A 243,787-nucleotide genomic window follows, 5' to 3' on the forward strand; every position below is an offset into this window, starting at 1 on the left:
TATTATGGGAGCCCATGCTGAAGTTTTTTCAGAAGCCGAATAAGAAATGTCGCTATAATCTACTCACCTAACAGTTATCACACTAAACGCAGCATGCCGCCTCAGAATCAGGCATCTTGTTGCCAACTTGTTCTTTTGGTGACCTCCAAGGACAATTGCGTGCAGGCGCGTAGCCAAGGAGGGGGGGGGCGAAGGGGGCAGCCGCCCCCCCTTGAGCATTTTTTTTTTTAATGTTTTTATGATATCGCTAGTATTTTCAAAAGAGAAAATGCTAAGATGCAACTTACAAGGCCTGGGAAGTGTCATTTCCAGCGATCTGGGAGGCATTTTCAGCCAAAATTTTCTTGTACGCTTTGCGCCAACTCATGGTGGCGCTACTCTTAGAAAGTTTGCAATGCCGAATCTACAGTTTCACAGCTCCCTTGGCAAATTCCTGGTTACGCGACTGATGGCGGGTGCAAAGGGGAGACGGGGACACGCCAGTCGGGGGAAAATTGTTCAGGTGGGGAGATTCTTGCATTCAGTCGGGAAAGAATTGAACCAATATTAAGGGTGAACCGCCCCCCCCCCCCTCTTCAACCTCTCACATAATGTTTATTATCTTGTGTTCAGGGCTATATAGTAGACCTACAACTTATAGTATAAATATGCCTCAGAATACACCACATGACGTATACATTTTTGGGAACCCCCTCAAACCCCCTACATACGGGCGACGACTTCAGTGACCCCATAGGGCTACACCCAGTCTATTACAAAATCGTTTTCCACCTCTGAGCCACTGGCGGATCCAGGGCCTTTGTTTGGGAGGGGCCAAAGTGGAATTAGAGTGATATGGGGGAGGGGTCTAAGGGGAGGGGCAGGCGCGGCGGAACGGAAAAATTATTGGGGGGGCTAATGTGTGGACACTATCTAAGCGGAGCGCCACCATCGGTTGGCGCGGAGCGTGCAAGAAAATTTTGGGTTTTTTCAAACCCCCAGATGGCCGGAAACGGCACTTCCCGAGTGTTTTATGCTTCGAATACCTACCCCTAGAATATGGGTCTCAAGCCTGCAATTTCTCAGATTGCACGAAAGTCTGTAAAAACATTGTAATTTGTATATTCAATGGTGTTTTAATAAGAGAGTAGCTATTACTCGAAGTTTACTCGCAAAGACGTTTTTGAGTGTAGTAAGGGCAGTGGCAGAGCTAGGGGTATTGGTCGGGGGGGGGGGGCAAGAATAGTCTGTAGGGGCGCTTTCGACACTATCTAAGCGGAGCGCCACCACAGGTTGGCGCGGAGCGGTCAGAAAATTTTTGAGTAAAGACACTCCCTAGATTGCAGGAAATCACCCTTTCGGGCCTTACTAATTTGCAGATAAACGGTGAATAAATAGGTGTCGTCGCCATTTTGTCGGAAAATTACACCAACAGAATATGACAAATGTCAGGTATATGAGAGCGCAATAAAATAGTCAATAATCGCGAATAAGTAAAAAAGTAGTGAAAAGCTGAAAAGGGCGCCAGCAGTCCATTTGAGTCCGTCAGGGGGGGGGGGGGCATCCGCCCTGACTGTATATATGGACGCTCCGCCACTAAGTAAGGGGATGTTGGAGAACTGGCTGAAATGAGGCAAGTCATTGGCCTAAGACGAAGTTGTGTTACGCTTACCGGTACTCACACTAACTTCTTCCACTTTTCACGGGGTGTGAAGACGCGGTTGGGGTGACAATGTGGTCTATAGCCAGGGGACGGGCCGAGGGTCCCCCAGCAACTACTAAAATTATTACACCTATATAGTATACGTGTGCATCGGACAGATCGACAAGTATGCATTGAAAAATGGGCAGATGCACGTTTTCGGAACCTTGGTAAATATTGGGGGGCTTATCATGCATTTGCCCCTCAACTTTTTCATTGGGGGGCTGAGCCCCCCAAGCCCCCCTCCCGGTTCCGCCGCCACTGGGGAGGGGGTGTCCCCCTCCCCTTTGGAAAATTTTCTATTGCTGAATGCCCTCAGATGCAATTTGGTGCGACAAAAGTGTACAATGGTGATGTTAATTTACTTCTAAAAAAAATGTTTCCCAGGTGTAATTTTCTAAAATATTTATGAAACAAAGTTGGGATCATCTTTCTCAAGAAATTTTATTTCTCATACGTTATAAATTTCTTACAACCAGCCTGTACCTGCAAAATGGTGTTAAACTGTAAATCCTCATCCTCATACATTTACATAGCTCCCAACTCTTGAGAAGGCAAATGCTGGTCCATGCCACGAATCGCTGTCCTGGGGGAGGGGTATAAGGGGAGGGGGTGTCCCCCTCCCCTTTTGATTTTTTTTGGAATCCCGGTGATGCCTACATGTAAAATGGTGGCACTTAGAAAGGCTTTTGTCACCCAAAATTTTCTGAGAAATATGCAATTTTCTGTGTGTAACATCAATAAATTGAATAGTAGGTGATAATTCATTCTTTCCCGTGGCATGAAAATGTTCGCTGCTCGCCCCAATGAAAAGAAATATAGGCTAATTTGAGGTTCAAATGATGCTGTAAAGGAGGTTTTATACTCTATTATGCTAAATGCTAAAGAAATGATGGTTGCTAAGTCAAAATTTGATGCAAATTTTTTATGTATACTTGACAATTACAATGCGGTTTTTTTCGGACGCTTGTGCGGGTCAGCGGGTTTGGGTGTTAGAATGCGGGTCTAATTCCCGCGAATTGCGGGTCAGTTGGGAGCTCTGCATTTAATTTTAAACCAGAAAACGAAAAGGTTTAGACTAGTCTACCACTGCTATTCCTCTCGATTTTTTTAATTTCCAATCATATGATTTAGCGGATGTTCGGAAACACTTTTTGGCTCACCTTTGGGGGGGCCATGGCCCCCCTTGGCCCCCCTTGGATCCGCCAGTGCTCTGAGCCCCCAATGCCGGTTCAAGACCCTACCTTATTCGGTAATATTATAAACGTAAGTGACCCATTGTTACCTTTCTTGAAATGAATATGGCACATGGCGGCTCTGCCCCGGGAGCTGCCCCCCCCCCACAACCTCCGAAATAAAATGAAATGAAACCGTGAAAATCTGACTCAAATGCCACTGATATGTATATATTCCAATTCAGTTAATCATTAATATTTCCTCCCATTCATGTGCAGTCGTTGCCTAATTTTAACGTTTGTGTAGGATTGTCAGAAGACAAAATGAGCAGTAAAACAGAAAAACAGAAAAAGCAAAAATAATCAGAAGGATCTAAGTTATTCACAAATTTAATTAAAAGTATACAATACATTTCCTATTAATGAAGACATCGGGAAAATAAATTTGATTGAACGAGTTACTCTCGCGAACGATTGAACGAGATACTCTCGTGGTTAAATATGACATAATAACGTTTTTTCTACTCTCTGTGCAGCAAGATTCGTGTAAAATCGGTTCTCAGTCAACAACCAACGTGGAAACGACTTGGTCAAGTTTGTACCCTTAGATTACTGCGGTTACCATGACGTCACCAAGCCGCTTGTGTTTTTGGTTTGTAGTCTAGTCCCGCTGTATCATTACGGGATTACATTATACAGTAACAAGGATGAATGCGTCAATTTAACCTTAGGCTTGGTTAGGCGTTAATATAAGCGTACACAAACCTGACACTAAACAACAAGCAGAAACATAAACAACAATGGTAAGTGGAGAAATGTTTGTCTTGTAAATGAGTAGCCTTACGTTAATTAATGTTATGAGAAATAACAGAGAAAGTGTGGTCCGATCATGATACGCATTGTTACTTGTTAGTTAGACTACAGACATTACTGTAGCCTAGTGTAGGTCTTAAGTTAGACATCTTTCAAAGGATAAGCGCCTGCTGTCCTACCTTCTGTAGGCCTATATATATGCGCTAGTAATAGTATTAACATCAGCAAGTAACAAAAACAAAGGAAGTACTTTACATGTTACGTTACTCAGGTGCACATGTTGGTGTCAATAGCCAGTATGCAAGGACATTGAGTATGGAGTCTAGTCAAGGCTTCATAATTGACGCACCCCCGTAATTGACGCACCTTCAATTATTACTAGCAATGGTACAGCAGGCCACCTAAACTTCTTGCAGCCAAGCAGAATTACATATTTCATGAGTTTGAATCCATTTCAGCTATTTGCTGACCAAATTGTGGTATTTTTTAAGCTTTTAACACCCTCCCCCAGTTTTGCACGTTTTTTGGGCATTTGGAAATCTTACATCCTAAAAATAACCAACATTACCTCAATGTGATAACACTACTCTCTGGGACCTGACCTGTCTGAGCTTAGAGGCTCAGAGCATAGCAAACAGCATCTTAAGTCAATGGATGTATACTAAGGCCTACGCTACAGTTGGCTTATCGACAAATGTTTCAATTTAAGGGTATAAAAGAACTTGACACGTCAGACATTTTGTGGTCAAATTCTGCTCAATTGTACGGTGCATAAGCACAGAACCTTAAATATATTGAGATTATAACATTTCTGAGGAACTAAACATATGAAAAACACATACAGTTGAGTGATTTGGATTTTTCCTTGATAGATATCGTTGATCAAATCCTTAAGTGCGTCAATTATGAGCCCACCATGCTACCAGCGTGGTAATCCTCATTGAAAGAGGTAGATGGGATTGAGGCTATACAACGAAGAGCAAATAAATTAATAATAGGCCTATTTGGTTTCATGGATACCTAATATGAAGAACGGTTAAAACTACCAAGCTTAGCAAATAGAACATTGAGAGGAGACATGATTTTTGTATGCAACTGTATAAGAACTGATCGGAATGGATTTTCCTACTCCTTGGTCTATAGCCTCTTTACCCCTATACAACACAGTGTGTAGTCCTCTTGTATGGTTTGAAACAGGTATGATGAACAAGTGTTTTAAACAATTCAAAACATGCACATGCACACTCCAAGAACAACAAAAACATGGCAACTAGTGTCTATAAAGAATATTAGTGCAGGTAGTACATTTACAATAAGATGGTAATCAGTTAATGTGTACCACCATTCCAATGTTTCAATATCCTTTCCTTGCCAATAATTGTCACTCCCTACAAAGGACTGGTTATTCAGGGATTGTCACCAACTAATGGCTGGATAGCTCAAATGGTAAAGCACAACAGTACTTGGTATTGGTTTGAATCCCATTCTAACAAATAATTTCTTGTTCTTTTACATGTTTGTTAAAGTTCTGTATGTTTCTTCTCAGTGAAGCTAATTGGTTTATTTGATTTTCAGTTCCAGTTTGGAACTTTTGGTTTTCTGATAGATATAGTGGGAGTTTAAATCAGAACTGCCTGAGTAATGTTATGGCCAATCACGTCCTAGCATCAAGCTATGAACAAGTTACTCACAACAGACTACCTCAGAGATCACAAAGGTTACCAAGGAATAGGACTGGAGCATTCGTTGAATTGGTAAGAATATTTTAGTTCGCACAGGCTATCTTTGTATCATAAGAATATCACATTGAACAAATGATTGCAACAAGTTAGACCAGTAGAAGTATCACATTTGTATGGAATGTTGAGCATTATGGAAGCACCCCACCAATTCTTTGCTCTGCATGTTAACCATTCATAATTTATCTCACATAAAAGTGAAAGTTAACTGATTACTTTATTTTTACTTTGACACAGTACAGTACTATAAAAAGATTTAATGTTACTCTAAGCACTGTTATAAGTGATTCTAAATTAGATTTAAATTTGGTTTAAGAAGTTCATTATCTATGAGCAACATGTATCGTTTGATTTGTTGTTCTTTGCTAACCATGATCATTTTATTGTGCTTTTTAAACTTCAGCATCATGGTCCTCAAAAAGTTCCTCACCGTTCAATACCTCCATTAGCGAGACCAAGGGGAGTCCCAGCAACAAGTAGTAGCAGCAGTTATTCAAAGTCAACTGGACAAGTGAGTTTTGAGGTTGGCTTTGCCATTGGTGCAGTAATGAGGTTGGCTTTGCCATGGGTGCAGTGAGTGACAAGTTTGGCTTTAGCATGGGTGCGGTAATGAGAGAAGCTTTGCCATGGGTGCAGTAATGAGGTTAGATTTGCCATGGGTGCAGTAATGAGGTTGGTTTTGCAATGGGTGCAGCATTGAGGTTGGCTTTGCCAAGGGTGCAGTGAGTGAAGAGGTTGGCATTGGTGCATTTATGAGGCTGGTTTTGTCATGGGTGCAGCATTGAGGCTGGTTTTGCCATGGGTGCAGTAATGATGTGTCGTCTTTTATGTATCAATGAACTATGTATTGCTGCTGTGTTCTGCTAGCTCCCACACCAGGTGTAAGCTAGATGGTTTCTCTATTTTACTCCTAAGAAGCATTCTGCACATCTTCTCATCTAAGTAAACCCTTCAAATTGATAACATCAAGGACAAGATAATTATTGAGAAGTAGTTAACTAATGGAAGAGCTATTTATACATCCACCCAGCTTCACCTATATAATTGTAGATATTGTATTTGAAAAGCTGCAATTAATTTCATTTTTACATGTTTTGTTGTTAAGAAGAATGTTGTATTTTGGTTTGTTACTTTCAAGTGATTACTGTTGCATTTGTTTTGTTCTTTAATATCTGCAGAAATCTAATGATGACAAACTTCTCATTCTCTCCTCCTCTACTCTGGTCTCTCTTTACTGTAAACTTGCTCCTCTTCCTCCTGTCTGCCTCCCTCTTTCTCCCGCTCTTTCTCTTCGTGTTTCTAATGTCTATCCTAAACAGAAGCAAGTTGTTCAGAACATCCGAGCCAGACAAGAGTGGAAAGGAGGCTTCTATCCTCAGCCTGTAAAGGTAAGTCAGTTAACACGTTCTGAAGTATGCAGAAGTTATGCTTTGTGGAAGACCTTACCATTGTGCTGGCACTTTTGTACATTTTTAAAATGTAAATCGTGTATATTACAACATGCCTGTCGGTGTCCTTAATTAATTGTTTGCCTTTCCTTTGATTTAAGTAAGTAGTGTCAATTTTCTTATGTTTGGGTGTTTATATTGATTTTTGAAGACCAAACCCTGATACCTTGAGGGGATTCTCTCATTGTCTCTTATCTATTTGCTTCATAACTTACCATCTGCAGTAACTTGTTACTTCTTATTAACACGTTAGATCATAATTTCTTCCTGCAATCAAAATCTGGTTGATTTCTATATTGAAATCATTTGCTCCTACACAGAAAAGCCGAAGTAAACAACTCCATGAGAAAATAGATCACAGACCATCTCCACATTTATTGCACGGACTTCCTGATTACAGAGATTTAACAAGGTATGTAATTACTAGCATTGTTGTCTGCATAAACCTGTGTAGGTTTACTTCACACTGTAGTATTTTGAGTTTTGTAGTGCAAATTTGTTCCCTAGATTCCAGCCTGATTAAAGATTTTTACTTTGTTGTAGACGATCAGCAAGAAATTTTGTTGCAGCTTCGAATAATGGAGTTACTCATCTGGAGGATCTAAGGTCGGAATCAATGAATTCATTCAGTGTACAGTCTACAACAGAGACTGTGTATGATGATATGAGTAGTATAGCTGGACTGGAAGAAGTCTACAAGAAAATTTTAAAGGTAAGTAAGTAAATAGAGGAACTCAAAAATCTCTAAAGAGTGGATGCAACCCATGCCAAGGGGTATATTTGATACGGGCATGAGATTTCTACAGCCACTATACAACCCATGCCAAGGGGTTTATTTTATAAGGGAATAAGATTTGTACAGCCAATATACAATCCATGCCAAGGGGTTTATTTTAAAAGGGCATGAGGTGTTTACAGCCAATATACAACATTATATGCTTTTCTTGCTCCACTCTACTATTATACTGTCCCATCCACCAACCATCACAAGAAATGTCTCACATCGGGGTCACTACAGCCCACCTCCATGTTTCTCCGAATCTACCATTCTTAAAGTAGTATAACACTTTGTTACATATTGCTTTAATGCATACAGACAGTGACATGATGCAACAGTTCATATCATGGATTACTCATGTTTGATTTACAGGAAGAAGCTTTGACTCAGCTATCAAACAAAGACAGAAGAGGCAGACGAAAGTCAGAGAATAAACAATCTCCTTTATTGATAAGGTTAGCATCTACTTAATGTCTATGGTATAAGCATAGCATACTGTACTTGTTATAAGGTGACCATTTAAGTAATATGCAAGATATAAGCATATTAGGACTTAATACTTAACTGTTGATAAGGTTAGCATCTAGTTAATGTCTATGGTATAAGCATAACATACTGTACATGTTATAAGGTGACCATTTAAGTAATATGCAAGATATAAGCATATTAGGACTTAATACTTTACTGTTGATAAGGTTAGCATCTAGTTAATGTCTATGGTGTAAGCATAGCATACTGTACATGTTATATGGTGACCATTTAAGTAATATGCAAGATATAAGCATATTAGGACTTAATAGTTAACTGTTGATAAGGTTAGCATCTAGTTAATGTCTATGGTATAAGCATAACATACTGTACATGTTATAAGGTGACCATTTAAGTAATATGCAAGATATAAGCATATTAGGACTTAATACTTAACTGTTGATAAGGTTAGCATCTAGTTAATGTCTATGGTATAAGCATCGCATACTGTACATGTTATAAGGTGACCATTTAAGTAATATGCAAGATATAAGCATATTTAGGACTTAATACTTAACTGTTGATAAGGTAAGCATCTAGTTAATGTCTATGGTATAAGCAAAGCATACTGTACATGTTATAAGGTGACCATTTAAGTAATATGCAAGATATAAGCATATTAGGACTTAATACTTTACTGTTGATAAGGTTAGCATCTACTTAATGTCTATGGTATAAGCAAAGCATACTGTACATGTTATAAGGTGACCATTTAAGTAATATGCAAGATATAAGCATATTAGGACTTAATACTTTACTGTTGATAAGGTTAGCATCTAGTTAATGTCTATGGTATAAGCATAGCATACTGTACATGTTATATGGTGAACATCTAAGTAATATGCAAGATATAAGCATATTAGGACTTAATACTTAACTGTTGATAAGGTTAGCATCTAGTTAATGTCTATGGTATAAGCATAGCATACTGTACATGTTATAAGGTGACCATTTAAGTAATATGCAAGATATAAGCATATTAGGACTTAATACTTTACTGTTGATAAGGTTAGCATCTAGTTAATGTCTATGGTATAAGCATAGCATACTGTACATGTTATATGGTGAACATCTAAGTAATATGAAAAGTATAAGCTAAGCATATTAGGACTTAATACCTTACTGTTGATAAGGTTAGCATCTAGTTAATGTCTATGGTATAAGCATAGCATACTGTACAGGTTATAAGATGAACATCTAAGTAATATGAAAAGTATCTCGGCATATTTGGACTCAATACCTTACTGTTGATAAGGTTAGCATCTAGTTAATGTGTATGGTGTAAGAAAATCATGCAGTACAGGTTATAAGATGGACATCTAAGTCATATGCAAAGTAGAAGCTAAGCATATTAGGACTTCATACTTTACTGTTGATAAGGTTAGCAGATCTAGTTAATGTGTATGGTGTAAGAAAATCATGCATTAGTACCTTACTTTTAATATGCTGATCACTTAGGTAATACTTGTATCAGACCTTACTATTGGTAAGATGAATACAGTGTATATGCACGGTATAAGCATATCATCTACTAAATATGCATGGTATAAACATATCATGTTTGTAATGGGAATATCTACTAAATATGCATGGTAAGCATATCGTACTTTACTATTGATAAGGAGGGTATGAAGTTAACATGCATTGCATAAGTACAAAAGTGAAGAAATTTTTTGTGCATTGTTGGTAGGATGATCATCTAATCTATATGCACAAAGAGGGTTTATATACTTGCATGTGCTATTGTAGTAGTGTATGTTACAAATCAACAAGCATATTGATGAGACAGCAAGACATAAAACAGGCACAGATTTTAAACACTGATTGAATTTAATGTTAGAAGATGCTTCCATTTCATAGAGTGGTTGATAGTCCTGTTTGGTTACGATGACGAAAGCCCAGTAATCTTTGCTATCGTGCTGGCGTGTGTGCATGTAGGTGTGTGTGCGTTTGTTTTGCTATCTGACCGAGGACTTGAACAAAAGAATTTCAGGTCCTCGGTTGTGATTTCTAAAGAATCACCACGTCCTCGGAAGAATTCTATTGTATGGGGTTTTGTTAAAGTTAGGGTACGTGGATTTGAACAATGGAAAATACAATGGGGTCCTCGGTCTGAATGAAACACAAACATGTGTGTGTGTGTGTTTGTGATGGCCAGCTTGTAAACAACCACAAGTTTAATCAATGTCATACTTGGTAGATGCCCCATGATTGAAGTTGGTGGCGGTCAAAGGAGGTCGACAGGTGCCACAGTTTGAAAACCTTTTAAACTCTAAAATTAAAGCTACAATAAATTTGTCAATTCTCCAATGGTATCATTTTCTTTTCGTGAACATAGTTTGGTCAAATTCAGTTCAGTTAAGTCTTGTGAAGGGGCTCTATAAGTCTTTAACTGAACATGCATACAATCATCCAGGAAAATTCAAGGAAATTGATATGTAGTATATATTTCTTAAAGCGCACTCAAGTGGCTATTATCCAGTTTCACCCTCTGATCTTCAAGGGGTCAACAGGTTATCACAAATGGTCTTCAATTGGTAATTTGTTGTGTGATTTATACCAGAACATTCTCTGGTAGGCTCTCAATCTATGATAGCAAATCTCGAAAGGATTGGTATTAGGAATTGGAGTCAAAATTCTATACTCTAAAATCCTTACCAGTGAACAAAATGGTTGATGCTTTGTCAACATGATAACTGATTCCTGACACCTTTCTTTATATGTTGCAGCATAAGCCAATAGATTATCCTCTTCATTTTGGTGTGCACATTTTCATGTATATTATTATGTATGGCTTACCACACTATGAATATGTTTAGGCATCGTAACCACTAACCGCTTTCATTTTCTTGTTTTTATTGTTTTTCTGCGGTTGTTAGGAGTTTTCGCAATCCTCAGAACCCTCATCCAGTGGTGCAGTACTCAGACATCCGAGATTCAAACAGTCCCAACAAGAATCATTACGTCTCTCGTCCTCCAGTGCCAGCTCCTTTTTTCTACAATAGTCGAACACTTCCAAAAGCTGCAGACCATGGCGGAAGTAGAGTTCATTTATCTCGATTATCAGGTCAGTAGAGCATGTTTGCTGATATCATCTTGATAGTAGGTTTCAGTTTATTCTTCAATTAAGGCTCTAATCAATATACATTACCAGTCTTTAAACATGGAGTCTAAAATACTGTTCATGTTTTATGAATAAAGTCATGAGAATTAGTGATAAACCAGACTCATTCATGTCTGCAAGGGACCATACGTAAGAGACCACATAACTGATGTGTCTGTCTTCTCTTATACCTTTCCCTTTAACCTGATACTTTATCTTTGGAAACACTTTGTTATCTTGAAGTTCAATGAGTAACATTGAAAGGTTATATGTGAATGGTTATGGAGTTTACATAGTCAAATCCATAGTAGTTTACTATGCAATGTAAAATGGGATATTATCAACCACAGTAATCCAATCTTTCAGGTACAAGGAGCTCAGATCACATATTGGCTGCACCAGGAGTTGGCATCCTCACAAAGTCTGCTCTAGGGTTTACAAGACAGCATAGCCCCCCTCCTGGCATAGAGGGTCAGCCACCTCCTGCCCTTACATCAAGAGGCAAGTTAACAGATTCAGATGAACGGCTTGGCATGATGGTAAGATGATTTGATTTCTTTGGCTACAACAAGAGTAAGGGCATGTAATATCTCCGTCCTTACTTAGAGGGTTTCTATTTGATTATAGGTCTGTTAGTAACTTTCATGTTCGTTGTTGTTTTTGCTTGTAGGGAAGATTTCGAGTACCAAGTACTACACCTGCTACATCCACTCCAGATATACAGAAAGCTCTTGAAGATGCAGGAGCCAATGATGACCCTGGTGAGATGAATATTCAAAGTATTGTTGTATTTATTAATTACAATATTGCTATATGCAATGTTGGTGTACTTGCAATGTTCACACAACTCCATGTAATTAGTGTAAGGATACCACATGATAGTAATTTAGTAGGGTGTAAATATACCTCCATTTATGTATGAGTGTAAGCATACCACGTGGTAATACTATATATAGAGGTGTGAGTAGTATACCATGCAATTTGAGTATACCTCCTTGTTATGTATGAGTGTAAGAATACCACATGGTAATAATATATGTAGAGGTGTGAGTAGTATACCATGCAGTGAGTATACCTTCCTGTTATGTATGAGTGTAAGAATACCACATGGTAATAATATATGTAGAGGTGTGAGTAGTATACCATGTAGTGAGTATACCTTCCTGTTATGTATGAGTGTAAGCATACCACATGGTAATAATATATGTAGAGGTGTGAGTAGTATACCATGCAGTATGAGTATACCTTCCTGTTATGTATGAGTGTAAGCATACCACATAGTAATTATATATGTAGAGGTGTGATTAGTACACCATGATTTACCACATGTTGATAAACCCCCTCTGTAATGTAGGGGTGTTTATCTCCATGTACTACATGATTCTGATAGAGTTTCTCTTATTTCTGTACAGTCATACTACCTGAGTATACAGATGATGAACACACAGACAATAACTCAGTTGTTCAATCAACTGAGTGCATTGATGATGCTCAAAGCTCTCCATGTGTACCATCTGGGATTATGCTTTCTCTGGAGACTGATGAAGGAGTCAGTAAAGTTATTGATCTTGAGGAGGAAGAGGAGAGAAATAAACGAGATGGTGAAAAGAAATGACCTTTGTTATTATAACTTATTAAAACAAACATCTCAATGTATGTTTGTTCTTATTCTTTTGTTTTTGTGTCTGTTTCCTGTTTAGTGAGAATTCATTGGAGATATTTCATTCTTTGTAGAATATCTTGATAAAACAAAGTATATTATTCTGAATTACATAAGTTATCTTAGTAACGAATATGACACCGACCTTGATAACTATGTTAATGCTTTTGAAGAAACACTTCAAAAAGTTATGGATGTTCATGCACCTAAGAAAACATTTGTTAAGAAGCTAAACTCGACATCACCTTGGTTCAATGATGACATTCGTGCTGCCCGTAAAGTACGCCGCCAGTTGGAACGTAAATAGAGAGACAATGGCAAACTTGAAATACACAGACAGGAATACTGCAAACAACATGACATTGTTGCTGCTCTTATCAAGCAAGCTAAAATTCAGTATTACTCCAATGAAGTTACAAATTGCTATGGTGACCAAAAGAGGCTATTTGGATTTATTGATAAACTTTTACACAAATCGAATGAACCTGTACTCCCGTCAGCTGTCTCTGATCAATCCTTGGCCGGCCGTTTCTCACAGTTTTTTGTGGAAAAAATTGAGAAGATCAGGAATGCATTTACCCCTGTTTCAGACCATCAGGAACATTGTATAGTTACCTCAACTAAATTGCTCTCTGTTTTCCACCCTGCCACTGAACATGAGGTCAAGAAGATTATCATGAAATCAGCTCCGAAATCTTGTCAACTTGATCCTGTCCCAACATCTGTTATTAAGCAGTGTATCGATGTATTTGTCCCTTATATCACTAACATTGTCAACACGTCCCTCTCTTCAGGTTGTTTCCCAGAAAGTCAGAAGATTGCATACGTTCGTCCACTCTTGAAAAAGGCTGGTTTGGACAGGGAGATCTTGAAAAATTATCGCCCTGTCTCTAACCTGAAATTCCTTGGAAAAACTATTGAACGTGTTGTTTCATCTAGGATAAATGATCACATTTCTGACAACAATTTATCTGATGTTTTCCAGTCTGCGTACAAACAAAACCATGGTACTGAGACTGCTCTTATTAGGGTCAACAACGATATATTGACTGCATTAGACAATGGAATGATCACTGCCCTTGTTCTTCTCGACTTGAGTGCTGCTTTTGATACTGTCGATCATGACTTGTTAATATCTAGACTCCGGAATCATCTTGGCCTACGAGATACAGCACTCAACTGGTGTAAGTCTTATCTATCACAGAGGCCACAACATATCTGCATCGGTAATGCCATCTCCGATGCTGTTGTTCTCGACTACTCTGTTCCACAAGGCTCGGTTTTGGGTCCTCAACTCTTCACTATCTATACTTATCCAGTTCGAGATATTATCCTCAAGTATAATCTCAAGTATCATGTTTATGCTGATGACACTCAGATCTACTTCTCATTCAAATCCTGTCAACATGATGCTGACTCATCACTCAGAATTATGGAAAATTGTATACAAGAAATTCGGTGTTGGATGCAGCAAAACTTCCTTAAACTGAATGATGATAAAACTGAATTTGTGCTTTTCGGATCTTGGCAACTACTATCAAAGATCAGTCTCCCTTTTATACGAATTGGGGACTCACAAATTGTTCCTGTTTCTCAAGCTAGAAGTCTAGGAGTGGTCTTTGATTCTTTCATGACGATGAAACCACATATCTCTAATGTTATCCGTTCATCCTCATTACACATTCGGAACATTGGTAGGATTCGAAAGTACTTATATCGTGTTGCTGCTGAACAAATCGTTCATTCATTTATCACTTCTCGTCTGGATAATGGAAATGCCTTACTCTTTGGTTTACCACAATCTCAGCTCTCCCGACTTCAACGTCTTCAAAATACTGCAGCTAGAGTTGTAACTTTGTCAAGAAAATCGTCTTATATAACACCTATACTACGAGATCTTCACTGGCTACCTATTTCTTATAGGATTATCTACAAAATTCTACTCATTGTTTTTAAATCACTTAATAACATGGCTCCTATGTATGTTTCAGAATTACTCCAATTGTACTCTCCATCACGGAATCTTCGTTCAAGCAGCACGCTTAACCTCCAGGAACACAGGTCTAAACATTTGTGGGGTGACAGGTCTTTCAGGGTTGCCGCCCCACGCCTTTGGAACACTTTACCATATGAACTGAAGTCATGCACCAGTATTGCAGCTTTCAAGAAACACCTTAAAACTCACCTTATGCGTGAAGCTTTCCAGTAGTTCTATTTGACTTTTTTCCATGTTGCGCCTTGAGCACCCTGTAGGGTGGATATGTGCGCATTATAAATCTCTGTTATTATTATTATTACATTTGCAGTGGTCAATAAATTTATACAATTTTTGAATCTGTGTACTTTTAGTATATCAGAATATCTTGGAAGTAACAATATTTACAAAAATTCTATACTTAATGATTTGCAAAGATGAGAGAGTTTTAACATAATGTTTGTTTGTTTGTTTGTTGCAGTCATTGAGTATCATGCAGTGCAGAGAGCATTACAGAGCACCACTGAAGATGAAATAACTGAAGAACAAATCGTTGATGAATGTAAGGAGGTAAGGCAACAGCAACAGGATTTACTGAGATGTAACAGAAATCAATTGAACAGAACTCTTAAGGTCTTGAGAACAATTGATATCTAGCTTCATTCCTCCTTGAACAGCAGCCAATAATAAAACTGGAGGTCCATTTACTATCAATTCTGAAACCTCTTGAAGAGCCTCATGTAGACAATTCATATGTAGCTTTCTCTTTTCAATTATGGTATAATCTCTAATATATTCGAAATTGAATTGAATTGAATGAAATTAATTTTGTTTTGACAGGACCCTTCAGATGAAATTGCCAAGGAACTAAACCAGCTACTTCATGAACACTCAGAGATTGTAAAGCACATCCATCAGCTGGAGAAACTTACCTGCAGTGATGATGAGGATGATAAAGATGATAATGATGATGATGATGGTGGTGGAGAGACTGGCTGAGGACTACTGAAAGTAAAAGATTATATCTGAAATGATGCAACAGCAGGAGTTTACGGGTAGACAGTTGAGGATGTAAGAATTATTACCTCCAAAGAGGGAACCTTGTTAAGTTGTTGTAATCTATGCTGTGAACACTCACTGGTTATGTAAATATATATTTATTTATGGAAACTTTGAGAATACATTTTCATTCTGTAAAAATTGTAGTTGAATGATAGTTTTTAAATATGTCTGTGAGTTTTCTTATAATCTTGTTAGCAACTAGTCGTTATTCTTACAAGTAGAACAATTTAATTTATCTATATCAGTACTTAGTTAAAGGATATTTGAGTTTTCTTTTTGTCGCTAGGGAGAGTTATAGGGAATTATAGAAAGGTACTTTTAAATGCACAATTCAACAGTGATATATAATTAGAAAGATAAAAATTAAATTAAATTAAATTAAGCTATTATCATTAAGGGTGATGCAGGTATAGACTGGTCTTTACCAGCTATTGTTTGTCCATCATAAGTGGAGGCTGGAGTAACCTATGCAATCAAGTTTATTAACCTATGCAATCATTTTGGTAACCTATGCAATCAAGCTGGCAATGTATGCAATCAACTTGGTAACTTATGCATTCCAGTTAAAAACCCATGCAATCAAGTTGATAAACTATTCAGTCAAGATGGCAACTTATTCTGTCAATTTGGCAACCAATGCAATCAACTTGATAACCTATAAATCAAAGTGGCAACTGTTGCTTATGCAGTTAGAATTACATAACTATGAATAAAGTTTTCTATCTATGAAAGCAACTATGAATATGACGTCACTATGAATACAATTTTAGATAAATATTTCCGTCTATTTTAGGTTTAATGCTCATTATTCTGTATTTAAAAAAAAAGTCTTCAGCTCTTTTATGCATGGTTCTTTTCTCATCATGGAGTTTGCTTGGTTTGGATATGATTTTAATTTTCAAATATCCAGTAAAACTAATGGATCAATATTTGCTTCTGTGAGAGAAACGAGGGAAAGAAGAGAGGGATATGTAATTATGGCAAACAATTAAAATAGATGGATATGAATTTATTGGGTTTAGTTAATTGTTAATTCATTGTGAATTCAATTTAAAATATTGAAGGAATGTCTATTGTCTGAGGCCACCTTTTGCACCAATATGTACATTTTATAGACTTACACTCCATCAGACACACATGTAGTGTGAATTATCTCATCATGGTGATTTCGCTGAACTGATTTTGTTTTATTCTTATCCTATTTAGTCATTCATCTACAGATGAAATAATGTTTCTACAACAAGTTGCTTTTGATGAAATTCTGAATACAATTATCATTGACAGCTAAGCAACCATTCCAGATGTATCACATTTCAAGGATAAATAAAAAACAAGACAATAATAGGAAAGTAATTCATTCATCTACAATGATGACATAACAGATAAGCTTCTATGATCAAACCTCTTAGAGTAAGGGATGGTTAAGCCAGTCAACTTAATAGCCACCTGAATATACCTCTTAGACAGATCACCTTCTATGATCCACCTCCTAGAGTAAGGGATGGTCAAGCCAGTCAACTTAATAGCCACCCGAATATACCTCTTAGACTGATCACCTTCTATGATCCAATTCCTAGAGTAAGGGATGGTTAAGCCAGTCAACTTAATAACCACCTGAATATACCTCTTAGACAGATCACCTTCTATGATCCACCTCTGAGAGTAAGGGATGGTCAAGCCAGTCAACTTAATAGCCACCCGAATATACCTCTTAGACTGATCACCTTCTATGATCCAATTCCTAGAGTAAGGGATGGTTAAGCCAGTCAACTTAATAACCACCTGAATATACCTCTTAGACAGATCACCTTCTATGATCCACCTCTGAGAGTAAGGGATGGTCAAGCCAGTCAACTTAATAACCACCTGAATATACCTTTTAGACAGATCACCTTCTATGATCCACCTCCTAGAGTAAGGGATGGTCAAGCCAGTCAACTTAATAGCCACCTGAATATACCTCTTAGACAGATCACCTTCTATGATCCACCTCCTAGAGTAAGGGATGGTCAAGCCAGTCAGCTTAATAGCCACCTGAATATACCTCTTAGACAGATCACCTTCTATGATCCACCTCCTAGAGTAAGGGATGGTCAAGCCAGTCAACTTAATAACCACCTGAATATACCTCTTAGACAGATCACCTTCTATGATCCACCTCTGAGAGTAAGGGATGGTTAAGCCAGTCAACTTAATAACCACCTGAATATACCTCTTAGACTGATCACCTTCTATGATCCACCTCTGAGAGTAAGGGATGGTTAAGCCAGTCAACTTAATAACCACCCGAATTTACCTCTTAGACAGATCACCTTCTATGATCCACTTCCTAGGGATGGTAATTTTATAACTGCCAGCTACATACTTTGTTTGGTGCTTTCTATTTTCTTACTGATGATTTCTACATTGAGAGAAAAGAGATAATAAATCTTCAATGAACCAGCTTGAGCACTTTAGCTGTTTCTTTTTGAGTCTCTTTGCTGAAATTGACAGACTTTCTAGCCAAGCATATAATCAACCTACAAGGTGAGATCCACCACAGTATCTTGTCTATAGCTTCAAGGAGACAATTCCAGATATGTGTGGCATTCACCTAATAAGTTAGGTAGTTGGATTATGCATAGTGCAAGTGAAATCTAATCAAAAACTGTATGTGAACTTAAAGTGGAGGATGGTAATTCGCGATATTATTTATAAGAAGTGATTTGCTGTAATCATCACATATCACATCTTGAATGTATAGAAAAATTAACTTCACAAATGACGGAGGTCATCACATTTAGTGTGAAAGCACACCCCATGCAGAAAAATTTGGTTCTTTACAAATTCTGTAATAGTTATCTATATATACACAAAAAAGATCGTTAACACTAACTATTGCAAAGCTTGAAATACTTCTCTAGATCATTGTCCCAATTTCAGTAGCTCACCGACGTAGGCAAACATCTTAACCCCCAATGCAACCCCCCATCTTAACCCCCCCCCTCCAACAACAACACGCACATTTTGCGTCAAACACGTACATTCCCGGCCACCGTAGGTTCCTTTCTCTCTGAGACCAAATGTTCACTATATTAGCTAATCAGGTGCAAAGGTGTAAAAGTCTTTTACTAGGATACTGGCTGAGGATAGAATGACTAACGGAGTGGAGTAAATGCGGTTATTGGTTTTCTGCACCAAAACAACAATATATTTTTTTTTACAGCAACAATTTTTTTCAATTCCCCTAAGTTCAGCGGTTAAATCGCACAGCGCAAGTCAAACATCTTGCTCAAGAATTTCCGAAAACACCGGTCACAGTCGAAAAATGTCAACTCGGATTTTTGCGATTTTAACCCAGATTTTTTTGGAGAAAATTTCCACAAGGGGGGGGAGGCGCCCCTTTGCCCCCCTTCCCTACGCCACTGTTACAGAGTGGCTCCATAACTGGCGTAAATTTTCTCCCTTTCCAGTCCCTATTGCACCCCCACCCCCCAAAAAATATAAGGACTCTTCCTGAAATTTTTAGCCGTTCCAAGATTATAGTATTGTTAGTTTCTAACAATTAATATCGGAAAAAATATTACGTTAAATTTACTTTTTAAAATCACTCACAATTTCGCTTACTATAACTTGTGCGTTTGTATTTTGTCTGTACTACGCACTTCGCGTCCACTCGCCACGAAGTCTGAACTGTGATATCCGGTTGAAGCAAATGTCTGTGCTGTCATTCACTGTCATTCTGTTTTTACCTCCATGGTTTTAGTCAACGCAATTTTTTAGTATGTACAACATATTGTCATTCGTTATTGTGTTACGCAATTGTCATTCGTTTTAGTAACACCAACTGGCTGAGCACACTGCACATACCAGTCTAATTACACATTACAAAGGCCAACTATCCAGTCTAGCCTATATAAACACATACACAATGAGTTGTTCAGCATTTTATCGATGCTCATTGCTGAAGAATTTTCCTTCAATTGCTCGACCGTTTTCTACAACTTTGACAAGCGCCATGCCTATAAAGGTTTGAAAATAGTCATTTCCTCCGTTTAAGCCTACAGTGGTGTGTAAGGACGTGCATTTGGGAAGGATAAGGAATAAGGGGCGGGGAGGGATTTACAGATCTAGCTTCACTAATTAGTACTAGTAAGATGACATTTGCAGAAACTAAGATTTGTAGGCTAGGCTACTTAGACCTAAAGTTAGTACTGTACTTTGGCTCAACATGTAATGTAGCGTTACCACTATAGATATATATAGCATGGTGGGCTCATAATTGACGCACTTAAGGATTTTATCAACAGTGTCTATCAAGGCAAAATACAAATCACTCAACTGCATGCGTTTTTCATATGTGTAGTTCCTCAGATATGTAATGATCTCATAATATTTATTTGTCAAATATACTTGTAAACACTTGGAGTTGGAGGGGATATTGTGAGGTCGTGTTGAAGCCAACTCCTGTGTATGGGGTATGTGGGCCTCCCAAAGAAATGGAGAACTCCATTTCTCCATTTTTTAACTGACGATCAGGTAAATGAGAACAATTTATCTCAAATTGCTGTAAATTAAAAAAAAAATGCACATTAGAAAGCATAGTCTATATTTAACATTAGTCCTAGCTACTTAAATGACAGACCTTTTTGTAATAGGATAGATGTTTGTATTGTATTTGGTACTTGTTGTTTAATATCAGTAATACATGTTGTGTTAAAAACAGTTTACAGTTACAAAGAAATGAAAAGCCATCTTTGTAATTAAAGCCCATTCAGCTGATAGTGAAAATGTCATCAGAGGTCTATCCTGTATACACTTTGACTCCCTATATACATATAGCAGATCTGGATTTTTCATGGTCCTAATTGCTTTATTCTGTAAAATAATGCCCATGTTAGGATCATGCTTTGGTTCAGCCAGCCCATTTATAATAACAATTCATCAGCTTTCAGTAGCAGTCATTTACTGCAGCAGTAGAATCTTGGGAATTGTATTGTCATGGCAATGAGTACTTGATAATATGGCTTGGTAGTTTTGAACACTGTTTGTAAATGCTTAACATATTAAGTATGGTTGTGTTAACGACTATTAGTTAATTATATGTATTTCCTTTGTATACATATCAGTCTACCTTCTGCACTCAAAAGGCTCATACCTTAAAACCCTCACACCTCAAAACCCTCAATAATACCTTGGTATGGCGCATATCATGATTTGTGTGTAAACTTGGACTCTCTCAACCCAACTATTGCTCTCTGACCTTGTCCTGGTCCTTCATCAGGTATCGGCTGTGCCTTAATGACCTACAATAACAAGAATAACATATTCAACTTTTTCCTATCAGAAAGAATTCATCTTCAGGGACTGAAATTGAAGTGTTATGGATTATCTGACTTAATTGTAAAAGGAACCAGGTGTTTCCTTGGTTTTCTAGATACACTCAAAACATTGTGAACTGTTTTATGCATGTGAATGACCATCATGAAGCAGTTTGTTGGCAGCCTTAACATGTAACTTTCTGTTTATTGTATCATTCCTCATTTTTGTGAAGTAAATTATATTTTAAGCTAGGAAATACATTTATAATTTGACTTTCCCCTAATGTCACATTAATTGTGATTATTCATGGTATTCATTCATAGGTAGGAGATAAACTTCCCAGCGTGGAGCTGGCTGAGAACACACCAAACAGCAAAGTCAACATAGCTGACCTATTTAAAGGCAAAAAAGGGGTCATCTTTGCTGTTCCTGGAGCATTCACTCCTGGCTGCTCTAAGGTAAGTTTCATGTAGAAAGAATCTTACCTACTGTATGTATCCTAGCTATCTTAGTTCCTTTTTGCCATAGTATGTTATACCAAAGGGTACATTTAGGTTTATTTTGTGACTTACACAGTACTTGATCTGAACATCTACGTCAAGACAAATATTAGATCTATTTGAGATGATCACTAGGGTTGACAATGGAAAGTCTACTGAAAAGCAATTTTTTGATCTGCTCTTATTAAATAGTTACAATGCTTTTTGATACTAAAATCTCATTCAGATAAGGTTTAGCTTGACAGTGAATTTTAACTTTAAATATGAAGTAAAAGTCATTTTCTTAATTGTACAATTTACTTTCTACATGTGGTTAGTACTGTAAAAAGTGTCTGGGTAAATGAACAATTGAGAACTGATGTAGAATTATTTAAATACTTTCTGATAAACCTAAAATATTCTTGCAAGAACAGAATGTAGGATTTTGTCTTAGTTTGATTAATTGCAATCTCATTTAAGTAAGTACTATTTTAGTGATACTACAATGATAAGTTTGAAAATTCTTCTTAACCTTAGAAAATGCATGATGAGTCATGTCAAAGAAGAGCACTGATCTAAATGGAACTATTTTCTTCACTTTTGCTCTTTTAGACCCATTTACCAGGTTTTGTCAATGACAGTGAGGCCATGAAATCCAAAGGAATTGACTTAGTTGCTTGCATATCAGTCAATGATCCATTTGTGATGGAAGCTTGGGGTGATAACCTAAAGGCAACTGGAAAGGTAAAGTTCCAAACTGTGTATGTTTGTAGTCTCAAGCTGATAAACATATGCACATTACATACATTGATAGTTTCTTGCATAAGTTACATCACCACATATGTTGATTACCAAAATGCTTGTCTTTCTTCCAAAATAAATGATTATACCTACACATGAATGGACCTAAGGCACTTCCATTGTGGATTTACCACTTAAGCTAATTTGAATAGTTGAATAGTTGGAATATGATGAGTCATAAACCTTTTTAACCAGTTTTTCTCTCCAATAGAAACTAATAAAATCTTCACAAAGCAAATTCCTGATCTCTAGACATACAATGGCTTTTGAGAGGTTGGCTTTGTTGCTTTGGGTGAACAGATATTAATTGTATGATTTCAACCAACAAAACAAACAACATTTTCTTTCACGCGGCAGTTATTGGACACTGTGTTTTTTATGTAATGTTCTAAGCTTATTAGCACCTATCACGTATAATCACGTATCATGGGAATTGTGGTCTTTTATGATAGTGCAAGTCATACTAGTTTGAACACAGTACAGGAATGTAGAAAAGGCATTGGCTATACAACCAATCCTACCATTCGACCTTGATGATCACTGGTAATTTAAGCAAACCATCAATTATCACTGGATTTGAGTTCTGATCTTATGAAAGTGTATACTCATAGGACAGGAATTTTGATGCTGCATTTTTAACCATATACGCAATGTGCAATATGTGCCCACAATGGTCATCAAGTCACTAGTTTAGCCTAATTTGTAGGCCAGTTGAGAAAAAATGCCTGACTGTTCGTACTGACTGCATGGAGCACCAGAAAGATGAAACATTGACACTGATAGCATTCAGTACCTCGGCACTAGATACTGAAGTTAAACTAGATACTGGAGTAAAACACTAGATACTGGAGTAAAACACTAGATATATACTGGAGTAAAACACTAGATATTGGAGTAAAACACTAGATACTGGAGTAAAACACTAGATACCCTGTTGGCCAGTTCACAAGGGATGTATTTATCAGTCCTGAGTGAATGACAGCCAGCTTGTCCCTGTGGAATGTATACTTATTGGTTCTTTTAATGGTGTTAGTGCCCACACTTTGTAGTATTTAACATTTCGGGTAATGGCTACTGAATAGGTTGCATCAAGTACAACAACAGTTACACAAATAGCTGATATATGCACTGATTGGTAGTATTCAAAGAGTTTCATACCATTATGTGCACAGAGCAATGGATGTATTCTTTGTACTAGTATCACTAACCCATGGAACAGAGACTACATATAAAGTATTAGTATTACTAACCCATGGAACATAGATTACATTTAAGTTTTGTACAAGAGGTTTCATTGATCACTGTCATGTTATTTAAGCCAGTGACTATATTTTTCCACAGTAAATCTGTTCATATGAACAGATTTATATAGCACTATAGCTATATAGCACTATATATGACACAGAAGAGTGACTTTAAATAGTTTAATTGTTTAATTAGTGACAGTCTGGAAGGTTCTCTACCAAGCTCTTTTTGCAGATACTGCAAAAGATAAATCCTGTTGTAATTGAGGTTTCCTGTTCAGGAGTATAATGTTACCAGAGATAGATATCCATTGTTGTCCTACTTCTGCAGCATTACCTAATAAATGGCTATGTTGAGTGACTAACAGCCATCTTTGATCTGAATGAAAGAAAGGTTTTAGACCAATAAATACAAACATATCATGTATGAAAATGGATGAATAAATGTCATTAATGAATATAGTGTTTGCTTTCTTGGCATGGGGTATGATCTTAGTCTTCAACTTTATAGTTAGTTATTGTTCAAGTAATAGCACATTTTGACCAATTTCCAAGTAATACAGAAATAATGTAGAATGGTTTTGGAGTTGAATATGTTGTGTTACCTGTCTTGATCTGATATTTTTTTTTTACATGTGTCAACTACCTAACTATGAGACTGTTTTGGTTCTTACTTTTATTAGATTCGTATGTTGGCTGATACCTGCTGTGACTTCACAAAGGTAAGAAGTGGCTGTAGAACTAACCTAGGCAAATGGTTTCCCTGTGCATAGGATGTAAAGATGTATGGAAGCTGTTGTGGCAACTTTTGTTTTAAAGAAATCATAGTTATATTTGCTAAAATGTCACCTGTTGTTAATGAGGACTGTACCATTCTAATCAAAGCTTGTTTGTACATCTTTCTTCTGATACCTGTGTCGACATTCCTGGAACTATTACTACTTGTGGTTCTTGCAATTAAATAAGTTTGTCATTTACAAAATCTTCAATATCCCAGTGTATAACTCATGTGGGAGGTGCTTAAACTTGATATTGTAATTTATAAATTATGCCTGGAGCAGATACAGCAGTGGTTAAAATCATACACATGAATATGTTTTACCACTCTGGGAGTTAGTTAATTAAATGTATTTAACCCCCCCCCCCTCCCCACAACACACTTATCAACTGATGTGCTACAGTATCATTTAAAAACCTTTATTTCAGGCTGTTGACCTTGAGCTGGATGCGACACCAATCCTTGGGAGTGTGCGATCTAAGAGGTGAGCATGATTCCTTAGTATTAGTTACCGTCTCTACAACTTACAGTCTAGTTAGGGCATTAGAAATTGAGAGGTGCATATTGTTCCACAGTAAGGTACTAGTTACCTTCTTGGCAACTTACTGTCTAAGTTAGGACATTAGAATTTGAGAGGTAAGTATAATTCCACTGTAAGGTACACATTACCATCTCTGCAACTTACAGTCTAGTTAGGGCATTAGAATTTGAGAGGTAAATATGGTTCAACAGTAAGGTACTAGTTACCTTCTCTGCAACTCACAGGCTAGTTAGGGCATTAGAATTTGAGAGGTACGTATTGTTCCACAGTAAGGTAATAGTTACCTTCTTGGCAACATACAGGGTAGTTGAGGTATTAGAATCAGCACTACTGGTTCTGTAGCCTCAAATTTCTCTCACAATTTGATGCAGTTGGAACCAGTATACAAAGTATGCTCTAGAATTGTCAGGATGTGATATCAAAATGAATCAATTGTAGATTTCAGTCAGTTTGTTTGGCAGTGTGTTTTAGTTGTTATGTTTATGATTTATCTCTTTGTTACATTCAGGTATTCTATGGTAGTAGAAGATGGTGTTGTAACAAAGCTAAACGTCGAACCAGATGGGACAGGTCTTACCTGCAGCCTCTCAACAGAGCTTTTGAAACAGCTGTAAGGTCTTCCTGCCTTAAAAAGTCAAGTGCTCAAATGCCTGTATTCATAATTTAGTAGGAGGTAGTCTGGATAAAATTTAGGTGAATACTGTTAACAATAACCCAAGGATATGAATGCAGAACTTGGGGTATTTTGGCAGTTTTCCTTGATGTGTTTAGAATCTCATCTGCAACCCTTTAAAGCATATTAAATTACTTCCAAACTTGTAAAATACTCAGAGTTTACTCATTTGATCATTCAAATTAAATGTGTCAAGTCATGTTAACATATGCTCACAAAATATGAAAATGTTTCATGACCCCCCCATTTGTTCACTTTCAATCAGTTGATGTATACATTAATCATGCAAATCAAGTAGAAATTCATATTTGAATTTAGCAAAACAAACAGGAAAATTATTTGCATTCAAAAACTTTAAACTGATATACTTCATACCTTTGAGTGTATTCAGTATTGAAAGTAACTATGAAATGAGTCTTTCTTTGATATAATATTTAAGATCAATTACTTGCAGTCGGTAATGGTTGATGCTGGCAATGAACACCACACAATGAAAGTACTTGGTACTGAATACCAGCAGCTTTCTTTTATTGGTTTGTTAAAGAAGTACATTTTTAATTGGTTATGCCAAGCATTGGTTCACCATATACCCAGTTACAGCAAATTACTTTGTCTTTACAGACTATCATGGTGTTTATATTAGGCACAACTGATGTTTACATGACAGAGTCAAACTGCTACAAAACCATTTGCACTGAACGGAATGAATCTTTACAATGTTCGTTTACAATAATGTTGATATTATGAACTTGCCAATCAATAATGAAATAATTTACCTTGAAAGTTTTCTGATGATTTGAGTGTACTGTTGTGTCTTAATATAGTCTTAGAAATTTTACTTTGTTCAATATTATTTCCTCTTTGTGATATGCAGTGACTAATTCTGGGAGGCTAGTGGAACAACTTACCTTAACCTGTACCAGAGTAGGTTACTGTTTGTAGACATTCTCTATTTACTGGCCAAGTGTAACTATTTGGTAACATTAGAGAGAACATTTTGATGCCAAAACTTGTAGACTGAACTATGCCTTTGGCTATGCCAACATTGATATTTTGGGAAATGGGGGTGGGGGAGGGGAGTACTGTTGATGAAAGCTCAATTAACCCTGAAAGGTGGGGAGGAAAAGTGGTCTGGCAGCACACCTGGTATGTAACTACTCTGGTATCTATACTAACATGTGGACTGCAGCAATTGCTCCCAGCTCAGTGATCCAACTGGCATCACTGCATCTACTGGCATCACTGCATGGGGTCCTTAATGAAGCTGTGCATTGAGGGCCTCAGATGAAACTAGCAACTTTTGTAACCATGCCAAAATGATCTCCTTTTGCTTCCCCCAGCCAGGCATGCCTCATTTGAGCCAGTCAGCTGATAGGTCAATTCACCTGTGATCTACACCAACCTCAAAGGCTGGTAGTTTCAACAACATCACAAAGCTGACAGATCAATCCACCTGTAATCTACACCAATCTCAAAGGCTGGTAGTTTCAACATCAAAAAGCTGATAGGTCAATACACCTGTAATCTACACCAACCTGGTAGGTTTGTAGTTTCAATATCATAAAGCTTACCGTTCAATCCACGTGTTATCTATATCAACCTTTTAGTTGTAGTTTGTTTGTAGTTGGTAGTTTCAACAAAAGCTTGTAGTTTGTAGTTTCAACAACATTGCAATAGCATCAGCATACCTGTTCAATAGACTGAATGAGGTCTGGGTCTTCTTCGGACCCGCAAACCCTTTTGGAAATTAAGAGAATCCTTGAACATGGCACTACCTTGTTAAATATTGGCATCAATGACTTTGATGGAGGTTACATATACCACAGGTACATTCCAAGAACCCTGAAACCCTTACCCACTAAATGCTCATCAAGTGATTCTAATCAAGTGGACAGTCTATTTGCTTTGCAGAGGTAAACAAAAGAATCAATAGATCTGGTAAACAAGAAACTTTCATGGCCTCTAATGTCATGTATGCGACCTATTTTATTTGTCGAGTGCTTTGTTGTTTATACATTAGTAAAGTTATCAGAATGTGTAGACAATTAACACCAAACATTAGGTCTGATATACAGGAATTATAAAGCTCAGATGTTGCCCTGATGCTCTCAAGTTTCAAATGTTGACTTCCTCCTCAAATGACCATTGACCACCAATGTTGTGCATACCATATGGGAATATGCATACCTTTGGAACAAGGAAAGAATTCTCTTCCTTTGATTTAGCCATTTGTTGGGTAGAACAAGTTCCTGAAGTATGTATCACATATAAACTACAGAAATAGTGTAATTGACATGTTTTGTAGTCTTTTTACACTCTTAATACAGGACTTTATTTTACCATAATTACACTTCAAACAGTGCAGGGCCATTCATGCATGTATTGTGCACTGCTGCAGGTCTACACAAAATAACATTTGTACACAACTGTTGTATACCTCAACCAAAATCAATTACCTTTCTTTATCCAAAGACTATTGCTGACCACATAGGCAACACAGACTCTACATTTTTGAGGACTGAATCTATTGGAGAAGCATGACTATCGGAAGTTAATTATGAAACTGACAGCAACATTAGCACTTCATCATTTAATGCCAGTGGGCTGCTGTGCATTCAATATGAGACTATAAACTGTCAAACAATCCAGAGGTATAAAATATCATCTCATACCCATAGCATAGGAGAATACTTGGTAACATTTTGATGTTGGTGTCAGAACAGGAAATTAAATTTCTTACTTAAATTGTTTCCATATTACCAGAAATTAACACCCCACAAAACAACAGATAAAAGAGGTTAATTGGAAATTGTTTTTTTTTAAATATTTTTAAACTGGTAGCCTATCATTATCCTTGTGATGGCACAACTTTTTGTAAATACCAGCATATGGGTTCTGGTGAAATATCCATTTAATAAAACTGTCAACTGATGTAATTATGAAATCATGGACATAACCTCAACCATACCCTGCCTGCCCAGGTCATCTACTGTGTAACTTCAAAACCAATGTTTACAAGACTGTAATAATTTATTTTCTGATGAGACAGAAGTAATGACAAAACGGAATCCACACCTGTTGAAATGTGGAGCGATTCAGGTGGTTTCAATTGGTTTACAACAACAATTTAAGGTTCATTTGCTAAAAGCATACAACATTTGACCTAGACAGTGATCTATCAAAAGACATTGGTAAGATGACCGGTGCCAAGGAGAGAAGAACAAAAGAAAGACAAGCAATGCATTGTTCTGCAATTAACCGCATGTAACACATGTCAAATCATACTTAGCTGTAGGCAGACACTGGCAATGAGTTACAATTAACTCCTTCATTAGAATCACTTTCAATTAAAATAAGTGATCTCATGAGACAGTTTTGCTCACATTTACATTAACTGGTACCTTTTCCACATGTCAGATATTTTACAGTGCATGCTGTATTCAGCATGTATTTTTTTCCAAAAACTAACAGTTAACATACAAGAATGTTAGTATTACAAACTTCAGTTATACACTGACAACAATGAGAAAAGGTGAGATTAATGCCCCTCTTGGCCTTCCTTTACTGTTACTTATAATAAAGTATAATGCCGCAACATATGGATCTGCATACTAAATGAGAGAACTTTCTCATCCAAATGTTTTATTATTCCTCATGCAGTGTTCAGTTTGATTCTCAATTTCAAATGTTACAGGTCAGTTTCATCAGTGAGGAAAATAAAAGATGTTTCTAGTTGGACAAGTTGTTGCAAATTGACCTTCGATAAGTAAGGTAGTTACTCTCTATTTTATGAACTTAGAGATGTAATATCCATAAACATAGCAAAATGACAAAAGACACAATGAAATATCACAATTTAACATAAACCTGTTTACACCATATTTGCAGAAATTACGGCAGAATGTATATTTCACAACCTGCTTAAAGAAAATATTCAAGTAACATTTCAAACCATGTTCTAACTGATCAATAAACATTAATTTCCAAATGAGTCTAAATATTTCAGTGGTTCAAAAATGAAATGAACATAGTGAGTTCAATGTCTTTACAGTCACATTAATATCCTACCTGTACCTTGTATGGAGATCTTAATGTGACCAGTTAATTGTCAAGGTTTCCATAGAAATTGATGCAATAATGCTTCAGCAATTCTGTTAACATGATCTGTTTACTGTAATTTATCGATATATTCTAAGGAATATACACATTCTCTTTAGCTGGGTATTCACTGTCTGATGAATATTTAGTTAAAGAATTAAGTTTGTTATCACCAATGATCTTTGTTAGAAAGTCCAACATATATCGAGCTTTGGTTTTTATGAACAGTTCTTCATATCTCTTCAAGAACTCAATAATCCAATCACATTAATGTGCCCAACTAGCTTCTACCCCTTCAACCTCTGACAAACATTTTAATATGATACATACTAAAGCCCTCGTTAGTGGTATTCTAATAAAAGCATTGGCTCATAACGTCCTAGTGTGTCAACAAGGTTGACGTCTGGAGTGTGTATATTTTGGAGTATTGTCCAGAAAGTGAAGTGTACTACAATGAAGTCACATGGAGTTACGGATAGTCCCATTGATAAGCAAGAAGAATCAAATTCATGACCCCAGTCACAATTTAACTTACACAAACATGAGATACAACACACCAATGACTGCCAAGGCTGATCACTAGTAAGGTAAAATATCACAGGTCATCAAGACAAACATTCATCTTGGTTTAACCAGAATTCAAACAACTGCAATAGCTTATACAATTACAAAACAGCAAGGCTTTTTATTGTCTTCTTTCATTACATTGAGTTGTATATGATTAATCTGATCAAGAAAGGCATCAAATCATCACCTACAGTTGCTAGCAGGATTTGCTCCTGAAGCTCAATCAGTCTGTTAATTGCCAAAAACTACAACAAGAACACTTAAAATATATTACAAGAAGGTAGCTTTGACACTCTATAGGACTGCAAAACCCACTCCAGCTGCGTCATCCATCTAGATTAAGAAGATACAAAGCACCTTCAATCAGATCGTAAAATGCTCATCTGCTGGCAATGTCTCCCACTCCATCACCATGGTAACAAGAAATTGGAAATAGCAACTCTGTGATTTTCATTGCTTTCAAATGGGTTTGTAGAGCAGGCAGGTGACATACTTCTTTCGGTACCTGTGAGTGGCACTCAAAACCATCACACCATCCTGTAAAGCAGAAAATATGTATACATCCATCAACACAGGACTATTGATACTAGTATCATGATACTAGTACATGATACTGGTACTATTACATGGTACTAGTACATGATACTAGTACATGATACTAGTACTAGTACATGATACTAGTACATGATACTAGTACTAGTACATGAGACTAGTACATGATACTAGTACTAGTACATGATACTAGTACAAGTCCTAGTACATGATACTTGTACTAGTATGATATACTAGTACTAGTACATGATACTAGTAGTATTACATGATATTAAAGGTGACCAAAACCTCCCACAAATGAATCAACAAATGTTCGAAACATGCAGTTAACTTGAAAGTTGCAATATTTTCAACTATGTATTTGTATTATCACTGCACATCTGCTCGGCCATAATGATGAATCAACATTGATACCGTATGGTCTTAATCCATTCGCCAGTGAAGTAGTTCCCACTACCAGCACAAGTATGGTTCTTATATTCAATATGCACCAGTTAGTGTGTATACGTATGTACACATTGATATGATTACCTAGCTAATATGATTGTAACTGTATACCTGCCCTGTTACAGCAGACACCACAGTTTGCTTGTGATATCTGCATGAACCAAGATGCCCAAATTCCAAGGCAAAATGAACCACATAGTGTCTGCCTGCATTTTACATGATATCAACCCAAACTATGAACTACCAGGAATTCTTATAACTCAATATGAACATTAAATGTTTTTTTTACTTCAGACAAGCCATGTTTCTCCATCCTTCAGAGGAAGATTAACAACAACAATTTATGGAATACTTGAGACTGTACAAGATAATTGTACTCACCTTAATAGATAAAGCATACAGGTGATTCAACATCACATGATTTGGCTCTGGTAGCAATGCTGGCTCATACTAGAATAGAAAGAACGATAGAAAGAACTAATATAAATACGTAAACTACGATTGCATACCTGCTAGTGTTTGTGGTATGCTCTGTCTTGCATTGCATAGTTTACAAGTAGTACTGTACAAGCAAAGCAATACTGTCATCTCTTTTGGCTGATTATTTATAAACCAAAATTACAGATGGAGCTCTGTTAGAGTTCACTGAGAAGCTAAGCCAACTTGACATACGGTATGAGAGATGAATATATGTATGATTCGATATGAACCATGCAGGTACAACATCCCATTACAACACTAGCAGGCAACAGTATCCTGTTACAACACTAGCAGGAAACAACATCCCATTAAAACACTAGCAGGCAACAGTATCCTGTTACAACACTAGCAGGAAACAACTCCCATTACAACACTAGCAGGCAACAGTATCCTGTTACAACACTAGCAGGGACAACATCCCATTAAAACACTAGCAGGCAACAGTATCCTGTTACAACACTAGCAGGAAACAACATCCCATTACAACACTAGCAGGCAACAGTATCCTGTTACAACACTAGCAGGGACAACATCCCATTACAACACTAGCAGGCAACAGTATCCTGTTACAACACTAGCAGGAAACAAAATCCCATTACAACACTAGCAGGCAACAGTATCCTGTTACAACACTAGCAGGAAACAAAATCCCATTACAACACTAGCAGGCAACAGTATCCTGTTACAACACTAGCAGAAAACAACATCCCATACAACACTAGCAGGAAACAACATCCAAGTACAACACTAGCAGGCAATATCATCCCATTACAACACTAGCAAGAACAGCATCCCATTACAACACTAGCAGTCAACAGTATCCTGTTACAACACTAGCAGGGAACAACATCCCATTACAACTGTAGCAGGCAACAACACCCCATTACAACACTAACAGGAACAACATCCCATTACAACACTAGCCGGGATCAACGTCCCACTTTTCTTATTTTTGACATAGTACCTGAGATGCATTCATAGCAGACTAAACTTCAGGTCCACTAGAAACAATTAAGTCAGCAAAAACATGTAATGTAAGAAAAAATATATACATCATTGGATGGCTCAAAGATATTCAACATCATCTTATGGAGACTTTATTGCATATATTATTCCCATCAACTTGTTTATAAGATACATCTTAAGAAAATGAGAAATACATTATGTACCTGTGGACCAATGTCTTTGTTAAGTATGACTTGCAGTAGGTGTGGTGGCAAGAATGGTGGTCCTCCTGACCGGTCCATGGTATCCTTAGTTGGTACAGTCTGACCATACTCCCCAGGTGGAGATCCTAACATGGAAAGATGTTTGAGTAAAATAGATTAACTAGCAGCTTCACTTAAGTATTGACATGATCAAATTCCAATGTTAACGTTTGACAATTGACCTGAGCCACAAAACCATTCTACATTATTTGCAGATCTTTTTAACAACAATTTATAACTTTGTGCAAGTTATACATGTTTAGATAACCAGCTTTTAATACAAGTACAGTTTAAATCTACAGTACCAAGAGTACAATATGGTGTAAAGAGGGGTTTACACTATTTGATCACCACCTTGTTCAAGAAAACAATTCAGTTGCCCTCCCTTTAAACACAAGAAATCAATGGAGAAGACAAATTGGGTTAAAAAAAGAAAGCAGTTTTCAATGTGTATTTGGACATCTGCCTTTGTCATTGCCTGACAACAGAAAGAAATTGTATTAAATAATTAGAATCAAGTGATTAAAAATTGCAATTTTAACATCTTTTTTCTACATTTAATTCTAAGAAACTGTTAATTTCCTTCCCAGATATGAATATTGCAAAAAGTTCAGCAGGGCACAAAAACAGAGCTGATGTTGAATAATTCTTCTACACTCTTATTGCTCCAGCTGTCCAATATGTTTGCAAACAATGAACCAATTGTAACAGCCTCATCAATTCTTCTAGCAGGATTTCACTGAATTCACTCCACTAGGCATAATTTCACACATATTATCAGTGTCACACTTCAACCATTCAACAGTGAAGGTTTCAGATGAACATAAAAATTGACCCACCAGGAACAATTAAAAAATATGTCAAAATAACATGTATAAATACTGATCTCTAATAAAAAATAAATAAAAAAAACCCCAGCCATTCTTGAAAATCAATTTTTCTTTTTTTGAAGGGTAATAGTTATGGTGGTTGAAGGAGGGTAATAGAACTTTATGGTGTTTGAAGGGTACTAGTTATGGAGTTTGAAGGGTAATAGTTATGGAGTATGAAGGGTAATAGTTATGGAGTATGAAGGGTAATAGTTATGGAGTATGAAGGGTACTAGTTATGGAGTATGAAGGGTAATAGTTATGGAGTATGAAGGGTAATAGTTATGGAGTATGAAGGGTAATAGTTATGGTGTTTGAAGGGTAATAGTTCTTTGAAGGGTAATAGTTATGGTGTTTGAAGGGTAATAGTTATGGTGTTTGAAGGGTAATAGTTCTTTGAAGGGTAATAGTTATGGAGTATGAAGGGTAATAGTTATGGAGTATGAAGGGTAATAGTTATGGAGTATGAAGGGTAATAGTTATGGAGTATGAAGGGTAATAGTTATGGAGTATGAAGGGTAATAGTTATGGAGTATGAAGGGTAATAGTTATGGTGTTTGAAGGGTAATAGTTCTTTGAAGGGTAATAGTTATGGAGTATGAAGGGTAATAGTTATGGAGTATGAAGGGTAATAGTTATGGAGTATGAAGGGTAATAGTTATGGTGTTTGAAGGGTAATAGTTATGGTGTTTGAAGGGTAATAGTTATGGTGTTTGAAGGGTAATAGTTATGGAGTATGAAGGGTAATAGTCATGGAGTATGAAGGGTAATTGTTATGGAATATGAAGGGTAATAGTTATGGTGTTTGAAGGGTAATAGTTCTTTGAAGGGTAATAGTTATGGTGTTTGAAGGGTACTAGTTGTGGAGTATGAAGGGTAATAGTAATGGAGTATGAAGGGTAATAGTTATGGAGTATGAAGGGTAATAGTTATGATGTTTGAAGGGTAATAGTTCTTTGAAGGGTAATAGTTATGGTGTTTGAAGGGTAATAGTTATGGAGTATGAAGGGTAATAGTTATGGAGTATGAAGGGTAATAGTTATGGAGTATGAAGGGTAATAGTTATGGTGTTTGAAGGGTAATAGTTCTTTGAAGGGTAATAGTTATGGTGTTTGAAGGGTAATAGTTATGGTGTTTGAAGGGTAATAGTTCTTTGAAGGGTAATAGTTATGGAGTATGAAGGGTAATAGTTATGGATTATGAAAGGTATTAGTTATGGTGTTTGAAGGGTAATAGTTCTTTGAAGGGTAATAGTTATGGTGTTTGAAGGGTAATAGTTATGGAGTATGAAGGGTACTAGTTATGGAGTATGAAGGGTAATAGTTATGGAGTATGAAATGTATTCGTTATGGTGTTTGGAGGGTAATAGTTCTTTGAAGGGTAATAGTTATGGGGTTTGAAGGGTAATAGTTATGGTGTTTGTAGGGCAATATTTAGTTCGGGTATGAACAGGCCAATCTTGGCTTCACTTCCAAAGTGACAAGTAGCTATGGTAAGACAGGGCTGATCTGGGCTTTGCTTCATAACTTAGTCCTCTACTGAGTGATAAAGACTAGCTGATATGGCTACTGATTTCATCCTCTGAGACCACTCATTGACATCAAACAAAAGTTCTGTTCAAGAGTTTCCTCGAGGACGTCAAGCTTATTGCAACAACCCTTTAAATATCTACCTAAATCATCAAATCTAATTTTCTGATTGCTAGCTTTACTGAGTGAAATAGCTTGCTTTATCAAGTGTAAAATTCCTGTTGTCAAGAGCACAAGCTGAAAAACTTACTTAGCCTTTTTCATCCAATATGGAATTGATTAACCCTGAGTAAAACTTTCAGGCTAAATGTTCATTCCTCACCTCTGTTCTTTGTTGTGGAGGAATCGATGGCTAATGCTTCAAAGACCTCAAAGTCAGATTTCTGCACATTAACCACATTATTAGTAACTCCCATCTTATTATTCCTTGTTTGCTGCAGAGGAAAACAAATGCAATATATTTTAAAAAAAAAGTAAAAATTTTTAGTCCAATATATATTGTCCAAGTTATATCATCAAATATCTTAGTGCTGATGTACAAACATACAGCAATGATAAGAACCAGACTGGAAAGCTGTACTAAGGTCCCAAGGGGCCATCATGCCAGCTTCTGTATTTCACTGATTTGCCTTGTGCTCATTTTCAAAGTGTGGCTACAAACCTTAATCAAACAGTATTTTCTACATTATAGATGTTATAGTAGTTAATGTACAGCTTCTCAATGGATGCACCCCTGAGGTTCCCTGCAATCGTAGAACTGAAAGCCAACTGATGCTTTCTAATTTGTAATCATAGCAGCTTACTTATGGATATGCATTAATCTGTACATGTCACTTTGCATAATAGTTGACACTAACCTGTTTGGTGCTGTGCTGCCAGTTACCATCAACATGGAACTTGTACTCATATTCACCTTCTGGTAGGTCAACAATAGCAGTGAAGTTACCATGACTGTTAAAGAGAGAGGAATCATCAGCATTGTAACAAACGCAGGATCATGCGTCCGGGATGAAATGTTTAGCCAGGCACGCAAAATTTGAGAAACAAACCCTAAGCACACACACCCACAACTAGGCTTATGCCAAACAAGGCACATTATTAAGGAACATCTTTCTTTCTTTTGACAAACCAAATCTACAGTACTTCTCAAAAGAACCAAACTTTCTTCAATCCTACCAGGATTGTTTGAAAACAAATAAAATCATAACAATCAACTGCAAGTTGTGACACTTCCATACACAGCTTAGTTACAACATTCCATAACAGCGATTTTCATGCTACATATAGCCAATGATGTTTTCCAAATTAATTATGTTGTTTATTATGTTTTTTAACAACAATTACTTGTAACGTTACTTTCCACTGTGCAGAGAATATTACATGAGATGATAACTGTACAGGTCTCACAAACTTTGAATGAATATTAAGACCAAATTGGACAGTTAGCTTGCAATCACCTCACCAGACAATAACTAAGTGTTCATATCTTTTGTGGCAGTTTGGGGGGGTTTATGAATATATACATGTTTCTCATAAAATAGTATGCTTATGTGCACGATACAGTTCTATAAAATTTTCATTTGGAAACTGCATAGCAATTTGCCCATTTTGAATAGCATTTTACTAATACCAGATAAATTATTCACTGGTTTTTACTCTACAATTATTTATCAGTTTTGGAATTTGAATGGAAGGAAAGTTGAACCTTCCAACGACATAAGTGAGACTTGGGGGTGCAATTCTAAAACTTTTCCATTCTTGTAGTTAAGGTAGAAAGTGCTCATGGAGACCGGTAAGGGGAAAGTAGTGACGCAAATGACAATTGCAAGAAAAAACATTCAGATTTCTGAGGATTCCCTGTAGAATAGCAACATCAGATGGTTAACAACTTTGGCTATTTAACGGTAGGTTGAGAAGGTAAGAGGCAAAGGGCTGCTTGTTGATTGGACTGTGTAGAGTGTTCATTGCTGAAGTCACAAATGAAATCACAAGGCTTATCATGGAATCTAATGGCACACTAATATATAATGACAGTAATTACCTTTTGTTCATGGGTATCCTTTGCCAATTGTTAAAGTTACCACACACGTAAATTTCTTTGCCAGTGCCATCCCACTTGAAGACCACAGGCAGTGACGAGGCCGTGGAGTTGCTTGCCTCATTTACAGTAGAGGAACGTGGTCTCCCTCCTCTACGAAGATCCTCTTCAACACCCGATTCTGCTTTCATTAATCTCTGTAGATTAAAAAACAAGTAGTTTAATTTTAAGACCATGTAAAGCTTAATAAAATGTATTATCATATAGAACTGACTTTGAACATGATAGATACATCCCCCATGGAATGACAGTGCAGGCCCTGAGATAAGAAATGCCCCCCTCTACGTATGTCCATCAGACATGGTGACCTGTTTGTTGGCTGTAAACCAATCACATCCTTCTCTATCTACATTGTATTTATCAAACATCTAACGGGGGACTAGAAATCATCCAGGCCAATAAAGAACACATCATTTGGCATCCCTCCTTGAAGAAAGCAAAGAAAATTGGACAACTTTTGCTCTGAACAATCCTCTTTCTGTAGTACACTTTTATTGTAACTAGACACTAATCATTGCAATGCTAATCATCATTTAAAATTGTAAATTTTGGTCTGTTCCACATGATGTCACACTCTTTTAGGGAACAATTGTTTCCAGAATGACCTTTAATTACAACAATTGAACATTATGTTTCAATAAATCACATAGTATGAAATACAACAATATACATTCTTTATATGTGAATAGTAAGATTGACAAATCTGCAGGCATTTGATGCAGCAATTTTTAGTTAAATTTCAATCTCGATACCAGAAGCCCTTGATTGATATCCAGAGACAATATAGTAGCTTTCTCAAACACAGAATTAAACACTTAAACCATAAACCAATCAAAACTACTTCAATGCACCCTTGAACAGCAATGGACTGACATTTTGCTAATGTATGCGCAGCTGAATTATCTTAATGGATTTTCAGGTTCTATGCTGTAGGCCTTTCATTACGGTTGAATCTACACATATATATATACAATACAGTGAGCATCTGGGATAAATCATCATTGCTAGGCAACACCAGATAAATTATTCTGTTATGCTTGATATGAATCCAGATAATAAACTTAGTGGCAGATCATGTAACATCCCTTCAATACACATTTGCTAAGAATCCATTTAGGGAGAAATCAATTAAATATGATCAAGCATCAGCCTTCAGGCCCACTGTTCTCATAGCAAGTGACTAGAGCACTCTCCCAGTCGTTTTTAACATGATATAAAAACAATAAAATAGGTATTTAATTCAGTAGCCAAAGTTGAAGAAATTGTTACATTTTATCACACACCAAAAGAGAGCTAAATTCCCACAATTAGGATAATAGAGAGCCTTGAATGGCCACATACTGTCTAAGATTGAAAGACCTTAAGTTTATTCTATATTGGCTGAAAAAAAAAAATTGATTAAAAGGGATGACAGAAATAATTAACACAGCATTAGGCATTGAGTTTGGTCAAGTTTCAACAGGATTGGACACCACTGTTACCTACTACATGCAGTACATAATCTTTGTCCAAGTTACTTTTTCTTGGAAATACTTTAAACCAATCTTTAGCAAATCTGCAAGACCTACCTCAAGCCGAGGCTGAAGATCGATGGTATCATCCAGTGAAGCCTGCTGAAGGAAGACCTTCTGGTCAAAGCCATCTTTGGTTGGAGACAATGGGGACCCATCTTTGCTTTCTCTCTTCCCTGGTGCATTCCCCATGGTTAGTACTGTGTGGACTCCTGTAAGACTTTGCTGATGAGGGACAGCTTGTTTGACAACAACGGTAAAGATTTGCAGATCAAAGGACACGTCTTGATGCTTAATGTGGACAGTAGTATTTAAATTGTTTAATATTTCTTAATAGGCTGACGGCAGATCTGTCGTTTGCTCAGTATGGCACAAAAAACTATATATTTCTGCTTCCACAACGGCATGATCTTCCAAATACACCTTCTGGGAGAATATTGCAAGATGCAAAAGCCACTGGCTCAGACAAATAATTTGCCTGCTCTGTCCAAAGAAAGCTGTAAAGAAAAATAAGATGATAATGATCAGACCCAAATAGAAAACAGCAAGTTGTACAGTATACAGGGCTACTCAAGGGACTAGAAGTCTGCACCAAGCCAATCACAAATCAACAAACAATTGAAAAAATAACAGATTGTGAAATACTGTTTCACACAAAATCTCAAGCAGAATCCAATTACCTATGAAAAGCTATCAAGTGTAACACACTTTAACTTTTCTATTGACCCTTAGAATATATAGCAGGGACAAAACATTACATTATTGTATGTAACAACAATGAATTTCATTTTGTGTCTCTAAGAAAACGGATACAACTTGCCTTAAGAAAACTGTATGGTCGCTGACAATATGACTTTTGTGCAATCCCTTTCTGCCACCCATCTCCTAAAATGAATGTTTATGCACCTCACATTTCTCCACCCCAGTATATCATATTCAATTTAATCAATTCAGCTTTAAACATTACCATTACAGGTGTGTATATTCAGAATTCTATTACTAGATTTCTCATCTGGAGCCAAAAACAGCTTCTAAAAAGCTGAACTTATGTGCAACTCAGGAGTAAACTCCATCTGGTCTGGAGCTAGTGTAGCACTGTTACACTGAATACATGCTCCTACCAATATCTGATAATTAAGTCCACCAATACTGATCAGAGAATCAGAGGTTTGAAAAAACATTGCTTCCTGTTTCATACCCGATCAACAATACAGTATTAGTCTTATAACCCCTCCCCCCACTCCCCCCCCCACACTCCCTTATTAATAATGATGGGTACTGGGACTAGACTCTTTATGTGTAAAGTATGGGATGACTACACTATTCCCCGCCAAATCTAAATTCTGCTTGCTAGTACTATACAGTAGTACAGTGTTGGTTCCTTGTAGTGAGTGCTAAGCCGACTAATCAAGCAACATAAGTATATAGCATGATGCTTGGTAAATGCTAAATGATATTGAAGCAAAATAAAATTTATATAACATTCACTAACCACACATAATGAACCAGAAATTCAACAGGTTTAGTGATTCTTTGTATATATTTTATACAAGAACAATAATGAAAACTGTGCACATAATTCTTGTACTTATTACTCACTTTTATAGTCTTTGTAGACTTGGACTCTGTCGACTTTTGACCTTTTTAACTTGTGGTTATTGTACTGTACTTCGCAATGTGCACCCACATATAAAGTATGAAGCTTTAATATAAAATCTTAGAATACACTAGAGGTGGCCAAACACCCCATGATTGATTCATTAGGGCGTTATTTACATGAAATCTGCTATACTTTGTAAATGTACAAAATTACAGTTTTGAAGTACTTGCTGTGCTTGCATTCCATGATTTTAGAATATATCCGGATTCCTACTTTACAAACAGATTGGGTGTGGGTGGTTGATGCTTTGGCAACCTTAGATTTCCATTGATGCGTAACAAATCACTTTGATCTTGGCATGCTGGAGCACCATATTGTAGTGTAAAGGCCAACACTTGAAAATACACAAACAGTGGAGTTAGGCCATATTTGTCAAAGAAAAGCTAGAAGTACAAGTTGTACAACAAATGATTACAGAAGCCAAGTTACCTTCGTAGCCAGAATGCAGAAACCTTGCCAATGTTCTTTGGTTAGGAAAAATATAGGTGCAGTCATCATAGAAGTAATTTAAATGACATCGTAACAAATAAATAAAGAGTCCCGTCGCAGAGGGTTTATTTGTCACTACGTTGAAGTGTATTTGTTGCCAAACTTTAACAGAGTCTTACCCAGATAAAAGAACATGTCTTGTCTTTACAAACTGTAAGTAATACAAGATAACAGAACACGTCTTGTCTTTAAAAACTCCAAGTAATAACTCCCACCCAATATGTTCCAAACCCTATTTAAAGAAAACACGCACCATTCAAACAAATCATGCACCGACACGTGCATAAACAATCTTAACACCCTCACACATTAATTCAATTAGTGTTCAAACGATTATGCTAACACAGAAAATACCGATTACCCATTATTTTTTTTCATAATTGGGCCGATTCTGATTATTTGATAACGAGAACATATCCTGTTTATACGAAATCGGCAATAAAGTAAGTGATAGAAACAATTATTGAACATTGTGCTTTTCCTCTGTTTCCCCTTTCTTTCATTGTACTTATGTCAAAAATGGCTCTTATGTATCCTTTTGTATGTACCAAATCACCTCTGGGGTTTTGCGGAAAGAAAAAAATGGATTTTTTTACAAATTTCCAAAATTTGAAAATATGACATCCTACCAAGTGAGCACTGTGCTAAGCGAATGGCATAACCACTTTGGTGTGTGTCACCTGTTAATGGCTTGAAATACGCTAAGAATAGTTACTCAAAATATCCATCTCAAATAGTATCTCAGACAAACCATCCATCTTCAATCTTTACCAAAGTGTACATTTTAATTACATACTTCTTACATTTTGACATTATTTGAACTTATTTTCAGTATTATTTCGTTTATGAACAAACGGAAATGTTACGAACTTGAAGTTAAACATCCTTATTCGTTACCTATTTTTACAACCTAGTGTTAGGCCTAATGCGACAGCTATGGATTCCAGCATTTCTGTCGAAATTAAATAATTTTTAAGGGCATTGCGGCAAACATCGGAAGGTTGAAAAAAAAATGGACATAAGAGGGTCCACGGTAAAAGGGAGGCGATGGGCAGGGAAGCATGGCCCTTTGCAAATTGTGAGAAAAAGAAACATCAAATTACAAATTAGTGCATCAAATGTTGCACTACGGAGGATTTCATGCCTAAACATAACCTATGCTCAGCTAATCAACATAGGCCTTATCTAGCACAATCCTTAAGTAACGGAATTGGTATTGTTACCATGCTTACTGTGCTGAGAAATATGAAGTCACTAGCCACGAGGGAAGCAAAATCAGGGTCCCTGGCAGCCTAATTTGATGAAATTTAATTTAGAAAGACGAAAAGAGGGTATCTTTATTTTAATGTTCGTAGTAAAAGAACAAATTCAGAACATCAGTTGATATTTTCACCTTCAATATGTTTTTGAATAATGATATTTTCATCTTTCATATGTTTTTGAGTAATCGGTATGACATAACTGGTATTCCACATAATTTTTACCGAATCCGATTATGTTCAGATAATGCAATATTCGGCCCGATTCCGATTATTGTTTGAACACTAAATTCACACTAAATAACACATCGTCACATTCAAATCCATCAAGCAAAGCTGTGACGTTGTTAAAAATGAATATAACCTTAATACACAACAAATCAAAATTAATTCAATAACACATCGTCACATACCAAACCATCAAGAACAAAGCTGTGTCTGTTTAAAATTGGATAATACCCGTAATAAACAACAAATCAAAGTTAATTCAATAACACATCGTTACAGACATGCTTTGCATTGTATATTATACAAATAATGAATGGTTATGAGTGCAATAGTGCAAATATTTCATGAGTTGAAAGATGGAATGTTCCATTCAACGAGGTGCAGCCGAGTTGAATAGAACAAATTACATCTTTCAACAAATGAAATATTTGCACTATTGCACGAATGGAAACCATTCATTATTTGTTTTATAAAACATATTATGTTAAGATGGGTAAAATGCACTCATGCAACAGCTTGTTTTGAACAGACAGGTTTCTCTGCTCTCTTACCATTGAAAAAAGTGCTACCAAAAAAGTATAACCCATGGTTCTATTTCATAGAGTGGAATAGAGCAGATTTTGCATGCAATCAACGAGCAATTGACCAATCAAATGACCAGAATACAATTAGGTGTTGTGTAATACTTTCTATTGCATATCAACTTCATATTGTACAGAAATATCATGTTCAATGTTCATTATGTAGTGCCACATAAATAATGCCTAGTCCTAACATTTAAGTTAGAAAGTGCTACGTAATACATAGCATTACTAGTGGCAAGTGAATTTTTATTTTAGTCATGCTCTCCAAATTGTGAATTTTTTATTGAAATAAGTTGTCAAAGCATTGCCTAGTGCTAGTAGAAATACTCAATATTTTTTTTTATGTTTGAATGGCAATGAGTCTCAGCAAGATATTGCAATATTTATTTTCTTTCATACAATCTGTATGTACCAAAGAAGCACATATCAGGATTACATATTCTATAGGACTACTACAACTTACAAGTAGTAGGCTAATAGTAAGTCTAAGTTCTAACTTAAGTTAGGCCTCTGGACTCGATTGGAGGCTTATCATAACTTAGCCCTAGGCTAGCTAGGCCAAGGTTAAACCCACAAATGGCTATAGTTATTTCATTTTCAATGACTAAACTATTTGCCAGCTCAAAATTTTAAGTCTATGGCTCAATATTGTAGCATCCTACCATGCTACTGATATCAGTACCAGCTGCCCAATTATCAATGCAAGGCTTCTATATCAGTTATATTCAACTTTATCCTAGCCTAACACTAACAAGTAACAGTAACCAGTAGGTATGCAGTATGATATCGCTGTACCAGCCTGTTTTCCATACTAACCTGTATAATATACAAAACCCTACACTACAGTAGCCCAAGGCTAGGTACTGTACGTTGCTTAACTTAGGCCTAGCTGTTACTTGTTAGCTCACGTAATCTTTGTTATTACTTGATATTGCTTATTGTCGGAAATACTTTTGTGCAACAAATACACCAAACTGACGCAAATCAACTTCTGGTCGAATTAAATGAAACACAAACCTCAAAAGGAACGATAATGGAACGAAAAGACGGTTTTTCGAAGACTACGAACTTCACAGTTCTGCTAATAACACACGACAAAATGCCAAGTGACACTGTACTGATATATTTCGATGTCTCTATCATATCTGGGGCCAGTTGAACTTGATGATAGTTTGATTGTGATTGTGCAGCGCACGGACGTGAAGGAAGTCCAGGGACGAGTCGACACAATACTGGTTGTTCTAGTGCAGGGTTGTCCAACCTTTTGCAGAGGAGGGGAACATGGAATGATTATGATGAAGGAGGGGCCGCATGAACCCTACGCTCGAATTTTCGATTTTTTGCCCGAAGCCCAAGGCAACAAAATGTGAGCACTGCGCGCGGAGCGCACTGATTTATTTTCCTTCCTGATAAAACAGATGAATAAAGTCCAGCCGCCCCCTCTCCGCTGAGAGAGTGTCACACAAACTGACCTGTATGCAGTTTTTGGACCCTGAAGGTTCGAATGATTGATTATATAGCTTCAAATTGTTATCAATAAATCTGCTCACTAAAATTTCGCACCGTAGAGAATCTCTGGCGGGCCGGACGTGACCCTGCGGCGGGCCGGACTGTGGCCCGCGGGCCGTAGGTTGGACAACCCTGTTCTAGTGATACCTGTGTTGGCCACAGGTTTTTACAGAGCCACAATGCCTGCATGAAGACGGGCAAGGAGGTACTTTGGAGCCTGCAGCCCAGGGAGAGATAAACCGCAATTCTGGTTACAAAGCTTATAACCGTAAAGCTTGCTGTTTATTGTGTTAACAACCATGCCTGGGGTAGCTGTATAAATCTGGTCCAACTCGCCAGGATTCACTGTCATCCAGACCAGTTTCAGGGGACCACAGCGAGTTTCCACACTTTCAAGCATAACTGGCAGTCCATGCATGGAGCTGCAGGTCTCATATCTTCTATGACGGAATGGATCTACTTTGACCTCGATCCTTAATTTTTTCCCCCACGATCTCTACATCTTACGGTTTAATGCCTTTCTCCAACATCTTGACAAGCAGAAAATGGCTAAAAACAGGTTTTGGGCATTTGACCATTGACCTATGACGTCACCAATCATCTATGCACGCGTTTGCAGTTCATGGTCTGGCACCAACCCACCAAATTTGAAAGTGATAGGACATAAACGTTCTAGGAGGTCTTTGCGATACATTTTTTTGCACAATTTATTCCAACTTTACCTTTAAACTTAGTTGACCTTTGAACCCGACCCTAGAAACCACAAATCTGTGCTATTAAAAAAAATTGTCATTCTCTACATATATCTTGGAGTTGTTGAGAAGCAGAAATGGCAATTGGTGTTTTGACAATTGACCTATGGCGTCATCAATCAACCAGGCACGAGTTTACATGGTCAGGCACCAACCCACCAAGTTTGCAAGAATATGATCAGACTTACCGTCACAATTTAGCCCAATTTCTACTTACCTCAATATACCCCTGACTCGATCAGACCCTAAACACATATTTTAAAATTTGTCTCATCATTCTCTTCATATCTTGTACAATTGACATTTGACCTATGACGTTTAATGTCTACATATCATGTAGTTTAATGGAACGAGATTACATGGTCAAACGCACCTACCCACCATGTTTGAACTTGGAGAAGTTCGCAACTAGACACGTTTTTTCTCACCACACACACACCCATACACGCACACACACGCACACGTACACTTCCTCACATATCTGATGTGGGGTGAAGTACGATATATTATCTCCCTATACATAACATGTATAGGAAGAGAGATAAAAATGTTTGATTGTAATATATCATCACATTCTGTCTGCCAGTGGGGGAGGGGGGGGGGTGAGGGTAAAATTTTTAACGATTTTTTCTGAGGGCAACGTCAAGTAGAGCCGTATATTAAATATATATAAATATACGGCTTGAAGTCAAGGTGCTTGCGTGCCTGCTCTTCCAACCGTATCGATTTTAAATTGATGGGGTGGGGGAAGGCATAAAATTTAGCTTACATCCGTTCTGGAGAGGGTTGAGGGCAAGGGGTCTCCCTTCCCTTTGAGTATTCTTTGTTTCGGTAAGGTTTCTAAATACAAAATGGTGCTATCATTCGCATTCCTAACCCATACATAATTCCCATTGTGTAGTACAGCTCTCAATTTGCCAATGTATACGACGTACATGTGTGTAATTGTTTTTGCCGTCCCGCGCTTCCTCAAATCCTCATACTAGACTATTCCTTTTTAAGGTGTTCTTCTATGACCATCACATGGGTAGCCCGTATGATTTTAAGCCTCTAATTGCTTTTTAACCGTCCTTTTCATATTTGTTCTTGTCTGTTTGTCTCTTGTTTCATCGTTGTATTGTTTTCTAGTTACAAACAACGTTTCGAACAACTGCACAGAACGAAGAGTCATGTAGGACCCGCGAAACGCAACGATATCTATGGCAATTTGTTTTGAAGAAGGCACGACTCGAGTTGTGGGATGGGGAAGGGATTAAAGAACGGGACCTTCACACGCGTGATATTCAGTGGCAGAGCTAGGTGTATTGGTCAGGGGCGGGGGTGGGGGGGGGGGCGAGAATGGTCTGTAGGGGCGCTTTCGACACTATCAGAGCCTTATATACGGCTCTGGACACTATCCTAGCGGAGCGCCACCACAGGTTGGCGCGGAGTGTACAGACATTTTTTGCGTAAAGACAATCCCTAGATCGCCGGAAATGACCATTTCCGGGGTGTTACTAAAACGAATGACAATTGCGTTACACATAACGAATGACAATATGTTGTACAAACTAAAAAATTGCGTTGACTAAAAAGAATGACAGTGAATGACAGCACAGACATTTGCTTCAAACGGATATCACAATTCAGACTTCTTGGGTATATTAAAGCCACGCAAACCGAGTGGACGCGAAGTGCCTGGCTTACAGATCTAGTAAAGTACTGACAAGATACAACGCACCTGATAGTAAGTGAAACTGTAAGTCTGATTTTAAAAAGTTTCAAACATACCAATTAGCCAGCACCTAACAATTACTTCAGTTATCTTTCTATATAAATTTTCAGAGGTATATGTCAAAAGCACAGCACTCAAGCGCATTCTCACACAAAAACTTTCCCTGTGGTTTCCATCCGTAAATTACACCAAAACCCTGCAACCACGTAACATGCAATTTTCCTCAAATCATTTTTGCGCAGATAACCAATAACTGCATTTACTCCACTCCATTAATCTCTTCTCACCACCGTCGTTCGCCGTCATTCGCCGTCATTCGCCGTCATTCGCCGTCATTCGCCGCCATTCGCCGCCATTCTCCGTCATTCGCCGTCATTCGCCGTCATTCGCCGTCATTCGCCGTCATTCGCCGTCATTCGCCGTCATTCGCCGTCATTCGCGAATTATAATTAACCCTGTACAAAGTCAATTGTCATTCGGTCATTCGCTGTCATTTGTTTTAGTTTGTCCTCCTTTCCTGGCGTTGCTAATTTGCAGATAAACGAAGAATAAAAAGCTGATAAATTAAAGACCGCCGTTAGATCATTTTGTCAGAAAATTACACCAACAAAATGTGACAAATGTCAATAGGTAGATGAGAGCGCAATAAGAAAGTCAATAATCGCGAATAAGTAAAAAGGGATAAAAAGCTGAAAAGGGCGCCAGCAGTTCATTTGAGTCCGTCAGGGGGGACCCGCCGATTGATACTTTTTACATTTCATAGCTTCAAAAACTTGAGCCCAGACCCTCCCGGCTTCTAATGGTAGCGTTTACGGGTATCGTTATGGAAAAAATGTAGTTTTAGCATATGATATGTAGGCTTCAGAAAGAATTAACCTCTACCAGCTGATTAAATAGGCCTTACACTACAGATGCATCTGCGCAGGTGCAAAGTGGTATTCCTTGACAACAAGTTAGCTTGGGATCAACCGCTAGAGTTGGTTTGAAACTGGGAAAATTAAGAGAGATATCTTGACAATCGATATTGGTAAAAGCCTTGCTATGCATTTTAAGAATGAATAAATGCCTGTAAAGTTTCATCTGTGGAGATAAGTAAACGTTATTCGTTAAGACCGATAAAAAATAAACGATGACAAACGTTCAAGACTAACTTAGGCCAAACGTTATGGCTAACTTATGTATAACGTTAGGCTAGGTCTAGCCTAGTAGTATTACTATTACCACCAGTGCTTTTACTAGGCTAGGCCTACTGCATAGTAAACTTAGGCTTCTATTTGACGCACCGTCAAATAATACTAGCAACGATACAGCAGGCAACCCAAATTTTTTGCAGCCAAGCAGTGTTATATAGTTGATGAGTTTTAATCCATTTCATGCTTATGTTGATCAATTGTGGGTTTTTAAATTTAAACTTTTAACACGCTCCCCCCAGTTTTGCACACTTTTTTCAGTTTTTGGCATGTGGAAATCTTACTCCCCAAAAATAACCAAAATTACCTCATTATGATAGTACCACTACTCTCTGGGACGTGACCTGTCTGAGCTGAGAGGCTCAGACTAGCATAGCAAACAGCATCCATAGTTAATGGATGTATACATAGGCCTAGGGAGTTAGGCCTAGGCTACACTACAGTTAGCTAATCAACAAATGTGTCAATTTAGGGGTATGAAAGAATTGACATGGCTTCACTCCCTTTAAGTGCGTCAATTATGAGCCCACCATGCTACTTACAATTAGTATTAGTAGTATTGGTAATATAGTGTGGTGGTGTACGGTAACTTCAAATTTGTCTTTATTAATGTATATAATGATATCATGTTATATATATAAAGTTATATATATATATGGTTGAATTGATAGCCACTGTAGCTGCTGTGGGAGCAGTTGCGGAATATCCCGCAACTCACACACAGGGCTTTTTGAAAACGATAATAGTTAATACATTGTTTACTAGGCTATATAGCCTAGGCCTAGGGACTTCCAATCATAATACTAGCTAGCCTAGGCCTAGGGTTATTCCTTGACCTTTGTACAAACACAGTGATAAGACAAAAGAGGAGAATCGTCCTCCTATTTCTATCCTGAGCACTGTCTCAAAGATCCTGGAAAAGGTTTTTTTTCAACCCAATTAGTGAATAGGCCTACTTCAGGAAATATACCATTCTGTATGATTTCAATCTGGTTTTAGACGGATATTCTAACTTCTACTGATACAGCTCTGATTCATCTTACCGATTTTATTAGGTCAGAGATTGATAACCGTAATCGTTAGGATGGTATTACTTGATCTTCAAGATCCATTTGATAGTTGTAAACATAAGATCCTTTTGGCTAAACTAAAGGCATGTGGTATGGGTGTCTCTTGTATTACTTGTCAGCAGATGGTTGACATTAATGGTTACATGTCCAGTCAAGCTAAAATTGTTAATGGTGTTCCCCATTGATCTATTCTTTGCCCATTATTATTCTCTCTGGATGTCAATGACATTGAAAATGTTGTTTCCAGCAGAGTGCTACTTAATGCCAATGACACAGCACTATTGTTTCAGGCAGGGATTTAAAACCATTAAAACTATTCTAAGTAGAGAATTAACATCCCTTTGTAGTTGGTTTACTGACAAAGTTTTGTTATCTCTTCATCTATGGAAGACTGAAGCTAGTTTGTTTGGTAGACCTAGTATGGAACATAATGCAAATCCTCTTAGTGATATGTAATCGTATCCATATCAAGAATTCTTATTCTGTTAAGTATCTATGTGCCGAACTTGATGCCTTTCTTACCAGTGAAAAAATTGTGTGAAGGTATTATGAAGAGGATAAAAGACCGGCTCAAATTTCTGTACAGAAAAGAGCCATTTGTATCTCTTTCAGCAAGATACATCCTGCCAGTGCCCTAATACAGTGAGATATTGATTATGCACACTGTTTTTGTTCCAGTTGTCTCACAAAAAATATTAGACTTCAAACTTTCAAAGAAGGTGATCAGGTTTTCTTTAGGTCTCAAAGTATGTGATACTATTCTTCCTCAGCATGTCAAACTTTACGTTGGTTTCCTGTTGTGTATAGAGTTAATTTTCTAAAGTTTACTCATATATTTAAGGTAATTCACAGCTCTGCTCCAAGCTACCTGTCTAACTTGGCAATGTCTAGGTCCTTGCATAGTTATAGAACTAGAGGAAGTAAACACTCTAGGGTCATTCCGTGTCAAATCAACCAGTGGTCCCCAGGTGACCCTCTCAGATTTTCTGTCACAGGGTGACCCTAAAAATCACAACAAACATTTTCGGCTGAATAAAGTGCCAACTTTGGGTGATCATAACCAGAAAAATAAAGGAGATACAGTTAAATTGAGTGCAGATTCATGAATTTTGGCTAGAAGTAAGATAGAATTCCAGCTCTCTACCTGTTACAAAGACTGAATTATGAGCTTTCAAAGTCGGAAAATATCACAAAAGTCACTTTTCGCGAATGGCGGAAGCGCAAAATGGCCATTTCGACCAAATTTCAACGGGTCATATCTCGAAAAACGACATGGAGTATGATTTTAATTTTTGGTATGTGTTCATTTGGGACATACTCAATCATTCTTGTGAAATTTCATCTAAATCTGAGAGGGTCACCTGGGAACTTTTCAGAAAATTGGTTGATTTGAGGCGGAATGACCCTCTATTACAACTCATATTTATAGATCTAGTTATGGGCAGTCTACTTTTCTTTATACTGCTAGTAAGCTGTGGAATTCTCTCCCTATGGAGCGTCATTGCAACCCTAAAGCCTCTTCAAAACGTTTAAGCATCCATCTGAATTTTTTAGAACAAGAGTTATTCTTTCCTTTCCTTTCCACACAACAGTTATTAATTTCAGCATGCAATTGGTATGACCATCATCACTTCGATCAGGCTTGAAAGATGTCCAGCATTTCTGATGACCAGGTAGATGATTCAAGCTGTGGAAGCCGGGATACAGGGGCTGGCAATGATTCAGATACTGACAGTGGTAATTCTACTGATAGTGGTACAGCCTCTACAAATAATAAAAACTCAGGTACAGATGAAGATTGTAGTGATGAGGAGGAAGATGAATCAAGTGATGGAGAACAAAGGTATATCTCACTTTCTTTGTGACTCGTTACATTACCGTTTCGAAGTAAATTAATAACATTAGAACTGCGCAGAATTCAATAATCGCAGTTGTCCATTGCCTTTTGTCTGGGATTGCAATTATTGCAATAAATTGTTTATCTGAGATTGTTCTCCAAAACAATGAACACAGTTATGTTTATTCATCTCAGCAGGGGGGCATGAAAAGTCCCTTGTTTGGTCTGTGCAAGTTGTAAATACTATAGTTAATGCCCAAAGAAATTCCATCAAAGTTAAATGACAAAATTGGACATAACAGTACAAGTTGGAACTGACAATCCTAGTGTTAATGAGATGTGACCTCACAAGTGAGTAATGGATGTACTGTGCTGCCCAGAATGCATGTATGTCAGTAACCTGGAAGATTAACTGTTAGTGGAACACAAAACTGTACGTGCATCGTCAAGATATATACCATTGTTTTCTTTATTTTTCAGTGAGGAAGGTGTAAATCTAATGTGGTGCGGACCCCGCAAATCAATACCAATTATACTCTTCAGACCAGAATGCATGTTTGTCAAGATAAAGAGACTTTATGCTATTGGAGGTAATATCTACCAGATTGTTAGTGTTTATTGTGTCAGTGAAACTAAGTTCTGAATGAATTAGTGAACTAACAGAATGGTATTTGAATCTACAGCTCAGTTAAGGTTCATTTGAGCTATTTCTTTAAGAAGTCCTTTTGCTTCGTATAATTGATGAAGTGAATATTCTCCACATTTGACTTACTCTGGTTTGAGGTGTGTGGGAATTTTAACATCAAAGATCTTGTAAAATGCCATGTGCAGTCATTACATTAGATGCTGAACATGTTGTCAGGGAAATAACCTAGATTATACATATATGCAAGTTGCTCATAACTGGCTATGCGTACCTGGATAGTTTATTGTCAGTGTATATTCACTGGTCTTTATGGTTCAAATTTGATGCTTTACGATACCATAGCTATTGCAACTTTATTAACAACCTCAGTTCCTTATATCAGATTTTGACTAGTGGCTGAATTTGCAGAAAACTTGAGGGTCCAAGGTTTCTTAACATTATTTGATATCATTGTTGAGCACAAAATGGTCATTGATAGAGGTTCTGCACTTTTGGTGTCCATAGTTTGTAGTTTCAGTCATTGCTTTTGCAGGGCTGTAAAAAATGTTTTTTTCCCGGAAAGGAAGGTATCATTTCCTGCGAACCATATAGCTACCAAGCAGCCATCGCGCCGCTCCAGCGGCGCAGGGGGTGTCTGAGGGGGGATGTGCCCCCCTCACAAGCTACAGATTTTTGAAAAATGAGGATGCAATTGGCGCCATTTGGTGCACCTTTTGGCAATTTAAAACAACTTGCGATCGTTGAAGACCAGTGCTAATTTGAACTAAAAAAGCTAATAAATATAATTTTTAAAACTAACTGTTTTAGTGTGTCAGTATCTTGAGTAACGAGTAATGATGTGTTCCCAAACCAAAATTGATTTATTAATTAAATTTTTCAAATTGCTAGTTGCATGGCATGTGATTGTAGTAATACTAATGTGAAACATTTCCAAGTGGAACAAATGTTGAGAATTGAATTATTACAGTGGTGGCACTATGGTGGGGACGGGGGGGGGGGGAAAGCATGAGAGGGCATTTCCCCCCAAATTTTCTCCTTGCCCCCAAGTTGCTCCCCATCCAGTTATTGTACTTGTCCAAGAGCTGGGCTAATCGTTTGTATTAGAAACAACTTCCAATGCAATGCATTAACGAGAAAAAATTGCCAAACCATTGCACCATTTTGCTTGCAGAAAAATTCTGAAAATGAATGAGGACACCACCTCCTCTTAGACCCTTTATGTCAGTGTGACAGTTTTTCTCTCCAAAATATTCTTTGCCCCCTGATGCCCACCCCCCTCCCTCTAGATTTCCTATGATGGTGCCACGGCTGCAAATTAAGTAAATTTATAGTTCACTTGCTCGTTAATCTTGAATCAATCCATGGATCAATTCTAACCTTTTCAATAAAGTATGTAGTCATCTTAACTTCAAAAACGGTATTGCTTGGTTGTATAGCTAATAATAAATTGTTCATTTGAAATCAGTGTTTGCTTGCTCTTGTTAATTACTGTACCTCACGCTCAGATTGTGAATGTCAGTTTTGAAATATGATATGAAGGCATGTAAAGACAATTTTGTTGTGAAATTTGTGAGCAGAATATTCCTTTTCACTTTTCAAGGATATTTCTTCTTTATTACACAGAAAAGCATCACCTGGCTTACAAGATAGTAAGAACTGATTGCAGGGTGATCAGACAACTGCTGCACAAACATGGCTTTCATGAGGCAAGTGTAGATTAGAACCATGACGTGTTTGGACATTTCGACGGAAGCTAAAAAGTGCCATCAATATAAGAAAAACTTTGCCCCATAAGTTGACATTTTTCAGAAAATTGTTTAGATAACAAGATCATAACTTATCAAAAATCAGAAAAATGTTGGATTGCTCAGTTGTTTTAAACTGAACAATTTAACAAGTTTTTACAAAATGTTTAATTGACAACTTATCATATCTCGTCAATTCAACAATTTCTTCAAAATGTCCAAATGTTCACTTGATTCATCTGAGCGATTGAACAATTTTATGCAAAAGTTTGATTGACAACTTATCATATCTCGTCAATTCAACATTTTTCTGCAAAATGTTAAATTGTTCACTTCATTCTAACTGAGCAATTGAACAATTTTCTGCAAATGGTTTGGCTCTTTTTGGCTTCCGTACATTTCTATGTGCTTCCTAAGTGGCATGTGTATTGTAATCTGCAAATGCTGAGAACTGATTGTCTTGGGTCATAGCTAGCTGGATTCTGATTCCTGATTCATAGTTTTGACTGATATGATAATTAAGATTATTGTATGGCACACACAAAGGCAATACCAAAAGTATACAATATTACAACAAAGGAGCAAACAATTTGCTTTTTGTATGTATCATTGTTATCTGTTATTTGGATGTAGTACTGTTCATAACTAATCCCTAGTAAATCACAATCTCACAGAAGCCTGGCTGATCATTTGTAATGGAACATCTTTATAGTTTTTGCATTCTTTGCTGAAGAATGAAATGCATCATCCATCTTAAACTGTGAATGTTTGAAGAATATTACAGGAATGAAGATCAATTTTAGGTATCATTTGCCTTTTTCCTTTCGTACAGGTCCATCCAAATAGTTCAGACTTTAATTTAACTTGGATTGGCTGTCATGTTAAACCATATACTCTCAGGAGCCTTTCTGAATTCCAAAAAATAAACCATTTTCCAAGGTAAGTTTAAATTAGTAGGACTAACCAAGCCTCTGGTGGGGGTGGATTGGGAGAGTTATAATGACTAGAGAGTGAAGATCCACCTCAGCCCACCCCTTTCCAGTCTTTCTTTGGTATTTTCCTAGCAGTTAACAATATGCAAGTTTGTAGAATTATCCTATTTCAACACAATGTCCTGCCTAAAGTCATGCTGTAAGGTATTGTACACAGAAGTTCCACACATCCTCCTACCTTTTGGAAATGTTTTATCTGTAATGTTCTAATTTAGTACACAGTGTTTAATTATTTCAGTTATCAGGATGCTGTTGCTGCCAGCCTATCATGCGTCCTGTGTCATCAAGGTTGACATCCCACTTGCATTGTATCCAAGCCCCCTCCCTCTGCACCCACCAAACAGCACAGAAGGGATTTCAAGAGAAATTCAGCTTTGATTATAAAATGTAGTGGAAAACTCACTGGGAAATTAAAATCAATTTTGATCCTACATTCCTACACCCCATCTCATTACCCCCCCTCCCCCCAGCAAAGGAGTGGTTGTAAAGGATTGTTACCAACTAAGAGATTGGTGGCTCAGTTGGTAGAGCACAGGACTTGTAATATTGAGGTCTCTGCTTTGAATCATGTTCTAGAGAAAAGGTTCTTTCCCCTTCTTGAATTATTTCTAATATCTCTGTTGAATTTTCATTGTTAAATTTCATCTAAATAATAAGAAAAGTAACAGTAGTTGAGACACCCATCATTATAATGGGAGCCCTGTCCTTGTCAAGTGTCATGCTGGTTTGGCAATCCTTAGTGTGCATACCTCTCATCACAATCTTGCTCTATCCTACTACTCTTCCAGATCATATGAAATAACTAGAAAAGATAGATTATACAAGAATTTTAGCAGACTTCAACATTCCAAAGTAAGTATGCATTTCAGTAATTGCCTCTTGTTTTCATTGGTGACAAAAGAAATTCTCACAAATCAGAGTTTACAAGAATTGGAGAGACTTGAAAGTCAATGAATATCTGTGCATGGTCATTATTTGAACATGTGAGGATGTCATGGAATGGAAACTAAATGTAAAATATCAATTATTTAGTTTGCATCTCTGAGATGAATACTGGGAATGAATACAAGGAATGATTAATAATCAAATGTGCTTTGTGTATAAATAACTTTTCTTGGTTCATGCTCTCATGCTTGTTTGTCAAGTTAATTTGTGTAGTTTAAGTTCAAATGCATAGTCACAAAATTGAATTCACTGAGCTTATCAACTCTTACCCTTTAACATTGAAATGAATGGAGTACTTTGTTAATTTATGCAGTGGCTTATCTTACATTAAATGTTATTTCTTAAGTTATGTTATCCATCAAGTATGTATTGTTATGCCATGTCATGTGTTATGTATAATGTTGTGCCATATCATACCACTGCATAGTAATGCAATATAAACTTCTCATTTGATCTCCTTTTTGTTGTCCAGGGTGCCAAGCACTTTGATTTTCTGCCACCGTCTTTCTGTACCCCTTCAGAATTTGATGACTTTGCAAGTAAGTGGATCAATTGGTGTATCACAATTAATCAGTTACTAAGTTATGTATGATAAACCCTACTTGATGATACATTTAATTCCATGGCAGGTACGTACCATGACCTCTTATTCATTAATGTTACTGACAGTTGCAGAAAGCAGACGCCAGGCGCCAAACAGCAACCCTAACTTCCCATCTGGCGCCCAGACATTTCATAAACAAATCGGCTAGGTGCTGTTTCTTTGAACTAAGTAGCACCCAGCTAATTCCCTGTATATTGATGATGTAGTTCAATGATTTACTTTGCTAGGCTGAAGCAACTCCTAAAGCTTCAGTGAGATAGCAGTATCAGCTCTACTAGTCTCATGCAAATCCTAAGATGAAGGCCTACTTACCAGTGACAAAAAAACACTGGGGCGACGGGTGATTTGTCCTCTGTTTTGTCAATACAGCCCTCTCAAAAACATTGCAAGGGCCAAAAAAAGAAAACTGCGAGCAAAATTGCCCCCAGTATTATGTCACTAGTATGTAGTTAGTATTATCAGTGACAGTATCAAAGAAATCAGTATTATTTTCGGATTATTTCCGTTTGAATACAATATTTTGAGTCCTGAAAATGTTGATGTGTTTGATGCACCTGTTCTGCAGTATTTTCATCAGTGCCGTAATTTAGTCATTGCTGCAATTGTAGTGTGTAAATTAACATCTTTTATGTGCTATGAGCATACGTCCTGTGGTAATTAATCTCTACTGATGCACACAGCGTGTTTGTCTAGCCTTAATAAATATTGCTTTTAAACTTTTTTCGTTGTGGCCTACAGTACGTTTTATTAGGGCTATATGTATGTACGATCGACCAGACACAGCCTCTGCTCCCAGCCTGAATGTACGTGGGCAAAATGGAGAGATATCTCATTGCCGTGGTGCCACCCAGCAAAGGAATAAATAATTAAGAGATCCCGGAATGTAGAAAGAATATGAGAAAAGGTGTTTTCAAAGAGGCCACTGTAAAACAGTGGAAGAACGATTGGCTGGCTTGTAAAAGAAAGGTCAACAATCTGTTTTTTTCCATATAAAAAGTGTTTAAACATTTAACTCATAAAATAGCCCCCGCTGCCCCCAAAATAACCCCATAAAAATTGTCACAGGGTCTTTTTTATTGGAAAAAAAGTCCTCATAAAACATATTTTAGTTTTTACCCTGCTACTTACAGATATAGGCTGAGAGCACGAAATTATTGCAAATTCAAAATTTTCTATCAAGATGTGAGTTTTTGCTGTTTAAAATCCAAGACTTGGTGACAAAAGGGTCCTTTAGAGCTGAGATGATAAGAATCAAATCCATTGTTCATGATTCTTTGCCGTTATGGTATAAACAATTACTAGCGAAGTATATGTCAATGCAGAGGTGGTTAGGCTTCATTGTGACATACACTAACAACAGCAGGTTGGTATTTGGTATGCTAACAGGAAAACAGTAAAGAAGCAAACATTTGTTGCAGAATAAAAATACACAAGAGGTGGCCAAACATCTCATGAATGTTTCTTTAGGGTGTTTTCTACATGCATGATTAATGTTTTTTTTCACACAATATACAAGATATGAGGAGTTTTGAAACACTTTTGCTGTCCTTCGATACTGTGATTTTTTCAAACAATTGTAAGACTCTCATCGACGTAATGCCTTTTGCATTGTAGATTTAAAATGTGCAAAACATCGCTTTTATCTTAGTGTAGCTGTAGGGGTGAATAGTGGATTTTTGAGCACTATTTGCAATAACATAACATAACATAACAATTAATATTTATATAGCGCTATTCCATCTAGATCATAGCGCAATGAAGATGGCAAGAAAGATTTTGAATAAAATAGGCAGTTGCAACACATGTACATAAGTGTCACAGCTCAGAATTGCAGTAAGGTTACTCTCTCTAGCTTTCTTTCAGGAGATAAGCTACCTTTGTAGCCCAAGTAGCGGCATCAGTCCTCGCTAATGCTCTTTGTAATTATTGTTTGTGACAACATAGGTGCAGCCAGAATATCAATGAATCGGTGACATTAGGAGATAAAATTTACATTTTTTATTGCACAGAAATATCATTCTTCAGTGTGCATGTTGTAGCAGAATGTATATGCCTAGCAAAGGTTGGAAAGAAGTAGTGTTACGTTTTGTACTACTTACAGAGACTAAAATGTTGCGTTGTTAGTGGCAAGTGAATAAATGCATTTTGGCAGTTAAAGTCGTAGTTACGCTCTCCAAATAGTGATTAGTTTTGCTTTAAGTAAGGTTGTCGCTCATAAATAGGTTCTCACTGTGTGACAAGCTTTTCAGTGGACCTTTTGAGTGAAAGATCTTCATAATCTGAACAAGCCTGCCCCTTTGTTGGTCCCTTCAAGCGGCTCCTAGGTCTACCAAATACCTGTGACCTCCTAGACCCCAAAATCTTAATGTCACCTCTGGTTACCAATCATATCTTGGCTTAGTTTGAATTATTGGAATTGAAAAGTGATTATCCACAAAAATAATGACTATTTGTGAAGCAAGAAAGAAAAAGCTCCTTTCATGATTAGACAGTGCATTGGAACTGTAGGTGTCACCATATTGTCTTTGTACACACATATAAAAGCATATACATGAATAGTGTGGCTGATCATAAACAGTTTTGAACCAGTTTTAAGTTAATCAGTTTAGAATCCTGCAAAGATGTGATGGATGAACACATTAATTGTTTTCAGGGTTGTTTTGCTGTAAAATGGTTGAATTATTCCATAGCATTGGAACAGAGACATGATGACAGTCTGTTTTTGTTTATGAAGTGGTTTCTCAAAAATTTATTTTAATTTGCACTATTTTCTTGTTAATTGAAGCTGCTCACAACAGGGACAGAGGTATATGGATTGTGAAGCCAGTTGCATCCTCAAGAGGCAGGGGTATCTTTCTCATCAACCATGTAAGTTGCCCTCAGAGAACTGTCTTGCAGACTAGCAATACGTTCTTCTAGTGCTAACTTGTATTTTGATTACCATCTTGAGTGCTTGTTTTTATGGCCTATTTTATTAAATTTCTTGCTGTCTGGGTAAAGTATGACTTCATTTCATATCTTGTTCCCTATCTTTATGTCCACCATGATGAAGTAAATTACACCTTTTCACCTCACTTGACTACACTTAGTCAAGCAGTTAAGGTAGTTTTTATAGGTACCCCAGTAACTAGTGGATTTTATTATCTGAAACCAAGATTGATTCATGGATTAGGTTGGAATACAAATGCCTTAGTTTTCATTTATGTGTTATACATTTCCTTTTGGGATTTATTAGCAAAAGTGACTTGCACAATTCCAATAGCCCTTTCACTACATTTGATGGTCTTGGATGAATGAGGAAAATGTAAAAGGAAAGAAAAAGGATAGGACAATAAAATGGGGGTGGATGGAATGGAATGGTGTGTCCTCATTAAGGTCTTTATAACGAACAGGTGGTAATAATCCCCCAACATACTTCTACTCTTTTAAACATTTCAAGTCTCAGAGCTTATACTCTGTTGTCATAAACACACAATGCTTAATTTGAGGCTGAATTTTTTACAAAAATTTAAGATCTCAAAGATGGCACACTTCCTAAGAGAAATCTGACAAAAGCTGACTTCTTGGGTTAGCTTTCATGTTTTTTTCCCTTCATGTTTCACAACTTTAAACATTTGGCTATAACCATGTTCTGCAAGTTGTCAACTTACAAAAGAATAACATCCTACTGTCATTTAGATACTAGATATGAAAATATTACCAAAGAGGAACTTAAGAGTAATATTTGAAAAATTGAAAACTGTAAATTATTCATAACATATTTCTACCAATTCAACCTTGTAAAGTTCTATGGTCTTTAAAGGTTAGGCAGTTTGGCATTTAATGTAATATTGTATCATGTAGAAGTCTAGTAGTGATTTCTAAGTGTTTGATAGCAATATGCCTGTTGTATACTATAATATTGCGTACTATTACTGCTAGTATAGAAGGTTATACATGTTACAATGGTGCAGCAAAGTATCAAGTCAAATTTATTTCATATTTTTCTTTGTATTTCTTATAGCCACAAAATTTGCCAATGGATGACCAGTTTATTGTTTCTAGATACATCTCAAATCCTATGTTGGTTGATGGTAAGTTTACTTTACATAATACAAACACTTCTGCATGTATTTTATCTTTAGTACCATTGTCTCACTTTGTTCAGAAGTTTTGATTAGTGTCTATACTGAAGGGAAAGTTATGATTGTACTTCATGGTATGGTCATTGTGGTGCCATTGAGTTATCCTTTGGCAACCGTTCATTATTTCAAGGGATATTTGATGTCAACACATAGTTTTGCAGGGTACATATTTAAATGATGTAATTTCATTTAATGTTACACCTGTGTTACACAGTAAAAATAAGATTGAGAAGGGTCTAAGCTCGCCATCTAGTGCTGTGTTGACTCAGAGCAGAAATATATCCAAGTGTTTCTTGGCAACTGGGAGTGGAACCAATCAACTCATCGTAAAAGATCTGTTGATTACTTGGCTGTAAATTGTTATAACTGAAATGATTTGTGCATACCTTTGTATAAATATTAAGCATTGAGTATTATACTTTACAGTAAACTATTTTGAAAATCCTTATTGTAGCAATGTGTTTTAAGTCATCGCTATTGTATATTTTGAAACAATTACTCTCGTTATCTTTAATTATTTCTTAATTTCAGTTCTGCAAATTAAGGGCTCCAAGTAAAAGCATTTAGCTTTTCCAGCTCTCCTCCACTTTCTTCCTGTGATACTTGTTCCATTTTTGATTTTTAGTCAAGTGGAATTAAACTTACAAAATAAACTCAACATGGACATCACAATTAACATATTCCTTGACATGGAAGGCTAGAAATAAAAACTAAATATATTGGTGTATTATGATAGGCTTTGCAGCATGCCACATTTTGTCGTTTTATACATGCAGTTCTTTCAAGTTACAAATTAATATTTTTACTCAGGGTTCAAATTTGATGTGAGGCTCTATGTTGCTGTAACTTCGTATGATCCTTTGCGGATATACCTGTATGAGGAAGGACTTGCAAGGTACTGTATTTATTGTAAGATGGTATGGAATAACTCATTAGTTTGTAATAGTGATGGAAGGGCAATAGTTTTATGACATATCTCACAGTCCAAATAAATAGCTAGGGAGGGGTATTGTTACCTGGTCTAATACAATGTTTGGAAGATTTTACCTTTTAAGTAGGTTACATCACAGAGCACATTTAAGAAGTTATTTCTCAAAAAGTTGAAATATTGCATTTAAGTGCCTCAACAACCAAATTGACTCTCCATTGATTTCACCCTAGTGTTGATCAGTGTTATACTGCATGATGTAAACCAGGTAAGCTAAGGAGTCCAATCCATGTGCTTTAGTAGCCTTTGTACCAATCACCCATTCAGTTTTCTTTCCTAACAAGAAGTTGTAATCTAACAGATATCAAACATTACTCATTGGTCATATTGGATCATGAAGGAGAAAAGAAGCCTAAATATATGCAGAGAGGTGATAACACATTCCATCTTGTTATTTAAAACTGCTTTTCTGGAGTCAGTGATTACTTTCTCATGTGTTGAAACAGCACCAAATTTACCTTATCAAATAAGATTGTAAAATATTCTAATGTAAGCTAGGTCTTAGGTGGGCTTCTTTCAAAACTTTGGTCTGTAACCATGCTGTAATGATTGTCTTTGTAAATGTACATTTGCATAATTTAATCATAAACAAAAAACTGAATCAAAAATAAATTTAGAAAAGCAACAAAATTATAAATGCAATTATTCATTTTTATCTCAATACATTACATGTATAGAGATATTGTAACAGTAAGTGGGACTCTCTCCTCTCTTAAAAATTTTTCAGCGTCTTCATATAAAGTTCTTTTTCTCTGGAATTTTCAGAGCAAGCATATATCATATAGGCCAACAAAAGTTACTATTTTTTATTCGTGAATTTTATCTCATTCTATGACTTTTTCACCGATTTATGTCCAAATCGGGCCAATTTGGTCTGAAATACAGTTTAAACAACCCATTTTTGCACACGCTCCAAAACTTATGTTTTATGAAAGAGAATAGAATAGAATTGTCTGTCAACAGTAGTGTCGTCTAAGATAGGGTCCTATGTATTATATATTTTATTAACATTTTAAACTTTCATTTGTTGTTTACAGGTAGTTATTAATAAGAATTTTACCAGCTGTGTATGACATTTTATTGCTTTTATTTGCTTTATTTGATGTTTAAATGATTTTTCTTTCTTAAAACAACACTGAGCTGCCGCCCCTACTTTTAGTAAAAAGGTCCGTTTTTGATGATTAAGCCCCGCCCCCAAGTCTGTTTTGTAGCAGATTGGCTATGACTCATGGCAGCTATTGTTAGATATACGAAAATGGCTACCCTCGCGACTAATTTTCTGTATTGTAGTTAGGTACGCCAGGTGTAGTGTATTGCATGCTAATTACATATACAAATTCTGTACTGCTGAATTCTACGTAGTGGATTTAATTTATATTAGGCCTTCGTTTTTGTAACATCCATTTAAGGATAGTACTGGTGTTCAGGTAGCTTTTCAGAGCAAGGGCCATGATAAGTTTGTTTGATTGCCCTTCATGTATTTTGTATAATTACGTATACACATTCTTGTATTTCTGAAGGCTACTTACTGTAGGCCTAGTGCATTTAAAAAAATATATATATAGGCCTAGGCCCCCTAGGTCTATTAGGCTTTCAGTGATAGCCACATTAGCATTGTACTGGTGTTCAGACAGCTTTTCCTAGGAAGGACCAGGGTAAGTTTGTTGATGGGTACGTATAAAAGAGGAGCCGGCCATAGCATCACAACTTTTATAAGACTATAAAAATTGTATAAGGTTATGTTTTATTTATAAGGATATAAGATGAATAAGGTTATAAGAAGTATGTTTAGCTTTCTTTTGAACCTGTAATGTTTGACATCAAATGTACAAAGAATTAAAATAAAATAACAAAATGGAGAGGAACTGAGGTGGCTATTAGGGGAGGAGGAGGCCACCCATCACTTGCATATAAAAACTTGTAATCTTCTTTTACATTATTTTTTCCAAGTCATAAATTCATGAAATCTTCATGTCAGAAAAATTGAGATGGAAAAACGTGGGTTGTTTTGATATCTAGAAGTGGACACAGTTTTGATGGTAGTCACCACTACAGTCTACAGTAACATACAGTAGGTCAATAGGCCTAGCTCTCAAGGCAGGCATCAAGAATATGGTCGAGTTGTTCGCCTCTTCTAATTTGGCCGTTGTCATTGACGTCAAACTATATGACCAAAAAGTCCAACAGAGACTGACGCAAGATGAAGGATACCACATAAAAAACAAGTTCTTAAATATTCTATGACATTACTAAACCTTGCAACGTCGTTCTTTCGACTAACAGGCAATGAGCGCTAAAGGCAAGACTAGCAGGATAAAGTGTAACCTGCAGAGACTATTCGTGGCAGAGTAGCAAAAATGCAAGTTATATATTTGTTGTACCATGATTGATATTGATAATTGTAGAGACAGAGCAAAGATTTGAAATTAGGAATCAAAATTAAAACTTCCAGTATTGAGATACTGCATCATTGATGCTCTTGTTAAAATTAGGTTTGAGCTGAGGAAGGAAAAGTCAGAAATGTTGGTTCACCTGTTTTCACCATATTACTGGATTATATGACTGTGATGGCAACTAAAGTTACTGGTCAAACTGAGGTTTGATTGGCCCTTACATCACCCATCAAAACGTTGAGTCTAGTATGCTTTGGCTGTTCAAATCCAAATTCTTTTCCCTCAATTTGTAAGTGGGCAGCCATTTAGTTGATGCCTAACACTTAAGATCATTGAACATTAAAGATGAAACAACCTCAGGTAAAATGATGCTCAATTCAAGTGTCTTGCTGTTTCTGTGGTGAAAATTAAAATCATGTTAGGATACACAAGAGGCAGTGTGTATAGTACTTACAGTCTAAGGAATGTATTACAAGTTGACAAAGTGAGACAAAAGTGACAAAGTGAGAGAATTTTTTCTGTAACTTGATACTTTTTATGTTAACAACAGGTTTGCAACGGTGCAGTATAATAGCAGCAACAAGACTATTCGCAACACGTGCATGCACCTGACTAACTACAGCCTCAACAAAAGAAGTGATGATTATGTGAAGTATGTCTCTTAATCTTTATGTAAACAGTATGTTTGATTGATAGATGCTTTACTTGCTTATCAAAGTAGTTTGTGAATAGTAGCAAAGAAAAGCATATGGTCTACAATAAATTTGAATACACCTTCTTTGACGATTGGGTTGGATGTTGACAAATTTGGGTTGCTTGCTTGATTGTTGTCAGTTCGTAAGGATTCTGGGTAAACTTGCTCTGGGATTTGGAAAGTATTTTATACGATAAATCCATAAATTGGATATTGAAATAAGTGAAACTACATGGTAATGATGGGTGATGGTAAGTTTCTATTTTGTAACTTTCAAAAGGTGCAATGATCCAGATGTTGAAGACTATGGCAATAAATGGAGCCTTGGAGCCTTATTACGATATCTCAAAAAGCAAGGAAAAGATGTGAAAGGTAATCATTCCTTTAATTTATTTTCAATAAATGGAGCCTTGGAGCTTTATGTTGATATCTCTAAAAGCAAGGTAATGCTTTCCCTTGTTTCTGATTATGGTAGCTAAGGCACTCTGTCAAATGTAACAACAAAAGCCAGTCCTCTCCAGCATCCAGAGTGACGTATGCTGCATTCAGGTTGTATTAATATCATAGGCTTGTCTCACACCAAGCCTCTCCACCTGTGCAGACATAGTATGTCCCATGCCAAGGGAATATATTACACATTTCTTTAATTATGAAGAAAGCAGTTGACCACGTACTGTTGATAGCACTGCTATAGTGCATGCAATATGCTGTGACTGCTAAAGGTTGACATTGCAGGTTACACATGGTTGTGCTCAGCACACTGTCAGATACTATGGCTAACTATAGCTCTAAGCTTTGGATTTCCTAACACTCTTGCTGAGGGTGGTGTTAAATTCAGTCATTGAAATGCAATCACATGGAGCTATGCCTCTCCAGTTTGATGGATTTGGTGGTCACTATTTGGGTCTTTTTTCTGGAATTCAGGCCACCTTTCTATTTGATTCTCACGGACTATGAGAGTAAGTCTCCTTACATTGTCATGACCTCTCTGCCATTTTTCCTTTCGAGGTGAGGTGAGGTTAGGTTACTTAAACAGTATATTTCCTTCTAAAGTACCCATCCATGCAGCTTGTTATCACTGTTTTATTTTATCTTTCAGTTTTATTGGCAAGAATAGAAGAAGTCATCAACAAAGTTGTTATTTGTGCTGAATTCCCAGTTGCAACTGCTTGCAAAATGTTTATGCCCAACAGAGGAAACTGCTTTGGTATGTTACTGTAACAGTATTTTTTTTTTCATTTTTGGTTTTGATTTATATTTATGTTGTTAATGTAACAGTAAATGACAGTGTTTTAGAACTGTTAACCGTTAAAATGGTGTGATAAAAAAGTGTCGGATTACCATGTATTCTGCTCAACTTGTAACTTAACTGTAGTGTGCACAAGGGCTTATCACAAAAGTTAGTATACAAGGTTTACACAAATTCACAATCACCAGCAGACATTATCTATTTTGTCAGCTAAAAATAGCAGTACCTGTATTCCTCCTTCCATTTTCTTTGTAAACCAATTTCCCAAAATTTCCAAATTTTCCCGATATGTGTAAAAACAGTAAAGATAGCTTTTGCTACAGTTGTACAAAGCCAACTTTCCTTTCACTTTTAACTGAATGGAAGCACAAACTGACAACCATTTTAGTGAATTACTTCCATCTGTCTTCCTCTTTCTTGTTTGTTTTTCAAGCCCCATCCATACATTGTACCTAACACCCCCTCGGTGCGTAGTAAGATTGAGTGCTAGTCAGTCTTCACCTATTTTTAGTCAGTGCTAATGCTACAGAACTGTATTGTACCAGTGGAGTTTATCACATAGGAATTAATTTCACATGAAGTAATGTTTTGCAATACTAGAGGTCATTTGATTCATGTTGACATGTGAGTGTTACAGATTTCTTTGCAAAACATAATTAAGATGCAGCGTCACTGATGTTCTTGTTCTTTCATCTGCATCAAACAGAAGACAGGAATTGTTAAACCAGTTTCTTAGTTCTGATGATTGTTAACACTAGTGAGATTTATTGGCAAGGCTAATGTCAGTAATGTTAGTGTTATGTATAATGGAAGCATGTTTAATTTTAATTGATTACAATTACACTGACCTTAATAAAGCTGTTTATCTTTGTCTTTCAGAACTGTATGGATTTGATATCCTTATTGACAGCAATCTTAAACCTTGGATTCTTGAAGTCAATCTGTCACCCTCTCTTGCCTGGTAGGTACAGTTTATAATCACTTCAACCTGTATATCATTCAGTTTTGTGTAGGTACCAACTGTGTCGGTATGTGTGTTTACAAATTAACACTTATAAACACAATCATATAAATACACTTATCTCAATAAAAGTCAGGATAGATACATGTAAAACTTTATATTAAGTTCTGGCAAACATTTGTTTTCAGTGTGTGTTGGTTTATTATAGGTCAAAGCATGTCATAATATTAAGCCCTAAACATAACAACTCAGTAAGCATAGTATCTTCGAATTTAGGTTTGTATTGTTGTATTATCCAGTCAGCAAGAATGGAATAAACACATTCTAAATGTTGATTGTATTCTACAAGACAGTTTAGATAGTTTAGTAAATGAAATGCTTGCAAAGTGAGTGACAATGATCAGATAACATGTCACCTTTTAATACAAACATTGCAACCAAAACAGCACATAACCATAAACATGCAGCTAAAGATGCAGTATTGCAATGTGTTGTTCTCATTCCTTCATAAACTTAATTTATATTTTCAGTGATGCACCGATTGACTTGAAGATAAAATCTCACCTGATGGGGGATCTTTTCAGCCTGATTGGTAAGAGATTAGTACCATTCATTTAGCTGTCTCCTTGTCTATTGTGAACTCAATATACCATTCTTTGTAATGTAATGTAATATAAATACAATCTTATAGAGGGCACTACGCGCGATTCATCTGTGCGCTTTACAAACAATCTAGAAATACAATGACATAAAACATTAAATACAAAAAACAGTAAATACATATACCAACTACAGATATATACAGGAATATGAGATCAAAAAACTATTAAAAGCACTGGTGAAGAGTAAAGCGATAAAACAGATTGACTACAAAATATACAATTTGAATGCTAAACAGTGAAAAATCCAATTGAAGTAAGAACCTAAAAACCAACACGACAGAATATAAAATCTAAAAAATCCTAGAAACCATTTTTATAGTGCTCTTGAAAGAGATGCGTTTTCAGGTGTGAATATTGTAATACAAAATAATACTAAGTTAGTGATTTATTACATGTGCATATCCACCCAGAAGGGTGCTCAAATACCTCAATGACAAAAGTGAACACTATTTGTTGAAGCCCTAAGTAGTCACTGCTATAATATTTCTTGAGAGAGAAAGGTTTGATCAGTTGCCCAATGTATTGAGAAAAAGACTGGATGGTTATGATTAAACCTTAACAGTTACATATGATCCTCAATAAGCTGTTTGATTTCTGTGTTAATGTACCAGATCTATACATTAACAGATGACAGATACAGTATGAAATCAGTATGGTATCAGTATAGATACAGTATGACATCAGTATAGATACAGTATGAAATCAGTATGGTATCAGTATAGATACAGTATGAAATCAGTATAGATACAGTATGAAATCAGTATGATATCAGTATAGATATAGTATGAAATCAGTATAGATACAGTATGAAATCAGTATGATATCAGTATAGATACAGTATGAAATCAGTATAGATACAGTATGAAATCAGTATGATATCAGTATAGATACAGTATGATATCAGTATAGATACAGTATGACATCAGTATAGATACAGTATGATTTCAGTATAGATAAAGTATGATATCAGTATAGATACAGTATGAAATCTGTATGATATCAGCATAGATACAGTATGAAATAAGTATGATATCAGTATAGATACAGTATGAAATCAGTATGATATCAGTATAGATACAGTATGACATCAGTATAGATACAGTATGATTTCAGCGGATTATGACCACAAAATACAGCTTTGAATGATAGAGAAGTCACTATGATGGAGAACAATAACATCTTATACCAGTGAGTGACCATAGTACTGGGTCCATTGTACAACATTTCACCAGTGTCATACATATATGTTTGCTTGTGTGTATATTGTGTCAGGCATGTCAAGATAGAAATGAAAGATATCAGGCTCAATCTTGTTTTGTTTATGTCAGGCTTTCAGGCTCAGGACCCAATGATGAGGAAAGTTCAACAGAGTAAAAGAAATCAAGAACTTGCAGCATCAAGCGTCCTGCGACAACAGGTAATGTTGTGAACTTATCTTACCACTCAAGGGAATGGTAGTTATACTTTCTTGTCTTTCAAGAGAAGCAGCATTTCATGGTAATTTTAGTCACTGTCTTATAAATGGCAGCAATGCTTTGTGACAATCTTGTGAGTGGCAACACTGCAGCATCAAACTCTTTATGAATAACGAAAGAGGAAATCCTGATTTTAAGTGCTTGTCATGCCAGCATCTAATGCAAACTTCACTTTAAATTCTGGGATTACTGAGATGACCCAAAGTCTTAAATATGACATCACATAGCATAAACAGAATATTTGTTACTTCAATGAGTTTTAGCAATAACTTCTTACATGAAACATTCAGTTGACTCCAAAATGGTCTTTGATAAATGTTTCTTCATCCCTGTAAGCAACCATCTGTAAAAGATCTTGTAAAGGAAATTCCTTCAACAGCTGCCTGTGTACTGTAGGTCCTAATGAGCACACATATAATCCATCTGGTTGATGGGTCTTGTCAGTCATCATTTTGTGGCATGGAAAACCTGTATATATTTCTGAACAAAAGAATAATCACACACAACTGTTCATCTCTTATTAGCATTAATCTACATTCATGCCTCGTTAACCTGGACTTGACTGTTTTAGTGTCTGTTAATGAGGAAGTTGGAGCCTAGTGGTTAAAATGTAAAAGATGCTAAGTATGGTGTCTGTATGCAGGAGTAAGTGCAATAAGCATCACAGTAATAATGTTGGTTCAACTTACCAAATAGTCTTGTAATGTCTATGTTTATTGATATCCTTGCATCTGTGTTCATGTCCCTTTCTATGCTATTACCTTTCTCTGTAGATGTAATTACAAAGTGTTTGATTAATTTGTAGTTGCATATTATGTTGCTGTTGAATGTTTCTTTGTAGCTGAATAGGATAGAATGTTTCTTTCTTTGACTCTATGTTGGTTACTGCTCTGTTTTTAGAAGGAGCGTATTGGCTCTGCCTTTGTGGTGAGTATAGAGTAGTGCTCTATTGCTTGCTGTGCTCTCACCAATCTCACACATAATACTTTGCACTGTAAAGCAAAATGCTGTAATTTCTACCCTTTAACCTTGACCTCTTCTTGTAGAATCTAATGCAATAATGCTTTGTAGGGATTACTCTATTTCTATGTATATTGCACAAAAGTAATTGAGGGGAATCTATATCAGTGTTGCAACAGTAGTTCTGCTTATTTGCACCAATGTCAAGTGGAATTACTAATCTTCCAACTGTCTTAATCTTCACATCAGCCCTTCTCATTTGAATGGAAGTGCTGCAAATGGTTATAATTGTTTCCTGGATATTATTTCATTATTCTCATATTAAAGACTTATTGTACAGTGTTTGTCAAACCCATATCAAGCTGTAGACTACTTCATCTAATAAATATTCTACCAAATTAAATCTCACTAACTTGCAATAAAAGTGCATCCAAGTTACTTTTATCTCTCAATTACTCAGCTGCTCAGTTTTCTGTTTGGCCTTTACTTTACATTATACAAGCAGGGGCTTTACTGGCCAGAGATGCATATAGTTATCATTACTTTGACAGACAATTACTAAGGACAGTATTAGCATGATACATTCATTGTGGCCCTCCATGAAGATACACTCATTACTACCAAGGAGAATAACATCTAAATCATTGTAAAACTATGTAGTCAATGCATGTAATGCTGCAACCTTCACTCTGTGCACTTATTTGTTGCTTTTGTTTCCCGTAAGCAAACGTGGTGGAATAATTCCTGCTAGTCTGAAAATGCTGTTAATTCACCACTCCTGATTAATTATACATTAAGTGTACTACTTACAAGAGATACTTGAAGCCTATGTTTTGTTTTACTTTACATCAAGATGTCCATATCATATGCTTTAGTAGCATTGTGTTTGTTGTTAAGTTTTATGATAATAGATGAAAGAAACATTCAGTACCATGCTTCTAGAATTGGATGCTCCTCCATGTTGGTTCTGTAAGATTCAGGGTTCTTGCTGTTCAATTTATAATCAAAGTAAGGTTTGGATGTAGCTAATCTGCTGGTATTACTTCAAACTATCCTGCACTATAACTTCCTAGTAATATTAACTAACATTTCTATTGCTTACATTTTTCAAATTTGTTTCCATTAACATTAATTGATATTGTGTTAGCTTTGATAGCCTGTGTTCCTAGTCTTCTGCTACTAAATAAAAGTCTTACATTGCTTGTTATAAGTAAATGAACAACAAAACTGACTGGGTGACACTTGAAAACAGACAAACTTGAAAACAGCCTAGAAACTTTTGGATGTAATGGGAATCCAAGCAGTGACCTAGAGCTTGTTTACAAGCTATGTGCTGTAGCAAACTGAGCTATCCACCCTGTAGCTGGTGGTGATCCTTATATAGTCATTTAATTACAGGGATGCTAATCAGAATCAATAGTACCTTGCACGTACTGTAACACTACAGCTTCATTCAATACAATCCAGAGGCTGCAGAATGGATCCCAAAACAATTCTTTCTTTCTTTAGTTACATTTGGACAATGGAAAACTGACTAGAAAATTACCATTAAATTGGAAAGGTAGGCATTGTCACCAGCTAATGGCTGTATAGATCTGTTGGCATAAAAAAAAAAAATTAACTCTGAAAATTTGTTCTTCATCTTTGCTGTTGTGAAGTTTCTTGCAGTTGTTTTATATTTTACTTATTGCAATATCATTTGCCAATTGGTCGCCATCAATAGCTTGTCGACAACCACTACTGGACGCCTGCTGTGTTTCATACTTTAGCGTGCCTCCTGGCTATGTGATATGAACTCAGGTCAGACTGCTGAGTAGACCAGCGGTTGAATCAATCACATAGTGATATGAACTCAGGTCAGACTGCTGAGTAGACCAGCGGTTGAATCAATCACGTAGTGATATGAACTCAAGTCAGACTGCTGAGTAGACCAGCGGTTGAATCAATCACATAGTGATATGACCTCAGGTCAGACTGCTGAGTAGACCAGCGGTTAAATCATTCACACAGTGATATGACCTCAGGTCAGACTGCTGAGTAGATCAGCGGTTGAATCAATCAGGTAGTGATATGACCGCAGGTCAGACTGCTGAGTAGACCAGCGGTTGAATCAATCACACAGTGATATGACCTCAGGTCAGACTGCTGAGTAGACCAGCGGTTGAATCAATCAGGTAGTGATATGACCTCAGAGCTGTCAAAATGTGGATATATCATATGTCATGATTTCTCAAGAAGCATAATTTTATGGCTCTTTTACTTCCCATGTGTATGCTCCAAAAGTGTTTAAAAGAAGCATCATGTGTATCCTTCCTAATGTGTTTAAAAAGAAGCATCGTGTGTTTGCTCCTCATGTGTTTAAAGAGAAGCATCATGTGTATCCTTCCTAATGTGTTTAAAAAGAAGCATCGTGTGTTTGCTCCTCATGTGTTGTAAAAGAAGCATCTTGTGTTTCCTACTAATGTGTTTAAAGAGAAAGCATTATGTGTATCCTCCTAATATGTTTAAAAAGAAGCATCTTGTGTTTGCTACTAATGTGTTTAATAAAAGTATCATGTGTATGCTCCTAATGTGTTTAAAGAGAAGCATCACGTGTATCCTCCTAATGTGTTTACAAAGAAGCATCGTGTGTATGCTCCTAATGTGTTTACAAAGAAGCGTACTGCTGGTAGATATTAAGGTTCATTTGTGGTTAGCAGAGATCAAAATGTAGAACCTTCAGTACAGTATGACAAAGATCAGTTTTGAGCAGTCTAGTCACTAAATATCACACTTGATGAGCTAATACTAAACACAGCAGCTATTGACATAGCAGTCTTGACTAAGTGCTTTCTCTACTTGAAAGCTTTCATCAGCTCCATACTGTCTCTGGTATCCATATATTAGGGAGGCCGGTCCGGTCACAATGTAGATCTTGATGGCTGAGCTAATTCAGCACAGGACTTATTTATGAACCCACTGATTTGAATCCCATTTCAATCTCTAATTTTATGGCTTTTGCAAAAGTTGTTATCAACATATAAAACATTAACTTGGTGTGAACAGTGTCTTTGTTACATTATTCTTCACTTCCATTTGATAGAAACAACGTCCTCAGTCTGCCGGTAATGCGAGACGAACCCTGAGTGCAGCAGTGACCAGACCGGGATCTGGCAGAAAGAGTGGCCTAAGCGCTGAGGAGCGACGTGTGGCCCAGGAGAGTAAAGATGAATACCAAAGAAGAGGAGGCTGGATGAGGATATTTCCAACTCCTCTTTCATGGGATAAATATGGGTAAGATAGAGTTCTCTGGAACATTTGTAAGTGTGTTGATGCTATTGCTGTTTAGTTACCACAAAGTAATTTGCATATAGCAGAAAGTTAAAAAAAAAAGTTAAAAAAATATAGGTTAGTCCCTAGTGTACATACACAACACTTGTTAGGATATCGGGAACGTAAATTTCAGTTACTCTGAAGAATAACGATCAGTATGAAGCAGTCTTGGGAGTAATTCTTGCATAAACATTGCGGTCTGTTTTAAAACGGTTTTATGCAGTTGTCAATCAAATATTTATGATGTTTTAAGCTAACTGACTTTTTTTTCCAAACTTTTTGTCTATCGATCTTCTGGGAATAAGATAGTTTGGTACAGTAGTACACTGTGTATGGAGCAAGCTGTAGCTTAATCCTACGATCCTGTCTTTAATTTCGGGTTAGAATTCCTAATTCCTGTGTTAACATATATGGATATATAATCATCGATGGCAAAAACAACTTTTGGATGAATGTTTGTACCTACTTGTAATTATTTGTTAATGAGCTGTATCAACTGAATTTTAACATTTTAATTGAGAATTTTGGGTGTTCTCATATAGCTATTTTTCAGGATGTCTCTGCCAGTTTTGGGTTATGTCAAGCTGTGCAAAGAAGTAAAATAGTCAATAACTTTGGTGTATTTTCTTCATTTAAAGGTTGAAATATATTTTTTTTTTTTTTTTTTTTGCTCCACTTTGGGTGCTGCATGGAGCAACAATTCTCTTCTTTGAACAGGACCTTGGGTTTTGTACTAATTTGGTCATGAAAAGGTCATGGAAAAGTCATGGAAATTGATTTTCCTTATGGTGCAGGAACCCTGTTAGTGATGATGTTATCCTAGTCAATCATAGATGCAATGAACATGTGTGCAATATCCTTTACTTTCACAGTAATTTCCTTGAATGTAAGTCTGGTTATAATCAGATGTTGCACTCACAGCTGTTTCCTGACAGGTAAGATGGTTGGCTTCTCATCATTTGATTGCAGTGTTGCCATTTTAACTCACAACATCAATGTTCTTCTTCAACTTAACAATTCTTCATGTTAATTCCAACATACTACTCATTCATCTATGCTGGGACTGCACAGAGATGGTATTAGAAGTAGTGATGCCTAGCATCTGGGAGGTTTGCTGCTTAAATCTCTGGTCAGCTTAAGTTGATGGATTTTTATGCAGGCACAGAAGTGCACGGTATTCCAACCTGATTAAGTCTTACCAACTGTGAAGCAGATTAAAATATGAGTTAGTCTTACCAACTGTGAAGTAGATTAAAATACAAGTTAGTCTTACCAACTGTGAAGCAGATTGCAATATTAGTTAGTCTTACCAACTGTGAAGCAGATTAAAATATGAGTTAGTCTTACCAACTGTGAAGCAGATTAAAATATGAGTTAGTCTTACCAACTGTGAAGCAGATTGCAATATGAGTTAGTCTTACCAACCGTGAAGCAGATTAAAATATGAGTTAGTCTTACCAACTGTGAAGCAGATTGCAATATGAGTTAGTCTTACCAACCGTGAAGCAGATTGCAATATGAGTTAGTCTTACCAACCGTGAAGCAGATTCAAAATATGAATTAGTCTTACCAACTGTGAAAGCAGATTAAAATATGAGTATTAGGATACAAGCATTCTTAGGTTTGTAATGTTTAGCTGTTAGAGTGGAGATAATGGTATTCCTCAACCTCTCAAGAGGGGAATATAATTGAATACCGATACAGCGTTCAGGATAGGTAATTGATGGGTAAATGATGGCTACATTGAAACTTCTAAGAAGGAATATAATTACATACCAATACAGCGTTCAGGATAGGTAAATGATGGCTACACAGAAACCTCTATGAAGGGAATATAATTTAATACCGATACAGCATTCAGCATAGGTAATTGATGGGTAAATGATGGCTACATAGAAACCTCTAAGAAGGGAATATGATTGAATGCCGATACAGCGTTCAGGATAAGTAATTGATGGGTACATGATAGTTACATTGAAACTTTTAAGAAGTATTAAAAAGCTTCAAAATTGGCTTGCCATGTCTTAGTGAGTAAGCTGTTTTATGTTAAAGGAGATATTTGTAGCTCTTTCTTTGTAATGGCTGTGGCTATGTTGTTGGTGTGCTATCACATGTTTACTGTCTTGCCTTTGGCAGTGTATTGCATTGCATAACATTTGTGATAATAAGTATGTCATTGTGACACTAAACCTGTTATTGCTGTCTTTGCCCAGTATGAGACTGCTTGTTTTTGACTTTCATGCAGAGTAGCTCTCCATGTCAGTAACATCTGCCTGGTGTTACATAATTTGCTTTGTCATTTTCCTTTCTTCATTGGTAGTGTGTCTGAGAAAGAAGGCCTTGCACATTCATTACCATGTACAATAGAATTGCTATGTAAGAACCACATACTGTGATACAACAGTTAGTCCTTTTACTACAATTGATCTGAGCAAATGAAACAGGCAAAAGAGGGCGAATACTCCAGGGTATATGTACTTTTCTCAACTTTAAAAGTTGTTTGTGGTTAGAAATAAAACTTGATTATCTTATCATTAGGAGCTGCAGTATGGTCAAGGTCTGTACCTGTCAGGGTTAATTAATATCACTAGGGGATTGGAACATTGATGTCTTATAAATACTTCGTACAGCTAGGAGCACATTGTCTAATCAGGCAAAAACATCTTTAACTACTAGTTACGCAGTTGTTGTAAAGATAAAACACCCTGCTATTAGAATTGGTTTTATATGAATATATGTAGTTTAACAGCTAATATACAAGAGCTAATATACAACTAACATACAAGAGAACTCATTATAATGTTCACACTCATTCTCCACGCATTGCTTGTAAACCATTGACATAAACACAATGTTGAGGATAAAGCAGCTAGTTGTAGTGTGCCACTACTGTGACACTACTAAACTTAAACAGTGGTTTCATACCACACTATCTGCTATTATCCAAATCTATCATCAAAAACCATATACTGGTCTTAGCCTGAACCAAGACAGAATAATTATTTTGATCAGCTGGTCAAGGTTGGAATGAAAGTTGTTAGTCAAAAGAAATACTTTGTCTGATTGGTCATTATTTTGATTTTTGGAGTTGGTAGAAGCAGCTGCTTTAAACTCATTGTTTTATTTGCAAGCATATTCTGTCACTGTTAATATCACCATTGCAGTGTGCTTTCCAGCACCCCTATCCATGTTCGCAGAGCTTCTTCCTCTCATCATGTACCTACAGCTGGCCTGCTGGTCAGGTCTAGATCCATGTAAGTACTTTAACATTCTTGCATCCATGTCTTTACTGTATTTGTTTCACAAACTACCATAACTTGTCAAACATTGTTCAAATTAATTGCACTTACTTTCTTTTTTACTTAAATTGAAGATGTCTTTATGAAATGTATTAACTTTCAGATGTGAAAGATCAGACCATATCTTCAAGCTAAAATTTCACCAACATGTTGAGTTTTTCTTTCGTGAAATTATGTGAAAAATGGAGCAAGGGGAAGGTCAGCTGCCATAGTGATTGAAACACCAAGTTAAATATGCAATTGATTATAATTTTTATGGTTATAAATTGTCCATTGTTTAAAACAAATTTGCCAAGGACAAATGGTTTCTAGCTAAGTCATCCTTTGATGTCCACTGAAAGAATAGTTTGGTTATAGATATTAGATCTCTTCAATGGCTTTCAATGACCTGATAGATCTGAAGAAACAAAAGTTGACATGAAAGGAGCATTTTAGACTTAAACCACCCTATAGAAGCATCCTGTGCACTAAGGTTTATGGAATTGTCTCACATCAGGTATTGTGTAATATATGTGTGTAATGTCACATGTATCATGTGTGTAATTTGTCATGTGTGTAATATATGTGTGTAATGTCACATGTGTCATGTGTGTAATGTGTCATGTCATGTGTGTAATATATGTGTGTAATGTCACATAAGTAAACACTATTGACATTTGGCCAGCAACTCTACGAGTCACAGCTTCAAGTCAAGTAGGGACTTTGTACTCATTTTACTCATAGTTTGCAATTTCCAATGCTATTTCATCCTTGTTTCTACTAAGAGGAAGCCTAAATTCTACCTTACTGTCTTGTTTTGAGGTATTAAGCTCAATGTAACTGTGCTAAGTGAAGCAGATTTGGAGTGGAATTTGCATTGGCTTTGTGTTGCATTTGAATCTCTGTTAAATAGTAACTCTAAATGGTAGGACATGTATGTTGTACAGGCTATATTCAGATGTATTTAAATCTATGTCTCTGTTGAAGTAGTAACTCTAACAGAAATGGTAGGAAATGTTGTACAGGCTATATTCAGGCACAATTAGATCAGAGCTATAGCTTGATATATTCTATGTCAAAGTAAAATATTCAGTGTAATTAAGCCTTCTTAAGTTTGATTTTAATCTTTGTTTGCAGAAAGGCAAATCACTACTTGCTGCAAGAGTTGCAAGAACGAGAAATAGATGAACACCTAGCCCAGCTGACAAGAAAGTTGATCCCCAAGGACAACACATCAGATAGGAAACATCTGAGAAACAAGATAAGACAGAGATACCCAGCAGTCAAACAAATGCTCAACAGTAAGTAAAGCAAATAGATGGAAAAGGACCTCCTAGATTTACAATGAATTAGCAAAAAAAAAACCTGTGTGTCCTGGGAAAGTTGATAAGGTTCTGAGGAATTGCACATTGTACCTGCTAACAGTGACAGGGCGTATTAATAGTAGGACACTAGTGTAAGAGAGATGAAACACCCCACAGCCTGGGGAAGATTTATTCATATATTCAGTATCATCAACAGATATATAAAAATGTATGAGGAAGCTTCAAATACAAGTATGATAAAATGCAAAACTCCAACCACTATAACTACAAATGTATCTTGCAGGAAGATGTCTCTCTGGCTCTTTTGGGAGGGGAGTAGGGACAAAAGGGGGAGTGGGAGAATGGAAGGGGGGAGTAGGGACAGAAGGGGGCGTGGGGGAAAGGAAGAGGGGAGTAGGGACAGAAGGAGGCATGGGGGAAAGGAAGAGGGGAGTAGGGACAGAAGGAGGCATGGGGGAAAGGAAGAGGGGAGTAGGGACAGAAGGAGGCATGGGGGAAAGGAAGAGGGGAGTAGGGACAGAAGGAGGCATGGGGGAAAGGAAGAGGGGAGTAGGGACAGAAGGGGCGTGGGGGAAAGGAAGAGGGGAGTAGGGACAGAAGGAGGCGTGGGGGAAAGGAAGAGGGGAGTAGGGACAGAAGGGGGCATGGGGGAAAGGAGGGGAATATGGACAGAAGGAGGCGTGGGGTAAAGGGAGAGGGGAGTAGGGACAGAAGGAGGTGTGGGGGAAAGGAAGAGGGGAGTAGGAACAGAAGGAGGCGTGGGTGTTAGGAAGAGGGGAGTAAGGACAGAAGGAGGTGTGGGGGAAAGGAAGAGGGAAGTAGGGACAGAAGGAGGCGTGGGGGAAAGGAAGAGGGAAGTAGGGACAGAAGGAGGCGTGGGGGAAAGGAAGAGGGGAGTAGGGACAGAAGGAGGTGTATTGGGGAATGGAAGAGGGGAGTAGGGACAGAAGGAGGCGTGGGGAAAGGAAGAGGGGAGTAGGGACAGAAGGAGGCGTGGGGGAAAGTATAGTCAGATTCAAGGCAGGAGGGGACAGACATAGAAACCCTCCATCTCACCTTTGACCTTTACTAATAAAATGGTAAATGAATTATGGTCCTTCCTGGTATATATCATTTTGACTGACAATAGGAATTATAACCAACAATGTCTTACTAAACACTAGTGTACACATAACACTGTTCACTCATCAGCAACTGACAAACAGTGTAAGGCTTGAAAGAACCAGTAGCATAGACCTGCTAAAATAGTTTAGTTTTAATTTATGAATCCACTCTTATCATGTTTATATAGAGGTAAACAAGTATCTTACTTTGTCAAGGGGTGTTATACTTTGGTTAATCCCTGATGCCTCCTAGAATATTCAATGTAGCCAGTAATGTTGTATGTATTGTATTCTACAAATAGATGCATTGAAGTAACATCCCATGTAGTCATTGTGCAGGAATTCCATGGATTCTTCTTTAACAGAGTCATTGCTCCCTTGAGAGAGTTGAGTAGCAACTTCCTTTCTGTCGTGCCAACATTTGCAAGTCTCTCCAGGGCTATTCCATTAAGATATTTGTTAGAAAGTAGTTCAGTAAATGATGTTTAATCAGTTGGAATTATGAATCATAATATGGGAATAATGTTGGGTAGGTCATGACGTTCAAATGTAGCACACGTTTCACACCATCTGATGTTTGATAGTATGGGGTATATCTTTTTGTTTGCAACCAATACTCTTCTTCATTCAAACAGATGGTCAAGCTCGGGCTGGCAGTGCCCGTCATGGACTGCCAGAGAAGAAGCCAACCAACCAAAGAGAGAACACCAAAGAAGCTGCTGACAACCACCTCAACCAGAATACAAACAATAAAACAAACACTCTACCCAGAGCTTTCAATCTAAAACAAACTGCAATAATTGTAACCTCTGACAAGAACAAAGGAAAGACCAAAACAACGGCTAATAGTAACCAACCCATAGCAGCTGTGAATCAAAGCAGTACACTCCCTGGAGGAGATGCATCCAGATCGGCAACTTCTAATGGTCCTATCTCAAAACTGGCTCAGGGTCAGTTGCAAGAGGACAATCAATTATCCAACCAAATTGAAGTTCCTGAAGTTCCCCCTGAGAAACTTATACGGGACAGCATTGATGTGCCAAATATAATGATTCATGGCGGTGATTTAACGTAAGGCCTTTTTGTTTTGATGATGGAACTTGTCTTGAAGGTTTTAAAATAAGTACAGTCTTTTTCTTGATTAGAAATGCTAACATTCAGCTAACAATCACAATGAATGGTGACACCAGACAAGGGAACATTGATGTAGTACTACAGGGACTACTTTACTCATATTTCGGATCTGTTCTAGGTTAAAGATTTCTACATAATTACACTGATTGTTTCATGAGAAACATAATATACAACAATGCCAAAGCTAAACGAGATAACAATGTACATTGCAGTTACTGTAATTAATGCTTGTGTAAAGAGGAATTATTTTAAGCTGTTTTTGTTTGAAATATCAACATTGAAATGCTGATCAGTTAAAGACAATTACCATTTGTTTCATTTCAGGTAATTCTACATTTCCATGATTTTCCCTTCTTTAGTTTTCAGTTGTTCTTCTTTACTTGTTTTGAATGTTTATCTTGATTAGTTTTTGAGAGAAGCTCCTTGATGTTGTTATCCCCTTACCTTTAAAGTGCCTGAATGGGTAAAACTATTACAATACCTTAGTCCTATATCTGTAATAAACATTTAACCCTAAACTCCAAATACTCCAGAGGAATAAATTTATGTCCTAACTTCTCCTTTAATTGGAGCCAGACATCAAATGATTTCAAGGAAACCAACATGAATCACTGTTTGAGATTTGTATGTAACATTATTGCATGTGAAAATATGTTAGTCGTATGCTTATTTTTATGATTTTGTCCTTCAGGAAACTTCAAGCAAGGCAGGCCTTTGCAACTTACCTCTCTAGGGTACAACAGAGGTTATTAGAAGAAACTAGCAGACCACCAGAGAAATTAGATGAAGCAGAACAGAACGATGAACAAATGGTAAGTAACTTCTCTCCTCATTGCCTAAGAATTAGTCAAGTCTTGTTTCAGGCCAACTGGTTCTTTGTTTTAGTAACTCCTTTTAAAATTCATAAGCAGTATCTGTTCAATGTAGGGCTGTTAGTTTGGATTATAGACCCAAATGAAACATTGGTGCCCTTGACTTGGTCAGAATTATGAATCCAGGGTATGATTAGTTAATCTGTGCCTTGACCGCCTCTCTACTAATCCATCACATATAGTTTATAGGGACCATTTAGTGTGAAACAAAAATTAAACTTCCAAAGGATGGATATCAATGTTCTAGTCAATGCTATAACATAATACTGAGTTTGACTGGCTTGGTATAGTTGCTTATTAATGCTATAACATAGTATTGAGTTTGACTGGCTTGGTAGAGTTGCTTATTAATGCTATAACGTTGTTACTAAGTTTGGCTGGGTGGGTAGAGTTGCTTATTAATGCTATAACATAGTTTTGAGTTTGACTGGCTTGGTAAAGTTGCTTATTAATGCCATAACTTGGTACTGAGTTTGACTGGCTTGGTATAGTTGCTTATTAATGCTATAACATAGTACTGAGTTTGACTGGCTTGGTAGAGTTGCTTATTAATGCTATAACGGTGTACTAAGTTTGGCTGGGTGGGTAGAGTTGCTTATTAATGCTATAACATAGTTCTGAGTTTGACTGGCTTGGTAGAGTTGCTGATTAATGCTATAACATAGTACTGAGTTTGACTATAACATAGAACTGAGTTTGACTGGGTGGGTAGAGTTGCTTGTTAATGCTATAACATAATACTGAGTTTGACTGGCTTGGTATAGTTGCTTATGAATGCTATAACATAGTATTGAGTTTGACTGGCTTGGTAGAGTTGCTTATTAATGCTATAACGGTGTACTAAGTTTGGCTGGGTGGGTAGAGTTGCTTATTAATGCTATAACATAGTTTTGAGTTTGACTGGCTTTGTTGAGTTGCTTATTAATGCTATAACATTGTTACTAAGTTTGGCTGGGTGGGTAGAGTTGCTTATTAATGCTATAACATAGTTTTGAGTTTGACTGGCTTCGTAGAGTTGCTTATTAATGCTATAACTTAGTACTGAGTTTGACTGGCTGGGTAGAGTCGCTTATTAATGCTATAACATAGTACTGAGTTTGACTGGGTGGGTAGAGTTGCTTATAAATGCTTTAACATAGTTCTGAGTTTGACTGGGTGAGTAGAGTTTCTTTTTTAAATGCAAGATGCACACTAATAGGCTCATTTCCCTTGCTGTATTATTATACGTATAATTTACTTGCACCCCAAGATTTGCATACTTTTGAGAAAATCTGGTTGAAATTTGGAATGAAAAGCTTTATGATGACAGTGATTCATCTACTCACAATTTTAACTTAAATGTTTCTTTGATTCATGTTTAGTCTACCATATTGCATTTCACTGATAATGATGTTATCTATTTTACTAAGGGAAATGAGATTTGTACACTTATGTACTGAAGTAGTTGAAGCAGCTGCTGTCTAAGTTTGTCCTTTTACATTCTTATTAAGGTAATACTGGTAGTGTTTGTAAAGCACTCAAGAATTGATTGAAATCCAAGCAGCTGCAAAAGAGAGACTAAGTTCTTCAAACATGAAGAATTCCTGTTGTGCAAGTCAGCGTGCATCCTTGTAGAGTCTATGGGAATTATAATCAACATTTTAGTGTGACTGAAGGTGACAATGTTGGGAAGGAAAGATCATATTTCTGTTTATGACATATCCACCAAATGAAACTCAAACGGAATTAAGAGGTTTAAAAGGGTCAAATGTAGGACCTGATAGTGGCCTCCAGCATGCTAAGTTAACATTCATCTTCCAAATCTTTCTGGTAGTTTCTTCAATTTTACAGCTCTCTGGAATTAATCTGAAGCAGACATGAAAGTCCTTAAGTTTCCAGGATGGGTTAAAAGTTCAATGTTAGTGCATCAGGGCATGTTACATTTGGCCCCCCATGTCTTCAAATTAGGAGGGTAACAAAGATTCTGCCTGTGGTGGCTGACACATCATCATCGATTGGGTGAACCCAGCTTGAAAAGTGTAGCCTGGGATTATGGCCTTTATATCAGGCTAGTTTGTGAAATAACAATTCTTTAACTAATAGAATCTGATGAAATACCAGGTGGTTTGAGCTTTACAGCAGCCATGCCCCTAAGAGCCATTGTAACATGTTTCCAGTGGTGGGCGATGTCAAGGCAAGGCTCACATTGATGGTATTAAAACGTGATGAATCGGCCCGGCAAGGGCCCCTCGGGAAATCAACCGGTTATGAACCCAAGGAAAGTACATCCTGGTGCAGTGCCAGCTATAGGAGTAACCATTTAATCTTCTAACTAGATATTATTAGAGTAACTGTGTGAACTGAATGTGAGTCCAGGGTACTGACTATACTAACTCTATAGATAATTAGCCCCCCACTATAAGACATTAAATTGATGGAATATTGGAAGTGGGATCTACTCACGATACATACCATTGGAATGGAACATGGGAAAGTAGATTGTTACTTTCTATCACTTGAATATTCTTGAAAAGCTTGAACCAATCACTTTTTTCTTTTATTTAAGGTTAGAATTTTCTCATATATTAGTCTTTTGGTATGCTTAAAGGTGGCATGTTTGTATACCACTATGCTTGTGTGTACATATTGATACTCAAGAAGTACATATGTGTCAAACTATATACATAGAGCCTTTTTGGTGAATTCAAGATCCCACATGTTTTGAGTATAGGTCAAAGGTCATGTGAGGTCAACAGCATCATGCTTAAAACCTCATACTTTTAATACCTCAAGGAGGGCAGCTTAGTTAACCATACTTGTTATGTAACTTTTGCCTGGTAAATACAATGGTGGAGGTTGAATAGTTGAAAGTCTGGAAACATCCTGAACAGGATACATAGTTGATGGATCACATACTTTACAAGTGTGATTCTTCACATTGGGTAGAAGTGTTTTCTCATTGATGGAGGTCAAAGGTCATTTATAGTCAACAAAGGTCAAATCATAATTTCAATGTAGGCTATACCTCAAGAAAGGAAACGCACCGCCTATGGATGCCGATCATTTGTAGAAGCCGCTCATACAGAATGGAACAATTTGCCACAACATATCAGGACTGCATCTTCTGTGGACAATTTTAAAACAAAACTGAAAACTCATCTCTTTACTCAGTAATTCATTGTCTATGTACATATTGTGAGACAATTTTTATTGGACACTTTTTTCTTGTATATACATGTTAGTGCTTTTTTATCCATGGTTATTGCCTTTTGTGTGCTATTTTACTTTTTATCTTTCGGTCATATGCTTCTTCTGCTGTGTGTTTGACTTGTATTCTTTATGTATTTTTTGACCTTTTTATTTGTAAAGCCCCCTGAGACTTCTGTTACGGGCGCTTAATAAGAACTGTTTATTATTATTTATTATTAAGCACACTTGCTGAGATGCATTCTTAGTATGATTTTGGCATAATGATTCCAAAGTTAGAATCATTCTTGCCTTTGAAGAAGATCCTGCTAGGATAGAAAGGTCAGGCCCACTTACTTTTACACTTTCATTTACTATCATGGTAACAATCACAAATATAAAGGCTTATCTCAAACGTGATGGACTTCAGACACATGTAACAAATGGGTGACTAATGATTGTGAATATTGTGTGCTGCAGTATTATATGTATTCAGTATTTTACTTTCTGTAGACCTTTAGGATGATAGACGTTAGCTTCACCATGCAAAATAAACATATCCCTTAAAAAGATTAATACTTATCATTCTGACTTTACTATGTGTGTCTTATGCATCAGCCCTGTGGTTTTTGCATGCTGTCCTATGTATTTTATATATTAAAATATTTCTTCATATCATTTATTTATGTATGCTTTGTCTGTTTCATAGGACTTAGTTCTTCGATTCTTGAAGAGAGCTGCTGGTAATTTGCAGAAACCATTTAAAGTGATTGTACCCAGTAGAAAGCTGCCTATCCATGACAGAAGGAGAATCCTGGCTAAGCAACTGGGGGATTTTGTTCAGATTTACAGTAAGGTAGGACATAATGTGGAAAATGACTTGATCTTGCTGTCAAATAGAGGTGCCCATCCCATTACACATTGGGAGCAACAAAGGTACCCAGCAAAACTGTAACATAAAAAGTGGTATGTTGCATACATAAGACTGCTGTTAGTCGACTCTTCCTTTGTAGTCGATTAATCGCATAACTCCTCTCGGGATTACTGCGATTACTCTGTTACAGTTATGACGTCATCACTCTCATTTTAACATTGCAGAAATAGTCAAAACAAATCTTTATTTGTTCTTTCGTGTCTTAACGCGTGGTGTCTAAATCATGTTAAAACATAGATCTACCAATAAAAATTGTGAACAACTTTCAATCCACATCATTTCTTAAAACCCTTCATTATAAATCAATTTTTTAATAGAATCTACGCAGCTACTACAGTTCTATTAGCACTAATAAAAGCAAACATGCAAACAATGACTAGATGTTACACCTTGTAACGCTGTGAGATTCTGTAGAAGGATCTCAACGTTCTAGGCTAGGCTCTAGCCTAGCGCAGTAGCAGGCACATATTTTTCACACTTGAAATGAAACTACACCGCAATCGACACAATCTATCACAGGGATGTAAGTCTTCCGTATTTTTACGAAAATTCGTTTTTTTTTTTAATTCCAATAAAGTTCCACAAAATTGTACAAATATCAAAGACACAACGCGGCAAAAATGCCTCGCCCGTTGCAGCAAGCTAACTTTAATTTTCACTCATCGATCAACCAAAATACCATTTCCTGTTACACATCGCATTGCACTGTACAACATTGTGTGTGCCATGTGAACATCGTTGCGTACGTGCGAACTTCAAATCGCTATAGCTCATTTCTGTTGTTGAAAAACCTTGCCTAATTCACGTTGATTCGTAACTGCTGGTGCTCGACATAAGTTTCGGAATTAACACTTGTGATATTTGTGAGCGGCTAAATCTACGTGATACGCATATGATAGTCGATATTCGTGATCGCTTTCAAATGTGAGACTGTTTTTTATTCCGGATTTCGCTGCGACGTATTCGTTACTTGGAGCTAGCCTAACATAACGATAGTGTGTAAGTAGTCAGAACTAGTGGTAGGATGTGTTAGCGCTAATACTTTTGAGCTAGCCTAACATAACGATAGTGCGTAAGTATTGAGAGCTGGGAGTAGGATGTGTTAGAACGGCATTCCCCCGGTTTCTCCGAATAGTTTTCCGGTTTTTTTTTTTGGCTACACTTACATCCCTGCTATCAGCCATCCGATAAATGTGAACCAGGCCAGTAATGAATTAATTGTAAAAAGGTTTGAAGAAATGGCAAATACTTTGGCAATCATGAAAGATTAATATGTTGTGATTATGCACAATTTTTAACATTGCTAGGACTGAATGTTGCCCTGCAGAACAAGCATATTACTGACAAGCAAACGCATGAATCTAACCGGAGCAGGTGCTTGTCGATTTTTAACACAGCACAGTGCTAGTGTAGCATTGTGAGAACCTACAGGTATAACTTTGCGATATTTGCTGACAAATTGCTTTAGTGCTGTCTTTTGATAGGTTAGGCTATTTGCAAAAGCAGATTATGTGCTAGCTTACAGTTGGTTCATAGCAACCTTAGGTTTTGAGCGCGATTAATCAAACTTCCAAAGTGTAATCACCACTACTGGGCATTAATTGATAATGACTATCAGCACTAATTAATACATATTGTTTCTGTTAGTATCTTAAAGTATTTCTTTATCATTCCAACTATAAAGATATCAGAACTATTATGGGCTCTTGTAATCATGCTAAGATGGCTAGTTGATCTATTAGACAATTGCCTTTATTGTTGTTTTTTATAGGAAACTGGAGAATTGGCAGCTCGCATGGACACACTTAAAGAAGCAGGTCAAGATACTGATGGTGTAGTCAGTGCAACGAGATTTGACAAATTCGTAGTGGTTGCCAAGTAAGTATGAAGTTTAGAGACTTCTGGAAATCAAATGGTACCTTCATAAAAAAGAATGAAGGAAAATTAGATGAAAAGCAAATATGTCCAAGTAACACAAGAAGTCTGATCATAGAGTGTTTGATAATTGAGTGACTCTAACAAATAGTCTATACAGCATAGTTTATGTGGGCAGTCATGTTTTGACCTGCATTAATATACCCCACTACAGCAGATTACACCACTCCAATCCCTACCACACCACTTAACACCATACACACATGGCTCTCCCACAATGCGTCACTCTATACAAACAACATAGTTTTTGATAATTAGTGACTATAACAAATAACCTATACAACATTGTTTATGGGGGCAATCATGTTTGACCTGCATTAATATACCCCACTGCAGCAGATTACACCACTCCAATCCCTACCACACCCCACTTAACACCAAACACACCTGGCTCTCCCACAATGCTTCACTCTATACTGCTCCACATCATCACTGGCTATACCTCAGACTAATCCATATATAACCTTTAATTCAAGGAATGGCATACATTGGTAATGTACAACCTTAAACATGTGAGGTGTGCTTCCTGTATTTGTCATAGCTATCTTCAGTCTCCTCCAAAAGAGGAATAGAGGTGACCTACCTTTAGTGTATATTTCTACATTGTTCAATGATTCATCATTTCCTGTGGTTTTAATACTACTCTGTACCACTTCCCCTGCTATTCATACCAATCTCTACCCATAGTACTCTTTATAGTATAATTTGACACAAAAGTAGAAGAAATTAGGTGAACTCAGTATTCCAGTTAAAACAATTGTTTGTGTCATCTGAAAGTCAGTGACCTATTTATGGAAAGTAGCAGAAGATGCACATATCCTATTCTATGTAGTATATTATTTGTATGCTGTTAGTACTAAGCAGATGACTTAATCGCTACCCATGCTATTCTATGTAACATATATACCTGTTAAAGATATTATTTGTATGCTGTTAGTAACATGCAGATTACTTAATCGCTACCCATGCTATTCTATGTAGCATATATACCTGTTAAAGATATTATTTGTATGCTGTTAGTAAAATGCAGATTACTTAATCGCTACCCATGCTATTCTATGTAGTATATATACCTGTTAAAGATATTTTTTGTATGCTGTTAGTAACATGCAGATTACTTAATCGCTACCCATGCTATTCTATGTAGCATATATACCTGTTAAAGATATTATTTGTATGCTGTTAGTAATATGCAGATTACTTAATCGTTACCCATGCTATTCTTTGTAGCATATATACCTGTTAAAGATATTATTTGTAAGCTGTTAGTAATATGCAGATGACTTAATCGCTACCCATGCTATTCTATGTAGCATATATATACCTGTTAAAGATATTATTTGTATGCTGTTAGTACTATGCAGATGACTTAATCGCTACCCATGCTATTCTATGTAGCATATATACCTGTTAAAGATATTTTTTGTATGCTGTTAGTAACATGCAGATTACTTAATCGCTACCCATGCTATTCTATGTAGCATATATACCTGTTAAAGATATTATTTGTATGCTGTTAGTACTATGCAGATGACTTAATCGCTACCCATGCTATTCTATGTAACATATATACCTGTTAAAGATATTTTTTGTATGCTGTTAGTAACATGCAGATTACTTAATCGCTACCCATGCTATTCTATGTAGCATATATACCTGTTAAAGATATTATTTGTATGCTGTTAGTAATATGCAGATTACTTAATCGTTACCCATGCTATTCTTTGTAGCATATATACCTGTTAAAGATATTATTTGTAAGCTGTTAGTAATATGCAGATGACTTAATCGCTACCCATGCTATTCTATGTAGCATATATACCTGTTAAAGATATTATTTGTATGCTGTTAGTACTATGCAGATGACTTAATCGCTACCCATGCTATTCTATGTAGCATATATACCTGTTAAAGATATTTTTTGTATGCTGTTAGTAACATGCAGATTACTTAATCGCTACCCATGCTATTCTATGTAGCATATATACCTGTTAAAGATATTATTTGTATGCTGTTAGTACTATGCAGATGACTTAATCGCTACCCATGCTATTCTATGTAGCATATATACCTGTTAAAGATATTATTTGTATGCTGTTAGTACTATGCAGATGACTTAATCGCTACCCATGCTATTCTATGTAGCATATATACCTGTTAAAGATATTTTTTGTATGCTGTTAGTAACATGCAGATTACTTAATCGCTACCCATCCTATTCTATGTAGTATATATACCTGTTAAAGATATTATTTGTATGCTGTTAGAAATATGCAGATGACTTAATCACTACCCATGCTATTCTATGTAGCATATATACCTGTTAAAGATATTTTTTGTATGCTGTTAGTAACATGCAGATTACTTAATCGCTACCCATCCTATTCTATGTAGTATATATACCTGTTAAAGATATTATTTGTATGCTGTTAGTACTAAGCAGATGACTTAATCGCTACCCATGCTATTCTGTGTAGCATATATACCTGTTAAAGATATTTTTTGTATGCTGTTAGTAACATGCAGATTACTTAATCGCTACCCATGCTATCCTATGTAGTATATATATACCTGTTAAAGATATTATTTGTATGCTGTTAGAAATATGCAGAAAATTACTGTAAACCTCCTAGGTAACTCTCCTAAACCTCTCTGTAAACCTCCTAGGTAACTCTCCTAAACCTCTCTGTAAACCTCCTAGGTAACTCTCCTAAACCTCTCTGTAAACCTCCTAGGTAGCTCTCCTAAACCTCTCTGTAAAACTCCTAGGTAACTCTCCTAAACCTCTCTGTAAACCTCCTAGGTAACTCTCCTAAACCTCTCTGTAAACCTCCTAGGTAACTCTCCTAAACCTCTCTGTAAACCTCCTAGGTAACTCTCCTAAACCTCTCTGTAAATCTCCTAGGTAACTCTCCTAAACCTCTCTGTAAACATCCTAGGTAACTCTCCTAAACCTCTCTGTAAACCTCCTAGGTAACTCTCCTAAAGATCTCTGTAAAACTCCTAGGTAACTCTCCTAAACCTCTCTGTAAAACTCCTAGGTAACTCTCCTAAACCTCTATGTAAAACTCCTAGGTAACTCTCCTAAACCTCTCTGTAAAACTCCTAGGTTACTCTCCTAAACCTCTATGTAAAACTCCTAGGTAACTCTCCTGAACATCTCTGTAAACCTCCAAGGTAACTCTCCTTAACATCTCTGTAAACCTTCAAGGTAACATCTTGTGACAATCTCCAGATGTCTTCTGGTACAAGTCACAACAGAAGCATCATGTTTCACAACCCTTCCCCTTCTTTTCTCTGCTTATACCTAGTAGTAGTTGTGTTTCATGTGTAGATCAACAAAGCCTTGGAGTTCTCTTCAAAGTAACTCAACCCACTAACTACTGGTAGATATGCTATTGAAGTAATATTCAATCCGATTATCGCTCACATCTTGAAGTCTCAATCATTCTGCGCATCTGTAGAAAGCATGTTAGTAGTAGGATTGACACATATAAGGTGTGAAAATTCACAATGTAGCCTTTCGAGTCAACACAAAGATTTCACATTCAACAAATTGTATTATTAGAGCCTGTACTACATACATAACAATAGATAACCATTAGTGTGAACATGAACTTTAAGACAAGCTAGATCGCAGATGAATCATACCGGTGGACACATGGCTGCCAAAGTTTTGCTGTTATTGTAATGTAGCTTCACATTTATCAATCCAGACATTTGTTGTATGATTTGCAAAGTATGCTGAAAAGAATTTTCTTCTTTTTTTCAAAGTGAGGGAGAATTGGAGGAAATATTGACAATGTACACAAAGCAAAATAAGTCTGCTAGTATTTTCCTTGGAACCGGCACCAGTGGCAAACCAAGCACAGGAAATGCCATCGGTGGTGGCAAAGCTGCCATCGAAAGAAACATTGAAGACAAACCCAAAGGTAAGCTTGTCTCTCAATTAATTAGCTCAGGTTTAAAAAATTATATGTATAACACACTAAGCATTAAGATATTCCACTTCCTGTCAATGCAAACACCTATATCGTAGTGCTGTAGAACAGAACTGACATACATCAATGTGATGGCCTTTAAAGCTACATAATAGCAAGTAGCCAAATGTCTCTGACAATTCTCAAACAATTCAAGTTCTCTTAAATGATAGTATATAAGCATTTCAATGCAAATCTTGCAAATAAGGTCTTAATAACTGAAATAAGATTTGGAACATGAAGGAAAGTAAGATATGATCGATCAATTTTCTGACTTGTCAGGTTCATTAAACATTGTGTTATTCAAGTCAGGGGATAAATGTAGCTTTTTTCACAACATTAGTTGCATTATGACTACAGGTAGACAAAATGGACATTATAGGCAAAAACAATGTAGTAGCGTATAAGAAGCTGACAGTGTAGAGTTCTTCGTTTGTTGTAGCTAAAATTGGTGGTGATGATGGTCCAAAGAGTAATGTTGTCATCAGACCTCACTCCACTCCTAATGTTGAGGAGGATTGCAATGGATCAACCAATACAGGTGGCAGGAGGCCATTCTCTGCCAAAGCAGTGCATCTAGACCCAGGTAGGTCAAACATTCATTAATAATCATCTTTTTGCTACAATTTCTGATGTAAACTATACAATGTCATAAAGGTACACCAGGTCAGTATTAATGAAAGCTTATTTTGTCAAATCCATTTGTTACAGGAGGATCTTTAAAATGTTATGTATACTGTAGTATCCGTTCTTACCGATATGAATTTAAGGTATTTCATTAATCCTGTTACCTGCATTGATAGCAAAAGATTTCAGCTATATTTTTGTCTGAGAAGTTGTGTGTTTAATTAATGTGCTATTTATTTAAGATGGGTAGGAATGTCTTAAATTGACTGTTTGACGTATGACTGTCCTGCTAGTGGAGGTGATTTCTGATTAGCTTGCACAAGGTCTACAGTGTGTTAAATTATAGTGAAGCCCAACTCTAGTTGCATAAAGCAATGAATCATCACTATTAACATCCTAGAACAACTCTAACCATTAGAAGGTTTGAAACAGAGAAGGAAGTAACTTTTCAATGTTCTGCATAGGGCTTGTAGTGTATCAGTTACTTTTTTCTGCAGATAACCATTTATGGTGAGTATTAAAGGTTTGGGCCCTCATGCAGGTCACTATACCTAGCTTGAGCAATGTGCAGTGTAAGCCGGTAGGTTGATTAAGCCTAACGCCTCTAAGGGCCCTCATGTAGGTCACTTTACCTAGCTTGAGCAATGTGTAGTGTATGCAGGGCCCTCATACACGATATTTGCAAGAGTGAGCTGAATTTCTGGCTGTGATCAGAGCATGCAGTACATCAGTGAAATGTGAAAAATCTGCATTCCATCTAAACATCTAAAACGAAATTGTTTAATATCCTCCTAGTCATGGTACATGTATTTGTTATGATAGTTACCCATAGAAACAGGCTACAGACAAGATCAATAAATGTTAACTGTGATGATGTCACCACTCATGGTACAAACAGCAGCTTTAATGGTTCAACGTTCATGATAGTTGTAAACGTCAATTAATCACCAGTGTGAGAATAAAATATGCATATTTAGCTGCATGGCAAATTGTTTATTATGAGGAAAGTTTAATAGCAAATGGTGTGGTTAGTCAGTGTCAAAATCTGTTTATATAAAGAAAGGTGTGATATATGCAAAGATTGTATTGATTTCATTGTATACCCAGGAAGGCTAAACATCCTCATACTGATATATATAGTAGTGATGACTAACTCTATCCACTGTGTACCTTGAGTGCATGCATTGAAGGGGCATGGGTCATGAAATATAGTATGATTAATTTATTGTATTTATAACAGAGGGTTGTTAATATGTTGTTCCTGTTATTCAAATCAGTCCAGCACAAATACATTTCAGCTGGTTGGATTATTCTTACAAAAGATGAATGATGTCAAGAACAGCAATTACTTTTCATATGTTTAAGTTTTAACAGCAATCTGAAGCATAACATTAAACTACAAGCACTTTTCATAGCAGGTGAGCAGGTGCATTTATAACTTATTGTGTTAAGAATCTTTCACAGCAGATGTACGATGGCTGATCATCAAAAGAGATTAGGCATCAAGCACCTCTACAGGTCAAGTACTATGACCTAGCTTTATATGCAAATTTGAAATAAGGCATCAACATAGCCTGATTTGAAAAGAGGGCAGGAAGGACTTGAGCATTGTCAATTGCTTGTTTCTTCATCTGTGCAAGCAGTCAGCTAGTAATAAGCCTAGCTGCTAGATATGTTGTAAAATATGTGAATGATCTGTTGGTTAACGATGTCTTCTTAATGCGCTGTAGGCAAAAGCCTATCACGACAGTCGGCAACTTATGGTGGAGCCCGGGATTTGCCAGACAGTTACAATTTTCAGAGCTTTCTTATGGAGATCAAAGAAGTTATGTCTTTTATATTATACTCCAAGCTAGCTTACATGAATCATGATCATCCATTCTGACTGGTGGGATTCTAGTTGTTTGTCACTCAGTCCTGATGGAAGATTCTGGGGTGTGGGCCTAAAAGTTTATGAACCCCATCAGAAGCTGTTTAATAATTGTTGATGAAACACACAACCACTTGCTACACAGTAAGATCCTTGTTTATAATGTTGCTTAAGAAATAACACCAGCTCCATTCATTTTGACTTTCCTGTAATATGAGATCATAACATCACCAGCCTAATAATGCCAAAGGAAGTTCATTTCCTGTTAGTAATTGTACTCTTTTCAATGTATAACAACTTGATTGCTTGCTTGAGACGTGGAGAAAGTATCATGTACACACCTTGTATTCAAAAGATTATTTTCTTTACTTGATGTGATTTATTTCTGCATTGACACTAGAAATAAAACAATCTAAAAGATAAAACATGGCGAGTGAATATTCCCCGTTGACATTTATGGTCCAGCAAATTGATGTCTTTATTCTACATAACGCATGGTGTGTCACATAGTCAGTGTAGTTGCCAACATGTGTCCTTCTTTCTGTTGTTTTGAGAAGCAAACCTTTTTTTCATTATGTTTCCGTTTTTGTAACAGATTTCAAATTTATTACAGACCCATATGAGATCATATGACCCAACTTAGGTAGCAATTCAGACAAATATTTGGAACTTTTGCTTTTTTTTTTTTTTTTTTTCATAAAGGCATATACTGTCAGCAGTGAGCTGGATGAAATATGCAACCAACTGTAATTTATAAAGACATGAACAATGCTCCCTTATCTCTGTTTGTCTCAGTGAGGAAGTAATGAAGGAGTTGACATTTGATACAGATTCTCATCTTTGTTTTAGTCTGTTGTTTCTAGTAATTCCTGTCTTAGAACACCCACATGCCCTCCTACGCAAGAAAAAATGTCAAACTCTACAATCTTCAGATGATTACTGAGATTCTGGGAAATGAGGAGATTAAGTTAAGGTATAAACATGAGAAAACAAAATGGGATTTTGCAAATGATATAAGTAAAATGATCTCCTACATTACAGGTAGTCTGTCTCCATGGATATGTGAATATAGAGTTATAAGTTTATGTACAATGTCATAGTAACCCAGTCAGTTCTACTTCATAGTAGAAAGCTTTTATTTATGAACACAAGCTTTGTTTGATGTAATACATTATTTATGGCATTTTTCTTCATCTTGTTAGGTTTATGAAACTTATGCCGTTTCTCCTCCCTCCTTCCCAACAATGCTAGGCCACTGTTTCACAGTCTCTTTTCTCAGATTTTGTTTGTACAAGAAATAAGGTACACACCAGAAACATGTTTTCACCTTTATATTAAACATACTTTGATTCAGTATTAGTATTGTCTACTGTAATATTTACATCAGTTTTTGTTTTGTTATGCTTTAGAGAGAAACTTACACTTTCTTTCTGTTTTATGCTGCATGTACACAGGAGGTGGTTCAGGTCAGCCTGTTTCAGCACTAGTTTACAAAGATCCTTCCAGTGGTGTACATATAGGTATCAAAGTTTTGTTGCAATGTTTCTCACATTAATGACACTAACCAACTCAGCACCCAGACTCTTCTCAATTGGAGGAGACTTGATTGCAGTTTTGTCAAAAGTGCACCCATCAAGTAAATAAATCTTATAAATGACAGTAACTTGATTTTCCTTCTAAAGCATCCATGGTTCTTTTCATGTTGGATATTGTTATTTCAGTTTCTATTGCTCTCTATTGATAACCCACAGGTTAATTTACACATCCCAATAATCAACTTTTAATTATTTTATCCAATGGTGGAGGCTGAGTTTAAATCACTTGTTCCATCCAATTAAGTAAATTTGTGCACTAAGTGCATAATGCTATCTGAGTTTCAAGATTACTAAAGGAGTACTCTTTTCATTCATTAAATGTATCCATTGTCCCTTACGCCCTCTTCTGCCTATGTTTTGCTGCTTTACCCTTCCAAAATTTGCTTCTTTCACAGGCTGCAACCCCCCCCCCCCCCTGCTTTATTGCTAAGGACCCAGAGCGCCATCTGGTTGTGTCACTGCGGTAATAAATCATGTATAAATCTCCTTAAAAATAGTACTCTTCTTTTATTTCTGTTTTTGCAATGTACTTAAATTGACTGTTTCAGCTATAAAAAATAACAGACACATCTCTGACACTAGAGTGGGCGGTCTAGTCATAGCCATACTTTAACTTCTATGGTAGAACATCTTTGGATAGCATCCAACATAGTACATCTAAATATTTAATGCATTCTAAATAAAGTAAGTTCTGAAGTCATAAGAGTCTTATATTTACTAGAATAGATATGCCAGCCACTTTTTGCCAGGGACATTTTACAAATGACAAAATAGGTGCAGAAATACACTCAGGACTGGTAGCAGTGGTGTTTAATGATAGACACAGTACATCAAAATTAATAATGTACTTTCCAGTTGACTCTTTAGATTCCCCTTGCATGATGATAGCATATTTGTTGTCCTTAATGATAAGAACTTAATGCTACAGTCTACATACTCTGTGCTAGGGATTTATCAGGGTATGACATGTTTATTGGTGAGGACAGTTGGTCTTTAAACCTTAGTTTTCATGGCAGATAACCTCCTAAGGTTAATAAGATATTCAGGTAAGAAAGGAAAGCCTTGTTGCTCCCAGATTGAATAGTAAGATTACATTTTGCAGATTGCTAATCATGGATTGATATTTTTCAGCATTACTTGAGTTTGAGTGGTGTCTTTGCTGACATGTATAAACATGAAATAGTATTAGCTTACACAATGGAGGATGTAACAGCTCCAGGGACTAGAGGAATGATGGATGTGATCAAGGAATTTGCACTTCTTAAGGTGCAATCTATAGGCCTCTTGTCATGTGCGAATGTTTACAACATGATTACCAAGCCAATCATGATTGGATTTGGGTGAAGGATGTCAGGGTTCATGTCAGAAAAATTCCAGTGTTGAAAGAGGCATCATTTTTTTCATCTATAGTATGCATCGTGCAGTGTTTGTCTAATGTGTGATGTAGTTCAGTTAAAGTACAATGCACAGTATTTACCAGCAAGTTTGTAACTAAAATTAACCCAATCACATTATTTTATGCATCTAGTTATAGCCACACTTTCAATTGCAAATATCTGTATGAAATGATCTTTTTTGTTGCAAAAGTTGACAAAGGAAATGCATTCTATTGTTCATTGAATTGAATTTTCCTTTTGGTATGCCCAGTGATGATAATAAAGTGTTTTTTGTGTCTTAAATTATGCCCTTGTCTCCATTCTCCTGCAAATATATAATCTGGTAGTGAGATGCCTGAGTGAGAAGGGCGAACATCTCAGGGTCATTAATACATTGTACTTGCACAGTAAAAGTCATGCTAGGAGGCTACAGTGTATCGAGTGTGTGATGCCTAAGTGAGAAGGACAAACAGGGTCATTTATACATTGTACTTGCACAGTAAAAGTCATGCTAGGAGGCTACAGTGTATCAAGTGTGTGATGCCTGAGTGAGAAGGGCGAACATCTCAGGGTCATTTATACATTGTACTTGCACAGTAAAAGTCATGCTAGGAGGCTACAGTGTATCGAGTATGTGATGCCTAAGTGAGAAGGGCGAACATCTCAGGGTCATTTATACATTGTACTTGCACAGTAAAAGTCATGCTAGGAGGCTACAGTGTATCGAGTATGTGATGCCTAAGTGAGAAGGGCGAACATCTCAGGGTCATTTATACATTGTACTTGCACAGTAAAAGTCATGCTAGGAGGCTACAGTGTATCGAGTATGTGATGCCTAAGTGAGAAGGGCGAACATCTCAGGGTCATTAATACATTGTACTTGCACAGTAAAAGTCATGCTAGGAGGCTACAGTGTATCGAGTATGTGATGCCTAAGTTAGAAGGGCGAACATCTCAGGGTCATTTATACATTGTACTTGCACAGTAAAAGTCATGCTAGGAGGCTACAGTGTATCGAGTATGTGATGCCTAAGTGAGAAGGGCGAACATCTCAGGGTCATTTATACATTGTACTTGCACAGTAAAAGTCATGCTAGGAGGCTACAGTGTATCGAGTATGTGATGCCTAAGTGAGAAGGGCGAACATCTCAGGGTCATTTATACATTGTACTTGCACAGTAAAAGTCATGCTAGGAGGCTACAGTGTATCGAGTGTGTGATGCCTAAGTTAGAAGGGCGAACATCTCAGGGTCATTTATACATTGTACTTGCACAGTAAAAGTCATGCTAGGAGGCTACAGTGTATCGAGTGTGTGATGCCTAAGTTAGAAGGGCGAACATCTCAGGGTCATTTATACATTGTAATTGCACAGTAAAAGTCATGCTTGGAGGCTACAGTGTATCGAGTGTGTGATGCCTGAGTGAGAAGGGCGAACATCTCAGGGTCATTTATACATTGTACTTGCACAGTAAAAGTCATGCTAGGAGGCTACAGTGTATCGAGTATGTGATGCCTAAGTGAGAAGGGCGAACATCTCAGGGTCATTTATACATTGTAATTGCACAGTAAAAGTCATGCTTGGAGGCTACAGTGTATCGAGTGTGTGATGCCTGAGTGAGAAGGGCGAACATCTCAGGGTCATTTATACATTGTACTTGCACAGTAAATGTCATGCTAGGAGGCTACAGTGTATCGAGTGTGTGATGCCTGAGTGAGAAGGGCGAACATCTCAGGGTCATTTATACATTGTACTTGCACAGTAAATGTCATGCTAGGAGGCTACAGTGTATCGAGTGTGTGATGCCTAAGTGAGAACGGCGAACATCTCAGGGTCATTTATACATTGTACTTGCACAATAAAAGTCATGCTTGGAGGCTACAGTGTATCGAGTGTGTGATGCCTAAGTGAGAAGGGCGAACATCTCAGGGTCATTTATACATTGTAATTGCACAGTTAAAGTCATGCTAGGAGGCTACAGTGTATCAAGTGTGTGATGCCTGAGTGAGAAGGGCAAACATCTCAGGGTCATTTATACACTGCATTTGCACAGTAAAAGCAAACAGATTAGCCTTATAAACTAACAGATTTTATGATTTTGTACCACCAAATTCGCAAATGCCTCTAATGAAATAAATTAAGGAACTAAAAATATCAAGCAGAAGTGTTTCTGTAGTTTTGGATGTGTTCAAGGCCTTTGGTATGCAGATCAAGGAACATCAACTCTTCTAATTAAGGATCAGCAAGCTTTGCAAATTATACCTGCATCTTTTCAGAATTGGGGGGGGGGGGGAAGTAACTTTGTTATATATATTTTCAATAATCTTCAACCCTTATCCTAATATTAGTTACTATTTCAGTTCAGATCATATGACTGAAAGGTTAATTGCTCTCGCATTCTTCATAGGAAATTGTTGAACTTTTCCAGAAATGTGTCACTATATCAATTGAAAGAAATAGGACCCAAGATAACCAAAAGATTACTGAGTAATGGCAAATCCCTATGTTGGTTTAATGTAGCTTTGGCAAGTTGGTCTTGTTATTGAATGTAAATCAAACACATTATTTACCTTAATTGTGAATACATGACTTCCTAGTATTGTACAAAGCTACTCAGAATTTTACATTGACAATCCAGTTTCTGGATATTTGGTAATATTCAGGAAGAAATGGAACTTAGGTCTTTCCAACTTGTTTGATTCCATAATAGTGCCAACCTGATTTCACATGATCCAGTGATGGTGACACCCAGATACATCATGATCCAGTGATGGTGACACCTAAATATCTCATGATCCGGTCATGGTGTAACCCTGTAACATCATGATCCAGTGATGGTGACACCCAGATACGTCATGATCCAGTGATGGTGACACCCAAATATCTCATGATCCGGTGATGGTGTAACCCAGATACATCATGATCCAGTGATGGTGACACCCAAATATCTCATGATCCGGTGATGGTGTCACCCTGTTACATCATGATCCAGTGATGGTGACACCCAGATACATCATGATCCAGTGATGGTGACACCCAGATACATCATGATCCAGTGATGGTGACACCCAGATACATCATGATCCGGTGATGGTGTAACCCTGATACATCATGATCCAGTGATGGTGACACCCAGATACATCATGATTCAGTGATGGTGACACCCAAATATCTCATGATCCGGTGATGGTGTAACCCTGTTAAATCATGATCCAGTGATGTTGACACCCAGATACATCATGATCCAATGATGGTGACACCCAGATACATCATGATCCAGTGATGGTGACACCCAAATATCTCATGATCCAGTGATGGTGACACCCAGATACATCATGATCCAGTGATGGTGACACCCAAATATCTCATGATCTGGTGATGGTGACACCCTGATACATGATCCAGTGATGGTGACACCCTGATGCATGATCCAGTGATGGTGCCACCCTGATAAATCATGATCCAGTGATGTTGCCATCCTGATTTCTCATGATCGGTGTTGATTCCACCCTGATATCTCCGGATGAGTGATGGTGACACCCAAATATCTCATGATCCGGTGATGGTGCAACCCTGATACCTGAAAAATATCTATAGATGAATGTTTTTGATTTTATATTTGGTATGATCTATATTCTAGAGTCTAGACTAGTGTTGCTACGATAATCGTTTTCAATATCGGTATCGGCCGATATTTGCAATATCGGCAGCATATCGGTATCGGTAAAATTTTGCCTAATTGCCGATAACAGCAAACCGATATTGAACTTTTCTTTTTAACAGCAGAGCTACTCCTTTATACTTGCAATGATCTGTTAATCTGCCCAAGACGATCCATTTCTTTAGCGTCAGTTAAACTCAGATTGATTTTCGATTAATATCCATGGAAACCTGACCCTCCGTAACCTCTAAAAACATGTCTACGGCGCGCGAATATAACCAATGACCTTCGTGAACCTTGGCCTACACACAGCATCAGTGCAGCATTATACACTGTACTAACAATTCATTTCTCAAAGGCCTCCGTGAAAACCTTGAACATGATGTATAACTGCACAGTTCAGCAGTGTTGGAAAACCTTGTTCAATTTCCCGCGAACACAAAATACTGACAACTTTTTTTATTTAAATTGTCACGAAACTGATAAATTTTAAAATGACAAGTTAGAGTACCTATATAATGTTATAAAATGAAAAGAGATTTAATCTGTCTTTCAATCTGTGCAACTTACAAACCTTCCGATATTATGAAACAAACAACGTTCAGCAAAGCCTTTTTTCTAGACTGCCGCCTAACAATGAATAGCGTGCACTATGCGTACATTTTTACAACTGCAGTGTTTAACCCTATACCCAACTACCACGGTACATGTGCTGCAAATTTTCCCAGGTACCTTCCCAAACAACTGTGAGCTCATCCCCTGTGTAACACCTGTTTCTTAACATTTTTTGCACGTTGCCAGGGAACTTTTTAGTTACGTGAGATCCGTAACCGCCGAGGTGGTTAGGCTATTTGCCATACACTTAACTATGGTAGGATATTATTTTTTCCGTATTTTTGGAAATCCTAGAAAATACTTTCTTTTCCCCCGCTTAACAACAGATGTGGTCTTACGGTATATTCATAAATGGATGCACTAGAGCCTTGTTTACATGACATTAGTTGCATTTAGTACGATATGCCAGTTTTGTGTGAATTTTTCGAGAGTAAAATTGCTCGATCTTTCGTAATATTTGAAAGGTGTACCACCTTACTTTCCGTACACAATTGGTCATTTCTCTACTGATTTTCAGTTTTTTTTTCTCTATACGGTCAAGTGAATAAGTTGTACATAGAGTATAAACTCAATAAATTATAACTTTTACATTGTGATCGACAGTTCGTAACCTAATTAAGATGCAATTTTGCAAGCATACGTTAACACTGTAAGCAACTTGTAAGTCTTTACAATGTTAAGGCTCACATTTACTGCGTCCAGTTTATTTTGTCTGTTAAAAAATATCGGTATCGTATCGGTATCGGACCGATATTGGGATGATAATATCGGATATCGGCCAAAACCGATATTGGTGATATCGGCGCAACACTAGTCTAGACCACTTCATTGTTTTTAGAGCCTTTGGATAACAAACATCAGAGGCAAAGTCAAATGATATTGACTAAATCTACTCAGGTATAGTTAATTCTTGGCCCACTGATACATCAGAAGATACAATGATACCAGCGTTTACCTTTTTCAACATTCATAACAGTCCCTACTAGTGTTCGACCGATAATCGGTTAGATAATTGGCATCAGGCCGATTATCAGACAATTGGTAAATAATCGGCATCTGCAAAATCCAAAATATTTGGAACCGATAATTACGTTCCACATAAAGGATTGTATTTTTCCGCATTTTTGAATCACCACAACCACAACGGGAGAAAAATGTAGATCGTTCGATTCAACGCTATTCGTAGCCGTGGAAGGTGTGCTAATCAACCGTGTAACGGTATCGCAAGTCCCTCATGCGAGTTTGTACTAATGCTGCTCAATCTACTATCCAGTTTTGGCAGTTAACATCATGCAGTATACCCCCGATAAGCTTAGGGGGACGACTTAAATATTTTTTTTCATTTCGCTTCTTGCATCTAACAAAACCTCCTGTTATCATGATTAACGATTGATAAGAAAGATTAATTGTCTTGACTAAATATAAAAACGAAATCAATATACTTTTGAACCACTTACCGTAGGTGAAAACTTGAAAGTGAAAACAATAATATTAGGCTTTGTTCATTGTGAGTTCTGTGTACATTAGGCTAGTCTGGCTAGAGAACGGTTGAGCTTCAGAACTGTTCAGTTTGAAAATGTGCCCAAGATTTTACCGATGGCATAAAAGGATGAAATCAAGGCGCCAACTTCTCCTAAAAATCCCTAAAAATGTTTGGCGGCAGTCCTCAGTAGTTCTACTGCATTACATTTTTTTTTGATTAGGCAAACATTCTTACGCATATTTTTGCGAAAAAACCCAAAGCAACTTTTTTTTGCTCTGACCGCATGTACCATACGTGCTAAAATAACCAACTTTCAGTAACTACAGTAAACTCCTTACTGCAACCTACTAAAAGCAAGTCTGATTTCCAGTCACATGCGCGACAATGTCAATGAGACTTCAGTGTGTGATTTCTCCCACATGTAGTTAAGTCAATGGAGAAGCGCCATTGACTTACTGTGTATGATCGTTTGAAATAACGTTCGAATGGAAGTTTAACCTCACACATGGTAATCATTGAAAACTTGAAGCAAACGTTCGGGATTGTTTTATTTTTCATAATAAAATAAAACTGTTAGCAAACTGCTTATCCACTAAAGAGCCTGTGTAAGAATATGTGTAAAAGTAAGTTGGCCTGACGTTTGATCCTGTTAGGATCGAAACGTCAGGCCAACTTACTTATACACATTATTTTTTTCATGTCAGATTATATATATTTCGATATCGGCTTACGAAATAACGAATATTTTATTACCATGCGATATACTTTTCACTTTATTTACGTGGGAGTTGCAACACTGATAATGGTTATAATACCAGCTGTGTTGTGGCAGGATTGCAATATTGCGACTCCTTGTTATAAACGTACAGCACCCCATGTATGTATTACAGTGTTCTTTACTTGCTCCATTAATCTTTACTGTGAAACGTTAAGTCGTTCATTTACATCTTTTATTGTAATCATTGAAGTTGGTAATCATGCATAACACTAAATCATAGTTTAGGCCAGTTCCACGAAAATGTTGAAATAATCGGTAAAAAGGTAATCGGCGTCACAGGGACTAATTGGTAATCGGTAAAAGCGATTATCATATAATCGGTCGATCACTAGTCCCTACACATTTCCTTACCTTCATTTTAAATGATCCATAAAGTGTTGCTATTTTAGTGTTGTTAACTCTCTCCAAGACAACATCTAGCACATACAGTAGTTTTAGTGTGCAATTGGCATCACTATCCATGACATGCATACCCAACAATGGAACTTTTGTTTTGAACAAGTTCAGTATACATGCAAAGTGTTTGTTATTAGGTGATAGTCAGTATGCTCTTTTACATGTTTGTACTGCTGCTGCCTCTAGACCCTGGCTAATAAACTCCTGTTGAAATACAACTTTATACCAACAGGAAGCAAGCTTGTCTTGGTCTTCAGGTATCAACACCTACATGATTTAGCATGATGCTATCACAAAGTTCTAGCATTTATTTCCACTTTAGTTAAAATGACCTTGTATGCATCTGCAGATATCATTGTAGGATTGTTGAGATCTATTTATTATTAGTGTACCTTGTGCAACTTAAAAGCAATGTGCCCTGTGAAAGTGAAAGCCTGGAAGAAACCATTTTGAGGATTATTGTAGGGTATGCACGCACCCAGACTGTTTAACAGTAAAGATATTTCAAGTCTTGCTTTCATATGCCCCGAAGCTGTGAAGTGGTTGAATGCTGCGGCGCCTTTCATCTTGAAGAGACCTTGTATTTGGGTTTAGTGAATCTATAGAAAGTCTTAGCTCTCAACAAAGACAATTGTGGAACAAAAGAGACAGATCAGGGTAATCCATAGTAAGAAGCAGTTATGACTCATTGTTAACTAAAAAATGCACATTTTCAAGGGAAAATATCCTCTGGCAGGATCAACAAATTCCTGAACTGGATCAAAGTTAAGTCAACTCTCGTGAATAGTGACATCATTCATAATAGTTGAGGGTGTTTTTATTGGACTTGATGATTTTGTTGAAATCATCGGAAGGTACCATAGATTTGAAATTGTGTCCCAGCATATTTGACTACTCCTCGTTTACAAACTGACTACGATTTTAAGAACAATTCCTAGCTTTATAAAGGTGACTGAAAATGTTACAAAATCATCCTATATGTAAAAATTATTCATGTCAATGTTTAGATTGTTAATCTGACACTTTTAAACAATGGAGCTGTCATGTATTGTTCCTTGTAAACAATGCATAGTTACAGGATCCAAGGCTCTTTGTCACATGTAGGCCTATATGCTAATGTTAATTGGATGTTTCTTGCACATTCCTGATATGCTAATAAAATGGTTCCCAATTTTATCCCTAAACCACCCATGTTAAATCGAAACTTGCAAGATACAACTTGTGGGCGCCCTCTTGAATCAATAACAATTACAGCTAACAGTGAAAGACCAACTATGGAGACTTTTCGATGAACATAAATTCCCACCATTTTTCATGTATGTAATCCTTAACCGACTCCAATTACATTGCTGTAATTAACTTTACCAATTTCGGACGTTAAGTAAGTGAAAAATGGGACGAAAAGTCAGCTTCTATTTCAGACATTCCTGAAACATTCCTAAGACATCAGGTGACCATGTGACGTCAACGTTTGTATACCTCACTCACAACTATACTTTTAGTGTGTAAAGTCGTATACTTGAGCTGCCAAAAACATCAACGATATTACTCCTTTTTCCTCAAAATGTCACAATTCTGTGTTGTTGGAGGTTGCAATTATACCTCATCCAACAAAAGCATCAGCTTTTTTAGATTTCCGAGTAAAAGAACCGACGTAAAACGCCGCAGACTTTGGATCAATTTTTTGAGATCCACGCGGAAAGATTTTTCAGCACCCGGAGTATCTCATGCCCGTAAGTCCACATGCATGACCCTGCTTCTGTGTATGCTGCAAATGTCTCATTCTGTGAAAATTATATACTGTCGATAGCTGTGTCGGACCATGGTCGGACATAGCTAATGTGAAATTGACCGTAAACACGCCCTGGACGTCCTTACATGTAACATTATATCACGCAATTGACAGTAATATATTTACTGTAAGAGATGACCGTATATATAAACCGTGCCAAGGGTATAGCATTGTTAATACATGTACGGTAGTTAGTTACAACTCTCGCCGGCGTTGGCTCACAGCATGTGTAAATAGCCATGTTATGATTTATCTATTTCATTTGTTGTATTCCAGTATCGTGAGTTCGTGATACATGTGTAATATTGTCCGTTCTGTTTATTCCGACATCTGCATGGTCCAAGGAGTTGAATAAAAACGGTAGTATGTAGCGATCGGACGTTTTATTTCATTAGTGACTGTCTGATTGTGGGATGTTAGTACTGGTCAAGGCCTGTTTCAACTAGACCTAACTCTATGGAATTACACAGACTCACGGTAGTTTTTCGCCCAGGATTGAACAAGAAAAGTGGATTAGGATATTCACTGCTAAATTTGTTTATTGACAGGATACTTTTTCTGTGTTTGTATACTTTTGGATATTAAAACGAGTAAGTACTATGTAAGTATATTGTACCGTACGGACCTATTGACGCTACGCTATGTAAAAGATGCCTCCATTTGAGTGGAAATTTTGCTAATAAAATAAGCAATTTAACTAAAATTTCTGCTTATAATTGTCTTAAAACTTGTTGTTAACCTTCATGTGTTCTTGTTTTAAGCTAACAGCTTTTCAAACGCTCAAAATTGGAAGTCAAAAACAGTACAATTGTTCCCTATCTGTGTACAAACAGTGCCTATATCAGCGTTTGATTTTCGCGGTATACAAACTTTGACGTCACACAGTGACCAGAGGCTCCTTTGGGTCAATCTCTGTTTCCAGACATTCCAGAGGTTCATGTCACGTGACTACCCAAAATGTCCATTTTCGTGGTCGTTTTTGATGGGTTATAGTAGGTTTTCGAAGATTATTTTTTACACATGTTGATTATGGGTATGTAAACTCCTAAATTAATGGAAAATCTCAACAACAAAAATTGCCTCCATATTTGGTCTTTAAGTTGAGTGAGAATTGTATGGACGCAAGATAAGTAAACAGCAACAGCCAGAGAGTTCAACAGCTCACCACTGATATCCATCATGTCATAAACAGTGGAAGAGCATGATAGGACTGGATACATATGGAAACAATAGCAAATTATAATAATAGCTTTTGAAAGAGAAAAGGAAATGGCGTTTGACTGTGGAATGACTCATGAGCCCTGTGCTGGTGTTTGTCTCTGTATATACTCTACCTGATTGAACTTGGCATGTACCCAGGCCTAAGGCTTTATGGATGAGTAGTCATTTCATTACATTCAAGCTGGAAAAATCCCAGTGTTATATGTGTTCAAGACAATAAACTATATGTAGGGTCATTTGAAAGTCAAGGCTTGGAATCACTGCAGCTGCGCAATTAACAGAAACCAATGAGATGGTACAACAGGGAAGACTTTAAAAAGCATTTGTCCTTGTCATTGGTAACCTTACATGGTCTCAGACTGGGTAGGAGTAGTATTGTCTTCTCTTCATTCCTGAGCTACGTTTCTGCTTCCCAGCTGTGACAAAAAGACTGGTCTGCAAAGCCAGTAAAATGTAATTGAGAATCATCAGGATTTGAACATTTGCCCCCTTTGGTTGTTTCTTGTCGGTTCGTCCCTGCCTTTCATCTCACAGCCTTCCAGGCAGCCCAAAGGTGGTGATATAAATAATAGTAGAGTTTATTAAAGGTTATACTGGTTTGATAACCCAAGGTGACTGTGAATTAGACATTCCATAAGTTTCTACCCTTGAAGCCCTCTTACACATGCATTAAACTGGAAGATTTGAAAAACTGTACATCAAACTGTAGGGTATCTTATTAATGTGAAGTTGTTGTCTAAATAGGTCTATAATTGCCTTCTGTCTGTCAGTCGGTCAGTATATCTGTCCATATGCCTTTTAGGTCAGAAAACACATCAAAGTAAATAATTGATATAGGCCAAATGTCATCCTAGGTCATATAAAGTTATTTAAGGTTAGTTGGTAACTCAGTAAGGCATGATTATTGTGTTATATCTTATATTTGAAATTGTCCTTATTTGGAGGATGTTAAAAACAGAATATGAATAGCTCAAGCCAAGGCTTCAGCACAACTAAGTTTGACAGGAGGTAAAAATCATGTCCTTTTGTAGAATTGTTATCCAGGATGGTGCATCAATTTACTGTAAAAACAGAAGATGAAATGAAGTACTCTTAACTCTGTGGGGTACTGCTTTCTGAGAACAACTGAACTGCTTCTTTGACATCTCTTTTTGCAATTGTTTTCCTTTTGTTGTCAGTTCGAGTTGGCTGGGGTTGGATTGAGGGCCTACTGGGCTTTGTAGTTTCACTAGCTTCCAAGGCAAATCCTCCCTTACAAGACTCATTGCGTGTCTGAGTTTCCCTGCTTCCACTATTGAGCCTCATTGGGGATGAACAAACTGGTGTAGTATACACATGGAGTCATCTATTTTGTTTTTTATATTTTGAAAGCATCAAAATTTATTGTTTTGAGATTCTGAAAATGTTACCATTCGTGTTAACTGCAAGCAGGTTTTATTATTGCCTGATCATGTTATAACTAATCAAAAATAAATAAATATTTAGTTCTGGACTTCATTCAGATTGTTATGTCTCAGATGAGTTGGACTTCCTTTGTGGGCTGCTTGTGTGCTTATGAGGTTTTGTTTTTACAATCATTACAAATATTATCTTAACTTCTCACTGTGAAAATGTAATTGGCATATTATAGAGAAACAATAGACAATGGTGGAACTGATTTTCTGAAGTTGCCTTTCTGTCTGATCACAGGCTGAAGGTTTTCAATTTTTTACTGTGTCTACTGACCACCCGTTCAATTGGACACATATTGAAGGAACAAGTAGATAGACAAGTGGGCGTTGCCCATACATTTGCCAAGTTTCAGAAATGATTTTTACCCAAAATTTTCAGTGCTTCAGAGTTTCAGTGCTTACAGTATGCATCATGAAGTCAAAAGTATCATGCAGATTCCTTATACAGTGAAAAGGATAATGCCAACATATTAGTTTGCTTGAAGGATGGCCATTTTTATTTTATCATCTTCCTTCCAAATTTTGTTATATTTTTATTCAAATTTCCAGTAACAGTCCATAGGACACAGAAGGGTGGATTGGGGCGGGTGGTGGTCTGGTTGGATGGGGTGGCGGGTTGGAGGGGGTGGCGGTCGGGTTGGAGGTGGTGGCAGCCAGGTTGGATGGGTAGCCGGTTGGGTTGGGGTTTGTGGTTAGTAAGCACATAGGACTCTTACACAAAGAAGTGAAATATGTTTGTGAGTTGTGTTTATGTTGCTTATATACAGTAATTTGGGGAGGGGGCAGATGTTTTATCCATACTTATGTCCATACTTGTACCCATGCTTGTATCCATACTTGTATCCAAACTTGTTCCCATATTTGTATCCATTCTTGTATCCATACTTGTACTTGTACCCATACTCAGGCTTGTACTCATACCAAAGGAATTCCACTTACAGTATTTATACTCATGGTGTTCTATTTGTACTACAAGTCAGTTGCTTCATTCATCCCAAGTTGATGATCTGTTCATTATATAGAATCCAGTGAAAACAGTATTTAGTGAACTTTACAGTCTCTTCACAAAGGTTTTAAGAATAATACTTGTAGCCTTAAAATTTGCCAGATGTAAATAAATATTCTGAGCAGACATGTACGTTAAAATCAGACACATTAAACAGCACAATTAGCTGGGATAGTTTTATTAAATGATTCGCTCTTCACTAATAACAGTAACAGTTGATATAATGTAACTAATAATAGCTAACATCAACATTCTTTATCCAATATTTATCTAAAACACAAACCAATAGTATGTACAAATTAACCTATTCTTCTCACCTTCCCACCACTATTCTTCTCAGCCATACAATGCTCCTCAGACATATCCTATGTGGCACTCTAAATCAGCTGCACAACTCATTAGCATATTTTGATTTGCATAGTTTTTACCATTTTTTAAATGTCCTCATATTTTTTCAGAAGACCTGTCCTTATGTAATGCATTCATCAGCCTAACATGCTTTAACAGGCAAAATCATATGATATTACAATGGATAACTATACAGTCCTCCATTAATCAAATTTCAGTCAGATGAAATGAAGTAAAATGATTGAACAATGAGTACTTTCAATGTCTACGACAGTAAGGATTTTACCTTAATTGGTACTACACAACACATTGGCACATTACAAAGTCCCATAAATGTTTACCTCTAGTTTATAAAAAGTAATTTTGATGTTATAGAATGTCAGCAGTATACTATAGTCTATAGTGTAGCACTGACTCTCACATGAACATAATCTGCATTGCAGTAAACATATGACTAGCAGGAAAGTAATGTATATGTTTAGAGTAACATAACCTGCAATCATCTCACCCCATTGATTTGTAAACGTGCTCAATCTCATGTTCTTTCTCTGCTCTTTGCCTTCCTTTTGTCATGCAAGTCTGCTCTGATTTCGGAAATGAAAACATTCTTCTTCACAATTTCTGACATATTATTAAACATCCTCGTAGACTTGGCTCCAGTCGAAACTAATCGCATGCTCTTGACATTTTACCCAACAAGAAGGAGGTTGCATGAGAAAGGACTGCTCCTGTAAGATAATTAGAATTTTTGAGAGGTACACAAATCATTTTTCTGTTTAAATTTGCTAACCTATTTGCCTTCTGCAACATGCATCCACATCCTGGTTGTATCTACTGTATGTCACATGTATTATATGCTATATTTCACTCCTGTGGTAGTCAAAATAAACATTCTGCTATACTTTGCTATGACACCCAGTCATTTTGAAGAGAACCAGAAAATACTGAGCAAAAGTTATATCATGGGATGTTCGTTGTATAGTGACTGATGCTTTAAAATTTGTTGAATATTTGTCTCAATGGTAAATGATGTGTAGCGTCTTTGCTATTTGGCCAGGATATTTATAGAATATTACCAGACATCTGAAACTAGGTTAGCCATTTGACTGTTGTTGTTATAGCCAATGAAATTGGTGAATAAGGGGTTAATCAACGGTCTAGCATGCGTTACTCACAGGATTAATGCACGATCGGGGGATAATGCAAGCGATGCACGAGGGCGGAGCCCGAGTGCATCCAGCAATAGCATTAACACCCGGAGTGCATTAATCATGTGAGTAACGCACGCTAGACCGTTGATTAACCCTGTTCATTCATACACTACCATTTGTGGGGGGGGAAAATCATAAAACAAAACATTTTTGGTTACATTTAACCAAAGATTTATTAAAGTGATGCCCCGTAATTTTACCGTGCGTTACTCACAGGATTAACCACGGTCAGCTGACCTGAATGGACCAATAGGATTTAGGAATCTTTACTAAGTATGAATGAATACTTGTTATTGCCTTATTATGTGTGTGTGTGTGTATGTGATGCCTTGGCTGGTGAACACAATAACTCAATGTTCTAAAGGTGGATGGGCTTCCAACTTTGTATGTACATGCACCATATTGAGTTCTCAGCTGCTATTGTTTTGGGCTGGGATCAAAAGGTCATACTAGGGCACTAGAGGGCAAACTGTGACAAAGATGGATGGACTTCAAACTTGGCACGTACATTAAACATAGTCAGTTCATGTATGTCATTGTTTTTGGGTGGGATCAAAGGCCGTACTAGGACACCATAGGTCAAACTGTGGAAACATTGTAAACATGATATATCAAGAAGAGAAGCTTTGATGAATCTCATGCTTGGCATGTTGATGTCCCACATTGAGTAGAGGAACCCTATTGAAAATGGTGGAGGTGAAAGATTTTTTGTGGTCAAAATCTATCTGAAATCTTGTAAACATGATAACTTAAGACATACATCTGTCTTGAATTTTATACTAAGAATGTAGATCCAGCTTGGTAGTTGCAAGAACTCTATGAGATTGGAAGAGGTCAAAGGTCAAAGGAGGTCAACATGTGTCAAAGTCTAAATACCTCCAAATTAAAGCTACAATTAACCTGTGAATTCTCCTATACTATGATTTTCTTGTGGTGAACATAGTTTGGTCAGATTTAGTTTAGTTTTGTGAAGGGGCTCTATAAGTCTTCAACAAAACAATGTATTCATCCAGAAAATGAAATCTGTTTCCATTTGTTGATAATCTTTAACACACTCACTTTAAGACACTCAGCAGGCCCTTATCAGTTTTCACACTCTGAGATTCAAGGGCTGAACAGGAACTCAAATAGTCTCAAAATTGGCCTTATTCTGTGATTTATACTAGATGATTTTGGCTTTGGCTAAGTTGTGAAAATATTCACAGTGTATAAACAATGTTATGTAGTGCTTTTTAAGAACAATTATTAAAGGGGTGTTTGAAAGGTGTCAGAGATAACTTTTATTAATTAATACATCTATGTGTCTATATTTCACATAGGAAGACTTTTCCTTCTGGACATTGAAACATTTTGGAATAAAAAATCTGTACTGTAAAATCCTTCCAAGTGAATGAAATGGTTGACATCCACAAGGGAGTCCTTCAAATAAGAGCTTTAAATCTCTGATCATTTCTGGTTCTCACTTAAATATTGGACAATTTGAACTCACTTGCTCTACATTAGTCAGATAGTTATTTGAAATTATATGGCAAGGATCGAATCACAAAGCCAGCTGGATTTTTGGTTTGTTCTTTCTGTAGTACATGTTACATATTACTGCAGTATCACTCATAATGTGTTGAATATATTTCTAATGCTGACAGACTTACCAATATATTATTAAAGTACAATGGCTGAAATTCACAATTCATCAGACTTCAATATCTACTAGAAACAGTGGCGGCGCCAGGAATTTTTAGTTGGGGAGGCTAAGGGGGGGCTGAGCCAATTTTTTGGGTGGCTTACAAGATTGAGTGATCGCCGTCCTGGTGGAGGGGTATAAGGGGAGGGGGTGCCCCCCTCCCCTTTTGAAATTTTTCCCAATCCTGGAAAGGCCTACATGCAAAATAGTGGCATTTAGCGAGGCTTTTGTCACCTGAAAATTTCTCCAAAAATATGCATTTTTTTGTGAGTAACTTTAGTCAAATTAGAATGGAAGATACCAATTCACAGTTTTCGTATCACTAAAATAATTGAGAAACAACTCATCAACACCTGGCGGATAAAGCTGGATTCTGAATTGTTTTTATCAGTCACCAAAACAAGGCTTCCTGCACCACAACTGAGTCACTGACTATTATCATGTGAAAAATTCATCAAAATTTCCATTGACCATTGTAGCACTGCGTTATGGCTGACAAAATTTGGGTAGGCTATATTGTTTCAATGAGGTTTTTTTTTTGTGCCTATTTCAGTTGGGGGGCTAATGGGGGGCTGACTACTACAATGGGGGGGCTAAAGCCCCCAAGCCCCCCCCCCCCCCCCCCTTGGCGCCGCCACTGACTAGAAATCTCTTTGATCTTCATTTTTATGTTACTTTTTTATCTTCCTATTGTAGACAGTATATATCTTACTTGAAATGTGAAATCATTTACAATGAAGCATGGAATGTGGTATTTGAGTGCCTGCCCCACATATATTAATAAGCTTCAAAATATGTGTCTGCATTCAGAGAGACACTTTGACATAAGGAATTCTTTAAAGGTGTCATTTAATACAGCATGATAAGTTAATGCCTGTCTTAGCTGTGTTTCTTTATAATTCTGTGAAGTGCTTCTTCTGTTGGTGGTATCTTGCCAGTATATGAGACTTCAAATACAGGGCCTGCATACAGTTCTTATGTACATTGCTTCTTACTTCCTTGGCCATACCCTTTGGTCACCAGATTTTGGTTTGGAGAACCCACCGCATGTATTAGCTGGTAATCTTGAGATGAATCTCCAGGACAATATTGACCTTATCTAGGGCCTATTCCCCAATATTTATTTTGTAGTGCAACTTATTGAGATTGGTCTATCTGCCTTCCCAACATTCATGAAACAATATTCACCCAGGATGCATCAACAGGATGTTGCGTGCTTGTGGCGTACTGGCTTGCAGGTCCTTGTACCTACACACATTGCTGATGAAGGTTGCACATATTTACTTCAATTACCAATTATTTATATACAGTTGCTAGACTATATCTTACAGTGTTTTAGGTCCTTAGCCTCCCACTGGTACATCAACTAACCACCCTTCATGGGGTCCTAGCTGTAACCTGTATGAGTGGTCATTTGAGGGTAAATTGAGGTTGTCATGTGTGCCCTTAAGTAAAATACCACCATTATCTAAATTACACATAGGAAAGAGAGTTGACTTGAGCTTATATACAGTATTAAGTTCTTTCCAATGGTCCCTCATAATTTGGTGGTGTAGTAAGCTGGGTTCACTGAGTTTTGTAGTAAAGCAGCAAAAGTAGCTTGGGTATGATAATGTACATTGGTAATGTTTGTGGTGCATGTGTGTATTATTTCCTTGTTGTAGAACTGTTATTGCTGTAAGACTTGCAGTCCCAATCTGTGGAATATACATGTTCACCAATAGCATGCAGAGTGCCTTTGGTGTCAATATATATTTAAGACTGTTGTCCTTCATGAGAACTGTGCCACGAAACACAAGACCGTTATTACTCAGAATCCAGGTTATGCATGCTTGGAAGCTACAGCTCTGAATAACGACTTGATGTTGCAACCCCCCCCCCCCCAAAAAAAAAATGGCAATCCATAACTTGCAGATATCATATCTTCTATGATGGAATGGATCTACATAAGTTATTTTAAAATTTGTCCCATTATTCTCTACATATCTTGTGGTGTAATGACTTTTTCCAACCTACTTGATAAGCAGTAAATGGCTAAACAGTTTTGGATTTTGACCTTTGTCCTATGACATCACCAATCACCCAGGCACAAGTTTACAGTTTATGGTCAGGCACCTATCCACCAAGTTTGAACATGATTAGACTTACGGTCTCGGAGGAGTTTGCAAAAAACTTTTTCGCCACAATTTAGACTAGTTTTACCTTGTCACTCTGTTGACCTTTGATCGTAAACACCCAAATCTGTCTTATTTCAAAATTTGTCTCATCATTCTCTACATGTGGTTTAATGATGTTTGCCTACATGTTGACAAGCAGAAAAAAAAAACAATTTTTAGTTTTCTTAACCTTTGACCTCTGACCTTTGACGTCATAAATCATGCAGGAACGAGATTGCATGGTCAGGCACCGACCCACCAAGTTTGAACTTGAACAGACTTACGGTAGGAGGAGTTCTCGACACACATTTTCACACCATTTTGGCCAACTTTACCTTTGAACTCAATTGACCTTTGACCCCAACCCTCAACACCCAAATCTGTCTTATTTAAAAAAAATCATCATTCTCTACATATCATGTGCTTTTTCCAACATTTTGGCATGCAGAAAATGGCTAAAAACAAATTTTTTGATTTCTTAACTTCTGACCTTTGACCTACGACATCATAAATCACTCAGGTACCAAGCTCAAATTTGATTGGGCGTTTAGTTTAGGATCAGTTTGCGACCCTTTTTCGCACAATTTAGGCCAATTTGTCCTACATTGATGTCCGACTCTGATGTAAGTACTACTTTAAATTTTGAACCATTCTTACCATATCTTGTAATTTAATGCCATTTTCCAACATACTGAAAAGCAGGTAACAGCTAAAAACAAAGTTTGGGGTTATTTTACTTTTGACCGATGATGTCATCAATCACGCAGGCATGAGTTTATATGGTCTAGGAGTAGTCACACACACCCTCACTCACTCACCCACTCACACACTTCCTGACATTTCTGATGTGGGGTGAAGTACCATATCTCATCTCCCTATACATTACATGCAGGGAAATGAGATAATAAATAAATACTCAATCTATGTCAGCAAGCTCAGACACTGTAGCTAGTCAGGAAAAATCTTGCAACTTACTAAACCTTTTTTCCTGGCCAAATTGGATCTCTCGTATAGTTTGCACACCATTAGACTAGCTCATGGAGATCTCCCCTATAGTTTGCACACTATTAGACTAGCTCATGGGGATCTCCCCTATAGTTTGCACACCATCAGACTAGCTCATGGGGATCTCCCTTTTTAGTTTGCACACCATCAGACTAGCTTAAGGGGATCTCCCTTATAGTTTGCACACCATCAGACTAGCTCAAGGGGATCTCCCTTATAGTTTGCAGACCATCAGACTAGCTCAAGGGATCTCCCTTATAGTTTGCAAACCCTCAGACTAGCTCAAGGGGATCTCCCTTATAGTTTGCAGACCATCAGACTAGCCCAAGGGATCTCCCTTATAGTTTGCAGACCATCAGACTAGCTCATGGGGATCTCCCTAATAGTTTGCAGACCATCAGACTAGCTCATTGGGACCTCTATAGCTTGCAGAGCATCAGACTAGCTCAAGGGGATCTCCCTTATAGTTTGCAGACCATCAGACTAGCTCAAGAGGATCTCCCTTATAGTTTGCAGACAATAAGACTAGCTCAAGGGATCTCCCTTATAGTTTGCAGGCCATCAGACTGGCTCAAGACGATCCCCCATATAGTTTGCAGACCATCAGACTAGCTCAAGGGGATCTCCCTTATAGTTTGCACACCATCAGACTAGCTCAAGGGATCTCCCTCATAGTTTGCAGACTGTCACGGGTCAGCCAACTTTTACACCTTGGAAGGGTGATACCTTTTCTCTCTCTCGTATACTAGAGCCCTTCTACACCCAAAACAAAAACACACAATAAAGATATTTTATTGTCTTTGCTCAACGTTTAATTACTTTAAACAATTAACCTATTAGTGTGGTGCATCACAAATTACAATATTCCGACACAAAAATACCTTAAATTATCTTACTAAAATATACGCCGCGCCCTTATCATTTAACTTATGTCTCAATCACTTCTTGCACTCTTATAATATTAATCTCTTATTTTGTTATTCTCTTTCTTTTAATTCTTATTTCTTAATTTAGGCTTCCCTTTTTGTCGTTAAAAGACGCTAGGTTATGGATCAACGTTCAATGGCAAGTCAGCTTAAATTCCCAAAATATCACATGCATAACAACGTAAATATATCTTTCGCCTAATCATTTGTTAAAAATGCATCGAGCTATTGGACTGTTCAGGAGCGTCTAGAAGTTCAGAAGTAATGTTCGGGTATCTGTCAGTTCGTTGAACGATTAAAACATCTGCCAATTATGACAAAGTCACGTGCTAATAATTCACGGTTCGCCAACACAGTTTCAAACCTCCATGAGAACCGGCAACGTCTCGATGTTCACCCGTCCTCGTGACCGGGGCGTGAAATGGAGACCAATAATCGAGCGAGCGACGTCACTCGTGTCCCAGCCCAAAGTTAAAAGCCTGAAAACAACATCAAACACTAAAACACGATGTGATACTTGTCAAAACTGTCAAAATACTGTTTCAAGCCTGAACGTTCAATCGTCTTATGTTGACTTTGACGTTGCAACTCGAAAACGATAAATATATAAAGGAATTTAAAGAGCAGTACTCCCAACGTACATTACTACTCTATCACTAATCTCTCTATAATGCTCCCTAAATACAATACTCCTACAGGATGAAATACAGATGACATTTATTACCCTTCTTCGGCCACCGAATATTAAAACCACAGTGAATCAGTCTGTCGACCCGAATCACGACCCTAATTAACATACCAATTCACCCCATGTCAGGGATGACCAAAAACAACCCTATCAAGCTAGTGACAGTCAGTACACACATTAATCTTTATTGCTACTACACATTCCCTATTGTAATACAGTATTTCTCTCTCTAAGGGAAAAGAAAACGTGTAACTCACCATTTAGATGGAAAAATGGCTCTAAACACACAACAGGAAACTGGTCTCGACAAGCGTCTGGCGTCTCGACATCAGGCAGAAACTCCTCCTAATAAAGCTCTAATCTACCTTCGCTATACTCTGACGCCCTTGCTCAGATATTATATATAACCCTTGAAAGTGATTTTGGCAACGAGGCAGCTTTCTAGCTGTTGCGAAAACTAACGCAGTCAGACCGTTGGGGAAAAGACACGTTACATGGCAAAGGTCTACGATGGACTGTACCCAACTTTTCTCTGGTGTGGCTCCATACGACAATGACACTATACCCGCACATACCTTGGTTCTTTCACTATCCTACCCCTTTTGTTACCAACGTCTTCGCGCTATACAAAGCAGGAAGCTAATTACTACCAGCCTGAAATTCAGACTACAAGACAATTACGTAACACGCCTAAAATTTCGTAACGCACCTATGCGTAGCGCTCATTCTTGCCCTACATATCTACAAACAAAAGCAAACTACGGCGGACTTGTTGGACCGCAAAACACAACAACTCCCTAACCTACGGAGGATTCAAATTTCCCTCAAAAACTTGACAAAACTCCCCCCTTAAGAAAATGTTATACCTATAACTTTTCCTTGGGAAATTTACGCGATAGCCCTACTAAGAAAATCTGCGCCGATATTGTCTCGACCTTTAATGACCCTGATATGGTATCGATAGTGCTGTAATATCAATGCCCAACGCATTATGCGCCCATTTGCGACCTTAGATTTTTGAATGCATTTGAGGGGTTTATGATCGGTCTCGATAACAAAGTTTGTGCCATAAAGATATGGTTCGAATTTCTCAACTGCCCACACAATCGCATAACATTCCCTCTCAATTACAGAGTAATTCTTCTGAGCATTGGTGAACTTTTTGCTTGCGTATGCAACTGGAAACTTTACCTCCTCACTTTCTTGGAGCAATACAGCGGCCATACCAACATCACTGGCATCAGTTCTTAATATGAATTGTTTCTCCAAGTCGGGTAGATGAAGTATCGGAGAGTCGCATAGTTTATGTTTTAGAGACCGGAATGATCGCTCTTGTGCCTCCTCCCATCGTATCTTGTTGGGTTCACCCTTTTTCAATTTATCTGTTAGGGGTATTGCTACTTCCGCATAGTTTGGAATGAACGACCGATAATATCCGGCAAGACCGAGAAAGGACCTTAATTGGGATTTAGTTTGAGGTCGGGGTGCATCCTTAATTGCTTCTAGTTTTTCTGGTCTTGGGGAAATCTTTCCTTTACAGACTATATGCCCCAAAAACTCGACCTCGCCATATCCAACACAGCATTTTGATGGTTTTGCTGTCAAATTATGCTCCCTCAGGCGCTTCAAGATCTCTTCAAGTGCAGTTAAATGATCTTCGAAAGTGGCAGTGTGAACCAAAATATCATCTATGTAATTGTCAACATTTGGGATTCCTTTCAGTAGTTTTCTCATGACACGACTGAACGTAGCTGCCGAGTTGATTAACCCAAACGGCATCGTGTTAAATTGGTATAAACCATGGTGTGTGATGAAAGCAGTCAACGGCTTTACTTCATCTTTGACTGGTATCTGCCAATACCCTTTTGATAAATCCAATTTGGTAAAGAAACAATCTTTTGCAAGTTTTGTGAAGATTTCTGAAATATCAGGGATTGGTTCAGCATCAAATATAGTTTTCGCATTCAATGCCCTATAATCGACACAGTACCTGTTTGTGCCGTCAGACTTCTTAACAATGACCAACGGACTCGCATATGGACTGTCACTGTGCTCTATTACACCAATTTCTAACATTTGGCCAAGTTCTGTTTGAATTTCATGCCTTAAGCCATGGGGTGCAGGATACGCCTTTTTTCTTACAGGTTCCTCGTCGATGAGTTTGATGTCATGCTCACCAAGGTTTGTTTTTCCTGGTAAGTCCGTGAATACATCAGGATAACTGAAAATCAACTGTTCAATTTTGTGAATTTGGCCTTCTGAAAGATTCGTATTAACATGGACATCAGTTACTTTCTCTTTCGGAGTTACAATTGGGAGACCTATCATGTCATTCTTGGAAGCAAGATTACACTCGTGATCTAGAGTTACCACATCCTCGTTAATTACTGGCGCTTCAGTCAACTCCAACAATTCTGACACATAAATTGGTGAATTTCCGACTACCTGGGAGGTTGACCTAAAGTACTTTTTCAACATGTTTATGTGGTAGGTCTTTTGCACATGTCCCATATCGATAGTGTAATCGACCTCATTCACGACCTTTGACACGACATAGGGACCTTTCCATTGCATTAATAGTTTATTTTGATCTGTTGGCAGTAAGAGCAACACTTCGTCACCCACAACAAGCTTTCTTAGTTTGGTTTTCCTATCATAGTAGGATTTGTACTTTGCCTGAGATTTTTGCAACTCTTTGCGAGCTAGTCTACACGTTTCACTCAGCCTTTGTTTGAGATCCATGACGTATTGATACGTGTTTCGGGTTTCAGTTTCTTCAGTTTCATTCGTCCACAGTTCTTTTAGGATTTGCATTGGGCCTCTTACAGTCCTACCATAAAGAAGTTCGAATGGGGAGAATTTGGTCGAGCCCTGTGGTGTCTCTCTATAGGCAAATAGGAGCGGGTCAATGTACCGATCCCAATCTTTAGGGCGCTCATCACACATTTTGCGTAACATAGATTTCAAGGTGGCGTTGAATCTTTCGACCAAGCCATTGCACCTAGGATTGTACGGGGTTGTAGTTAACTGATCAATGGAGAGGAGTCTTCCTACTTCCTTCATTACGTTAGAAATGAATTGTGGACCTTGATCGGTAAGAATTTCATGCGGAAATCCGACCCTGGAGAATATATTTAGCAATTCCTCAGCTACCTTTTCGGATTCAATCGACTTCATAGGGGCAGCTTCGGGGTAGCGCGTCGCATAGTCAACTAGCACTAAGATGTAGCGATGGCCGCGTTCAGATGATGGGAATATGGGACCGACAATATCAGCTGCCACGCGCTGAAATGGCACATCAATAATTGGGGAAGAGCCTAGTGGTACCCTAGAGACTTTACCTTTTGGGGTCGTGCGCTGGCACAGGTCACATGATCTACAAAAACGCCGTACATCCGCCTGAAGCGCAGGCCAAAAAAAATTGGACAGAATCCGATCGACAGTCTTCTGTGTACCTAAATGGCCGCCAAGGAGCGATTCGTGAGCGATACTCATGACGCTTTGCCTCAATTTTGTGGGCACAACAACTTGCCGAATTGTAGCGTCGCCTGGTTTGCCTGGATTCGAAAATTCTCTGCAGAGAATACCATTTCGCATGACAAAAGTCGCAGAACTACCGCTTTTGTGCTTGACAATTTGACCTATTTTCTCACGGACCTTCGATAAGGAGGGGTCACTTTGCTGCTGCTTTTTGAGCTCATCCGCGTCCACAATGTCCGGCATAGGTTCTTTTACTTTAAGTGGTTTAAATGGCTTCTCTTTTGCTTGGCTACGCGTCTGCACCGCACCTACGATTTCTGGGGGGTCGCACTTCGAATTTTGTGGTTCCCATTTAGGATCTGGTTGCCATGGTAAACACGCACCAGGGATATTACCGATCAGTACATCACACGTGGGGTTATCCACACATGCTGCTGAGACCGTGCCAACATAGTAGGAAGAATCAATTGGGACAGATGCTACTGGAACATAGCGTATAGTTTGATCAGCAAGTACACAAGGGACAAATTCACCTGTGAGCATATCTGGGGAGACCAATGCGCGCTTGACTACAACGCCATTACAACCAGTATCACGGAGTACTTGCACCTTCACATCGCCAATGAATCCCACAGCTACTGGCATGTTTGTTTCGACTAATTTAGAAACTGCACTTACAATAGGTATTGTGTATCCACACTTAAGTTCCAAACGATCGTTTACTAACACGTCATCTGTTGGCCTATCCACTCTAGCAAACGAAATCATGGTGGGGGTTTCAGCTTCGCTGGATGGTTCATCCCTCCCATCACCCTCTACTCCATCAATGTCCGGTTGGTCAACTTCATCAAGTTCACAACTCGTTCGAACAATGTCAACAAGCATCGCCATAGTTGGAACAAACGATTTGGGGGCCAGCCTACATCGTTTCCAAAAATGACCCGGTTTTCTACAATAATAGCATACTGCCGTTTTCCTGGGCACAGACGATTGATTTCTTGGGGGTTGTTTATCAGCCTCTGTTTTAGGTCTGGAATCAACCACATTACTGAATGGATTTCTCATTCGACCCCATCCCTTATGGACATCCAAATATCCATCAGCTAGTTTAGAAGCATCGCTAAGATTTTTTGGTTTTCTTTCTTTAATGAAAATTGCCAGCTCTGTTGGGATAGCCTGATATAATTGATCCAACACCAAATGCTCTCTAAGAGTATCATATTCGTGTTTTACCTTGGAGGTATCAATCCATCTATCAAAGTATTTGCATAGTTTTGACACAAACTGGGTTGCCGTTTCATTCTTGTCTGGTTTTGAAGATCTGAATTTGATTTTGTAGCCATCAGGAGTTAGATTGTATCTACGCAACAACGCTAGCTTCAACCGATCGTAATCGTTAGCCTCGCTACTAGGAAGCGTACCATAAGTAAACAGTGCCTTACCAGTCAAAAGCGACGAGAGGTTTATCGCCCAGTCCTGCCTTTCCCATTTCTGCGCACCCGCGTACCTTTCAAAACGATCTAAATAGGCATCCAAGTCATCGCTTTCACTGAAGCATGGTAGCTTCGGTGGTTTGGCTTTTTGTGTCACCGTCCTATGAGCATCACCAGAGTTGCCACTTGTAGCATTTTCTTTCTTAAGTGATTCTAGGTCAATTTGCAATTGCAACAATTCTCTATCTTCTGATCTACGCTGCCTTTCTTCATCGCGACGAAGTTTACATTTGTCACTTTCATTCATCACGAATGTTTGCAAATCGGACCCCTCGAGTCCAAATGAAGATCCTATTTCTACAAGTTTTTGGATTTCCAGATCCCCAATTTTGGCCATGACTCCTAATGAAGGACATACACCAAATACACAAGTAATCACGATTAAACTCACGATATACAGAGAACTTGAAATAGAACCACTGGAGTTGCCAATGTCCCACGAACGAGAGACGCCGAGACGCTTGGTCCAGACCAGCCTCCTGAAAAGCAACGGAAACATGAACAATTAGTAATCTCAATACAGAATAAGATAATATGGACCCTTTCGTACACCTATTTGAACAAGTGAGAGAATTAAATTTCCCGGACAGGCCCCCATTTGTCACGGGTCAGCCAACTTTTACACCTTGGAAGGGTGATACCTTTTCTCTCTCTCGTATACTAGAGCCCTTCTACACCCAAAACAAAAACACACAATAAAGATATTTTATTGTCTTTGCTCAACGTTTAATTACTTTAAACAATTAACCTATTAGTGTGGTGCATCACAAATTACAATATTCCGACACAAAAATACCTTAAATTATCTTACTAAAATATACGCCGCGCCCTTATCATTTAACTTATGTCTCAATCACTTCTTGCACTCTTATAATATTAATCTCTTATTTTGTTATTCTCTTTCTTTTAATTCTTATTTCTTAATTTAGGCTTCCCTTTTTGTCGTTAAAAGACGCTAGGTTATGGATCAACGTTCAATGGCAAGTCAGCTTAAATTCCCAAAATATCACATGCATAACAACGTAAATATATCTTTCGCCTAATCATTTGTTAAAAATGCATCGAGCTATTGGACTGTTCAGGAGCGTCTAGAAGTTCAGAAGTAATGTTCGGGTATCTGTCAGTTCGTTGAACGATTAAAACATCTGCCAATTATGACAAAGTCACGTGCTAATAATTCACGGTTCGCCAACACAGTTTCAAACCTCCATGAGAACCGGCAACGTCTCGATGTTCACCCGTCCTCGTGACCGGGGCGTGAAATGGAGACCAATAATCGAGCGAGCGACGTCACTCGTGTCCCAGCCCAAAGTTAAAAGCCTGAAAACAACATCAAACACTAAAACACGATGTGATACTTGTCAAAACTGTCAAAATACTGTTTCAAGCCTGAACGTTCAATCGTCTTATGTTGACTTTGACGTTGCAACTCGAAAACGATAAATATATAAAGGAATTTAAAGAGCAGTACTCCCAACGTACATTACTACTCTATCACTAATCTCTCTATAATGCTCCCTAAATACAATACTCCTACAGGATGAAATACAGATGACATTTATTACCCTTCTTCGGCCACCGAATATTAAAACCACAGTGAATCAGTCTGTCGACCCGAATCACGACCCTAATTAACATACCAATTCACCCCATGTCAGGGATGACCAAAAACAACCCTATCAAGCTAGTGACAGTCAGTACACACATTAATCTTTATTGCTACTACACATTCCTAATATTGTAATACAGTATTTCTCTCTCTAAGGGAAAAGAAAACGTGTAACTCACCATTTAGATGGAAAAATGGCTCTAAACACACAACAGGAAACTGGTCTCGACAAGCGTCTGGCGTCTCGACATCAGGCAGAAACTCCTCCTAATAAAGCTCTAATCTACCTTCGCTATACTCTGACGCCCTTGCTCAGATATTATATATAACCCTTGAAAGTGATTTTGGCAACGAGGCAGCTTTCTAGCTGTTGCGAAAACTAACGCAGTCAGACCGTTGGGGAAAAGACACGTTACATGGCAAAGGTCTACGATGGACTGTACCCAACTTTTCTCTGGTGTGGCTCCATACGACAATGACACTATACCCGCACATACCTTGGTTCTTTCACTATCCTACCCCTTTTGTTACCAACGTCTTCGCGCTATACAAAGCAGGAAGCTAATTACTACCAGCCTGAAATTCAGACTACAAGACAATTACGTAACACGCCTAAAATTTCGTAACGCACCTATGCGTAGCGCTCATTCTTGCCCTACATATCTACAAACAAAAGCAAACTACGGCGGACTTGTTGGACCGCAAAACACAACAACTCCCTAACCTACGGAGGATTCAAATTTCCCTCAAAAACTTGACACAGACCATCAGACTAGCTTATGGGGATCTCCCTAATAGTTTGCAGACCATCAGACTAGCTCATGGGGATCTCCCTTATAGCTTGCAGAGCATCAGACTAGCTCAAGGGGATCTCCCTAATAGTTTGCAGACCATCAGACTAGCTCATGGGGATCTCCCTAATAGTTTGCAAACCATCAGACTAGCTCAAGGGATCTCCCTTATAGTTTGCAGACCCCCAGACTAGCTCATGGGGCTCTCCCTTATAGTTTGCATACCATCAGACTTGCTCATGGGATCTCCCTTTAGTTTGCACACCATCAGATTAGCTCATTGGGATCTCCCTTATATTTTGCACACCATCAGACTTGCTCATGGGGATCTCCGTTATAGTTTGCAGACCATCAGACTTGCCCATGGGGATCTCCCTAATAGTTTGCACACCGTCAGACTAGCTCATGGGGATCTCCCTTATATTTTGAACACCATCAGACTAGCTCATGGGGATCTCCCTTATAGTTTGCACACCATCAGACATGCTCATGGGGATCTCCCTTAAAGTTTGCAGACCATCAGACTAGATAATGGGGATCTCCCTTATAGTTTGCACTCCATCAGACTAGCTCATGGGGATCTCCCTTATAGTTTGCACACCATGAGACATGCTCATGGGGATCTCCCTTATAGTTTGCAGACCATCAGACTAGCTCATGGGGATCTCCCTTATAGTTTGCAAACCATCAGACTAGCTCATGGGGACCTCCCCTATAGATTGCAGGCCATCAGACTAGCTCATGTTTGCTTGACTTGGTTCTTGTAAACCAATTATGTTAAATGCTCTGTACCTGTTTCAGTGGTATGTCATATGATTTAGTTTGTAGAATTTGATGTCTTCGATGCCTCTCTTCAGAAGGTTCAATCTTTATCGCTAGATTTTATTCTAACATCCCCATCCCTCTCCCTTACTTTCATATAATGGTTAAACTACTGTATGAAGGCAAAGGCATACCACATATTTTTCAAGCTCCAATGCCACAACACTGACAGTTCTTGCAAATATTGGTATTTACTGCTAGCCAATGCTGGCAGTAGCACTTGTATGTAAATAAATTGTAAGTTGCTGTATCTTTAAATTGCGAGGTTCCATCAACCTTTGTTTCATGTTTCTTGGAAAACAGGCCTGCAGTTGTTCCAGTTCTTTATTGGTCTATATTGTTTTCATGGCAAGTTTGTACTTGACCTTGATTTAATCCAGCTGTCTACAACATCTGATATAAATTAGATCCAAAGACTCTCTTGCCTCCCTTGCTCAGATTAGTAGCAGTAATTCTACTTTTATGAGCCAATATATGCTGGAGGAGGTATGTATATTACTTCCCACAAATTACACAAGTTGATGTTTTCCTTTGTGCTCCTTGCTATGTCTTGGTTTGGTTTGCTATTTAATGACATCTTAAATTTATATTTAACTTAATGGATAATGTGTGAAGCATTATCACAAATCCTCTAGAGGCTTTTTTCCTTGTCCAGTCCTATTTGGATAATGGAACATCACACAAGGACGTAAGGGTAACAGGGAATGGAAGGTGACAACTGGTGCTGGGATTCTGATGGTTCCATTTAACTGAGTACAGGCATGTAATTTCTAACAGACCTGCAAATGTGTTCTCTTCATGGGTATCAATGCAATTTAGCTGCTTGCATATATTGCAGTGTGGTCATCAACATATGTAAAACATTTGGTAACATTTGCAGTATGTGGAACATCTGCATTTGTTTTTAATTTATGTTGTATCAAACAATTACCATTAAACAGGTATTGCAGAGTCTAGAGCCGTTGTGTATATTTACCCTGCTTTTGTATTCTATTGATGTTTCCACCCTGTTATTGTTCAGTAGTTTGTTTTTATCCACCCTTTATAATTCAGTCTCTCATAGCAAAATGCTATGCAAAATGGGCTATTGTAGTCAATTGATGTTTTATTCACCCTGCTATTGTAGTCTATTGCTTTTATATCCACCCTGCTATTGTAGTCTATTGATGTTTTTATCCACCCTGCTATTGTAGTCTATTGATGTTGTATCTACCCTGCTATTGTAATCTATTGATGTTTTATCCACCATGATAATGTAGTCTATTGATGTTTTTATCCACCCTGCTATTGTAGTCTATTGATGTTTTATCCACCATGATATTGTAGTCTATTGATGTTATATCCACCCTGCTATTGTTATATATTGATGATCCACCTGCTATTGTTATATATTGATGATCCACCTGCTATTGTAGTTTTGTACTTGCAGACCTCTTACTTTGTTGCTCTATTACTCAGGTGATTCCATATCACTAAGCCTGCTGGCTTTCTGGTTAATGTACATTTTAAAGAGAAAGGAATTGATATGCTACCAGCTGTGTGAGCATGTGTGGCCTACCCCTGTGTTTGAAAAGCATAAGCGACTGCAAGGCCTACAACCGATCATAAATATCCAAAACAATTATTTGAGAAGTTTGTAACATATGAAGAATATGATATGCATTAAATCAGGAACTTTTTTTAACTCTTGTATTTTAGTGTGAAAGGAATCAGTTAGGTACAGTGTGCTATGCCTATATCATTAGGGCATGATGAATGAACTGTGTATCTAGGCCTACTACTGATTTTGCATGTAATTGTAATGAATGAAAAAGAGTCGGGACTCAGTTGGGAGTCATCGATTCCTAGGGCAGGAGTCACCGACTCCAAAATTGAATGAATTGCCCAAGCTTATCCCAGATAGAAACTCAACTTGATTTAATTGAGTAGATTCTATTGGTAAGGAGCCAAATCTCTTGTAATTTCAGCTTTGTTTCATCTCATTTTTAGATCTATCCCATTGACAGCTATATGACCTGTGCATACTTGTTTGTTTCCCCAATCATTGCCTTCTTCCAATCTTAGCTCAAAGTATGCATAGGGGTGAAGTTAATTGATGCTGATGATGCATGTGATAAGTAGGGCCTTAGATAGCAGACATCCTGTTAACTACTTTGTTGGTAGGATTTACGTCATGACGTTGCTAACTTGTCTGAATAATTGAGTAAGGTCCCAACACATCAATGTCAAGTGTATGCTTTTAATCTTTGATTTCTTTTTAAGACAAAGAAGAGATAATTTTAGTTTCAAAATAATCCCCTAAAAGCTATATGTTATTTGTTTATATTTGTCCTGACATTTAAAGGGGTTTTTTTGCTTTTAGGAGAAATACCTATCTGATGAAGGGTGTCTTGCATCAAGTCTTCAAAGCGGTTTAAGTGGTTGTAAGCAAATATCATACCAAAGATAGGAGCAACAGCTACAATCTGATCGTGATTTACTTTGAAGTAAAATATGAAATTGGATTCCCTTTACCTCTTCTCCCAGCTGCTGACTTCCCTGCATATCTCTTCTCATGCTTTTCTGCCTTAACCTGCTGGTTTTCTTCAATTAAACAATAGCAACTAATTAAGATTTTAAATCTGTTAACTATCCAGCTATGATAACTTGTGCTACAGATTCCTATTTTTTATGTAGTGACTTACAATGAATTAAATTTAAAGGGACTGAATAAGTTGGTCTATTTCAATGCCTTTTGATGAGCAGCAAGCCTGTGGGTAGCGACAACTATTCGTTTGGTTTTGCAATTCTATGTGATCAATATAATTTAACTGAAGTATTATGTTGTTTCACCCTGGAAAACTTCAATGAAGACCATTGGTATTTACACTGTTCATACAACTGCAGAACTCACCCTACAGGTGTATAAATGATTGATACGTAGGGTTTAGTATAAACATGACTATTTGCTGAAAATGCACAAACTGTTTTCAGTAACTTGTACATTTGTTCATTCCTTTTCTCATCTCAGCTGCAAGACACTTTTCAGAAGGAAGTCAGCAAGCTATCCAAGAAGCTCTGCAACGTTTGGCCAAGAGACAAGCGGCTCGGCAGTATTCTCCAACACAAAACCAGAATCTTCTAACCCAAGTTCAAAACCCAGCCAACCCATTGTCTGGTCCAGTTCTCAATAGACAAAGTGTGTATGGACAAAGTATAGGAAGGAATAATGTTCATAACAGTAGTGGCAAGGTACCTCACCATCATAGAGCACAGTCACAGGACTCAGTAAAGGTTTATTCTGAGGGACAAAGGCTAGGAAGCTATGACTATGCCAGTTCTCAAAACGGACTTTCTTCTGGTCTGGAAATATCCTCAGGATCAAAAACAAGTGTATCTTCTAGAGGGAGCTCTTCCTCAGGCTTGCAGAGGACACTCTCAAACCCTAATTTGCTTAATCAGACTGTAGCCAACCAAATGGCATGGCAGAATGAATCACAGAAAGCATACAACACAGTGGTTGGTGTCCCACCACAAAATGGAACATACCAACCCTCGCCTGGAAGCCTTCAGTATCATTACACTGTACAGAATATGCACCCTTTATCAGCTGGTACTTACCACACTTCAAAGACATCCAGACAACGTCAATCTGAAACCAGGATGGAATCTCAACAGCCAATGAGCTTGCAGGAACAGCAGTACATATCCCATGAGCTGACTCAGCAGAATCGGCTCAAACATCAAGAGCAGGTAAGTTACCTTCATCTTGAGCAGGTTTAATGTAAGCGGTACTTTTCCCTAATTCACATATAGGTTTATGTGTTTCTTTTACACTCTTCATTTATCACATTATGGTAGCATCTTCCAAAACCCCTCCATCCATTTTCCGGTACCTTTTGAGGTGGTTACAGGCTAACTTTGATTCCAGGCCTCAGGTGTTGTGTGCCATTCATATTGAGGAGAAATCCTACAACAGTCACAAAATAATATCTTGCTGCAGTTTTGTCTGCTCTATGTGGTGGGTGATTCTGTAGCCTACTAGTATTCAGTCACTCCTTTGGTTGATTTGCATATTTGGGTCATGCTGTTAATTAGCATACATGTAAGGGATGTACTCACCAGTCAAGTTTGTGAGATGTGTTTGATCAAACAAGTAATTCTTTTTCACAAAGTTTAATATCATGTAGAGAGAATGGAGCTAGTCATCCCATTCTACACAGACTGTATCTCTCAGCTGGATGATACCCAGTACTACAAGATGTTTTTTTTCCACATCATATGAGGCTGATTTAGTCATTCTCTTGGCTTGGTTCTAACGTTGACATTGAGATTTCTGTTCATCTTGTGCGGTATCCAGAGCACCTGTTCCTAGCTGCACTTTTCTTCTTGTGAAGAAGGTCAATAATCGATATTGTTTAGAAGATGGTTTGCCAATTGTTCCTTGTTGCAGCACGCTAATTGACAAATATCTCTTTTGTTTCTTTTGCATGTGTATCTGTTTGTTGGGGGGAAGATTAATGTTACACAAACTGGCATGATCACCTTACAGATCAACAGGGGAGGTTCTTTACATATGTCCAATGAATCGCTGCAGTCACTGCAGTCCACATGGGTTTGTTGATTGCACTACATGATGTCTCTTAGAGATGTCAGTAACTATCATATGATAATTGCCTCCACTAACTTGCATCTCACGAGTTTCTAGACTGTTCATCTGATTGCTTTAGGCTACATGTCATACAGTGAGCTGACTATTGGCATGATCGAAAGTAGCTAAATACCCAGCATCCGGGAACTGACAGGTCAAACAGGGTAGCAACAGAAAAAGACCATATTGAAAAGAAAGAAAGAAGTATTTCCAATGAAACAAATCCAGGGATCATCGTAGGGTACTTTATGGGCCAGAGATCATAGTAGGGTACTTTATGGGCCAGAGATCATAGTAGGGTACTTTATGGGCCAGAGATCATAGTAGGGTACTTTATGGGCCAGAGATCATAGTAGGGTACTTTATGGGCCAGAGATCATAGTAGGGTACTTTATGGGCCAGAGATCATAGTAGGGTACTTTATGGGCCAGAGATCATAGTAGGGTACTTTATGGGCCAGAGATCATAGTAGGGTACTTTATGGGCCAGAGATCATAGTAGGGTACTTTATGGGCCAGAGATCATAGTAGGGTACTTTATGGGCCAGAGATCATAGTAGGGTACTTTATGGGCCAGAGATCATAGTAGGGTACTTTATGGGCCAGAGATCATAGTAGGGTACTTTATGGGCCAGAGCTTTCTTCATGTGAAGGATTGAAAATATTAAAATACTAAATATCATACAAATGGTTCAATGTACCTCTGTTTCTTCAACATAACACACTTATCCCTTTATTAATTAGAACTTTATCATATGTAATGACTATGTTTACTTCCAAAAAGGTTTTGAATGTCATTGTTTTGAATAACAATGGAATCATGACTCCTCTTGAAGCCACAAGTCTCAGGGCTGCGAGTACTGGACTCCAAAAATCTAGGAGCATCCAAGCCAAATTAATCTTTACATCTCATAAAATTACTTGATCAAATCTGACCATCATCAAGAATTCACACAGCAGTTGTTCAAAGTTCTGGCATCCTTTCAGTTTGAAGACAAATACAGATAAATTTATGCTAGTTGGACTTACAAATAAAGTGCTTAAATTTCAACATTTTATTTCTCATCAACACTGTAAACTTTAATGGCAAGTTTGATTGACATGTTTCGTTTTGCTTTTCTCTGTGTCAATCTCTTTTCGTTTTGCTTTCAGTTGCCATTTTTAATACAAGTTGCCCAACATCCTCCTTCAGAGCACATGTTTATAGCTACATTTTGATTTATGGTCTTCACCTCTGGATAGTATTAACTTTACTATTTCTTTCTATAATTTATGAAGGAACAGATCAAACCATATCAGACCTTCCTAGTATCAGAATTAAATGTAGAGCTGTATCTTCTCAAATCTCCTTAGCTTGGTGTCATGGCATATTGTTGTTTTAATGGGCAAATGCAAACATTGTCTTAATTCATTGGTACAAACTATAAATTGTAAGGGAAGAATAACCAGTCTTGGCAAAACTGTCAACATTCCATGAAATGTGACATATGTTTGCAGCAACCAGTATTCAATAGAGCATAAAGCAATCCTCAACAAAAAACAACTCTGGCAAAAAATAAAATTCACTTGCCACTGGTAATGTTATATATGCTATATAGTCAAAATACAGTTTCCAAAAAGAATGCTAATGAAAGTTGTGGCAAGTGGGCAAGCATGTACTTGTTGAGGCCTGGTGTTAGGTTCATTAGTATTTGCATTTAGAGGATGAAGTTATATTATAAAGTGTTCTATGGTGCTGTTAGCTGGTAATTTAGCAGTAATAATAGCTGACATAACACAGAGCTGCTTGTCATGTTGTAATTTAAGCTATTTATATGGTGTGTCTCTTGTCAAAGAACAGCTTTCTTGATCTGACGGTCTAGGGACCTCCCAACACCACATGTGTTTTCATGTGATATAAGTAGAAAGCATGCTAAAATATTTACCTGCAGAGAGATGTAATGATACATGCATTGACATGCAGAGAGAACACACAGGAATCAGATTTAGTGGTCCTGTCAACTTTAATGTTTGTTGCTACTAAAATCTACAAAATATTTCTCCTGTATTGTTTCTCTTATATTCCATAGCAACATGGATATTATGACAATATCTATTGTCACCACAATGACTTGAGTCCCTTAGCTCAGTGGCATTATAATACTCTTGGCTATTGTCTTCCCCAGAGTGACCAAGTGTCTGTGACAAAGGTAATTATCTCTGTGGTTACAAGTATACTCAAAACATCCCATCCATAGATACAAAAAAAGGGGTCTTCTGCCACCAATTGCATAAATGTGTATTTTTCAACAAAAGAACTAATAGCAAATGGGATCCTCTGAAAGCTGGACAGATTTCTTTGTTTGTGTCTTAAGTATGTTTAGGGAAGACTCACATCGACATGTTACATCATTACCATCTTCACACTTGACTGCATACACTCCGGAAAAGCCTGAATTAGTTAAAAGAATTGTCTGCTAGCCCTTAGAAATTACCATAAAAAACGATGATCAATTTTCCAAACATGTTTTTAAAGAAGAAGAAAGCTAATATTGTGTTTGACAGAGAAATGATTTTTTAATCGTTGAGGATTGATATTTCAAATATACTTTGAAGTTTGAACAGTACTTAGAGAACTTGACATCATCTGGGCAAATGCAGATTGGGACATAACCTACGCTGCACACAGTTCCTACAGTAGTTACAGCAACCACGTTTGAAAACAGATTAATTTCTTCCTTAATTTTCGGGTGAAATTTCTTATATCATGGATGATCCCATGCTTTTATGTAGTACATCAGTGGTTTTGTGGTATTTGTGTAACACAAGATAAGCTGAACAGCAGACTCATTGTTGTTTACATTGCGCTGTCCAGCTCCAATGCGAAGAATGCTCGCATGTAGGCTACCGTAAAGTTTACAATCGGACAGTTCTATGAAGCCTAAGCTTTCTGGTACTACATTGTGCGCTGCCCAGCTCCAATGCGAAGAATGCTTGCATGTAGGCTACCGTAAAGTTACAATCGGACAGTTCTATGAAGCCTAAAAGCTTTCTGTTACTTCATTGTGCTCTGACATCGATTCCACCATATTTCACCTTGCGATGTTCCAATTACTTTTTAATTAATGTTAAAGAAGCTTCCTTTTACTGTTTTAAGTTGATCTGTGAATGTTATTTCAGCAGTTTCGGAGAACAGCTTATGGGCATTTCCATGAAAAAGTGGACATGGGCTCAAAAGATAAATTCTGCAATGACATCTTGTCATTGGTTAAATGTTGTTGTAAACATATATCCAAGTTTGTGGAATCAATATGATACCTTCCTAAATATTGATTTTTTTCATGGAAATTTGTACATGCGAGAGTGTATTTGTTGTGGAAATGGGAGTGCTAACTTCAAGTCGCCCTTTTTTCCTATTTGCCCGCATTACATCATTCACCAAATTGATGGGTTCGAACTACCGATGCTTTTGGTGAGAAACTGTTGAATTTGAAAACCAGATTTTCACAAGAAGAAAACATTGAATAGGGAAAATTTTTGCAGGGTTAGAAAGAGAAAAATAACAGCTATGAGGACAATGTATCAAAATCTCCCACCAGACAATTCCTTTAAATAGCCTAGTCAACTCTGAATGGATTTGTTGTTATTGTTTGAAAGCATTTGATCCAAGTGGTGAGCGCCAGAGCTATTTGTGGTTCCTATGTGACAAAATCAAAGAGAACAAGGAAATCAGTTACAGTACAACCTGCTCCAAGATCTTTCTGAAGGCCAATGCCAGTTCTTGATTTAAACAATCCAGACTTCCAACATGTCAACACACTGTATTTTTTTCTGCACAAGTCAACCCATTTTCTTTCTTCTATTCGCTCTTCAAGATACCAAAAACTTTTCTTACATTAGAAATGTTTAACAAACAAAACATTAATAAGTGCCAGTCTCATAAGATCACAAGTAAATTTTTTTTAAATACAGTAATAGATACAGGTTTTGCATATTTACAAGACTAACTAAATGCCTATTACTGACATTTGTCTGCTGAAAGGATTGTCATGTATTTCTGGTATTTGATTGGCTAATAATACTCCACTACAAGCTTCTACAAACATTTTGACATCATTTGCACATAAAATTCATTGTCGAACCTTGATTTCTTGCAACATTATTACAGCAGAACTACCAATCCCGAGGTTATTAATCAGGTTCAGTAGTTACTCCAGTGAATGCTGCAAAATGTTTGGGCAACTCCCTGACCAGACCACCTGTTTCAATGATGTTTTGTTTTAATGTGCAGCAATTGTACCACTGGGACACTCATTCACACAACAAGAAGTTGTTTTTTTCCTTCTGTTTGTTGATTGTTGTAGTCAGCAACTAGAATTGCTGTTCTGAATCTACTGAATGCACATTGCATAGATCACTTGATTTATACAACAATATTATTTACTCAAAATAACATTGGGAATATTTTGTTTGTTGCAAAAGGAGGATGTCTTTTGATACATCAAACTGATGGTAGATATTGTTCGGAAATATGTCTAACATAAGAAGATACGAAATGGAACAAATAGAAGAAAGACACATCTAGAAAGAGTTACACAGGTCGACAAAGAAACAAGCAAACTGTTTGGGGCCATTTTAAGCATGGTATTATGACTGCATGGTATTGACAGCTTGTAACAGGGTAAGACTCGGAAGCTATTTGTGAAGGGGAAGTTGTGAAGATAGTAGTTATATTTACAAAGATACAGATTTCGCAGAACCTGGTATGGGGAGGCTATCATGGTCAGCTTATGTCGAACAAACTTGGATATATCACAGCTTGGAGGAGCGCATTTGATATTCGCTTTGGAAAAAAAAAAGGTTGGTATCTCCTTATGTTGTCGATATTTTTCAGTAATTTTGTGATTTTAAGGAATTTGTATTCAAATCGTATTCTGAAGCACAATAAAAAGTAAACCCGCTCTATTGTGGTATACTCGGATCATCACTGAGTTCAAGTAGTGAATTTATATCTGTTTAGAGATTCAGGGATACCTGGTAGTGTGTGTGCTCAAGTGGTGGCTATAGTCAGTATGAAGGGTAGCCACGATAGCATGGCAATGAATGAGGAGCGTTGATGAGAGGCTTCCCTTACCAACTTGCAGTTTCTTTGTATTATAATACTACATCTCCATTCATTCCCTACAATACTACAACTATTGCTTGTGATCTCACGATAAAAGTAATAGTTTGCAAAATGTTCTTGCATGTCATCAAGAAGACTTACAAAGTTACCAAAGTATGTAGGCAAGCATTTTGACATGTCTGTAAATTTGTTGATGATCCATTGCTTTCATGTTATCTAATGTGTTAGTCTGTGAATTTGTTGATGATCCTACATGCTTTCATGATATCCAATGTGTTGGTCTGTGAATTTATTGATGATCCTATATATATATGCTTTCATGATATCCAATGTGTTGGTCTGTGAATTTATTGATGATCCTATATATATGCTTTCATGATATCCAATGTGTTGGTCTGTGAATTTATTGATGATCCTATATATATGCTTTCATGATATCCAATGTGTTGGTCTGTGAATTTGTTGATGATCCTATGCTTTCATATTATCCAATGTGTTGGTCTGAATTTATTGATGATCCTATGCTTTCATGTTGTGTTCTGTGAATTAATTGATGATCCTATGCTTTCATGTTATCCAATATGTTGGTCTGTGAATTTATTGGTGATCCCATGTTTTCATGAATGTTGTGTTTGTCTGTGAATTTATTGATGATCCTATGCTTTCATGTTATTTAATGTGTTGGTCTGTGAATTTATTGATGATCCTATGTTTTCATGTTGTGTTGGTCTGTGAATTTATTGATGATCAGATGCTTTCATGTAATCCAATGTGTTGGTCTGTGAATTTATTGGTGATCCTATGCTTTCATGTAATCCAATGTGTTGGTCTGTGAATTTATTGGTGATCCCATGCTTTTATGAATGTTGTGTTGGTCTGTGAATTTATTGATGATCCTATGCTTTTATGTTATCCAATGTGTTGGTCTGAATTTATTGATGATCCCATGATTTCATGTTGTGTTGGTCTGAATTTATTGATGATCCTATGCTTTCATGTTATCCAATGTGTTGGTCTATGAATTTATTGATGATCCCATGCTTTCATGTTATCCAATGTGTTGGTCTGAATTTATTGATGATCCCATGATTTCATAACATTGTGTTGGTCTGTGAATTTATTGGTGATCCTTTGCTTTCATGTTATCCAATGTGTTGGTCTGTGAATTTATTGATGATCCCATGCTTTCATGTTATCCAATGTGTTGGTCTGAATTTATTGATGATCCCATGATTTCATGTTGTGTTGGTCTCTGAATTTATTGGTGATCCTTTGCTTTCATGTTATCCAATGTGTTGGTCTGAATTTATTGATGATCCCATGTTTTCATGTTGTGTTGGTCTGTGAATTTATTGATGATCAGATGCTTTCATGTAATCCAATGTGTTGGTCTGTGAATTTATTGGTGATCCTATGCTTTCATGTAATCCAATGTGTTGGTCTGTGAATTTATTGGTGATCCCATGCTTTTATGAATGCTGTGTTGGTCTGTGAATTTATTGATGATCCTATGCTTTTATGTTATCCAATGTGTTGGTCTGAATTTATTGATGATCCCATGATTTCATGTTGTGTTGGTCTGAATTTATTGATGATCCTATGCTTTCATGTTATCCAATGTGTTGGTCTATGAATTTATTGATGATCCCATGCTTTCATGTTATCCAATGTGTTGGTCTGAATTTATTGATGATCCCATGATTTCATAACATTGTGTTGGTCTGTGAATTTATTGGTGATCCTTTGCTTTCATGTTATCCAATGTGTTGGTCTGTGAATTTATTGATGATCCCATGCTTTCATGTTATCCAATGTGTTGGTCTGAATTTATTGATGATCCCATGATTTCATGTTGTGTTGGTCTCTGAATTTATTGGTGATCCTTTGCTTTCATGTTATCCAATGTGTTGGTCTGAATTTATTGATGATCCCATGATTTCATAACATTGCGTTGGTCTCTGAATTTATTGGTGATCCTTTGCTTTCATGTTATCCAATGTGTTGGTCTGTGAATTTATTGATGATCCCATGCTTTCATGTTATCCAATGTGTTGGTCTGTGAATTTATTGATGATCCTATGATTTCATGTTGTGTTGGTCTTTGAATTTATTGATGATCCTTTGCTCTCATGTTATCCAATGTGTTGGTCATACAGTAGGTGTTCTCATTTGTCAATATAGCAAATTGTATCTTTGGTTATACAAAGTCCTGTTTAGTGATGTGCAATCCATTCCAATAAACAGCACTCTACAAGTGCCAGTGAATGGAACTTTATTTGTTAATATCTGATGATAAAGCAACCTTGCTTGCCCCTTAGCCTCAGTTTGCCTTTGTCTCCTTTTAATGGGTTCTATTGTACTGTCAGCCTGCCAGGTGTTGAGGTAAACTGTCCACTAATAAGACATACTTGAAGGCTCTATGGGATTATACAGGTTACTGATGTGCAAACCCCCACAAAGATTTCCACAACCACCACAAACCACTCTAGATATTTCGGGATTTCCATTTTTTTGTACTTTTTGTTGGGGTTTTCTTTGTTTTTGTGGGTAAAGGTTTGATATGTGATTTACTGCTCTCAGCTGTTTAATGTAATTCTTATAACTGGATAGAGATCCAACTGAGAATCCCAAGATTTAATTTGTGGTTACTCTTTTCAAATGGTTGCAGTAAGTTCCATTTCCTGCCTGCCATTCCAGGCTTGCTTGACACAGGACCACAGCACAGGTCTATTTGGATTACAGATAGGACAACAAAGACAGGGCCAGCAAAAAAGAAAGAAAAATCAAGCTGGCTATTTATGTCCTGTCACAGCCAATCCTCCCAGTAGCAACTTGCATTAGTTTATGTTAGTATTTCAATTGTTTTATTGTACATGTATAGGAAGTGAGAACAAGTAGCAAGTGGTTAATACTGACAAATTAAGTCCATTTGAAATGAAATCTTGACAATACATGAAAGTGACTTGCAAATATTATTGTGAAGAGTGTGTTGAGAATGTGATAGGCTGGGAGGGGAAAGGAGTGGGGGGGAGGTGAGGTGTGAGAAAGGTGTGGAATTCACCAAATGATGGAAATCTTTGTGTGTAGCCACTCTGTGTAAAGCTTAATACACATAATTGCAACACAAAACAAGTCTGTATTTTAAAGGTAACTTGGACAGCTGCAGGAGTCTTTACACTTGGTACAATGTAGTAGTGCAACATATCATCTCGAACCTTAAATAATTGATGTAGAAACAATGGAATTAATTAGAAATATTACAATCCAACTATCAGTTGGTCAAATTGCTTCCTCTCTCTGTATCCCTTGTATTATGTAATGCTCATAACTTTTCTGGTGTTTCAATACTGGTTTTAAAGTACTTAGCCACATCTGAAATACATTTGCCTGAAGTAACTCTTAGACTTCATCCAACCACATATTAATATCCTACCCAGCATCACAAAGCTACACCAGTCACAGATTGATTGATTTCATCTGTGCATGAAACCACATGTGAACAAGTTAAAAGTTTAAATGTTTATAGATTCTTTTGCAAAACCTGGAAATCATGAACATGGATTTTTGTCAATGTTTCTGAAAGGTCAGATCTGGGACAAGTCCTCAGTAGATTATGAAATTTATAGAAGGTGAGGACCTTTGTATGATTTGTAAGTGGAATGGAAAAGAACCCCTGGCTAGACATTCCCTCAGCTATTGTTACCGGCTATGTAGAAATGTCTGTGTCTGTCTGTTACTTGGCAATTATACAATATATGCTTTTCTTTTTCTTTGTTCTGTTTAATGAAACTTTGACACAATGATCCTCCTGGTGATGAACTTTTCAGGAATCTTAGGTCAAACATCATTTAGGGGCTGGCTGGTCATTATACGAAAATATGCAAACATTCTTCTCCAGCAGGATGGATACATATATACTTACAAAGAGTTTTCTAGGCCAGTCCCTGTAAGCAGCAGTTGTGAGTTGTTACAAACAGGGTTGAGGGATATGTTTATGTAGCTTTCATGGCTGGTCAGGGTGAAACCTATGGTACATGCCAAATTTAATGTGGTACTCTATGAGCTTTTGCTTCTCATTGACAGAGATTCACAGTTTTAGTTTACTTTACTTTAGAGATTCAGCTTTAGGAATTATTTTGGTAACCAAAGGTGATGGATAAATAATTCCAAGGTAGAGAGTGAAGTAGGAGTTGATTATTATGTTGTAGAGGATTACTGAGATTCATTTTATAGGTGATACTATTAACAGTAAGTTAATCCATCTGATTATAGTCTTTGAGGAGTGAAATCTTTGTCTTGCCAATTTTCTTCTCAGATTGACAAAAACAGTATCTAGGTGGATCTAAGTGACCCTGTGATAATTACTTCTCTAACCCAGAGTTGTTTTATATTGGTTAGTAGCAGCTGTAGACATCACCAAACTGCCAGTATTTAAAACAAACTCAAATTCTACACAAGGTCCAAATACTGTGATCATGGTTTGGTATTTTGTATTTTCTCAACCCTTTGACTTTTAACAATTTCAGTAGCTATAAATAATGTCTTGACTTGAAGGTATGGCATCAGCTGTCTGGTTGTGGTTTAAGGGTGTACCTCTATGCTCAGCAGTGACTAAAGACCAATTTAGTTTAGTTTGAACTTGACTTTAGTGACACATGTTGCTCTCCTCAATAAATGTGGCAAAGCCCATGGGGAGAAGGTTAATGAACCCCTTAAGGTTTAACTATTAAACTAATGAGAGCATTTGCAGTCTCTTGTGAATCCAGCCAATCCCACCTAACATAAAAGGTCAATTAAATATGATGCCTCTAGAGCACTCTTTAAAAGCTACTCATCAGTTAGTGCCCCAAATAGTAACATGCTGAAAATTATACCTGTGGTAGTAGATTAACTAAAACGACTGCACTTAGTCTATACACTTATGTCATTAGTATATAACTATGGTATGTGTGGGTAACCTGGGAGTAGGTCTATCTTATCATATTACATAAATATATGGATGAATTTATATGAACGATGACGTAAGTGTATAGACTCAATGCAGTCGTTTAGTTAATCGACCACAAAAGTCTCTAGAGGCAGGGTTTCCCTAATTTCATCCCCCCATGAACCCCCTGTGGATGTCAGAGTTGACCACGAACCCCCAACTTTTCGAGACACGATCTGAGTCATTATTATACTATAATACGCATAACAGTGCTTCGTAAAAGATCAAGTTCATAATGTAATATTGTAGAGTTTGTCGATAGGTACAACTTTTTTACATTACTAAATTATATGATATATCAGATTTTAGTTCAACAAAAAGTACTCTAGTTTTGACTTTCAGAAACGTCTCACGAAGCCCCTGGGATGGACTCACGCACTCCCTGGGGGTTCATGCACCCCAGTTAGTGAACCCCTGCTCTAGAGTATTCTTTAAAGGCTCATCAGTTAGTGCCCTAAATTGTAACATGCTGAAAATTGCTGAAAGGTAAAATACTTTTTTTCAAAAAGTATAGTTTCCAAATATCTTCCAGACTGTGAGGAATGTTAAATTTGGCAATAATTTGTCTCAAAGAGCTAAAATGCTTTAAGGGTGTCTAGTTTGAAGTCTGAAATGGAGTAACCATTATATATAGTTCATATGAAAGTAATGCTGAGTCCTGATGCTGAGACTGATTCTTCATTTCAACATACTGTACGTAGTAGTCTCAAATCAGGCCACAGGATTCTTTATTGGGATTGTTTCATGGGAAACAACTTTTTAGTAACTAAACAGTCACCAATCTTTTTTTTACAATTTTAACTCAAACTAGTTCAGTTGATGGTGTAACTAACAAAGTTCTGTTGTTTATCAATCTGTATCTTAATTAAATATATAAGAGGCATGTTCTGTCAATCTGTCATGCCTTTTGATAAAACTTTGATATAATGGTCCTTGAGTGGTGGGTCATTGTGCTTGTCTGAGGATATGAGCACAAAGGCCATTGACAGTAGATCATTTTAGCCTTGTTACTGTACAGATTATATTGTTTAGGAAATTACAACTTAGCACTTCTCGTCCCATTCAGAAATGCATCAACCAAAGATTCTTATAATTTTGTTGTTAAGCTGTCGGTTATCTTGGTAAGGTCATGTTGGGGTCTTGTAAAATTAGAATTGACAGCTGCCTACAAACTTACAAAGAGTACGTAACCTGAAGGACTTTTTTAATACTGATCGATTAATACTGTAATAATTGAGCATAAATTGGTTTAGTAAATCATATAGCCACTTTGTTTGATATTTAACCAGTATGCCATTCTTATAGCCAGCCTAATTGGTAATTTGGCTTGCTCTGTCATTGATCCAGCCAAAGCCATGCAATTAATCTCATATCAAGCAGCAATGAGGGAACTCCTGTAATTAAGAAACTGGGTCTTGTTTTATTCTTAATTGTGCCAGATCAAACCCAGACTTATGACATGGTATACCACTGTACATGATTTATATCACCTTCCCCCATCTTTGTGTGGAATTTGTACTGTTAGTGGCAGCCCCGCTCACTTATATGGGAACAAGTCCAACTGTGATTTTTGACAATCCACTCTTCTTGTGGAAAACATGTTCATTTTGGAAAACCAAATCATTGTGGCAAACATGAACACTTTGGCAGCCAAATTTATGTTGAGTTGAAGTTTTCAAGTTCTTGGTTCTTTCTGCAAAGATGTTGGTTTAAAGAAGTCAGCTGGTGATGACAGTGATTTTATTTAATAACTTTTATTTTGTAAACAGATCATGGTTATGAAGATACTCTTTTCTGGGTGGTCCCTGTATTGTAGTCATTTGTGTCACATATCTCATGTTTTTCCCATCATTTGGACTAATTGTATTGAAAAGTATGGATTCTGTAACATAACAAAGAAGTTGAATGTTCACATGTCAGAAATGACACCTGTTAGAATGTAGTCTATGTTTGGAGTTATGGTCCATCTGGATTTCTACTTCAGGTCTAGAAGCTACTTGCCTTCAAACCATTGGTTTACTGTGCCATTGGAATGTAATAATTTGTGTGAAGTATCTGGAATAGTTACAGCTGGAATTTCACAGAAAAGGCAAACAACCATCAATTTGTCTTTGATAATTTAATAATCACAAGACTTTGTCTGCATACAAGAGTGAGCACTTTTGTAATTGGAAAAAAAAAACCTGTACAATGCAATATGACATCATACAGCTCATTCATCCAGTGAGGTACTACAACTTTAGTTGTCTCAACTTAACATCACAAGAGAGCAGAATTCCATTCTATTTGTGTCATCTTTCAAATTTGTAGTTGGTTTACAGTACTGTGCTGCATTGTAGGTCAAATACTTACTCTTTTCTTAAGTTGTTTGAGGTACATGGTACCATCTCTTTGAGTTACCGCCTTAAGTGTCATAACAATATATATATATAATAATATATGAATTAATTTTGTCTTTCTTTTTGTTTTGTCACCTTTTTTCAATCCTATTTATAAATATGTAATATTTATCCTGGATATGAAATATTTAATCTGACAATTTCACAACTGAACCGTGGATACATTTCTCCTTATTTAGGACCTACCCCCATTTGTTGCAGTACTAATTGATGTTCAAATTATAGTTTGAACAATAGGAAGACATTCTGAACTTTTCTGAAATATCTAGTGAGAGACCTTGTTGTCATTACTGCATGTCCAAAATGTAGGCTGAAATGGGTCATATACAGTTAATGTTCTAATATATTTGTTTTGTGAACCTGCGTCCATACTACTTTCTGAGCAATCAGCATGTTGTATTATTGTGTACATTTGTCAGTTATTGTCAATGGGTGGCTCGGGCATACTTTCATAATTGTTCAAGGGGCTAACACTTGGAGAGATTGATCTTGTTCTCACATGTAGCAATTTTAAAGCACAGACGCGCTTGTCATAAAGAGGAATTACAGTTCTTTTGAATGTATTCCATACCCTGGTGAGGATCTGGGGACTTCGGCTGCAGCATTTGCAGATATTCTTGTTCTTTCGAATGCTCAATTAAACACACAGAAATACTGTTGAGATAGGAATTCAATTTCAGTGAATTGTTTCAAAGACCTGGTAGGCGAACTGGGGAAGCCCCTGCAAGCTGTAGCATTTTGTTAGCCTAATAGTAACCAAGTTTGGGAAATGTAAATGTATGGCCTAATATTAACCAAGTCTGGGAAATGTAAATGTATGAGAGAATTAGAAACAGAACAGTTTTGTTTTCTTTCTGCATCTGAAATTCATGGTTGTATGACACCCTCACTGAATTCTGCTCTATTTGAGACCAACAAGGCTAATTTTAAATATTCTCTGGTGTGTGTGGCAGGTGTGAATTTGGAAGTGAAGGGTTTCAAATGTCTTGTGAATGTAAGGTTGGAAAAAAAGTGACATTCCCTTTGAAAACACACATAATGTAGTTCTGTTTTTACTCTTTTTGTATACAGATTGCTGCCTATCACACCAGTACAACAGTAGCTGTGCAAGATGCCCTCCAGAGACATGCAAGCACCACTTTGCCATATGCGGACAGCTCTGTGAAAAGAAAACCCCATCCACCATCCCAAACATGTGGCCAATCACGGAGACCGATTAGTTCCCAACGGCTGGCTAGGTAAGATTAAATCAGTTAACCAGTTTGAGTACCAGTAACAATCCACCAGGTGGAGCAGAGTACAGACAACTGTGCTAGAATATGTATATGAGTAAGAACTCACTACAAGTCTGCAGTTATGAAAATTTATATATCAAAGGCAGGTAAAGTATTGCCACTATAGCTGTTATATGTAAACTGATAATGAGGGGAAAACGATGGAAAGACAATTGTCCATCTGACATGGATGGTGACATTTAATGGTAAGATTATTTATCTTACCTTTCATGAATATATTCAATTGTAGCATTTCCAATAGGGCTGGTGAATAGTGTCAGCCAGTACAGATATCACAAAATTGTGAACATGAAGGGCATGCAAAGCAAGAAATAAGTTGTTAGGTAAACATTTAGGTTTTAATGTGTGACCCCACATGTTCAGTCCTCCCACCCAGGAGACATTAGTAGTGTTTGCACGGGTTATCCGGGTACCCGGGTACCCGCCCGACGCAATACTACCCGGTTCCTAATTTATTACCCGAATTCTACGCAAAGTGTGATTTAAAAAAAAAAAAAAATGCAAACCTACGGTTAGGCAGATTTCCCATTGACTTAGTGTGGTGTTAGGCTAACATATGTGGTCGAAGGTAACAGCAATAACGAAGGTACCCCCCCCCCCCCGACGCGATACTACCCGGTTCCTAATTTATAATTGAATCCTACGCAGTGTGATTTAAAAAAAAAATATATGCAAACCGATGGTTAGGCAGATTTCCCATTGACTCAGTGTGGTGTTAGGCTACCATGTGGTTGAAGATAACAGCGATAACGGAACTATTCCATGGATATCTTATAACTGCGTCACAATTTCAGCTAATAAACAAATGGCTATGCTAGATTACCCCATTTACTTAGTGTGGTGTTAGGCAACCACGTGGTCGAACGTAACAGCAATAATGAATGTGTACCATGGATATCTTATAACTGCGTCACAATTTCAGCGAATAAAAAGATGGTTAGGTTTAGCTAGATTTCTCATGCATTGACTTAGTGTGGTGTAAGGCTACCATGTGGAAGAAATGATTATTAATTCATTCGTTTATTTCATAGAAGGAAAGGCTGACAAGGAATTTTACGACATGTTTATGGATCATAGACGGGATAAATAAAAAATAATAATCGCAAGTGGCATTTTACAAATCGTGTATTCCAAATGCGATCAAATTGGGCGAATCGCGTAATCTCGCGGCTAATGCGAACCCTGGGCCTGCATAATAGATAGTAGTAGTAAAAACTGTTTAGGAGCTAACTTGGATATTTTTATGGTGTGATCCAATAGACGTGGAGAGCCTGCATAAGCAGCGGCGGCAGTGCGATGTTAACAACATTACTTCTAATTAGTAGTAATGTTAATTAATAATTACATTAAGTAATTAACAAGTTTATGACAGAAAAAAAGCAAATAGAAATTATTGAGGAAGGTTTTATACCTTACCTTACACATACGTGTTTGAACATGAAAACATTGTCAGTAGAGAAAATACTTCATTTATAATAGCATCCAATATGTAATTTCTTGAAAATCGTGAAAAACGAGAGTAAACAATTTTTCCCGGGTACCCGGATACCCGACGGGTAACGGCTCTCGGGTACCCGGTTCCCGATTTTTGGACCCGTGTAAACACTAGACATTAGTCTTAATGAGAGCAGGGTTCTTCGCCTGTAATGGGGAGACAACACACAAACAAATAGAATCACACCAAAACCATATATTACTATACAATTGATGTATTCATAATTAAAGAAGCAAGAAGAAAAAGAGAAGTTAATTAAGAACAACAAATTTTTAACTTTTCATATGAAACAGTAAACTATAAAAACACAATTAATCCCATCCGTGTCCAGATGTAACACAAGTAGGGGGAAGGGGGCTCACTCTCTCTCTGCTCGGCTGTCTGTCTGGTGCAGGGCAGATCATGGCTTGGTGGGAGGGGGCATCTTACGACCAGGGTGTTAGTCATGCCCACCCAATCCAAAGAACATGTGTAGAAATTATTGGGTAATTTCTAAAGATGATGTCTACAACATCCTAGATGGCTGAGGGCTGTCAAGTAAGTGGCCTTTAGAACTTAAATATCAAATATAATCAAGAGCAATGGGGCTTAATACCAAATGCAATATGAGACAAATCTATAACTGTATAAATATATAAATTAAACATAGTACATTCCTGTGTGCTTGGAGCCATCACAGAGTAAAAGCTTACTTCAGGAAAAAACAAAGTGATTCATACAAAAATACAAAGTGATTCATACATGTATAGAAATTAGTAGATAATTTCTATTGATTTCTCCAACATCCTGAGACGACTGAGGCCGTTCAAGTGAGTGGCACAGATCACTGGTAAACTGGCTGCCTTATAGAGCCTGGGGAAAGTACCTGCCAAGCCCAAATAAGGAGATAAATAAACCAGCTGATCGGCTTACTCATTATCGAAAACACCAACATTACTATTAAACAACCACTAAGACACCAGGTGTAAACAACTGACATAGTCCCAGAGAATGAGCTAATACACAAAGAGTTGGAGAAAAGGGTCACCTGTTTGCAGAAGATCTCCAACTCATGGGAAAACTTCACCTTTGAATATGTTGGCTTATGGGTTCGGTAGTGGTTAACTCTTCTTGGTACACATGGAGGACAAGGCAATGTCATTGCAAGAATAAAGGCATAGTCATGACAACTTCCTGCAAGGAAGTGACAGGCCATTGAACTCCATGAGCACCGAGAATTTGTAGGGGGAACCTATAACAGGGAGGGGGCATCTAAATCCTAGTAAGTCCTAATTTACCCAAAAATTAAGGGTGCTACAAAAGCAAGGTATAAACTTTGCTACGGTAACTGTAACGTCAAAATTTGTGGTGTTAGCTTTACGTTGCCATGGTTACCACTTCTTACAATTTATTTGCAAAATTCAAACCCTTCTTGCTAACTCTCATTGTTCTTTTACTTTAAGTTCATGGAATTATCTATATGGAGAAAGCAAGCTACTTGCTAAGATGCTACAATTGTTAAGAAGAAACAACGATAGCTATTATATCTCATGACTTTTAATTATGAAAGTTTTTATTTCCCTTGCTATTCAAACTTCAAAGCAGCATGTTTACGTGGGTGTGAAATATAAAACTGCTGGTAATCAGATCTAATAATTTACTTTTTGAAGTTTTGTTTGAGGATTCTTTAGTATACTAGCTAAGCTGATTGCGGTTATGACTGGGGTGGTCCTTACAGTGACATTTCTATATAGCTCATTCAAGAATGCTGTCACTGAAATATAATTCTCATGATTCATGTACAAGATATAGATCTACAGATGGTTATTGACAGCTGCTTATTTTGAGACTAGAGGAAAAGAATTTGTCATGCAGAGATGGCACCATAAGAAATTAACAGAATCATGAAAGTATTCTATTCCATATTAAAATACAACCACTCACACCTGCTCTCAAAGTGGAGCAAAGCATCTGCTCAAGAGGTTAACCTAGCATTAAAAGCAGTTACGGAACATGTGAAAGTGTCAATTGCCTGAGCTGAAAGATCAAGCAGCTTCAGTTTAAATACTGTGATACAAGGTTGCAAACCTCTCCTAGAAACTGTGCACTGCCACCCTGCAAAAGTGGAGTTACCAGTCCTCTGCTAGTGATTCCTGTAATGAAGTATGATTACAGAGACATATGATAACAATTATTTGATTATTGATCACTTAGGACTTGCACTTTAAGTAGCTATTTGCACATACGGTAGCTAACTGTCAGCACTGTGAGCAAACCTCCCAAGTCCTTCTTACAGGAAGCTTGCTTCAATCAAACAGACACATTTGTCCATATTGGTATGCAAAGAGCAAATTTTAAAAATGAGTTTCTCCACATATTCTTCATTTGTTTGAGAGGCTAAGATATGTAGTATCAAAATTATACCCAGCCCAATACAAATAGCTCCTTTTATTCAGAAAACTTTGAAAGGAATATTCATTTTAAGTGAAGCTTTACTAAAAAAGTTATAACACTGTCAGCATGCAGTGAAAAATCTAGCTCTTTTGTTGCACTTTATCACATATTTGCATTGTTGGGCATTTTACTTCTGTATTAAAAAAAAATATTCCAACCCATCATCATTTATCTTTAAATGATCATTGTATACTTAACTCCATCTACTTCCCATATAGTACTGATTGATCACTGAGTCCTTTGTTTTAATAGCCTGTAGGAAACATAGAAAGTTCTACTGATATGGTAATTTGTTAAGAGACACATGTGGCCTAGGTATCATCAGGTTTTCCTCTGTTGGTGGCTGGCAACTGTGAAAAACCAGACTGACTGTATCTGCATGTTGCCCTGACAGGGACAGGGGGTAATAACTTAATATCAGTCTTGTCAGCTGTTTCAATTACCTCCATACAAAGAGCTTTAAACATACCATACAAATAGATAGTCATTTCTTCATCCTGTAGCCAGAGACTCTTCAAAGTGACATTTTTTTCTACTTATTCAATTTCCTAGCAATTATGCAAAGATTACTTCAAAATTGATCACGTTTCCTGTATCTTATAGCAAATGTTATAAATGCTTATAAACATATTTATTGTGGAATCAAGGACTCTGACATCCCCAAGGAAAGTAAGGCAAATTGTTCAACCTCTGGCAAACTAGATTGGTGGTGTACTGACTCCAGATCAGCTACTGCACCAGCAAGATGGCTGCTGCTGGTTGTGCTTGGTGGTACTGACAATTGTGTTTGGTTGGCTGACTGCAGATATAATCCAATAACATGACAGTTTTGGTTATTAAGTTGGAGAAAAGACAATTAAATAAAAGTAGTGGCTATAATAAAAGCTCATACTTGCACTTTCGAATCTCCCCCGCCCCTTCTTCCTCCCATTCACAGTTGAGATATTAGTGATTCAATCCTGGATTTAAGTGGTAATTTAATCAATTATACAAATCCCAATTGAAAAGTGGAGAGGTGGGGAGGGGAGATAAATGATCGAACATGATAAATCTGAAGGAGTGTGCCTGTAGCGCACACCCGGAGCACCTTGGCACAAAGCCTTTATCGGGTGGGGTCCAGGGACCCGTCTTAGGCTCCTGATGGGGTCCGGGAAGCCCTGGCGGGGCCAATTGGGACAACTCACATCTACAAATCCTCAAGTTTGCTTCTGTTTGGTCCCTGCAATTGGTATGTGAGTCATACATATATTTTAACAGAAGTCACATCTGACAAGTGATTAGACTTAAATTTAGAAAGACTTATCTACTTAACATTTGGGTGTATCTTAGGGCTTTTATCATGTTTGATAAAATGGAAACTTAAACCAAAAACAATGATTGATTTCAAGATGATTTATTTTCTGTGTCTCTCAATTAATGTTCAATTAGGCATTGTAAAATTACTTCAAGATACTGATTTAATACAATTAATGTTTAATTAGACCTTTGTAAAATTTCTTCAAGATACTGATTTAATACAATTTGATAAATTATACGACCGCAACAATGATCATGAGTACTGGCTGATTCGACTAACTTTTCCAGGCTCACTTACCTCTCAAAAAACTACTTGACAAGTTGCAAAGCCTGGGGTCACACATGATGGGGCATCTGATCGGCGATTGGTTCAATATTACCTAATGCTGAACAAAATTAATATTTATAAAATCATTGAATCAACCAATCATTCATGAGTAAGAAAGAAAACAACATGTCTTCCTACTTTTTAGTAATGTTTATCCTTGTTTCAACCTTAGGGCTCCTACACTAGAAGTCTGAAAATGGATCGAACAAATTCTTAAGTATTTCTCTAATCTGGAACCGTGGGTATTAATGAGGTCAAAGTGCAAAGGGTTTATAACCTTGCAGGAGTTTAATAGGAACTTAAAGGTGGTATAATATCACTTCATGACATGAAACAAACTCGTGAAACCAAACAAATGCACAGTCATCGCATCTGCAACAGTACATATACATAACAGGCGGTTAAATAAACCTTGCGTTCTTTTTGGATGCTATTCCTACAATACGTGCCTATAATTATGAGGTTGCATAGTGCTGACTAATGAAATCAGATGAAATGATATGATAAATTCGCTAAAACTAACTGAAATAGCGCATACTGTCCAGGCATTCACATTATCTTAAGCCTAATTTCATTAAGTGGAAATCTCACGAAGACAGCTTCCCCCTCCCCAGGCTACGGCCCTGTACTTGACATCAGTCACAAATAAAGTATTTTGTTCACAACAACATGACTAGCAGCTGAGTACCCAGGCTTAGCACCATATATGTATGTCTCAAAACTCTTGTGATACATAATCATCTTAAAAACATTTAAAATTATCATGACGGGCAATGCTAACCAAACTGAATGTACAATATATTGTACACGTAGTGTTCTATTGTTTGTACATGAAATACAATGTACTATAAAATATGAAAAATAATGAACTGGAAAGAAGATTAACAAACGCTGCTTGCTTTCATTACCTGCTGGCTTAGCACATATCCTCAGTGGTGTTTGGGCACAGTTCCTCATTAATTCTTATTTCAACCCAGTTGAAAAGTTATATTTTTCATTGTGGTGTTGAGCAGATGAGAATAAAACATTAATAAAGTTCTACTAATCTCATAGCACAATGTTTGAGCTCCTTTTATGAAATACACAAGTTATTATGAGCCAGATAGGCGTAGCGCTTACACGAGTCAGTCACTAAACCTGGGGGGTGGGGACATTTGATATCATGTCCCCCACTCTTCAGAAAGTGGGGGCAATCTGTCCCCCTGTTCCCCATGATTGACGCCCCTGGAATTGGAAGCCCTACGCGATCCTGGGACAGGATGTTTACTAGAAGAAAAGGTGCAAGACCAGAAGCCATGTGTTATGAAGCACTGCTATAAATATATACTACTAGTGTGCCAAATTACCCACATAAAACAGACACAAACAACAAAACTTGTGTACTGTGATTGCAATAAATGACACTTGATAAATAACAATTTACATATTTGCTGCCAATAAATGAACCTGTAATTGTTAACTGTGTCTTAGCATTTGCTGTGAAAGTAGTTTACAGCTAGACAGTAACCTAGACGTGTGGAAGAATAATTGGGATACTGTCATGACCTGATTAAATTATGAACATTCGCTCACCTTCCCTGAGGCACTAGACTCAGAAAATAATAATATTGTGGTCTATTAACACATCAAAGTAATCCCATACATCAATAGTAATCAACTTTTCAATTCCATCAAGAATGAAAAGGAATTATACTGGTACTTTTTCACCTTGAGGCTTGATTTGAGTGTCTTCTGGTTGACTACCAGAGATTGGTAAAGTGTCAAATTACTGGTGAAATGTCAAGGTGTGTTTTACTCAGAAGGATGATGGAACTAAGTCTGCAGATTGAGGAACAGCTCCCTGTTGAAAGTACAAGTACAAGGTGGACAGCTTAGTTTAGTGGAAGAGAGGATTGAGGGGCATGTATTGGCTTTGGTCAATCTGTTTCAACCAGGCTCCTTGTTAACCAAGTGTCAATGAAATGTCTGACATGATTGACAGAAGCATTTTATTGGATTTGAAAGTATAGCAATCAGTGAAATACACTTAGCATGTGTCGACACTAACTTCTGTTCAAAAGTAGTCCTTTATCTGCCTATGTGCATGGCTAAGGAGCGTATTGAGACCATAATTAATGTGCAGTTAACTTTTGTAATATGGCAAGTTTTGGAAGAGTCATCACTCTGGTTTGATAAACAGTTCATGACCGTTTTGTTGACTGAATCCATTAATATTACATCACAGATCATTTAAATATGAATCAGCATGACAAGCTTATGTCTTTATGTTTCAACATTTAATGGGCCAGTCATTGTATCAGGTCTAAGTACTGTAGTTTGTCATCACTTGAGCCAAAGCTGTGATAGTCACGGCATCATAGATAATTTATGGCATACACTTGTCATTCGTGAACTTTTGTTCAAGGGGTTAAAATCTGAGCAACCTAAATTTTTCATTTCAGTATTTGTTATTCAGTATAAAGTAATCATCAAAGAGCTATTTTTAATTTCCATCAGAGGTGAACCTTGCCATCATAAAGCAGTTGACATGTGTTTATGGAAGAATGTTCTATCTACTTACCCTGTAACAAAAATAGCCCCATTAATTGTGTATAATAAATTTAAGAGAGCCAGAATATGAATGTCATATTGCCAATGAAGTGGAAGACTAGCATGTTCAGCAACTTATCTGCAAGGATTTGACTTTGGTTTATAATAAAAGATGTTTAGTTTTCTGAGACTGATATTATGATATTTCTCTGGAATCCAAAGGCTATAATTAGGCCAGTCTTGCATTTGTGAGATTAAATAATGCCAGTATATTGTAGAATATGGCACTTACAATAGAACACATTTAGAGGAAGACTGAAAACCTCCGAGGACATGCCATATTGAAGGACTGAAAACCCCAGAGGACATGCCATATTGAAGGACTGAAAACCTCAGAGGACAAGCCATATTGAAGGACTGAAAACCCAAGAGGACACGCCATATTGAAGGATTGAAAACCCAAGAGGACATGCCATATGGAAGGACTGAAAACCCAAGAGGACATGCCATATTGAAGGACTGAAAACCCAAGAGGACATGCCATATGGAAGGACTGAAAACCCAAGAGGACATGCCATATTGAAGGACTGAAAACCCAAGAGGACATGCCATATTGAAGGACTGAAAACCCAAGAGGACATGCCATATGGAAGGACTGAAAACCTCAAAGGACATGCCATATTGAAGGACTGAAAACCCAAGAGGACATGCCATATTGAAGGGCTGAAAACCCAAGAGGACATGCCATATGGAAGGACTGAAAACCCAAGAGGACATGCTATATTGAAGGACTGAAAACCCAAGAGGACATGCTATATTGAAGGACTGAAAACCCAAGAGGACATGCTATATTGAAGGACTGAAAACCCAAGAGGACATGCCATATTGAAGGACTGAAAACCCAAGAGGACATGCCATATGGAAGGACTGAAAACCCAAGAGGACATGCCATATTGAAGGACTGAAAACCCAAGAGGACATGCTATATTGAAGGACTGAAAACCCAAGAGGACATGCCATATGGAAGGACTGAAAACCCAAGAGGACATGCCATATTGAAGGACTGAAAACCCAAGAGGACATGCCATATGGAAGGACTGAAAACCCAAGAGGACATGCTATATTGAAGGACTGAAAACCCAAGAGGACATGCTATATTGAAGGACTGAAAACCCAAGAGGACATGCCATATTGAAGGACTGAAAACCCAAGAGGACATGCCATATTGAAGGACTGAAAACCCAAGAGGACATGCCATATTGAAGGACTGAAAACCTCAAAGGACATGCCATATTGAAGGACTGAAAACCTCAAAGGACATGCAATATTGAAGGACTGAAAACCTCAGAGGACATGCCATGTTGAACGACTGAAAACCCCAGAAGACATGCCATATTGAAGGACTGAAAACCCCAGAGGACATGCCATATTGAAGGACTGAAACCTCAGAGGACATGCCATATTGAAGGATTAAAAACTCAGAGGACATGCTATATTGAAGCATTAAAAACCTCAGAGGACATGCCATATTGAAAGATCAAAAACCCCAGAGGACATGCCATATTGAAGGATTAAAAACCTCAGAGGACATGCCATATGTTCAAGGATAAAATCGCAAGTTCTCTTCCGGGAAACAGTCCAGCCAGCGGGAAGGAGATTTTTTCTTTTTTCTTAGCGAAATTCTTCTCCTGGGAGGGTGCTTTTGCCAGGGCTGGGGCAGACTCCCATTCTGTAAATATTTGCTTGTATTTGTTTCGCATGTTTTAAAAATAGTAGTCTGTTTTTTCCAGTAATTTGTTACTGCTAACCTGCAAGAGCCAATCAGGCTTGTCCCGCCCCCTCCGACACAGTTTGATACAGTAGCATGATTTACATCAGCCTAGGTTTAAACCATCGATAAACTATGTTATAAATGTAATGTATTACATTATGAATTCCCTCTTCCTCACAAGTTAATTGTCATAGTATTTTATTCTTTGAAACAGATGCATTTAAGCAAATTTATAAATTTGATGAATCCTTTTCCCAAAATATAAGTTGCCAAAGCCAAAATGTGTATGTAATATTACCATTCCCCTGTTGCTTTGCAAGAAAATACTTTTGGAAGCTTCCTTATTGAATTTTGGTGATCCCTGACGGTTCTTGATAATCCCAGAGGTTTTAATAAGCCTGTACATTATTGAACTCTCCTGAGCAGCCATGGTACAAGTGAGGTGTTTTGTATGTGTACATACTGTAAAAGTATTGAAATAGTTGTATTAGCTATCAATAATGATATTTTATCCCCTTTTACACTTGGCTGCTGTTAGGCCTCTCATTTTGGTTAACATATATCAGCGATTGACATAAAAGTATAAATGTCTAATGTGTGTCTATGCAAGTTTATCACTGCATGATAGATTGAACAGTTTACTGGCAGTAATACTATCCATCTTTACCACTGATGATACAACTAGTCAGATAACTCTTTCCAACTGCAGTATTTTGATTTCAAAACAGGACAACACAAATTGAAGATCGTCCCAATTCGAAATTCAACAGTATATCTGCAATGACCAGAGTATATGGACCACATAATAAAGGAACAACAAAATCAGCAGGTAAATCTATTTATCTTTTTCTTTGTTACTTCATTTCCTACTTTGGTATTTATTACAGAATGCCAGCATATTTGTCTCTCAATCTCATAATGCACCAACACATGTGCATGGCATCACCCCTTGCTCAGGATGACTCAAGGGAGATATTTCATATTGATACATGAAAATTTAACAAAATCTAAAACAAAGGAAAGTTTGCAGGGCATATATTGTAGGGCATAGTTTGCAGGGCATATTTTTATCTGATCTTATCTGGTTTACAAGATTTTTAAGGTGAAATTATTGCTGAATTCAGCTTTTCTGTTCAGGTTTCCTTGTTAACATTGGTCCATTGTTGTATGAATTTTGATATAAAATGACCTTTCAGAAACATGTAATAAACAGTTCATCCTTGACAGTTTGTAATACATGTATATACATGAACTAATATCAACTAATTCAGCAAGAATCATGTCAATGTTGTTCTTGAATTACTACATCCAGCCAGACACTAATTCCGTAAGGAATCATTCATATATGCTTTAATCAATATTTGTTAGAAGTTCTCTTCATATATTTATACTTGACAAGAAGATAACAACCTTTGAAGCTACTCCACATCTTTCCTTAATCTTACTTATGTCTATTTCCGTTTCTGTGTTCATTAACTCATCTCATTTCTGTTTATCGTACTCATTTTGATTGACTGCTTCCTCGTCCAGGAAGTTGTTTTTTGTACAAATGTTTCTTTCATTTCTGGGACTATCTACTTTTACTTATTAGGACATCCTCTTCTCACTGGGGAAGATTTGTTAATGTTTCATGTGAGGCATCCTCATAATATCAATATACTCACATAAAGAACATCAACATGTCCTCTCGTGTGAGGCTTAATTAATAGATAGCATCATTTAAAGGGTATCAGCAAGTCCAGTGTGAGGCTCGGTTCCTGTGTAACTTCACTGAAAGAATGCCAGCAAGTCTTGTGTAAGGAGTAACTATTACATAGCCTCATTTGAAGAATCCATACCACCTAGCCTCACTCAAGAAATGGGAACACCAGAGTGTGAGGCTTAATATGTATGTTACCTCACAAGCCTGACCAACACTACCAGTGTGTGGCTTAATATGTATGTAAAGTCACAAGCCTGACCAACACTACCAGTGTGTGGCTTAATATGTATGTAATGTCACAGGGGTACACCCCTCAGTCCGACAAGTTTTCAGTCCGACAAGTTTTCAGTCCGAAAATAAAATACACGTTTTCAGTCCGAAAATGAAATACACGTTTTCAGTCCGAAAATGAAATACACGTTTTCAGTCCGAAAATGAGATACACGTTTTCAGTTGGAGAATGAAAGCATGCAGTTTTAATGCCATAATGCCACAAATAAACGGTGACAGCCCGAACTGATAGTAAAGAAATCGATTGAATCTTTCGTATTATGTCTCACATCACCGGCCTCAACCCCTTAACAACTATCAGTTACAAACATATGTAATCCGTTCTTTGCTCCTTAATCTGCTTCCTGTATAGTCATGGTTTATTTGGTTCTAATTCCATCAATGCAATTTACACTTACCTAGCGTCATACTTTCATTGTGTTACATTTTGTAGTTTTCATTCGACTGCCAAGTATTGCTGACGAAGGTCTCAATATATTTTCTAAAACTTTACTCCTTATTTGTCAATTATGAGTCATATATATATATATATATATGTATATATATATATATATACATATATATATATATATATATATATATATATATATATATATATATATATATAAATATATATATATGTGTATACATATATATATATATATATATATATGTGTATATATATATATATATATATATATATTTTTGCAATTTTTGTGATTTTTGCAATTTAATAAAACAACATTCAAATACTTGAATATGTAGTACAAAATGCACAGAAGGTCCACTTTGTTGGGGCAGTTTTAGGTGATTTTGTGGTTTTCCCCTTCATACCAAAGTTAAGTGTACCACTGCCCTTGGAAGTCACCCCCCCCCCCATCCATAAACTGAACCTTCAGACTCACACATAGACTCGTAGACCTGACGTCAAACTAGGTAAATTGTTATTTTTACAATTGGACACATTCTACTAGGAGCAGGGATACTAGGAGCAGGGATATTATTATTATTATTATACGGTGGAGGGTGGGGCGTGACCGTTTGAAAATGTGATCATAAAGACCTCTAAATGCAATGATTATAAAGCAAACATTTAACTGATGTAACTTTGGACACTCCCTCACCCCTTCTCGGCCTCGTGCACCCCCTCACCCCCTTCTCCCCTCTTACACCCCTCACCCCCTTCTCACCCTCTTATATCCCCCTCGCCCTCGAACTCGATAATCTTGTTCATATACGATACTTTTCTTTCTACATCTTCTACAATACGTATAAGCAATAATACAACCGTCATCTTGTATGCAATTCAGAAAAGGCTATAAGAAAGCCTTGTCGTTAAACACTGGCGAGCAATAATTGATTCATTTATTAACGTAACGTTAAGTTTGACTTGACAAGACTCTTCGACCGAGGAGCCGAGGATTATGGTTCATTTCGTTTTATATGTTTACAAGAGGAACAATTAAAAATCAGTAATCGCACAAAATGAATTAAACTCGGGCTATGATTTTTTTATGAGGTAGTAATAATCTTGAAGCGAGCGACTTTTTTTTTTTTAATAATGTAGAATTTTGAAGCCGTGGTTGCTTCTATCAAGATTTATAATTTGTACACAATGATCAGTTTAAAGAAACACATGACGATAAGAAACCCTTTGTTGTTCATTTTAATTGTCTTTTATGGCGTTTAGAGATAAACAATTCAAACTCATGTGTGCGGCCTTTGTACTCTCAGTAAGATGTATCTATTGAGACAGAAATGTTCATATATATTGGCCATTCAAGTGATTCAACAGGCAATATATAAACTCAACATAATACGGTATAAACGGGGAGGTTTTCTGCTGTCTCTTTAGATTGTTACAATTTTTTTATTATTATTATTATCACCACAAGCATTGTAAATATACTTTGATGTAAATATATCTATTCTTAGAATTTTCTTATAAAGTTTCCATATTGATATTTTTTATCGTCATATGGCTTTATCACTGCTTTGCATATATGCCTATTATTAATAAAAATGAGCAAGGTTCAGTATGGCCTATATACGGTATACAAAGCCAATTTTGAAGGAAAATGTAGAGAGATCTTTTAGAAACATATCATCTTTTTTGATGATTAATTTTGAAAGTGTCTAAATGGTTTGTATCATATGACTAATTATTTCAGTTTTTAATATAATATTTCCGCGTAGACGTGTGTATTCCAGAAAGAAAAAGAAAGAAGCAGATATTAAAATATTATTAAAAGTTATCGCGTCCTCATATACTTGTAACGAACATAATTTATTATGTGCAAATAAAGATTTATTTTCAATATTGTACCCCGTCACTGAATATTTATGTTAATTATATCGTTTTCAATGTTACCTACATAAAAAGAACAGCATATCAAATTTTATGAGATGCAGGTAAACATTTACAGATTTACAGATATAAATCGAACATAACTTATACATGCGCATGTAGGGAATGGTTACCCCCGCCCCCCCCCCCTCCGTGCACGGACTCCCATGGGGTTTATGCGAGATCGGATATGAGTATAAAAATTAAATAGCAAACAGCATACTGCCTTGAGGGAAAACACTTTCTTCACCTTTTCCTCAGCTTATTCTTTCCGAAACAACATATATAAATATATATATATATATATATAAATATGTATATGTATATGATAATTTAATAATATATAGGCCTATATATATAATGAACAGAATATATTTAAGCTCCGACTGAGAACGTGGATTTTATGAGAACGTGGATTTTATTTTCGGACTGAGAACGTGTCGGACTGAAAACTCGTTTTTTCGGACTGAAAACGTGTATTTTATTTTCGGACTGAAAACGTGTATTTTATTTTCGGACTGAAAACGTGTATTTTATTTTCGGACTGAAAACGTGTATTTTATTTTCGGACTGAAAACGTGTATTTTATTTTCGGACTGAAAACGTGTATTTTATTTTCGGACTGAAAACGTGTCGGACTGAAAACTCGTTTTTTCGGACTAAAAACGTGTATTTTATTTTCGGACTGAAAACGTGTCGGACTGACAACGTGTACCCATGTCACAAGCCTGACCAACACTACCAGTGTGTGGCTTAATATGTATGTAATGTCACAAGCCTGACCAACACTACCAGTGTGTGAGGCTTAATATGTATGTAATGTCACAAGCCTGACCAACAATACCAGCAGGGTCTTAGCTAGCGATGCGTCTCGCCGTCTTTGAGACGGCTAGATCGAAATGAAAGACGGCCAAATTTGAGTGGGACGGCTGTTGAGACGCCAATAAATGGCTCTGTCCAGCCTCCCAATTTAACGTAACTATTAGTTATTTGCATGTACTGCTCAGTCAACGGGCGCAGCACGTTTAAAATGATGACACAACACTGTGAAATTAATCACTGAAAAAACCCTGACAGTCTAGTCAACAACACAATATGAAAACCAACACTCAATAGCCAACCAACTAGCTAGGTAAAGAAACTTCGTTTTGTTGCGTCATCATTTTGGCACACCTGTGTATATGTATTTTTTTCCTCCTAGCTAGGTGTTGTGTATCATGGTACTGTGGAAAGAGTGAGCTAATATTGACAGCTCCTGCAATGTTTTCCTAATATACCTGAAAAGGCAGTAGGGAAAATTTTGCGTCGTAGTAACGACCATGCAGTCTGTCTAGTTACAAAATGGCGCGAAATTTCCGTTAATTTTTTATTAATGTGATAATGCGCGGGTTCGAGAAACCATTTGTCAAGGCAATACATGTATGCAACACAAGCGATCTTGCTTCGCAGTTAGTATGAATATCAACCCTTTTTCATTACGGTGGCCATGGTTGCATTGGCCACGACCATTCTCGGCTGGCGATGAGAATTTCTGGAAAAATTAACGCTAGTCGCCATACCCATAATACTGTGGCGATCAGTTTTTGCAACTGAAAATTTCACCAATGCTTTACAAAAATAACGAAGGTACCCGCCCGACGCGGTACTATACGGTTCCTAATTTATTACCCGAATCTTACGCAAAGTGTGATTTTTTTTTTGGCAAACCGATGGTTAGGCAGATTTCCCATTGACTTAGTGTGTTGTTAGGCTACCATGTGGTCGAAGATAACAGCAGTAACGAAAGTATTCCATGGATATCTTATAACTGCGTCACAATTTCAGCTAATAAACAGACGGCTAGGCTAGATTACCCCCACTGACTTAGTGTGATGTTAGGCAACCATGCATGTGGTCGAACGTAACAGCAATAATGAAAATATTCCATGGATATCTTAAAACTGCGTCACAATTTCAGCGAATAAACAGATGGTTAGGCTGAGCTAAATTTCCATTGACTTAGTGTAGTGGTGGGCTACCATGTGGAAGAAATTATTATTTATTCAATCGTTCCTTCTATTTCATAGAAGGATAGGCTGACAAGGAAGTTTACGAGATGTTTATGGGTTATAGAAGGGATAACTAAAAAATAATAATCGCAAGTAGCTTTTTATTAAATCGTTTATTGCAATGCGATGAAATTGCGCGAATCGCGCAATCTAGTGGCTAATGCGAAGCCTGGGCCTGAATATTAGATAGTAATACTAGTAGTAATAACTGTTTAATTAAGAGCTAAATTGGATACTTATATGGTCTGATCTAATAGACGTGGAGAGCAAGCATAATCAGCGGCGGCAGTGTGATGTTAGAAGTAATGTTAATTATATGAAGTAATTAACAAGTTAATGAAAGAAACAAAAGCAAATAGAAATTATTGAGGAAGGTTTTATACCTTATCTTACACCTACGTATTTGAACATGAAAACATAAAGTAAGATTTTTTTCACCGTAGGCTACCCATTTTGTGAGAAAATAATATACATTAGCCTATGTCATTATTTTAAAATCAAAATGTACTACTAGCCACTGTCATCAGTACTAACTAGTACTAGCTATAAAGTAACGTTAGTAGTCAGTACTGACAGTAGTGCTACTCGATGTTGAGCCTAGGGCGAGTGTTTTTTGTACTAATATTTAGCATATCAAAGTGGCTATCAAAGTTTCATTCTGGGCCACCAGAATTTGGGAAAAATAAAGATTTGGTCGCCACAGGATTTTCCTCCTGGTGACCGCATTCACTGGGGAATGTAAAAGGGTTGAGTATGATTGTTACCATGGTAATATATGAAGGCATGAGCTTTTTGCGCGGATTTCCTTGCTTTCTTTTCTACCTCCGTAATTTATACTTCTCAATTTCTGTGAATTTCTAACAACAGCGTTACTGTATCATTTGATCCGTCATTCGCATGTTTTTCATTACCAAATCGATGCATATCCAACCTGCAGAGGGACAAAAACTATTATCCTAACACACTGTAGCATACGCAAAATAACACAAATTTTTCTCTAGATTTTCAAAACGTTCCCAACATTATTGCAACGATATTTTCATAAATTTCCCATGATTTTCAATATTTTAGGATCATTAGAGTAGGGACAATTGAGGAGAAGTGTAGTGCTGTAGCTGCTGACTATTATTCCAGATTAAAACAGACCATTGTGTTCATTTTATGAACAGTAACATTTAAAGTATGGGTCGCCATGATTGAAAAAAACAAGTAGGGTGAAAATGACAGGCTAGGCATGTGGCTTCAGTGTGCACATTTTGGTGTGAAACTTTGCTTTTGAGTGTTTTAATCAATTTAAAAATCTTTATAAAATAGGCACCAAAATGTTGTCTTTAAACCTCAAATTTCTCAGAGCCTCCGGGGGCTTCGACCCCTGTACCCCAACCGGGGCGTTGCCCATGGACCCTACCACAGGCCCTAAGGTAGGCCCATGGACCCCACCTATAACTGTGTCGCGCTGCAAGCTGACTGACGCCCTCGGCGTTAGTATAGTATCACCACAAAGTTCTGTGATTTTTTTTTTACCCCAGGCTCATCCCTGTATATGGATGACATTAACAGAATTAAGGCATATACTCTACAAGATACACAGTAGGCTATTTTATAGTACATAACATAAATAATTCCACAAGATATTGTTTGAACTTTTGGTGCTCAAATTCTTTGTAATATATCAATTACTATAAGCTGTTTTCATGGTGCACTTTTGCACCTAGTGTTTTATTGCATTTATTATGTTTGAATGCTCCAAAAAATCATGATGGCTAAGGTGCTTTCACAGCTTTCTAAGCATACTTTTTACCCCAATTGTGTCAAATAAACCATTGATAGGGGCTGGGCTTCCATGGGCCCTAAGGCGGGCCCCTGGACCCCACCCGCTATAGGCTTCGCGCTCGCACTGGCGCCTCCGGCACCAGATGGATAGTCTCCTGAGCACTAAGCAATAGATGAGACACCCTATTTGAAATTTCTAGCTAAGACCCTGACTACCAGTGTGTGGCTTAATATGTATGTAACGTCACAAGCCTGACCAACACTACCAGTGTGTGGCTTAATATGTATATATGTAATGTCACAAACCAGTACCAACACTACCAGTGTGTGGCTTATGTCTTGATTAAGGATATCACACTTTCAACCCCCATACCTTATCCCCATCCCCAGGTGTATGTACAACCCTGTTGCAACTTTGGCCCAAATAGTGGATTGATCCGATGATGTTGAACAAGTCAACAGTTAGCCAATGAACCGCATTGGTGTGACATTTAAAGGCTGAGCTTGTACTGATGAACTACATTTAGTTAACTAAAGCAGGTTTTAGAGGATTTCTTGTACTCAAACCATGAAATTAATCAAGTTTCTACTTTGAATTGAGTAATCTATCTCTTCTTGTAGAAAAGCACTATTCATACTCCCAGATAGTTTGTTGGCACCAAGAATAGGGAATAAGTGAGTGTAAATGTTCAGTAGTGACACCAAGAATAGGGAATTAGTGGGTGTAAATGCAGTAGTGACACCAAGAATAGGGAATTAGTGAGTGTAAATGTTCAGTAGTGACACCGAGAATAGGGAATAAGTAAGTGTAAATGTTCAGTAGTGACACCAAGAATAGGGAATAAGTGAGTGTAAATGTTCAGTAGTGACACCAAGAATAGGGAATTAGTGAGTGTAAATGTTCAGTAGTGACACCAAGAATAGGGAATTAGTGAGTTTAAATGTTCAGTAGTGACACCAAGAATAGGGAATAAGTGAGTGTAAATGTTCAGTAGTGACACCGAGAATAGGGAATAAGTGAGGGTAAATGTTCAGAAGTGACACCAAAAATAGGGAATTAGTGAGTGTAAATGCAGTTAGTGACACCAAGAATAGGGAATAAGTGAGTGTAAATGTTCAGAAGTGACACCAAGAATAGGGAATAAGTGAGTGTAAATGTTCAGAGGTGACACCAAGAATAGGGATAAGTGAGTGTAAATGTTCAGTAGTGACACCGAGAATAGGGAATAAGTGAGTGTAAATGTTCAGAAGTGACACCAAGAATAGGGAATTAGTGAGTGTAAATGTAGTTAGTGACACCAAGAATAGGGAATAAGTGAGTGTAAATGTTCAGTAGTGACACCAAGAATAGGGAATAAGTGAGGGTAAATGTTCAGAAGTGACACCAAAAATAGGGAATTAGTGAGTGTAAATGTTCAGTAGTGACACCAAGAATTGGGAATTAGTGAGTGTAAATGTTGAGTAGTGACACCAAGAATAGGGAATAAGTGAGTGTAAATGTTCAGTAGTGACACCAAGAATAGGGAATAAGTTAGTGTAACTGTTCAGTAGTGGCACAGAGAATAGGGAATAAGTGAGTGTAAATGTTCAGTAGTGACACCAAGAATAGGGATTAAGTGAGTGTAAATGTTCAGTAGTGACACCAAGAATTGGGAATAGGTGAGTGTAAATGTTCAGTAGTGACACCAAGAATAGGGATTAAGTGAGTGTAAATGTTCAGTAGTGACACCAAGAATTGGGAATAAGTGAGTGTAAATGTTCAGTTGTGACACCGAGAATAGGGAATAAGTGAGTGTAAATGTTCAGTAGTGACACCGAGAATAGGGAATAAGTGAGTGTAAATGTTCAGTAGTGACACCGAGAATAGGGAATAAGTGAGTGTAAGTGTTCAGAAGTGACACAAAAAATAGGGAATTAGTGAGTGTAAATGCAGTTAGTGACACCAAGAATAGGGAATAAGTGAGTGTAAATGTTCAGTAGTGACACCAAGAATAGGGAATAAGTGAGTGTAAATGTTCAGAGGTGACACCAAGAATAGGGATAAGTGAGTGTAAATGTTCAGATGTGACACCAAGAATAGGGAATAAGTGAGTGTAAATGTTCAGTAGTGACACCGAGAATAGGGAATAAGTGATTGTAAATGTTCAGATGTGACACCAAAAATAGAGATAAGTGAGTGTAAATGTTCAGATGTGACACCAAGAATAGGGAACAAGTGAGTGTAAATGTTCAGTAGTGACACCAAGAATAGGGAATAAGTGAGTGTAAATGTTCAGTAGTGACACCAAGAATAGGGATTAAGTGAGTGTAAATGTTCAGTAGTGACACCAAGAATTGGGAATAGGTGAGTGTAAATGTTCGGTAGTGACACCGAGAATAGGGAATAAGTGAGTGTAAATGTTCAGTAGTGACACCAAGATTAGGGAATAAGTCCCTGGATCCAATCTCTGGTATCACAATTCATTTGTATTCACTTGCAGTGGGTTCTACTTTGCATATATAGATACCCCCACGGTACGATCCCAAGATGGAATAACAAAGGGGAACAATCTCTTATCAATTTAAGAGAAATGTTTCATTCGGTTGTAGGGAACAGATGTTGAAATGGGAAATTCCTGTTGAGTTGTCTGTATTGTATTGAAACTTTAAAATAAGAGCTGAACCATTATAGAAGAAAATGGAAAAGAAAGGGGGTGAACTGGTAGGAGGGGAGAGTGGTTAAATTATAGACAGAGAACTGTCTGAGAAGTTTCTTAAGTGGGTTCTTTGTCTTCATTTGTGTCCTTTCAAAAGCTTCTCACAATCTTAGGTCTTTTTGATGTTTATCTGTTTGTGTCAAGAAAATTAATGCCATTGTCAATTACATTTGTTATTCTTTTTGATCTTGGCACCCACCTTCTAACACCCGTTAAGCAATTCTTTCATTGTCAGTACTCTGAAGAATGTGGTCTGTGTGGGCAGGTCTAGAAAGCAACTGCATATCATCAGGTGAAATTTGGATACATAGTTTTGATTTTAGTACCATCCCACATTTTTCACTTAGGTTGTTACCGGACACAAGTTGAAATGATATAATTAAAATGATATGTTTCAGCAATGCTTATTGCAGAGAGTGAAAACCTAATTAGATTCCTTAGAAATTCCTTCTACTTGCGAACACTTGGTAATACACAGTATGAGGACCATCTGCTCAGGACATGTGGTATGCTGTAATGATATTATCATTACCTGTATTGCTGACTGAAGTGGTGTCAGACTGGGAGGTTTAATTGGTCATTACAGAGGGCCCGTATAGGGAAAGTCCTAACTGATTTGTTTGGTTCGGATGCATGATATCATCAAGGTACTATGTGTACAGAGTAAATGATTTCAATTCACGGAAACATGTTAAGGAATGTCGACAATGTTCAGTTTAAATGTCATTTTACTGTCTATACAGACTGCCTTTAAGATTGCTAAGGCCGATCAAAATTACAGAGTTAACAAGTTATTAGTGGTTTAATATAATATAGCAAATTTTAGTACAACAAAGCATAGGTATAGTGCACTTTTTGTTCAGAAACTATCAAAGTGATCAATTCTTATTCTTGATGTGATTTTGGTGAAAAAATATAAAAATAGGGATTAATCGTGCCGACATCCTTGATTTGTGCAGGACTATCTATGTGCATTGCTAGTAGTTTGCAATGATATCCAAGCTCTGGTCGTACAGCACTTTGCACTAAATTTGTGAATTATGGCTAATCATAGATGAACCCATTGAGTATATATATAATCTGATTTTGTACGCTACAAAGCAGTATTATAATTAGATGTGATGGCAATAAGCACTCAGTTTTGTTGATCTGTCCAGTTCATTACAATATCATATATCATATGTTGTTGTTTACATGAGTGTATCCATTATGTCAGCCTGTGATCTTACCTTCCTCTCATTGCGAGTCTTCACTGCTCAGGTGTTTTGAAATATCTTTAGACGTGGCCAATTGAAGGAAGTGATACTGTGATTGATCAAATTATATATGATATTGTAAGTCCCCAGTTTCATAAGTTCTGGAGAATTTTTTGACATTCTCACTGAATATGTAGATTGTAAATGGGAGGCTCCCTCTGAGAATTTCACAGCAAAATCTTAGCCATGATAAAATTGAAAAAGAATAAAGAAAAGAAATTGGGGTTGTAATATTGAGTATTGGTTCTTCTAGGTTCAGGATAGCCTATATTCACCTTGCAAACATGTTATTTGTCTGGAATGTTCCTTTAAAGGCTAAATTAATGCTGATCTTGGGCTCAATTAATTGTAATATCAAGACTAATAACTCATCCAAAGCATTCTTTAACTAAATAAAGAGTGTTGTGTTCTAGTGGGTATGAAGGCAGTGGACTTGTTACAGTATCTAAAGTTTGCAGGTTCAAGTCCTGGCCAGATCATTACCTTGTGTCCTTGGGCAAGGCACTTCATCTCCATTGCCTCTGTTCACCCAGGTGTATAAATGGGGACCTGTGAGATAAATTGTCAGCTGTGCGCTGTTTAGCTGCTGCCATGTGGAGGGTGTGTCTCTATGTTTAACCAGGGAGCTGCTACTAGAGTAGCAGCTCCCTGGTTTAACAGGTTATCGTTGATCAGGGTAATATTGTGATGTGCCTTAAGCACCATTATCTGTTATTGGTGGATATGTCTGTGCATAATAAATCCTCAATCCTCAATATTTTACCTTTATATATAAATACACCCAACTTTAGGTGACATTAGACACCATATGTCATAGACTATAAATTGTAGTACACTGTAAACATTATATTTAAAGCCATTAAAGTCTTATGTTTTCCTATTGAGATCTCTGTTGCATCTGAGGAATTGACTTCATGGTTTATAAGCTGTACTAAGTAGTCAAGCTACATTATTTAATGAGCTGCAGATACCATCATATCTCACTGGATTGAAAGCATTGACTTTTATAGAATTTGCAACATATCAAAGTTAGGTTGACTTCATTTCATTTGTTTGTTCTTCTACCACAAGATGACATATATTGCTTATTAAAACATATTACATATTTGTGAAAGGAATGTTCTAGGAAGCCCTCTGGCTAAATAAAGTAGAACATTCCCATCAAGGAAAGTCAAAGACAAATTGTGTGTACCTCTGTGTGTACACACATAACATACAAAATGAAATACAAAATAATAACAACTATTGCATATAGTAATGGCTACATTATTTGCCTCAATTCAATTTTAATTTTACTGATAGACTAACCTCCACCCAAATACTGTAACTTCTTGTGCCTCATAAGGACTATGTATGATCCTTCTACTAACTTTCTTCAAGTTATGATTCTTGCGATATTAATTACTGACTTTTGAATCCCACCAGAAACAATAAGGATGTTGATGTACTATTTACAGGCAACCCACATGCCAAGTATGACATTCAGTAGCATTACCCTTCATGGGTTTACAAGACAAGTGAGACCATCACCCACGTACACACACACCCAACATTACTGCATGGGTTTACTTACCATGATAGCCTTCCACGCACCTCTCAACTTAACCTTACCATAATCTTACAAATCCTTTGTGGAAGCATTAGCCTTTCTTAATCCCATATCACTTTAGTCTTTCAACACAACACTAACTTTATCTTTCTATATCAAGCGAGAGCTAGACTTGCTCACCGTGTATGTCATCGCTCTTAAATATGTCATGATTGAAATAATGAACGGGCGAGTTTGCCAGGGTAGACACATTCTGACAGTTATCCCTCCACAACTCATCTAACTGTGAACTCTAGAAGACAGATGGGGAATGAATTATGGAAGCCTATTCCTGCTGCTTAGATTAAAAATGATACTCTGTTTATTTTCACCCATTTCATATACTCCAAATAATTTCAAGTTTGTCTAACTAGTCTCATCTTGTGGCACATTCTCTTTCCCTTTAGATTGTTACTAAGTTAAGCCTCAGTTAATCCTACTACAATTCTCTCCTGCGGCTTCCCCTCTTTGATGTGTCTTTAATGCCCCAATGCGCCAGAGGTTGCTCCATCAAAGTGTACAAGAACATATTCTGTGAAAGAAACTTGAGACTCAAATCCCAAGATAAGGGTGGTCTCCTTCTCTGATGACTTTCCACAGGGATTTCAGCAATAAAATGATTTTGAATTTTAGATAGAGAAAAAGACTCCAATTGGTGTAGGAAGAAGTTAAGAATACATTTGCAGCACTAGATCTGCCTGAAGCATTATGGAATTTTAAAGCTATTATGATATATACAAGAAGAAATCTATAAACTGTGTGGTCATAATGGTAAAGCTGTATGTGTGTATATATATAAACTTTAGACAGGTAGGTGATTGTATTGATTCATGCCCCTACTGTCCCTGTCTTGTAAGTGATTGTATTGATTCATGCCTCTACTGTCCCTGTCTTGTAAGTGATTGTATTGATTCATGCCTCTACTGTCTCTGTCTTATAAGTGATTGTATTGATTCATGCCTTTAATGTCTCTTTCTTGTAAGTGATTGTATTGATTCATGCCTTTACTGTCCCTGTCTTGTAAGTGATTGTATTGATTCATGCCGCTACTGTCCCTGTCTTGTGAGTGATTGTATTGATTCATGCCTTTACTGTCCGTGTCTTGTAAGTGATTGTATTGATTCATGCCTTTACTGTCCCTGTCTTGTAAGTGACTGTATTGATTCATGCCTTTACTGTCCCTGTCTTGTAAGTGATTGTATTGATTCATGCCTCTACTGTCCCTGTCTTGTAAGTGATTGTATTGATTCATGCCTCTACTGTCCCTGTCTTGTAAGTGACTGTAATGATTCATGCCTTTACTGTCCCTGTCTTGTAAGTGATTGTATTGATTCATGCCTTTACTGTCCCTGTCTTGTAAGTGATTGTATTGATTCATGCCTTTACTGTCCCTGTCTTGTAAGTGACTGTATTGATTCATGCCTCTACTGTCCCTGTCTTGTAAGTGACTGTATTGATTCATGCCTCTACTGTCCCTGTCTTATAAGTGACTGTATTGATTCATGCCTCTACTGTCCCTGTCTTATAAGTGATTGTATTGATTCATGCCTTTACTGTCCCTGTCTTGTAAGTGATTGTATTGATTCATGCCTCTACTGTCCCTGTCTTATAAGTGATTGTATTGATTCATGCCTTTACTGTCCCTGTCTTGTAAGTGATTGTATTGATTCATGCCGCTACTGTCCCTGTCTTGTAAGTGATTGTATTGATTCATGCCTTTACTGTCCCTGTCTTGTAAGTGACTGTATTGATTCATGCCTCTACTGTCCCTGTTTTGTAAGTGACTGTAATGATTCATGCCTTTACTGTCCCTGTCTTGTAAGTGACTGTATTGATTCATGCCTCTGCTGTCCCTGTCTTATAAGTGATTGTATTGATTCATGCCTTTACTGTCCCTGTCTTGTGAGTGATTGTATTGATTCATGCCTTTACTGTCCCTGTCTTGTAAGTGACTGTATTGATTCATGCCTTTACTGTCCCTGTCTTGTAAGTGACTGTATTGATTCATGCCTCTACTGTCCGTGTCTTGTAAGTGACTGTAATGATTCATGCCTTTACTGTCCCTGTCTTGTAAGTGACTGTATTGATTCATGCCTTTACTGTCCCTGTCTTGTAAGTGATTGTATTGATTCATGCCTTTACTGTCTCTGTCTTGTAAGTGATTGTATTGATTCATGCCGCTACTGTCCCTGTCTTGTAAGTGATTGTATTGATTCATGCCTTTACTGTCCCTGTCTTGTAAGTGATTGTATTGATTCATGCCTCTACTGTCCCTGTCTTGTAAGTGATTGTATTGATTCATGCCTTTACTGTCCCTGTCTTGTAAGTGACTGTATTGATTCATGCCTCTACTGTCCCTGTCTTGTAAGTGATGGTATTGATTCATGCCTTTACTGTCCCTGTCTTGTAAGTGACTGTATTGATTCATGCCTTTATTGTCCCTGTCTTGTAAGTGACTATATTGATTCATGCCTTTACTGTCCCTGTCTTGTAAGTGACTGTATTGATTCATGCCTCTACTGTCCCTGTCTTGTAAGTGACTGTAATGATTCATGCCTTTACTGTCTCTGTCTTATAAGTGATTGTATTGATTCATGCCTCTACTGTCCCTGTCTTGTAAGTGATTGTATTGATTCATGCCTTTACTGTCCCTGTCTTGTAAGTGACTGTAATGATTCATGCCTTTACTGTCTCTGTCTTATAAGTGATTGTATTGATTCATGCCTCTACTGTCCCTGTCTTGTAAGTGATTGTATTGATTCATGCCTTTACTGTCCCTGTCTTGTAAGTGATTGTATTGATTCATGCCTTTACTGTCCCTGTCTTGTAAGTGACTGTATTGATTCATGCCTTTACTGTCCCTGTCTTGTAAGTGACTGTAATGATTTATGCCTTTACTGTCTCTGTCTTGTAAGTGATTGTATTGATTCATGCCTCTACTGTCCCTGTCTTGTAAGTGACTGTAATGATTCATGCCTTTACTGTCTCTGTCTTGTAAGTGATTGTATTGATTCATGCCTTTACTGTCCCTGTCTTGTAAGTGATTGTATTGATTCATGCCTTTACTGTCCCTGTCTTGTAAGTGACTGTATTGATTCATGCCTCTACTGTCCCTGTCTTGTAAGCGAATGTATCGATTCATGCCTTTACTGTCCCTGTCTTGTAAGTGACTGTATCGATTCATGCCTCTACTGTCCCTGTCTTGTAAGTAAGTGACTGTATTGATTCATGCTTTTACTTTCCCTGTCTTGTAAGTGACTGTATTGATTCATGCCTTTGCTGTCCCTGTCTTGTAAGTGACTGTATTGATTCATGCCTTTGCTGTCCCTGTCTTGTAAGTGACTGTATTGATTCATGCCTCTACTGTCCCTGCCTTGTAAGTGATTGTATTGATTCATGCCTTTACTGTCCCTGTCTTGTAAGTGACTGTATTGATTCATGCCTCTACTGTCCCTGTCTTGTAAGTGACTGTAATGATTCATGCCTCTACTGTCTCTGTCTTGTAAGTGACTGTAATGATTCATGCCTTTACTGTCTCTGTCTTGTAAGTGATTGTATTGATTCATGCCGCTACTGTCCCTGTCTTGTGAGTGATTGTATTGATTCATGCCGCTACTGTCCCTGTCTTGTAAGTGACTGTATTGATTCATGCCTCTACTGTCCCTGCCTTGTAAGTGACTGTATTGATTCATGCCTTTACTGTCTCTGTCTTGTCAGTGATTGTATTGATTCATGCCTTTACTGTCCCTGTCTTGTAAGTGATTGTATTGATTCATGCCGCTACTGTCCCTGTCTTATAAGTGATTGTATTGATTCATGCCTTTACTGTCCCTGCCTTGTAAGTGACTGTATTGATTCATGCCTTTACTGTCCCTGTCTTGTAAGTGATTGTATTGATTCATGCCTTTACTGTCCCTGTCTTGTAAGTGACTGTATTGATCCATGCCTCTACTGTCCCTGTCTTGTAAGTGATTGTATTGATTCATGCCTTTACTGTCCCTGTCTTGTAAGTGATTGTATTGATTCATGCCTTTACTGTCCCTGTCTTGTAAGTGATGGTATTGATTCATGCCTTTACTGTCCCTGTCTTGTAAGTGACTGTATTGATTCATGCCTTTACTGTCTCTGTCTTGTAAGTGATTGTATTGATTCATGCCTTTACTGTCCCTGTCTTGTAAGTGACTGTATTGATTCATGCCTTTACTGTCTCTGTCTTGTAAGTGACTGTATTGATTCATGCCTTTACTGTCTCTGTCTTGTAAGTGATGGTATTGATTCATGCCTTTACTGTCCCTGTCTTGTAAGTGATTGTATTGATTCATGCTTTTACTTTCCCTGTCTTGTAAGTGACTGTATTGATTCATGCCTTTACTGTCCCTGTCTTGTAAGTGATTGTATTGATTCATGCCTTTACTGTCCCTGTCTTGTAAGTGATTGTATTGATTCATGCCTTTACTGTCCCTGTCTTGTAAGTGACTGTATTGATTCATGCCTTTACTGTCTCTGTCTTGTAAGTGATTGTATTGATTCATGCCTCTACTGTCCCTGTCTTGTAAGTGATTGTATTGATTCATGCTTTTACTTTCCCTGTCTTGTAAGTGACTGTATTGATTCATGCCTTTACTGTCCCTGTCTTGTAAGTGATTGTATTGATTCATGCCTTTACTGTCTCTGTCTTGTAAGTGATTGTATTGATTCATGCCTCTACTGTCCCTGTCTTGTAAGTGATTGTATTGATTCATGCTTTTACTTTCCCTGTCTTGTAAGTGACTGTATTGATTCATGCCTTTACTGTCTCTGTCTTGTAAGTGACTGTATTGATTCATGCCTTTACTGTCTCTGTCTTGTAAGTGATGGTATTGATTCATGCCTTTACTGTCCCTGTCTTGTAAGTGATTGTATTGATTCATGCTTTTACTTTCCCTGTCTTGTAAGTGACTGTATTGATTCATGCCTTTACTGTCCCTGTCTTGTAAGTGATTGTATTGATTCATGCCTTTACTGTCCCTGTCTTGTAAGTGATTGTATTGATTCATGCCTTTACTGTCCCTGTCTTGTAAGTGACTGTATTGATTCATGCCTTTACTGTCTCTGTCTTGTAAGTGATTGTATTGATTCATGCCTCTACTGTCCCTGTCTTGTAAGTGATTGTATTGATTCATGCTTTTACTTTCCCTGTCTTGTAAGTGATGGTATTGATTCATGCCTTTACTGTCCCTGTCTTGTAAGTGACTGTATTGATTCATGCCTTTACTGTCTCTGTCTTGTAAGTGATTGTATTGATTCATGCCTTTACTGTCCCTGTCTTGTAAGTGACTGTATTGATTCATGCCTTTACTGTCTCTGTCTTGTAAGTGACTGTATTGATTCATGCCTTTACTGTCTCTGTCTTGTAAGTGATTGTATTGATTCATGCCTTTACTGTCCCTGTCTTGTAAGTGATTGTATTGATTCATGCTTTTACTTTCCCTGTCTTGTAAGTGACTGTATTGATTCATGCCTTTACTGTCCCTGTCTTGTAAGTGATTGTATTGATTCATGCCTTTACTGTCCCTGTCTTGTAAGTGATTGTATTGATTCATGCCTTTACTGTCCCTGTCTTGTAAGTGACTGTATTGATTCATGCCTTTACTGTCTCTGTCTTGTAAGTGATTGTATTGATTCATGCCTCTACTGTCCCTGTCTTGTAAGTGATTGTATTGATTCATGCTTTTACTTTCCCTGTCTTGTAAGTGACTGTATTGATTCATGCCTTTACTGTCCCTGTCTTGTAAGTGATTGTATTGATTCATGCCTTTACTGTCTCTGTCTTGTAAGTGATTGTATTGATTCATGCCTCTACTGTCCCTGTCTTGTAAGTGATTGTATTGATTCATGCTTTTACTTTCCCTGTCTTGTAAGTGACTGTATTGATTCATGCCTTTACTGTCTCTGTCTTGTAAGTGATTGTATTGATTCATGCCTCTACTGTCCCTGTCTTGTAAGTGATTGTATTGATTCATGCTTTTACTTTCCCTGTCTTGTAAGTGACTGTATTGATTCATGCCTTTACTGTCTCTGTCTTGTAAGTGATGGTATTGATTCATGCCTTTACTGTCTCTGTCTTATAAGTGATTGTATTGATTCATGTTTTTACTTTCCCTGTTTCTAATGAGAGCATATATATGTATGGTGTGTATAGTAAGAGAAGGAACCAAAGGCACAGTGCATCTTTGAAGTAGCAACACTGCTTGTGTATGTCGAATAACTATGGAGTTGGACATATGTTTTTCATTGCTGTTTAACAGACCACATGCAAGCACATTTAATAACACATGAGGTTAGTTACAGCTGGTGTAATGATGTAGAATATATTCTTTAACAATTCAAGCCACAAGAACATGTTGTCATCACATTTGTTTCTCTTCCTTTCACAGTTTCAATACAAGCACATGTGGTGAGACACTGATGGAATATGGCAGAGATGCGTCAACAGTTTACTGCCACCCTGGAGTGAGACTTAATTCAACATGAAAGTGTACAAAGAGTGTGCTGTAGTTTGTGTTTGAGGTGGCCTCTACACTCAAAGAAAATATCTGCAGACTTTAAAAGGTCTTCAAAGCTGAAGCAAAGAGTTGCAGAAATGTATGTGGCCAGATACAGAATACTGCATTGTCTTGGAAACTTCTGTGCAATATGATAAAGTAGGTCACCACATGACCTGTCTATGAAGGACCTGATAGTCTGTCTCATGGAGTAACTGGTTACTCAGCTATGCCATAAAGTTTCTTTGGAAGTGTCTCTTATAGTGATGGTTTAAATGAAATTAATTAAATTCAGCTTAGCAAATTTACCACCTTTGATTCCTTTCTGATGGAAAAAGGAATAAGTGTGATGGTGATGGCATGTGTTTGCGGGTGTCTGTTGGCGTGATTGTATGCATGTGTTTGTGAACACTTGTTAACAGGATAACTCCAAACGTACACAGTGGGTTAACTTTATATGTAGTGTATGGGTTCACCTTAGTGAGTACAAGAACCTTGTTGTAATTGTGATACTTAAAAGGTCGTTTGAAGTCATTAGAGGTCAAATTTTGAGAAAATGTAGACAATTTAACCCCTTGTGGAGGGCAAAGGTTACTTGAAAACAACAGAGGTCAAAGAGTTTTGAACATCAAAACCAATTGAACATGATAACTACAAAAGAGAAGCATGGTTGAACTTATGGTTTGATGTGTAGGTTCACATGAGAGCAAGACCCCCCCCCCCCATAAATGTATAAGACCTACTCCAAAAAGTATTACTTGGATGAACTTTATACTTTACGTGGTATGTATGTACTTTCGTATTTTTAAGAACTCTGTTCTTTTCTTAAGGAAGTTACCAGTCATTTAAGTTCAAAGTCTGACAAACTAGCAAACCGTGGTGATTCCAAAAGTAAGGCTTGGATACACTTAATACTTGTTATGTGGATTCACAATAGTGTTTCAAAAGTATTTATGGACGTCTACATACTTGACAGACTTCAAAGTCTGCAAATCTTGTGAATGGGATTTCTCCAAAAGAATAGCATGTTTGAAAATCCTTTAGGTTTGGTGTGCACCAAGATCCCCTTGCTGATCATCGTATCAAGTCAATAATTGTCAAAACTTTAAAATCCTGTTGCAGTTTACTATTAAATACAGTCATATGACTTGTGAAAAGGCATTACTACTAAGCATGTTTTCATTTGTGTGTGTGTGTGTGTGTTTTAATTACCATAGTGTTTTGTAGGACAGATCTAGTTTTGTTCAAGTGACAGATCCAGCTCTTACTTTATTCAAGGTTTTTTTTTCCTAGCTAGAGGGCACTGTTGGAGGGAGAGGAAGGGGGTTGTTTATGATAATCTGTGATATAGTTGTAATATGAACAAGTTTATAGCAATTTGAGTTGTAACTGTAGCTGTCAAGTGAACAGATTTGCAAGAGTTCAAATTAAATTCAAAGGGTGTGTCTTTTTGTTTATACTTCTGTTTGCCCTTCCTCTATTTGTAAAATGCTTCTCTCATTTAGAGGATTTTCTATTTTGATGAAGTTCGGACATAATGATCCTTTGGTGGTTGGCTACAAGACCTGGCCAAGAAGTTCAAAGCTTATTTAGACATCATTGTTTGGAAAGAAAGTTGTAGTATTTCAAAGTTTTTGGTCAAAGGTCATATAGGGATCACTCTGTTGTGACATTGTAAATAGAAAATTGTTCATCTGCAAGTGTGAAGGTATACTTTGATGTTATTCAGGAAAATGTAGGTCAAAGGCCAGGGACAATGTTTGGATTATTTTTCTAAATTATTCCTGCCCCAGATATGAATGTCTATGTCCCAAATTTGTTCAAAATAAATGTTGAGTATTAACAAACCACATTCACCATTTAGAATTCAGGAAATGTCATTTAGGGATAAATCTTCTATGCCATTATGCGCCAAAACAGAATAGTTATTGTTATAAAATATTTCATGAAGTGGTTAATTGATCATCATGGTCCTTCAGTAAGGCTATAAGGAGTTTTAAGTTCCAATTTATTTCTCATATGCAAGTTTTACAGTAAATATTCAGAAACATGTAAAACAATACAATATTTCTTATGAGGGACACTTGAAGAAGTTTTATGTTGCTTAGCAAGCAATCTTTATTGTCTGTGTGTTAGTCCAGCCTATCATTGACCAATGTTTATAGGGTCATTTTCCATATACGACATGTTTATCTTCTCACTGTACTGTGAGTGGTGTGCTTTATCAAGATGATGTAACAGTGTTGATATATAGGTTCACTTGATGCAATTTTTAATAATGTTAAATTCCTCTAACCCATGAAAATCATACCATTCATATCTACCATGGTTTTCATATACATGTTGTTGTAAAGGGTGATTGATTGTGAACATGATATGCATAATTATGATAAAAAACATTAGAAGAACACAGGAAGCCATTGTATCTAATGAAGTTCTTCGTTATCAAATTGGTACTTTAACATGTCAACTTCTACCACTACCTGCTCATTAAGATGTAGGCATGGAGAAACAATTGTCCAGCCTTACTCACTACCTACTCATTAAGATGTAGGCATGGAGAAACAATTGTCCAGCCTTACTCACTACCTACTCATTAAGATGTAGGCATGGAGAAACAATTGTCCAGCCTTACTCACTACCTACTCATTAAGATGTAGGCATGGAGAAAACAATTGTCCAGCCTTACTCACTACCTACTCATTAAGATGTAGGCATGGAGAAATAAATTGTCCAGCCATACTCCCTCCCTACTCATTATGATGTAGGCATGGAAAAAAATATTGGTCCAGCCATACTCACTACCTACTCATTAAGATGTAGGCATGGAGAAACAATTGTCCAGCCTACTCACTACCTACTCATTAAGATGTAGGCATGGAGAAACAATTGTCCAGCCATACTCACTCCCTACTCATTAGGATGTAGTCATGGAGAAATAAATTGTCCAGCCTACTCACTACCTACTCATTAAGATGTAGGCAAGGAGAAATAAATTGTCCAGCCATACTCACTCCCTACTCATTAGGATGTAGGCATGGAGAAATAAATTGTCCAGCCTACTCACTACCTACTCATTAAGATGTAGGCACGGAGAAATAAATTGTCCAGCCATACTCACTCCCTACTCATTAGGATGTAGGCATGGAGAAATAAATTGTCCAGCCTACTCACTACCTACTCATTAAGATGTAGGCACGGAGAAATAAATTGTCCAGCCGTACTCACTCCCTACTCATTATGATGTAGGCATGGAACAAATATTGGTCCAGCCATACTCACTACCTACTCATTAAGATGTAGGCATGGAGAAACAATTGTCCAGCCTACTCACTCCCTACTCATTAAGATGTAGACATGGAGAAATAAATTGTCCAGCCTACTCACTACCTACTCATTAGGATGTAGGCATGGAGAAATAAATTGTCCAGCCTACTCACTACCTACTCATTAGGATGTAGGCATGGAGAAATAAATTGTCCAGCCTACTCACTACCTACTCATTAAGATGTAGGCATGGAGAAATAAATTGTCCAGCCATACTCACTCCCTACTCATTATGATGTAGGCATGGAACAAATATTGGTCCAGCCATACTCATTACCTACTCATTAAGATGTAGGCACGGAGAAACAATTGTCCAGCCTACTCACTCCCTACTCATTAAGATGTAGACATGGAGAAATAAATTATCCAGCCTACTCACTACCTACTCATTAAGATGTAGGCATGGAGAAACAATTGTCCAGCCTTACTCACTACCTACTCATTAAGATGTAGGCATGGAGAAACAATTGTCCAGCCTTACTCACTACCTACTCATTAAGATGTAGGCATGGAGAAAACAATTGTCCAGCCTTACTCACTACCTACTCATTAAGATGTAGGCATGGAGAAATAAATTGTCCAGCCATACTCCCTCCCTACTCATTATGATGTAGGCATGGAAAAAAATATTGGTCCAGCCATACTCACTACCTACTCATTAAGATGTAGGCATGGAGAAACAATTGTCCAGCCTACTCACTACCTACTCATTAAGATGTAGGCATGGAGAAACAATTGTCCAGCCATACTCACTCCCTACTCATTAGGATGTAGTCATGGAGAAATAAATTGTCCAGCCTACTCACTACCTACTCATTAAGATGTAGGCAAGGAGAAATAAATTGTCCAGCCATACTCACTCCCTACTCATTAGGATGTAGGCATGGAGAAATAAATTGTCCAGCCTACTCACTACCTACTCATTAAGATGTAGGCACGGAGAAATAAATTGTCCAGCCATACTCACTCCCTACTCATTAGGATGTAGGCATGGAGAAATAAATTGTCCAGCCTACTCACTACCTACTCATTAAGATGTAGGCACGGAGAAATAAATTGTCCAGCCGTACTCACTCCCTACTCATTATGATGTAGGCATGGAACAAATATTGGTCCAGCCATACTCACTACCTACTCATTAAGATGTAGGCATGGAGAAACAATTGTCCAGCCTACTCACTCCCTACTCATTAAGATGTAGACATGGAGAAATAAATTGTCCAGCCTACTCACTACCTACTCATTAGGATGTAGGCATGGAGAAATAAATTGTCCAGCCTACTCACTACCTACTCATTAGGATGTAGGCATGGAGAAATAAATTGTCCAGCCTACTCACTACCTACTCATTAAGATGTAGGCATGGAGAAATAAATTGTCCAGCCATACTCACTCCCTACTCATTATGATGTAGGCATGGAACAAATATTGGTCCAGCCATACTCATTACCTACTCATTAAGATGTAGGCACGGAGAAACAATTGTCCAGCCTACTCACTCCCTACTCATTAAGATGTAGACATGGAGAAATAAATTATCCAGCCTACTCACTACCTACTCATTAGGATGTAGGCATGGAGAAATAAATTGTCCAGCCTACTCACTACCTACTCATTAGGATGTAGGCATGGAGAAATAAATTGTCCAGCCTACTCACTCCCTACTCATTAAGATGTAGGCATGGAGAAATAAATTGTCCAGCCACACTCACTCCCTACTCATTAAGATGTAGACATGGAGAAATAAATTGTCCAGCCTACTCACTACCTACTCATTAGGATGTAGGCATGGAGAAATAAATTGTCCAGCCTACTCACTACCTACTCATTAGGATGTAGGCATGGAGAAATAAATTGTCCAGCCTACTCACTACCTACTCATTAAGATGTAGGCATGGAGAAATAAATTGTCCAGCCATACTCACTCCCTACTCATTATGATGTAGGCATGGAACAAATATTGGTCCAGCCATACTCATTACCTACTCATTAAGATGTAGGCATGGAGAAACAATTGTCCAGCCTACTCACTCCCTACTCATTAAGATGTAGACATGGAGAAATAAATTATCCAGCCTACTCACTACCTACTCATTAGGATGTAGGCATGGAGAAATAAATTGTCCAGCCATACTCACTACCTACTCATTAGGATGTAGGCATGGAGAAATAAATTGTCCAGCCACACTCACTCCCTACTCATTAAGATGTATGCATGGAGAAACCATTGTCCAGCCTTACTCACTACCTACTCATTAAGATGTAGGCATGGAGAAACAATTGTCCAGCCTTACTCACTACCTACTCATTAAGATGTAGGCATGGAGAAATAAATTGTCCAGCCATACTCACTACCTACTCATTAGGATGTAGGCATGGAGAAATAAATTGTCCAGCCACACTCACTCCCTACTCATTAAGATGTAGGCATGGAGAAATAAATTGTCCAGCCTACTCACTACCTACTCATTAGGATGTAGGCATGGAGAAATAAATTGTCCAGCCTACTCACTACCTACTCATTAGGATGTAGGCATGGAGAAATAAATTGTCCAGCCTACTCACTACCTACTCATTAAGATGTAGGCATGGAGAAATAAATTGTCCAGCCATACTCACTCCCTACTCATTATGATGTAGGCATGGAACAAATATTGGTCCAGCCATACTCATTACCTACTCATTAAGATGTAGGCATGGAGAAACAATTGTCCAGCCTACTCACTACCTACTCATTAAGATGTAGACATGGAGAAATAAATTATCCAGCCTACTCACTACCTACTCATTAGGATGTAGGCATGGAGAAATAAATTGTCCAGCCTACTCACTACCTACTCATTAGGATGTAGGCATGGAGAAATAAATTGTCCAGCCTACTCACTCCCTACTCATTAAGATGTAGGCATGGAGAAATAAATTGTCCAGCCACACTCACTCCCTACTCATTAAGATGTAGACATGGAGAAATAAATTGTCCAGCCTACTCACTACCTACTCATTAGGATGTAGGCATGGAGAAATAAATTGTCCAGCCTACTCACTACCTACTCATTAGGATGTAGGCATGGAGAAATAAATTGTCCAGCCTACTCACTACCTACTCATTAAGATGTAGGCATGGAGAAATAAATTGTCCAGCCATACTCACTCCCTACTCATTATGATGTAGGCATGGAACAAATATTGGTCCAGCCATACTCATTACCTACTCATTAAGATGTAGGCATGGAGAAACAATTGTCCAGCCTACTCACTCCCTACTCATTAAGATGTAGACATGGAGAAATAAATTATCCAGCCTACTCACTACCTACTCATTAGGATGTAGGCATGGAGAAATAAATTGTCCAGCCATACTCACTACCTACTCATTAGGATGTAGGCATGGAGAAATAAATTGTCCAGCCACACTCACTCCCTACTCATTAAGATGTATGCATGGAGAAACCATTGTCCAGCCTTACTCACTACCTACTCATTAAGATGTAGGCATGGAGAAACAATTGTCCAGCCTTACTCACTACCTACTCATTAAGATGTAGGCATGGAGAAATAAATTGTCCAGCCATACTCACTACCTACTCATTAGGATGTAGGCATGGAGAAATAAATTGTCCAGCCACACTCACTCCCTACTCATTAAGATGTAGGCATGGAGAAACAATTGTCCAGCCTTACTCACTCCCTACTCATTAAGATTTAGGCATGTATACATCAATTATCCAGCCATACTCACTCCCTACTCATTAAGTTGTAGGCATGGAGAAATAAATTGTCCAGCAATAATCACTCCCTACTCATTAAGATGTAGGCATGGAGACATAAATTGAACTAGTAAAGTGTGGACATGACAAGATAGGTTCCAAGAAAATGTAGACTTGGTTAGATGTGTTATCTTGCCAGAAGAAATTGTCAATTGGTGTTTTGATCTTCACAGTAAAGGCTGATACACTGATAGAGGTAAAGGAATGATGTCATATGTTTGCTTCACTGTGTCTGTTATATTGATTACTTGAGATAGAAAGTAGTGTTTTTGACATGTGCTCCTTCAGAATCACTATAGTTGTGAAATGTTTTCATCCCTTGTATGACTTCAGGTCCAGTTTGTAGACATTGATTGCACATTTCTGACCCAATTTCACAACATCTTTTGGAATGCTAATAACAGTTAAACATGTAATAGTTATACTTAGTCCTCTTAGTGTCAGTTATAGGTGTCTTATTAGTGCCATATCATTGAAATATCCTGATTAGATTCGACAGTTATGTCAGTCAGTGACATGGCCTCTTAGAGGGCTGATGGTGTCAGTCATAGGTGTCTTATTAGTGCCATATCATTGTAATATCCTGATTAGATTCTACAGTTATGTCAGTCAGTGACATGGCCTCTTAGAGGGCTGATGGTGTCAGTCATCGGTGTCTTATTAGTGCCATATCATTGAAATATCCTGATTAGATTCTACAGTTATGTCAGTCAGTGACATGGCCTCTTAGAGGGCTGATGGTGTCAGTCATAGGTGTCTTATTAGTGCCATATCATTGTAATATCCTAGGTAGATTCTACAGTTATGTCAGTCAGTGACATTGCCTCTTAGAGGGCTGATGGTGTCAGTCATAGGTGTCTTATTAGTGCCATATCATTGTAATATCCTGATTAGATTCTACAGTTATGTCAGTCAGTGACATTGCCTCTTAGAGGGCTGATGGTGTCAGTCATAGGTGTCTTATAAGTGCCATATCATTGTAATATCCTGATTAGATTCTACAGTTATGTCAGTCAGTGACATGGCCTCTTAGAGAGCTGATGGTGTCAGTCATAGGTGTCTTATTAGTGCCATATCATTGTAATATCCTGATTAGATTCTACAGTTATGTCAGTCAGTGACATGGCATCTTAGAGGGCTGATGGTGTCAGTCATAGGTGTCTTATAAGTGCCATATCATTGTAATATCCTGATTAGATTCTACAGTTATGTCAGTCAGTGACATTGCCTCTTAGAGGGCTGATGGTGTCAGTCATAGGTGTCTTATAAGTGCCATATCATTGTAATATCCTAGGTAGATTCTACAGTTATGTCAGTCAGTGACATGGCCTCTTAGAGAGCTGATGGTGTCAGTCGTCGGTGTCTTATTAATGCCATATCATTGTAATATCCTGATTAGATTCTACAGTTATGTCAGTCAGTGACATTGCCTCTTAGAGGGCTGATGGTGTCAGTCGTCGGTGTCTTATAAGTGCCATATCATTGTAATATCCTAGGTAGATTCTACAGTTATGTCAGTCAGTGACATGGCCTCTTAGAGGGCTGATGGTGTCAGTCGTCGGTGTCTTATTAGTGCCATATCATTGAAATATCCTGATTAGATTCTACAGTTATGTCAGTCAGTGACATTGCCTCTTAGAGGGCTGATGGTGTCAGTCGTCGGTGTCTTATAAGTGCCATATCATTGTAATATCCTAGGTAGATTCTACAGTTATGTCAGTCAGTGACATGGCCTCTTAGAGGGCTGATGGTGTCAGTCGTCGGTGTCTTATAAGTGCCATATCATTGTAATATCCTGATTAGATTCTACAGTTATGTCAGTCAGTGACATGGCCTCTTACAGGGCTGATGGTGTCAGTCATAGGTGTCTTATAAGTGCCATATTATTGTAATATCCTGATTAGAATCTACAGTTTTATGTAGTGTAAATACTGACGTGAGGTTTAAGATACCATGGTGCGCAATCATTTTTAGTGTTCTCATTTGTTAGAGGGATGGGACCCAGAAGGAGGAGGGGAGGGGGGGGGAGATAAACCTCTTATCATGAATGATTTTGGATGAATGCCTTTTCTAATCAAGTGGAGTGAAATTGAGTGTTTGGTTGATAATTTATGTCTTGTTTAGAGGGTTTAAGTAGGATAAATTCTTCTTCAGTAGACCATTATCAATATTAGACATGATGGAAGGTGAATCATGTCGCATACTTGGTGGTAAATCCATCATTATTAGATCCAAATGCAGAAATCCTCTTGCTAATATAAGTAACCATCATAGTGTATTTCAACATGGTTTATGTCCCTAGCAAATGGTTTGTTTTTTCAGGGCTATAAAATTCAATAAACCATAGATTTCTGATTAAAGCCTTTGACCCACCTGACAACTCATAAAGTAGCTGACTTGGGTGCTCCTGCATATCATTCCACAAAGTTTATTGTGTCTTGCCCACACGTCTGGTATTCATTGATGGATGTTATAGCTCTGCAGTGCTGCTAGGTTCAATGGTTTCATTGCTTTGAAATGAGACTCTGGCCTTTCAAACACCTTAAAACTGCCACTTGTGTTCTTTTCACAGTTCCTTCATTTTATAGCCTCATATACATCTCTCAGTCATGGTGTCTGTATGTCTTGTATATTGTCTTGTGTATGTTTATTGTCTTTGGCAGTTTATGTTGTTGTAAAATACTCTCCTATGGTCCAAAAGATAAATTGCTATAAAACTTAAATAAAAAGTAAAAATTTTCACTTTTGGAGTTACCCAGAGTTAACTGTTATAGGAAAGAGATCCTGTGTATTATTATCATGTTGGCTATTGAATCTTCCATCTTGCCTCTTTACTCTTCAATTATCAAATATCAAATGTAGCTACTTTGAAGTTATAAAGTGGTCTATAATTGCCCAATTTTCCACCAAATATACTTCCATTAAATTCATTAATGTACTTCACTACCTAAGCCAGCAAATAAGTAACACACATTTTGAAACATTTAAAAAGATATTCCCTGTTGCACTGTTTCCACTTTTCCTGGAGGATTGGAACACTTTGATAGATTGATATGTAGATTGGACCAGGACAACAACGTGCAGCCAGTCTGATAATAAACCAACGTGTATTCTTTGAAAAGGATGACGTGAACAGGCAGTAATCATGTCATCTGATGGTTCATGTCAAGATGCAGAGAAAAGAATGTCCTGTTTATTATTGCACCAAAAGATAACTCTATAGTATTAAGAGAACTGCTACATTGGAGCTACTTCTGGGCCTTGTAGCTGCTTCCTGCCTGACCTTTATAGCAGCTGCCCCGCCACAACAAATTGTTGCAAAATTATTAGGGAGGCTCTGTCAGCCATCCTTGTCATGGGCAAACATGCAAGACCGAATAGTTTCAAAACTTAAAGCATTCTCAAACAGCTGACAGTTTGCAAAAGTAGACAAACTCTTTCTCGCAAGTTATAACCCTGGAAATTCTTCCTGGATATGAAGATTGCCATCAATATTTACTGGTTAGTACCAGAGGTTTGTAGGTAGGGACCGTAAATCTCTGTAACATCCATTCGTATTCTCTGTACAACAGATAACTATATGCAAGAAGTGACATAGGGAAATTTCCCTGTCTTGTCTAATCCTAGCATCGTGTTGAGAGAATTGCAATGAGATTGTTCCTGGGACCACATAAGAAACTTGAAGAGCACTATAATACTTGAGTGTCATATGTAATAAATGCTAATGCAGGTTATTTGATAGACATCAATCTTACCTGTACATTGTCAAGACATCTTAAGAGATTAATTATGTACAATTCCAAGTATATGAAAGAGAAAGAACAACTATATATCTGTGTGCAATTATCCAAAACCAACCTTCTTATAGCTAATGTAGATAGAAAGTCTCTACTAGTCAACCTTCTTATAGCTAATGTAGATAGAAAGTCTCTACTAGCCAACCTTCTTATAACTAATGTAGATTTTTGAGAGCTGGTCAGGTAGAAATATTATAGACACTAACCAGTCATTGAAATTGAAGTAAATATTATTTGCACATTTTTTGTTCAAAGTAATTTGTATGGCGTCAGCTGGAATCAACAATTTAAATTCAAATCGAAGGATGGACATTTTCAATGTACTCTATGAGAAGCGTCCTTAAAGATGGAGTGTCCGTACTCGATAATCTCACAAAGAATTTTCAGAAAGCTGCTTCCTTTGCAGTGATACAGTAGTCTCGTTTTACTAGCTTTAACTGTTTGCCAGATTTACAAAAGCTTGTCTGATAAATGACATGAGTAGTGTCAATAAATGTGTTGTCGTAGTTGCAAGGAGTCTTACGTCTGCTTTGTGAAGAATTTATGTCATCCCGCATATTGTCATAGCTTATGCAATAGCTAAATTAACCTAAATCAGCCGTTTCTTTTATGAAATCAATACCTTTGTCGTAAGGCTCCAGATAAATCAACCTAATAGAACATGGTACTGAATAAAATGGTGTTAATGTTTCAAGGAATGTGAAAGCTGAACAAAACGTTGTAAAAACTGTTAACAAGAAGGATAAGACTGTCGATTTATGTAGGCTTACATCGTTAACTTTTATGCAGCCTACAAAAAGTTATGTGGTAGTAGTCTGCTGGAGGGATCTAACAATATACTTCAAGAGCAGCGCTCTTGTCCAAGGAAGTCTTGTGATGTGTTGTTTTAATGTCAAGTTAACTCAGAATAATAACATATATCACAGTGATTAACGATGCACAATAATAAAGAGCAAAAAACAAATGGTTCTGTGGCTACCGAATTGCTATAGTTTATAGTAATGTCACCGACATTATGTTTACTTCATGCATGCATGAGGGTAATATAAGCTTGCTTGATCATCATGGCACCGTAAACGGTTTAGGTTGACGACGTGATTTTGGGTTTAGAAAATACATGGGGAAATACATGATAATCCAGGCATCCTTTTGGTTTACATAGGGAACCCATGATTATCCAGGCATCCTTTCATGAGCATACTGTGAACATGGGGAACCCATGTACATGATAATCCAGGCATCCTTTCATGAGCATACTGTGGACATGGCAAACCCATATAAATGATAATCCAGGCATCCTTTCATGAGCATACAGTTTACATAGGGAACCCATGATTATCCAGGCATCCTTTCATGAGCAGACTGTGAACATGGGGAACCCATAAACGTGATAATTCAGGCATCCTTTCATGAGCATACGGTTTACATGGGGAACCCATGATTATCCAGGCATCCTTTCATGAGCATACTGTGAACATAGGGAACCCATATACATGATAATCCAGGCACGTTTACATGGGGAACCCATGATTATCCAGGCCTCCTTTCATGAGCATACTGTGTACAATGAGGAACCCATATACATTATAATCCATGTATTCTTTCATTAGCAAACAGTATATATATTTGTTGGTATGGCTCAATCTATGTACATGTAGTGGGTCAGGCCTCGTTCAAGATTTCAGATACAGTTACACTTATTCCGTACATTCCTTACTGTATAATTTAGTTCATGTTATATACCAGTACATAGAGTATCTGAGTAAGCACACAGTGTGAGAATGTTGGTTTTACAATGCGGAGAACACTACGTGACGGGTCCTGTGCTCTGGATGGGTATTTACTTGAATCACTTTCTGAGGCTTGACCAATAACATGGTTACCTACTATATGTGTCGATGTAGTACAATTAATCTGAAATGAGCTTCCATTAGCCTTTATTTAATCAGTTTACCTGAGAAGAAAGACATGGCTTGTACATGTACAGGAATTACCAGTTAAAATGTGAAGATAGAACCAGAATAGACTTTGAGATTCGTAATACGGTTGACATCTCAATGCCTAACAATGCTCCTCGCACAACATATAACAATCATTAACTGAATCACTTTTACCAGAATGAATGGGATATTGGAGTGTTGCTGGATGCGATAAGCCTTGTTTACCATATGGTTATAAATACGTCAACGTTGCCCATCGCTGTCTGCATACCATCCGTGGCTGTACAGATTCTGCCCCCCCCCTCCCCAATAAAAAAAAAACCTTATTCTCTGTTGGGAACCTCATGTAAAAATATACTTGTGGAAACATGTTATTTTATTGTCAAATTTTAAGTCAGATATTCATTATGTGTATTGCAGTAGTTAGGTGAATATGATTTAGCAACATTCCATTCTTTGGTCGTAGTTGAGTGTAAGTTACTCCAATGGTTAGGGTCAACCCTAACGCCTACTGCACGGAAGCAAATACTTCATTTCTATTTTATACTTGTATCAATTTTCCGTCCATGTGACCAAAACCTGTGAAATTTAAAAGCGTCAATAAATTATGCATGACATTTTGTTTACGAAATTTACTTTTGTGCTCATTAACATATTTGTTGCATGGAAGACTATACAGCAATTGAAAAATGCGGACAACGATACCAAGTGTATCCTCAAATAGTGAGGGGTAAAACACGTGGTTGCTATATTGGTTCCGATACCTAACAACCTCCATTCCTGCCGTCTACCCAACCTTGTCCTCGAGTGTATCTTAAATGCCGTTCTCTGTATAGTATGCACGTTTGCCTATTTCGCTTCCCCCTCCCCTCCTATTCAGGGCTGCCACAAAATGGCCAGATAAGATAAGATAAGATAAGTAGAACTTTATTACTCCAAAGAAGGAAATTAAGATCTTGCACATAAAATATAAAAAGACAGTACAAAAATATGGCTATGTTACAAATATGAAAAACAGTGATAGAACGGAACGATAAAACATTAAACAACCGAACAATAAAACACACATAGGCAGGACCTAACGGCTCAAGTTATCATTGTAAAGCCTTATTGCACGTGGAATAAACGAATTGCGATGACGGTTGGTTCTCATGGGTGGGAGACGCAGTCTGCCAGTGCCCCTAGTTATGATATTATCGTGCAGATAAGAGTGAAGCGGGTGATCATGGTCATTCCAAACAATGTTTGTTTTGGAGCAAGCACACATAAATTTCCTCAACTGTTGATTGGGGGTCTCGCCAAGGGCACATTGGTTAGTTATCCACCACCGAAATGAGCTTGAAAACTCTAAAATGTGATTCATAGAGCAGTGTTATGTTCTGTACAAAGGCAGTGGCGTCACCAGACTTTTCAGTCTGGGGGGGGGGCACAGGGGGCACCAGCATTTGATGGGGGGCACTTAGGTGGATACGGATCGTCGTCCTGGGGGAGGGGGTGGCCCCTCCCCTTTGGAAAATTTTCGCATACGGAGGATGGGCTAGATGCAAAATGGTGCCACATTTGATGCTAAATTCGATCTGAAGATATCTCCAGAAATTGCTGTTTTTGAGGTAATGATTTTAACAACGCGCAGAATTTTGCAGAGGATATGAACCACATGCTGTCGATATTATGCCTAACCCTATCAATAGAACCTACATTTGTTGAATTAATGTGTGCATGACCCCCGACTCCTTTCTTGTCCTTCTCGTTTTCTCCCATTATCTATTAAGATGTAACAGGTTCCAGCATCGTTATTGGCTCCTATCAGGGATCTCACCATGCAATCCAAAGTTTGATCACACATCGAGTATGGCTCAGTATGCAGGTGCGAACATTCGCCATTTGTTCCTGACACATTCAATGTAAATATCGACACCTGTTGTGATGGCGCGGGTTACGACTTCGATACCCGACGGTCAAGGATAAACTTTTTCATTTTTTCGCAGCTCATTTGAAGAAAATACGAATTACTGTGCTTCTTTGTCCTTATGAAAAACCAACTCAGATGATGGGAGTTGAATATAACAAAATATATATATATTTTTTTACCAACCCAAATCTCAGATGGGGGGGCACTCGGGGGGGGGGCACTAGGTTTTCCAGGGGGGCACGTGCCCCCTGGCCCCCCTTGGCGACTCCACTGTACTGTACAAAGGTGCCTCTAAACAGGCGGGCAAAGGGAAAGTATGTAGTATCACGGGGGAATTCCACGAGACCGAAGGTCCGCGAGACCGAATTTCCGCGAACATATGGTCCGCGAAACCGATGGTCTATGCATGGTCCATCGATAGGCATAGCTAGACTTTTTCATTAGAGGGGCTTCAGAGCGGGTCAAAGAGATTGACAAGGGGGGCAATATTGTTTAAAAAAGGGTATCGCTATATCTAATTATTAAGTTATATTATATTCTCATATTTCATTTGGGGCAGCAGGGGGGGGGGGGGAGCGAGACTTTTGAGAGCGGGGGCTTTCTCCTCCTGCAACCCCCTCTGGTTACGCCCCTGGTGGAGGCGTAGTATCAATGCAAGCCGCCCCAGCCCCCTTGCGTATATAAGTCACTGGTATCCACTATTAAAAGAAATGGCTGTAAATTATTTTTAATTACGCGCTTTATCAACGTCATATTACCGGTAGTAATATTTATCTTACCACTATTATAGGCCTTGTAATAGTTTCGGTCTCGCGGATCTTCGGTCTCGCGGACCTTCGGTCTCCTGGGCTGCAAGGGCGGCGGAACCGGGGGGCACAGGGGCACGTGCCCCCCCCCCACTTTTCCTCTGGTTAAAAATGTGCCCTTTTTCTACATAAAAATTGAGGTGTCTCAAGTTAGCAAGAGGCTAGGGAACCACAATGAACACTCGGGAAGGGCCGTTTCCGGCCATCTGAGGGGTTTGTAAAACCAAAAATTTTCTTGTACGCTCCGCGCCAACCGATGGTGGCGCTCCGCTCAGATAGTCGTGCATACAACTTTGCAAATCTTTACTGCGCCCGTGACTTTTAATGAATTTCTGTGGGTCAAACTCAAAGCTATTTCGAATGGAAAAATATTGTTAAGATATAAACAAGAAATAATGTCTAATTTGGAAGATTCCTACACTAGCAACAAGCATGATATCACCTCATTTTGTCTCAAAAGAAAACTTGTTTCCCAATTTGCACATTGGATATTGCAGTACTAGTATGCATATTTTTTTTGAGGGGGGGGGGGGGCCTTGATGGAGTGATGTGTATACGCATATAAGATAATACAATAAGAGTTATAAAGGGTACTAAATATAAGGCTGCATCAGTGCAATCGAATTTCTGCAAAGTGCCCTTTGATGTCGGTGCCCCCCCCCCCCCCAGATTAAAAGTGCTTCCGCCGCCCCTGCTGGGCTGTAACCAGTATCACAACCAGACACGCTCAAATTATGTATACATATACAAGTTAAGCTGCTGACATATGTTGCTGAAGCCTACGGCCTTATAAGGGCTAGTAGCATTCTCGGTCAGCGCGAAACATCGGGCCGATTTTGTTTTTGGCGGTCCGCCTTTTGAGAGCACCTGTTTTGAAACCATTTTCAAGAAGGATAATCCCCTCCCCCACCCTGGAAATTGCAGCTCTTGGATCCATCCTTAAAGATACGTTATGCGTCGAATCGCAACTCCTTTTATTTTGGTATCAGGACCATCTTTCTCACATGCCAGGTTTAAACCGCCCTAATCTTCTGTTGCATTAGACTCCTGTCGTCTTCTTGCCCTAGGCCTAGAGGTACGCCACTTTATAAGGTTAGTGTCCACGGGATGGTGATGCGACAGGCTAGAATCGACCAATAACCACATAACAGCTGCACTTCTCACCATAAACATTAACCTTTTGTTATTGCCGAAGGATAAATATTAAAAGTTCGTGACAATTCAAACATGCAATAGTAATATCTAGCTTGTTAAATACAGCTCAGATGGTTACTTGAGTTTGTCTCAAAAGACTAAAGTCAAACGGCTTGAATCTTCAACTGACAGATTTAGGTACTACCTTAAAGCATCCTGCTGATGACTCGCATTAAGTGTGTTAAAAGAGTCTTGCTTCTCACAAATCATATCGTTTTACGATACAAGATACTGATGTGTACACAGGACAATGTAAAGAATACAGTATAAAATGATGAAGTGCTCTTGGTACCTCATGTGGGACTGAAAATCTAGGATACACAAGGGAAAACAACATCGTATGCCCCCTCCCCCTCTCGATCATCTCCCACAAAGACAAGTTAATCTGCAGTTCATCACGGCGAAACCGTCTCAGAGTCTGCCAACCTGCCATTACAGTTGATTTTTGTTGTTAATTTATAATTCTGCATCAACTTTGTAATATGTTGCATGAGTGGCTTTCTGCATTGTATTTGCCCCAATCTGTTGGTTTATATCAGGGTTGTCCAACCTTTTGCAGAGGAGGGCCAATGATTATGATGAAGGAGGGGGCCGCATGAACCGTACGATTTTTTAATTTTTTGCGCGAAGCCCAAGGCAACAAAATGTGAGCACTGCGCGCGGTGCGCACTGATTTATTTTCTTTCCTGATAAAACAGATGAATAAAGTCCAGCCGCCCCGCCCCCTTACGCTGAGACCTGTTTGCAGTTTTTTGGACCCAGAAGGTTGGAATGATTGATTATATAGCTTCAAATTGTTATCAATAAATCTGCTCACTAAATTTCGCACCGTAGAGCATCTCTGGCGGGCCGGACGCAACCCTGCGGCGGGCCGGACTGTGGCCCGCGGGCCGTAGGTTGGACAACCCTGGTTTATATATACTCGACTGTTAAAGGATGGGTGTGGTACATGAAAACATGTCCTACTGACTCAGTTCTCCAAAATCGAAACTTTGTCGAAGGAAACAACAGTTCAAGAATGTCATTTCTTGGACCCACGTATGGTGGACAAACTGTAACTCGTGCCACATTTGTTATTACCCTTAAATAGATCTCTTAGTTAGATTGTGGGTGTATATTCGATTATGTGTGAACCTGGTTTGGTCAGTATAAAGTCACATCTCAATTCAAAATGCAGCTTTGATCGCATAGCTTTCATCCAAACTTTCAAACTTTTGCGCTCGCTGATCAGCTATGGGGGTTGGGGTGTTAGTTCTGTCAGTCATTTTGTAATTTTTCGACTCTGTGTACACCGTCTAAACTGCATCAGTTTTAAAGGGCGTTGAAATGCTATCTCTTTAATTGACATGCCTTAGATCTCCATTCTTATCTGCTACCCTGGAGATACACTTACATTACATTATTTGTAACCTCGGCTAGACTTGATGCCGTGGATTATGACAGATACGTCTTAAGTTGGCACCAAAATGGATTCTTTTTCATTAAATAAGAATGTATAAACACAATTAACCGCCTCAGGAGCTTTTCATTATGAAATTCATTCGGCCTACTTTCCGTGTGATGAATCAGCTATTTTTATGTGATATTCTTTTTACAGTAAACCTCATTGTTGTTGTATTGGAAAGTTGATCCGAGGTTGTTAATTTCACCCCCCCCCCCTTACGCGTCCCCAAATCCGTGACATCCCATGTAATAATTGCATACACTCTTAAACACTCCTTTATGGATGGATGAATATGTATAAATATATGGATATATATATGAATATATATGGATATATATATATATATATAATATATATATATATATATATTTATATATATATAAATATATATATATATATATATTTTCATATATATATATTCATGTATTTCTATATATGTATATATATATATACATATTTAGTTATATATATATATTAATATATTATACATATTCATCCATCCATAAAGGAGTGTTTAAGAGTGTATGCAATTATTACATAGGATGTCATGGGATATATATATATATATATATATATATATATATATATATATATATATATATATTCATATATTCATATATTTATATACATATTCATCCATCCATCTATTATTGTACTTCATGTCATTATATATATATATATATATATATATATATATATATATATATATATATATATATATATATATATATATATATATATATATATATATATATATATATATATTCATATATTCATATATTTATATACATATTCATCCATCCATCTATTATTGTACTTCATGTCATATATATATATTCATATATTCATATATTTATATACATATTCATCCATCCATCTATTATTGTACTTCATGTCATTTCTCTTTGGATCAATTTTTTCTAAGCTCTAAAATAATGGTTAAGAGCAGAATTTGTGGAAGAGGAGTGGTGTTGGCGCTAGGAAAGTTGAAAGTTACTCTTGTTGCAACTTTTCATAGTAATACTTGCGGGTAACTATAAGGATCCTGGTTTGTTGCTCTTGATGTCATAACTTCGACCTTTACAGGGTAACTAACACCTTAAGCATTATCCCCACAAAGCGGTATAAACCCACACGACGTGTGTCCCTGTTGGAGCGCTTCTCGGGAGTCATGCAAAGAAGGATGTTGATAATTACAAAGGTCGGACGTACTTTAATACACTGCCGTAAAATGTAAACCACCATGACGACATGGGCAATGAATAAGTTTCTATAAAAATACAAAAAAAATGCTGAGTTCATTTATTAATATGTATAACGATGAAAGAGCTGATCGAATCCGGACTGAAATGGTCATGCGAAGAAAACATATCTTCGAACAAAGGTTCATAAAAATACAATATTACACTATAATTTGATATAAAATTTAATGAGAGCTTAGCCAATGGAACTCATGTTGATATGCTAGCATAAAATCAAATTTTCTAGCTGGTAGACGATGTGTTCAATGACTTCAATAGTTAATTTATATGGAAGATTATTGGTCCACCTTGAGGTCACGTGGTATCCATTGCCTCGTCAGGCTACTGAATTGCAATATCTTCTATTCCACTACATCACTAACGGTAACTCAAACAAGACACTAAACAGACCCTGCGCATTACATCAATAAAGCAAACATGGAAAACCGTCAGATTTAGTGAGAAAGTCTGCTTGCGAGTTTTGCTGACTATGGCAAAACTGTCCGCCGCCACAAATGATTGTTCTAGGAGCCAAATTATGATTTATCAACATTTGCCGATCACAAAATGATGGTTGCCTTAAATCTATCAAATTTAATCATGTTCTAATAAAACCTCGGCAGGTATAAGCAAAACAATATTGGGTTTCTTATCAGCTTTGGAGAGACTTGATAGTGAAATGAATGAGTTCGAACATATACACTAGAGTGTACTGATTAAGGTTGATTATAACACAGTGTACTTTTAGGTAGAAGTTAACAGTGATTTGGTAACTGTTATGTATAGTAGGTAATAGGTACGAAGATTAAAGGCAACAGGTAAGTTTAGTAAGAAGATAATCAAGATTTGACAGAATAGATACATTACGCTGTGTTTAAATATGCCACTGCAAAGAAACTACGTAGCTTCATAGTTTTAGTTTGTTATACATTTTTCAGTATCTCAATAAAAAACTCTTCATGCTACGAATTACAAGCAACATTTTCAGGGAAAGCTCTGTCTAATTATGCTTTAGAACGACGCATCAGATACGCTTTCACATATTTTATTAATAGGTTCGTAGGTAACACGTTTTAAATAAGTATACCTGTGTGGATAATATATAGATAATACAATATGACGTTTGAAGTACTCAGTCATTTTTATAGTTAGTTGTTAGACTCTAAGTGAATATATTGGTGAAGTTTCCATTTAATAGAATCACTACCAGCCGACTGGGTGAATCTTTGCTAATATTTATTTCACTTATAGTAGAAATTCCGGGCATTATAAAGGCTTCTTACCCCTAAGAAATACAATATGGATTTTGTAATTGCTATGGGGCTTAAATATAGAGTTCGATCTATTTCTACCTTTAAGTTAACCATTCCTCCAGGTTTCTTACTGTTGATGTCTGTTGAATTCAAGTGAACTTTGAACACGTTTCTAATAGATCCTAATGGCATTGTACCAAATACTAAGTCCGAGTTAAGTAACATGTACCGTGACCGCTATCATCTCAGTTAACTTCTCAATGACGCAGAAATACAATCCTGGTGGCTAATATCATGAACTTACCTTCCCAGCCACCAAACCGCCCAGCCCGCCATCCTCATGATCATCTGCCAATCACTACACGCCCGCTATTCTAATCACCACCCACCCATCACCACACAACCGCAACCAGCACTACCAACCGCCCTCCTGCCGACATCGTTCCCAAACACCATTACCTTCACCGTCCGCCCATGCCATCGACCACCACCAAACCGCCTACCATCGTCACCCGACCACTATCACTCGTCAGTCACAACCAACCCACCACCACCGCCCACTGCTATCATCATCGTCCATCCACATCTTCCTACCTGTACTACTATCACTGCATGTGTATATTGTGTACATGTACTGCTCTGCTTGATTAGTTTTCACTCTACATCAGATTTGATTCAGTTACTGTGCTAAGTTTCAGGAAGTTAGGACAGGACCCGGGCTAATACAACATTGACTTCAAAACTCCTTTATGTGTGGAGGAGGATAATGGGCTCCAGATGTCAAATTGGTTTTAGTGGTACCTTGTAATGAAAACTTGTATATCCCATAATGTTTTCAGCGTTGCTCTACATTGAGAAATGGAAACCTAACATTAATGGAGGAGCTCGAACTTGTTACACCGTAGTGATACCCCACATTTAGTAGAAACACCAAATTGTTCTTGGTCGAGTTCCAAAGTTGCCCTATATATGATAAACCTAATTGTTTGAGTGGCGTTCAAATGTCACAGCGGTCATAGTTGATGACTTAATGTTGTTGGTGAATTCCAAGTGTATGTTATGGTCAGCATATAGGGACAGAAAGTGTAATCTTTGTTTACATGATATATCTAAGACAACTTCGACGGGTTTTATAGTATTAAGTTAAGATAGTAGCTGGAGGTCATAGGTCATTTTCATTCGGTTCGAGGTTGATCCAGTCATTTGAACGCAGTGAACTTAGTGATATTCACGCAATAGGCATTTGTCTTTTTTTTTTTTGTTTTGTTACTCTGGACCTATTTCGTGTATTGTAGCAAACAAACGTTAGTAAACTTTTGTTTTGTGATGAAAGTATTGAACAATAATGGAATCTGTTTCTGTCATTGTGAAATGTTGCACAATTTCATATGGTGGATTATTTGAAATGAAGAGGAGTAGAATAACTAGACACCACCAGCCCTCTATATTCCCCTCCCTCCTTATGTTCCTTTAGCTGATTACAAGAGAAAGAGAAGACTCAAAACCAAACATGAAAAGCCCATATTTGTGAGGTGTAATTTGCATAGTCACTAGGGAAACTTTATTTCGAACTGATAACTTATGAACCAAGAACAATGAAGACATCGCTATGCCTGTATGCGGGTGTAAGCAAAATGACACGGAAAAGATAGTCTGCTACTGCGAATTGACTGATGCACATTACTCTCATGGTACTCTCTAGATTGGTACATGGAGCGGTTGGACTGAATTGATACTCTGTAGATTGGTAAACGGAGTGGTTGGATTGAAAGGGATTTCAAACTATTTCAGTGCGTTGGGTCGTGCTCGTTCCGAAGTACAAATATATGTGGAACAAACATCAGTCAGCCGTTGCGATTTTGCTCCCCAACCGAGATATTAGCCACTTACGGCGTCCCAGAGAACTACAAGCAAAATATCAATTTACCTTTTAATATACACAATTGAGAGAGCACATGGAGTCTATTAAAATATGAACACATTTTGGCACATAATAAAATAATAATTTGGCAGAGTGGCATTATCCAATTACAGCAATGAGTACTCATGGGTTGGAACAAATATATGAATACAAAACATATTCGTATGAAACATACAATGAATACTCAAGATGATTCTTAAAGGAAATACATTGCACAAAATCTGGGCAAAACTGAATATTAAAAAGGAAAATGCAAGAAATTTAAATAAATTTTATTTTGCAAAATATCAAACTGCACTGCGCAATTGTTTATACAGTTTGTAAAAAAAAGCAGTATGAAAAAATTGCAATTAAAAAATACTGCTAATACATAACGTCAGTACTCATAGGAACAGATTGATAATAACGTATAATTAATACATTACAATGTCAGTATGCCTATGAACAGCCTGACAATATAGCATTATTGAGACATTACTACGGCAGTACGCATAGGTATAGATTGATGATATGGTATCGTTAATAAATTACCATTGCAGTACGCTAAGAACAGACTGACAATACATTATTCCAAAATTACAATTCAATAAGCACAGGTACAGACTGATAATATAGTATCATTAATACACTACCATGGCAGTATGCTTAGGTACAGCCTGGCAATATAGTATCATTAAGACCGTTACCACGGCAGTACGCATAGGTATATATATTGATGATATAGTATCATTAGTACACTACCATGGCAGTATGCTTAGGTACAGCCTGGCAATATAGTATCATTAAGACCGTTACCACGGCAGTACGCATAGGTATATATATTGATGATATTGTATCATTAATACACTACCATGGCTGTATGCTTAGGTACAGCCTGGCAATATAGTATCATTAAGACCGTTACCACGGCAGTACGCATAGGTATATATATTGATGATATAGTATCATTAGTACACTACCATGGCAGTATGCTTAGGTACAGCCTGGCAATATAGTATCATTAAGACCGTTACCACGGCAGTACGCATAGGTATATATATTGATGATATTGTATCATTAATACACTACCATGGCAGTATGCTTAGGTACAGCCTGGCAATATAGTATCATTAAGACCGTTACCACGGCAGTACGCATAGGTATAGATTGATGATATAGTATCATTAATACACTGCCATGGCAGTATGCTTAGGTACAGCCTGGCAATATTGTATCATTAAGACCGTTACCACGGCAGTACGCATAGGTATATATATTGATGATATTGTATCATTAATACACTACCATGGCTGTATGCTTAGGTACAGCCTGGCAATATAGTATCATTAAGACCGTTACCACGGCAGTACGCATAGGTATATATATTGATGATATAGTATCATTAGTACACTACCATGGCAGTATGCTTAGGTACAGCCTGGCAATATAGTATCATTAAGACCGTTACCACGGCAGTACGCATAGGTATATATATTGATGATATTGTATCATTAATACACTACCATGGCAGTATGCTTAGGTACAGCCTGGCAATATAGTATCATTAAGACCGTTACCACGGCAGTACGCATAGGTATAGATTGATGATAGAGTATCATTAATACACTGCCATGGCAGTATGCTTAGGTACAGCCTGGCAATATAGTATCATTAAGACCGTTACCACGGCAGTACGCATAGGTATATATATTGATGATATAGTATCATTAATACACTACCATGGCTGTATGCTTAGGTACAGCCTGGCAATATAGTATCATTAAGACCGTTACCACGGCAGTACGCATAGGTATAGATTGATGATATTGTATCGTTGATACATTACAATTCAGTAAGCATCGGTACAGACCGATAATATGGTATAATTTAAACAGTACAATGGCAGTACGTAAGCATAGGTCAATGCTCTGAATGACACGCAAAGTGTATACAGCCTGTAAAATAGAAATAATTACAGCAGCGTTCCTTGGTTATGACTTTAATTACTTCATATGACTACAACTGGCGTTCCATGGGTAAGCTCATCGTAGATAATCAATAAAGCATAAAACAACACTACAACGAAGCACTTACCTTATCTGATTTACAGTTTGAGACAAACGTCACATTTGAACCCCTCCCCCCCCCCTTTCCAAAAATTAAAAAGAAAATGAAACAGTACGAACATTACTGTGATGTTACAGATTCCCTTTGCATCAATATATCAATCGTCGCTTGAACTGCATACCCATAGACCTCTGTAAAAATGTCTATGTGCGAAAATGTCCAAGGAATTTTTTTTGGTCTTGCTGTTCCAAACTCCTCAGACTGATTACAATCTTGCATAGTTTTGGTAAAATCTTTGTGCTTGCTTATTCGCAGACCCGGAGTAATCATAAATCACCCTAACATAATTGGCACTGAAAGGAATACGTACCGTAAACCATAAATAATTACAATGGCGATCTGTTTAGGGCTTCATCAGCCTGACAGAGTCACAAATGGGTTCGACGAATTAAGGACGTTGCTATCGCTAATATCTTTGACTCATTACTAAAACAATACTTCAGTATGCAAACTACAAACAAATGAGACCGTCTCCGTTAGTACGAAACATCTTTATGGTCTGTTATCGCAATGCGGAGTGAATGTATGGTAAAGAATGACGTCACTCTCATGGTTTCTTTCAGGCATCACCTCCGCCTCAGATCATGTTTCTTCCCATTTATAAAACATAAATATCCCCTTTCAGGAATGCCTTATTAATTTACTGGCCTTTTTTGTAAAGAATAAATATGACTTGTTAATAAATATTGAGAAAAATCAGTCCATAGACAAATGAGTCTCAAGAGAAAAAAAAAGGGAAAAAAAGGGAAACAAATAGCAGCATTATTCTCAAAATATATATCTCCTGTTCCCAAAATACTATATGTCACATATGTCCCCAGACCTTATATATGGTGTACCAGACGTTCCTATTTATGATGTACCAGACATGCTGTTGGACACTATATATGGTGCGACAGACACTGGACGGTGCACCATTCATGTTCCTCACACCATATGGTATACTATATGTTTTAACTAATGTAATGCCATAATGTTTGCAGTCACTATTCGACCCATTCATTAATGTTATGAAGATCAGTAAAAGGTAACGACCGTCTTGGCGTGAGAGCAATGTATTTGTTTCTCTTACTCCTGGACTTCCAAATATTAAACGGGTACTATGCTAGTAATCTGGATACTGGTAATGGCTTCTATAAAGGATTGCATGAGAGCAATATATACGTTTCTCGTATACTCCTAGACTTCCAAATATTAAACGGGTACTATGCTAGTAATCTGGATACTGGCAATGGCTTCTATAAAGGATTGCATGACAGCAATGTATGCGTTTCTCGTACTCCTAGACTTCCAAACATTTACGGCTTCTATGCTAGTCATCTGGTTTCTGGTAATGGCGTATATAAAGGATTGCATGAGAGCAATGTATGCGTTTCTCGTACTCCTGGAGTTCCAAATATTAAACGGGTACTATGCTAGTAATCTGGTTTACATAAAGGATTTGTTAAGGATTGATAAGTGACTATACAGGCAATGACTCCTACACTGCACGTTATTCTAGCATGACCACAATATTTCAAAAACTGTCAAGAACTCCCTTGACAGCTCCGTAAAAAACTCAATATGTTGTCATCTCACAAATTGAATTTACGTTTGGAATAAGCGGCTTTGACACCATCTTGTTTAGATGAACTAACAGTCATATCAGAACATTTCCTCGGGTTTACACGAGAAACTTATTATTAGCAAGGCCCCTTCACTTTGATATAGGCTAGTCCCACACTTGCCTATCAACTGGTCAAGGGTAACGATCTAGTTCTAGTTCGGTATTATGATTTATTCCTCCCGATTTCCTGTAAGCATAAAATAGTTTCTAATGTTTGCAAATGTAACATCGTCAGCTATGAATTATTAAATGTAACATCGTCAGCTATGAATTATCAAAACTAATTAGTGACAACTGCCCAACGGATCTGGTGGTGCTTTGTGAATAGTAGAATTAGTTAAAGATAAGTTGATTTCCATGCATATGCTTTACTTTAACGTTGTACAGTAATTCATCATGGTCATTGCAGAACCCTGTTAACTCATTTTGTAAGAGTACACTTTCATTGCATGGCGTACTTTATCTACCCTATTGGAGTCCACATACGTGTCCCCCAAATTACACTTTGATTGGATATGTCACATGACTCAAGTTGACTCCATACTTTACGATCAAATCTGTGGTGATTCCGTAATATCTAGTAGTTATCCCTCCGTGGTGGTTTACCTGCAGCCACATGCGTCAACGACTAGATTTTGTAGTGTCATTATCTTAGGTATCGATTTTTCATAGAAGAGGACAGTGAGAGGTTTGAAAGACAGGGGGCTGCAGCAAGGGGACGGTGAGGCGTTAGGGTTTGTATCCCTGTGGTATCGTATCAACTGATGGTACATGCTGTTGTCTGCTCGGATGTAAAGACAATTACCAGCACAAAGGTTGGGGAAGAATCCCTTGGGTTGTCTAATCCACTTCCAATCGAGATCCCTTTGGAAATTAACATAAAGTGACCTTTTACAACAGGTAGTGACAGTGTCATCGCACCTCCGGTTATTATTGTAGGAACGTTTTCGTCGAGAATGACCTTCTGGTGACAACAATTTAGAATAGTTCCCCGACGTCATGACTATTAGCTTTGGGTGTTTATCTGGAGTCTGATAATTTCGTCTCATGATGTCTCCACGATTAGCAGATTCAGTGTACGAACCTCTGGGATCTATTGAAGACAATCACAACATGAGACAATGTTAGAATTACATCGTTCCGTAAGCGAGGCCGATTACGGTAAATGTAGAGCACTTGTATTCCATGAATCATGAATGCATTAATGTAAACACACGGATCATTGGTCATGCATGTATGCATTACATTTGACATCACTGACTCCCTTTATGGGATCAAAATGATCCTTGTTTATCCCTAAATGCGTTCAAGGATCATTTGTCATCCATTAATGTTCGTGGGACCGTAAGGATCACCTACTATCCATGAGCGGGTTCATGTGAACAGATCGATCATTATTGGAACTTTGAAAACCTTGCAGAGCTCTAGTTAGACATATGATTTCAAAATATCGCTTCGGCTTACCTCCAAATTCAATCTCTAAACTATTCCAAGGTTGTGCTGACATAAATTCGCCACATTCCACGCTGACTTCAAAACCATAGTTAGAATCTGTTGACAAAAAAACAACAAGACGGTATGACACAGAAAGATGAATGGAAAGTTAATTCTGATGAACCCGGTTAAAGTAAAGTTTACCTCTTTTTATCCTACCTATATTTTCTGATTTCAAAGACTTCACAGTATTATAAGGACGAACTGTTATGTTTGGAAACCCATCAACAAACATGTAGCAGGAACGCGAAGTATACATATTACATTGAGTGTCATTGTGCAATAAAAATGTTTTCAGCAGCTGCAAGGAAACGCATTAGTCTGTTGTTGCGTTTTCTTCGTTATTTCTAAAGGGATGTACTGATCAAATGAAACATCGCATAAATGCCCTGGTCTGGTGAGACCCGCAACAGCCTCTGGATTCCACTGGATAGACATCCTAGACAGCTGTACGGTGTTGCGAGATGTTTAGTAAGCCGATCCAAGCCTTCAGTGTGTACCACAAAAATAGAACAAGTTAGCACACGAGATGCACTCTCAAGGTCAATGTGACGTCATGATGTGACAGATCAGTGTTGTTGTTTAGTACACACGGGTAATGGCCGCAAGATCTTTACGGTTTCTATCATTCGATGGTGACGTTTACCTGTGATCTTTTGACTTCTTGTTTGAATTATCGACTGAGAGTCATCTGTGTTTGTGTAATCTCTGTCGCGTTTCTAGAATATAGGAGAGTGGCTTGTTCTGAGTCTATCAGAGCCTTCAGCACATGTGACTTAACATCGATGTGAAGGCCTGGTTCATCCATTATAAAACGATTTAGGCCATGCAATCTACCTAATCAGTGATTATTGTCTACCCTTCACTGCTCTCCATGCATGGAACAATATTGAGAGGATTATTGAAATATGTGTTTAACGCCTGTGTCGATGTTTGACAAGTTTGGAAATGACTTAACCCTGTGGATTCTTCCAAAGCAAAAAAAAAAAAAAATATATATATATATATACCCGAATGGAGTCACTTGCTCATTAACCTCCAGAAGAAAAAAACATGTGGGATGTCTAATTTTGATCAATGGCAAATTTATTTTACGCCAACCTGACATGCCCCTGTGACGTCAAACGTAATAATTATAATTTCTAGATTGACCTGCATGTCGGGGGTCATCGTAGGTACACGTCATTGACTGCATTGCCTCACCTGGGTCTTCAAGCCAATCCTGAACTACCTTTGTGACGTCAATGGCAATCGGTCCTTCGTGTTGTGGATCGAAGCTCTTCGTAAAGACGTGTTTAGGAATGATATCATTCTTCATCTTGACCAGTTTGTAAACAGATATCACCTGCTCCATGGTCATCCTCGTGTTATTAATCTGATACAGACGGAAATTGGCATCAGTTACGTCACTGGGAGCCCTACCTTCAAGTCTTGATATATTAAACCAGTAAAACCTTGCGTATCTTCCGCGAGATAAAAAATAGACTGAAAAGAAAATATCAAAGATTAATTTAATATTTTGTCCACACTTTTCTTCATTAAAAGTGTTCTAAAATTCTTCGTGGAAACCACAAACCAATGAAATAGATATAAACCATTGTCATCTCGCCGACCCTCCGTCAGCATTATACTGTGAAGGTTGTAAAACGCTATATGAACAGGCTGATATCCGGAGTAGTGTACAGTAATTTAATGTATCTAGCCATCAAACGAAAGATTGAACATCGAGCAATTATGTACTAGTACCGGAGCTGAAGTAGCTGCAAGGTCCAGTCTCCCTTTTGACCTAAGAAATGAGCTGAAATTTGTTATGAAAAACTAGTTTGATATACAACCCTAACCCTAACCCTAACCCTTCCCTTCCCCTTCCATCAAACGATGACCCCTTCCCCTCCCTCACCCTTCATGACTGGCTTATACACTGCTCAGTTATCAATGTATGCACGCATGATCCCGCTGTTCAATAGGATAATGTTGAGTGGTTTTCAACATGATATGATATCTTTATCAATCATCATGTATCATCATACTAAGTTGGTAAAACAGCCGCTGTTAATGTCGTGTATTCATAAACACTAATCTAGGTGGGTGGTCTAATGGTTTCTCTATGAGTCTGATTTACATGAATGTAGAATGATATGACACGTTATCATACTATATAATCCTTTCTCAGACTTCGACCACCCACTTATACTGAGAGGTCGGCAACGTGTTCTCTGTGTATTTCCTGCGCCACCCCTATAAACGAACTGGTCCGTGTAAAAAACAAAATTGCCCAAGTCTTCAGGACCTGAGTAAAGACTTGATGAAATATGGCAGAATCGCAACAAACATTTCCAGCCTTTTGACCTAGTCTGCTTGACAGTTCAAATAAGGAATTGTTTCTAAATATTTTCTTGGGATAGAACGGAGAACGGTACTTACAATAGCTGTTAAATTTTAACTGAGGCAGAACAACCCGTTGTATGATCTACGTCACTTTGAACGCTTTTAAGAGTGACCTATTCGTGTTGAAAGATAGGAATTAAATCCCGGGTTTATAGCTATCAAAAAACCATCGCCAGTGATCGCAATGAATGTTTCCAAACACTGTTTGTCGAAAGTAAACCTGCGGGCAACTTTATTTATAGTAAAAAGTGCAAGTTAGGGTAACCTGTTATCTGATATAGTTGGAAATTTTAATAGATTTATCTGTAAAAGACATCGCAGCTACACACACCAAGCTGTTCGAACCTATGAACGTCAGAAAAGAGTGATATCGTCTAATAGTTGGGCTTGAAGCAACTGATAACGTATATGTAACGTAAAATCCCGCAACACCAACAACAATTGTAACATTTGTTGGAACGTTTGTTCAGTTACAGTCATATAAGAGGTGCTCAATAACAACAACAAAACCAACATTAAGCATCATTGTACAGTAGCGTAGAAAGAATATTCGTGCCACAACCAGTCATACTGACAGAACACAAGATATACCTTCTTGATTCACAGATGGGCTAATGTAACTAAGTAATTATCCTCAAAACGAGTAACTAATAATGACTGGTTGATATGATTTGTGACGCCTTTCCTGACCTCACAACCAACAATGAAGCACATATAACATATCATACCAAACATTGGACGAGCATATAACAGTGCGTGCATAATAATCAAACAGGTACGTGTATCATAACACTAAATACATATATTACTAGGCCTATTCTTAAAGATAAATTCGTACGACTTAGCCTGCTAGTTATTTCCAGTTGAAATTCACGAAAGGCCATACTGCAATTTTGTAAATATCGTCATATGATCACGTACAACGTTCTTACATGGAAGTATGTGAGGGTAGAACAGTTCCATTGTTGTAAGGGGGTTGTTTAGGAAAGGTTCAGTATGTAAACCTAACGAAAGCAGCCTGTGACCATGGGAATATTACACTGACGGGTTAAGTCTTCAGGCTGTCACTACGTTAGCCATTCTGTTAATTGAAGCTAGGAAGCGCCAAAGGATTGTCCTAGCTACTGTATCTAGTGACATGCAGGTATTGGAGATGAACTACCTCACATGAGGAGGTATAGACCCTTAAAATGTCGATCCAGAACCAAGGACCGGCAAAAGAGTCCATTGTCATGGTATCGCTAATATGGCAGTAAAGTTGCTTTTCGTGTTCATGTTTTTCTTTGAGTGACTTTTCCTCAATGTTCATCAAGATGGTCCTGGACGCCTGTGTCTGTCGGCAAATGACACCGAACAAAAACAAAATGCACGTTCACCGTTACAAGCTGTCACAGAGTATCGCATTTCATATACTCTACTGTCATGTGCTAATATGTCACATATAGGCCTACTAGCTGTTTTCTTGCCCACATTGTTCTCTTTCAAAAATGTAGGCCTACCTTTCTCTTTACTTGTTGTTCTGTATCACAAACTGTTTTCTTTAAATACTTTTCTCTGTCGCATGTTATTCTTTATCACATAATGCTTATTCAAAGCTCTCCTCTTTCAAACGTGCTTTCTCTGCCAAATGCTATCCCATACCACATGGAACACACTATATTCTCCTTAATGCACTTTTCTGTCACAGCTATTCCCAGACAGTCAGTCACACTGTTCTGCCACATGCTGTCTCTTTCACAAGCCTTACACTGTCGCACACTTTTTAAAATCATGCGCTTCATACAATGTTGTTTTTTCTGTCACATGATGTCTCTTTCACACTTTTCTTTGTTACACACTTTTCCCTAAGACACAGTGATCTGTCACAATCCGTTTTTTTTTCCAAACACCTTTCTCGTCTACATATTGTTCTCTGTTACAACCTGTTCTCTTTTACGCACTTTTCTCTGTCACATGTTAATCTCTATCACATACTGATCCATGAGACATGCTGTTCTCTGTCATATACTTCCATTACACATTTTCATCCACCTTTCAAGATTTGAAAATGTTTTAAGTAACTCGGAGGGCTACGTAGGATCTGGGGATATGCCTGGAGGCGCGCGCAGAGAGTATTCTCATGGGAACTACACACACAACTGGAAATAATACAAAACACAAACTGCTGGCCTACTTTAAATTCCTGTCAGATCTTTCTTTGCATTTACAATATATAGAACAGTGATATAAAATGATGATGACTCTCGGGCGGTACGAACAACACACTTAAAATACCCATTACAGTATAAATAGGGTCACTGCACATGCGCACTATACGGCAACAGTGTTGCTTGTCTGATCATGGAGGTAAAACAGATCGACTGGCTCTGTATGTCAGAAACTGTTGTTCTGTAATCAGAAAAGAAACCACATTAGAAAGTTGGTTTATTCAAATTATTAAAAGTAATTCCAACATGTCTTACATATGGCGCAGACAGATTTTTGCAATTAAATCGAGCTGTAGTTCTGTTACGAGACGCTTACGTTACAATCGGATACTGTTATCCATTTCATGATCTCATCACAATTAGTTTGCATGACTTTATCTTGCGTGGGGCTATTTTGAACAACAAGAACAAGACCACGAAAAGAAGACATTACATCCAAAACAAACTATTGAGCGTGGTTGGTTCCATTATTATTATTAACAGCAAAGACATTTACAATAAGTCAAACTTAAACAATACTAATTATATATATATATATATATATATATATATATATATATATATATATATATATGTATATGTATATATATATATATATATATATATATATATATATATATATATATATATATATATATATATATATATATATATATATATATATGTATATATATCATTGAAGTTGTAGTGAGTTGGAAAATCCAGAACAATGAAAAAACTTCCAGCCTCCACCGGGATTCGAACCCGGGCCTCCCGCTTTATATGCGGACACCCTAGGTAAGGAAGGTCATAATTCCACTGTAGGCGTTTGTCCCTGCATCAATCAATACTATTTCTGTTTTTGGTGACATATTTGCCTTACTTTAGAGATCTAACACGATGCTAACCAACTCCTAATCATTTGTTACTCCTAAAGCCGGATCTCGAAAGAAATACTTTGAACAGACTGTTAAATGAATTGAGGTAATCGACAAATGCGAATGAAAATAAATATAATTGAAATTGTAGTGATTTGGAGAATCCAGAACTACATATATCCATGACAGATTGAGTAGCCGCTTCACATAAATGGAGCGTTGATAGCTGTAAACGAATTGTCAAAAAGTACACAATCGAAATTCATGACGACCAAATTTGTGAGCCATTTGTACCATCAGTCCTATAAACACCCGAACCCTAACCCGTCCGTAAATACCCGAACTATAACCCGTCCGTAAATCCGTCTGTGATATTCGTGCTTGCTTCTGACGTGCACTGATTCGTCGTTACACGGACAATGATTATCGTGGTAGGGGTTGAAGTAGTGCGCGAAGCGTCACGCATGTAATATGTGACCAGAATTGGTACTCTGCTATCAGTTACATTTTACATAGAAAAACTTATCAATGACCTTGGTAAGGCTATTAAAAGGTAGGCAGTCGAACACGTCCAACTTAAGTAGCTGATAGTGCCTCGTTACTTTATTTAATTATATTCGACTGGAATTGTGAGCCATTTATACCACCAGTTCTATGAGCCCCCCCCCCACCCCAACCCCAACCCCCGTTCGTAGATCCAGTTGTGTCTGATATTCGGCGTGCACTGATTCTTCGTCACCCAGAAAGGAAAAGAGATTATGGTTTGGAGCTGCGACGTACGTTGTTATCAGTAAAATTGATGTGACAGCCAATTAGTGGGTTACAGTTGACTGATTGCCATACATTCTCAATATATCACGTATGTTGGACTCGGAATACCAAAGGTGAATAATGTGGCTCAGTTTGACCCAAATTTGGTGCCTCTTCAGGGTTGATCGATGGTTTACCACCGGTGAGTGTTAGCTACGATACGCAAGCGCTTGTTGCTTTTCTCTTCCTCTTTGGTTCCGATGTTTTGGCATCCATCGGAACCGATGCAGTCAAGTTGGCGTATGTATGTGTGTGCGTGTGTTTGTCTATGTGCCGCCATAGCTTGTAAACACGGTATCTCAAGAAGGAAATATGTGATTGATATCATAATTAGTATATGAGTAGATGATTGTTATTGTTTATGGTAGGGCTAGCTTGCCTTTTAATGAGCGGGCGGGCCGAAACGTAAACTTATGAAAATGTCAATATCTATTCAACCGTATTGGCAATTTAGTTCATACTGGGTATGGTGATGTAACTACATAGTAAGGAAATGTTCTTTGCAACAACAATTTTTCATCATTCATATTCATGAGTGGATGGGGCTTAATGGAAAATCATCAAAACAGCTTGTTAACATGATATCTCAACAAACTCAGGTTGAATCAATGTCATATTTGGTATATATGTTGGTCATGTCAGCAAATGATCGCTATTATTATGGTAGGGCCATCTTGCATATTAATGAGTGGGCGGTGCTTAAAGTAAAATTCTTAAAACATCAGTATCTATTCCACTGTGTGTCCCGTTTAGTTCATACTGGGTATGGTGATGTAACTACATATTCTTTGCAACAGTAATTTGCTTCATTAATATTCATGAGTGGATAGGGCTTAATGGGAAATTGTCAAAAACAGCTCGTAAACACGATATATCAACAACACAAGTTGAATCAATGTCACACTTGGTATAGGTAGACGGCCTACGATGATTATAGATGTACCCTATTGTCTTTTGTTCCCATCTCATGAATATTAATGAGTGTTCAATGACTACCATGAAATTCTTAAAACGTCAATATCTATGCAACTGTATGTCCAAGTTAGTTTATACTTGGTACGGTGATGTTACTACATATACATGTTCTTTGCAACAAGTTTTTACCTCATTTATCTTCACTCTTATCTTCACACTACATTCTTACAATCAACCGTGTTTTTTTTGTCACTAGCTGAGATAACATCCTTGCTGTTTTACTAGTGTCCTTCATACGTTAATCTTCCTACTGTAATTTTATATTGTATTTGTCTTGTACAAACATATGAAAAAAACAAATTTGAAACTGAAATTTTGTGTGCGTACCAATTTTTAATCAGATATCTCTGAAATAGTATATCTAATTAGCTGTTTACATATATACTTGGATAATACAATGTAAGTACAGTATATAGATACATGCTTATTAGATCTTAACTCTGACCTCATTAATATTCAAGTATGTATCTGTTTTTTATACTATGTCACTAAGTAGACTTTGTCAACATGATAACTGATATCTGTTACCTTTCTTTATACGTTGCTGCAATAGTCAATAGATAATCCCTATTCATTTTGGTGTGTACAACTTCATGAATATTAACATGTATGGCTTACCACACACTATGAATATGTTTGGGCATCTGAACTACTAAACGTTTCGTTTTCTGGTTCTTTTAGTCGCCATTTTCTCGCGACAATCTATGGAAGGACTAAGCGACACATACAAGAACAAGACCTGCGAGAAGAAAACCACAAAGAGAAGAAAACCACTGAGAGCATCACAGCCAGCAGCGTAAGTATAATTTATGTTCTGCGAAGGAGAGGAGGGGCAAATATGTCCGTCCAGGGGAGCGTTTTACGGGAGGGAGGTCCGTCCCCTTTTGAAAAATGTTCGTACAAAGGAGGGTGCCTTGGATGCAAAATGGTGCTATATTTGGCATCTTCTGGAACAATGTAGACGAATGTTCGACTGTTTAGGTTGTAGCGCCAAACATAGCATACAATTGTGTGCTGTAAAGTTGTACACTACGATTTTTTGTATTTATATCTGCAAGTGTGTGTGTGGGGTGGGGGTGCTGGAGGGGGGGGGCTAAGCCAATTTCTTATTTGGGAAGGGAGGAGGACTAAAGCCACCCAGAAGTATACGTGGTTGCGTCCCTAATCACAGCGAGTAATACGGGAAGAGTATCACAAAAAGGTCAACAGGAAAACAACTATGAATAGCAGGAGAAGAATTAAGAGAAATCACTAGGAGCGTCACGAGAAGAATAAAGAGAACATAACTATAGGAGCATCACGAGGAGAATAAAGAGAACATCACTAGGAGCATCACGAGGAGAATAAAGAGAACATAACTATAGGAGCATCACGAGAAGAATAAAGAAAACATAACTATAGGAGCATCACGAGGAGAATAAAGAGAACATCACTAGGAGCATCACGAGAAGAATAAAGAGAACATAACTATAGGAGCATCACGAGAAGAATAAAGAGAACATCACGAGGAGCGTCACGAGAAGAATAAAGAGAACATCACTAGGAGCATCACGAGAAAACTAAAGAGAGCAACACGAGAAAAAGAAACAGAACATCACTAGGAGCATCACGAGAAGAATAAAGAAAACATCACTAGGAGCATGACGAAAGGAATAAAGAGAACACCAGGAGCATCACGAGGAGAATAAAGAGAACATAACTATAGGAGCATCACGAGGAGAATAAAGAGAACATCACTAGGAGCATCACGAGAAGAATAAAGCGAACATCACTAGGAGCATCACGAGAAGAATAAAGAGAACATCACTAGGAGCATCACGAGAAGAATAAAGAGAACATCACTAGGAGCATCACGAGAAGAATAAAGAGAACATCACTAGGAGCATCACGAGAAGAATAAAGAGAACATCACTAGGAGCATCACGAGAAGAATAAAGAGAACATCACTAGGAGCATCACGAGAAGAATAAAGAGAACATCACTAGGAGCATCACGAGAAGAATAAAGAGAACATCACTAGGAGCATCACGAGAAGAATAAAGAGAACATCACTAGGAGCATCACGAGAAGAATAAAGAGAACATCACTAGGAGCATCACGAGAAGAATAAAGAGAACATCACTAGGAGCATCACGAGAAGAATAAAGAGAACATCACTAGGAGCATGATGACAAAAAGAAAGAGAACATCACTTTGAGCGTCACGAGAAAAACATCATCAAAGGCACTACAGAGAGCACTTCTGGCATAGCAACGAGCCCTCGACAAATCACTAGGATCACAACGCGAACATCACTAGGAGAACTACAAGAACATCACTACAGCCATAATGAGAATATCATTAGGAAAACAACAAGTTTCACTAGGAGCACAACGAGAATATCACAAGGAGCTTACCGAGACTATCATTATGAGAATAACAAGAGCATCGCTATGAGCACAGCGAGAATATCACTAGGAGCTTAACGAGAATATTACTAGGAGCTTAACGGGAATATTACTAGGAGCTTAACGGGAATATTACCAGGAGCTTAACGAGAATATCATAAGGAGCACAACTAGAAGATCACTAGGAGAACAACAAGAACATCACTAGGAGCATAACGAGAATATCACTAGGAGCACAACGAGAATATCACTAGGTAAACAACAAGAACATTACTAGGAGCATAACGAGAATATCACTAGGAGCATAACGAGAATATCACTAGGTAAACAACGAGAATATCACTAGGGGAACACCATGGACATTACTAGGAGCACAACGTGAATATCACTAGGAGCACAAAGTGGATATCACTAGGAGAACAACACGAACATCACTAGGAGCATAACGAGAATATCACTAGGAGCACAACGTGAATATCACTAGGAGCACAACGAGAATATCACTAGGAGAACAACAAGAACATCACTAGGAGCATAACGAGAATATCACTAGGAGCACAACGAGAATATCACTAGGAGAACAACAAGAACATCACTAGGAGCATAACGAGAATATCACTAGGAGCACAACGAGAATATCACTAGGAGAACAACAAGAACATCACTAGGAGCATAACGAGAATATCACTAGGAGCATAACGAGAATATCACTAGGAGCACAATGAGAATATCACAAGGAGAACAACAAGAACATCACTAGGAGCATAACGAGAATATCACTAGGAGCACAACGAGAATATCACTAGGAGAACAACAAGAACATCACTAGGAGCATAACGAGAATATCACTAGGAGCATAACGAGAATATCACTAGGAGCACAACGAGAATATCACTAGGAGAACAACAAGAACATCACTAGGAGCATAACGAGAATATCACTAGGAGCATAACGAGAATATCACTAGGAGCACAATGAGAATATCACAAGGAGAACAACAAGAACATCACTAGGAGCATAACGAGAATATCACTAGGAGCACAACGAGAATATCACTAGGAGAACAACAAGAACATCACTAGGAGCATAACGAGAATATCACTAGGAGCATAACGAGAATATCACTAGGAGCACAACGAGAATATCACTAGGAGAACAACAAGAACATCACTAGGAGCATAACGAGAATATCACTAGGAGCACAACGAGAATATCACTAGGAGAACAACAAGAACATCACTAGGAGCATAACGAGAATATCACTAGGAGCATAACGAGAATATCACTAGGAGCACAACGAGAATATCACTAGGGGAACACCATGGACATTACTAGGAGCACAACGTGAATATCACTAGGAGCACAACGAGAAATATCACAAGGATAACAATGGGAATATCACTAAGAGAACAGTAAGAACATCAAAGGGAGCAGAACGAGATTATCACTAGGAGCTTACCGAGAATATCATTAGGAGCACAACGAGATTATCACTAGAAGCAATACATAGCGCAGGACGAGACGAATATTTCTACGTGCACAATAGAAGAATATGACCAAGAGCACTACAACTTGACCAGCAACAGATGGTGTACTCGGTTATATTACTAAAGATATTAGGAAATTTCTTAAGATCACGATTATAAGTACTATCTTGCGTGTTTTCGGGCGGAAGGAAAACAGAAGGACAATGATTATCGTGGTAGGGTTGTTAAGGAACCCCTGCAACCGTGTCAAGTTATGCGCGAAGCGTCACGTATGCAGTATGTGACCAGACTTGGCACTCTGCTCTCAGTTTACTTTGACATTGAACTTATCAATGATCTTGGTAAGGCTATTATTATAAGGTATGTAGTCGAACACGTCCAACTTAAGTAGCTGATAGCGTATCGTTTTTCAATTTACATAATTAAAGTCCATTTAGCAACGGTGTACCTTTATGAGGGCGGGGGGGGGGGGCACTATTCAGTAGGAACGATAAGTTTGGCGCATGCAGCTCTATCCTGAAATAGTGAAATGGAAGTTTGTAACTACGTGACGGCAATAACACTTTCTGTCCCGCTTCCTAATTTGCTAAAAGTTCGCCAGTCCTATAGATAGAAATCTACTATTAGTGTTTTGAATTGGCACACAACTTGCAACGCTGAGGTACAAAAGCCCATTGCTGTCATATGCTGTGTATATTACTGCCAAACGTAGTTGGTAAAACTACTGTGCTACGATTTTAGAGCAAATAAATAAAGATTACCCAAGATACAATCTCGTCACGGAAACTCAACAACAAGATTCACTCTCAACACCAGTCCCCTTATACATCAAGACTGTAACCGTATGATTGTGACGGTGGTACCTCGAGTGAGGTGTAACGAGTCCCTTTCAAATGGAATATTTACTACACGATCTCGGTTTAAAGATTAATTGGTGAGCGATCTACTGTGTATCTGAAAAGAACAGCCAAAGGGCCGAATAGAGGACTCTATTTATTTCTCATGTTTCAGGAATTTAACAGAGTTCCTTGTAATAACTGCTTTCTGCTAAGTCAGCTCTAACTACAAACTATTTTGTGTATGATATAATAGTGAACACTGCTACTGTAAGTTAAGCAAAAACAACAGCAGTTTCAAGCGATAAACACACATAAATAATTAATCCTGATAACAACAAAAAACATTGCTCTTGGGCGAAACTGTGCTGTCCATCATTTTCCGTTATCGCAGAAAACCGGTGACCACAACAAAGTGTGCAAGTATATTGAACAAATGCGAAACACCGAAACTGTGGTGGCGTAAACTGTTAATCTATACTCTGGACATTTGTTCTGGTCCTATCATGGCTAAAACATGCTACTGGTATGTGTATAGCCAAGACAAATTCACGGTTGCAAGTTACAGACACGCTTTCTCAACGCCTATCACCTCCATAACTTATTTACTACCATAATGTATTCTAACGGTGGCCATCAGAGTGCTCCATCTTGCGGGTCAGTAATATATATTCACGTGGGAATTTAAGTTCGCGCACTGACCTTTGTAGCCCATGTGCAGCCCAACTGAGATTGTCTTTCGCGTAATGCCTACAATCACTGTGATGTTTAATAGGTTGTGTGTAATCACCATGGTAATGACTTAAATAATCCTACTAACCGAAGTGAGTGCGCACGAACTAACGAGCCTGTTTCGAAGGACGGACATATCTTGCGCCGAGTGAGGGGTCGGGAGGGGATATATAAACAAGCACCGGTTACGTCCATTGAAATGTAAGCCATGTGACAAAACCATTTTCGTTTCCCCTTACGCACGCTAGTGTGTTTGGAAGTCAACTCTGCCCGCAAATTGTCCATCCATGCATAAGCTTACCAAACATAGTCAGTAGCTGGAGCTGAGGTAGCACCTGCGTTTCGTCTTTGTTTTGAAGGTGGAATACCTTTCATTAATGGTGTCATGTGCAAGTTGCAATAGGCAACTTTCTCTTCCCATCAGAGTCACAGTGAACCCGAACTATGGGGGAGGGTTGCACTCAGTATTGTCACTCCTACTCCTACTCAACTATCTTGACGACAGTGTACAATGGAATATTAATATGTTGAACATCACTCATAAACAGTTTGCCCCGTATTATAGCAAAGTTAGTCCGGCCACTGACTTGCCATGGGCCGTACAAACGTAATCAACGGTTACAGTATTTTCTTCCCAATTTCAGGATTAATCTTAAAAGTTAAAAAGGATGGCTAAAGAACTCTCTTTAGAAGACGCAATCCTACCACCCACCCCCCTCCCACACCTCCCGCAAATCCCTCTTAATTTCTTCTAATTCTTTCACGCCTAATGTACCAAAGCCACGGTATTATCCGATATATTACGTCTTACGTACCAAAGCCACAGAATTAGTCGAATTTACGTCTAACGTACCAAAGCCACAGAATTAGTCGATATTACGTCTAACGCTAAAATTGATTAAATTACTCACAATCATTCCAGCCTTCCCAATTTTCTTCTGCATCGAAAATCATCGGAACCTGTGCGAAATAGTTATTAATATCTTCCTCGTCATCGCTTTCCTGAGGCTCATCGATGGATGATGATGATGATGTGCAGTGCTTTTTACTGCTGGCATATTTTTCCTCCATGAGTTCAACTGTCTGATTATAATACTTAATTAAGTCATCTGGCAGCTCATCTGGTCCCGTATCGTCCGGAGCTTGTGAAAATCCTAATTTTGTCAAAATTTGAAACTGCAAAGCTAGCACCCTACGACTTCTGTATTCTTCGAACTTGATAGAGCAGTCGAGTACAGCATGTTGCACACAAAACGTTAATAGTATTATACATATTATAGTTAATTTAGTTTTGACTGAACCATACTGCGGAAGTAGACAACTCGTTTCTCTAATTCTTTGTAACATGCACATGTTGCCAGCTGACTCTTCTCCAAACGACATGTCCTTGGTCTATCGTTAACACCATATACTGTTGTGATATCCTTCTGTTTGATACTATCTTCTCGAAACTAAGTAGAAGCAAACTTATAGCTCATCAAACTTCTTAGCTCGTAGCCTAGCGTGGCTTGTCGTGGCCAAATGTTCTACTAGTCCGAGTGTGTAAACAGTAACAAAAGAACGAATAAGTTCAATGCAATGCGAGTATGACAAGAAAACACTGGGTAAATAGAACTTACTTTGGTACAGGAAACATATGTTTGCAGCCTACATCCTTGTCTAACACATGATGTGAAATGATTCCACTTACTGATAAAGTAGATTACTGGACATTTTCATCTCGATACCGTCATGTTGATACGATCACGATACGCTCTTGGTTCACTTTCAAACGTTCAATAATAAGGCGGGATGCAGCTGTTACTGAACTTGAAGCAATTGTAGCACCACGCTACAATGATGAATGTTACTTGTGATATCAAATTGATACACGTGCACTAACACAGACCGACTTACGAGACACGCTTCAAGAAGAAAGAAAGGCATTTAGTGGATTGACACTAATGTAGTTTGGTATTTCTGGAAATGGCAATGGAATGTTCGACGTAACCTCCCCTAGGTATAACCTTCAGTCTCTTTTGGATGGTTGAGATTTGCGTAGTAAATGTTTCTTCTTCGGCTCGTTTTATTCCTTTTAAATCCACATTGATTCCTCAATAGGCACGGACTGGTATGAGAACTTTTCCAGACAACACAAAGACAACAACAAACTTTTACCGAATCACGATCACACAGAAATACACATGTTTTGTCAATAACGGTGCTTTGACTACGAAAACGATACGGCCTACCGTTGACGTCATTAAATAATTCACCAATAAGCTTGTGTGTGGGCGGGGCCAATGTTAGGACGTTAGGTTTTCCTACAGATGTAGAAAACAGTAGAATGATTTCAGCAAGTTTGCTAATTATCGGGAGTCACTTGACGATCCCTTGCATGCAAGCAGTATTCGGCTTTCAGCATTTACTATTTAGTGAGTGCTAAACGTGTTCAGTTTTCACGTGGAGTTTAAATTTAACACATAGAAGCTACTTTGCACCAGCTGACAACGATACGCTTTGCAACGATTTGAAGGTCACTCACGCGATCTAATTAGTGCACCCAAAACAATGACTCGCGCAAAGGGTATACATACGTTATAGTAACGCGGTTTCGACGAAATCCTGATCTTGTCGTCGAAATATCTTTACTCTTGGTATTTGAATCACTAGATTAACTCAAATTTTGTGAGGAGAAAATTAATAGATAAAATGAATTACAACTCACGGCTACTTAGCAGCGGCTTTCACAATTGATCCAACTTTTTGAAGAAAAACAAATCCTAGCATCTTCCCAAATGTCGTACAATCCTACGTTAGGCCCATAACTAGTTACACAGGGCACAAAGCCTAGCCGTCCATCGTCTATTGTTTACCATGCCTATTTTGATTATACCTAAATGTAGGTGAGACGGCTTTACAGAAATATTTGGGCTCCGGGCGCAGGCATTGAGCCAGGTAATCTGAGTTAAAAGGGGCACCAACAGTTTATGGAGGGGCACCAATATATTTCTTTAATTCTACCTAATAATAATTATTAGCATGGGGAAAGGCTTGTAAACTCATTTTAATAACTTGTTATATTTGCAGAACACACCATTCATAACGTTCATATTACTTCCCAATGGTTCCACTCTTTATAAATGCTAATAATTTACCTGTTTGTGAGCTTTTCAAGTATCAGTCTGGCATCTTCATGTTTAAATTTCACAATTGTCTTCAACCCCCTGCTCTCAGTTTATTCTTTACCTATAACAATGCTTTATATAGTTATAATACCAGCTCCAGAAGTTTTTTTTTTCTTGGACAAAAGTTAAACTCAAAATTGTCACGTGTAGTGCAACCCTATGGAATTCACTGCCCGGTGAAATTACAAGTAAAAACAACTATTCAATCGTCTCTTCATAAATATCCTTATAGTTGATTGGTCGTTAACACATAATTGCATTTGATTATCACAGTGCATCATGTTTCTGCTTGTTTCTCCTGCTTTTGTGTTCCCTTTCTCTATCCTTCTACGTATTTTCTCTTCTATTTGATGTACATTACCATTTTTTTCTCTCTTTAAGTTGCCAGATTCGAAAAGCTCTGCTTAGTTCTGGCTCCGTTCCAATCAATTACTTATAAGTTTTCTTGGTTCGTCTCAAAAAAACTTGCAATATATCCTTTATTGTATTGATCTATCTGTGATAGTTTTGATGTTTTGGTAGAAATAAATTGAACTAAATTGATTTGAATTGAACTGAAGGAGGGGCACGTGCAATACTCATGTCCTGTCACCTATGAAGTTTATGTACACTTGATGGTAGGACAGATCAGGGTTGGGAGAACACTAGCGTGCAAGGGAGGGGGGGGGGGTGCCCTGGCCATAGTCTGGCTACGGGACTGCTGGAGAGGGATTGGTGTTTAAATGTCTTCAGTGATGCATGGTGACTCACATATGTGAATACTTAAAGTTGTCATGAAATACAATTGATGCATGCACTTATAACCTCAAAAGGGTTGCATACAATTGCCACAAACATTTCACACCTTCATCGTACACAATGGTCCACCGTGTTGCATCTTATATGCTTCTTTATTAACATTGTCAAATCAGCTAGGCCTAGACTATAATATTACAGCATTACAAATCGAGCAGCATCTGTTTCGTGGAACCAAGTCCCCTCCCCCCACCCCTTATAAAAGTATCGTCAAGATTCCCTTTCTCCTTCCATCCCGTGTACATATTCCTTTAGAAGTGGCTCATATTTCCGGGTATTTATTTTATTTTCTTATTTTCACAATTTCTTACAATCTGGAAAATTAATTGGGCACTTCATTGCCTAACGTTGAGACTACGAAAAATAGCAGAATTCCTTTGTGTTGAACGCGATTGTAATATGAGCGTTTGGGAGACAATCATTGCGATTGTAGCGAGTTATGGGTGTCGTCTTAGCTCAATTAACTAAAATCACATTTCGATCAAAAGTCGGAATACGGTTAGCACAATTTCAACAAACAAATAAATTTTAAAGCTGTTAAATGTTTATCATACAGTTACAAATTTGCTGAGACCTTATACTGCACCATTATGTGTTTCAATGCGAAGATATGTTTTTTGAATGAAATTGTATGAATGTATATGGTAACAGGAATGAGCTAGTGGCGTGAGCGAGAGGGGTGGGGGGTGGGGTCTTGACAGGCGGGAGCCATGATCCCCACCTTCGTCGTTAGTCGGGAGAAATGGTTCGATCGTGGCAGTTTCTTGAACATGTTTAAAGTTGGTGGTGAGGGGATGTATGCTATCATGAAAGCATATAGGGATTCTCTGTTAGGTTGCTGTTTTGGTACATGTGGTTTATTTGCTATTTTTTTGCAGTCAATTACAAACAGATCAAGACTTTAAATATACACCTGAGTAATATTCCGCTGATTCCAACGGATTGGATCTTTAAGGTTTACTAATTTGCAATGGCATTATAACCAGTAATCAACTAATAGAGGACGCTATTTTGTTTCAGGTCAAAAATAAATATTGCGTACGAGATACGGCTGCCGTTGTGTGAGTGCCCTAATCAGTTTTATATTCAAAATGATAACCACTTATACTTTTGTATACGTCTATTGTGTCTCACGATATTGTCCTTCGATCGGAAACAATAAACGCGTAGTAAAAACGTATACACCTTTACCAGGTTAATTAACTGGGGAGGTTCGCCCGGTATAGCGTCACTAGCTATCACCCTTGTCAGCCTACTGGATTGTGACCATATCGCCAGGTTAGTAGGAATGGGGACTATATGATATCCTTAGCCCTATTCCTTGTCAGCTAAACACAATAATTCTACAAGGAGTCTCCGTTAAAGCAAGCTATGAATTCGAGCAACACATCAGAGACCTATACCAGGTATCTGTGAAGATCTGATTTCGACCTCAGCATGTCAAGCTTACGAAGTTGATTTCCTTTTTTTTAAATTCTGCATAACATGTGTTATTTTAACCAATGCTAGTTCACTGTCGGAATGTTACTTAAATATTTTATTTAAATTTGTCACTCCTTGTCGAGTCATTTCATTTAGGTAATTCCTATGAAACGAGATGTTATATTTGTGCAAAGGTCACTGAACCAACCAAATCCGATGGCGCAATGTTGACGTCACGTAGCGCCAAATGCAGTGATCACGCATTGTGTATCGGACATGACATCAGGAATTGGAGTTGATTGTTGGCCAGAGCGCGATAAGAAGGAAACACAGAAAATACAAGAACCAGATTTGCATTATGTGGCATACAAAGAGACTTGGGTATACATATGCATTCAAATCCTATGCTATAGATAGGACGAGAAATGCTATAAATAGACTAAAGCCTTCGCCTTAAAAAGACCATCCTTAGTGCAGTCCTCACTAAACATGTAATGGTGCTACAAAACTATTCTCAACGGGACAAGAAGAGGAGAAAACAAAATATGTGCAAGAAAACAACAGTGCAAAATAAATGCAAAGTTGTTGAATATAACGCTAAATTTTAAGGGAATACTGTATAATGAACTAACCCTAAAGGTGTTATAGTTCTCGCACATATTATATTATGTCAGGACAACGTTCATGCATGCCCCTCCCCCACCCCTCCCACTTAGACGATGTTATGTTTCTTCCCATATAGAGTTGTAGTTTTATAGTGTGATCCTCGGTGGGTTCTTTCTCTTTTCTCTCTGACGACAAGATAATAAAGGGCCAATGAATGATTCTGAGACCAAATTTCGTTTCATACTTACGGGTTTTTCCCGAAATATTCAAAATCATTCAAAGCTCAAATGTCAAGAAAATGCTATGGCATGAGCCAGGATACATATATACTGTTGCGACTTCGCCATTGAGAAGGGACCAAGCGTATGTATATGGGAGGCACTGATTTCATTAGTGCTTCTTGCATTATTCTAATCACTCTCCTTGGAAACACTGAATCATCTAATGCCACTATTGAGCATCATGAGTGACAACTGTTGCCTTTTTGCAGGTACACTAAACAGCAAAAATAGGAGATATATTGAAGAAATCGTATCTCAGGCCGAGCAGGCCTAGCGATCTCAAAACATGATATGATGCTGTCATGACTTTAGCAATGCGTCGATATGTCTCAATCAGTTGCTATGAGAGTCCCCTGACACTCGCATGACCCATATCATGGGCCAGAATGTATTTTGCCTTTAACTAATTGCACTTAGTTTTAGGCAGGTTCAATAAGTATGACGAGTCACTAATGTTGGCTTCCTATAGTTTGCCATCATTTGTTTATACTTGTTTATAAGGATGAAGGGAACATAACATAATCTGCGGTTGGCTCCTTGAATCCAGTTCGTGTACACTTTGGGTGCCCTCTTCTCTTGGCTGCACCATTGTGCAGTAAATACAGCGTAGCTTGCTGGGTCCAGGCTCTCTAGAAAGTTGGCAGCACCACTGTTTACGATCGATTAAACGGCGAAAGAAACTATCAGCTGTACAAACTCCCATTCAAGTGTCGTCACCTCAGTTCATATCACAAGAACGTACACCATTGATAGCATGTATAGGCACATAATTAAACTGGCTTCGATATATTCCTTAGCGTAGATGATTCTGTACACTGCAGAAGTCGTGTCTGTTTGGATGATAAATGGTTTGTTAAAGCGGAAGTGGTTGAGAAGTGATTGTTCAATACTGTCACGATCGGTTTTATTTATTTATTTGTTTATTTATGTCAATATATTATTCTGACATTTTTTACGGTGTTCCTGGAGGATCAGACGATGTAGACGTACTGCATCGTGTTAGTATAGTAACATGCTATCTCACCAGAGTTTTCGACTATATCATGCTATTGTCACTGGACAAATATATTCAAATATGGAACTTTTTGCCGTGTTGTCAATTTTCAGTACAGCATATCTTCTACACTTGACGAACATCTTGAAGATGTCATGTTTGTCTAACCTAAACAACTAAGATATATTTCATGTAACGATATGCTGTGGAGCATTTAGCACATCATCTCGACAATTCTGAAGATATCACTATATAGTAACTGTCATAATTTGGACTTGTTCTTCGTGAAGAGTAACACAGCGAAAATTTAATCAGTTTCCAACGGTAGCAAGTTAGTTAAACTCACATCTAGACAAATGATTTGACGTGTTGTGGTAATTTCACAAAACCATCTCGACAACTTTATTTCAGTGTAAATATGTGAAAGTTACTGAATGTCGGTAATGCAGCAAACATATAGGCATATGTATATATTTGTTGGAACCTCGTCTTAGTTCAACACACTATAACTATAACCGCTAGTCTGAGTTCGGTCTCAGTACTAAAACCACGCAGGCAATTAGCAGAAGAAATGTCATTGAGCTCATTTCAGTTTCATCATGTCCGACAGCACACATAGACCAATAGCCTATACTTGGAGGTTCAAGTAAAAATTAGAAATTGAATTAAACGAAACAGTTGTGAATCATCTTGATAATCAATTTGATTCATCTGATGTATGAATGGAATTTATGTCAGGTTTACTCACGATGCGCACCAGTCTGTTTTAAATGATATGTTTTAATTTATTTCTAACCCCTAAACCAGGGCCCCCTCCCCCAGTCCATCCCACAAACACGTATGGACTTCATCATTCATGTTCTAGGCCTATTCCAAGAAGCAAGTCTTTCTTATAGCATTCCGTCGTACGTCATATGTTAATACGTTACGTCAGTGCTATGCTGTGGCCGCTAGTGGTACGGCTTCATGACGTGACTCACTGCGATATTTATGCTCGCGTTGGTAACCATACGAACGTCACGGTGGTGTAGAAATAACACTCTTTTTAATTTAAAGTTTCTCTATTCCACGTGTAATTATCCATTTATAGTTTGTCAAAAACATAGACTATTTTAGTTAACCGCTGTTAGGAGCTTTTCTCGCATACCGATGTCTGGCCGCTAAAATCAAAACATAGACTATGTGGTGAAGTCGAAATCTGTTTGGTCGTACCCGCAAAGTCTTTATCAGGACATTCTGACTTGATAACCCCAAACGTTGTGAAACTTCACATGGGGGTATATCACTCAGCATTAAGAACGCGCTTCCGGCTTAGAGTTACTTAACTCACAAAAGGTGAAAGAAACCTGCCAACAATAAAGCGTACAGTAGTTGCTTGCCACATACACACATTGTGCCAAGTTAAGATGGGTGGTGTCACCTAACCAGTTTGGCCCTCAGCTTCCCCACTACATGTGCCACATCACTAAATAAAGTACTACAAGTCGACTTAAAAAATCGGACCACTCTGTTCGGTCATATCAGTAATGTGATCATAATATGTCACCCTGACTACAATTATCTTCATGGCGCATTACTTCGCACAGGGGACTAGCTCTTTACAGCAGCAGCTGTGAGCGGCGAAAACAAAAGCAGCAGCAACAACAACAACAACCAAATACCTGAAGGTGGAGAAATATGCTGTTATTTTATATTAGCATAATCGAATCACGTGACGTTTAGAAATACAACGTCTCACAAAGTACACACAATGTACCCACATAAAATTATTCGATAATTAAAAGATGAAATATCTTTACTACACACGTTACTATTCATGTTTACTGAACACAAAGATTGACACAAAGGACGCATGTATACGTTGACTTATTTGGCGCCTATAAGCTTAGTGGATCGTTAAAGTTAGTTGTTACGTCATACTTACGTAAGGTAAATAGCGTTTTATTTTAGTTTTTATCTTATCTTTTTGTTGCCGAGCTTATCTTCTCATTCCTTTGATATTTCTTTAACTTTTTACTTTCACACTGATTGTGTAAACTGTTGTTTGCGAAACCCCCACTGCAGGCTGCAGTATTTTCAGACAACTTTTTTTGTACTTCGCAGCGATCTTGAGTTGAAGCACAAAAATACACTTCAGAGGAGGAAATACTCTTTATTTGTCTACAATGTAACTGAAAGTCTCACAGAAGCAGTCCAGGAGGCGAAGCCCCGGAAGCTGCATCGTATTCAGATATCATCGTTGCACAAAAATGTGTCATTCAAGAGGAATTACACTTCTGTGTCATGTTTGTGCCTGTGTCAAACTTCAAATCTATATTTTCAACCTTTTCTGATTTTTCTAAGAATTTGAAAGAAGCAGACGGAGGCTGGGATGGGTTGGGGTGGGGGGGGGGGCGGGGGAGGGGGTGGGTTGCTTGGAAGAAGCAATAAAGCCATGCCATGGCTGTGTAGCGTAAGTTTCCAGTGTGTAAATCGTCCGATTATCTTAACATGCCGAACGATTTATAATCATTTGAGAATGTCTGTCTTTTATTCCAGTCGCTCTTCAACTCTCCGCACCTTTGCCTTTCTCCTTCAGTAGCGCAACGGACGTCATACCAAAGAAATAACCGACTATACTTGTAACTTTGCTGAGATCCCATTAGAACTATCTGGAACATTACATCAGCTTTTATTGATAGCGCCGTATAAACAGCCTCAGTTGTCGCACTGTATCGTGACCGTGACCCTGGGGTTACTTCTCGCTGGTAACAAGGAAACTCTTCATAGAAACTATAGTGGCTTGGTTTCCCTTTGACCATGAAAGGTGAACTTCGAAAGATATCCCTTTGATATCGACACACGTTTTCTGGAAACCTGCTGTGATCTAAACGTTCGTAATGAGGCTTCCCTTAAAAGTGGCTGCTGCCTAGTTAGAGTATCAACAAATGTCATTGTAAAGCTGTTGTGGTATTACTTCCCTTTCATAAAAAACGTCTACAAAAAGTTTCCTTCCGATTCGTGAATTTAACTCCGTGTACGCCTTAAAGAGGAGCTGTGCGTGATTAAATGCAATTATGATGCTTATTACTGCGCATGCACTGGGTATACAGTTTGTGTGCTTTGCGTATTATTTCTTGTTGGTTACCTGAAAATTGCTGATTGTTTACCAACATTTGGGAATCCATTTTCCAATCACCAATATCTTTACACAATGTTTCATAATTCTATGGGACATTTCTGCTTACATTTAAAAGGCGTATAATGTACTGCCAAAATAGCTTAATCACAAGTTTGTGGTGAGGCCTGAGTAGACTCAATACCGTATAGTTATCTGTTTACGGCACTGGTTGTTACTCACACAGCCAAAGATAGATCAATGTGTACAGTCATTAACCCTGAATAGTTCCCTATCTCCGAAGTTACTGCCAAAATATTATTCAACATGGTTACCTTATGTGTGCACGAGTAACTACACGTGGCTGAAAATGTTATGTCGCAAACACAACTGGGCAAGTTCCCCGACAGAAGTTAGGCCTATGTCTCGTTCACTATAAAAATACGTCACAGGAAGACTGCAATTCGAATAAATGAAACCACCAACTATAAATAAGGGTAATAAAAAACCCAAAGGCATATCGAATAGTGATTCCATTCCACATTTAGCCTCGACCTATATGAGAATATTTAAGGTAACACCGCACATAATAGGTTGATCACTGTTAGCAGCAAGGTTCTTGCATTCGGAATTGGATCTATGAAACACGAATGCTTTATTGATGTAAAATCAAGCTAAACTATAGAGTTATTGTGTTAACAAAGGTTTTCATATTTTTGAACATCTGCTGACCTTTGATTCCCGAAAACAATAGTGTTCTTGTCGAGACGAAGGTGGACATTGCACAAGTTTGAAGTTGTTCAAAGCTTTACTGTTTAAGTTATCTTGTGCACAGGTTTCTGTTGACCTCAAATGACCGTAAACCTCATAAAGAAGAAGAAGAAGAAAAGGGCTCTTTGCTTGTGTGCCAATAACAAACGAACCCTCATGTCATCCCCATCGGACTTTTAGATTCATTTTGCCTTCGGCTAAGAAACAAAAAAGTCGTATTTTGATTTCATCGAATGTCAGAAGACATTTAATTTGCTCAGTCTGTGCTATTACCAAATGTCGTCATGGATAGACTATACAAATGCACATTCCGCTGAGGCTGTTCATGACATTCTTATGATACTGTTGTTAGAATTTGAGACAAAGGAATCAGTAAAGCAAATCTAGCTTATTGTGGTCACTGTATACCTTCCTTTCAATATAATGATTTATACAGAAGTCTTGTACCAAAAGTATCTCCTTAGTGTGGTAAGATCATGTTCATGCGAGGCTGGCTACATGATGTTCACTAACATCAAGTTCATGGTAATGATTGCAAAATGTACCGACAAACTGTTTCGTGAGGGTGATCATATTCGATAAGTTGGTATAAAATCTAAGAGGAATAAGGACTACCGACAATGATCGAATAAAAAAATAAAAAAATGGTGGCACCTTTGTACGTATAGAAATATGCTGGTATCGATGAACCCTTTAAGGTAATAGATCTGCTCGCACCCTTTGGCAATGAACCGTTAAAGACAAGAATGGTATTACCTAACCGCCCGCGGAGAAAGATCGTTAACTCTCCATCCGGTGCAGATGGCGGCTCGGAACCGTGTCTGCAAACTGCGAGCACTACCCACGCACTCTTCAAGAAAACGCTTATTCATGACCGAGTTCATCTCACAACAAATCGTTCCATTTAGGTAATCCCTTGATGATATAATGATTCATAGTATTTGCTGATATGACGTCACTCCTATGAAAGTTACATCATACCGTCATAATTCGTCAACAACAGTTACCTGTTGACAACCTTATCAACACTTTGTTAGGAGTTAACATAAGACACTGTGACGTACATGATTCAGAGTGGTAAAGAAAACCGAAACAAATCTCAGGAAAGAAAGGAAACCAAAACTGGAAAAGAAAATTGAATCTTGCAAGGTCTCTGTGATTGGTTTTGTATTTCTGTTTTTTATTCTTATAAGCGACGTGTTTATAATTAAATTATGACGATATAAGACCATCGTGTGAGGGGTGTTTCCTAACATTCTAGAGAAGCACCGACTGTCCAAAGATTTCCCCAGCGAGCCGAAATATGGTGGATGCACAACACGTAGACAGCACTCGTTGCGAAAAGGTTAACAGATGACCATACGCCCCATCCTCCTTGCCGTGGTCACACATTAATATCTATAAAAGCCAGTGCGTCGATGTCGGTAGTGTGGTTAATACTTCACTGCAGTCACTCGACCTACGCCTAAACCTCTTTTGCGACTAAGAGGAAATCTGCCCCTTTGCGCCTCGGACTCAGCCGTTTGGAACGGTAAATCGTTAAGCCAATCCTCAACCGGCCTCGGAAAATGTCAAGATCTATGAACATTTATGGAAGGCAGAAATATGTAGGCTACACTCAGATTTGAAGACACTGAATTCAAGATATGATTGCCTCAGTCTCCTTTTTGCCTTCTTGGATTTGACTCCCCTTTTAATGACATATTCCTTCCGTTTTGATAAAACGCAGTTTTCAGTTCTTTTCAGTTTATGTGATGATATTTACTATTATTTGCCCATTGTAATAGAATGTTTATCTGTGTAATAATATAAGATGGAAATGATTAGAATTTTATTGTATGAGAGAAAATGTGCATGAATGAATTTAACTTTCATATTCTTCCAAAAGAGTAAAATCCAAAGTATCGAGGACTGATGATTGCTGACAATTGATGGAACATATGAAAGAGGAAATCAATTGTGATAATATACACAGGAGGGTCTTACCGCAGAGACACCGTACAAAATTACATTTCCAGACAATTGATTTTACTACTGAAAGTAGAGAGACAACTCTGCTTTGCTGCAGTGCGGACGATTTAGTAATCAAGGACCAAACAGAGGGCGCTACTCGCAAATAGATAGCAGAGCCATACATACACAAGGCTCTAATAACCTGAACAAAAGAATAAGCTGTTAACAGTCTCCACACACAAGTAAACAAGAAGCTGTACTAGTTCAAGGATTTCCATTTGTTTGTATTTATTATTTCTCCTTTCTCTGGTAACAAACACTTTTAAGAGGAATATAAACATGAAACATCACTGGTGTGCTTCCACACAGAAAAACTACATTCACATATTCTTACTTCCAAACAGAACTGTAACATTGTACTTGTATGTGCTTCCAAACATAATTGTACTTGCTTCCAAACAGAACAGCTACAGTACATTAACTTGCTCTGGCTTCACATCCCTCTTCTCACAATCATTTGTGTTCATAATAAATCTTATGTTCACAGCCATTTCCATTTTCACAGTGGTACCTGTGTTAGTAAGTTCCTATGTTCAAAGTCACTCCAATTGATTTCTGTGTAAAAAATCTATGCTATGTTCACATTCACTGCTGGTTCACAGTCAGTGCTACATTAAACAGTTACTCCAGTGTTCAAACCCAATCTTATGTTCACAGTAAGTCCTGTTCAGTCATTCATACGTTCAAAGGGACCTCTGGTTTCATAATTAGTCTTAGGTTCATAATCATGCTCAGTTCAGTTGTCCTATACTCAGTGATTCTTTTGTTTACAACCTCTTCTATGGCCTTCCTCTGTCTATAGTGATTAATGAGTTATCATTGATTTGTCTCAATAGTCAAACCTGTTTACCAGATGTTTCTGTTTTAAAAAACATTCCTGAATTAACACTTTTCAGTAGATTGATTATGACTATCCATCTAACAGTTCTTATTCTGAGTTTTCACTTTCACTATCAGAGGAAGGGTATACTTCCACAGCATCATTTTCTTCTTGCTCCTCATCTTTGGTTCCTTTATCCCAATCCTTCATCCTTGCTCCCATCATGAAGTCTTCTTTCAGTACACTCCAGGCTGGTTTATTCTCTTCTTCCTCCATCACCTACAAACATCAAGATAGCAGTAAAGAAAATTGACATCATATGGTAATCTATTACTATAGTCCACATCAATGTAGCCATGCCCTTTTTAAAGCACTCTTTGGTAGGGATGCACCGGATATCCGGTCTGGCCGGACTATCCGGCCGGATAGTGAGCAATTATCCGGTTCCGGTTCCGGCCGGATCTTTTTCAAAATCTGGCCTGAATTATTCCTTAAAAAGGTGTTGGTATTAACTTAAATCAATGTAAACTATTTCCAAAAATTAATAAAATAATTCAAAGTAAGGAAAAATTAGGTTTAACATGTTTAATTTAATTTTCTCAATGGTCTGACCCACTGTTTCTAAAGATCCAATTAAATAATATTTTTATTCAGTTTAAAGTATGAAATTTGTGAAATACAGCTTCCCGTTTTAAAGCAAACTTCATAGGTAGTATGCAGTATTTTTCCAGCAAACAAATTTACATACTGTAACTGTATCAAGCTTGTCAACAATTATATTGTAGTTATTTTATAAAAGAATGTAGATTACACCACTTCAAGTCATATTTAATCTCATAGATGGGGTCTTAATTTCACCTTCTTTATAAGATTTGCTCCTTGTTTCATACCTCTACTTCTTATTAATGATTTTCTTTTGTGTAATGAAAAAAATCCGGTTCCGGCCGGATTTTATCCGGCTGGATTTCATGTACTATCCGGAAAATCCGGTTCTGGCCGGATCCAAAAATTTGGATCCGGTGCATCCCTACTCTTTGGATGCATTGTATTTGGCATACCACCTTGTATAGAGCCATCATATACTTAAATTCTATAGTCTTTGTCCCTTAATCAAACCATCGTGCCTTTGAATGTAGCTATGCTTACCTTCTGTCCTGTTTTACTGGATTTGTTATTTGAAGTCTTCAACATGTCCAGAAAGTCTCCTTTGGACAAGGAAGACTCTGCTTTTATCCTTTTGTTTTCTGTTGTTGCTTCTTTCAATTTGTCTTCACGAAGTTTCTGCTGCTTTCCAACAGCATTGAAGAATTGTACAACACCTCTGTTTCAAAGGGCAGAATAATGAACAAACTAAGCAAGTTATTCTCTAGAAACATTTTTGTAAATGATCACAAAGTGCTAATTCCTACAAATGATTATCATTGCTGACAGATCCATTACATGTTTTGTGTTGCAACTGTGATAAAATGTCCTAACTATATGATTATTGGGCATTAAACGTATATTAGACTATCGCTTGACTACAAAATAAATGTCGCTCTCAAGGTCTATGGACACCTAGGATCAACAATGTCCTAATCACTCTAATAGGCATTAGAAATCATGAAAATAGCTGCAATTCCCATCAAAATCCATCTAAGATAGACCACTTTACAAGTCTCTTCTTAATTCTAGTTTCATTTATGACTAAACATTAGCAAATTATGCATATTGACGTTGTAAAGGGAGTGACTGCCTAATTTTCTGTTACGTTATTCCTTTGTTTGACAACCTTTGTTTCAAGGACACTGAACACAGGTTTGTGGCTTAAGGCAGTTTACTTGTTTTTTATTGTCTTCTTTGAAAGGAGAAACATCACATTTTTCAAATCATATATGTGGGCTTATAATTAGGGGTTAACTTGTTTAAGGGCTAGTTTGTATTAGCCCTTAATGCTGAAATAATTACTCTTTGAACAAGTCTATGACTGGAAACTCTTTACTTTTGTAGGACCATGCAAAATGACACATTTTTGCATTCTCAGTCACATTTACACAGTTTGAATTTTCTAAACCACTCGTTTGTTGAATGACCACAAAATGGTCTTTGGAAACTCTTTGAAAATTTGTCTTTTGTTGTTGTAGTATGTTTGTATAAAATGTTTCTGTCACCAGCTACATCAAGAGAACAATATATATGCTTATTCAATGATCAATTTGTCATCAGCACTGTTGGTTATTAATACTTTATGCAAACTCTCCTATAGAGATTACAACTTACCTTACTGCTATTCTTTGTAACCTTCTTTCAACATCTTTCTTTAAGGGTTGTGGTTTTTCTCTTCCTAGGTTTTCTTTTTGCTTCTTTATCACCTCCTGATGAAAACATACAATTTAGAAGACATGTCATCTCATGAGGACCATTCTCTTGCATCACTGTACTATATCAGTTTCCTTTTGGAAACTAATACTTAAATTAGAGGTTAGGTGTGCACTTATAAAGAAGCCTAACATGGGAGGTATAAATGTGTTATGTCACAAGTTTTATATAATGGTACATACGGATAGGATGTGACCTACCACATCCCAAATGCGTTAGTCACAAATATTATGTAACAATATATGAAGTGTCACATGTATCATTTCACAAAGCATTTCCTCTCACCAGTTTCTGTCTCTCTGTGAGTTCTTCTTTTTCTACATGTTTAGCTTTACTGTATGCCTTTGATTTTGACAGGACAACTGTTGTTGTTGTAGCTGCAGGTCTCCCAAGAATCTTGGACATCACGTCCGCCCAACCAGCACCAGGAATGGGTCTCTGGTTGCCGTCATCAACACTGCTCACACTGTTTTTCTCTAAAGTTCCCTCGTCATCATCTTCATCATCACCACCATCCTTTTCTTGTCTTGCTTTGTGAGATGTTGAATATCTCTTCAGTACTTTATTGCTCCTTTTCAGCTTTTTTGAAGGTGACACAGCTGTTCAAATGATTCAATTAGAACAAGTTAGCTTTGTGTTTCTGTTCAAACCCATGTAATAAAATTAAAAAATTAAACTTGAACTCTTTAGACTTTTGGCCCCAAATATGCTGGATATTCATATACGGTCAGCTTTGGTCAAAATTCTAAAACTGTTTTTATTACAACCTCGCAGGAAATTTTCCTCATTGGGTCATTCAGTCATATTGTGTGTTCCATAAAAATGTCTGAGAACAATTTGGAGAGTAAAGACCTACAGGAAAGTACTTATGGAAAACTTCTAACAATTATAGCATGCTATAATTTGGGGCCTATACTGACTACCTAGTACCTTTAAGCAATGTGACCATCAAGCCAACAGGCTTTAGGCTTAGTGCTTCTATGATGAGAACATTAAATATATCACTTTAGTGTCTTATCTGCCATGATGAACGTAACCCCCCCCCCCACATTCCCTGGTTAACATAAACCAAGTTTTTCGTAAATATTAATGTAGTCTAGATGTAGTGTATTCCTACTGTATAAACAAAGTTCTATATATTAATTACTACCAGTCGTCTCACAAGTCACATGTATACAGTCACTACATTGATTGCTAGCATTGCATTAACCTAGTTTCACGAAACTTTGTACCAACTGCTCAATGAGACCAAGGCTTACCTGTTTCTGGATCAGATTCAACATCTCCATCGCTCCCTGAAGAGTAATCAACGGAAACGAAAGACTTCTTATATTTTCGTCTATTGCCCGAATCAACAGCCTCTTTCTTTAGGAAAGATACAAATTGGTCACTCATTTTGACTGGTTACATAGGCGGTTAACGAAAGCATGCTTTGAAGAAATGCTGCATGCGTGTACGTGTAGGACTACATACAACCATCGACATATAGTGTTACATAACTAGAAGCAGATAACTTTGTATATATGGTAAGCCAAATGGGAATAAAATAGATAAACATGTTTTCATTTGATGATCCATACTTATGCAGTCGGAGATCTGCCCCCGTGACCTCCGATTTTATTAACGAATTTGCATATCACTACGTTTGACTTTCGGCGGTCGCGTAAGGCTACACGCATAGAGTTTTCCGATAACCATATATTGTCAAATATGATTCATAATGCCAAAAAAAGACACATACGCGTAGAAAAAACTATGTTTAATGCATGGGTGGAATGTTATGTTGAAATTTCGTAAATATTGCCGGAGAAATTAGGCCAAGAAAATTAGATAGCAGTTTCACGTATTGCCGGAGGATGCTTAAAAATCATAGAACACAACATTTGGTCACTCCCAGAAACGAAGAAACCAAATAGAAGCAAGTTCATAACACGGACGTCGTAGTAGGGTAGGGTGAAAGTGGTTTCGGGAAGAGATGGGTGGGGTATGGTGCCCTGGCTTAACCCCAACTTTTTCGCTATGTTTAATAATTTATAACAAAGATAAGAAACATATGTTTCAAAAGCTAATAACGACTGGATAAAATCATTCAACTTTTAATTCAAAATTAGCAGCTTCTCTGCAGGTCAACGGCGCCGTAAAACTTATCATGGTACATCCAAGAAGGGAATGACTAACGCACTAAGTCTCCACCTTCTCATCCCATTTTCAATGAATCCATCGCTTGGCCCTTCAGTTTCACCACTCATCATATTCTATCCATACTTTTTTCTCCTGTCAAAGAACTTTTAGTTTTTTCATCATTAAACGTTGACTATCATATATAATGTGTCATTTCTCCTCCGTTTATCCCTTGCATCATATGACCAGTAATTATTTTCAACGTTCTTATTAATGAACTTGTAAAGTTGTATGTACTTCATGTGTTCCAATTACTTATATTTCCATCTAATTGTAAATCTTAAGCTTTCGGCAACTCGATTGGTTTGCCTTTTGGCAGTCTGAATGTCCTGTGTGATAGAAGTGGCATCTAAACATCATGCCCTCTCATATTCATTGAAATTGGTGTAGAAAATAGTAGACATAGCTTTACACTGAACTCACTTCAACTTAGTTCAGGAGCCTCATAAAAATTCCTCTATTGAATTTTGAGTTCAGGTAAACAATGTCTTCCAGAAAGTAGGTCTTGCTCGTTCGAGTTCTTTTGTCGAGTAATGAAAAGGAAATTCGAAGCAGAACCTTTGTTTATATAGTATATGTACATATGCTCTCTACAAGCATCTCACTACCATGTGCACTCTTCCCTCAGTTGTGAATAGCTAAGCGGGGAAAATTATCAAAAACAACTGTTTGTCAATTAAGCTTTGAAACTAAATTATTTCAGTAATATAATAGTAATAAAGCATCATTCTCACCATTGCATTAAAAATTATTTCCCTCTGATACGTCCGCTTCACATTCAAATACTATAGCACGTTTAGGAATGTATGTGCGCCCTCCCAGTATAATTCGCGGGAATGTGAAAACAATTCGGAAGAACAGATTACACTTACAGTACTGTTTACATACAAGAGGCTATGTATACTTTTACAACTGTAAAGTCGTTCGTTCTCTGACAGTTGCACTGTTTCTAATCCCGGCATCTTCAACAAAGACTGGTTCTTAACATTTGGTTTATTTGCTTCCCTACTTTCATGATTAAATTTGTCTGTTTCAACTTTCAGGTAAACGAACTTCAGACCAGGATGTTATGACTTAGGCCGTCAGATTGTTAGCCTGGTTAGCAATACTACTACTATACTACCGTAGTACTACCAGTTAGTACTAGTAGTACTGGTACTATGCCATGGCAATATCAACCAGCCTAGGCTATGCTTACTATAGAGCCTTACAAGTTAGCTTACAAAATTAGGTCGAACCTACAGTAACGTTATGCCTAAGTGTTAGAAACAGGATAGCTCAAGGCTATAGCCTTAGAACCTTATGCTACACTTTGCAAGGATTGTCAGATGCCATTTTTAAATGCGACTTTCTTTCTCGAAGTAGCCTAACTTAGGCCTAGTCTAGGTCCTAACCAAGGAAGCATACACCCATTAAATGCCCCATTGACTTACACACTAAATCACAACAGTAATGTGGTCTCTAACTAAGTCTAAATAGAAGTTCTTACTAGCAAAATTCTACCCATCACTGGATAGCTGACAAGTTGGCCTTTCATGGCACCATCAATTTTACGTATCATGACCATGTTGATTTGTTGCTGTCACTATCAGAGCCTGAAGTTCAAATGTTTGCCAATGATACATTAAAATAATATCTGAGGAACCCATTTTGTTATGGAGATAACTATCTGTAACTAGACTAATATTTTTGCTAAATTGATATGTAATGATGTGCAAGTATTATATGGCAGTATAAGAATAATGTAAGTTACTGTACAACCCAAGAAAAATATCTTGAAATTAAATGGATTTTGGATACTTTACTGATACATGTGCTTTACAGTTATAAACAGTTATAAACAGAGGGAGGGCCTGATTCCCCTCCCACTAGGGATGCACCGGATATCCGGTCCGGCTCGACTATCCGGCCGGATAGTGCGCAATTATCCGGTTCCAGTTTCGGCCGGTATTTTTCAAACTCCGGCCGGATCTTTTTCAAAATCTGGCCGGATCTTATTCAAAATCTGGCCTGAATTATTCCTTAAAAAGGTGTTGGTATTAACTTAAATCAATGTAAACTATTTCCAAAACTTAATAAAAACATTCAAAGTAAGGAAGAATTAGGTTTAACATGTTTAATTTAATTTTCTCAATGGTCTGACCCACTGTTTCTAAAGATCCACCAAAATAATACAACTATCGTACTTCTAATTCTTATTAATGATTTTCTTTTGTGTAATGAAAAAATCCGGTTCCGGCCGGATTTTATCCGGCCGGATTTCATGTACTATCCGGCAAAATCCGGTTCCGGCCGGATCCAAAAATTTGGATCCGGTGCATCCCTACGGGCTCCCACTCCAAAAAAAAAACCCAGCATCAATGTATCAGCATAAAAAGTTGAACCTGCAGTAGTTGGTAAGGGTTGGCCAGTAGACCCATGCTGTACCCACTTGGTGGTACTTAGTGACAGATTGGAATATATCTGAAACTGAAAAAAAAAAAAACATGAGAATGAGGATGCACAATTGTCCACATGATCACTTGTTTTACATATAAATTCAGAATTGAAATATGTAAAACCCCTGAATTTGCTGCACATTCCATCCTGTTTACCATAGCCATGTGAGAATTGAATAAGATTGACTTGGTACACCATTGCCAGATTTTGCATCTGATAAGGCTAGCCTTGCCATATATTCATAAGTTTAGGTAATATGTCATTAAATGCAATATGTTGCTGGTATTTAATCACAAGTATTTAACACAGATAAACAAGATTTATATCTAATTTTCATCCTTTTGTACCTTGCAGTCATCAACATGTCTGTCCATGTTACGAGTAACAGTGCATTCAGTTCAGCTGCCTCCGTCCATCTCTTACCCTGTACTATACTAAGCAATGGCCCTGCAAAGGTGGATGTTTTCTTTACATCAAACACACAGGAAGATGAAGTGGGTATGTAAAACCAGTGTTCTGCGAATAAACCACAGATGTCTATTCTTCAATTTTAGTTTTCTTCTTAAAATCAAATTTATTTTCCAGTTATTTCAATCAAGTATTAAGATGATGATCTTACAATTCATGTGAAGAAATGATATTTGAAGCTTCCCTGATTACAGGCCCTAAAGATTGCTACAGTGATCCTACTCATAAATGTTTGATTTCAAGAAATTATGTTTGTGGAAACTGTGCGAGTGTATCAGGTTTTTACAACATTTATACTGCAGCAATAACATATACTACGAGATATAATACAACATATTATACAAGATTAAAACATCATAAACTAATACATGGTACTGCAATGCTATGAGTGAGTGCTACTATATCAACTGGTATCTCACTTGGTAGCACTTAATACTCTCAGAGAACTGTATTAATATGTTAGAGTACCGAGCAATGAACACTACCTCATATTTCAATCACTGAACTCTTAATGTTGCATTGTATTTTATTTTCAGCATCGGAATACATTAACATTGCAGAGTATTTGAAGCACTGAAAACTCTAACATTGCCTTGAATTTCAAGCACTGAATACTTTATGAGTTCTAAATAACATTGGCATATCAGCTGCATCAGTGGTTAACCTGTAAATAATACTTTTCACCGTCCATTTCTTTAGGTCTTGTATCAGCTTTCAGGGGAAGAGAACTTCGTGGACAGACTGTATTTATTCCTGATGGTTACAAAGGTAATCTCCACAGTAATGTAGCTGCTTACAGTACTAATGAAGTTTGCTAAACATTAATGTACAGTAGTTGTGCTTACATTAATGCAGCTGTGTTGTGCTCATTGCTTTACGACTGCATAATTTAAGTGCTGATAGTTCTATTGCTGTACATACAGTTATGTAGACTTGCCCTCAGTTAAGCAGTGTAATTTAGTGTGCTTACATAAATGTAGCTGTACAGCCGTGCTTACAGTAAAGTACAGTAGCTGATGACTTATAATAGTTCTGCTTACAGAAACTTAGTTACTTAAAGGTAAAAAGCTGTGATTACAGAGCTATGTAACTGTGCTTTCAGTAACTTAGTTGCTTACAGGTTTATAGCTGTGATTGCAGAGCTATGTAACTGTGCTTTCAGTAACTTAGTTGCTTACAGGTTTATAGCTGTGATTGCAGAGCTATGTAACTGTGCTTTCAGTAACTTAGTTGCTTACAGGTTTATAGCTGTGATTGCAGAGCTATGTAACTGCTTACTGTAACTTATTTACACACAGGTTTATAGCTGTGATTACAGAGCTATGTAACTGTGCTGATATTCACTTAGTTGCTTACAGGTTTATAGCTGTGATTACAGAGCTACGTAACTGTGCTTACAGTAACTTAGTTACAGGTTTATAGCTATGTAACTTTGCTTACAGTGACTTAGTTGCTTACAGGTTTATAGCTGTGATTGCAGAGCTATGTAACTTTTCTTACAGTCACTTAGTTGCTAACTGGTATGTAGCTGTGATAACAGAGCTATGTAACTGTCTTACAGTTAAAGAAAGGAACTTACAGTATATAAAGTAGTTGCTTACATAACTATAAATTTGCTGAAAGTAATGTACAGTAGCTGTTTGAGAGGTTTTACAGTACTAAACTAATTGTCTAATACTTGTCTAAATACGAAAATAAAATTTAACAGGGAATCATAGCAAACCTTGAAGGTTGCCAAAAAACTGACATTTACAGGCCTGTATAATTAAATTTATTTTCAAACTCCATATTAGACTTCAGGTATCAGATATTGTTGGACTTTAACAATTTTAATAGTTTCTAGTAACAAATATCAAATGAATCTTTTGTTTTGCACATGCCGATAGACATCCATAGTTTATTAAGGCTGTTAAGAACAAAATATAAAAAGAATTTGAAATATTACATGTTCAACAGCTATAGATGTCATTGTCATTCTGCACCCATTCAGAATGTGTTTGTGATATGGGAAGTCATGTAACCCTCCTGTTGGACCTTGATGATCCCAAAAACTCAGTTAAAATATACACAATTGACAAAAGGAGCTATTAATTTGAGGCCACTTGTAATAGTTTACAAAAAGCAAGCTATGAATTTTCATACCTTGTGCCTAGAGCAATTTATGACATCACAAATAAACATGACTTTCTCCAACTCAAAAGCAAACTGGAATTTTGTCAAATTTAAGTCTTATGTCTGGTTGTATTTCATTGTGGTCACAGTGCATTGTTATCACAGCTTCATGCAAGTATGAGAGAGTCATCTGGTAACATTTACAGAAAATGGTTCACACCAAACAATTTGCTGTAGATGGCAAACATGTCATATTGTTCCTCCTACCTTACCATGAATCAGTTGCATCAGGTGAATGAAATTTGTACACCCATGGGACAAACATGTGTCCTCATTTAGTCAAAGTTTAAAATCTCTAAGTAACTGCTCACAGGGCCTCTGGGCCTTCCAATGGCAGGTCCATAAACATACTCTGGGACAAAATTTGGAGTCAAAGGTCAATAAAAAGTTACTAGTGTTCAAACTCCAGAAAATTTACACTGACAACATTTTCAGAGAGTGAAGGGTCTTGCACAATACTTATTGGAGGGCTGTAAGTTCCAGACTGCATTGTGTTACCACGCTAGAATTTTCTGTAACTTCATATTTGGGGGTGGAAGGATGCATAAAGTTTGTTAAACAGGATTTTGAAATATTCACTATCCCATAGTCAGAAATCTAAGTACTCTTTCACTAATTTTTCATTTTTTCCTCAGGTATTGTCTTACAAGAGCTGAACAGACCTTTCACGGAAGACCAAGTTAGTTTCTTATGTTCTCAGTTGTTAGATATTTTCTAATGTCATTTAAACAATTAAAATGAAGACATAGATGGCCATACAGTTGATTTATAGTGACATGAAGTTTGACATTCCTTGAGGGAACTCATATCTGACAAACAGGAACTCCTCAAAAATATAATAGAAATTGAACAGAAAAATTGGCACACCTAGGAAAGAACAACATATGCATTTCATGAAAATAAGTGAGTTAGGTTTAAAAAGGTTCTGGAACTACACTAGATCTGGTTGTTAGCTTTTTCAAACCAGTTTATGAATTTTGTCTATTGCTACAAACAGCCTCTTACATTCATAAGATCTATGGCAATGAATGATTTTGTGGTTGGTACGACGGTTGAGAAGGAATACCTCAGAGCAATGCTGTGGCCGCTTGGTTTAGTAATGGCTCTGGTGGGCAGATTAGAACAAGTCTTTTAAAATGGCTTTTAACTGAAATTACAGTGAGCTTTGAGATAAGTTTGAACCCTTTATGTGCTCTAATTGTTCTTCCAGGATAGAAATGTGAGAATATCGGCCAAGTTTAATGAATTCACTTACTGGAACTTGCAGACTCCACCTTCAAGTCAAGATAAAGTTACCCGTGCCCTGCAATGGGCTAACCTCTCATCTGTAGTAAGTAGTAATATTCATGCAAGTGTTCACATTGAAAGTGAAATCTTTGTTCTTGGATACACCTCAGTGTTAAGTCTGTTCTAACATGTGAAATGTTACCAGCTGTATGCTTATTTTACATCCCATTACATCAAACCATTAAACATATTTCTAAATCACTATCACTGGTTGTGGCTTTGCAGTAAGGCATACCTAAAAAATGGTCAAGGAGCAGGAGAATGATGAGGATCTTTTTGTACTCTCAAGAAACCCACTTGTGTTGTGCACTAAATGGAGGCTTGACAGTTGTATTGCAAGCAGCAACAAAACAATACATGTACCGAAAGTGTGATACTTTAGTTTACAAATCTTATCCATCAAAATTTGTGGTTTTGAGTAAGGGTAATTATATTGAAAAGACAAAATATGCAATTCTAAATCTAATGAAAATAACCAAATGGAAGCCAGATTTGATAAGTGGCCCTTTCAGCCAGATCTTTTGTCATTGCTCATATATTCTGGTCCTCCCTTTCCTCACACCATAAGGTGACTAGCTTGTCATATTTGTTAAAACTAATTCTGCTCATACATTTTGGTCTTCCCTTTCCTCACACCATAAGGTGACTAGCTTGTCATGTTTGTTAAAAGTAATTCTACTTTTGATGTCAGTGATATAGACCTCAAACCTATTCCCCAGTTGGTAGAGATGTTTAGTGTCCCTTACAAATCATATTGCCTTTTCACATAATATCCTGTTTGTCCAATGGACACACTTTCTTTAGTATCCTTTTCTGGGTAACACCAAAGAATTAAACTTGTGTGACATCTATGTCATTTATGATGCCACCAGCTTCAATGAAGGATAGAAACTTTATTTGCTCTGTTGCAGATTCATGCCCCTGTCTCGGATGATGACCAAGATAATTCACCTACTAGCATAGAATTCAGTCGGTGAGGATATTATCAAGCAAGACTGTTATGCAGCTTTGGGTGCATAATTAACCAATTGTCACAGAACTCAGTGTATTAAAATGGAACCATCAATGCATATATCTGTTTATTAATTAAACCTTATTTAGAGCATTGTGTGACACAGCTGCAGTAGGTGCCCACTTACATGTGATGAGTTATAGCTAGGTGCTTAAACCCTGTCAAATATTTATGGATCATTGGTAGCTTTCAAGCTGGCATTGGGTGACACAGCAGGAGAAGGTGCCCACTTACATGTGATGAGTTATAGCTAGGTGCTTATACCCTGTCAAATATTTATGGACCATTGGTAGCTTTCAAGCTGGCATTGGGTGACACAGCAGGAGAAGGTGCCCACTTACATGTGATGAGTTATAGCTAGGTGCCTAAACCCTGTCAAATATTTATGGACTATTGGTAGCTTTCAAGCTGGCATTGGGTGACACAGCAGGAGAAGGTACCCACTTACATGTGATGAGTTATAGCTAGGTGCCTAAACCCTGTCATATATTTATGGACCATTGGTAGCTTTCAAGCTGGCATTGGGTGACACAGCAGGAGAAGGTGCCCACTTACATGTGATGAGTTATAGCTAGGTGCTGAAACCCTGTACAAATTTATGGACTATTGGTAGCTTTCAAGCTGGCCATAAATGGTGCTAACCATTAACTTTGGGTTTTCTAGACACAAATTATCAATTAAATGAGCTTTACAATTAGTCTATTAACCCTGCTTTGGGAAAATGCCACTAAAATAAAGAATGATGGTTGCAATCAGTCATTAAAAGTATCTTTGCATGTTCCTTAGAGCGTAAAGTTAACCATCAGATGCTTTAAAATTGTCATTTTATGAAAAAACTTAGAAATTCTTCTTGGACCCAAAGAAAATTCATTGAAATGAATACCTTTGATCAACTGATGACTGCTGTTTCATTGATGATTTTACTACATTAAAGTTCTGGGAAACATTTGTTGGCAGTTTCATGATTCATAAAATAGCATAGACTTGGTCATTTGTGGTTATTTGAAATATAATTTGCAGTAACATTTACCAAACAATAGGCAAGCAAACCACACATTAAAGTAATAAGGGTTGTGATAAAATGGGACTACTTGTTAAATCATTTGTTGATTTGTAATCGAATCAAGTTTTTAGTTCTGACAACTGCCTAAATTGGTAGCAATGAATAAAGACAAAGCCCAATATAAAGCCACCCTTGTGTAATGATGGAAAAATGTTGCCATTACTAGAGAAGATTGGATATGAGTGTGAGCAAAAGAGTAACTCATTATGGTATCAAGTCTGCCCAATCGTATGATTACCTGTGACCACTCAGCCCTGCTTCCTTTCTGCTGTTTTTATAAAACCTGTCAGTAACAAAGGTAATAGAAAGGCTTAATCTATGATGAGTTAGGAAATAAAGCAACATTTTATTTCATTTTGATCAATTTCTGAATGCTATTTGACTTACAATAAAATGACAGTGTTTAGTTATAAGCTTACTTAGTTAACTTTCATTTCATATGATGATATTCCACTTTGTTTTCTGTATGTAATTGGTACAAATGTAAGAAGTGTTTCAGAATGAAATGTTTACAGGTTGAATGGTATCAATACTTGTTTGCTCTTTAATCTTCATTTTTTGATAGAATCTAGGAATGTGAGTTTGATCAATGACATTCTTATTTGTAACAATATTGGAAGGTTTAGTAAAATTACTGAATAATAGCAAACATCTGCTTTATTCATAGTATCTTTCACCTTTGAAAACTAAAGATGGACTAGTCATTTCTGATGGTCAATAACTTAAGGACAAAGTGACAAAAGGAGTCCTGTCCTTTAAGGACCAGTCTATGGTCTGTACAGGTCTTGGTACAATGTCACTTTAAATTTTGTCTTTATCAAATCGTCTCACTGATTCTGGGGTGGTGGTAGTGGGTGGGCTTAGTGGGGAATGGGAACTGTGGAAGTTTAAATTTTTTTTTTTTTTAAATTTACATGTAATATTATAACTGTATCATATTATTTCTCATATTATCTGATTTACATAAAATAAAGACACCCAAGAACTTAAATCAACCTATGGTTATTATAATTATACCTTCTAATAACAGCATCTATTGACATGTACTACTTTATATTGACATATCAGTGCTTTGTATTGATATATATATATATCATATTTGTGAATTAATACAGTAATTGTCCATTGTAATACCACATTTACTATGAATATGTGCCAATGTTCTAATAAAGGTGTTCTGGAATTGGACAGTGATCATTTCTTTTGTTTAAAACCTTACAGTATCCCTCAATTATTGATTAAACCAAATTTACAGTATCCGTGTTTTTCATTTTTTGATTTTAGCTTCTCTTCCAGATTTTGATGGTTATTAAGACTTATTTATGTTGGCTTTAAAGGGTCCCTTACCCCTTTGTTGATTCAATTGCAAAAAAAAATCATCAAAATGTACGGAAGCTCAAAAGTGCCATCAACATAAGAAAAACTGCCCCATAAGTTGACATTTTTTAGTAAGTTGTTTAGATAACAAGATAATATCTTATCAAAAATCAGAAAAATGTTGGATTGCTCAGTTGCTTTAACTGAGCAATCAAAAAAATTCCTGCAAAATGTTTAATTGACAACTTATCGTATCTCGTCAATTCAACATTTTTCTGCAAAATGTTTAATCCTTCACTTCATTCCACCTGAATAATTGAACATTTTTTTGATGTTTGATAAGATATTAATTTGGTATCTTAACAATTTACTGAAAAATGTTGACTTATTGGGGCAAAGTTTTCTTATGTTGATGGCACTTTTAAGCTTCCGTAGAAATGAGATGAACGAAACACAACAGAAAGTCTGTGAAGATTGAAATGCAGCATTAATGCTTATTTCAGGGAAAAACACAATGTGTATCATTAATAATAGCTGAAAGCTTGGGACAGGCAACAAGTTAAGTCTTAAGTGCCAAAATAAAATTAGGAGCAACAATGTAACAGATATAACACCTTCCTCTAAAATGACCCTCAGATAATTGCTTCAACTTCGAGCACCATTTCATTCTTTGATGAATGGCTTTTCTATGTCACTGCCAGTCACATTGTGACTTTTGCTCTTTTAAGTGTTCCCCTTCTTCTTACGACCATTCTGTTATTAACTTTCAGAAGGGTATTACCTTTGCAATGGTCAAGTTATCTGGACCTCTTTTCCGATGTAGTATTTGTTGTTCTACCATTCAGGTGATTTCATAAACTTATAGGCAAGGAATCCAGAAGCCGGATCATGTCTCATTCGTCGCCGGTCGGGTATATTCCACTATTAAGTAGGAGTCTTTTATATTTGTGTAGAATCTAAAACAGTCGTTGTACTGAACGATGTATATAGAATCTAAAAGTTGTAGTCGAGAGGAAAGAACAACTATAAATCATCGTATTTGGAGTGGAGTGGATAATAAGTACAAGAATCATGTTGCTTGTGAGGTAAAATCTCATGTGAGGTCACCAGAGGTCAAACTCTGACAATCTTTTTACATGACATCTAACGATGGAAACCGTGGATACTTCTCGTACTTGGTGTGGATTCATAACATTGAGTACAAGACCCCCATTATGTATTGCCATGCACAGTAGACTGGCCTGTCTTTACCATGCCATAGTGTAACTGTACATCAACATAGTGGTTCGGGCGATTTATGTTGTAACAGCTAGTTCTGGTTTACAAGGAAAAGTCTAGTGCATTGAACCCATCGAAACCTCAATGCGTTTCGCATTCTGGTTTAACAACCGGCGACGAATAAGACATGATCCGCATTCGGGTTTCTCGTTTCTCTTATGTCCGTCGAAACATCAAATAATTATATTAATATAACAAATGAAACGTTTTTAGCTAAAATGTAGAAATTTACAGATAAAAGGTCGAAATTACATAGTAAAATTTCACATTTTCGAACTAGGCTACATGTTGCAATTCTTTGAT

The 243,787-nt window shown here is 37.5% G+C and overlaps 8 protein-coding genes and 1 long non-coding RNA gene across 23 annotated transcripts; 5 read left to right on the forward strand and 4 right to left on the reverse strand.

The window, feature by feature from the left end:
• The first annotated feature begins 3,501 nt into the window (after window positions 1–3,501).
• On the forward strand, window positions 3,502–18,405 carry LOC139970565 (uncharacterized). Of its 5 annotated transcripts, none has more exons than XM_071976352.1 (13): window positions 3,502–3,659; window positions 5,251–5,423; window positions 5,812–5,919; window positions 6,587–6,796; window positions 7,177–7,268; window positions 7,400–7,568; window positions 8,007–8,089; window positions 11,042–11,229; window positions 11,632–11,804; window positions 11,936–12,026; window positions 12,678–12,866; window positions 15,382–15,470; window positions 15,741–18,405. In XM_071976352.1, exons 2-13 carry the CDS (start codon window positions 5,316–5,318, stop codon window positions 15,897–15,899), a joined length of 1,659 nt encoding a protein of 552 aa, XP_071832453.1. In that variant the 5' UTR covers window positions 3,502–3,659; window positions 5,251–5,315; the 3' UTR covers window positions 15,900–18,405. The 5 variants fall into 5 exon arrangements, with proteins under 5 accessions (XP_071832453.1, XP_071832456.1, XP_071832457.1 ...); XM_071976355.1 differs by having other exon boundaries at window positions 6,728–6,796; XM_071976353.1 differs by having other exon boundaries at window positions 3,508–3,659; window positions 5,245–5,423.
• Window positions 18,406–19,741: 1,336 nt separating this feature from the next.
• Window positions 19,742–26,617, forward strand: LOC139970574 (peroxiredoxin-5, mitochondrial-like). The gene is made up of 6 exons (XM_071976376.1): window positions 19,742–19,971; window positions 21,587–21,721; window positions 22,355–22,486; window positions 24,471–24,509; window positions 24,994–25,049; window positions 25,615–26,617. Exons 1-6 carry the CDS (start codon window positions 19,873–19,875, stop codon window positions 25,718–25,720), a joined length of 567 nt encoding a protein of 188 aa, XP_071832477.1. The 5' UTR covers window positions 19,742–19,872; the 3' UTR covers window positions 25,721–26,617.
• A 1,113-nt stretch (window positions 26,618–27,730) lies between these two features.
• Window positions 27,731–44,533, reverse strand: LOC139970572 (5'-AMP-activated protein kinase subunit beta-1-like). Its single transcript, XM_071976372.1, has 8 exons — window positions 44,376–44,533; window positions 39,196–39,635; window positions 37,571–37,764; window positions 36,387–36,480; window positions 35,852–35,963; window positions 33,093–33,217; window positions 31,825–31,893; window positions 27,731–30,981 (listed from the first exon to the last, which is right to left on the reverse strand). Exons 2-8 carry the CDS (start codon window positions 39,328–39,330, stop codon window positions 30,904–30,906), a joined length of 807 nt encoding a protein of 268 aa, XP_071832473.1. The 5' UTR covers window positions 39,331–39,635; window positions 44,376–44,533; the 3' UTR covers window positions 27,731–30,903.
• Window positions 44,534–48,231: 3,698 nt separating this feature from the next.
• On the forward strand, window positions 48,232–233,510 carry LOC139970567 (tubulin polyglutamylase TTLL5-like). Of its 6 annotated transcripts, none has more exons than XM_071976367.1 (33): window positions 48,232–48,360; window positions 51,186–51,436; window positions 51,911–52,020; window positions 53,700–53,782; window positions 54,654–54,760; window positions 55,602–55,665; window positions 56,231–56,297; window positions 59,148–59,230; window positions 60,366–60,435; window positions 61,297–61,381; window positions 64,418–64,519; window positions 64,842–64,933; window positions 65,661–65,768; window positions 66,690–66,771; window positions 67,302–67,363; window positions 68,762–68,850; window positions 69,809–69,835; window positions 72,951–73,141; window positions 74,053–74,115; window positions 76,345–76,434; window positions 77,596–77,759; window positions 79,522–79,957; window positions 80,712–80,832; window positions 84,767–84,913; window positions 86,763–86,869; window positions 90,701–90,858; window positions 91,349–91,492; window positions 94,858–94,923; window positions 127,997–128,718; window positions 143,177–143,343; window positions 153,981–154,081; window positions 209,183–209,297; window positions 233,492–233,510. In XM_071976367.1, the coding sequence occupies exons 2-33, from the start codon at window positions 51,243–51,245 to the stop codon at window positions 233,493–233,495; spliced, it is 4,221 nt and encodes a 1,406-aa protein (XP_071832468.1). In that variant the 5' UTR covers window positions 48,232–48,360; window positions 51,186–51,242; the 3' UTR covers window positions 233,496–233,510. The 6 variants fall into 6 exon arrangements, with proteins under 6 accessions (XP_071832468.1, XP_071832464.1, XP_071832466.1 ...); XM_071976363.1 differs by lacking the exon at window positions 233,492–233,510 and adding an exon at window positions 223,312–223,573; XM_071976365.1 differs by lacking the exons at window positions 94,858–94,923; window positions 233,492–233,510 and adding an exon at window positions 223,312–223,573.
• LOC139970566 (uncharacterized) lies at window positions 115,866–124,140 on the reverse strand. Of its 4 annotated transcripts, none has more exons than XM_071976360.1 (3): window positions 123,553–124,140; window positions 117,049–123,084; window positions 115,866–116,582 (listed from the first exon to the last, which is right to left on the reverse strand). In XM_071976360.1, exon 2 carries the CDS (start codon window positions 122,261–122,263, stop codon window positions 117,680–117,682), a length of 4,584 nt encoding a protein of 1,527 aa, XP_071832461.1. In that variant the 5' UTR covers window positions 122,264–123,084; window positions 123,553–124,140; the 3' UTR covers window positions 115,866–116,582; window positions 117,049–117,679. The 4 variants fall into 4 exon arrangements, with proteins under 4 accessions (XP_071832461.1, XP_071832462.1, XP_071832463.1 ...); XM_071976361.1 differs by having other exon boundaries at window positions 117,049–123,103; XM_071976362.1 differs by having other exon boundaries at window positions 117,049–122,243; window positions 122,970–124,140.
• Window positions 179,415–186,918, forward strand: LOC139970575 (uncharacterized). Of its 2 annotated transcripts, none has more exons than XR_011794169.1 (2): window positions 179,415–181,808; window positions 182,415–186,918. It is a non-coding gene; the product is annotated as an uncharacterized lncRNA (long non-coding RNA). The 2 variants fall into 2 exon arrangements; XR_011794170.1 differs by having other exon boundaries at window positions 179,415–181,404.
• LOC139970570 (transforming growth factor beta-2 proprotein-like) lies at window positions 195,673–216,132 on the reverse strand. The gene is made up of 4 exons (XM_071976370.1): window positions 214,855–216,132; window positions 202,468–202,749; window positions 201,235–201,321; window positions 195,673–200,863 (listed from the first exon to the last, which is right to left on the reverse strand). The coding sequence occupies exons 1-4, from the start codon at window positions 215,324–215,326 to the stop codon at window positions 200,373–200,375; spliced, it is 1,332 nt and encodes a 443-aa protein (XP_071832471.1). The 5' UTR covers window positions 215,327–216,132; the 3' UTR covers window positions 195,673–200,372.
• LOC139970571 (RRP15-like protein) lies at window positions 227,293–231,754 on the reverse strand. The gene is made up of 5 exons (XM_071976371.1): window positions 231,527–231,754; window positions 230,553–230,866; window positions 230,169–230,263; window positions 229,056–229,230; window positions 227,293–228,188 (listed from the first exon to the last, which is right to left on the reverse strand). The coding sequence occupies exons 1-5, from the start codon at window positions 231,660–231,662 to the stop codon at window positions 228,018–228,020; spliced, it is 891 nt and encodes a 296-aa protein (XP_071832472.1). The 5' UTR covers window positions 231,663–231,754; the 3' UTR covers window positions 227,293–228,017.
• LOC139970573 (ribonuclease H2 subunit C-like) lies at window positions 233,199–242,077 on the forward strand. Of its 2 annotated transcripts, none has more exons than XM_071976374.1 (6): window positions 233,199–233,425; window positions 235,242–235,385; window positions 236,055–236,123; window positions 238,163–238,206; window positions 238,738–238,857; window positions 239,726–242,077. In XM_071976374.1, the coding sequence occupies exons 1-6, from the start codon at window positions 233,251–233,253 to the stop codon at window positions 239,789–239,791; spliced, it is 618 nt and encodes a 205-aa protein (XP_071832475.1). In that variant the 5' UTR covers window positions 233,199–233,250; the 3' UTR covers window positions 239,792–242,077. The 2 variants fall into 2 exon arrangements, with proteins under 2 accessions (XP_071832475.1, XP_071832476.1); XM_071976375.1 differs by having other exon boundaries at window positions 233,292–233,491.
• Window positions 242,078–243,787: the final 1,710 nt, after the last annotated feature.

Source organism: Apostichopus japonicus, chromosome 8 (assembly GCF_037975245.1).
Source record: "Apostichopus japonicus isolate 1M-3 chromosome 8, ASM3797524v1, whole genome shotgun sequence".
NCBI lineage: Eukaryota > Metazoa > Echinodermata > Holothuroidea > Aspidochirotida > Stichopodidae > Apostichopus > Apostichopus japonicus.

Excerpts from the sequence above, each read along its gene's own strand:
- LOC139970565 (XM_071976352.1), top strand. The coding sequence starts at position 5,316 with ATGGCCAATCACGTCCTAGCATCAAGCTATGAACAAGTTACTCACAAC. Across the intron at positions 11,230-11,631 it reads TCATTTATCTCGATTATCAG|GTACAAGGAGCTCAGATCAC; the intron begins GTCAGTAGAGCA and ends CCAATCTTTCAG. Across the intron at positions 12,867-15,381 it reads GGAGAGAAATAAACGAGATG|TCATTGAGTATCATGCAGTG; the intron begins GTGAAAAGAAAT and ends TGTTTGTTGCAG.
- LOC139970574 (XM_071976376.1), top strand. The coding sequence starts at position 19,873 with ATGAGTTGTTCAGCATTTTATCGATGCTCATTGCTGAAGAATTTTCCT. Across the intron at positions 19,972-21,586 it reads CAAGCGCCATGCCTATAAAG|GTAGGAGATAAACTTCCCAG; the intron begins GTTTGAAAATAG and ends ATTCATTCATAG. Across the intron at positions 22,487-24,470 it reads ACCTAAAGGCAACTGGAAAG|ATTCGTATGTTGGCTGATAC; the intron begins GTAAAGTTCCAA and ends TACTTTTATTAG.
- LOC139970572 (XM_071976372.1), bottom strand. The coding sequence starts at position 39,330 with ATGGGGAATGCACCAGGGAAGAGAGAAAGCAAAGATGGGTCCCCATTG. Across the intron at positions 37,765-39,195 it reads ATCTTCAGCCTCGGCTTGAG|AGATTAATGAAAGCAGAATC; the intron begins GTAGGTCTTGCA and ends TTTAATCTACAG. Across the intron at positions 31,894-33,092 it reads ACAAAGACATTGGTCCACAG|TATGAGCCAGCATTGCTACC; the intron begins GTACATAATGTA and ends TTTCTATTCTAG.
- LOC139970567 (XM_071976363.1), top strand. The coding sequence starts at position 51,243 with ATGTCCAGCATTTCTGATGACCAGGTAGATGATTCAAGCTGTGGAAGC. Across the intron at positions 64,934-65,660 it reads GCAAGGAAAAGATGTGAAAG|TTTTATTGGCAAGAATAGAA; the intron begins GTAATCATTCCT and ends TTTATCTTTCAG. Across the intron at positions 66,772-67,301 it reads CTGTCACCCTCTCTTGCCTG|TGATGCACCGATTGACTTGA; the intron begins GTAGGTACAGTT and ends TTATATTTTCAG.
- LOC139970566 (XM_071976360.1), bottom strand. The coding sequence starts at position 122,263 with ATGTTTCCGTTGCTTTTCAGGAGGCTGGTCTGGACCAAGCGTCTCGGC.
- LOC139970570 (XM_071976370.1), bottom strand. The coding sequence starts at position 215,326 with ATGTCGTTTGGAGAAGAGTCAGCTGGCAACATGTGCATGTTACAAAGA. Across the intron at positions 202,750-214,854 it reads TTGGGAAGGCTGGAATGATT|TCTATTTTTTATCTCGCGGA; the intron begins GTGAGTAATTTA and ends TTTTCTTTTCAG. Across the intron at positions 201,322-202,467 it reads GGATTGGCTTGAAGACCCAG|ATTCTAACTATGGTTTTGAA; the intron begins GTGAGGCAATGC and ends TTTTGTCAACAG.
- LOC139970571 (XM_071976371.1), bottom strand. The coding sequence starts at position 231,662 with ATGAGTGACCAATTTGTATCTTTCCTAAAGAAAGAGGCTGTTGATTCG. Across the intron at positions 230,867-231,526 it reads TGAATCTGATCCAGAAACAG|CTGTGTCACCTTCAAAAAAG; the intron begins GTAAGCCTTGGT and ends TCATTTGAACAG. Across the intron at positions 228,189-229,055 it reads CCAGTAAAACAGGACAGAAG|GTGATGGAGGAAGAAGAGAA; the intron begins GTAAGCATAGCT and ends TGATGTTTGTAG.
- LOC139970573 (XM_071976374.1), top strand. The coding sequence starts at position 233,251 with ATGTATGTGCGCCCTCCCAGTATAATTCGCGGGAATGTGAAAACAATT. Across the intron at positions 238,207-238,737 it reads GACCTTTCACGGAAGACCAA|GATAGAAATGTGAGAATATC; the intron begins GTTAGTTTCTTA and ends TTGTTCTTCCAG. Across the intron at positions 238,858-239,725 it reads GGGCTAACCTCTCATCTGTA|ATTCATGCCCCTGTCTCGGA; the intron begins GTAAGTAGTAAT and ends GCTCTGTTGCAG.